The sequence below is a fragment of the Haemaphysalis longicornis genome, unplaced genomic scaffold (genome assembly GCF_048455015.1).
Source record: "Haemaphysalis longicornis isolate Haplotype H1 unplaced genomic scaffold, Haemaphysalis longicornis Haplotype H1 scaffold_12, whole genome shotgun sequence".
Taxonomy (NCBI): Eukaryota; Metazoa; Arthropoda; class Arachnida; order Ixodida; family Ixodidae; genus Haemaphysalis; species Haemaphysalis longicornis.
The window spans coordinates 103823382-104111739 of record NW_027526225.1 but is presented as its reverse complement, the minus strand read 5'-3'; the positions used below and the strand labels follow the sequence as shown (position 1 = coordinate 104111739).

At 46.4% G+C, this 288358-nt stretch overlaps 4 protein-coding genes, 2 long non-coding RNA genes and 1 other non-coding gene across 9 annotated transcripts; 3 read left to right on the top strand and 4 right to left on the bottom strand.

Moving 5' to 3' along the window:
• Positions 1-457: 457 nt before the first annotated feature.
• Positions 458-529, bottom strand: Trnaa-ugc (transfer RNA alanine (anticodon UGC)). Its single transcript has one exon. It is a non-coding gene; the product is annotated as a tRNA-Ala (tRNA).
• A 195-nt stretch (positions 530-724) lies between these two features.
• On the top strand, positions 725-15439 carry Mrf1 (mitochondrial translation release factor 1). Its single transcript, XM_077693978.1, has 7 exons — positions 725-1193; positions 1393-1484; positions 2772-2955; positions 3533-3696; positions 6377-6494; positions 13672-13808; positions 14816-15439. The coding sequence occupies exons 1-7, from the start codon at positions 737-739 to the stop codon at positions 15014-15016; spliced, it is 1353 nt and encodes a 450-aa protein (XP_077550104.1). The 5' UTR covers positions 725-736; the 3' UTR covers positions 15017-15439.
• On the bottom strand, positions 15060-24527 carry Rpl12 (ribosomal protein L12). The gene is made up of 5 exons (XM_077693979.1): positions 24369-24527; positions 24170-24243; positions 23885-24065; positions 23010-23209; positions 15060-15136 (listed from the first exon to the last, which is right to left on the bottom strand). The coding sequence occupies exons 1-5, from the start codon at positions 24403-24405 to the stop codon at positions 15131-15133; spliced, it is 498 nt and encodes a 165-aa protein (XP_077550105.1). The 5' UTR covers positions 24406-24527; the 3' UTR covers positions 15060-15130.
• Positions 24528-27465: 2938 nt separating this feature from the next.
• LOC144163156 (uncharacterized) lies at positions 27466-35671 on the top strand. Its single transcript, XR_013320847.1, has 4 exons — positions 27466-27846; positions 28240-28329; positions 29221-29344; positions 34135-35671. It is a non-coding gene; the product is annotated as an uncharacterized LOC144163156 (long non-coding RNA).
• Positions 35672-35742: 71 nt separating this feature from the next.
• Positions 35743-82743, top strand: Mtr4 (exosome RNA helicase Mtr4). 2 transcript variants are annotated; one of them, XM_077693976.1, is made up of 26 exons: positions 35743-35901; positions 36212-36322; positions 36442-36508; positions 37445-37626; positions 40612-40786; positions 42037-42127; positions 44051-44175; positions 45278-45376; positions 46121-46229; positions 52077-52208; positions 52694-52773; positions 52884-52994; positions 54147-54248; positions 54335-54460; positions 55686-55836; positions 56001-56173; positions 57532-57606; positions 58342-58470; positions 60222-60332; positions 62142-62234; positions 63820-63915; positions 66413-66576; positions 68609-68771; positions 74244-74406; positions 79497-79601; positions 82493-82743. In XM_077693976.1, the coding sequence occupies exons 1-26, from the start codon at positions 35783-35785 to the stop codon at positions 82543-82545; spliced, it is 3105 nt and encodes a 1034-aa protein (XP_077550102.1). In that variant the 5' UTR covers positions 35743-35782; the 3' UTR covers positions 82546-82743. The 2 variants fall into 2 exon arrangements, with proteins under 2 accessions (XP_077550102.1, XP_077550103.1); XM_077693977.1 differs by having other exon boundaries at positions 74244-74410; positions 79501-79601.
• Positions 82744-113947: 31204 nt separating this feature from the next.
• LOC144163155 (protein sidekick-1-like) lies at positions 113948-261242 on the bottom strand. Its single transcript, XM_077693975.1, has 35 exons — positions 261076-261242; positions 236080-236155; positions 231641-231704; positions 229730-229872; positions 219091-219158; positions 218803-218958; positions 212992-213108; positions 200900-201136; positions 199209-199340; positions 197401-197565; positions 187488-187618; positions 186650-186836; positions 183454-183527; positions 175850-176054; positions 174143-174478; positions 170626-170916; positions 165550-165803; positions 164999-165074; positions 161841-161971; positions 161003-161189; positions 157815-157888; positions 153355-153559; positions 151638-151955; positions 148150-148440; positions 141112-141365; positions 140561-140636; positions 137380-137510; positions 136540-136726; positions 133352-133425; positions 128892-129096; positions 127187-127522; positions 123806-124096; positions 118309-118562; positions 117759-117834; positions 113948-114145 (listed from the first exon to the last, which is right to left on the bottom strand). Exons 1-35 carry the CDS (start codon positions 261158-261160, stop codon positions 114096-114098), a joined length of 5937 nt encoding a protein of 1978 aa, XP_077550101.1. The 5' UTR covers positions 261161-261242; the 3' UTR covers positions 113948-114095.
• Positions 261243-270676: 9434 nt separating this feature from the next.
• LOC144163154 (uncharacterized) lies at positions 270677-280035 on the bottom strand. Of its 2 annotated transcripts, XR_013320846.1 has the most exons (4): positions 279740-280035; positions 277250-277519; positions 274192-274371; positions 270677-271110 (listed from the first exon to the last, which is right to left on the bottom strand). It is a non-coding gene; the product is annotated as an uncharacterized LOC144163154 (long non-coding RNA). The 2 variants fall into 2 exon arrangements; XR_013320845.1 differs by lacking the exon at positions 270677-271110 and having other exon boundaries at positions 271203-274371.
• Between the last annotated feature and the right edge of the window lie 8323 nt (positions 280036-288358).

The window sequence follows — 288358 nt, the reverse complement described above, 5'->3', positions numbered from 1 at the left end:
TTGTTGGTGAGTGAGCGCAAGTGCAATGGCCGGCTTTCTCGCAGTGGCAGGGGAGCGCGTTAGGATAGTTAGTGATTGGTAAATGGGTGCTTTAGGATCGAAGAGTGCGGTGACCGAGCGCGTCTCGGGCAGTCCGCGGACGATCCGGGACTGATAATCGAGGAGGTCCACAGTAATGATGAGGATGACGATGCCCTTAATATTTAGGCCCATACCCACAAGGGGGGATTGGCCAGTGCTAAATCACTTATTGTAATTTTTTGCTACTTGAAAGTACTAATTGTAATCCGAGCAGTCTAACGTTTTCGCATCCTTCTCCGCCAGTAATGTTGGCGGCCGGTGTATCGCAAGTGGCGTTTTTCTCGCAGTTGTGACACATGAGAATTTCCGCCCTCATTTCGAATATCCCTGGAAAATTGTTGTTGCGCAAAATGTATTCTACAAAAAAAAAGAACCATGGAGGTGCCGGGGATCGAACCCGGGGCCTTTCACATGCAAAGCGAACGCTCTACCACTGAGCTACACCCCCGGTGGTTCCACCTGTTGAAAACAGAGCATAAATCGTTCATCTGGCACACGTTTATTGCTTTTCTGAGCACTTCTTTTTAGTACTTATTTAGCAATTGTGCAAATGTTCAGTAACAATTTTTAAAGTTCATTAGTACAATTATTAGCGCCATAAACCTTACAAATTGATGTTTGGTTTACAATTGAGAGACCCACGTGACCACGAAACATGGCCGCTTCCAGGACCAGACGACGGGCCGCTGCTATGTGTGCAATTTTCACCGAATCAAGGATTACAGTTAGACAAGCGCTGCGTAGACATGCATCCCAGTCATGTAAAATGCCAACAGCTGCTGCGTTCAACAGGTTTTTCTTGTTTCAAGCCCCAGAAACCTCTAGTCTTCATTCAAGTCACCCTAGATCGTGGATGCCGGATCGCCGCTTTTTCGCGACATTGCCCGAGAAGGACAGCGTAGTGGTGGAGCCCAAGCTTCTCTTGAAGTACTTCCAAGTTGTGGCCAAGGAGCTGAAAGATGTGGAGACAGAACTGCTCCGACGCTCGTTGGATGCTAAGAGGACTAAGGAACTCAACGACAAAGTGGCGAAACTCTCAAGTGTCGTGCGGCTGTTTCAAAAAGTTAACGAGCTGAGGAGTGAAGTTGTGGGGCTCAAGGATTTGGAAAAAGGTAGTAATTTTGTCATCTTGCGATGGCCTGCCTTTCAACATTGTTCTTGATGTTGTTATTACGTTTGCGTATACCACGTAAATGTGCAAATGCTGTCCGTTATCTAGTATCCTGTAGAAGCTTTCCCCGTGACAGCACTCGGTTTGTTTACAGTAGTTGGTTGGTAACAGCATTGTTTTGCGTTTTTTTTTTTTCGCAGATTTTGCCAAGACTGGGGATAAGGAGATGCTTACAATGGCTTCAGATGACCTACTGAAATGTGAATCTGAAATTCAAGAAATGTATACCAAGGTAAGCGGCGGACAGTTATTTGGTTGTTCGTTTAGTAACTACCGCATTAAAACCCTCGTCGCATACTCAGTTAATCGGTTCCATACTACAGCGTAATGCTTCACTGCATTTCCATGCAGTATTTCTACGCTTTTCGTAAATTTTGTGCCCATCTACAGCTGTAAGTGTAAGGGAGTGTTGACGGTTCGCATTTGTAGAATAAACAAAAAAAAAAAAAAAATCGCGCTCTGTATTGCTTAGCTCGTGGTCATCTTTATGCCTTGCACAAAAAAGAAAAAAAAATTCTCAACATGTTTTTACAGGAAGCATCACCATGAACATTTTCACAGATCCTCCAGAAAAGCTTTGGCAACGTAAGCATTCATACACATCACATGGCGGATACCGTTGCATTGTGTTAACCTAAACTTGTGTAGCTAGCTTCAATCTTGGCATAATTTGGTGCATTTTGGGATTATGCGTGACTTCTTTGGAAGTTGTTGCTTTCGAGAATGCCAACCAACAAGTATTAACAAAGCTTTACAGATGAATCTCAGGCCCTATAATCAGCCTCATAAATGACATGAAGTTTCATTTTCCAGCTAGGACCCGCCGCGGTGGCTCAGTGGCTAAGGCGTTGCGCTGCTGAGCACGAGGTCGCGGGTTCGATTCCCGGCCGCGGCGGCCGCTTTTCTGATGGAGGCGAAAAGCAAAAACGCCCGTGTGTTCGAGATTTCGGCGCACGTTAAAGATCCCCAGGGGGTCAAAATTAATCCGGAGCCCTCCACTACGGCGTGCCTCATCACCTGCGTTGCGTCGGCGCGTTAAAACCTACAATCAATCAATCAATCAATCAATCATTTTCCAGCTAGGCCAACATACAGAACTAAATAATGCATAGCAAGGAAGTCTGCCACAAAGTGAACTGGGGTTTCCAGTGTAGTTTGCTTTTATTTTAGCAAAATATGCAAATCGCAATGAGTGAATTCAATCGTTTGTAAATATCAGTTATCAGGAAAGGAGAAGTCTGGTACGAATTCCTTTCTTGCACTAGAAAGATCTGCTCCATTTTGTCTTGGTTAATTTTATTTTGCATAAAGACGTCATGATTCAGATTGTGGCCTGCTTATAAATTGAAGTTCAGTAATGCTTGATGTCGGGCTAGTTGGTGTAACATTCTTTTGGACGGAAGTTGCACTGGGTATGCTGACCAAGGTGATGGACCCGGAAAAAAACGTTCACTTTCACGAGAAGACGGCGGATGTGATTTGATGTAGGTGCTGACTGTTCACCCCCTCCTGGCGACAGATTGTCGAGCACATACTGCCTCCAGACCCTGTGGACTCGAGTGAGGTCCTCCTTGAGCTCACAGCCGGTGTTGGCGGCCAGGAGGCCATGTTGTTCACCAAGGACATCCTGGAGATGTACATGCGCTACTCCAGGTGGAAAGGGTGGCACTGCACCCCGGTGGACTACGAAGTCGCAGACCAAGGTTTGGCTCTCATCTCCGTCTACCTCTTTTTTTGAGGTCCCGCCTTTCTGCTGCCACCGACATCGACATTGGGTTGCTTCCACTTTCCCCTTTAGACTGCTTCGTTGCAGTCTTAGGGAATCGTCTGCCATAGCAAGCCTCGTTATAATTCAGATGAAGCTGGCCATGGAGACTGTTGTGCGGAGACAGTATTGAAGTTCCTGTCTAAACGAAGAACGACACCAGTGCCACCTTTTTGAATATAAATGTTATAACAAACTAAATTTTTCTTTAAGTTAAACACTTGGTAACATTTACCAGTATTGAAGAGGCTTGTATTTACTTTTTAGGTCACGTACTGTTTAAAACACTAATGTCATTATTTTTACAAAACTGCGGTTTGCATTTGTTAAGATGTCTGCTACGAGGTTTTCTTTTACAATGTTAGCAGCTGCGCCCTTCCAGTTATTGTTGCTTTAGATGCCTTATTAGACTGCTTTGTAACCTGTCTAGCGTGCTGTCTACAAATTGGAACACAGCCAAGGTACCGGGGAGAGCTAGGGGCGATAATGTTCATTTCTGGTGGTCGTTTCCCTAGGCGGGGTGCGGCACGCCTCCCTGAACATTGGCGGGAGTGATGTGGGGAGGTGTCTGAAGTTTGAGAGCGGAGTCCACCGAGTCCAGCGGGTGCCAGCCACGGAGAAGTCTGGCCGCATGCACACCAGCACCATGGCTGTCGCCGTCATGCCCATGCCGACCGAGGTAAGCTTGTACAGTCTTTTTTAAAATTTTCTAGGCCATGCCAAAAGTCCGTAGTCCGCAAAAAATCCAAAGTGGAAGCGTACCTTTCAAGCGAGGCTGAAAGAATTCATGCCAAAAAGCTGGAGAAAACTCATTTATTTCTTACTGTGATAAAATAATTTGGTCACAGTTAAATGCTAAGATTTTGCTTTGAATTCTTTGGAGCCCAGAAATCTGTGGTGTGGCCTAGGAAATTTTTACAAAGACTGTACTATGTATGCTCACTCACGAGTTAACCTGTGCTGATGATGGGACTCGTTGATACTGTGACGTTAACTTGCGGGGAACTACAAAGTTCTTGGAAAAAGGACAGAGGTTGTGGTCAGACTGATGGCTTACCCAGTCCCAAATTTCACATAGAGGGTGCACTTGAGTGCCAAGAAGGAAGAACGGCTCTGTCGGAAGAAGTGGTTGTGTGGGTTATTTGCATAGAGTGTTGATGCTAAGATAACTGGCAGCAGTGAGAGTGCATTGCAGATGGCAGCTCTTCCGTTTTGCAAACGAGATACCCAAGTACTGATGCGAAAGGTGATGACATGTTTGAAATTTGAGCAAAAGTGAGTTAGTAGCTTGGCTCAAACATTCCTTTTTATGGAAACGACTAGTCAAAAATCACAACAGTAATCAGCGACTCTAAGTCTGCAATCCTAAATTTCTCCCGCGGGCAGATCTTCCAGGGCCACCTGGAAGATCTACAACTTTAATTTCTGGCTTCGACACTGAGAAACGAACCAGTAAGATACTGCTAGTCTGGACCCCTGCCCACTCCGGCCTGGACAGGAATGAATCCACACCAGGTGCCGCTCGAGGCTTCACCGACCAAGCGGACGTCAATGTAGATGAGGAATTCATCTTACTGTCTGGCAGGGACAGATTCGTGACCTACAGGGATATAACCAACCACTATTGGCTGACCCGGGTCCGCTTTCCAACCGAGCATCCCTCCCCAACTAAATGCCAATCCGTAGTCCGGCGACTCCTCCAGACAAATTCGTATCGGAGCCTGATTGTCTACAGCTACTGTTATGCAGGGCGCTACCTCCCAGAGTGCCACATATTCCATGAATGAGCGGATCTAGCACGCTTGCTATGGCAATGTCTGCAGGCAGCCACATTAGGTCGCAATGTTAAAGGAGTGCTAACACAAAATTTCAAAGCTGGGATGACAATGTAAAAGGCTTCCTTTGTATATGGAGATGTTTGCCAGCAAGTTTCAACAGTAACTGTTCTGTATAACATATTTTAAATCAATTTTAATCTTTGCATGCACGAGAAAGCTCAGAACGAACACCCTTTCGAAATCGGCATCAGAATGACGCCATCTGCTCCTCCTGGGCTCAAACTGCTGACATGAGGGCCCCCGTGACATGGCCAACGTGTGCTGGCTTCGGTTGGCACGCGCTGTTCCATTGTGTGTACACGTCACAGTTTTGGGACTGATGTCACGCTGCCCAGCACATGGAAATGGTGAGAACCATATCACCAATCTGGGCGCGCGGGTTCACACCAGCAGTGGTGTGACGAGAACGGTGACGTCACGAGCACCCTCCTGTCTTGGCGGCCGCCTTGATGTTCAGTTAGTCGAAACCGAAACTGACACAAATAAACGAGGCTGTAAATAATTGTTTACACTGCTGTTGACCGTCTGATGTATCATTCTATGATTAGTGGGCTGGTAGGCACCCATAGTGGCGAAAAAAACTTAACACGAAAATTTCGTCTCAGTACTCCTTTAATAGCAGTGAGCAGTGGGAGACCGTACTGCACAGCTCCAACTGGCCAAAAAAGCTGCCAGGTACTCCAGTTGGCATCTGAATAAAGTTTTATGCTCTTGCTTAACTTTTCCAGTACACATCTCAACAGTTCAAAGCTGCTCACGCAAATAAATATTGTATGGGCAAAAAAAAAAAAACCCTACACAACTGCTTCAGAGCAGTCAAAGTTTACAAATCAAAGATACGCAATGTTTTTTTTTAACCTGGTACTGTTGATTGAGTGGGTTGGTATTTCCGGCAGCGTACTCAAAGCAATTGTAGAGCTTCATTTACTGCCTGGAAAGCACGAATTAACAGAATACGTTAAAATGCATTGCAGGGCAGAATCGCATTACAGTGAGAAAGTGTTGGCAGTTAAAGCACTCTCCTCTTCCGTTTTTTGGCAACTATTCTTAAGGAAGGTGTTCCTTGTAGAACTGATATGACTGCAATATCTCTCACTTACCCATATGCACTGCTTCTATGTGCACATTGTTTTCCCTTGTGACATTTTATTCGTACAGTAAGATTGCTTGACAATGTAGTCTTCACAAGATTCTTAATCACTTGTACAGTCCTCACTGGCTTCAACTTGTTGCCAGGGTTTTTCCGGAAGGATGGTGGGTCAGCAAACACCAGGTGATTCAGAAATTCAGATAGCAAATAAAGAATATGGCAGCCACACACATTTTGCTCTTCTGAACAAAATAACTTGCAGTTAGCTGGCACCTTAACTACCCCAACCAAGGCTTTAGAAACTTCGAGCTGTACATTTTTATAGCTATGCTCTGGTCGCGCAGGTAGTGCCGCTTGAGTGCAGTGCGTCAGCTGGCTTTCTTGCGGTTGTTGCTTTTCCCACTATGAAGCTGCCTCTCTTCTCGCAACAGGTCGAAGTGGTCCTCAACCCCAAGGACCTGGTGATGAAGACAAAGAGGGCCAGTGGCCCAGGCGGCCAGCACGTCAACACGACCGAATCAGCGGTTCAGATTCAACACATTCCCTCTGGTAGGTGCCTTTGCATTGCAGTCAACATGGATGCAGCTTCAGCATCACCCTTAACACCCTCCTGGTATGCAGATGGCACCAGGCAGTGTTAAAGTCGCCATAAAGAAAAATTAAGAAGAAGAAATGGACGTGGGCAGGGCATGTAACGCGAAGGCAAGATAACCGTTGGTCATTAAGGGTAACAGAGTGGATCCCTAGAGAAGGCAAGCGTTGCAGGGGGCAGCAGAAAGTTAGTTGGGCGGATGAGATCAAGAAGATTGCGGGGATAAATTGGTCGCAGTTAGCGCAGGACCGGGGTAGTTGAAGATTAATGGGAGAGGCCTTTGCCCTGCAGTGGGCAGAGATAGGCTGGTGGTTGTGGTGGTGGTGATGATGATGATGATTATGATGATGAAAGAAAAATGCATGTTTGGTGCGTTAACACTACTGCTTTGTCCTGATAATGATAGCTACCTTATCGCAAATGTGAAATCAATAATATCAAGTAAAACAGCTGAACCAGCGGCAACTCAGCAGCCGCTCGCCAGCGACGTCAGAGAATCTTGTATGATGGGCAGCCAGTGACCATGGATACCTTCAAGAAACGTGACTGGGCAATCATAGTGGGGCCTCTAGTTCCCTGTGGTACTTTTACTAATGTGCGGTTAACACACTAATAACTGCATTTTTAGTGCTGGCCTCTCTCGCTATTGCATCACTCCTGACTGTGGCACAAAATTCGATTTTTAACACTATTTCTTGCACCTTTTTCAGTTAATTAAAGGAGTACTTACGTGAAATTTTCAAGTTATGTTTTTTTTTTTTTTTTGTTACGGGTGCCTTTCAGACCACTAATCATAGAACAGCACATTAGGTGATCAATCGCAGCGTAAATTACAGCCTCGTTTATACCTCTAAGTTTCAGTTTTGATGAAATGAACGCCGGGGTGGCCGCCATGACAGGAGGGCGTTCTTGACGTCGCTGTTCTTGTCACACCACAGCTGGTCAGGACGTGGTTCCACTGTGCCCGGGCAGCATGACGTCAGTCCCAATACTTTGATGTGATGCAAAAGGTGAAGCAGCGGGCACCAACAGCAGCCAGTGCATTGGCTACATCATGGTTTCTCAAAGTGGGTTCCGCGGAACCTAGGGGTTCCGCAGGCCCCTCCTCCGGGTTCCGCGAGCCACTGATAAATTTTCCCTGGTTCCGCAGTCGCAGTGTCTTATATGGTGAACCTGAGGTGCGATCGATCTAAGGAACCTCCATTACTCACGCCCGAGTGTCAGTAAGCACATCTCGGCGCATAACAGAAACGCGCGAGCTGCGCAATAAATCTCGCCAGCAGCTTGTAGCCAGCCAGACTCCGAAAACGGGCCACGTGGTTAAACTTTTGCACTTGAATCTCGGTCTTATATTACCCCCATGCGCATTTCTCCTGTTTGGAGATAGGTGCCGCTAGCGTACGCATTCGCGTAAAGTCGACGGGGAAAAAAACGATACCCTTGCTTGCTTTTGAATTTATTGCACGTTAATGTAGCATGAACGGAATGAAAAATGGCGGGAGGGGGTTCCTTGGCACTTAACGGAACTTAGCAGGATTCCCTGGGACCAACATGCTTGAGAACCCCTGGGCTACATCAGGGGAGCTCTGACGTCGGCAGTTTGGGGCAAGGCACTCAATGCGTCGTGACGTAGCCAATGTTGGAAGGTTATCCGTTTTGAGCTATCGGGTGTGTGTGCCAAGATATGAACTTATTTAAAATGTTATACTGAATGGTTACAGTTGTAACTTGTGGGAGTTATCTCCATATACAAAGGAACCTTTTTACATCTTCCCAGTTTTCAAATTTTCTGTCAGTACTCCTTTAAAAACATTTTTTGTGGCTGGAATATATAGCTAATCAGCAAGGTACCAAAGACTAGTTGAAATTCAACAAGGCTTTATTTTATACTCTTCACTTCGTTATATTCTACTCCATACATGTTAGGACATTTTTTATCGACCTCGAAATAGCTGAAGCGCAAGTGTGCACCCTTTGCAGAAATTGCTCCACTTTGCAAGCACAGCTCACTAGTGATATCACTTCGAAGCACATTAATGGCAACCACAAATTTTTGTGCAATAAGTGATTTTCGAATACACTGAAAGAATTCAAAAGTTGTCTAGCTTGTGTCAACAATGACAGTTGCTGATTGAATGGCACCAACTGTGATCGTTAGCATTTTGTTCTGTGAAAAACCATTCTTACGCTGCAAATAAATGCCATACTGTGAGCGTTGAGCACACTGGCAGAGAATACATCATGGTGTGCATATTTTGTTAGTAAGTAGAACCAGGAGTGGCAAAAATACAGGCCATTGCTAAATGAGTGCAGATTTTTTGTTGTACACTTTCTTGCCATTGGGTTTGATGTAATCTTTAAACCCCAAATGCAGCCTCCCTTTCCTGGTTCGTTGGCCGCCAGGCGCTCACATTAAAAACCGCTATCTGTTGAAGACTAGCTAGTCGCCACTGATAGAATTCCTGCCGTCAAATCTCACACAAAGGTTGTTGTCATTTGCGAGCAGCTTTGTACAAGTCACCAAGAGCTTGCTGACCAAACTTGCTTAGCTCTTGCAGTCATGCATCTTCAAGGCATCTACCAGTAGAGCATATATTCACAAATGCAGGAAACCACATTTACAGTTTGTTTTTTCTCTTAAAGTCTTTTTTCAGTAGTGGCACGAAATTTCATAGCTGAGATAACTATGTGAAATGCTTCCTTTTATCAGGAGACATCTCCCAGCAAGTTTGAACTGTAACCGTTCAGTACAGCATATTTTAAATCCATTTTAATCTGGCTGCACGAGAAAGCCCAGAGCAGGCCAGCGTGACATCATGTGGTACTTGCTCCAAACTGCCGACGTCGGGGCTCCCGTGACGTAGCAGACGCACTGGCTGCAGTTGCTATGCCATGTGCACACGTCATGGTTTCGGGGACTGACGTCACGCTGCCCAGGGTGTGTGGGGATGGTAAAGACCTCGGCTGGTCTGCGTGTGTGCGCACGCGTCCAGACCGGCAGCAGTGCAACAAGATTGGTGATGTCACGGGCGCCCTCCTGTCATTGCGGCCGCTCGGCGTTCGTTTTGTCGAAACCGAAACTGACATGAATAAACAACACCGTAAATTAGTGTTTACGCTGCGTTCGACCATCTAATGTGCCATTCTATGATTACATTGATTAGTAGACTAGTTGGCATCCATAGTAGCGAAAATAGGCAACATGAAAATTTCGTGTCAGTACTTTTAATTTTAAGCACGCGCACATAAGCGGTTGCCAGTTTACGCGTGCACGTGCCTTGAGTGGAGGTAGGTAGGGGGGCGTGCACGTGAAGCTGTAGGTTTCATGCCCACACTGATGACATGTCCATTGGGCTGGCGGTAGACTTGCACGTGGACGTTGAGCAGCCGAATGCAACCTGTCTGGCGTCTTCACTGGTTGAGCTAATCTGCTCAATCTGCCTAACACAGGTTGTGTGTTAGGCAGACAGTGAGATGCCTACAACAAGGGAGGGAAAGAGACAGCCATATGTTTGTTCACAAGCATAAAGCTCGAGTCCTTGCAAGTTCCATTTAGCCAAATGGCTGGGAAGTATGCTAAATCGCAGATTACCACGGCCGGACTTGACTCTCCTCTGTTGCGCTCTTCACACTGGGGCGTTTTGCTGCCTGTCGTTGCAAGTTACTGCCGCCGTCGCCAAGTGCGTTCACACGCACAGTGTGTGTGCTGCAGTAGGTGCATGATTGCACATCCTGCGATGAATATGCTTCCATGTGCTGTTGTCCAGTGAGCACTCACAGCTGCGAAAACCAGAGCTCTTTGATGTACGCAGTTGAGAAACTCCGCCTCAAGAAATGGCCCGTACCCCCCTCCTTTAGATCGTGCACACGGTGGCGTCACCACGGCCACCACATGCACTATCCAAAAAGAAACTTAAGAAAGAAAGATAAAGAAACTTAAATAGGAAAGAAAGTTGGGCCTTCATCGTGGAACTGCTATCCACTCAGCAGTCGGATTGACGATTCGTCGAAGTGGATTGCCAAGGTGTATGTAAAATAAGGCCTCACCAATTTTTCCAAAAAATCAACCGGAAAAACTCGGACAGCAAGGTACAGACACAGGTCACAAGGAATATATTTTTTAAAATCTAAGCAAGACAAGAACATTAGAGTTGCAGCAAAGTGGGCAACTAGTCTGCCTTTGTATTTTTTCTACCCTGTTCAGTTTTTAAGGGGACATATTTGATACTTAGTTGCCTGGTGGACTGCATTGTGCAGATTAGGGCAGACTTCTGGGCAAATTGTCATTGCATTGTAGAAGTGTAATCCCTCTACCATGCGGTCACACACACGTAGGGTAGAGATGCGATGCTTGAATGTGTGCTTGTGTGAGCGTCTGCGAAACTTGAAGAATGGGCCCACTGTGCAGCTCAGTACACATTGCCAGAAATGCAAATGAACCCCCCGCTTTAATGTGACTAGTAACAGCAAAGTATAAAAACCAGCTTGCAAGAAAAATCATTGGGGCATTTGAAATGGCTCGCCTTGGTTGCGCTTGCATAAGCATGCAGTCTTTCGGTTTATTGGCCGAATCAATTGCAAATCTCGCCCCTGAATAATTCCAAATGGCTGCACTCGGTACCAGGTGTCATGCTATTGTCTGTTGTTGCCTGGGTGTTACGTGTACATAAGAGCACGAGCTGTGTAAAAAATACTGTCATGTGGTCGCCTGACAGGTGGTTATATGCACTCTAAGAATCTTTTCTTGCTGATGTAAGCACATTCTCTGTGAACTGAGTGGCACGGCGATAAATGGAACACTTCAAACTTCTTTTTTGACGAATCGCCGCTCCGTTCTCACTCAAACTTCACATGAAGGTCGCATTTTGTGGTCTATTTTGTTTGGCACCGGGAACAACAACGATACTCACCTGTTTACTCTGAAAGTAAATAAAAATCATTTTCACCTATGGGAAAATGGCGGCCGATTCAGATTTGCGAGCCAGTGCAAGCTGATCTTGGAACGACGGCGCCACCTGGGGTATGCAGAGCGAAACGGACGATGGGGATTCACGGTAGGAAGGAGCCAAATGGTGTAGCAGACAACCAGAAAATCTCTTTCGCCCCTAGTTTACGATGATCACAAATACAGTGGAACACCACTGGTACTTCCCCTGGACTTTCGACGACCCGCTTCTTACGACGGATCACCACGGTCCCAGCAAACCCCCCATAGAAACAATGCATTAAAAACCCCGATGATATGACGCTCGGGTATACACGGTCCGCTTCATACAGCAGTTCCTGGCGCAGATAAATCGGCGTTTTTCCCGTATTTTACACCGCTTCGCCACCTTGTCGTCGCGACCTTTATTCTTAGCCCCCGTTTGATGCTGCTTGATGTGCAAAGGTCCGCGAGAAGGCGCAAGCAGACGGGTCGTCGTGAGCGACAGTTAACCTTTAACGGCCCTACGCGGCAGCAGTACGCCAACCGTGAGAAGCCATAGTTCCGGGTTCAGGTGGCTGGTGGACCGTGAATTTGAAGCTCCCATCGAGCCACCGACGAAGGCGAAAACACTACTACGATTATGACGCAACCCAGGGCGATGCCTGTACACTTGCTTTCCTCGCCCTCTTGATCCAAGGTTCTTCCTTTCACCACGCTCTCTCCCCCCGTCTGCTCTCTGCTTATCAGCGTCTTTCAAAGCGGCGTTGGCAGCATTGTCACTCCGCTACTTCCTTGCTAGGGTGCCTACATTCACGCGTGTCCGCCGCAAGGGTGGAGACACGCATATGTTGGCACCGCCGTTTTGGGTCACTCGCTGGCCGCGGCAGCAGGTCACTGTAGCAAGACCGCGCTAAAATTTTCACCACAACACGGTATTCACTTACTAAGTTTGAGTCATCTCATCTATTTCGCACTTTGACCCAACAGCAACGATACAGGAAGTCCGTTTTTTTTTTTTTTTTCACCTCTGCCTTGTTCTATACTTTGTTCCACCTAGCCTTGGCAGTTCACACTTGCCTTTTCCACTCTCAATTTGCTTGACCATGCGCGGGGCTGGCGGAATAGCTTGGACGCCATGGAGGGGAGGGGGGCACAGAATAGGGTTTTCGTTTAACTTGGGATTTCAAATAAAGTTTCGCGAATTACGCGAGAACGTGCTAAAAATACTTGTTTAAATGAGTTCTTAGCCCTCCTGTTGCTGGGTCGGCATTTACCCGCACTCCGGTCATACAATGCTTTCTCACGGTCCCTTGAAAGTCGTGTTATTGCGGTTCCACTGTACTTGCATAACAGCTGATACCAACCATCCATTCCAAGATTAGCTTGCACTGCCTCCCACGTCCAAATTGGCCGCCATTTTCCCATAGGCGAAAATCTTTTTTTTTTTCAGAGTAAACAGGTAAGTACCGTCGTCATTCCCGGTGTCAAACAAAATAGACCACAAAATGAGACTTTCGTGTGAAGTTTGAGCGCGAACAGAGCGGTGGTTCACTCAGGAAACATTTTTAAGGCGTTCCCATATTGTCATACCACTCTGTACGTACATTATATATAAAGCCTTTTTACGAATACGTGTTAATTGGAAGTAGCGGTTGTTGCTGTCGTCCTCCTTTGTCCTTGGTGTAATTTCTCGCCCTTTACACACCTACATTAAAATAGCTCTTGTGCGATTTATTGCTTTTTTATTCAGGTATAGTCATACAGGATATGCTTTTTCCCCAAAATCATAAAGCTTGGCATAAAACAAATTTATGTATCACCACGTGCCTCAAGGCGGGAATGTTGCAAGTGAATATCCATACGTGAACTGCCTGCGTATATCTCGTTTATATACTACAACAAAAAAATCTGGGCAAAATCGATTACAACTGCCTTGTTCGATGTGGGAACGCCACCGCGAAAGCTCACTGGTTACACTCTCTCTTGCCATGCTGCCCTCATGCGGTCAGCCCCCCAACAACGCATGGGAAAAAAAAAAGAGAGAAGGCCGTAAAGGGAGCGTGGGAAGGGAAGTCGAGTCCGACCGTGAAATGACAAACAAATTTGGCTTGTTTCGTGCACTCCTTCGATGGCATCCAGCTTTGCAGGTCATCCATCTTCAGAGAGTGGAAGGGCTCTAATTTTTCTATTTTCCCTCGTGGTGCCAGGCATCATGGTGGAGTCAAGCCAGGAGCGCTCGCAGCTGCAGAACAAGGAGATTGCCCTCAAGATTCTCAGGGCAAGGCTTTACCAAATCGAGCTGGACAAGCAGATCAGTCAACACACCTCCCAGAGGAAACTGCAGGTGAGCCACTCCCCTTCATGCGACTGGATATGTCTCGTTTCACGGGTGGAGGCCAACAAGATTTCCCCGTGGCCAAAGGTGGTAGCATGCCTTTGTAATCTAGAGGCCAAGTTTCCATGAGCGGGTTGGTGGGTGTGCCAGCGACACCACAAGTGCACCTCCCTTGCACTCCGTAGGTGTTGTTGGGAAAGCTTTTGGTATTCCCTACTGTGGGGAACTTATCGCCCTATGCAATACCCATGCGACCGATGGGTAAGTGGCAGTGGCATACACAATTTCTATTAGGTTCACGACAAAGTGTGCAATGCCTATAAAGGCTGCTCAGCCGTTTCTTTTTCTTGGTCACGAATTCGTCAGGATAGTTTACCAGTGCAATAAGCAATTCATACTGCCATAGAGCCCACGCAGTTGACAGTAACAAACTCGCGCACTTGTGGGTTCCACCAAAATTAAGTTAGTGTTACCACAACCAATGTTAGATTATTTTCTAGCATCTCCACTTCACTGTTAGGCACCTACAGTATTACAGTGCTTCCCATTGGCTGGTCACTGTGTGCCTTCAGGGCTGCATGTGCAAATTTTCACTCATATACAGCTCGAGGGCACCACTAGTGCCTCTTTTCAAATGATGCAAAAATTAATTTGCAGCCTTTACAGAGGAGTCTGATTAACTTGTTTAGCCGTGAAATTCAATTTTTCAAATAATCAAGAACCACTACCAACTATGTAAATAGCACCGTTTAGTTTCTTATTGCAGAATGCAGGGTGCGAACTTTGTAATGTCAAGAGGGTCCGAACTTTGTAATGTCAAGCGCCGACAGATATGCACCGAGAGGAAACAAATGGTTTCTGCAGTAACCTCCTACCTGCACGCAAGTAAACAAGCTAGACTTGCTCTCAACTTTTGTTTTAAAACTAACAAGGTAATTGACACTGTGATTTTGTTTTAGAACGCAACCAAAGCCACGCTCTGCTAAAAATGGTGTTTTGGTCCCGCTGTCCTTCAGGTTGGATCAAGAGGGCGTTCGGAGAAGATCCGTACGTACAACTATGCACAAGACCGTATCACGGACCACCGGATACCTGTAACGGTGCACAATGTCGCCGAATTTCTCCAGGGAGAGGAGATGCTGGACGGCGTGATACAGAGGCTGCTGCAAGAGTCGCGGAAGGAGATACTCCTCGAAGTACTCCAAGCCACCAAGTGATCTAGGGACATTAGACGAACAAAGAATAGGCATAGCACAGCACTTGAGGGGCCCCTTGTTTTATTGTTCCCCGCCTCAAACTTGAGAGGGCACTGTACAACTTTGACGCTGCATTCACTCCTGGAACGAGAAAGAAGACGCAGGACATGAGAAACTACACCCAGCGACCTCAAAGGGCGGCACAATACACAAACCAAGAAATTTAGTGTACGTACTGTACATGGCAAGAGGCAGGATAGGCATGCCTCTCATCCATGTAAAATGATGGTCACATACTCGCGATTACCTCCCCAGCTGTAAAAAGCATGCTGCTACAATGTTACTATTTTTTTCTTTCACATTGCAGCCAGTGATTAATTGGGCAACATATCTCTTGCACTGCACTGTTACATCGCAAGAAAAGCTTTAGCATGGCTTTCAAAAGCAGACAGAACTTTGCTTATAGTGGATTCCCCACTAGCACCGCTAATTTGTACCCTTTCAATGTACAAGAAAAGTTGCAACAATTCCCCTAGCTTAAGATGTGCAATCAATCTGAAAAAAAAAAAAAAAAAAAATTCTTTAAGTTCCTGTAAGGTGCACTGTTGTAGGGAAAATGCTGCTTTGGCATGGATTTGAAATATAGATGAATTATTCCTGAATACAGCAAAGGACATCCTTATATGCCTGTTTATAAGCCGTAGGTAGGGCAGTGAAAAGACTGAGACAGTAGGACGTTTGCACTCTTTGTTGGTGGACTACCATTTCCATTCTACCAATGACCAAAAATGAGAAATGACAGTCGTATCTACAACAGTTTACATAATAAACAACTTTAATCAACTACTAAAGCACAGGTATAATTTATCTAACCTGAAGCAAGATGTGCGTTAGAGCACTTGAAGTTACCTTTTTGTGCCCCTGGAAACAGTTGAGATCTTAAAGGGACCCTGCAACTCTTTGAGCAGTGCATGTAATACCCTAGTTACACGGCGGAAGTAACCGCAGTTACGTTTAACCGTGGTTACTGAACTTTAACCGCAGTTATCGCAAACAGGTTTTGGCTGTTACACGGGAAATTCCAAGTGTGTCGACAGCGGTCACTTGGTTGTGAGCGTAACAAAATCAATGTACCAAACTTTTCACCTCACAATAAAAAACGAGAGAAGCAGTGTAGACAAAAGGAAACATCGTTAAGACAGTTGCTTCAGACCCAACCGCGACGCACCCCCGTGCAGCGAGAGGGGGGCTTCCCCAACAGCTCGCAACCGGCTTGGTTTTCTCGGGTCGGCTCGGTGTTGGGTAGGTTGACCGCCGCTATCTCTACAACTGCGATTTGCAATACACAGCAAAATTTTTCACCACACGAACATCCACTTTCTCGCATGCGGAAGTTCTTTGCTGTGATTAGATTGATTTCAAAGAGCGGCGAGAAGCTGTTGCTGCCGTGGTCTGGGCTGGTTCGAGCCACTTCCAGTGCCGTGCGAGCAGACGCGCCAGCGTGTTTGCAGGCCCGGCCGACGTGCGCGCAGATCTTTTCCGAGAGCTGAAAACACTGCATGATTGCCCGCTTATCCATTTTCTTGCTAAACCGCACGCGGTATTTACAAATTTAGCATGACTTTTGTTGTAGTTGATCGTGGTGGATCGGGAAACAAGCATCGGAAGTCACGCTGACTGCGAGAGCGAAGCTCCTCTTGGAGGCAGATATGGGGAGGGCCTCCGTCCCCTCCTAACGGCAGGGCCTGTTTGGCCGTACGCATAAGTTCCCGCTTGCGAATAAGACGCCAATAAGTCGAAGTCGGCCACGGCAAATAAGCTGGTTGCCAGAAAACCCGACGGAAACGCTACTTTAACTGAGCGTTTGCGTCAGTTTCGGACACACAACTTATTACCTAGACAGCGCTGAAGTTGTAGTTCAGAACTTATTCCTATACTTATCGCGTTCGGGCAAACGGGCCCAGGTGTTTTTTTTTTCTTTCCTCCTTCACTGATGGGCCACCACTAGCGTCCGAACTGACTTGTGCGATTTTGAACACTGCGGCTGCAGAAACTGTGGTTAGCACGACCGAACTGAGGTGGCCAAGCTCAGTTTGCGTTAAAGGTGTTGTGCCACCAAATTTGTTGCTTGTGCATTCTCTGTTGCAAACGTTTTATAATGTTCGTGTGAGAGCATGATACATGCTCTCACACGAACATATTCTGAGTGAAAAATTATCGCACGATTCATGTGAACAGGATTCGGTTTCGGTTTCTGGGCGCCGATTCAAGCAGTGACGTCACAGTGTTGCGAGGAGGCTTTGCCACGGCGGCGCTGCGGTACGTTGCGACTTTACTGCGGCGTCTGCTCTCCCACATACGTACTTCACCACGGAAGTAAACACGCCGACTCGTCACGTCAAGCCGCGACAGCTCCGACGCGGATTCTTTGTCTGCATCCTCGGATGCAGACAAATGAAAACCATGGATTTGCAAACCATACAAATGCTAAAAAAACGCTAAAAAAAAAAAAAGCTGCCCCCGCCGCGAATCGAACCGGCAACGTTGACCGGACGGGCGGAACGCGCGAGACCACTGAGCCAGCGAACAAACGATTCCACACTGCGATATACGCCTCGAGCGCTGCCTGTAGGGGCGCCACTGAAATCCCCCTAGCGGCCCATTTCGAAAGCATACGCGGGAGTCGCCGGCCCGCTCACCACTGTTGCCATTGCTTTTGAAGCACGTTCGCGACCGATATTTTCTGTTTGTATGCGTTGGAAATACATATTTATGTGGAGCAATCACTCTGTTCGCAAATGTGGTGTATTTACGAGAGTGTAAATGCTTCTGACGCGATCTTACTGTGGTACATTTTGTCCGCATAAGCGCCAGGTGGGTGTCACAGCCCGGCGTCGCGAAACCAGCTTATGCATGGAGCTGATTGTAATTCTACTGCCCTGAAATTTACTAACAGTACCACCGTAAGCAGTGCTCGTTCAGATGCTCATGCTACGGCTATACACAACGATGTAAATCGGTTTCGTGTGCTTTCATAATCTAGCGGAGCACTCATACCTGACAGCCCGCCAGTTACGCTTCATATCTCGGATATTGATCACTACCCCGAACAAGCCAATGTGGCATACATTTCACGGACATTCTACGCAATAAGTACGATGGATAATGCAAAATTACATCCGGGAGTCAGCACAAATAATTTACGGCTGGGTCATCTTGTCGCGAGGTGAGCTTTCCCAAACAGTCATCGGTTACATATATCCCCCGCTTATATCCGAGGCCATGACTAAACGAATCTCCGAAACATCATCAAATGACACAGGGAGCCTGCATAATTTAGCACAAAAGTGAAATCAGAGGGCCTTATCAGATACCACACTCTTCCAACGACACCTTTAATCGCTTGTAAACTTCCGTACTGTATACTTCAAAAAATGTGTCCGCCGAGTGATCAGCTGTTCCTTAAAGTCGAAAAACAAAGTAAAGGTGAACGCTCAGCTTGTGTGTGATTACTAAAACGGTCATTCCTTCATTTCGCTCCGCATTTGTACACAATGACAGTTAAGCGCCCCCCTCCTCCCCCTCCCTGTCTTGGAAAATATCAGTGCATTTCGCATCTAGTTGGTCCAGTGAGTTCAACCTTGCTTAAGGTAAGACGAACGCCTCTAGGATTTCCGAAGCTGTAGTGGGTTTGTTTCATTCCCGCACGAGCTATTACATTGCTTCCGGACTTGGCAGACCATTTATTTTTCCGTGGTTTCATTAACTCTCCTTGGTCCATGCTATCAGGCGGGAGTGGGACCATATTTAACGACCCACAGACTTGGAATATACTTAACATTATCGCGTGGCTTCTATTTCTATAAGGGCACAAGCTATTTTCAGGTATTAGGCAATCACCTCCCCGAATGATATTTTTCTACATTCAAAACAAGGCCGAATTCGTTGTCCGCGCTGCCAAACAATACCAACCTCTCACTGTGCCAATATTAGGACTAAACGAGGCGTCAATAGCATTCACTTGCGCCTGAGATATTCGGAGGTGACAGTGGTGATATGCCGCTGCCGTCGCCGACGGCCGTAAGGGCGGCGAAGAAGCGCGCAGTACCGCGTCCCCGGTTACCTCTTGTTGGCGTTCGAGCACTCTAATCAGGACGCAGCTGTTTTTTTGAAGTGCCCTAAACATACTATTTGCTTACAGACATCACCATAACAAGATGTTCAGGGCAAAGAAAGGCAAAAAGAAGCGAAAGAGAACCAAAACATTGCATGAGCTGCTATCATCTGCGCAGCGGACATCTCGTAAGCGCTGCGGAGAAGCGGCGGCAGGCGGCGCAGCGATCACGAAGCTCGAGGCGTATAGCCGGTGTACTAGATGGAGGCCCATCCTTGGAGTCGTACGTCGGTGTTTACTAGCTAGTTTACAGAATTCCTGGCTTGTAAACTCACATTTTTTAAATAGCGCTTGCGCAGCAAGGTTCCGCGAAGCCCCCGCGACAGCTTATCGCCATCAACTCTGCTCTTCTGCGAAAGCGCTCGCAAAAATAAGTGTGCCCGGCTGCGACTGCGATTTTGCACTGAAGGGATAGTGCTTGCCGTACTTTGGTTTTACGTTTTACGTTAAAAACCTTTGCCGATACTGATCTCTTATTACCCAAATTACCCTACATAACTGTTCTTCTGCACGAAACTGACCTTATATTTTCTACAGGCGAGCCGATCGCACACGCATTCCGGGGTAGCGGCGTCGCCGAAAAGCACGGCCGAAGCGTCGAACGCCAAAATGCGGATCGCATTAGCGCTAGTGTTGAGTTGTATGGGCTTCATGGAACTTACTGAGTTTATTACCCTCCAGAAACTAACAAAATAGAGCCGCGTTCATTGCGGCACGAATGTTGTCGGGGCGCAGTTTTCGCTTCTCGGTCGATTGACGACGCGTCGTGCGACCAGTCAGGCGACCGGTTTTGTTGGCGTCTTCGGTCGGCGAGTCAGTCACACTACGGCGACTTTCCATCGGCCGACGTGTTTGTGTCGCCGTCGGCGTGGTGTGACCACGCGGTCTGGCAATTCGGCAGTTGGTCGATGTTTTAACGACTCGTCGTCGTCGCCGTCGTATCAGTATAGTGTGTCGATACGACCAAGCGACCAAACAAACTGTGGTAACTGGAGTTCACGTTGACGTCGCTCGAGTCGCTAGCGTTGTATGACGTCACAAACTTTGCTGTGCTGGCAATCCACTGACGTCATGGTTAGTGGCACTAGCGATGGGTCCCGATTTCCAGAAGAGCATTTAGGTAATTTTTAGAAGCGAATTAAAATATATATTAAGCGCTTGCTGTACCCAGCACTTCGTGTTGAGGGTCGTTGCATGCAGAGGAAGCCTACAGCAGGCTTTTTACAGACTTAAAATTTGGTGGCACAACACCTTTAACCATGGTTAGTGGGGTAACCGCAGTTTCGTCTTTCGTGTAATGCAGCAAACTGCGGTTAACTGTGCCCGCATAACTAGGGTAGTACCAACCTATTCTATGCCTGAACCTGTACACAAAGTCTGGGTGACGAATTCAATACTCCCCTTTCAACAAGGCCACTCGACAACAAACGTTTACTGCTTCAAGAACGCCCTATCAGCCTGCGTGTGCACTTGCGAGCAGGCAACCATGTCTGCTTTTTTGTGGCACCAGACTGGAAATTGACCCCTCCACGTTGAGGAGAAAAGAAGAAAACTTCTCGACCTTTGAAGGCCGCCAAAAAGAACGCCGCAAGCCGGCCCCCTCTTTGTAAGAGCGCGCGCAGCTTTCGTCGCGTTGTCCGTGGTCGAGTTGAGAGGGAACAATTATGTGCCATTTCTCATCGCTCGTAGTTTCGGTGTTAGTGAACGCATTTTCATAATTCTCACGGGAGGAGATTGCTGGGACAATAGACTTTACCCCAAAATACATTCCAAGTGGTCAATGGTTAGTGCTCCAGGGTCCCTTTAATAGACATCAGCTGGTTAACAGGGCAATGAAGACGAGATACAAGTTTATTAATTCAAAATGTTGGTCGCTGGAATAGCGCTCGTACAGCATTTAATGCAAACCCCATTCAAATGTGCTATGAATTTGAAAAACAACAGGCAGGCGATGCACCAGTTACTTTCCCACACAAGAATTATGATGCATTGCAGCACGCTAGTGCAACCGGCAGAGACCTACACTGGCGTCACTAAATAAGCTACGCTTAAGAGTACCGCCACTTCCGTGTACCCGGAAGCATCTGGGGGCCATTTTTTTTCTAGCTTGCAGTGTTGCCATCTCTCCCAACGAAACCGCCGCCGGTTGTGATGGGCAGAGTGTAAGCGGCCGCTCTAGCATATGCGCAGCAGAGAGAGAGAGAGAGCGGGGAGAGAATAGGTGCCCAGAAACAAAATGGCTGCGCCCATATGTAAAGAAATATCATGCGGTGCCAACTGACCAATGAAAATCCTGGCGGCCCATAGCAATGAGAGAAAAGAGTGCCGGTACTCTAAAAGCCTTTATTTAGTGATGCTAGCCTACACAATCAAATGAAAGTAAATAGAAATAGGCTTTTGCAATCATCTGTTCCTGCTCGAAACTAACTCCAGGTTCTTTCTACAGCGATGAGAGTGGTGGGATGAACAATAGAAGTTCTAAACAAACACGTACACATGTGCACACCTGCACCCTATACGAAACTATGACTGGCCGACACAAATGCCACCAGCCTGATGCAGCCCATATGTGACACTGCCACTTGCGCGACCCTGTTTGTCACAAAGAATGCTCAGCATTGCACGAAATGATTACTGTGAACCAAAATAAAATACTGCACATGTGGGTGCGATAAAAAGTAAATGAAAGCTATAAGCTGTGGCCGAGTGACAACCCCGTGTTCGAAAACCAACGAACATGTTCTTTGGGCATTGACTTCATTCTCTGCAGGATTGCAGCATTTGAAGACCACGTGGAGTCAACATACCGATTATCCGTCGTAAGTACCTGCCTCAAATGAATCACTGCTGGAATGGTGTAACGTGCGATGCAGCGAGAGAATTGGAAATTTTGGCTGATTGTTCTTCAGTGAACAATGCACCGTTTGCTGCCAGACAAGCGCTGACTGAGGGCACTATAAAATGGCAAATCTTTCAAAGCAAACCAGAAAGTCGTTTATCATCTCCATGCCCCCCTTTTTTTAGGTAGTCAAGCGGTTACGAAGGGCATCACACAAGGTGATGTGAAGTGCGCACCACATATTCTTGTGGCAAGCATTCTAGCTCAATAAAAAGAAAAGACAAGAGGATTCAGGTAAGACATCTGATGCAGAGGACAGGCAGAAGCAAGTGGAAACACAATGAACGGACACAAGAGACCAGATGAGAACTAGACGGTATGTAGGACTGAAATGATTGGGAAAGGCAGCAGCGGGCATCCATAGGTGGATGGTGGCAACAGGAATGGTTCAGGGGTGGAATTCTCAGTTGGGGCCGTTTTGAAGTGCCCACTCCACAATCCCTTATTGGCTGAAAGCAGACGACCAGATGTGAAAGCGATATTGGTCAGAGGTCTCGCAAGTGCGATTGCGCCATGACTGAAATGGACATTTTCGAACCAGACACAGCTCAGGACCGGAATTCTCAATTTTGTCCATTCCCTGTCCACTTTGAGTGAACCCTGATTGGCTGAAGTGAGACTACCAGATGCGACGAAGCGCGAACAAAGTGATATCATTGGACATTGGCCAGAGGCCTCACAAGTGAAATTATGTCAGGACTGAAATGGACATTTTCAGTGTGAACACAGCTCAAAGGCAGAATTCTCAATTGTGTCCATTTCATGCCCATTCCGATAGAGTCCTGATTGGCTGACAGCAGACGACCGAATGTGACGCAGCACATCCACTGGCCACAGGCCTCACAACAGCAACTAACTACATCACAGCTGAAACGGACGTGAAGTGGACATTCTCAAAACGGACACAGCTCAGAACTGACTCCGGTGCAAAGCAGGCTTACCTCGGGCACCTCAACCTCTCCGCTGTTCACCTTGTCGATGACGTCGTGGGGATGCGAGCCGTCGACGGTGCAGCCCACCGACTGGCACGTGCCCAGGATCTCCTTGACCGTGCCGGACAGGCTGCGTGCCATGGACCGGGGACGCATGGTCCTCGCGATGGTCATGATCTCGTCAAAGGTCAGGTTGCCGCTGTGCTTCACTGCAGCAGAAAACAGCAATGCCCATCGTCTTTCTTCCACTTGGCACACAAACACGCGACGAGACCAACTGCATCCATCTCTTAACACAGCGGTGGAACTACCAATGAGAGGTTTAGAGCAGGCCTGTCAGAGTTTCGATCCCTTCAGCTACGACGCGAGGAACTTCTGAAATCATGCAGTTCCTGAAAGCATACTTAAAGAGCTGCCAAAAATAAGAAATGGATAAACCACAACAGCAGCAAAACAGTTTTCAGAGGGGAACTCGCACAAGCATTGCATGGCGAGAGTTGTCCCATCTGTTTATGTTATTCGCAAACACTTTTTTATCTACCTGTGTAGCGGTGAACACTTCTTCGGTGGGCATTTAATTAAAAAGCAAGGGCCGATGCTGGGGCACAAGTCATGTAGCACAAGGCGCCAAAATGGCTTCGAGGTTTGCTAAGCTTTCGAAAGCTTCCACAATACCAAAACGCAATTTTCCATTTAAGAAGCAGCACCTATCCAAGCAATCTGCATACCACTTGCGCTAAGCATGTCGATGAATTTGACGACTCCACGAGAAATCTAACCGTCAGCGCCTGGACATCACGAGCAAGCAAGGCTGCCAAACGGTACCGCATGTCAGTTGTGGAAACAAAAACATCAAACAACGAGGCGTGATTGCGAATTCTCACCGTTCTTGACCTTCTTTCGGTCACGCGGCGGCTCCTTAAGCGCTTTGATGATGAGCGATGCGGCACTGGGCACGACTTCGATGGTGGCTTGTCGGTTCTGGATGATGAGCTTGACGGTGATCTTCAGGCCTTTCCAGTCCTGTGTTGCCTTCGCGATGTCATCACCGACTTTCTTCGGGGACTGCACCAAACGTGAGGGAGGCAGGCGAACCATAGGTAAGCGAACCAGCTCCGCACACTACTGTCAACACCGAAAGTGGCCGAAGGGAAGCACTACGGGCTTACCAGACCGAGGGGACCGATCTTAGGAGCCAACGCCGATGTGGCACCTACTTCCCCACCGACAGCTCGGAGGCACACTGCATTCACAGACAAAATAGAGAACACGAACAGAGTCAGCTGGCAAGCGGCAGGGATGGAAAATGAACGGACGCACGTCGGCATGAGTTTATCGGAGACGATTTATGCAGAAAATAGTACTCACCCACTTTAACTTCTGTTGGGTCAAACTTGGGAGGCATTGTGAGGTGTTTGTCTTAGCTGCGAGAAATGAAAAAAAGTCAATATTAAGTTAGATTACAGCGGATTGTTCGGCGAACCGAAAAACTCGCAATTCTTACCGACGGCCACCTTGAAGAAAAAGAGTCGGCCGTGTTGCTAACATGCCACACCAGTTCCGCTAGTTTCCGCCACACAGTGCGCACTGGCGCTAACATTTTTTTTCTTTCGAATTTGTTCCCGTAACTAAAACTAAGCTTTATTAGTTTAAAAATAATTAGCACTACAAAATTTGTGGTAAATGTGAATAAAATGTGACAACTTGTTACAACTTGTTTTTATCTAGGATTTCGTTTGACAACTATTCGCCCCGAGCGCGAACAGAGTCGGCCCCTGGCGGCGGCGGGACGAACCGCTCCTAGTGTGGATGGCGCTCTCGCGTCGTCTGCTTTTTCACGTTGCGTGCGGCGCAAGACGCGTGCTGAACACGACAAAACAACCAATATGTCTGCTCGTTTGGCAGTAAGCAATGACATAGTTACCTCTGCTTGCGCATTTCCTCTAGAAACGCAATAATCAGCGGCCGTTGCGGGTTAATGCGCTGGTTTAATTCCACGAAACATCTTCGCCCTGGTCACCGCTTGAGTGTGAAACGTGTTATAAACATTGCTTCCACACATTGCACTTTTCTTATTGTTGAGTGCAGTCGTCTGCCGTTTCGGGAACCTCGAAGGGTGCTTTTAGAAGGTGGCGTGGTGATTATTTAAAGGATAAAAGTTTAGTACGCGAAACGGGTAAGAAGCGACAAGACCTGTGCATACGCGTGCAAATTCCACACCCTTGTAAAATTGCGCTGTGTCCTTATAGAAAGAAGAAACAAGCAAAAACATTTACACTGCACACGATCCGTGCGCTACAGCCCATACATTATCGGACACGTATTTTACACCCGCAAGCGCCTGTGTGATCGTGTCCTTCCCGTACCTTTTCTAAAATAAATACCATTTTTGGACAGTCGTTTATATTGAGGAGGAGGAATAAACATTTATTCAACTGTATCGAGTTGCTAATTTTACATATTATTTAAAATACGTTTCTATGGATGCGGAAGAGTATTTAGGGGGATTTTTCGGTAAAATTAAGCAGATGTGAGTTTGCGTCTGTCGTGGCATTTCGTGTGTCATTTTCATATACATCATTTTCAAATCCGACATGAATCACCTGGTCCAGAAACGTGTCTCACTCAGCATAACCAAATGCCTAATATGGTCACGTCTTAACCTCTTAAGGAGGTCCTAAGTTTAAAGAAACAGGAGAAAACGCGTAATATAATGCACGTTGTTGCCCACATGTGTGAGGGGTGTGTGCCATGACTCGTTGTTTATTTTTAATTTTTTCCCACAACGCTTGCAAAAGTAACCTCATAAAAAATAATGCAATAATAGGCAAATACAATGCATATACAGTACAGATTCTACATGAACTGAGAAATCATGAACTAAGAACTCAGAAATCAATAAAGATCAATAAATAATCAATAATCAATCAATCAATAAATAAAGTAATACTGATAACCATAGTTTGGCTTTTCGCGTTACATGCGTTCTCTTCTCGCTGCTCTTGCAACGTTGGCAGGACCCCCACCCCGTTCCCGAAAAATAACTAAATACACAGAATTTCATTTTTTAACCAATCCTCAAAAATTAAATGCCAAGACAAAGGCGATATTCAGTTTAACTCGCTGTTTATTTTTAATTTTTTCCCACAACGCTTGCAAAAGTAACCTCATAAAAAATAATGCAATAATAGGCAAATACAATGCATATACAGTACAGATTCTACATGAACTGAGAAATCATGAACTAAGAACTCAGAAATCAATAAAGATCAATAAATAATCAATAATCAATCAATCAATAAATAAAGTAATACTGATAACCATAGTTTGGCTTTTCGCGTTACATGCGTTCTCTTCTCGCTGCTCTTGCAACGTTGGCAGGACCCCCACCCCGTTCCCGAAAAAAAACTAAATACACAGAATTTCATTTTTTAACTAATCCTCAAAAATTAAATGCCAAGACAAAGGCGATATTCAGTTTACAAAACAAAGTAGTTACCGGGAACCCGTTGCGCTGATTCGCAACTAGAAATAAAAAGGAAATGTTTTAGTACATCTGCAACAGCGCACCTTCATTTATTGCCATCTTTAGGGTTCGTAAGCGACCTTATATGCAAGAATGCAAACACATCTCGCTGTTGCAGGCACCTGTTAGATTTTAAAAGGAACGCAAATGGTCAACAGAGCAGCCGTAACAGAAAATTTCTGCTCACTGTGAGGTCCCAGAAGCTTGGTTTGACACTGGAAACCTGCTTGTCACTTTGCGAAAACCTAGCTAAACATGAGATGCTGATTGTACTGCGTGCGTTGACAATTCAATTCGCAAGTGCACTTGCGACGAAAGCCGTAAATAAGTGACCTGAAACCGTTCTTCATAAAACCTTCCTTCAGAGTCGTTAAAATTTCATTTAAAAGACCCGTTAGAGCGGTTACATTTATATCTCCGCGCTGATCAAAATTCAGTAATTTTATGTTGCCTTTTGAACACACAAAAAATATCGTAAGCTCTTAGAAAGAATTTCGGGGCAGTTAAGTAGTGTTAACCATTAAGGGCATCCCACAAATGCAAGAATGCGTCATGCTACCCGTGAAAGTGATTGAGATTGCCGTTGTAAACTGAATTTCAGAGATCGAGGCTTCCTGATTTGTTTCTATTTATGCTTTTATTGAAGGCTCAAAGCCATAGTCTGGAAAGATCTAGCTTGCTTCGAGCCACAGCGTACAAGTTCATTGTCACAATTACAGCCATTCTGAGATTTCCGATGAGTCGTCGCTTTTTTTGGCGTAGTAATGAAAACTGACTGCCGCTTCCATGCTATACATTGAACGTTGAGGAACCGAACTACAGCATACCACTCTTGTTTGCACCTTTTGTGCGCGCATACGGCGGGAAAAAGGCACGAAGCGCGCCCACAGTGTGCATTCTTACGGGCCGCTCAGCGGAGCATCCACACCGGAGCGGCTAAAAGGAGGAAAGAAATCCTTGGGTCACGTGATCAAAACGTGACGTCACTGGGCTTGTTTTTGAGCGCCTAGGGACAACGCCGAAGTAGGCGCAGCATTTCCCTGGGTCCCCCGAGTGAACGATTTGAGTACCCAGCGTGTGTTTGTGTTGATTGCTGCCAAGTGAAGCTGCAGATGCGTGAATATACCGTGAATGCTAGTATTGATGCGATCTCCGTATCCGACATACCTACTACGACATTTCAAGAGAGACTTGCAGCCTGAGCCATCGCCTCCCGTACCTGAGCTCAGCGTAGATCAGCCATGCCGGTCTCCGGCGTTTGCAGTCACAGACATGGAAGAGCGGAAAAGAGGGCATCGATGCGCTCATTTTCCCAGCAAGGTCAGTAACATCGCTATTTTATGTTTGTTGTAGTTTTTGTGTTTATACCACTGTACTGTGTACCCTAAAGCTGCGTGAATTCTTGCTTACGTGGCCGCCTAGCTCGGCCTCCTAGCTGTATTGTGATGAACGATTTTTGTATAATCTTGAATCAAATTTAGCGTGCGCTGCATACTTGGGCGAGGAACAGACACAGTGGAAAACGACAAACCAGACGTTGGCGCGCAAACCAACACCTGCTTCGTGTATCCAACGTAGTACGTGTGGATTCTTTTCCCACTCCCTGTTTCTCGCCCAAGTATGCAGCACACGTACGCTAAATTCAAATTACGATGTTATGTCCTTTCACACTCCGGCCGCAGTTTCAAGCGTTTCATTTTTCCTTTTGTGTAGGAGCCCATAACATTGCTCAAGTTTGATCGAGCCAGTGGCGTGTACTCCCCGAAGCGCTGTCCTGGATGTGTGAGGTGCAGTGCCTTGATCGTAAGTATGCGTGTGTTTGATAGCGTTAATCTCGCGAGTATGCCGTGTGCACGCATCAACGTTCTAGCTCTTCGGGCAGTTAAGTTGCGTTGCGGGAGAGGAATGGAAAACGTCGCTTCTGTGCAGAGAACGTAAGGATATCGCGGCCAAAGGGAAAAACAAAAGCGTGAAATCGTGAGCCAAAAAAGACGGAAGAGGGAGAGAGAAAGGATAGACCAAATGACAGCGGCAGAATCAGATCGTCCAAGGGGCTGTGAAGGTTAAGCGGCATTTTGGGCCCTTTATGAGGAGGCACCAGGAGCAACTGTCAGTAAAGTGTACATTGAAGGTGAATGGAAGAAGCTGCATATGGGACAAATAGGATGTGGCAGGGCATAAAGCCACTGAAAATTTGAAAGCACACAAATAACGCGTACAGGCAGGAGGGACACACCACAGCCTCGTCAAACAAAGGGTGGCACCCACACTTTTTATCATGTGCAGGAAGATTTGCACCCGTTGATTTCGTTACCGTAAACAAGTGCTCTCCGAGATGGACGCTTAGACGGCGTCCTGTCTGGCCCACATACACGGACTTACATGACAACGGAATTCTGTAAACCATGCCAATCGTACAATGAACTGAAGGCTGCGCAAGGTTAACACTGCACTCGTTCCTCCCTTTACTTCAATAATCCTTGTTATTAACAATGCGGCAGAGATTGCCCACTTCTGCTTTTGCAGAAAACACAAAACAATGTGCTGTATGTGTGTTCTTTTTCTTGTAGTCGGTTGTCCTGTGTGGTCTTATTCCACGTCGCCATCTTTTACGCATTTTGTTTTTCAAAGATGTATTATTAGCCTACCCAACTTTCAGTTGTGCTGACACAGCATTTAATCCTGTTCCTGCAGCATCTGCATAGGAGGGCTTCCAGTGGAAAAAAAGAAGTGCTTGGACTTGGCCCCTACGATGTTGGTGCAGGGCCTGGAGAGCAAGGCTTGGTCTACATCCTTTCTGGGTACCCATGGAAAGCAGGTGAATGCCTCCACAAGTGGGTCGTTTTGTGGTACACTCGAAATTAGCCACAAACAGACTGTGTCTGCTCACAGACCACCCTGGTAGTATGACAACCAAATATGTGGCTGTGTCCTAGTTACTGACGGGAAGACTTAACAAAAAATCAACTGCCCATCTGTTGAAACGACAAAAATGGGGGATGTGAAGCTTTCCGAAATTAAGTCCAACACCAAATTAACCAGCCCAGTACTGAACACCTGTTTCTTATTGGGACGGTCTGATGCGCTGCAGTTGGGCTCTCTAGAGCTTTACTGATGCAGGCAATCCATGACCTTCTGTAGTGTACAACCATTGTCGTTAGATGGAGGTGTACATTTCCTGTGTAATTTTCCACTTCTATGCAAATCCAGATTGCTTCGACTGTGCTGGAATGACGCAATGGGATAGATGTCAGCTTCATAACATGAGGGACCCAGGTTCAATTCAGATCACGGGAAGCGTTCACTTCACCCACAATCGTCATCATTAGAAAAAGTTGGCTTTCTGCAGTGCATTTTGGGTGGACTACAGACACATCAGCGAGAGGCTGGAGGCTTCACTTTAGTAAATGAAACTGTACCAAGTACAGTATGTGCGTGAAGCTTAAGCATTGTACATGAGCCAAGCCAGGGAGGAGTGGTTATAGGTTAAATCCTTGTAAAGAAAGTTCACAAAAAGTTCAATGTGAATCACTGAGCTTGCAAACTTGTCAGATCTAAACTTGACACTTTATTGTACCAGTCTTTCATGCTCAGCTGAGGAATGGTGGACAGATGGGGGCAACAACTGGCAGAAAGGGTCATTAGCTTGCAGTTCATTTGTCTATGTAAATATTCTAAAAAAGTACTGGTATGAAATTCTCGTGTTACATTTTTCCCATTTCTATGGGTGCCTACCAGCCCAGGAATCATAGATTGGAACATTAGATAGTCAACCTCAGTATATATAATTATTTTGAGCCTTGTTTATTCGTGTCAGTTTTGGCTTGGACAGAACGAACACCAAGGCGGCCGCCATGAGAGAATGGCACTCTTGATGTCGCTGTTCTCATTGCATCATGGTCAGACTAGATGCGTGCCCTAGAGTGGCCCAAGCTGGCCATGGCCGCACACGTCTGGGCCACACGATATCAGTCCCAAAACTGTGACATGATTCACAAGGCAGTGCAGCGTGCACCATCAGCAGCCAGTGTGTTGGCTAAGTCACTGGAGCCCTAATGTCGGCAGTTTGGGGCGAACTGCATGGCGAGGCACTCCACGTATCTTGCTTATGCCAGTGTCGAAAGGGTATTCATTCGGAGCTTTCTTGTGCATGCAAATATTAAAATTGATTTAAAATATGTTATACAGTCGAACACGGATATATCGAACACGGGTATATCGAATTATTGTCTATATCGAACTCGTAAATTATCCCCTTGAAAATTCTGTGTAAAAGTATAGGAATTCGTACGTTTATATCGAACCGTATTTTTTCCGACATTGGGTATATCGAATGCCGCGTAAGCTGGAAGGTGCTCTTCGGCGGTCGCTGCACCCCCGATTGAGGTTGAGGAAGATGTAAGGAATGCGCGGGCTTGGCGAAAACTGGCTTGCGGAACTAATCCCCCCTACCGGAACGAATTTGCGCTTGCCCAGTCGGGCCCCGCTACCGGCCGCCGTAGCGTTAGCGGACGGAGCCCGGTATGCTAAATCTCTCTAGGCACACAAGTCCGAACGCTCGGAAAATGTGACAGTGCGAGGCAGGCATCTGCCCCGACTGCGCACGTCCCTTTTTTTTTCGGCTGCATACGTTCCCCGGCTTGCCGAAAAAGAGTTTTTCTTTCTCTCTCTCTAAATCTGTCTTCCCCCGATGTCGTCTCGGGAAAGGGAAGAGGGAACGAAGGCGCTGGCGGCTCCTCCTTCTTTTGCATTTTGCTGCTGTTGCTGCTGTTTGGCGAGTTGTCCCGCACCTTTCGGAGATCACTGTTTCTCTCGGAGATGACCATGGCGAGCGCTTTGTTGGAGTCCGTTCAGAGAGCCTTGGAATTGTTACCTTCAAAGTTCTTGTGGTACGTGCGAGCTGTTCTTCTTTTGCGTGCGTGTTGTGCGTGGTGTGCGAAGGCGAAGCGTACTACTGGAATTTTCTAGTTGTGCAGCCTCGAGAAGATCGAGACCAGCGTCTTTAATTTCATTCCCAGGACGAAGAAGCAGGCCAAGATCAGCGATTTTTTTTCACAGATTTAAAGCATCCTGTTGCGTCATGAGTGCGGAATTAGTTGTTATTCTTGAATGTGGCGATCGGTAAGTGATCGTCCGCCATAGGTGAGGTCTCAGAGCCCATATTTTTTATATCGAATTTTTCATATATCGAACTATTTCGCGATCCCCTTGGAGTTCGATATATCCGTGTTCGACTGTACTGAATGGTTGCTACTAAAATCTGCAGCTACAAAGGAAACTTTTTGCATAGTTATCTCAGCTTTGATATTTCAAGTACTCCTTTTAAGTAGAGCCTAATCATGCTATGAACGTTTAATAGTGGTGCTACTCCTTTAAGGTATTTTTTACTTGTTTTAAGCTGACTTGTTTTTAGTTTGGAGTTAAGAGAGACCGTAACATTCTGGCCGCCCAGCCGCCCATTTCTGGCCATTAGTATTTCTGAGTTGTTCTTCAAAACAGTTTTTGCTCGGCACTTCTCTGAAATGTCGAGGACACCTAACTGAACTTAGTCGTGATTAATGCATTATCGTGCAAAGGTGAAGCAATCTCCACCCTTGCGCTCACCTGGTAGAGCATCATCCTTACATCACAAAAAAAGCTTTGTTTTGCCAAATCTTTGCCACTTCATACCACTATAGAATTTGCTGCCAACATAGGGGTGCTCTCCAGCTGAATCAGCCTTAGGTGTCACAGGAGTGAGAGTAAGAACTTTAAAATAATGTTAGAAATAAGCACAATACAATAGCTTTCTATTTTGTAACTGTTAACAGGTCGACCAACCTCATTGCGACTGTAGGATGTGACTTGTTCGTAGAAGGGCAAAATCAGAAAAACAGAGACGAGCAAGTAAGTCATTGTTGTACAACAGCTTCTGCGACACCTAAGTTAAAGGAGCCATGAAGAGAAAATGCAAGTTGGTTTTATTCGAAATATTTCGTGTTTTATAGTGCCCCCAGCGCTTGTCCGGATACAAACGGTGCTTTATTCACTGAGAAATTAAACAATTTAGGTTAAAATTTTGATTTTCCCGCTCAATCGTGCGTTTTCGTGGTCCCAAGTGACATCACAGGAACCGACCGCTCTGCAGCCTAGAGTACCTTGATTCACGCATCCGCCGTACAGGGTAGAGACACGTATACGCTGGCGCCGCCATTTTCGGTTGCTCGCTCGCCGCCGAAGCAAGTCATTGTGTCAAAACCGCGCTAAAATTATCGCCGCAACGCGGTTTACTGAAGAAGTTTGAATCATATTGTCTGTTTCGCGTTGCTAGGTCTCATGGGAAACGAAAAGAATAACGCGTTGAGCCCGTTGGCCCAATTGCGGCGGGACGGGACCGTTCAAAGGTTGTCTCCACCCTGTACAGCGGTGTTGGTTTGTTCCCGCGTTTTTTTACGTTCCGTAACCTAGATGGCGCCACCATACCGTGGCAAGCGTTTGGTTTGTGTTTGCCCGCATTTAAACCTGGCTTGTTTTTGTTCTGGGAGAAAATATTCGTTCCCTGAAACAGTGCTCGCTCGACAAATGGGGTCACGTAAAACACCGTTGCTTGCGTCAATCGGCCAGTGTCGTCTGAGACAGCCCCAAGCCCCGTAGTGCTGTGCTGCTAAACCAAGCATGCTGTGCGCAGTACGAACAGCAGAATGCATCAGTACTTCTATGTTTACATGTGCTTTCGTAACTTCCACTGTTTGTCCCATCATTCTTATTGCTTTGTAAAGAATGTGCCCTAAATTTAAGCGCAAATCGCTCGTTCGTCTAGTTTGTAATTACAGCTCTACCTAATTTGTGTCTGCTTCTGCCAGCCTCCGCCAATCGCAGAGCTTAGCTCATGTGACATCATAGGTTCTGTTGCGGGGAATGAGCTGGTGGGTCGCATGACCATTCCCGTTTTTCGTAATTATGTAGCTTATTTGAGCGAAGTTTACGTTAAAAGTGGTGTCAGTATGATTCTAACGAGACAATCTTTTGAATGAACCAAACTTGTGTTTTCTCTTCATGGCTCCTTTTAAGCTGTCTGCAATTTACGTGCAAATAAAATTGTTTTCAAGATGCTTACAGTTTTTTTGCCTGGTTCAAAGAGACTGGTATAGTACAAAATTTTGAAGAAAGCTGGAGTTGGCCGTGTTTTTATTTGTATTAGGAAATGTGTGGAAATGTGCCATTTTATTATTTATTTTATAAATTTTTAACTGCTACAGGAACGTTAATTTGTAGATGTAGCACCATGTATTTGGTGTTCTATGTTTATTTATTCAAGATACCCTTATGGCCCCACTGACATTAATGAGGGGTGTGGTACCTGAGCAGATTAAACGAAGAATAATAACATAAGAGAATTCTGCCACGTGCGTACAAGAAAAAAAATAAAGGAAAAAAGATACAGCAGAAACGTCCACGCGCATACTAAAGTGTCCACGCGCATACTAAAAAACATACACGCAAGCAACACAATAATAGTGTACTGTGTTTAAGCTGTTTGTTCATTTGAATTGTGAATGGGAGGCTCCTAAAGAAATATATGTAGTGCTTGACCAGTTTTCAAAATGCTATTTCTTTTTTAATTTTCAGTGACAGGGGTCTCAACAAGCATCTGGATGCACCTACAATGTTTGTGCTGAGCACCTCTGATATGCCGTCTTCTATGGCCGTGAAACTGGGAATAAATAAAACTAAAAACTGTCTCCTTCATTTGGTATATTCCTTTTACATTGTTCAGGAACGTGGAAATAACATGGAGGACAATACCCAAGCACTTGCACGTCATCGTCCCCTGGTCACTTATTGGTATTTATGCTGCAGTTTAAACGAACTGCCAGGTAGCCAACATTCACAACCAATTCAAGTAGTAGGAGTGCCCATGCTACATCGGAGGACATTATTTTTTCTAGGGACCACTGGATTGTGCGAAGAGATGTGTCTCATCTCCTACTCGGATTCTTGCAGTCCACAGGACTAAGTGAGGTGTGGTGACATTGCGTGTCTGTTATTTTAGGACTAAGTGAGGTGTTATGACTTTGAGAGATTTGATATGGTATTGGGGACGATTAGGCGGAGCAATTGCCGGCAGCTATGCAAGGCTAAGTCCGCCTTATTCAACAATACATACTACTACTACTACCTCTCAAGCTGAAAAGTTATAAGACATTTGTCCGAGGAACATGTTAAAGGTCTTCACAAGAAGACATTAAGATTGAGATGCTACACTGCAGGTTCTCTTACAACAGCAGGTTCTCAAGATTTTGCATATTTTAATACTGGCCTTCTGCTCTTGAAGCCTGTAAGTTGGAAGCAATCTAATGCTTGCTTTACATCGGTTACTACAAAGGGCTAGTGTCATAGCAATCAAGCATACTGCAATAACACAAATTTGTTTAGACTTAGATCCACTAAATAAGCCACGCTACCATCTATTGCCAATAAATATGCATTTTGGAATGACCACATCTGGAAACTGACTAGAGAAGGCAGTATCTTATCCTACGTTTCTTTTTAGTTTAAATGTGGCACACTGCACAAGTAAAACTGCTATTGCGATAACTGTTCTCCCGGGTGCACGCGCGGTTGTAGTAAATCTCGCAGCCGTGAACGGATGATTTTCTCATCGTTCTTGAAAGAAGCAGAAACTTAAACGCAGAGGTAATTAAGTGTCGGAGAAATAATGAAGAAGACGTCCTCCAAATCTGATTATTGGTTGGCGCGGGCCAGCAGTAATATATTAGGGCCACACAGAGGAGAAAGAAATTTTGAAGTTTTTTTAAGAATAAAGGAACCAGCGCAGGACAAACTCGGGGCGACACCATGGACACGGTCAGGCAGGCACGCTCCGCATTAAAAAAATCGTTCAGCAAGACACCCGTAAAAATTGAAGTAATTACAAAAGGAAGCGTCAGTTCCAGCCGTTTCTTGCGTCGTCTGCTGCTAGACACTGGCCATCGCCTCCTCTCAGCTACTTACAGGGAATTCCCTAGGAGGCGACGCGCGAAGCCACATCAAGCCTGCTCACTGCAACAACAAATTCCCTAAATGTCCCTAACTTTTGTCCCCAACTGACAGTGGTTTCAGGAGCCAATCAAAACGTGGAATAATTTCCTCCTTTTAGCCGCATGCCATCCACACTAGCAGCGCGACGCTGTCGCCCCCTACATGTCGAGCTCGCGGCGAATACGTTGCGATCCAATCCAATCCGCACTGTAGCACATGGAACTTCAAAAGCATCATGGAGGATCTGTTTTCTGTGTTTGACGATGCGCCAAAGACTGCTTCTAAACTTTTAACTACTCAGAGTGTGAAGAAAGAGGACCCCGAAAACAGTGGATCAACGTCCAACGACAATAGGTGTGCACCTCTTTATATTGTTTTCATTGTCTCGTGTCTATTTGGCTTCTCGCATCGATGGCGCATCGCGTCGAGATACATGTCGCGCATCCTCTTACCAGTTTTGAGATCGCGACGTTCTTGAACGCAACAGTTGTGATGGCCTGTAAAATCTTGACGCTTTGAATTCCCTGTATGGTATTCATAATAGTTTTGACTGTAGTTACAAGTGGCAAACTACCGTTTTAGAGCGAGTTTCGAGAAGATATAGTGCCGACGTGCTTCAAGAAAGTTCCGTTAAGTTGCTAATTTTTGCGGATTTTCTTTCCAGTGCTGATGATTTTGTACAAGCAGTAATCGATGGCAAAAGATCTTTCGATGGCAGTTTGGAAGAAGAGCCTAACAAGAAGAGAAAAACTTCCGACATTTGGGACGACATATCGTAAGTATTCCTCATTTTTTACCTTTCTGCCAAAATTTACTGTGACTTCACTTGCAAGCGCGTTCCAGTCACATAAAGATGTGTGTACCTCACTGTTTGTCGTTCCTTTTCTTATGCAGGCCTACTGATTACCTACCGCGCGTTCATGTGCATTCCGTGGAAGGGGTGGAAGGATGCGTGCACGAGGCAAGTCCGGCTAAGCGTGTCTTGCAACCACTGCTGTGAAGTTTTGCTTCGTTTGGTGTTTAACGTTAACGGCTAACGTGCGTTTAGCGTTGCAAAGTAGATCCAGCAGAAGCATCTGCCGCTGTTGCCTAACCCCTTCCGCTCCTTGTTTACAAACATGGCATTTGTTCAAATGCGAGTGTGGACGCGTACAAGCGTCGGGTGATTATAATTGCATAGGAGTGTAGTTTGCTTGGAGCATCTTCCTTTAGCATGTGTGGTCTTCGAAGAGGAGGATATTAAAAATTAGGTCGTGCGAACTTTGCAAGTAGCACAGCGCCTGGAGTTGGTCTTGTGCAGGCAGGCCGTCTCTTCTGCAAGTGCTATTGATACCTCTGTCGCACCTTACACCACTAGCTAAACATAATTTCCGAAAAATTCGCAAATTTTTTAAGTACCAGAAAGTCACCATGTCGTAGATTCGATTTCAGTCGTTATATATATATATTGCCTTAGCCGAGTGAAGATGTGAGCTGCTGGGGCTCTTTGTCATGAGCAATACCAAATTTGACAGCCAGTGACGCAAGTAAACAATTATTACTGTAGGCAAGGCAGTCAACTTAACCACTACAGATCTCCCGGTAGAATTTACGCTATTGGTTTAGAGGGACATTATTGAACGGCCATCTTGACCGAGATTTATGTTTCCTTTATGTCACGAATTTTGAGTTCCATTTGTCTGTTTACGGGCAAATGACGTCTATTTTTTTTTGCTGAACAAAAGCAAGGAGTTTAGTAAAAACGTCTTTGAAACCTTGAACTTGTTTTCCACCATTGCGCGTCCCTTTAATTCGTTTTCGCGTTCCAGTTTCATTTGCGATGGCAGTTTAGCGGCAACCTTTCGCTCCCCCATGTCCCACCAAAGTGCCAATGTCAGTTCGAACCTTGTGTTTCCAGGTGGCCCTGCCCGAAGGGTCGGAGTTCGTGCCCATGAAAGATGCCCCCGAAGGCAGTGGTGCTGCTCGGCAGTACCCCTTCACTCTGGACCCGTTCCAGAAGGAGGCCATCCGCTGTCTCGAGAACAACCAGAGTGTCCTCGTCTCGGCCCACACGTCTGCCGGCAAGACGGTCGTGGCCGAGTACGCGACACATTCCTCTCCTCTTCCTGGGTTCTCCTGTTCATTGTTTGTGAGAGCACTGCACGGGGCAGAGCCGCAGTTGATGCCTATACCAGGGTACAACTTAAAGAAGAACAACGGAAGTTGCCACTGTACCTCCACACCCAGCCACAACTTTTCTGCTATCAGGGACATGACTCCTTTCCACTATTTTTTCTGCTTCTAAATTAGTGCAGTGACAAGAAACCAGCTATGTGAGGAAAAGCAGGCTACGTTGCGAGCTTTGTGCAATCTTTGTTCAAAACGCGCGTGGTGACGTCCAGGGGCGGTATTCTCGTGTTTTGTCCCTTTTGTGTTCGTTCAAAAGTGTCCGTTTTGAGCAAGTCCTGATTGGCTAAAAGCGAACAACCAGATGTGACGTAATGCAAGCACGGCGGAGCTAGTTTGTGGCTCCTCGGAGCAGACAATTTGAATTTGAAACAGACGAAGGTCAATCGGGAATTTTCTGGTTATCGCCTTGTTGTTGGCTAGCCAGCGGAACAGGCGGTCAAGAAGTAATGTAGGCGCATTCGAAATGCCTACAGAAGCATTTCCGCCTCTCGAAGAGGACTTTGCTCTGGCACGAACTTGGCCGGCTGCAGCACGGGCTTGAGTGTCGAGGACGAAGTGATATGCGCCCTTTGTTTCTTCGCTACCGAAGGCTCTCATTCAGCGATCGCTAGTGAGGAAACGATATCGCTGTCGCAGCTCCCTTTGCGCGCCGGTATATTCCGGCCATTGACATCATGGAGTGTAATAAACGGTCGTCTACGAGCTCGATAGCTGTCGAGCAGACGACCACAATTACACAAGCACCCGGCATGAAATATACAACCATTCATCGGTATTCACGTGCAACAGGTATGTCGTCAAGAAACGAAAATCCTCACCACTTACGCATTTTTTCACTTGTAGAGCACAGTGAAAGTGTCAGCGGCGTAACGAACCATTTGAGGTTCTTGGAAAAGATCGTGTCAGCATGCCGAAAGTGCGTTTGATGCCGAAATACGTGACGGGAGGGTTATTTTGATGCACGGTCATTGCCACCTACCTCAAAACAGGGATTAAGCACACAAACAAAAAATATTAAAAGAAACCTTGCTGTCACAGGGAACAGCTGGCTGCAGCTGCAATCTTTGGACGTTTGTCCCCTTGCGGTTAAAACTTTCAACGTCGTCACAAAAAAAATCTCATCGCGATTAGATTTTAAAGACGTGTTCAAATAAACACAAAAAATAGTTTTACCTGGTTTCAGTTTGTTAAAATGCATTTGCAGAAACAGTTCCGTTATTATCAAAGACCCTTCTGCTTAACAGGAAGTACGTCACGATGAAAGGAACCCAAAATGGACAATTACGAGAATACCGCCCCAGGTCTACTGCTTTGGCTGAGTGAGGCACTGCATGAGCTATTCTTAAAGGGACCCAGAAAAGCTTTGTGAAGGTGGCAATCAAATGCATTCAGGTGGTAGAACACATAACGGGGGATTTTTGAGCCAAGTGTGAGCCCCATATGTTGTACGGATAATTTGTAAACAATTTTTGAAGATCGCCTTTCTCAGCTGATGAGCGCGCCGCTGCAGCGAGCTGACCACGGCTGACGCAACGCCGACCGCGGCTGACGCAACGGCGAGGCGCCCCCCTGATTTGGCCGATCGTCGGTCGCCGGCAACGTCACTGCCATTGGCTTCCGGTTGCTCTTCCTCCTTCCTGCGCGATCCCGAGGCAAAGGCGGGTCTGCAGCGATTGACGCGTGCCTAGGCGCAGGAATGTAGCTAGCGGAGAACGGAAGTCGAGCGTCGCAATGTCACATGGCTATTCCCAGTGTTTCCGGCTGCTTTGAAAGAAGCAGAGAGGGAGGAGGAATCGATCGGCAAGGTGGGAGAGGTGCACTTAATTGCTTCTGGCGCAGCTAATACTAAATGTAGATCAATAATTCCAACGGCATTGCATCTCTATATTGGTACTACGCGACAATAAAGGCCTTTTGTAACTTTTACAAAAGGTTTTTCTGGGTCCCTTTAACTTGTACCAGAGTATGGAATGCTGCGTCAGACAAAAAATGGAGGAAGTATGAAATCATCTTGGTAGGACTTGTTGATCTGCAGTGGGGGTCTTTTGGAAGCGGCATGTGCTTGTGCAAAACTGTCCTTTTTTTCCCGCTCATGGTATACAACGTTCAGATCTTCACCTAGTAGAACACAGATGCAGGCTGTTTGATCTGCCTTGCCTTGCAAGTGTAAGCACAGCTAAATTGAACCGTCTTTGTTGTGGTACTTTCTATATGGCCTACACAAAAGCAAAATCTATCACGTCGGGTTTCTGTGCAACCTTGTTAAAGCACATTCTGAGCAGGAGCAAGAACAGTATGCAGATAACAGTGGTATAGCTCACTGTAAAACCCATTTTTTATTTAGGCTTTACTGTTGGCGAACACTTATTTTTCCTGATTTTTGCAAGCGTATTATGCCGCAAAATTTAAGAGCATGCAAAAACCTTGTGGTGAAAATTCCCTAATGTGTGAACATTCAGCACTGCAAGTTTATAGGGTTTTACTGTAACTTGGTGAAAACAATGTTAAGTATGCCAACTCAGAGCTTCAACAAGACATTTATTTAAAAACACTACTTAGGTGGGCATCTACTAACAAGGTTTCACTGTAGCTATATTATTGCTAGGTTCACGTTGAAAACCTAGAATGCAAGACTTGCTTATGCCTCGAAGTTGTTTGAGAGTATTGTTTCTCTGGGTAGGGAACATGTAATGTGAATTTATACCTCTGCCCTCTGTAATGGCTGACGCGCAAGGTGTTGTGTTGCTAAGCGCAACATTGCACATTCAGTCTTGACCAGGGCAGCGGTTTTTCGGACAGTTGCAAAAAACAAGATCTCCTGGTGGTGAAACCAAATCCGAAGTCCATCTTGGGCACACAAAGCCCCAGTTTTAATTCTCGCTTCTTTTGTGGCAGGTACGCAATATCCCTGGCCTTCCAAGAAAAGCAGCGTGTCATCTACACGACACCCATTAAGGCGCTCAGCAACCAGAAGTTCCGGGAGTTCACAGACGACTTCAAAGATGTCGGTCTCATGACGGGCGACGTCACCATCAACCCGAGTGCGAGCTGCCTTATAATGACCACCGAGGTGAGTTTGTCTGCCTTTTCTGTGCCTGTTCGCCAAGCTTCATTCTTGGAGCAGACATACTGCTCGTGTAGTCACTGCTTTTGCTTGCCATACTTGCTTGAACGGCAGTGGCACTTGCGAATTTATTTATATACAGGGTGTCCCAGCTATCATGCACCAAGATTATAAAAAAGAGCAAGGGCGTTACTCAAACAAAACGTAGCGCATTATGTTTCCAGTACAGTGGAGTAGTGGCTGGTAAATTTTTTCGTTAATGAAATGTAATGAATTAATCCTAATGAATTATCTCAAGAAGTACTGCCCTAATCATTGAAGTGTCAATGAAACATGTGTAGATACCCACGAGAGGAATCTAACTGCGGTATTTTCAACGACAAACTAATTGCGTACTCATTACATTACAATTACAGGCCGCTACTCCACTGTGCTGGAAACATTATGTGCTAGGTTTTGTTCGAGTAACGCCCTTGCTCTTTTTTATAATCTTGGTGCATGATAGCTGGGACACACTGTATATTAAAAAAAAAAGAGTAAAAAAATTTCCCCCCAGGGTCTGCTGGTTCGCGGGGTGTCACATGCATTGTGCTGAATACCCCAGGTGGCACCACAGTTTAGAGGGGGTAAGGGTTCCTCGATTCACGCATCCGCCGTGCAGGGTGGAGACACGTATACGCCGGCGCCGCCATTTTGGGTGACTCACTCGCCGCAGCAGCAAGTCATTGTATCAAATAAACCTCGCTAAAATTATCACCGAAATGTGGTTTACTGGTGAAGTTTGAATCATCTTATGTGTTTCGCGTCGCTGGGTCTCGTGGGAAACGAAAAGAACAGCGCGTTGAGCACTTTGACCCAGTAGCGGCGTCGTGGGACTGTTCAAAGGGTGTCTCCACCCTGTACGGTGGTGGTGGCGTTAACGCACCCTAGAGGCGGTCATCCTGTTCAAGATGGCTTCCAGCTCCCCCATTGGCAGTAGTCATTTTTAATCTTTGCAAATGAAAGCCGTTGCCATTTGTGGTGCTAAACAGAATAGACCACAAAATGCAACCTTCGTGTAAAGTTTTATTGCGAATAGTGAAGTGGTTTCTCGGGGGGAAAAAAATTTTGTGAGGACGCTCACTTATTGCCGCAACACCCTGTGTAAGATTACTGGAGAGCTGCATTCTGTCTTCTTTTTGCGTGTGTGTGTGTGTGAATTTTTGGCCACTCCCCACTTGTAGCACTGAAAGTGCCTTTCCCCCCATTCTTGTCAGATCTTGAGGAGCATGCTGTACAAAGGATCGGAGGTGATGCGTGAAGTTGGCTGGGTCATCTTTGACGAGATTCACTACATGAGAGACAAGGGTGAGTGAAATGCTGGCTGAGACTAGATGCATGGGCGTGCGAAGTCCCGACCCCAAATTATTTTCTTGTAGCTATCGAAGTTTTGGGGACATACACACAAATGCATTTGGTTAAAAATATTCAATTCATTGTTAGTTTACACTGTTCGTTTTATTGGCAGTCAAAACTCTAGGCCGGGCAGTCACTAACTATGGACTGACTGATTTTTTAAATGCCGCCAGGTAGCGCTGGCAACAGCAGGCGACGATTTTCTGCAGTTGGTGTGGTATTTTATTTGCAATCGCAAAAACCACGCACCCGTGAATTTTTTAATGACGGAACACAGCAAATATCACGCATGTATTGACTTTCTGCCTTATATTTGTGTAATGTTTTGTTGATCAACAATGTTGACAAGTATGAACACTGGCACCAGACTTACACGTTTAGATTTGGCTGTGGGTATGTAAGACTGTTGCGCAGTTTCTGGTTCACTTTGACTGGGGTGCTGAATAGAGTCACAGACAGACAGACAGACCGAAATTTCTGCGTGTAAGTAGCCCAAAAAGGCTATCGTCTTTAAAAATGAGTAATGACGCAAACAGTGCTTGTTGTGTCGGGGTTTTTCACCGCTCACCGCAGCGCTTCAGGCTTGAAGCATTCTTTCGCCCGCAGACACGTTTATACGTATTTCCGCTTGAAAATTGAAGTTGATTGAGACATGGACTGTGCATGTGGTGCGCCTTGCGGTGCAGATATTCGCTTAATAAAAATTGGCCGAGCTGGCTAGCCCGGTTGTACTCGCGAGAGGAAGCCATATTTTGTCATTGCCAAAACAAGCCCCAAGCCCGACTAAAATTTTCCTAGTCACGCAATAGTTGGTCACCGCTACTAGACCCTGGTCACACGACCTCTGAATACCAGCAACACTAGTAGGGGCTGCTAAGGGCGATCACCTGTCATACTTAGTGACGTATGCTAGTCAACTGCTAGTCAGGCATTAGTCAAGAGACGTGAATGCGGGCCCTAATGTTTGCGCAAGTTTAACCACTGCCCCTCCCACCCTCTCTGTTCTTTTTTCTTTTCCTTTTTTTTTTTTTTTTTTTTTTTTTCAGTTTAAGCTCGCTGGAGAAAGAAACAAACACTAGCTAGTAGTTGTACTTTTGGGGGAAGATGAAAACCAAGATTATGTTACAGCTTGTACAGTTTTGCACAGATGCCATAGCATCACTGTGTTGGGTCTGCCATAAAAAAATATGAGGTGACAGGGTAGAAAGAATCCGTCATGTCTTGGTCCGGGAGGGTAGGAGGGCGGGCACTTCTGTTGGGAGAGAAGGCTCTGGGCCCATTTGCGGAGAAGGGACAAGAGATGTGGATGTGTGTTCTCCAGACTCACAGCTCCAGACTGCCTGTGCAAGACCACCTTATTAAGAACTGTGCAATCAGTGTGAGATTGAAAATGTCGACGGTGTGGAGGCACATACAACAATGCAGTTCAGCTATATGGGCTGTATATTCCTGCGTAGTTTGTTTCATTATACCAAGTATTATGGGTGTCTTGCAGAGATACGAGCACTGTGACTGCCAGGCTTGCAAATAAACATTTCTGGGCACCTTGTGAAGAAATGAGAACGGCAGCAGTCATACGCAGGGATGTAAACAAAGGTGGTCATGGCACTAGATTTTGTCAGCAGTGAAATTTCCTCTGCAAAGTCCTACATGCTTCCTGCAACAGATCATTGGTGTGGAATAGTGTGAACTGTTTTTGAAACTTGCACACATCGCAGCCCTCTTGTTGGAGCTCTACTCTATTCTGATTGGGTATTTCTAGCTTTTCTTGGAATTCGTGTAGCTAGGAATTCGTGTAGCGCCAAAGAAATGATGCGCAAATTGCTTGCAAGCAATGAGGACCACTGCTTTGACATCTCCCATTGGCCCGCGCAGAGCGAGGCGTCGTCTGGGAGGAAACCATCATCCTGCTCCCCGACAACGTCCGCTACGTCTTCCTCTCCGCCACCATCCCCAATGCCAGGCAGTTTGCCGAGTGGATCTGCCACCTCCACAGGCAGGTGAGTCTTCTGGGGCAGGGGTGTAACTCGGCTGGGAACCTCACTGGTACAAGGAGCCTGTGACAGGGGGGGGGGGCACAGTCTTTGAACACTCGAAGTGCAGCAGATGAACACTGACAGTAATCTTGCCCTTTCCTGACCTGCGCCTCCTCAACGGTGAAGCTTGTAAGCTATTATGTACAATCTGCTTTTGAACAAAGATATTGTCTGTCTCACCCTCTCTCTCCCCTTTCTCTGCCCTCAACTCGAACCGACTTGTTGTCCAAGTGAATCTGATGTCCAAGTGATTGTAAGCATAATGTGGTTAGAAGTTACACTAAGCGGTGGTACAGTGCACTAAAAGAGGAAGGTGTGTTGTTTGGGGCCGATTAGGGTGGTCCCTTTTGCGATGAAAATTTCCACTGAGGAACTCCTGTTGTAAGCAGTGCCCCTGGCGGCCGGTGCTTGCCACTTGGCTTCAGAAGTGTTCTTTGTTAAATTAACCCTTATTTATTGGCCTAAATAGTCTTGTTTTATTTCATGATGTAAAGTTTTATAAAGCCTGTAAAATAACTGTTTAGTTTGATTTAAAAACTTATAGGTGGCGCTGGCTGCAACAGGAGTTCTTCGGGGAACGCCTGCGCTGCGTACAATTTTTTCATTGCAAAAGGGATTCACACTCTCCATTGGTTTTCCCCCCACACGGCACAACTAACCTTCTAGTACACTGTAGCAGTGGTACCTGTAGGTCGCATATTTGGGCAACCACTAGCACGTCCCTCGCTTGAGTGTTGTATGAGCAGAACTAGTGCTCCCAGAGGTGGGATTGGGGTCAGCCTTTGAAGTGTCGCGTGTTCTTGTTTTTAGTTTGATGGGCTCATGTGGATCCCAGGTTTTGATCAGTAGTAGTGTTTGCTGTTATCTCCTTGTTTCATTTGAGCTGCATTTTGTGCCTTGCTGCCGGTGTTATAAGCTGCCCCGTGTGTAGTTATTGCGGTCTTGTTAACCTGTAGTGTCACACTGCATGACGTGTACCCCGCCCATGCGTCTTCCGCTCGGCACTGTAGAGGTGGTCACTTATCCGACTCTCACCTGTTTTGCCCGTGTGTTTATATGCGCCCAGCCGTGTCATGTGGTGTACACGGAGTATCGTCCAGTGCCCCTGCAGCACTACATCTTTCCCGCCGGCGGCAGCGGCCTTTACCTTGTAGTGGACGAAGCGGTAAGTCTTGTTTCTTCCCGGACTGCCCGTGTATTTTCATCTCGTAGAGTGGCTCTGTGTTTTTTCGCTCGCTCTGTGTTTTTTTGTTCTTGCTTGCAGTGTTGACCTGTTAGAAGCAGCTGTTACAGTTGGCATTTTCGAAGCTGGGGCTTGCGTTTACTCTTTTTTCGGTATTTCGGTGCTCTTACTTGCTGCAGCTTTATTCCGTATTTTTGTTTTATAACACAAAAGTGTTTTATTCTCGGATAGACGAAGATTTCGCCGATGTCATATCCGTCACGGAAGTGCACGCCAGTACAACGAAACAAGCGGCCTGAAAAGGGTGCACCCCTGCACACAGGGTCTTGCGGGGAAGCAACATTTAGTACTAAAGAGTACTTTACGCTTAGGGTTGTTCATTTTCAGGTTTTATATTTTAACACGAAAGTGCTTTATGCCGGGGTACACCAAGATTTCACTGACGTCATATCTGTCACAGAAATGACGCCAGTACACCTTTGCCGAAGCAACCCGCCAGCAGGATGTCGCTAGCCAAGCACACCCACAAGACAGCCGCCGACCCGCAAATCATGCTCAGCTGCAGGTTTTGCTGCACATTTCTTTTTCCTGTTTTACTGATTCCTATGACAGAGGAATCAACCACAGTAGGCCTTGTGGGCAGCTTTGTTTGTCCTGTGAATGGGGTGAAGTGACTGCTTGTTTGCGCCGCGTGTCCAAGTTGTGGAAGTGTCTGGTCTGGTGCAGGGCAACTTCAAGGAAGACAAGTTCAACGAAGCGATGGCGGTGCTCCAGAATGCCGGCGATGCGGCCAAAGGGGACTCGGCCTTCAAAGGCCGCAAGGGAGGCTTTAAAGGTGCGCCCATGATCTCTTTTTCTTCCTTTTCTGTCGTGTCAGAGAACACGTGACTTCTTTGAAGTGCAGACCTCTTGGGGGGATGAAAGGTGAGCTTGCAAAGAGCATTCAGCAGTGAGAGCATGCTCCTTTAAGGGGGGACGCGGGGATCAGATTTCGAAAAGTGGCCAAAAAATCGTTTTTTCGGAACTCACATTTTCGGATTGCACGTTTTATATTCTATGCGTTCACAAAGTTTCCCCGCCGCAAACGATCGCGAAGTGCCAAAGAAAAATATTTATATCGGCTGAGGTGGCAAAATATTTCCTCAAAATGACGAAAACACGGCAATTTTCGCAGTGCTGTATCTCCGGAACGACGCTACCGGGCGCCGCCATCTTGGTCGCGTTAGATCGGCCGACTCTTTAACTTTCGTTTTCCGGTCGCTCCTTTTGTCATCGCTCGCTCACAAACGCACAAACGGCAGAAAGAGAAAGATAGTGAAACGAAGCAACCGATAGATGGTAACACGCGATTGGCTGTCCGGCCGCGTTTTTAGATACGGCTCCCCTGATTGGGCGCCGCCATGCCAGCAATAACATGGCCGCCGGGCTGCTGCGCATTTTACGCGCACTGCGCTCCCGATGTTTTCAAGGTTTCCCGGTCGACTCGGTAGCAGTTTACTCGTTTTATCTGTTGCGGTACTGAACAGTGACATTACTGTTATCGCGGCGATAATGTTGAGATCATGCGCCAGATAGGGAAGTGCGCGGCTCGAAAGACGCATCGAAAACGTGCCCGCGACGTCGCCGTGGTCTGTCCTTGAGTGGGAAGCGCGGTGCGTGCGCCTACAATTGCGGTTCGTGAAGCGAACTTTTGGACGCATTGTGAGCATTGCGATGTTATAAAACGCTGAGTTATTGCTGTTACACAGCGTGCTCGCGAGCTTCGGGAATGGAATGACCGACTCGCCAGAAGTTGCGGCGCGCGCTGCATTGGCGCGACGTGTTTGGGCAGCGGCCGATTGCGGGATCGGTTGCTATTGCACGCGAGTAATAATAATTGATGTACGGGAAGTGAAATTTAATGGGAAAAGCGAAGTGACCAACCATATCAAGGTTACCTAAATTACGATCGCGGGGAACGCGCGCGTAGGGGATTGTAGAGCGGGGGGGGGGGGGGGGGGGTGCAATGAACTGTCACCTAGCTTATTTGAGAAACTTTTGCCGTGGCTCTAAACTAGTTCGTACAACGAAGTCTGGGATTACAAAATAATATTTTCAGTGTTAAATAAATTAGAAAAGACGCCGTAAGGGTGCAGCATTCACAATGCGATATTTTTATTGGGTTTTCTATTTTTGCAATGTTTGCAATTCTGTTGTCTATCTTGCAATGATTGATTCTGCTGAAGGTGAAGAGCATGGTATGCTAATAATAATCAATGTTGCAATGTTGTAATTGTGTAAAAAAACTGTACTCTGCTTTCAAATAGCTCATCTTATGCTTGTGATGCCCAGATATAACTTTTTGACACCGAACAGCCTCATGTACTAAGCTGTAGCTTTGGCAATGTTATGAAACACAGAAATCTGCTGAAAGTCTGCTGGAATATTACTAATATAAAATGAAACCATGCCTTACTCTTCATTTTGGAGACAGTTATGCATTAGGCATACATCAAGTAAAGTTTAGGTACCCTAGTAGCCCATAGCAAACTTTGTGGTACACTAGGTGTAAAACTGGTGCTTCTGCCATCTGAAGGCCTGCACATGAAAACCTTCAATTGGCCAGGAAGGCCTCCCAGATGCACCAAATCGAAGGGCAAAGGTCTTTGAGGTTGTCCCCAAGCAAGGACAGCAAGGACTATGCTGTTGGTGCAGTTTGAAAAATCGTGAAGTCTTCGTAAACTTCAAGAGCCGTTTTCTCAAAAGTGCGTTTTACGAGTTCTTCGTTGCTCGTGGAAAGGATAGCATGGCAACCACTGGGCGGATTTTGACACTGTTTGTTTTATTTCAATCCTTGAAGAGTTCTGCAGGGTATGACATTCTCGGATTTTCATTTTAGGGCCTAGATATTTTTTTAAGTGACATTTACGGCCAAGTCAGCTGTATACTACTGGTTACAGGTGAAAATAATGTTTTCTGTAAAAAAAATGAAGGGTGTAAAAAAAATTCGAAGAATGTCATACCCTGTAGTGTTCTTTTGACTACAATTTAAAAGTATTCTGAACTTCCTACCATATGTCAATACCTTGCTAGGCTTTCCACGAGCGGACAACATGTACACCTCTGTAACACAAAAACTACTGAAGGTATCATTCTTAAATTTCAAAATTCCCCATTTGGAGTGTTTTCCAATGTGCCTACCAAATTTCATTACTCTATGTCAAAAAATAAAAAAGTTTGCTCCGATCCCCACCTCCCCCCTTAAAGGGGGATGGATAGTGAACGTAGGTGTCCAGCTACATCTCTCGCTAACTTCAGTGCATTCTGGGCTGTCAACCTGAAATTTTGGAGGAAATGTATGCTAGATATGTACTAACTGTGTGCAAAATTTCATGCAGAAACTCTCAGCAGTTCCTAAAATAGAAATTGAGTTTTTTTAGATTTTTTTCTAGGCTTAAAGGGTCCATGAAGAGAAAATACAACTTCGTGTACTAATTTGAAAGAACTAGGATTCAGTATCTCACTCAGCTCCGTTACAGCCCCAAAAGATGTTTTTTTAACGAAAAAAAAGCAAGAAGTATTTTAAAACTTTCAAATTTTGTGCCACAGTGACGTGTTATGAGCAAGAATGACGTCATACGGGCCAACAATAAAACATAATTTTCAGTGCGTTAACTGCACGTTGGCATTCAAGCAATGCGGTCAAATGGAACTAGAGGCCCCATTACAGACGTCCAGTCATGTGTCGTCGCGACAGGTCAGTTAGGCGGCCGCCAATCGCACAAACAAGGTTCCGTGACGTCATAGAAAAGTTGCGGGAAATTGGCTAGGGGGTCGCGACTGCTTCACACGTTTTATTTAATATCTCCGTTATTTGTTCGAAGATTGCGATTATATTAGTATCATTGTTATCGGGACTAAGCAGCCTTTCTAATAAACCAGACTTGTATTTTGTCTTCATGGCTCCTTTAAGGAACATTTCGAGAAAGGTTTTTACAGGCACAGGGCCTGATACGTTTTCCATGTGTATGAACTGCCTGAGGCTTTCTTCTGAAGCAGAATAATAATGGTGGCCCTAACCGTTGATTTTTAAAAAAACATATACATAGCAAAAACACAAATTTTATTGTTTTTTGAAATAAAAAAGTGTGAATACAAAAAGAAATTTTGCTGAAAACATGCTTATTTTGGTTCAGAATGCGTGTATAGCATTGATAAAGAACTCTCACAAAAATGGTTTCGAAAACTGAAATAGTTGAAGAGAAAATGTTCCTTTTCTCAGGGGAAATGGTGTTTTGAGAAATCGCACTTCAAAGTTTTCATTTCATTTTCCTTTTTTCAAATTTTCGCTTCTTGTGCGGATTCTTAGAAAAGCTAGGCAATGCTAATAGCGCAGTGGACTTCAGGCTTAAAAAGATCACTCCAATATTTCGAAAAAGAAACCAATTACATGCGCACAAACTGAATGATAGAAGACTGACCTGACATAAACAAACGTTTTGCAATGCTTGCGCAATGCTATTTCAACTAAAGCAACACCATTGAGGCTTACAGTGAACTACAGAAAAATTCAACTAGCTATACGCTATATTTGTAAGTAATTATAAAACGGAACGTTATCACACGTTTTTAAAGAAAAAATAACAGTGTAAAACACCACTGTGCATCACACAAAATGTGCAGTGACTAGGTGTGGCCACTTGGGGCACATTTGGCGCCATTTTTGAATGACTTGTGGTGCACATTCGACGATGCCACTTCGCGGGGACGTTCTCGAAGAGTGTTAGACTATTTTGTCACTGTAACAAACAAGTCCAATTTTTGGTCGGTTTTTCCATCCATCCCCTTTTAAGGATCGCTCTAGGGAATACGTCAAAGTCTTGTTTGTGCAAAGTGGACTTGGCTGGCTTGCAAAGCGAGAATCGATGGCCCAGTGCTGCCGAGAGATGAGACCATAAGTGTACGAAGACCGTTAACTCTGTGGAGGGATCAAGTCGTAATATTCAGTGGCAGACGATGAACTGGGGCATTGCAAGACAGGAATGGCTGGAGCAACGTAGGAGAGGCCTTTCTCCTGCAGTGGCAGTGATGGTGGGGGGGATGACAACTCTTTGTGACTGCACTGTGCAGCCTAGCCATTGTATTTCATACACGAGCTATTTAGCGGAAGTTTGGAGCCTTAGTTTATCCGTAACAGGCAGCAGAAGAGGAAACGTCATGGGGACACAGCCATGCACACTTCGCGACCACGGCACCAACTGCTGCGATTGATGTCACATTCATTTTTACTTATGCTACTGAGCCATCAAATTTAAAACTTTTGCCTGTGTTATGACTAATGTCGATTTTATGTTTGCTCATACACAGGTTACAGTCGCAAAAGCAGTCGCGAAGGTAAACGTGGTGGCAGTCTGCTAAACTTAACCCCACGGACTCGCCTGTGGGTTGTCCTTGCCGGCGTAAAAGTATCCGCAGGAGGATGGTGCGAGGGAAGCAGTTCTTTTGAACTCATTTTTTTTATTATTATATTAATAAATTGGCGTAAATTGGCTGTGGAAAAAAAAAAGAATACAGAATGTGGTTTACTCTTCTTTTTACAGTAAAGTCTCGATGATACGATTCTCGCGGGACCGAGAAAAATATTCATATCATCCAAAATTCGTATGAACCAACACAGACCAAAAAATTGAGCAGTAAAAAAATTTTCGTGTATTTATTTTCTTACTTTGACATGAAAAAATCCATGACGTTTTTCTGATTTTTTTTAACTTCCATGTCGTCAAGCGGTTCTGTCTTGACTTTTGTCTCCTTACTTGGGGTGCCCAAGCTTACTGCAGGAGCATTTTTGCCCACGATTCATGCGTGTTGGCATTGCGCGCCCGCGGCCGCCTGTGTCTCGGTCAGAAAAGGACATGCGACGGGCGTGGCAGTGGGAGGAGCCTGACGACTTGCGCCAATGGGAAGGCGTGCGCCTCATGGCGAAAGTTTCGAAGCGCTCGAGACAGCCGGCTGGCTCCGCCGGAGATGTTTAGGCTTAGCACCCCGGCAGATATTTCATGGGCGCTTTCACTAGCGGCGTGGATGACGTTTTATAGCACCGTTTTTTCCCACGTTATTAGTGCGCTTTGAGCATCATTTTAAAGAGCGGTTAGAAGCGGTCGCTCGAGCTCCCCGCACCACTTCGCGACCGAAGCCGCCACCATGCTGCCGCGGCCAGCCGCGCCCTGCGTAGCGTGCGGGTGGTTTCGTGGCGGCGCCAGTTTTAGTGCCATGACTACATGAGATGATGGTTATGCCGACAACATGAGACGTCGACAGCCTGAGCCCCTAATTGGCTTCGCCCATGCTTTTATATGAGCGCTTACAGCCATGCGACGCCACACTTCGTGTCAAAAACGTGCAAACTTCTGAAATAGAAAGGGGAATAGGAAATAGTAGCTCTCCTACGTTTTCTCACCTCAGTGTCTTTTAGGACACGTAGCATTTGTGTGAGGTCTTCCATTGACAGGATGACCTTTTTTCTGGTAGTTATTCTTCCTCTGTTGGGAAGCTGTTGTGGTTAGCAATCAGTTGTGCAGCAGCAGATCGTGTGGAAGACTGATTGTAAAAAAAGCAGTTTCGTTCTTCTTGGTAATTAACTGCCTGTGGGTGTGTTCTAACCGCTGCTGGCTGCCCACGGCCTTGCCTTTCCCACGCGTCCCAGGCGAATCCAACTGCTTCAAGATTGTGAAGATGATCATGGAGCGTGACTACGCACCCGTGATCGTCTTCTGCTTCAGCAAGAAGGAGTGCGAAGCATACGCCACCCAGATGGCCCGGCTGGACTTGACCACACGTGAGTGCTCGCTCTTTCTCACTCTCGTTTTTTTTTTCTTTTTTATTTTCTCGGTATGTTGTGTTTTCCTCCTGTGTGTGCGCGCTTTCTTGAAACTAAGCTCTCGCTGTCTTCTAACTTGAGGTAGTAGCTGTATTTATCAGAAGTAGTCAAATTGAGATGGTGGGATGAGGCTTTCTCAGTTGGGACCACAAGTTGATGGGAGGGTGCTGTTAATGCTGTGGGATGAAAGAACCTCAAGCTGTTAAGCCACCCTGCAAGACAGAAAGCACATTCTGTGCTAAGCTTTAGGGATACCCAAAATTTCGGGCATAGGGAGACTTTTTTGTCCGTGTGTTTTAATTTGTAAGTGTTTGCATTGTGCAAGTTTTTAGGAAGGCAAACAGGCAAAGTGGGACTGTTTGTCACAGATTTGACAGCCCAGTGGTGATTGTGACTGAGCATCTTTCTGCTAGTTCAAGCCTGATGTGTTCTTTTTAAAACAGACCGTGAGAAGAAGCTTGTGGACGAGGTGTTCCACAATGCGATGGACTCGCTCTCCGAGGAAGACCAGAAGCTTCCTCAGGTGGGGAACGCGTTTCCGCTGTGGACAGCTTTGTCTTTGCTTGCTTAGTGCTTGCTTCCTTCACATACCTCAGCTTTGAATCTCGATGCGGCTTTTTTCTCGTGTCCCAGGTAGAGCAGGTTCTTCCGCTCTTGAAGCGGGGCATAGCAGTGCATCACTCTGGGCTGTTGCCCATCCTGAAGGAGACCATTGAGATCCTGTTCGCGGAGGGACTGATCAAGGTGCGTTGCTCGCCACATGTGGAATGAAAAGACTTGACGCCTTGCCGCTTGCCCTTTGTACCTTCAATTCAACCTTTATTTGAGTTCACTGTTTAGTTAAGTTTTCTAATTTATAAATTAAGAACACTTTTGATGACTGAGCAAGTGGCATAAACCTGCAAGAAATCTGGTGCTTGTTAGTGGAGCAGCCTAATTAAAAGCCTTTAGAGTATTTTTAATTGAGGACAAAGTGGCTAATAAGAAGGCTCTTTTTTTTTCTTTTTTACCTTCTTTCGGGGCATATGTTAGCTGGCCCAGTGCTGTATACAGGCTACGGGCACATGCAATGCTCGCTAAGACTGTGGGACACATTGGAGAATACAATGAGCCAAAGAACTAGAGTTTTGACTCTACTATTGCTCGTCGCTTCTATGTTTCTTCCGTCTTTGATCCCTGATACGTGTGGCTGCACCATCCTTTCCACTGTGGACCTGTCAGTGTTCCCGTGAACTGCTTTGTTCCCGTGAACACTAACAGGTTCGCTTGACGACTTACAAGAACTCAGGCCTTGTGCCAACAGTTAAATGTAAGTGTAGAGCGCCTTCCACCTACTCACGTATAGGGCGGAAACTTGGAAGCTCACTAAGAGGGTTCAACTTAAATTGAGGACGACTCACCGCGTAATGGAACGGAAGATGATAGGTGTAACGTTAAGGGACACGAAGAGAACGGAGTGGGTCAGGGAACAAACGCGTGTTAAGGGCATACTAGTAAATATTAAGAAGAAGAAATGGGCGTGGGCATGGCATGTAACGCGAAGGCAAGATAACCGTTGGTCATTAAGGGTAACAGAGTGGATCCCTAGAGAAGGCAAGCATGGCAGGGGGCGACAGGAAGTTAGATGGGCAGATGAGATCAAGAAGTTTGCGGGGATAAATTGGTCGCAGTTAGCACAGGGCCGGGATAATTTGTGATCCATGGGGGAGGCCTTTGCCATGCAGTGGGCGTGATAGGCTGGTGGTGGTGGTGGTGGTGGTGGTGGTGGTGGTGGTGGTGGTGGTGGTGGTGGTGGTGGTGGTGGTGGTGATGATGATGATGATGATGATGATGATGATGATGATGTAGAGAGCCTTCCTGAAGTGCCTACCCATTGTGCGCTGTTCAACCATGCAGGTGCTGTTTGCGACCGAAACCTTTGCCATGGGGCTCAACATGCCTGCCCGCACAGTGCTTTTCACGAATGCACGCAAGTTTGATGGCAAGGACTTCAGATGGGTGAGCGGGCACTTCTTGTCTTTGTCTTGTGATAGGCTTGGCTTGGCTGGACAACACTAAGGGGGCCGTTTGTTGTCGTCGTTCAGGTGACTTCCGGGGAGTACATCCAAATGAGCGGCCGCGCTGGTCGTCGTGGCCTGGACGACCGGGGCATTGTCATCCTGATGATTGACGAGAAGATGAGCCCCAGCGCTGGCAAGGACATTGTCAAGGTGAGGCACACCTCAAGCTGCAAATCAATGATTGGAATGTCATGAGCTAAAAGAGTGTGTTAAAACATCACTTTGTAAGTACGCTGGCAATTTGCAGAGCTGGTAGCAGCGAATTCAGAGTGTGTAGAAGATGCGAGCTACAGGTTTGTTTTGTACCCCAAAATTATGCTTTTAGATGCAGAGCATCTGATTCACTCGCCTTGTCCCTCCGGCGTCGTCGTCGTTGTCGTCGGCGTTGTCCACCCCTCCCCCATTGTCCTCGCCGTGGCAGCTCCGCTCTCCGCCCTCACCCCCTCCCCTCTCCGATAGCGAACACTCTCTCGCGAGGGGCATTGGATTCAATTGGATTGGCTTGGCTTGGCTTGGATTGGATTTGGATTGGATTAAAGTGGATTGTGTTGCGTCATAGCCGCGGCACGTTGCGTCATAGCCGCGGCAGACGCGCTGGGGCCGGCGTATGTGCAGTACTCTCTCTTCCGCGGATTCCTCTCCTTCGGGCGTGCTGCGCATATAACCGGTGTGTCGTTCTCCGGCGAAGCAACATCCACGCTTGGCTCAAACACCTAGAGTCGACGCCGCTTTACAAGTACGCCAACGTCGTCATCGACTGGGACCGGCTTACGCAGTCCCCTCAACATTATGCCCGCTATAAAACGCGGTCCCTTCGCCGCTCTGCCTATGCGTCGCATCTACACAGGGGTTCCCGCGAGGGGAGGTGGGAGTTTTTACTTGGTTTTTATCTGGGCAGCTCAATCCATTATTATTTGCTTTTGCAATGACATTGCTTTCAGAGGTAATGTAATTCTATCGCTGACTGAAGAAAAGTAGGGGTGTCATGACCAGAAAAAGTTACTCCTAAGCATGTCAGACAATTCCATTGTTCTGTGGATATTTTACTACATCAACTCTCATATTGCAAGCCTCGTAGAAGTGATTCAAGATTTTTGAAAGTCTTAGTGCCTCTTTGGTGTGGGGATTGGAGAAAAAGTCATCATTACAAAATCAAATATGGTGCAAAATTCGAACGCATACTTCTGCACATGCATACAAAGATGCTCAGCTCTGATATTTGGAAGGAGAAAGCGTGGATTGGCTGCGTTTGCACGTTGTTGCCAACTGGTTTTCAGTGTGTTATCATCGTCGTCGTCGTCATGACGTTATCGGCTGTGTTTTTTGGCCAAGGCAGTGACGTAATCCGGTGACCCTCCTTTCTGCCGTGACCCAGGGCCTGCCCGACCCGATCAACAGTGCCTTCCACCTGACATACAACATGGTGCTGAACCTGATGCGGGTGGAAGAGGTCAACCCGGAGTACATCCTGGAGCGGTCCTTCTTCCAGTTCCAGAACAACGCCTCCATCCCGGGCTTCTACCAGAGTGAGCGCTTAGCGGACTAGAAGCAGCTAGCGCATTCGCGGATTCAAAGCAGGGCCCCAGGTGTCGCGCTGCACTGCCTTTAGTGTGTGGCACAAAAATCTCGGCAGAGCTAGCCGTCGAATGTTGCCGTATTGCAAAGGGGGTGTGTTCCGTGTACTGTGCAGAGCTGCAGCGGCTGCAGTCGGAGCTGGACTCGTTCCAGATCCCCAACGAGACGGAGGTGGCGGCCTACTACAAGGTCCGCCAGCAGCTGGCCTCCCTGTCCAGCGAACTGCAGGCCTTCCTTACCAAGCCACAGTACTGCGTGCCCTACCTGCAGCCGGGACGCATGGTCTATGTGGGTGGCTCCCCTTCCTCCTCTACTCGTTCCCGGCATGCTTTTTAAAGGCCAACTGCACTCAAAATTTCGACCTCTTGAAAACAGTTTTCGTATAGTCTGCCTTAAAAGTAAGCAAGATGCAAAATACAACAGCTGAAATACGCGCTTGGACACCGCAAGCGGTCAGCAAAAATCGGGGATTTTGAAACCGAAATTGACGAGAGCGTGGCCATTAATATGACGTTGCAGCCGTCCAGCGACCGGCCAGATGGTCAGCAGCTCAAGAGCAAGCCTATGTGCAAGCTCTACGTGCGCATGGGGCAGCAAATGGGTGAGGCGTTCACAGCAGAGCTCGACTGGTTCTCCAGCTGTGTGGCTGGCCAGAGGAAGAAGCCCTCATCGGCTGGAGCATCATAGGCGCGTCATGGCTGTTTATGCGACCCGCCGGCAGGTGCAGCGTGGTCTGCAGTGGAGCTTTTTTAAACGCTTCTGACTGATTAACGAGGCGTTTCACGGGGCTACAACTCGTGTCCCAGCTGATTTGGTGGTACTTACTGCACATTCAAAATAAATTTGGTCGAGGTGAAATTTGAGTGCAGTTGGCCTTTAAGTGCAGAGCACTTTATGAACGCAGCTTGCCATCTTAGCTCATCCAGGTCACGCTATCTAGCCACTGTAGTCACACAGCGTCACGCACCCAAACAGAGGTTTCAAAGAGATGTCCACTTCCCCTGGTCGGGATCGAAACTGGGTCCCTTGAGTCACCAAGTTGATGTCTATCCCATTGCGCCACGGAGGCGGCCGTGGCTAGAGCGAATAAGTACACGATAGCATAAAATAGGGAAAACATCATGAATAAATGCGTTAATTACCCCAAATAACTGCAAAATTAAACCAGTGTCTCTTTATAGACCTTTTCAGGGGTTGCAATGCCCTCTCTTGACCACTTTCTGTATCAACGCCAGGCTGGTACTGCAACTAGTCAAGAGGGGGCGCTACAGCCCGTCTGGCGAACCACTGCTCCGCACTTTGACAGCTTTCACATTGAGTGGAACCACTTTTTGTGCGTGCGTGCCTTTTCAGTTTAATTTTTGGCTAAGCATTGAAAAACAAAGGGTGATGCAAGCATTCCTGTGCTTTGTTTGTGAGGCACAGAAAATAGAAGCGCAAACTAAATAAAATAAAAAAAATGAATGCAAAGCTAGAGTTTTCAGTGGTTCTGTGAGGTTTGATTGTTCAAGTAATGCTTTCCAAGGTGGGAATTTAAAGCATCGTGCTTAGTTACTTGCTTTTAAATAAGGTCCATGCTAAGAAGCAACATACATGATTATTTTGTGTGCGACTTAGGGCGTCCTGTTTTGATTTCGCCTTCCCAGGTTCACAATGGCACCGATGACTTTGGCTGGGGCGTCATCATCACTTACACGAAGAAGAAAGTGGTTGCTGTGCGGGTGAGTCCCTGTTTCTGTCTTTTCTTTCTTTTAGTCTGTCGCAATTGTCAGAAGGTGTTAGCTTATGGATGTGCTACAAGGAAAAACACTTTTGTGGCACATGTGAATGAGTTGCAACCTGGTATCAGCTACAATCGTTTCACTTGGCATGTTTTTTAGGGCGCAGCGCTTTGTCTGCCGTCTCTGGGTTGAGCCACATTGTCAGGCGTAGCAGAGTGAACGGTGACAAGACTGACGAGTGAAAGAAAAAGCGAACGATAAAAAAAAGCAAAGGAGGAGAGTGTCATGAAATTGGGAGTGGAGGGCGGCCTCCTTGGGTGGCCTTTCTGTGTACACAATACTGAAGAAAAAAAATGTGCCGATTAAAAGCCATTGTTGCTTCGTGTGGGTAGGTATTACAAAACAGACAATAACTGCACTTACGGAAACAAGTTGGAAGCTGGTAGGAAGAAACTATCCAGCACCTGATTCATCTCTCAAACTCTGGGTTGTGTGAGTCAGTTGACTATCCCTGGGTGATACATGGCATGCTCGGTGCTTTGTGTACCTTTCATTAGAGTCTCTACTCTTCCTGCTTCTTAGCGGTGCTGCAGCAGATTAAAAGGCGGAATGTTCTACACCGAAAGAACTGCCCGTTGGAGTCTTGTTCCAGTTGCTTGCTGGCTGGTTCTCCCCTGAGAGCGGCTGCTGTTCCTCTGCAATTGTTCTCTGGTGCCTCTCTTGTTGCCTCTGCAGGGCGAATCGTGCCTCAAGGACCCGGTGGTGATTGCGGAGATACTTTTGAACGTGTCCAAGGAGAGCGCCAAGACGAAGCTCACCTCCAAGATGACTCCGCCCAAGCCAGACGAGAAGGGCGTTATGGAGGTAGCCCTCGAAGTTGGACTCGGGCCTCATTAGGTCTCCTGTCCCCCACTGCCCATAAGACCCTGTTTGTGTTGGCGGATCAGGCCAAACATTACAACGACTTGCTGCATCCACAATATTTTAAATGGTAGTTAATGTATTACCGTATTTACTCGCATAATCCTCGCACTTTTTTTTCGGAAAAGTCAATGCGAAGTTAGGGGTGCGAGAATTATGCGGGGAAAAAATACGGTGCACAGTGTTGCCAATTTGCCTTCTGCCAATCCCGCTAAATGTAGCGGTCATTTTTTGTATATGTAAGCTCAGTGTTGCCAACAGCAGCTATTTTTTTTTTTTTATAATTTACAACGTAAACAGTAACCCGTCGATCAGCGATCATGAAATTGCCGCCTTTGCTTTCTGGCGCGCGCCCTATCTCGTCGTCGTCGTCGTCGTCGTCATGTGCGTGCCCTACTTGTGAAGCTCGACAGTAACGCACGTTGAAGCCGGTGACGCCGAAGTGCCTGCCTGCGGCCCGGTTGTCGTGTACTCTATCGCTTTCAATTTGAAAGCGGCAGTGTAGCTGGCGCTCTTCCCCATGGCGACTAGTCTAGTTGCGCGCACGCGAAACCGGCTCAAGTACAGTGCGAGTAGCGTGTTAGAGCGCCTGGATGGCCTTGGGTACACAGCGCTCTCCGCTGAACGGAGAGGCGGCGGGGGAGGGCGCGCGTTGGAGAGCGTGTGCACCATGCGGGTTTCGCGAGCGGGCAACTTTCGCCGCTGCAAAGTTGAGGGTGCGAGGATTATGCGAGGAACCAAAAAATCCAAGTTTTGGTGGCTCACATTAGGGGTGCGAGGATTACGCGAGTGCGAGGATTACGCGAGTAAATACGGTAGCTTAACTTTAAAAAGGATCCTGGGCCATCTCCACTAACGTGAAACCTGGTGAGGGGCGAAGCATGCAGTGTGTAAGTCTATTCTTGGCGCCTTTGCGTTTTTGCCAACGGAGATGAAACCGTTGGAGGGTAGAGGTATGCAGCTTTGCTGTACAGGTCTCGTGTATTTGAAGCACGAAGTGTTATAGTGCGAGGCATAAACGAGTGTCCCGGTGTTTCTTTAGTATGCGTTACGAAGCGTTCCAGCGCAAGTCGTAAACGAGTGCCCCGTATGCTCTTCTAGTACATGCTACGTTCTAGCATGAGGCATAAATGAGTTTCCCAGTGTTTTAGTAACGTGACTACATGAGATGATGGCGACAATGATGCCATGAGACGCCGACAGCCCGAGACCCTAAGGGGCTTCGCCACTAAAAAAACTTTCATTTTGCAAATGGGTTAAAATATTGGAGGAGATGGGATAAAATTGAAGGAGATGCTATTAATGACAAACTTCTGGGATAGTCATTAGTAATGCTACAAGTCAATCAACATGTTCCATAGGCAAATGTAGTGTCACTGAAATGTGATACTGACACCATGTGAGCCCTGTGGAAATTGATAATGCTGGTTAGTGCTAGCTGTGAGCCATTGAGTGCATAAATGATGGTAAAACAGCCGAGAAAAGTTACTGCATTTTCAGACTTTCATACCAGCAATACACCTGTGTTCTTTTGAGTGCATGGATCAACCGAGTTTAATTTACTTAGTTTTTTTCAATAGACTTAGACTGCTTTGGTGAGTTGCCCAGTGAAGCTTGGTGCACATCGTTGTTACACGCCCCATCAGTCCAGCCTGAGTGTTACGGTCTCCGTACCATCCTCTCTCCCGTCTCAGGTGGTTCCTGTGCCCATTGAGAACATCAGCAAGATTGGCACCATCCGCCTTTACTTCAACCAGGACCTCAAGTCTGCCGACAACAGAGCAGCCGTCTTCAAATCAATCAAGGTACCACACTCTAGTTGTGCGTGGGGTCTCACAAAGGTTTGCGTTGTAGAAACCTCATTCTGCTGCTGGAGTGAGAAATGCAGTGTGCTTGTTTATCACTCCCACCCTTCAAACATTGCTGGGCTGAAAAAATCGAAAAGAGAAAGGGAGAGAGAAGAGTCGGACGAAGCTGCATCTGGTACTCTTATCTTCCGGCTCTCAAGGCTGGCTTGTTACCTGCTAACTGCAAGACCTCTTATTACTTGTGTTCAAAGCGGAGGTCGCATGATAAGATAGCACGGGTGGTCTTGATGCAGGTGGAAGGTTGTAAAACTCGTGGAAGAAAAGAAAGGGCATGCTTGGCTCGACTTGTTACCATATTTTCGTGCGTATAACCCGCCCCTGCATATAACTCGCACCCCCACTTTCCGTCGACGAATAAAAAATATATATCCCCGCGTGTTGCCCGCATATTATATACATAAGGGGATGGACCAAAGCTACTACTCAAGCAACATTACACATTGTTTATGCAAAAGAACTTACCTAGCTGACTACGTAACTGGAGGACTTGCCGCAAACATTTTTTCATGTTGGTATATTGTTGAGCTGTGTGTCCAAAATAAGCACGGTCAATGGGATAACAGTGGCTTAGTCGCTATTACTACTCAATGGGCATCACGTTCCAAGGCGCATTACGGTGAAGCTGCACCAAAGGAAATACCTCGCATATAATCCGCACCTTTACGTCGCCCATGAAATTTTCGCATTTTTGGCATGGGTTATACGTGCGAAAAAACAGTAACTCTATTCCGGTTTTCTCTGCTAGGTGGCTGCTTTTTTTTCTGCAGATCATCGTGGCAAGAAGTTCGTTGTGTATCTGGGTCTCGCATTCAGTTAAGGGGGGACACTGGTCTTGAGTACCAAAAATTTCCCAAAAAGTCAATTTTCTGTATTAATTTTATTTGCGGTCTATAGGTCCCAAAGAATGTACCTGCAAAATATTATAGCTGTAACATAGGTATTTACAAAGCTGTCACCGTTTGAAGTTGGCTAAATGGCCATTTTCCCCTGCATTTCCGAACTTTGTGCCTTGTTTTTTCAAAACCAGTTTTTTTCCCATGAGGTCAACTGTCGGGTACAATATCTTGGGATGTACTGGTCAGATGTGCGTCATTCTTGCTGCATTCGAAAGCTTAAGAACTGAGCAGTGCAATAAAACCAGAAAAATATAAAATTTCTTTGTACTAGTACAATTTTTTATGCATTTTGTTTTACGAAAACATTGATCATTGATGACCTGACATTTCATATGTTCAGAGCAATTGCAGAAACAGTGATAAAATTACTGCTGTGGTATAGTTGCACTCCCTGGTCCTTCGAGAGCACAAAGGAACAAGAATTATTCAAGTATATCATAAGCAGATAATTAAAAAATTGCCCGAAATGGAATGACATAACATGTTGCAAAACTCTGAACTGAGACTATATAGATGAAAACTGACTGCATATTTGTGCTGAGTATGTTAAAACACACTTATTGTGCAAATTTCAAGGAGATTGGTTCAAAAATAACAAAAATGTCTTCAAGACCAGTGTCCCTCTTGAAACGGAACATCTTTTTTTGCAATGGCAGTATGTGCAAATCAATCCGTTTTCAGTTTAGCAGATTAGGTTCACGGCCCTACGACGAGGGTTGGAAAGAGTACCAAACACATAATGTGCAGCGTTTCAAATCACGTGCCTTTTGTTGGTAATGTCGGCAGGAGTTTGAAGTTCCTCTTTCTAATGACGGCTTTTTTTCTTCTTTTTCTTCTTTTTCTCTGACAGGAAGTGGAGGAGAGGTTCTCCAAGGGAGTGCCGCTTGTTGACCCATTCGAAGACCTCGGAATCAAGGACAACAACATGAAGGAAATTGTCAAGGTGGGTGTCCTCGCAAGCAGGGCTGGAAAGCAGAGGTTGCCCTTGAGGTCGCTACAAGGGAAGACACAAGGTCTTTGATGGGGAAAAATCGATACGAAATTTGCGTTTTTTTTTTTTTTTTTTGTATCACCATTTTTGGTAACTGGCGCTCTTTTTTTCTCTTTTCCTTTTTTTTATAGGTGTAACGTGTCCTGTTCCAGAAAATATGCTTTTGGGCCATAGTATCAATACACAACCCTGACAGTGCCAAACTAGGCCGGTTTTTTACCAAAAATAAAGCACTTTTTTGGCGACACGCGTCGAAAAAAAAAAGAGCCTTTCCCTCTCTAGCTTTTAGTATAACTTTCTCGGTTCGTTCGTTGCTAACGTGTGAAACACGAGTTGAAAGAAGTCTATTAGCATGTGGCTCATGGGTTTACCTTGTGTTGGCGGCCATCACCATGACAGAGTGCTTTGACCAATAAAAAAGAAGAATTGCTTCAGTACCGGCGAAAGCAATTCACAATGCCTATACAAGATTTGAATACTCACCAATGTTAGGGTGTGACTATTGATGTTTGAAGGCATGAACGATACAGCGGTCAACGCGTGAATTTTGAAGTTCAAGACCACAGTACCGTTTTAATTTGCTTTTGCTTTTGTCAGCATCAGCCAGTTGCGCTTATTAATCTTACGGTCTCACAAGTCATGCGCATGAAAGTAGCGGCTGAGTCGGCACCTTTCTTTCCGTTTTCCTTATTCTGTAGTTTACTTGATTAAAATTTTGAACTGAAATTAACTTGACTATAGTTGCAACAAGGCAGTCCTTTTAATGGAGTGAGTTTTTATATTTTCTCAGAGATTCCTCGAAGAGCCAACAAACATGGCCAGCTTCACAGGTTGCTAGCAACTTTGATTGAGGTGGAGGGAATGTGTGGCGCTTGCTAGCTTTTTGTATGCTTTTGTCCTGCTAAGATGCAGTTTAAGGCCAACTGCACTCAAAAACCTCTTGAAAACATTATTTTCATATAGTCTGCTGAAAAAGAAAGCAAGATGCAAAATACAACAGCTGAAATACGCGTGTGGACGTCGCAAGCGGTCAGCGAAAATCGGCAATTTTGAAACCGAAATCGAGGAGAGCGCGTCCATTGAAGTGATGTCGCATCCGGCAAGTGAACGGCCGGATGGTCAGCAGCTCGGGAGCAAGCCTGCGCACAAGCTCTACGCACGCACGGGGCAGCAAATGGGTGAAGCATTCGCAGCAAAGCTCAACCGGTTCTCCAGCTGCATGGCTGGCCAGAGGAAGAAGCTCCCGTCGGCTGGAGCGTCACAGGCGCGTCATGGCTGTTTACGCGATCCGACGGCAGGTGCAGCGTGGTCTGTGGCGGAGCTTTTTTAAACGCTTCTGACTGATTAACGAGGCATTTAACGGGGCTACCACTCGTGACCCAGCTGATTCGGTGGTACTTACTGCACATTAAAAATAAATTTGGTCGAGGTGAAATTTGAGTGCAGTTGGCCTTTAATGTGGTCAAGCGCAGTGTCAAACAGTGAAGACGAGTTCGTCTGCTTTATCAGCCTTGTGCCTTTCTCTCCTGTTCTGCAGAAAATCGAGGCCTTTGAAAGTCGAATGTATGCTCACCCGTTGCATTCAAGCCCGGATCGCCACAAACTCTACTCGGAGTATGAGAAGAAGATGAAGGTAAGATTGTTGGGGGAGGTCTCAACACTTGCTCGGTTATATATCCAGCCTGCCTTCTAGCCCATTCACATCTCGCAATACACCTTGGGGAAAAACAGGGTGGTTTGTTGTGAACATGTGTGATCTTTGAGGGACATAGCTGCTAAAGCAATTTCTCAATTTTGAAGCAAACTCTGTGAAACTTGCCAGTCTTGCTGCTTTTTTTTTTTTTCACTGATTTCAAATGTCCCATTATTTTTTGAGTCCTTCAATTAGTTCCCAAGATAATTAGAGGTAATGAGTCATTTATGAAAGAACAATAGGCAGCACAGTGTTAGTCATACAACTGTGATCTTCATTTTCTGCAGTACAGTTGAACCTCGCAATAACGAAAGCACCAGGGAAAGCCAGAAAATTCGCTTTTGCGGGAATTTCGTTGCTGCGAGAATGAAACATAAATGACCGGAAAATCGGCCACAAACCAAAAATTTATTTCCTTAGTTTAGTCGGTTATATTACTTCGTGAGCCTTACCTTGCACCCAACGTCGCAGTTCAGCTCTCACTGTACAAGTGGTTCATTGCTAGTCGTCGCGCGCGCCTAAAAACGACGAGATCGGGTCAAATGCATCCAAAACATTCCGCGGGTTCACCTTCTCCACGTGTTTTTCGCCCTGGCCCTCGGCACCGAGTATGTCCGATCATGCAAGCGAAGCCCAGCTTCTTCTGTTTACAAACTTTGCTAGACAGGGTGGCACCTCGTTGCACCAATACTGTTTAGAAAACTAAGTGAGCGCCGCTTTGTTGACGTCCAGAAAGGCCACAGCCGTCACGGTTTGGTTTTGCGCACGTGCGCCATTGAGAACTGGTGGGATCATTGCTTTTCAAAATGGTTGAGCGAGCTGCAGGCGTTTCCAAACTCATCAGCGCTATCCTCTCTTTACACTTCGTTCCTCCACTTGGGCCACTGATTTTGGCGATGATGGCTGCCTTATCTTGTAGTGATAAAAACCTCCACTTTTGGGCTGGCGAAGGCATCTTACCGAGAGCAAACATGCCGATCGCAGCCCACAAACGCACGCCCGCTGTTCAGTGGTAGCGGGCTAGCGTAGCCCAAGCCAAAGCCGCGACTTGAGTCACCATGTGTCGCCCCCTGGTGGTGCCGCTGTGAGGCTGCCTTCTCGGTCGCTGGCTGCGCCTTCTGTTGTAAACAGATGTGGCGGCGGCCATGCAAGCGTGCTGTGGCAGAAGTTTAGGCACTTTGAATCCGAAAAACAATGCATTTGAGCACTTTTCGTACACAGTTAACCTCAGATGGGTAGGTAAAATGCCGACCAAACTTTCAGCGAATTTTGTTAACGCGGGATCAGTTTCCAAAAACGTTTCGTTGCCGTGACATATAAAATACATGGGCGTCTATGGATGTTCACCGGGGATGCGAAAATATTTCGTTGCCACTGGAGATTGCGTTATGGCGGGGTTTGACTGTACTACGAACCGTGGTAGATGCAGTAAGAGAATAAATTTTTTGATGCACTGCTTGGAACTAATTTTACAGCTCATTAGACTTTGGTGGCACCAGTGGCAAGGAGCTATTTCGAGTGCCCATTTCAAACACCAAAGTTTAATGAGCTGTAAAATTAGTTCTAAGTGGTGCATCAAAAATCGATTTTATCGCCGCCATGTTGCCGTGGCCAGGCGCGCCCCGCGCAGCGTGCGGGTGGTTTTGCGGCGGCATCACCGCGCCTGTAGAGTGCGCTGCTGGTTTTAGCGAGTAGAACACAACAGCCCGGCTATTCCTGGAGAAAAAGCGACAAAGAGGGGGTAGAGAGCTCGTACATCACCGTCGCTTGCTAGCTCGGCAGCCGGGCGCATCGCCGACTCGTTTGTATTATCCACTGAGCTGCGCAGGTCCATTCGTAAGAGCCGAAATTTTTCCCATTGCAAACAAATTTTGCCCGGACTTATCAGAAATTCGTATCATCCCGAAATTCGTATCACCCAGAATCGTATCATCGAGATTCCACTGTGTGCAGTACGAGGCAATTGCAGAACAGGGAGAGTGAATATTAGTGCAGTAGAAAGGGAAAAAGGCATGACTTTGGCAAGTGCCACTCATGTGCTTTGGGAGAGCAATGCAGCCCCCTCCTTCTCGCAGTCGTTTGGTTTTCTTTTTCCTCTTTTTTTTTTTCCTTCCATCAGTTACCAAAATTTCGGTACTGTGCCGAACTTTGGCTTCTCTGCAGCAACTATAGCACTGTCATCAAGGCAGTAAGCTACTATCACGACTTTTTAGCAAGCAAAAACTTATGAACCTCAAATTTTTTTGAACTAATGGTCCGCTGATTGTACAGCAGTAGGGATAGTGTTACTTGGGGCTCGTTGCAGTGTGGGCTCAAGTTATGTTGCTAGTTTTGTGGTGAATAAGTTGAGGAGAAAGGCTTCATGGCACTATCACCCCGTCTCGTTCGAATATCACCCCGTCTCGTTCGAATCGGCTGTCCTTGTTCTGGTCGCCAGGTGGTGGAGGCGATGCGGGAGGTGAAAGCGGAGCTGAAGAAGGCCAAGTCGCTGATGCAGATGGACGAGCTCAAGTGCCGCAAGCGGGTGCTGCGCCGGCTGGGCTACTGCACCGCGTCCGACGTCATGGAGATCAAGGGCAAGGTGGCCTGTGAAGTCAGCAGGTGGGCCCCCTTGTGCTGCTGCCCGCTTCGGCCCCGCTGAAACTTGAGCCACTGCATGCGTCTAAAGCGTGAACCGCATGGAGTGGTTTCTGCGCACCGAAACGTGCCACAGACCCGACGAGCTCTCGGCGCAGCCGTGGATACTGCGGCGTCGGCACGGGCCACGAAGTGGTGCATGTGAGGCCAGTGACTGCTTCTAACCGCTCCTTAATATTCCACTCAAGGCGCAAACAGAGTTGCTCGTGTGGGAAAGGAGCTGCCATTGGGGGCGGAATTGGCACTACAAAACCGCGCCGCAGGGAAATCGCCCATCAAATGTCTGCTGTGGCGGTAAGCCTAACCAGCTCTTGGTGGGCCAGCCGGCTGCCCCGTGCGCTTCGGAACTGCTGGCGTGAGGTGCACGCCACGTGTCATTTTCTATCTGAGGCAGAAGCAGCATCCGGCACAGAAATCACCCATGTGGAGGCAAAAAAAATCACGCCATATCCACGGAATCAATGATAAGTGGGGCGAAGCTCGAGAGGGGGAGATCATCGGTAACCGTAACTCTCCCGTGAAAGTTCGCCCATTACACCATTAAGAAAGACGTAAGACTGTGTGCGTACATTGTACAAATCAACTTTTATTTTCGGAGTCAATGCTCCCAGGCCCAGACCTGGTGAAAGACCCCGCGCCATCGAGGACTACCCCGCACCTCCACCACAATTTGTCACGTAGGATGGGACACAACGGTAAAGAAAGAACTTTTATTTAGGGCGAACTTGTGCCCGAACAAGACGAGAGGAAACGAGCAAAGGTCCTTGCGTCTCGTTCGATCTCCGAGAACGACTGCCTGCGTTCGTGGCGTGATCTCTTGCGTGATCTCCCGCTCGCAGTGCACGTGCGCTCGCGCCTCCGTTGGCGAACACAGACAAGCTCGCGCTCCCGGTGCCGAGTTTGCGCTGCCGGTTGCAGCCGGTTCTTGCGCGTGCAACGCGGCCCACTTTGCGACATCTCCGAAAGCATGCGGTGGTCACGTACCACGAGACACAAGGGATGGACAGACCCATGACTTAAGGAGCTTCGCCCCTAAAAGAACATGTATGCAACGCCGACGCACATGAATCACAGGCAAAAATGCGCCATGTGGTTCACACATAAAATTTACAATGGCACACCAAGGTCCCAGCTAAGAAGGCCTCTCAGGATCCTTTATCTACCCTTGCTGCACCTTGTATGTGAGAAGCACTGGTCTGCGCTTATGGGGGAACATGGCTTATAAAACAGCTTCCTTTAATTGTGAAGTAAAGTCTGGGAAACTTGTCAGGCGTGCTGTTTTTTCCCACTTATTTTAGATATGGTATTACTTTTTGAGTAAGTCTATTAGTTATGAAGATAATTAGAGATAATTAGTCATTTTTGACGGAACAATAGACAATACAGTGTTAGTCACAGAACTGTAATCTTTATAATTTACAATACTATAAACCCTGGTGGGCTTTTCGATGCACCGCTTGGAACTAATTTTACAGCTCATTAAACTTCGGTGTTTGAAATGGGCACTCAAAATGGTTCCTTGCCACTGGTGCCACCAAAGTTTAATGAGCTGTAAAATTAGTTCCAAGCGGTGGATCAAAAAACCAATTCTGTTATTGCACTCGCCAGGGTTCGTAGTGTTGGAAAATATGAAGATTACAGTTCAGATATTAGAATGCTGTTGTGGGTTGGCGAGTCGACTGTTATTGTTTGTATACGCTAGGTGTGAATTTATTGATTATGCGCAACGTAACCAAGGGCCCATCTGAATGACTTTGTCATATCAAGGTGTAACAGCACCTTCGAGCTCTGGTGGTGCGCTGCAGGAAGACAGCCACAGATTTGTTCCTTAACACTGCACAATGATTGCAGGGAGCCAACATTTCTACTGGACGCTACTACGCACTCGAAAAACGTCCGTCGGAAAGTCGGCTAAATTTGTCATTCAACATTGCATAACAAGCCTGGGCCGTGCAACGTTTGTGACGGTTCCCGTCACTTCGGTCTCACTGCGCAGTGCGGATGAGCTGCTTGTCACGGAGATGATCTTCAACAACACGTTCAACGACCTAAACGTGCACCAGGCCACTGCCCTGTTGGGCTGCCTGGTCTTCCAGGAGAAGTCCAACGAGATGCCCAACCTGACGGAGGAACTCTCGGGCCCGCTGCGGCAGATGCAGGTTGGTGCAGCCACCTTTCAGTTGGCAGTGAGCGGAAATGGGGAGCTGTCGCCCCGTTTTCTCTGGTTGGAATTGATTCCTGACTTGCAAACTAGCCTTATTTTGTTGGACTAGACTTGCATGTGCGCATATGTTTTGTACGCCAGAAGACATACTGATCCTCACTTTTGTCCACGGCTATGCTTTGCCTTACTAGTGTGTCAAGGTAGTACAGTAAAATCTCGTTACAACGAACTTCGCGGGACCGTCGAATTTACTTCGTTATTCTGAAATATCACAGTACTGAAAAGCAATTATTTCTGTGACAGTAATGTAACATAACATCAAAAACTGCGTACCTTTGCTGTGGGTACTTGTGTTGATGCATAAATAACAACAACAACAACAACAACAAAAAAGAAACGCCTTACAGAGCCTCACCACACACGATTTATTTCTTGAAAAAATCGGTGATCTTCTTCTGGCGAGTAGCCAACACGCGCTGCCAGACGAATGCCTCCACATCGTCGACTTTCTTGAGAACGGCATCGGGAAAGTCTTCGCAGCGCTCGAGGAGTGAGCGGATCTTCTCGATAGAATCTAGAGCCTCCAAGCTAGACATAGTGTTGGCGTCGTCCTCATCTCGGGCACTTTGTGGACGATGTCTTAGGTGGTGAGCTCCGTGAGTGAGTCTACTTGCTTGTTCCCCGCACTGAGCTCCATCAGAATGTCCACTTTTTGTTGGAGCTGAAGTGTCGTCACTCCTGTTTAACGCTGGGGCCAGGAGAACTCATTGTCAGCAAGGAAAACTCGCACCGAAAATGCCGATAACTTTGCCGCTCTTGATGATAGCCTTCAACGTGGTGATGGTGACGCCGTAACGCCAGCACGCTAGGCCTACTATGCATTTAATCAAGACGGCAGATGGCACCCCACGGTGCTCACGATGATGGCGATGCCACTGCGACTGTGCTCGTTCAGAGGGCTTTCCCCACGCATAGAGTTGGTGCAGCTGGTGGTAGGTGCAAGCTTTGAAAATTTGGTGCTGAAAGTTCAACAGAACATCGTAGTAACGAAGACTTTTAGTGATCGTGAAAATAAATTGCGTATGTTATTCTGAAATATTTGGTATTCTGAAATTCGTAGTACTGAAAATTTTTTTACATTTTACATTTTGGCGGGATTTTTTAAAAATTCGTAAATGTGAAAAATTCGTTAATTTTAAGTTCGTAGTAACGAGATTTTACTGTACTCTTTTCTGAACTGTTCATTGTCATAGTAATGCATCAGTGCAGCCATACTGCTTTACTGAAACGCTCAGTGTAGAATCTCTCTATACCTCTGGCATTGCACAGGGATATCACTCGAGTTGATCACATCATAGAGTTTCATTCTAGTGTACTGGAGGGAAATCTGGCTCCAGTACCTAGGCACGCTGCATCATGTACGGAATGCTGTGCGCTGCCATAGCTGTGCCCCACTACGTTTCGAAAACAAATGGTGCTGACACTCCAGGGTGAAATAAAAATGAGCACAGACAAGCAAAACTCTGAATGTGAGAACACATTGAATCTAGCTCGTAGGCTTTACTAGAATATTTTATTTTGATGGGTATGATGGTGGGCAGAGCCAGTATAGTCGTCAATGCCCCACCCCAGTGGAGTATAGTCGCCTCCACCCCACCCTTAAAGGAGCCATGAAGAGAAAATACAACTTCGTTTAATTTGCAAGAACTAGGATTCAGTATCTCACTCAGCTCCATTACAGCCACAAAAGATGTTTTTTTAATGAAAAAAAAAGCAAGAAGTACAGTCTACGCCCGTTACAACGGACCCTCTGAATCCGGAAAAAAACGTCCGCTGTAGCCGACGTATGCAGTATCCGACGGGGAGGGGAGGGGGGGGGGCTATGAGCCCTACAGTGGGTACTTTGACCGATATTGCATGCATAGTACATACGCTTTGTTCTTTCTACACGGCTGCAGCACCTCTGCACAGTGTTCGCGCGAGGGCAAAGAATCGCGTAAACACCGTTTTCAAAACTTAGCACCGGCACTTCGAAAAGGCCTAGCGCATGTGGTCAAGCGTGTAAAGACGCAAAATGAGCTGAGCAATTAACGCAAGAATATAACTATGCGCAATTATAAACCAGCTATAAAACATCAGTCGTGCCCATCAGCATTAGCTAGGCTCTTTTAAATCCCCTCGCGACGAGGCAGGTTTTCCGGAAACCGTTCGTCAAACGAATCGGATCGCTGCCTGACGTTCCCTCAAGGCAGATTCCACATTTTTAGCGATTTTATTCTGGTCATTGAAACAGATGTAATGAAATAATCTGATGACGGTCAGCTGTAAAATCGAAAGTTAGACCAGTTGGACTGCGCACGGTTACCGGCAGATTGCACACAATGGATGGGGAACAACCCCTACTTGAGGCATTTCTTACCTTTTTCACCGAACGGAACGGGAACGATGCATGCGTGGGAATAATAAAAGCCGAACTTCACTGAACCCGAGTTTTTTATTACATAAAAAAACTGACGAGGGCAGACTCGCCTCCGAGTGCACCACTTCGAGTATTCGGTTGCCCTGTTTTCAATCTCACCGGAGTCGCGTTTATCGGCAGCGGCCTTGTTCTTGACGGTACAGCGGACACTGTGCTTAGACAGGCCTGTACTTCTGGCGATGTCAGCCTGTTTTTCCTCGTGTTCAACAGCGTTAATTACGCTTAATTTATCCGACAGTGAAATCAGCTACCCTGCCGCTCATGCCGCTGGTCGCACAAAAAAAAAAAAGCCACTGGCTTGGCTTGGCTGCGCCAACGACCCGGCTGCCAGCAATGTTGCCAGACATAATAGTTTTCTTGCCAAAATAAACGAAAAAGCACACCGGGCGCCAGCCCCGCAGAAGTCCGCTATAAACGTTCAGTCGAAACAATTTTCGCCTAAAATTTAGTCTGTTGTAGCCAATAGTCTGCTCTAGCCGGGTCCGTTGTGAGCGGAGTGGACTCCATTTAAAATGCATGGGTACCAGACAAACCAACAGAAATGGTCTGTTGTAACCGAAAGTCCGTTGTTGCCGGATCCGCTGTAACGAGCGTAGACTGTATATAAAAACTTTCAAATTTTGTGCCACAGTGACATGTTATGAGCAAGAATGATGTCATACGGGCCAACAATAAAACATAATTTTCAGGGCGTTAACTGGTCGTTAGCATTCACGCGATGCGGTCAAATGAAACTAGAGGCCCCATTACAGACGTCCAGTCATGTGTCGACGCGACAGGTCAGTTAGGCGGCCGCCAATCGCACAAACAAGGTTCCGTGACGTCATAGAAAAGTTGCGGGAAATTGGCTAGGGGGTCGCGACTGCTTCACACGTTTTCTTCAATATCTCCGTTAGTTGTTTGAAGATTACGATGATATTGGTATCATTGTTATCGGGACTAAGCAGTCTTTCTAATAAACCCAACTTGTATTTTGTCTTCATGGCTCCTTTAATGAACACAAAAATTCGGGGGATGAGAATGGCAAATGGCAAGGGGAATGAAGTTATGTTCCTCGCTACCCGAGACTGTGTATTAAGAACATTTGCAGAGCTCAAAGAAGTTCAAGATGGCATGGCTTTTGTAAAGCTCCCTCAGTATTACTGGAGGGGGGCATAAACTTGTCCATTTCCAAAGGGTGGAGCTGTTCCAAAGAGATTTTTCTTGAGGTCATTTTTTGAGATGTCAAGAAGCAAATGTTCAGTGTGTGAAAACACTAGTGAAATGTTAGTACACATTTTCCTTTGCACCCTTGAAAATGCCTTGGAAGGGCCTTGAAAGTCCTTGAATTCTTGTCCCTAAATTCTGTGTGAACCCTGGCTCTAGTATATCTTTGCATGAAACTCTATGCTGCAGATCTCTGCCAACTTTTTCATTGTTGTCATGGACATACAGCTCTTATGTTCCCTCTATGCTCCCTCTATTCACATTTGGCAGTGCAGGCATGCCTTGCATTGCCACTGCTGTGCATGTATGTCTACAAGTCCACATTCCGACGTTTGCACCCGTTGTGACAGGGTCTTGGTTTGGCTCGGTGACTTCCAGCACGATGCACCTGTTGCAAAAGCTGAATCTGTAGTGCCTTTCAGGACGCTTGTATTCATCTCAGCAGCCTGAGTGCTTTGATTTCAGTGTCGTGATTGGCCGATGCTCAGGGTAGGAGGAGCCACCCCTCCAGTCAAATGCAGTGTCAAAGCACCTTCGGATAAATAGCGGGGACAAAGTGTTGGGCTTCGAGCTTAGCTGAATGAGGCCAGACCCGCCACAAGACTTATCCCAAAGTGGCAAAAAGACTTGCATTATGTCCCAACACGTATCAGTCTTCTTGGGTATGTGTAGTTTCATTTCAAAATGTCTGCTTTCAAATGTGTAATTATAGCTATGAACGTATGGCAGTGACCATTCAAGGTGCTGCCCGTGAAGAATTGGTGGTAACCATAGTGGTATGAGCTCTTGTTTCCGCTGACGCTACAAAGTTTGTATCGAAGTTGCAACTGCATATGTACCGTATTTACTCGAATCTAACGCGCCCCTTTTTTCTGGAAAAATAGGTCCCAAAATCACATGTGCTTTACAATCGAGTACTACTCAAAACTGCGGCGCCGTATCGCCATTGATATTTCAAGATGGCTGCTTGACTACTGAACGCATAGTATGGTCCCTAGGGACCATACGCGTAGCCAGCGCTACGTAGTCGGCACATGTTTGCCTTTGTTGTCTACGTGGTATTTTTTTGCGTTCCTCTGTTCTTTCCACCATGGAATTTCCCACTGCGAAGACACGGCAGGTTCACCACGATGCTGCAATTAAGAATAAAGCAATGTTGAGCGCGGAACGCGATGGAAATTGGCCCACGTCACGTGCGTTCAGTGTTCTGGAGTTTTTTTGCAGGGTTGGCGCAAACTGAAAGAGAAAGTTTTAGCCAGCAGCGTGACACGGCAAGGGTTCAGCGGACCAAAGAGGGGGCGATATCCCCGAATAGAAGGCCCACTGGTGGAGTACGTGCAGCAGCAATGAGCGGTTCAGAGCCCCTTAACGACAGAGCTGCGTCGCTGCCCCGGACCGTAGTCGTGTTGACTGTCTTGCTAGCAATAACTAGCACATTTCATTTCGTGCCACCTTTGGAATAAACCTTGCTTGTTCCAAGTGAGAAAAGGTGAATTTTTGTATTAAATAATGAAAGTCTAGTGCGCGTTACAATCGAGGACGTAGCATTTTTTCTTCTTTGGATCGTGAAAAACAGGTCTGTGTTAGATTCGAGTAAATACAGTACGCATCTTTTAGCCTCTTCCTGCATCGGTATGGCAGAGGTCAATAGGGAGGCATGGTCTCGGCGCTCAAGCTCAATGCTTGTGCATTTTGTTCAGCCAGCGCTTGCCGACCTCCTGTGCAAACATCCGACCCACTACTCCAGTGCCAGTGTGAGCGTTGTTGGTCTCGCCGGTGCAGGACATAGCGCGGAGAATAGCGCGGGTGACCAAGGATGCCAAGCTGTGCATTGACGAGGACACCTACGTGAACTCCTTCAAGCCTCACCTGATGGACGTCATCTACGCCTGGAGCAAGGGCTCCACCTTCGCGCAGGTCTGCCGCATGACGGACGTCTTCGAAGGCAAGTGGCTTTGCAGGTCACCTTCCACTGTGTGCGCAGACCTCGGCCACTTTCGGCTGTTTTTGAATGTAGCAAAAAGTGACTGACATTCGTGCTCTTTTGATGTGGGGCCTCTCTACTTCCTGCAACATTCGTATACAGTGGAATTTCCATGATACGATTTGGGGTGATACGAATTTCTGAGAGGTCTGGGTGAAATTACATTGTTTGCTATGGGCGCAATTTTGGCTGTTACAAACAGACCTGCGCGGTCCAGCGGATGATACGAACGGGCTGCGATACGAACGAGCGAGCAGCAACGGCGACGTATGGGCTCTCTTTCCTCTCTTTGTCACCCTTTCTCCAGGAACAGCCGGGCTGTTGTTTTCTGCACGTGTAAGCACGCTGCGCATGCCACAGGTGTGCTGACACCACTGCGAAACCACCCACACGCTGCGCACGGCCCGGCGGGCGGCAGCAGCATGGCGGCGGCTTCTGCTGCTGCGAAGTGGTGCGGGGGGCTCGAGCGACCACTTCTAAACGCTCTTTAAAATGCCGCTCAAGGCGCACACGAATTAAGTTGCTTCTGCAATGAAAGAGCTGGTAATCTGAGCGAAAACGGTACTACAAAACATCCGCTCCGCTAGTGAAAGCGCCCATGAAATATCTGCCGGGGTGCTAAGCCTAAACATCTCCGGCGGAACCAGCCGGCTGTCTCGACCGCTAAGAAACTGCGCGCCTCCCCATCGGCACAAGTCATCAGGCTCCTTCCACTTCCGTGCACAACCTAGGCAGAAGCTGCTGTGGGCGCGGGATTGTCGGTGCGGGCGTGAAAAGATAGCACGTGCAACACCGACACGCACGAATCACATGCAAAAACGCGCCATGCGGTTCACTCCTTGACTGTTTGGCATGTAGTGAGCTTGGGCACCGCGAGTGAGGAGACAGGTGTGAAGTTTTATGCACTCCAGCAAGGACTGCTCAGTGACATGAAGGTTAGGAAAAAGTAAAAAAAATCACGAATTTCTTCGCGCGAAAGTAAGAAAAGAAATGCCTAAACGACAACTTCTTTTTAGTGCTCAATTTTTTGGTTTGTGTTTGTTCATACGGATTTCAGATGATACAAATATTTTTCGCAGTCCCACGAGATTCGTATCATCGAGATTCTACTGTAGTACCAACTTTCAGTTTCATTGTGTCGTCTAACTTTTTTGTGTGGGTATCTCTTGCACTTTTCTCCTGCCACAATATAACCAGCCACTTTGTCAAAGGGCTGATAAAGGGTAAGAAAACTTTGGTGTGCAAAACATATCGAATGCAAACCCTGGCTCGTTTTCTTTTTTTCTTTCTTTGTGCTCATGTTGATCTTTTGCCGTTGCCCTATCTTTGAAGCCACTTGCAGCTCTTGTTGCCGAAGTTTTATTTAACGAGTAAAACTGGTGTCATTGCTCTTACATGTCAACCCTATTCATTGCAAAGGAAACCTTAGGCAGTTTTGAGGCAGAGCAGAAGTACAGAACCAAGAGTTCAAGCGTTTTTTTAATTAAAAATCTCTTAGATTTGTTGTGACAGAAACAAAAAAAAAAGAATGGTATAAAAACAGTATCAGAAACAGGCGAGATAAAAAATGGCCGTGTGTCTGCTCCTTTCGTTGCAAATGTCGCCAAAAGACGATAGTCGACTGGTGTCGGTGCCAAGTAACGGCTTCTCTTCTCTTTCCCACTCACCTCTCATGCTGTTCCTTTCCTGTCTCATTCCTCCCAAGATAAGACACGTGAGGTTTGCTCAAGTCAATTTAGATTTCCCGCTTTCCACTGCTCCAAGTCAGATGCCTCAATGATGCCAGCGCTGCGATACGGCGGAGACGCACGTGAATCGAGGCGCCCTATTACAACATTTACAGAACCACGTTCCCCTACTCCACGAGCGTTCCAAGTGGAACGTGGATCCCATCTAGTGGAACTTTTCATTGCTATTGCCATTTGATTTCATAATGCCTCCAGGAGGTAGTGCTGGCAACAGGAGGTGACGAGTTTCTGTTGTTGATGTAGTATTTCATTTACTATTGCAAAAACCAAGCATCCATGAATTTTTTAATAAAGGAACACTGCAAATATAACTTATGTATTGATTTGCTGCCTCATGTTTGCGTAATGTCTTGTTCTTGTTCAACAATGTTGACAAGTATGAACATTGCCACCGGACTTTGACGTTTAGATTTGGCTGTGGGTATATAAGACTACTGCGCAGCTTCTGTTCCACTTTGGCCGGGTGGCTGAATGAAGTCACAGACAGACAGACAGACCAAAATTTCTGCGTTTAAGTAGCCCAAGAAAGACTATCGTCTTTAATAATTGCACCTCATCCCGTTGTTTATGTTGTCATAGTAATAAATGATGTAGTACCAACAAGCCCCATTCGTCGTCCTTTTGAAACTTCAGTCTTTATATTTCGCGTGCAGGTGGTGTTCCTGTTCAGCTAGCATACAGTATAATTCAGAATGCAGGTCGACCCCCTTACTTGCGACTGAGATATGAGGGAAAAAATTAGATACATATCATTTTATTGGGGCTATAAGCACTTGTTTTTGTCTGAGGTTCCCCATTATAACTGTCTGAGATCTTGTTAGACGACTGCTTCTGCCTCGCTGCTTCCACACAGCAGGCCGTCCCTGGTGCAGTCCAGGGAATTGCTTATGGAGTACTTAAACACTCACGAGACCTTGTAATCTGGAAGCGAGCACTGGGCATGGGACACCCATGTGCAGCCCTTCCCGAGAGACTGTCTGTGCAGGCGGCCAGCTGTTCTCTTGGGGTTGTCGCCGACCCCATATTCATAGAGACGGCGCACGATTTTCGCGAATAAAAGTCGCCACCTTGTCCTGCAGTTCCAAGGGCAGAGCACGGTGCCCACATAACGAGGTCTTCTTAGCGTTCCATACCGAGAGCTGCACTCTCTGCTCACGCCAGTGGTGTCCACTCTTCGCACTGGCCCTGAACTGGTGCTAGTGGGACATGTTGCTGTCGGCTTGGGCATACAGTCGAACCTCGTTATAGTGAACACTGATTCAGCGAATTATCGCATATAGCGAACTACTAAATACGAAGTTAATTTGGTCACGCTTCATTTCAATGACACCTATTCTTTTAATAATGAAACCAAATCCTCGAGAGCCGCGCGATATCGGTTATAACGAAGAAACATTTGGTTCCCGCGAGGCTCAAAACTCGACAGCAAGCATAATAAATGCAAAATTTTAGAAAGTGAGACAAAAAAACCGTTCTTTAGTAGCTTAAGGCTCTTTATTGAGTGGACACTGTGGAAAACTTCATTCCGCTCAGGCTGTGAAAAGCCACCAGGCGGAGGCCACATCCTCCTTCAAGTAAATCAGAACGCAGGCCTGTTTTGCCGAACGAACTTTGTTCTGTTGTGATTTCATGTTCTCTTGTTCCGGTCTGTTTAGTTTGAAAGGCCACGAGGAGACAGATAAGGAGGAGACAGACGAGGAGACAGACACTACCTCGTTTATAGTGGGTTCGAAGCCTAGAACAATGTGTTTTTTATCTAGGACTGTTGCGCGAGCCAAATTGCCAATTTATTAGAGCCGGTTTTTACCTGTACGGTTATAACGAATATAGGATATAACAAACTAATTTACTGCCCCAATACTACTTTGTTATAATGAGGTTCGACTGTGCTATATGATGCGTCTTTTGAATGCTGTGTTGAACTGGTGCCAAGTGCCTGAAATTATCTTGAGTAAGAGGAAAATAGCACGCACATGCTCACTGACAGCGAGAGAAGCAGCAAAAAAACATGGCGGCGCGTCCGATTGATGTCGATAACTATGGTGCCTCTGCAGTTTTGATGGGCCCGATGGGCTGCCTGGTTGCCAGATGACAACTAACATTGTGCCAGTGACCGGTATACAAGACGAGGGGTGACTCTTTGGCAAATTTTTTCGTAAAAAAATCTCGACCTATATTTCGAATGATACGGTCCACCCCGTGTTTAGCACAGGCTTGTTTTATGCAAGGTTTGTGCGTGTTAGTCTTTTTTGCACAGCCGCGACATTTTGGGGGAAGTTAAGCCCTCTCCATGCATGCCCTCCCCACCCAGAAAAAAAAGGAACATACAGAGTGGGTTCAGATGGAAATGAAACTGTTTTCACGAAGTATTCAAAGTTTCTGCTGACCACACACCTGATAATTTTAAAGATGATAGTCTTTTTTGGGCTATTTAAACGCAGAAATTTTGGTCTGTCTGTCTGTCTGTCTGTGACTCGGTTCAGCCACCCGGCCAAAGTGAAACAGAAGCTGTGCAATAGTCTTATATCATCATCATCACCACCAGCCTATCTACGCCCACTGCAGGGCAAAGGCCTCTCCCATTAATCTCCAATTACCCCAGTCCTGTGCTAACTGCGACCAATTTATCCCAGCCTTATATAGTCTTATATACCCACAGCCAAATCTATACGTCTAAATCCAGTGTCAATGTTCATACTTGTCAACATTGTTGAACAAGAACACGACATTACGTAAATATAAGGCAGAAAATCAGTATATGAGTAATATTTGCAGTGTTCCTTCATTAAAAAATTTGTGGATGCTTTGTTTTTGTAATAGCAAATGAATTACTACATCAACTGCAGAAAACCGTCGCCTGCTGTTGCCCGCGCTACTATAGCTCCTTGCGGCATTTAAGAAATCAAACTACAATAGCAACGACAGGTTCCAGACAGGTTCCACGTTCCGCTTGGAACGCTTGTGGAGTAGGGCAACATGGTTCTATAAACGTTGTAGTGGGGTGCCTTGATTCACATGCGTCTCTGCTGTATGGCAGTGCTGGCATCGAGACACCCGACTTGCAGCAGTAGAACGCGGTAAATTTCAGTTGACTTGAGCAAACCTCTAGGGTGTTATCTTGGGAGGAACGAGACTGGAGAGGAACAGCATGAGGGGCGAGCGGGAAAGCAAAGGGAGGCATGTACTTGGCAAATGTCGACGAATTTGCAACGTAAGGAGCAGATTTTTTCCCCTCCGTGTTGGTGCACCTGTCATAAGGCACACGTTCTGCAACTAACAACAGTGCTTGTTCTGCCCTTTCAGGAAGCATAATCAGGTGCATGAGGAGACTGGAGGAGCTGTTGAGGCAGATGATCCAGGCTGCCAAGTGCATAGGAAACACGGAGCTGGAAAACAAATTCGCTGAAGGTAAGTCGCCATCGTGTGGATGGCAGTAAGAGCAGGTGGCATGCCACGGGTCCAGGCACGGAAAGCTTGCGTGGCCAGGCTAATGTTCTTCGTTCGGAATGTCGTGTCGCTCCAGTTTCAAGTTTTCGAAAAATTGGGCAGACTGCCGTTTTCCTATTGGGTACACCTGAAGTTTTAATTACCGCAGGTCTCCCGCCTTATGGCGTGAAGGGTAAACCAGGGGGCCTGCCAACCAGGGAAGCTGGAAATTCTCGCAGAATTTTGAGCGGAAAAAATCGGGGAATATGCTTCGGAAATTACCTATCATTTCATCCAAGGAGATCAAAATTTTTATAATGCTGGCTTTAGTAACAGTGCACTCGAGCAAAGATATTTAGCAGGGCATGAAGGGACAGCAGCGTGGCACCGAGCAACTGTGTCATTACGCTGGCACAACTATCCCTGCACAGTAGCTTGTAGGGGTAGTTGTGCCTATCCCTACAAGCTATTGTACGGGGAGAGAGACAACTTTATTACGCAATGATGCGAGAGTGCTTCTTCAGTCCAGGAGCCCATGCGCTGTTCAGGCTGCCGTAGCCCTGGTCACAAGCAGGAGCTGGTCCTCAGGTCGACAGCTGGACAGCAGTGTCTCCCACTGCTCAGGGGAAGGGGACAGGTTCAGGGGCGGAAGGTCCGAGTTTTTTGTGCAGTCAAATAATATGTGTGTCAGAGTTCCTGGTTCGTGGCAGAATTTACACTTATCAGAGTACTGTGTAGGAAAGAGTAAATGCATACGGATGAGGTGGGGAAAAGTGCCTCCTTGAATTTGTCTGAGTGTGGTTTCTTGGCTTTTGGTCAAAGATGTGTGAGGACTGGGGAATGTCTGCTTCGTGGTTCTGTAGTATTGGGTGCCACGAGGCATAGTTGTGCCATTCTATGCTGACCGAGCTTTAATGACTGCAGTGGTGCCCACGCAGGCAAGCTTTGTGTGACGCGGCAAGCATGACAGCATTTGAGTGCACTTTCATTCAGGGCTGGACAGATCCGAAATGTTGCGTGTTGTCAGCCTGGATTTCATATTTGTTTTGGTTCTGGGTGGAACGAAGATAATGCAGCCATAGAGTCATTTTTTTTTTTATGTAGGAAACATGTGTTTGTTTAGAACACATAGGAGCTTGTCTTGTATTCCGCATCGGATCCTTTCCAATACCCCAGTCTGTACATATGCACTTGAAATTTCCACTGGTTTTGGGTGTGCTTTTTGCGTTGCCGAAGATGACGCTGCTGTGAGTCTTTCCTAGTCACATGATTGGTGGCTTTGCGTGAAAGGCCAGCCTTGTGCTTGTTGACCGCCAACAGAGCAAGCGGCCGTCAAGGTTTATCGGTGCAACACATTAAAAATAAAGGCATCATACAATCCAAATCGTGTTTGATTGCAAAAATGGTTAGGCCTAGGCTGTGTGGTAGAACAGATGAAGCAGTAGCATGCGAATGAGTCGGTTCACCTCTGTGGACACCGTTCGTGTCATGGAAAAGGGCCGTTACAATGCGCCGTCAGAGAATAATAAATATTTTTAATGAGCCATCCACGTTAGGTTTGTAGCAAATGACGTGGCAGACAGTTGCAGAAATGCTTTCATAGAGGCCCTTGAAAGATTTAGTGCAGCTAGAGCAAAAGATGCTGGTGCGAGGCCATCGACAGTCATCATGTGCAGCTAGCTGTCTTAGTAATAAAGAAGCAAAATTAATTTGTTTTGTGCAGCTACCTATCTTAGTAATAAAGAAACAAAATGAGTTTTTGTTTTATTCTATGCTGCAGTAATTCTTTAGAATTGGTGTACGCTTTTACCCGCTTTTTTGTGAAGCATTCAGTGCCCCCTTGTCAGGACCCATAGCACTCATCACTAAAAGTGACACATTATTCTAGTCATTTAGCACTGTGCAATCAGTGTCACTGTACAGTTAAACCTGGATGTAACGAAGCTTTTCAGTTCCCCTTTGCCAGCCCCATTGAAACCCATGTGTTCGCGACCTCTATGTACCGTTAACCTTGATGTAACGAATTCGCTACGCTGATAAGCCATTGTTGTTTGCACTTTTTTTCTGAAAAATCGGTTGGAGAAAGGCACAAGTTTAGGGATCTTCGCCGCCACCACAAACTACGGTGCGTTTCCAAGTGCCAGTGTGGTGTCGGTTTGTCGGTTTGATGCAAGGCCTGCCTGTCGACGTGTAGTCGCGAGTCACCACTGCTATCTGCGGTGTCGATTCGTCGGTGGTGAGTTGTGCTGCCAGAAAACGAAAAGTTTTGTCTTTACAAGACAAGCTCGCAATTTTAAATGCCGTCTCCGCCGGCGAAAAAAAAAGAACATCGCTGCCCGGTGGTACACTACCTAGCTAGCACCTTCCCAACAATTGTGGGTGTGGAAAAGAGCATCAAGTTCGCGATAAGTTTAGCCCTTGAAATGGGTTAAGGCACCGAAAAGTGTCAAAAGGCATAAGTGATACTTAAGTTATGTTTGTGAATGGGGGGGTAAGTCACCTCGCTTCTTTGGAGTGCAGTGTAGTGCCTAAGCTCGTGGGAAAGCAGCAGTCGAAAATCACACAGTTTTTCACTGAAATAAATCCTTAAGAGCTACATCATCACCGATTAATAGCATTTCAGTTTCATTTCTGCTTCATTCACGCAAGCCTTAGCTCAAAACCTGCTTGTAACAAAGACCTGGATGTAACGAAAAATAGCGAATTCTTGTCAACTTCGTTAATCCAGGTTTAACTGCATTTGTTGGAGTATAATCCCCCTTGAGAGGAGCATTGTGAGTGCAGTTGATGATTCCACACTGTGTCGGGAACATAATACCAAGCGTGTTGTTGTTTCTGGTCTGCGGCTCACGCCATGCTTTGTTCTTTTCCAGCCGTGAAGCTCGTCAAAAGGGACATTGTGTTTGCAGCGAGCTTGTACCTATAGGAGTGGCAGCTACACAGCAGGCAATGAATTGCCCATCATCCATTATTGCGATTGTGAAGACCCAGAGTAGGGGGCAGCACGTGGTGTCCACTGTGCCGATCCTGTGTGATTTCGATTCGAGGACGGGCACAGGAATTTTCAGTTGTTAATAACATCACTAATGACCAGCTCTGTACAATAAAAGCGGATAAAGGAGGACCTCGATGTTCAAGTCACTCGGGGTAGTGAAAAATATCCGTATCATCCAAAATTCATATCGTCATACATCGTCAAAGGAAGTGCCTGTTTATTTTCTCTACTTGCACCGTCAGAAATCTGTCACTTGTTCTTCCTTTTCCTTTATTTTGGGATAATGAAGCATGCATTGTGAAAGGCTTGAAAAACGTACACCAATTTCTTCCCCCTTAAAACTGGCAGGCATGCTGTTATGCCAGAAATAACAAGCAAACGCTTCACATTGAGTACAGGATGATAAGGCCATGTTTGGCTAGACGCTGGCAACACAACTTAAACAAACCATTAGTAGAGCTTGCTTCGCAGCATCATTCGCTTTATTGCAGCTCGTGATTAGTTTCGGAAAACCACAAAGTATATATTCAAACTCTCTTTAAAGCAGACACAAATGGTCCTTTATTTTAGTGCCAACCAACAGCTGTTTTTACAGCCCCATAAACGTGTCATTTTTCTAGCGAAAGTCAAGCTTTTTTTTTCCCCGATTGTGGAGTGCACATGGAGTTTCCTAGACAAGTGGTATGAATTTTGCTTTTGGCCATTGCCTGTAGGCCTACAGGTAAGTGAAAGTGCTCTGAAATTTTGAGCTCTCCGGTTTCAATAGTAACAGCCTGGAGCTTATGATGCCTTTGTACGGCAGGCAGGGTTTAAGGGGGGACATGGCTCTTAAAACTATTTCTTTTAATTTTTAAGTAAACTCTGTGAAACTTGTTAGTCTTGCTGCTTTTCTCCCACTGATTTCAAATATGGCATTAATTTTTGAGTAAGTTAATTAGTTCCCAAAGTAATTAGAGGTAATTAACCATTTTTGGAAGAACAATAGACAAAACAGTGTTAGTCATAAAACTGTAATCTTTACATTTTCTGATATGAACCCTGGTGAATGCAATATGCAGGGGTGAGACAGCTGCGCATATTGCGCAGTTAGATGATACAAATTTGTTTTCCTGTGCCAGGCTGCTCCAAAAGCTTGCAAATTGCAAAAATTGCGCCAAACTGCTACAAAACATTATGAGAGCCAAGGATTTTAACGCTCCTATCAGTTTCACTGGGGAAAAGTAGTGCTTACGAATTGCATATATTTTCCAGCAACTCCAAGATGATGCTGTTTGTAAAGGTTTAATTGATTGATCATTCAATAAAAAAAACCTACATTGAATTGTCCCTAAGATAGCTTTTTTGAAAGTCACAACGTCAGGCTCCACGTGCTATATTATCTGAGTTTTTAAAGTTTTCCCATTGAAAATCATTGCGATGTCTTGTAGAAAAATACATGTGTGTACTGAGGCAACAAACTAATTAAGGAAGTTGATGAAAAAACGGCAATCTTCGGAGCGCCATACCTCCGGAACGTCATTACTGGGCGCCGCCATCTTGGTGTAGTGAAGATTGGAAAACATAGCCACCGGGCAAAGCAGTTGCTCGTGGCTCAGGCAGTGCTCTTCTCCGATTTCTACCATGGTTTTGGTTATGGGGAGTTGCGTTTGATCTGTTGCGGGAAGTTGCACGACTCGAAAGATGGGAGTTCATCAAAAACAACGTGTTGCCTGTGAATTCGCCGTGTTTCGGCCTTGAGTGTGAGGCACGGTGTGTGCTTGAAGTGCAATTTTGGACTCGTTGCTGTGTTATAGAACGCTGAGTTATTACTGGCTTTGACAGCGAGCGGGAATGGGACGGTCGACACTGCAGAAGGGGTAGCGCAGGGTACATCGCCGCAAAATGTTCAAGCAGTGTCCGATAGTAGTACGGGCTCTTATTGCACGCTGGTAATGGTTCATCTATCTGAAAGGAAATTTAATTCCGAAAGGGAGGTGGCTAAACATACCAACGTTACTCAAATTACGATCCTAGTGAATGTGCACCTTGGGGATTGAAATGGGAGGGCTGGTGGGGTGCGATGACTTGTCACCTCGCTTTGCGCAACTTTTGCCATGGCTCTACACTTCGGCAATCACTTGATAATAAAAATGTGTTACGATTTTTCAAGTTTCAATTCAAGGTACGATTGCGTTAAGAATGCGTTACGATTTTTCAATTTTAAAGTTTTTCAATTCGATATTTTCAAATGCACTGCACGATGTCTATGCTTGGAGCTTAAGAATTTAAAAATGGTTTGTAAAATCTAGTGCAGTTCGTACCTTGTGATTCTCTAGTAGAAGAAAATATATTGAAATTCTATTTCAGTGTTACGTCATTCGAAACCGAATTAAATAATGCATCTTTCCCCTCAATATGCCAAAAATTAGATCTTTGCACTCTCAAGGTGACATAATAGATGTCGTTTTTGTGCTCCAAATCGAGGTCTTTCTGCTCCAAAATTGAGCTTTCGTTGCTCCAAAAACTGCTCCCAAATCTGATTCAGTTGTCTCACCCCTGAATATGAGAAGCGGTTTTTGATGCACCGCTTGGAACTAATTTTACAGCTCATTAAACTTGGGTGTTTGAAATGGGCATTAAAAATAGTGCATTGCCACTGGTGCCACCAAAGGTTAATGAGCTGTAAAATTAGTTCCAAGCGGTGCATAAAAAAAACACTTCTCTTATTGCACTCATCAGGTTTCATAGTGTTGGAAAATATAAAGATTACGGTTTCATAACTAACACTGTTTTGTCTATTGTTCTTCCAAAAATGACGATCTCTAATTATCTCAGGAACTAATTTACCAATTGAAAAATAATGTTATACTTTGAAATCAGGAGAGGGAAAGCAGCAATACTGACAAGTTTCACAGAGTTTAGTTTAAAAAATTTTAAATGTTTTTTTAAGAGCAGTGACCCCGCATAATGGATTTTGATTCTGCCCGTCCTGTCTGCCTCCCTGCCTGTTTTATCTACTTAAGTGCTGCCTTTCCACCTTTGAAGAATAGGTTGCTCTAATGTACAGTCGTCAAAAGTGTTAACAGCAACGAACAAGCTTACAATAGCCTCTGGTAAATTTATTGACAATGCAAAGTCACAATATCGACAATTTAAGTGCCTTCCTCCCAGAGAGATCCCTCTCGCCTGCGTCTGGCACTAATTCAACCTTTTCAGTTTTATCACAGAACCTTTGGTTGCATAACACATTGTGGTGTAAAACAGGACGGCCGGCATCAAGCAAGGACTAAGGCGTAATCACAGGCACACGCACTGGTGATGGCGATGTCAAAATGCGTGGGCGAGTGATCAGAGTATTAACAACAATAATAATAGGTATACAGTCAGGTCTTGTTATTCTGAACCCTGCATTACCAAATTTTTCACAATTACGAACATTTTCAAAAACCCCGCCAGATTTTCTATATTTTCAATGTAAAAATGTTTCAGTGCTACGAATTCCAGTATAGCGCATATTTCAGAATAACGCACGTAATTTATTTTCTCCTCTACAGTCGAAGAACATCAGTATTGCGAATTCGGGTAAAGTAACAGCGCCGCAACTATCGCGTGAAACAGAAACAGCAAGTGGAGCAGCTGTCGTCATCACCGTGTTGAGTGCGAATTGCTAGCGCCACTGCAAAGTTGTAGTTCCATGTGCGGTAGCCTAGCCGCCTTTGCCCCTGAGTGAGTGAGTAAAGTGGAAAAGAAATTGACTGGGGATATTTTGAACTCATTTGGAGTTCACTAGCATACAACCCAGTCCGGGGGAAGGGGAGATGGGGAATGGAAGGGGATAGGTGAGAGAAAAAGGGGATAGAGAAAGAGGGAGAGAGAGAGAAATAGAGAGATAAGGAGTGCGTAAGGCTGGCTGGCAGGCATTCGGCTACAGCCGTTGGAGGTTCATCTCCTCGAGGAAGGCCAGGAGAAGTCGGAATGCTTCCTTTTCTATCTCGCTGCTTTGGGTGTTGGCCAGTAGCTGGTTGGTGGTTCGATTGTTTCTCACGCTATTCACGTGTGCAGGCAGGTATTTCTCTGTTGTGAGTGATGCTGCTGCGGAGTTTGTACAAGATTCAACGATGAATGCAGCTAGCGACACAGCCAAGCAGCGACAGTGATCATCCTAACGCTAACGCTAACGCTAACGAAGACTCCTGTGGGTAACGGAACACAAAAGATAGGGTCAAAAATTGATGTTTTACAGCGCATGAACAAAGTCCACACTTTCATCACTCCTTGCGATGATGTACCCAATGAGGTATTGCGCAGAGTGGAATGCGATGTGCGTACTGCACTTTCCTGAAGAAAATAACCGATTTCTTCAAATAAAGCTGTTTGAAGGGAGTGCAACGTTTTGATTTAAGAGTTTACTTGACTGCACACGCGTAGACTTCCAAGGTACGTCATTTTCACTCCTAGGTGTGAGCACTACTGGCATATAGCCACAAGTTTTTCATGGCGATATTTCAAAAATAACGAATGATTTTGGGTGGTCCCGTGTGATTTGTTATATAGAGATTTGACTGTTTTTGTGAGGACGCTGAGCAGCTGTTGTGGCAAAAACGTTTGGCCAGTGCCACAGACACAACTCAATGCTTCTACAGTTGGAGAAGAACTGGTTATTTCGTGATCCAAAGAGGATACGGGGGTGTGCACCTTCAGCGGCCACATGCCTAGTGTCAGGTGTCAGAGAACCAGCATGAGAACGAGAAGAAAGTCGCAGCCACACAAGTCTCTCTAAGGACCGCCAAGTGGCATGTACAGTACGTAAAAATGGTGCACCACGCCGCAGTTATAGATGACTGGCTAAAATGTGAGGTGTGGCTTGTGCATTTGAAGTGAGTTCAAAAAGGTGAGTGAAATGCTTTGAAATAAATCTCGAAACGAAGAGAAAAGCCACAACTCGAAAGGCTTTCGTGGGCTCCAACGGCCGACGAGCTACAAGCCGTGCTTAGTGCACGTGGGCAAAAAAAAAAAAAATAGAAACTGAATAATGCTCTCTTATTTGTACAAGCTCTTATGCGAGAAAGCAACTTGTTTCATAAAAAGAAATGCATGCGCGTATTTGCAAATGTGCATGTTAGTACATGCATGCGTTTTATGCAGAACCTTTGTTGGTTGTTAGTGTTGAGGGATGCGGTAGTATTTCTTCGCGTAGCTCGATGCCAAATGCAAAGAATTCAGTGGTCGGTGCCATCCAGTGCCTTCTGCACACTCGGCTTTAGACGTTAGGCCCCAGAATTTTATGGGGTCATTCGCTTGTGTGCCGAACCGGTTCGAAGCATGTTTTAGGCGACAAAATGAACTCAAACCAAACATATTTTTATCTTCGGAACCTGGATATAACATTGCAACAAGGAACAATAGCCACCATTAAAAGTCACTGCCAACTAGCAGCAAAGTGCAAAGAATCAACAGCGGAGTTGTTGTTTAATCTTTAATTCAAAAAGACAAGCATTTCCCAAGTGAGAGGGAAGATGGCAAAATGCGAATGCCCGAGTTTGCCCGAAGTTACCCGATTTGATCCGGAGGGGCGCTATGTTAAAGTCTTTGGCATTCGCACGTTACGTACCTCTCACTTGGGAAATGCTTTGGAAAGCGCCCTCGAGCGTCGGAATGCGGAGCCGACGAGCGAGCGCCCTCATTCCGGACGTAACGCGAAGCGAACCGGCGCAGCGGCGCGCCGGCCGCAGCTACGCCGAGCAGGAGACCGTTGCTACGCCGAGACCGTTGCTACGCACGCTCTCTCTCCTCCGCGCCGTTGCTAGGGGAGAGGGGGAGCGCGGACGGCGGACGAGTGATTCAGGGAGCGGCGCGCCGCCCGCAGCTACGCCGAGCAGGAGACCGTTGCTACTCCGAGACCGTTGCTACGCACGCTCTCTCTCCTCCTCCGCGCCGTTGCTAGGGGAGAGGGGGAGCGCGGACGGCGGACGAGTGATTCAGGGTCGCTTATAAAGTGCATTCGCACTTAAAAGGGAAGGCCGGAGGCCTTGTGGGGGAGTTGGGAGGGGAGGATTCTTGGTTGAAGAGGGCTCATATGAGTTCGTGATCTTCGGGGGGCGCCATCAGTTTTTTACAGGACATTGAATAGTCCATTCACTGGTGTAGGCCATCGCTATATAATTCGCGCTAGACCGCTCTTAGTGGCGAAACGTATCATACGGTTAATGGTGCCGCTGCGTTCTAATGTGAGGGGATCGGTATGGGTTGGGGGAAGTGAAATTCCGGTGTCGAGAGAATTTGGGGCATATCCAGACCAGGTGGTGCAAATCAGCCTTGACGGCTTGCTGACAGTATGGACATTTCGGGTTTATGGGGGGGGGGGGGGGGGGGGTAGTACCATTTGCGAATTGTTTCCGGTGAAAATGATGCATCTGTATAGAATTTGTTAAATACTTCTGGGGTTTTTGTAAGGAAAGGTCTGTTGGAAACGGGATCCCTTGGCGTAAGTGGATTCATGAGATGTGCATCATCATCATTAGAGGCCGGATTTTTAGGCACTGGAAAGGCGCGTTTTAGACGCCAAAAGTAGGCCGGCAAAATAACGTTTAAGGGGAGACGCGGGTGTTAGAATCCCGAAATTTGGCCAAAAAAAATGATTTTTTGAAATCGCCATATTCGGAAAGTAGAACTATTTTTCTCACGGTTAGCAAAATATCCAGACCCAGGAGTACGTATTTGAGCCGTAATATCAATTTATAGCACCGACAACAGCTAAAATCGGCCAAGATTCGACGCGAAAATAGCATTTTTTCGACGGCTCGCCGCTCGGGTTCTACATGCGCCACGGCGTCCATCTTGGTCTCATTGTAAAGCGCGTCTTTTCGTTTCCAATTCCCCGCCTGAACCGCTCAGTTTCGTCCGTTGGTTGCGAGCAAAACCGGGGTAGAAAAAGAGACTGATTGCGCCGCCCAATTGGCTACTGACTGCACTTGACCGCAGGGCGCAACCTCATTGGCTGGGCGCCGTGCGTCGTCTGCTCGGCACTCTCATCACAGTGCAACGGCTCACGTATTCGTCTATGCGAGGACCGGCAAAAGCCCCGCATGGCGTAAAAATAAATAGATATGTCTATCGATAACCGAAAGGAAGAACGAGAAGTATTAAAAGCGCCTGGAATACGATTTTCTGCGTGTCTGACGACGACTTATCGCGAGAACGGCGCCGAGACGGAGGTAGGCTTAGCGCCCCCGCGGGCTGGCGGGACGATAGCATTAGCGATACGATTACGCCGGCGGGTGCACTAAGGTGCGTCTGTCTTTAGATGAGCAGCACATAGAAAGAAAATAAATGATAAAGTGGAGGATGCCGCTTGCCGACGGCGCAAAGTGAGTGGGTTCATTCTGTTATCAACGATGCCGCGGCGGGTCGGCCCGCACTCCGGCGCGCGCTTCCTCGTCGGCAGGTTTTTGAGAATTATAAATATTCGCACTGTGCACAATGTGCGTTGGTGAAGTGATACAGGAGTAGATTAAACCGAAAACGTGGCTATCCCACCTAGTCAAGCGCATGCACGTTACAGAACAGTGGGGCGCATTCCGTTACCAGCCCCTTCGTTGAAACTCGTTTCACGTGATGCCAATCCGATTTGATTGCTACAAATGAAGCAGTAACATAACAAAATAAACGTTTACAACTGTGTTGCACGATCGGCACCTCAGCCTTGGTCGCCAAAAAGTGACGCCGCGCTGCCAACAGCGCAAAAATTGAAGCAACGTTCTGGCTTTGCTTTTGTTCAGTTTTTCTGCCAAGTGCCATCTGTATACAGAGGATTTCATAATTTTCCCATCAACTGATTTCAGCAAACTTGGTATGCTCGTGTTGAGCGAAAAGAGAGCTACATTGTAAATCATTTCTTTTTTTCACGTGCTCAATAGATAAAAGAGAGAGAGAATTGCTTTATTGAGGTAAGGAGGCCAGATGCCCTAGGGGGGGAGAGGTAAAAAGGTAGGGGAAAGAGCAGTTCAGCGGTGCTCCCTGTTCACACAGTTCGTAGTATAACTTCAACTGCGATTTTCTCAGCTTCCCTTTTTTTGCATATGTGCCTAGCCTTACAGAGGTTTTCAGGTTGTTGTTTTTTTTCAAAGGATTTCTATAAACGTTATACCGTTGAATTCGGGATGAAATGAACTGCATACTGATGCTATTTTAATTTGATGAATGTGCCTCAACTAAATGTAATAAGTAATAATTAAATAAATTTTTATTTGTAACATGAAATTCTCCATACCACATACAGAATTTTACCTAGGGGACGAGGAAAGAAGACTTTTTTTTTTTTGCAAATGCACGGACAGCGTTGCAGCACTTATCAGAGTTCATTAAGTTTTCAGAAAAGTGTACTTGGAATAATTAGACTAATTCTATCCAATCAACTGTATTTACAGGAATATAAATAGCATCAGCATGCATGGCAGGTCTTAAGCTAAACATCCATACCATTTAGTTTTAAAAATTTTTGAATAAAGAGCCCCTTAACGGCCCATAAGAAATTACTTAGGCACCAGCATTTTCTTTGTAACTCAAAAAACACTTATGCCACATGAAAACTAAATACATATTTGAAATGAGGAAAACAAAACACATATTCACAGTGATTTTCATTATCATAGACCAATTAACGCAAAAATTAATTTAACGATAACGATAAATTTTTACATAGATGGAAACAATTTCAAGCAAAGATGCGCACAACCTGTGTCTATAACAGGAAAACCAAAAATGTTATAGTTGGCACAAGGGCACCAACAGTAGAACATAGCCGTTCAATTGCCCCATGAAACTACTGAACAGGCACTATAACTGAACCAATGGTGACCCACTGGCTTAAGTCAACACGCGTGCGGCTCACATTTAAGTTCGATGACCACTGGCTTGCTCGAGTGTTGCATATAGTAAAACGGGCATGAAAAACAATACTTGAGAGCTGGGAATACTGATTCAAAAGAACGCTACTTTGTTTGCCTGACACAATATAATTACCACGCAATAGACACAGACATAAATGATAAATGCAAGAGGGACAATGATTTATCAAGAATTTGACACACTCTTGCAGGAAGAAGTGTTAGGTAACTCTATATACAGTGATATTATCCTAATTGTTCACACAAGCTCTCCCATCACTGCCAAATACACTTTCACACATTCTAAGAGCATTTTTCAAAAGGTGTTTAGCAGCCGACTGATTTTTGATGGAAAAGCATGTTTTAGAGCCCGGAGGCAGTGTGAATTTTAATTGATTGTAGGGTTTAACGCGCCGACGCAACGCAGGCGACGAGGCGCGCCGTAGTGGAGGGCTCCGGATTAATTTTGACCACCTGGGGATCTTTATCGTGCGCCGAAATCAAGTACACACGGGCGTTTTTGCTTTTGGCCTCCATCAGAAAAGCGGCCTCCGTGGCCGGTAATCGAACCCGCGACCTCGTGCTCAGCAGCGCAACGCCTTAGCCACTGAGCCACCGCGGCGGGTCAGTGTGAATTTTAAGGCGTAATGACATCCAGCTGATGATTCGCCGTTGATTCTTCAATATAGGAATTATGTATCTGCTGATGAAGGCATGTTCCATGCTCAACCGTTGCGTTGAAAGTAGAGTTGGAATTAGTATGTTTCTGGAAATGAGGACGCGGTTGCCCATGTGTGAAGAAACCTGTTTGAAGAGCACGCGGAAAGTAATCAAAGAATCACTGTGAAAAATTCTAGGAACAACAGAAAACTACCACCATTTCCAGGTTTTTTGGATTCAAAATTGTGCCCGTTGTCCCCGAGATTGAGCTTCCCATTCCACTGCTGCTGGCGGTTGTTTTCCACGACTTGGTTGGAGTAGAGAACTGGCATGTGCCCCATAGAGTTCCGAACAGTTGATGCTGCCCGGTAACACGAATAGCGATTCCACACTGCACTCAAAAAAGATGCCGATTTTGAAAATAGGCACCTATAGAAATTTGGGCACAAATTCCAAAACAAGCAGTTATAGGCCTTATAAAAACACAAAAGCTCTTCTTAACCTCTAATTATGCTCATATATCAAAGTGCAGTGATAGGAGCACAAGGAACAAAATAGGCATTTGCCGAGAATCCGGTCTCTAACCATGATTAGACAAGATATCAAGATTACACAAGATATCAACTGCAGAGCTCCTTTGTGCGAGATTACGTTACCAAGGCAGTGTGGGCCGGGCACTTTGGGTGCAATGCAGAACTTTATCTACAACAGACTCTTGTTAAGACGAACTCGAAGGGACCGTGAAAATGAAATTTGTCTTAAGTGGAGGTTTTTTTTTTTTTTTTTTGTGGACGTTACAGGAGAGCAAAAGTTTTGTTTGTCTTAACCATGGAGTTCGTCTTAATAACCGGAGTCTACTGTATTAAACAGGGTGATTGTCTCCTCTCCTCACATAAACTGACCTAAAAGATACGAAACCAACCTTGTTTACGAAAAGAATGCGATAGAAGAACTAAACTAAGGCAGCGTTTTTAAATAAAAAAATCAAAGAAATGGAAAAAAGAAATTAGCCGTTCCACTCAATGGGAATGATGTCGGAAATGTAGAGCAGTGATTCGCCATAATGGGCTGTTGCGCCGTTATCCGCTCACTGCTACCACCCAATACAATTCAAATTTCCCGCCTTCGCAGTGCTCGCGCGCCCCCTGCCTGAAACTGCGCCAGTGGGAGTTCTGTTCTTTTTGTGCTTGCTTTTCCTCCTGCACGTGCCGGCGTTGCACTGCCACTTTTTTTCGCTTACTATTGTAGAAAACAACGCAACGAGGGTTCCTAAGTGAATGTGGGCGCTGCTGGTTAATTATGTATATGTTGCCTCACCTACAGTTGTCTTTGCGCTAAAGAACAGGCAGATGCATGAGAAGCGCAAGCAGTTCACGAGTTTCGTACGCTTATGACTGTATAAACCGCTTGGTTCTCGAAGCCTCTACGCCGTGGGGCTCAGCGAGCGAGCTACGACGACAAGGCGAGCCCTTTAAGTGCTCTGCACTTAAACATGGCAAAGGTTTGCACTAAGTTGCGCAAGGCTTGAACCGTAGCGAAGCTGGATGATTTCTTTCTATGTAAGCATTGAAGGACACACCTCCACGCATTGCATTAGGTTTTAAATTGTTTATTTACATGTTTGGACGTCTCGAGATCCACTGTGGTAGTCATCGTGATGTCCATCTATATCGTCGTCTTCCTCATCCATGACTGCTGGGCCCAGATCATTTTGTCCTCAGGCTTTCACTTTTCACCGAAAGTGGCAAATGCTGGAACCGGCGGCAACCAACTTCGTGAAGTGAGTGTCTGTGGCGCGAGCTGTCTTGTGCTCCCCCCTTGAGGCGCGGACGCGTGTGAGCTGTTTTCTTTGTGTTTTTTTTTTTTCGAGTGCCACGAGCAAGCCTGGTCAACGCCGGGTGCTCCCCTTAAAACGCGTGCTCGCGTGTTCGGTAAACGGTGGGAGTAACGATGACCCATTTTTTTTTTTGGGTAAGTCTCGTGCCCCGCGCGGGGTACGAGATCTAGCCCCCTCGCGGTGGCTCCTGCCCCGCAGAAGTGACGTCAAACTAAACTAGTCACGTGACTTCCTGTGACGTCGTTATTATTTTTTTTTTTCACATTTAAAAGCATTGACGGCCAGAGCTCTTCGATGTGTTGCTCCATGTGGGATTCTGGCCTTGGCTCCAACCGCAAGCCTGCGCAACGTTACGTCCTTATCGCCTTGCACAGCGGCTGCCTCGCGGCGCTTTTTTCTTGTTGGGAGGATTGTTTGCAGTTATTTATTGAGTATTTTTCGTGAACTTGCTGCTGCTGTCTTGGTAAGCCTAACGCATCCTATTTTGTGCTATTTTGGCAAGCTGCTTCGCCCCGCTTTTTTCCGTGCTCCTTTTGTTGCCGTTAAATATGTTGCTAGCTTCATATTGTCTTGCAGTTCGCGTGCCATCGGCTTTATGCTCCTGCATTCGTTGTCTACTTGTTCCGATCGCTACTTGCATTCCAAGCCTTGTATTTTGATTCTGGCGTGAAACGTGTTACGTGCGGATCAGTTTTCCAGCGCTTTGCGCCGTGGCTAACGAGGTAGCTGACTTTAATGACGTGATAACGCGAGCAACGCAGTGTCAGCGGCGTCAGTGTGCACGAATCAAGTATCGTCAGGTAGCGCAGGGCATCGTCGAACGCAATCCGTCCTCGCATGTAGCCTGTTCTGCAATTTTTCTCGCGGGGCACTGCAAGAAACGTTACTACCCCGCGAAACGATCCGTGCACGCTGCATGCAGGGAGCTCAGCTCCACTTTCGTGGGTGGCCTGGTAAATGGGAGAGCCCAGCAGCCGCCCGTCCATGGGCAGCATAGGTACTCAGCTATCGCTGAAACCAGCCGCTCACTGGCTGGCTTCCTGTGCAAGGAGGCTCAAGCTCCAAATGTGCAAGTTTGGGAGAAGTCAAGCCGATAAGATCGCCGTTTGTGCCAAGCTTGACACTTGTGTTAAATAGTGCTTTCAAGTTTGGTGTGCTCAAGGTAAACAAGTGGCTCTTGTTGTTCATCTATGTTTTTCGAATTTGTTGCTTCGAATAATAGTATTGTGCTTTCATGATATGCAAGACTTCAAATGAGCTGCGAATTCTAAGCAATCTGTAGGCAGCCATTATTGAATGCACAGGAAACAACGTTTTGCCTACCTTGAAATTTTCTACATAGGGTACGTGGAACTGCCAGCTAGCAAGTTTAATGAAAGGTTGTTATCTGCTCAATTTTAGTAAAGAGGTAGCAAGGGATAGATAGGATAGCCCTCCCTCCTCACCAGCTGATCGTCTGGCAGCGTCTCATAACTTCGTTCACAATTACCGCATGGATTTTATTTCCCTAACCTTTGCCTTACTGCATTCTGCCTTCTTCAACCCGGTTAGTCAACAAACTTCATCCTGCATCTGTTTGGTTGACTGAAAAGCTCTGATAAGATCTCTGCACACACGACAGCACCTGCATGAAATCGGGGTTCTGATTATGTATTTTGGTACGCTAGTTTACTCGTGTTTGGCTTGGAAGTCAACATAACCAACAACAATACTTTCATGCCCACTCAGTTGGATGGCCAGTAATGGTGAGAGCTTCGCTCGCAGGCTTACAGAGGATTCACGAATTCTGATTGACTGTGACATCAATGTACCCATCCGGAGCACCCTGTGGAATTCAACTTGACGTTAATACTTGTGTTGACAGCTGGTAATTGTCTGCTCTGTGTTTGGGGGAGGGGGGTGAACAGTAAAAGTTTCTAATTGCAAGGAGATATTTCATGTTCTTTTGCTTTTTAACTCTGTGCTGTGTAAAAAACTGTTTCGACTATGCTTAGTCGTAAGGGCCATAATGCAGTGTCCCATATTTTGTTTGCAACGATGCATACCCAGCAGAGCCGTACGGGCTCCTTGATCACACTTTACGGGTTCATTGATCACTAGAGTGTGATCAAGGAACTCGTACGGGTTCTGAAATGTCTCTTGTGTTTTTCACCTTGACTTGGTCAGTGACCGCATTTTGTCCTCATCATGATACCTGACCAGATGAACTTTCGTCGAACTCTTGACTACATAGAAAGCACATTCTCTGGTGGTGGTGATTAGCTTGAAAAAAACAGGGCACTGAAACTATTTTTTAAGCTAACAAGCCTAAAAAACAGGTTATGGAGCACATCTACGAGGGAATGGTTCTTGTACAGCTTGGCATTATCCTCTCCCGAGAGTACTTAATACCTTGTGCAGGAACTGGAGCCAAGGACACCTATGTGGTCGTGAATGTCTTTATTGGTGTTTGTGAATATTGCAGTACAGCTGAAAGCTGTATGTATCCTGGAAGGCTTCAACAATAAAATGACTCCAGTGAACGTACTTCTGCTTTGGTGTCAATGGGCAGCATGTGAGCATTGATAAGTGCTTCGCTGTTGACATTTTTGTTAGACAAAAACAGGCTTGATCAGGCACTGTAGCAAGTCTTCATGAAAAAACACAGGAAAGAAACTGGACAAAAAAGCTGCGAACACATGGACACTGTTCATCACAGCACCTTTCCTTGTACTTCAGTACTGTTATTGTCGCTGTATTTTCCCCCAAAATATAAACGAACTCTCCCAGATTCACACCTTCAGACAGAAAGCAAACATGGTGTTTGTCAATGACAAGTGATTCTACCAAAATTCCGTGGCTGTGAAAAAAGTCAGTGAGTAGCTCTACTTTCTCTGCACAGTCTGTGGTATGAAGTTCCTTTTCCAAACAAGACGCAAGGGTTTCTTGACACAATACACAGAAAAAATGCCAAATAAGCAAGTGATGCCTTCTAGCACTACACTACAGTCCTGCAGGAAAGCAAAACAACCAAGTGATCTTTTTGCTTGAGTGCAAAGCTCTGCAGAGAAGCCAAGAAAGATTCCTTTTTTGTTGACACCAAAGCGCTGCTGGAAAGCCAAAACGTGTGGCTTCTGTCACTGCTGATTTGCTCTAAGACGGGCATGTGAATGTATTGCAGTAAGGCATTTGTTGTGTACATGTCCTTCATACCTAGATAAATATGAACCAGGCTGGCTGTGTAGCAAAAACGTCAAGTGAGGTAACAACCAAATGTTTTATGTAAAATGTTAGAATACTGTTTGTTATAAATAGCAATTAATGTTTTAATATGGTTTCGACAGTAGTTAAGTGACCTGTTGGAAATCATAGGCTAAAACTACACAGAAGCAATGTTTCATACAGCTGCAATCGTGTGAAATAGCAAAAGAACGGTTTGGGCCCTAAATTCAGCAGGCATGTTCCAGCTGGGAATGTGTTTGTAGAGCACAACAATAATAAAGGTATGGAAAAAAAGGGTGAGCTGAGTTGAGTTACCCCCAAAGTATTGGTAAACAGTTAGAATGCTTACAAAAATTTATAAATAGTTTGGATACCCTGAAACAATAGGGGAAACTTCACTTGCCCTGGTTTTAAGTTTATTAATACTGAGCTTAATGTGCCCCACACAACACCATTGAAGAATGTTACGCCTGCATGGACACAACACCGTTTAAGGTATAACACAGTTTTATTTGAGCAGAGGTAAATAAGAGAATATTCCATAATCAATCCATTTATACGTAAATTAGAAAAAGTAGGGTTTTTGAAGTGAAGCTCGGAAGCATGCTAAATGAAAGGGACGAATGGCGAGTTGATGTTGTTACTAATCACAAATTTCAACTCAACCACCTTGCCGGAAACAAACCCCTTCCATGGAGGGAGTGTGTGTAATCGCAAGAATTTTTATAGAAAAGTTTGTGAATGCACTGTACACGTAGGCCAGAAGGTATTTTGACACCCCAGCCGAGGACTCCGAGTCATCAGCGCTCTTTTCTGCTGTTTTGATGATCAAGGGCTGTTTGTTCAGGAACCGCCCCCTTTTCTCCCTTTGGCCACCATCTTTCTCATTAACTGCATTCATGTGCTTGCTGTGGGAGCTAGCAAACATGAGGACCACCTATAGGCAGGATTACCTCAGGCTCGCACAATTGCTGGAGGGGCTAAACAATGTTTTCAAGATCCCCAACTGTGAGCTTGCACTTTTTTTTTGCGAAAAAAACAGACATCTAGATAGGCCTTTGAGAGCTGTCTGAAATCACAAAAGTGAGTATTATGTGCCCAAACTGGCCAGCTAACCTCTCTATTCGACCCACACGTTGAATGCCTCGCATAAAAATTAAGAGACTCACTGCATTGGCTTATTGCATGGCATTGTGTGGGTGGGCTTCTGGTTTCCACCTATGAAGCCTGTTAGTTGTGTTAGTGTCCAGTCCTGCTGTCAAACTTCTTTTGAGACTTGCACTGCCCTGGAGTGTACCACTGTGGATTCCTTGGAATTTATGTTGGCCATGAGAAATCCTAGTAAATCGTTACAAGCCCCTGCAGCTGGCTGGCAAGTGGGCATTTGTTTAGCGACCACTGTTTAGGGGCACAGTAGGCAGGCTGTTACAGAGGCTACAAAGAAAAAATACAAGGTTCGTTCATTAAAAAGACTTCTTTGCCCAAAAAACAAATGACATCATTTTTACTGTAAACTTCAAACAAATAAGATAGTACAGAAAATGTGTAGAGCAGTGGAAGTTCCATACACACTTTCCAGCTATTTCTCTATGACATCACAGAATCTTGTTTGTGCAATTGACAGCCACCAAGCTACCACCGCAAAAAAGCATAACTGGGCAATTTCAGTGGGGCCTCCATTCCGTTTGATCGTATCGTTTGAGTGCTAACGTACAGTTAACACACAGATAACTACATTTACAGTGCATGTCCATATGACGTCACTCGTGCCCATATTACATCAATGCAGTTTGAAATTGGGATGTTTTTCACCATTTCTTTTGGTTAAACTCGCACCATTACAGCCTTGACCTTTGCCTATCAATTACATTTGCAGTGTGCTCGCTGCTCATACTCATGGACACAAACCATCCGCTGAGGCTTTCACGTTCCAGGCACATCTTCAGATTCTCTTTGACGTTGACTATTGAGCCTGCGTAGAACCCATGGGTTTTCATATGCTGGAGACATGATGGTCGGCCAAGTGTATACCCTTCCTGTTACCGTCTGTACAGCTTCTTCTCTGACCCTATCGGCTGGGTGTCCTGAATTAAGTCCCTTTGCATGAGGGGAATCGGTAAAATCTGGCCAACATAGCCACATATACAGAGACGTGAAGGTTATGCCAATGCAGCAGCTATGGCATGAAGCGCCTAGCTAGTGTACCTTTTGGAGGACCCAGTTCCTAATTTGTCGTAGCATCATGTGTGTGCCAATGTGACGAGCTGAATGCATGATGGAAACTACCCAGCCACAATCTGGGCCACGGGATACGAGACTCCCAATGTTCTCACTCTTTCACATCCTTTGTATCGCAGATGTATTTCTGCCACATTTTACTGTAGTGAAGTGGCTCACCACTACAGCTGCAATAATTTCTTGTGAAAAATCTTTTCAAGCGCTGAATACCATGCATTTATGATGCAAGAAGCTCATGATCACCAGACCTTTCCACGCACAAAACGTATTTCGGGTAAACAATTTTAAGCCACAATTCAATCCACTCGAAAATATATACAAAAAACGCGACAAACTGCCGATTTTCGGGTCGTTCTTGCTAATCTTCTTAAAGGGGAAACTACTGTGCTGAGTTGTACGCGGTACATGTGTAGGGACACCAATGATTACCTTTTCTAGCTATCCGTGGTTTGCACTTGTAATGCGCACATGCGACCAGTAAAATATCAGTGGCCGCGTCTAGCCTACGTCCTGATCACTGTACGTTCCGCGCTGCTGTCATTTTGAAAACATACCGCGATTTCAGGCCACCCATTTAAGCATTATGAACTTGCCGTGGTGCAAACTGTCGATAGCAGATGCCGCCGCGCGGACATGCCGCAGCATGCTCACATAATCACGCTCGGACGGTGTCTTTTCTTGCGTGGGACGTGGGTTGTTCGAACGGGGCCACTCGGCTGCACGATGTCGTAGATCTAACGCAGGTACCATCGGCATACAGCAGGCGGTCACAGGTCAGCATTACTCGAGAGCGGATTTCGCTACCGTGTGGAAAGGCTGGCTTGGTCCCCGCATACGGCAACGTTCTCGCACATTCTGACAGTGCTTCTAACTCTATCAACTCGTCTACGTTGTCGACCCAAGAAATTCAGGCATTCAGGGCTTTCGGCACTTTCGGATACGCCATACCGCCAGCAGCGGCAGCATCGGCGGCTTCCGCAAGAACGAACAAAAAAAAATTCTTTTATAAAACTTCTAGCAAATGAGCGGCTTAAAATGTAAAAAATGTGCTTTTTGTATTCTACTACGCAATAAAACAACAATTGCTGTTAATATGACGTCACTATGACGTATTTATGACGTCACGCGGGGCAGGAGCCGTTGCGAGGGGGCTAAATCTCGTGCCCCGCGCGGGGTTCCAGACGCTGCCTTTTTTTTTATGGCGCCGCACATCGCACACACTATGGCCAGCAACAAGAGCTTGGCTGAAGAGGATATGATTGCTGGGGCTCTTGCTGGGGGTTAGCATCGCATTAGAATCCCGCGACCCTAACCGCTAGGCCACAGAGTTTAGCAGTTGATCAAAAAGATTGCAGCAGCTTTCAAAGCTAACCACTAGATGGTACTACATGTTACAAGATGTTCCCGGCCGCGTATTTGACAAACCTGGCCGCCTAGACACATCCCAGGTTCCCCTACTTTTTGTGTCGTATTAGAAAAACTGCAGAACAAAGGGCGTTCTTGTCGGCTAAACGTGGTGTGCTCGGTACCAACTGGAATGTATGGAACATATCATTTTTTTAACAACAAAGTTGTTTAGGGGCTCGCAATGTCCGTTGATGATGCCCGTCACGCCAGGCGAAGGTACCTGGCTGGGCCGACAGATGGCACCAGCGCCCCAGGAAAACACTAGCACCAAGATTAATCCTACTGAGACATGGCAGGCAGCCCTTACCAGTTCATATCTCGAAGATCAGCTACGTCAGATCCAGAGAGCCAATATGGGAGCCGTTGCATCTAAAGCCCTGGACGTCGGGCCCCACCCATAAACTCCGTCAACTTTTCAACCCAATCCCCTTCCACACTTCTTCTCACAATAAAAGTTCTACTACTACTACGGTCCGGTGCGTGATCTCGACTCGTGTGCCGGGGCACGCGACGCACGTCCATCGCGTTATATGCAGCGATAAACTACCACACTTCCGTGGGTCAGCTCCGAGTACGTAAAATACTGCTACAATTGCATTGTCTTGCCTCTGCGGGAGGTGTCCGCTAGCGTCACTGAATAAGCTACGCTTAAGAGTAGCGCCACTTCATGCACCCGGAAGCGTCTGGGGGTCATTTTGTTCCTGGCTTGCAGTGTTGCCATCTCTCCCAAGGAAATCGCCGCTGGTTGTGACAGACAGAGTGCGACCGGCCGCTCTAGCGTCCGCGCAGCAGAGAGAGAGAGAGAGAGAGAGAGAGAGAGAGAGAGAGAGAGAGAGAGAGAGAGAGAGAGAGAGAGAGAGAGAGAGAGAGAGACGCCCCTGAAACAAAATGGCTTCGCCCATATGTAGACAATTATCACGTGGTGCCGACCGACCAATGAAAATCCTGGCGGCACAAAAAGAGTGCCGATACTCTAAAAGCCTTTATTTAGTGATGCTAGTGGCCGCCACCGTGCCGAACTGAAGTCAGCTCCGCGCTGCTTCAACAAATTTCACAGGTGTGAAACTGGCTTTAATTTTTTGCCAAGGGCGCAATCAAATGCAAAACCTCTTGGAAATTTGTGCAAAACTCATCACAAAACCATCTGCACCACGATGCCGTTGGCATGCCATTAGATACATGATCCCCCCCAAAATGGCATTTTCAACAGTAAAGCAGAGCTCGGACTAGAGCAAGTAATTTTGAATTTCATGCCATCTACACGAAGATAACTGTACAGGTGTACACCTTGCAGCAGGAAGATATAGTTACAGCTGTATTTCAAGGCCAGCTTGCAGCGAGTAGTCTACTATTTACTGCCATCTCAGGTCACCAGCGAAATTCCGGCAATGCCGTTTCATCTGCTTATCATCCCATTGAACAAATTGGCTGTTAAAAGGTGGTTTGGTCTAGAAAATCGTAATCGGTGTATTTGTTCGTCAGCCCCCTTTTTTTTCCCACCGTATACGTCTGTGCTGTGGTTAAGTAAAGGGACGGCTTAACTTTCCAGAAACGTAAAAGAACTATGGGCCTCTTGCTGTGCCTCGTCCTGGCTGCCTGGCTATTTCTTGCAGCGATCCAGGTCGAGCCCAAGTTGTGTGTCAGGGACTTCTGCAAGAACGTCACGTGCACTCCTATCAAAGCATCCGACTGCAACGGCGAGGTCAGACCCAATGCAAGCGATTGCGGCTGCTGCGATTACTGCGTCAAGCAACTGGGTGAGTTCCAGCGTGTTCAGGGCAGTGGAAAAGCAAGTGTGATGGGAGGGCGGGCAATTCTGTTGTGAGCAATAATAAAAAACATTGAAGCAGAACTCTCTTAATCTACGTAAATGCGATTTGCACTGTATTAGAGGCACTTTACCACCATTAAAATTGGCCACAATGGTGGGGACCACTGGTGACCAAGTAGTGGCCACTTCAGGGGTGAACCACAAAAGAGTCATTGCACTTGGACGCACTGTGACGTCTCGATGCTGATTTGGTGATCTTGGGGCAATCGTTAATTCTGATCGATGCGGGGGGGCTAGCGGTGCAATTCCGGTCGTGTGGCAGATTCGGGTTGTTGAACTCAGTTCGCTTCGCCAACTAACCCCCTCCCTCTGCCATTTCCTCCATCCTTCTAGGCACTCTGTCCTCCCTCCCCCCTCCCCCACACTCTTTCAGCACCCTTACATTCTCCAGGTGTCTATTTTTGAGGCTTCACACAGCTCGACACGACAACAGCCACAGATATACTGCAAAGGGGATGAATCGGTGGCGAATGTTAATCGCATTTGCACATTACGCCCATTACACACGACATTCTGTCTGTCAGTGCAGGCGGGGAACTTATGCAGAACTTGATTAAATATAGGGAATGGGCTCCCCTTCGCATCTACACAGACCTAAAAGATATTAAACAACCCTAATTTATGATTATAATGTGTTGGCTTGATTTAAGGAAGTTTATTTTCCTATAGAAACTTCTCTAAATAACAAATAAAGTGGAACCGCTGGAGCTCGAAACCAGTATTTTAGTGTGTAGAGCCACGACGCTACCTGCTGGGCCGCAGAGGCCAAACAGCAAGCCCGTTTTAGAAGTTTATCAAGATTTCTCCACTCTCCAAAGCTAACTAGTAGGCAGTGCTAGTTGTAACAGGAGGTATACCTAGCCTGCACTGGTTTGGAAACGGAATGTCACACGTTACGCAGCCGGTTAACCACAGCCTTTGCGTATTTAACTGTATTCGTGTGAGTCTATTCTTCTACCATTGGCACAAAAACATTCAACACGTGCACCTGTCATTCCTCCGAGCATTTAGTGGGCACCTGTCGCGAGTGGCTTAATCGGTAGCGTTTGCTTTAACTCATTACGAATGGTTTCGATTCGGGGAGGTTTTTTTTTTTTTTGAATCCGATAAATTTCTTTTATCAGCATAAAAGGCTAGATAGGATGAGGCATACCGCTTAACTGGTGAAGTTCGCCATAACTGCTAGTCGCAATAATAGTGAAAAATGAAACAGGACTGAACTGCGTCTGGCCACACTTGCGCAAGGTGAGTCATCATCTTCAAACTCCTGACGAGAAGTCACTTCAAGCTTTACCCCCTTGCATGAGCACGTATAGTTCGTCGTCGCCGCCCAAAACAAGCTCCAGGGGCGGTATTCCCGTGTTTTGTCCCTTTCAAAAGTGTCCCTTTTGAGCGAGCCCTGATTGGCTAAAAGCGAACACCCGGATCTGACGACATGCAAGCACGGCGGAGCTATGAGCCGTGGCTACTCCGAGCAGATGATTTGGAGCAGACGATTTTTCGTCGCCTTTATATAGTTGGCTCGCTCGCGGAACAACAAACACATAAAAGATACTCTGATACGGTTTTAGTTCTTTAAAATGCGTTTGCAAGAGCAGTTACAGTATTTGAATCAAAGGCCCACTGCTTAACCGGTAGTACGTCACGATGAAAAGGACGCAAAAGGGGCGTTTTCAAATGGGACAGCTACGAGAATACCGCCCCAGGTTTATATTCTTTCACAGCGTTCATGTCTGTAAGCAATTGTTGCACGTGTTGTGCAATAGTGGGAAAGCGACTAGATAATCCGGTCACAATTCCAATCCGAGGTGCGTGGCTATTCTGACAGTAAGAAAAGGCACGCACTCAGGCTAACCGGGAGTGAGGTCGTACGTGGAAGCTCGTTATAGCTACACTTTTCAAGCACCTTGCAGTTGTGAGGTGTAACTTGATATGTTTTCTTTTATTAGTACATAGTAACTATATATGTTTTTTTTAATTATATGTAACCCTGGTATGGAACATCAGCTATATTTTTCAAACTTTTCAGAGGAAGGCGAAGTCTGCTTCTCGTTCTCCCAGTTTGGTTACAGCAAGTGGGGTGAGTGCAAGAAAGGACTGTATTGCAACGCAGCATTCCGCTGCGCCAAGAACTTGACATATCCCCTCCCGTGAGCGACGTGTGACTGGTGGCCTCCCATCTGGGAATCTGATGCCCATTTCAGCATAACGATCGACAAGTATACCGAAAAATATGGTTTCTCTGTTAAAAACAGGAATAAACATTAATCCCATGTCACTCACGTGTAGCTGTAAATTTAAATGAAAAAGAAGGGATCAACATTTTTGTCGGCCGTGGCGGCCACTTTTCTGATGGAGGCGAAAAGCAACAACGCCCGTGTGTACGAGATTTCAGCGCACGTTAAAGATTCTCAGGTGGTCAATATCAATCCGGAGCCCTCCACTACGGCGCGCCTCATCGCCTGCGTTGCGTCGGCGCGTTAAAGCTTACAATCAATCAACAGCATTTTTGTCCGATCTACAGAAGTGGATTTTCTTTACTTTCAATATGAAGACATTCGGTTGGTTTGAGTTCGTTATCCTGTGCTGGCCAAACCGGTATACTTTGAAAAACTACAGCACTGGCGCATCTGTAGCATCCACTGTAATCCCCCGTAATTCCCTCAACAGCGCGAAATCCTCCCCTGGTGGCATGGGGCGTCCGAAAAACGTTGCCTTAATCGTCATGGCAACGAGTAGAGACGGGGAAAAGGGGGCTGATGACGCTGCGGGTGCTGCAGACATCTTTTGCTCTTGGCAGTATTAGATATTCCATTCAGAAGTGGTGAACGGCAATGGTGCAGAGAAATTGCTATGGTGCCGGTGCACTGCACAGGCATGGTTCAACGGTGCCGTGCTCGATGACGGATGCATGCATCGTCAGATGCGCGTGTTTACAATCGAGCGAGGTGCAGGCATAGTAATCTGCTAACCATCCTCACCTCGCGTCCTGTACGACTTGGTTACGGCCATCGGTTGCGCCGAACGCATCAACGACAAGAAGTTAATTCGTCCCGCGTATCTTCGAGTTGGACGTACAGCCTCCCAAAATTTTAATGATATGGCGGGAGCGACGACCGGTCGGCATGTCAGCGCCTTATCATGATGTTCGGCAGCGAAAAAGGCGAGAGTACGCGCACGCGCATAGGGCTATCTGCTTTATTAGGGTCGTCTGCTACACTGTTTCCTTGAGAGTGGTACACCACCTGCCACTGCATCTGAATGACTTTGTTCACGAGAAACCGTGCTTATTAGAAGCACATGCGGAAATCAAATGCGCGTTTGAGTTTAGGAGCGGAGTATGCTTAGGACCGCACAATGCCCGTCCGCGTCCATCCGTGCGCACAGCACCATCAAGCGAAAATCAAGCGAAATTCGATTTGAGCCGTGAGTTGCAGTTTCATTTAGGGAATAATCAAGGTGCAACTCAAGGCTCAAATCGAATGATGGTCGGGGCGCAAATCGGATGTCAGTCGGGGCGCAACTTGGATGTCATTTCGAGTCCCCGTAGTCTGCACCCTGGAGATGCTGTCATTTTTTTTTCTTTCGGATCACTTGCCCCTCGCAGCGTGAGGAATTCCACTGGAAAGATAAAAGTATAACAGGACGGGTTTTTTGGTCGGAATGGCCTCAGGCCACTGCGCGATATAATGCGATAAAACACCTGATATAACTGAAATCTTGTACCCCACGCTGCTTAGCTACCTTTGGCGGTAGCGAAACGGCCTTGCAAGATAAGAAACACAGGCGGTTTGTTGCCCTGATCAGGCCAACACAAACACATCCTCAGGATGTTTTCAGCACGTCCTACCAAGGATATTATGACGTCCTGGCGACGTCGATTTAAAGTTCTCAAAAGATGCTCAAACGATCCTATTGTCCGGCCTCAGGATGTCCTCAGAAAATCCTCAAGTGGGCACCCGAGGATTGCCTCCATGCATTAACTTGGAAAGTCTTAATGAAATGATAGGCAAGACTTAAATTAAAATGAGCTTCGAATTTTAAGCAACCTGTAAGGAGACATTATTGAAAGCACACAAAACAGATTTGTAACGTTTTGTCTACCTTGAAATTATCCACAGAGGGTACGCGGAACTGCCAGCTAGCAAGTTTGATGAAAAGTTTTTATCTGCTCAAATGGATGTAAAGAATTGGCGAAGGATGGATAGGATAGCCCTTCACCCTCACCAGTTGATTTTCTGCTAGAACCTCAGGATTTCGTTCACAATTACTGTATGGCTTTTATTTCCCTTTCCTTTGCTCCAGTGCATTTTGCCTCCTCTACAGGCAACAAAACTTCCTCCTGCATCTGCTTTGAGTATGTATTTTGATAGGCTCGTTCCATTTTTACTCTTGTGTTTGGCTTGGTTGGAATTGAACATAACCAGACTCTATACTTTGATTCACTCTCATCATGATGGGGTAATGATGATGAGAGCCTATCTCAGAGGCTTGCAGTCATCCACAAATTCCAACTGGCTGTGACATCTATATGCCCACCCCAAGCACTCTGCGGAATTCAACTTGTATTCCAGGGGTGAGACAGCCGCGCATATTGCTCAGTTTTGATACAAATTTGTTTTCCTGCGCCAGGCTGCTCCAAAAGCTTGAAAATTTGAAAATTGCGCCAAACTGCTCCAAAACGGTCTGAGAGGCAAGGATTTTAACGCTCCCGTCAGTTTAGTGAGGAAAAATTCTTGCTGGCGGCATACTTTTTCAGCATCTGTAAGGTGATGCTATTTGTAACAGTTTCATTGATTGATCATTCAATAAAAAACCCGAGATAGTTTTTTCGAAAGTCGCAATGTCGGGTTGCACGCGAGTTTTTAAAGTTAGTTTTTCCATCGAAAACTATTGCAAAGTCTTGTAGAAAAAATACTTATGTGTACTGAGGTGGCAAAATACTTGTGCAAGGTGATGAAAAAAGGGCAATTTTAGGAGCGCCATATCTCCGGAACGACATTACTGGGCGCCGCCGTCTTGGGGCGGTGAAGATTGGAAAACATGGCCGCCGGGCGAAGCAGTTGCTCGTGGTTCAGGCAGAGTGCTCTTCGCCGACTTCTGCCGTGGTTTTGGTTATGGGGGTGGTGGGGTTCACATTTATTCGTTTGATGTGTTGCGGGGAGTTGCGCGAATAGAAAGACGGGAGTTCATCCAAAACAACGTGGTGCCCGCGAATTCGCCGTGTTTCGGCCTTGAGTGCGATTCACGGTGCGCGCTTGAAGTGAAATTTAGGACTCGTTGCGGTGTTATAAAGCGCCTAGCTATTGCTGCCTTTGACAGCGAGCTTGCGAGCGGGGGGAATGGGACGATCGACACTGCATAAGTGGCGGCGCAGGCTGCATCACCAGAAAATGTTCAAGCAGTTTCCGGTAGCGGGACGGGCTATTATTGCACGCTAGTAATAATAGTTCATCTATCTGAAGTGAAATTTAATGCCAAAAGGGAGGTGGCTAAACATACCAACGTTACTCAAATTACCATCGTAGTGAACGTGCACCTTGGATATTGAAATGGGAGTGCTGGTGGGGTGCGACAACGTCGCCTCGTTTTGCGCAACTTTTGCCGTGACGAGTCTACACTTGCGCGTAAAGCCGAGTCTGGGATTACAAAAATAATTTCGGCTCTCACATGATAATAAAAGGGCCTTACGATTCCTTAATTTTCCAATTCAATATTTTTAATGGTTCCCACTCTATCTATGCATACAGGCTTAGAATTTAAAAGTGGTTTGTAAAAAGGTAGTGCAGTTCGTACCTTGTGATAATTTGGTAGAATAACTTTATTGAAAGGCTGTTTCAGTGTTATCTACGTTCAAAATCGATTAAAAAGTGCACTTGCCCCCGCCCCTCCCGAGTTGCCAAAAAATTTGATTTTTTAAGCTCCTAAGGTGACACAATAAATGTCGTTCTTCTGCTCCAAATCAAGGTTCTTGTACTCCGAAACCAATATTTCGCTGCACCAAATACTGCTCCCAAATCTGATTCAGCTGACTCACCCCTGGTGTTCGCAACTGGTGAAGCGTGCTTAAGCGTCTGCTGCCCAAGCCTTTGGGGTAGTGAACAGGAAGAGTTTCCAATTGTGAAGGGATGTTTCACATTCTATTGCTTTTTAATTCCGCACTGTGTGAACTGTTTTGGAAAATTGCTTAAGTGAATTTACTTAGTGGTAAGGGGCATAACAAAATGTCCCACATTTCGTTCACAATGGTGCAAGTCTCGTCAGAAGCCAGCTGCTAGAAAGCACATTTACGGGTTGTGTGTTGTGTGCCCATTAGCTGTTTTTTTGTTCCACAAAACGGGCATTTAAACAATCCTTTAAGCCAACAGGCTTTAAAAAAGTTTATCAAGTACGACTATGGGGAAATGGTTGGTGTCGGTGTTTGTGCAAGTTGCGGTATGTGAGCATTGATAAGTGCTTTGCTGTTGACATTTTTGTTACACAAAAACAGGCCATGTGAAGGCACCCTGACAAATATTCATGAAAAACACTGAAAAGAAACTGGACAAAAAAGCTGCCAACACTTCGAAACCATGTTGATCATGGCACCTTTCCTAGTACTTCAGTACAGTTTATCAGCGCTGTGTTTTTCCCCCAACTAGTAACCAACCATCCCAGCGTCGCACCTACGCTTGTCAATGACAAGTGATCTGCCAAACTTCCGTGGCTATGCAAAAAGTGAGTGAGTAGTTCTACTTTCTCTGCACAGTCTATGGTGTGAAGCTCCGTTTTTAAACAAAAACCCAGGGTTTTTCTGGAAGATGCACAGAATTAAAACAAAAAAGGAATGAGCAAGCGATACTTTCTGGCACTACACCATAGTCAGTCCTGCGGGAAAGCCAAACCAGCAAGTGATATTTTTGCTTGACTACAAAGCGCTGCAGAGGAGCCAAGAAGAAGATCTCTTTTTGCGGACACCAAAACTACGCTGGAAAGCCAAAATGTGTGGTATCTGTTACTGCATATTTGCTGCAAGACGGGCATGTGGATGTATTGCAATAAGATATTTATGTTCAGGCCACCAAATATGAACTAGGCTGGCAGGGTAACAAAATCATTGAGTGAGGTTACAACAAAATGTGTTATGAAAAATGATAGAATACTGTTCGCTATACATAGCAATTAAAAGTATAAAATGGTTTTGACACTATTAAGTGGCCTGTTGGAAATCATTCGCCAAACCTAAACAGCAAAATTTCAGACAGCTGCAATTGTGAAATAGCAAAGCATGGTTGGGGCCTGAATCAAGCAGGCATGCTCCATCTGAGAATGTATAATTGCAGAGCACAACTATAATAAAGCCCTAGGGAAAAGGTGAGCTTAGTTGAGTTACCACCAAGGTATTTGGTAGAGAGAATAAATACAAAAATAAAGAAGCAATTTGGGAAGCTTTATTTTTCCTGATTTAAGTTTATCAGCACTGAACTTCATGTTTCGCACGTTACACCATTGAAGAATATTACACCTGTATGCACTCGGCACAGCAGATTTTACGGTATAACACAGTTTACTTCGAACATAGGTAAATAAGAGAATATTGCACAAGCAGTTCATTTATACGTGACATAGAAACAGCAGGGTTTTTAAAACGAAGCTCGCAAGCGTGCTTAATGGAAGGGACGAATGATGAGTTTATGTTGTTACTAATAACAAATTTCAATCACCTTGTCAGAAACAAACCCCCTCCATGGAGGGACTGTGTGTTCTCATAAGATTTTTTTGAGAAAAGTTTGTAAATTCCCTGTACATGTATGTCAAAAGGTATTGTCACGGGACGTGGCGGACAATCCCCGTGGCGCTATGGCCCACCACCAAGGATGATGACGACGAAGAGCTGTGTGCGCGGCGCACACAGCTGGTGGAGCGTGCGGGTTCGTCATCCCCATCCTGGTCCTAGCATCGCACCGCATCGGCATGGACGTTGCCTCCAGGGATAACGAAGCCGCGCCGGGCAGCCCCAGCCCAGCCGATCGAGACCACCGAACGACGATGTCCCCCGCCTCGTATCCCCAGCCCGAAAGACCCAAGTGACGACCAGCCGAGATCAGCAGTGCCCAGACAAGCCGAAGATGGATTCCCCCGCCCTTCCGTCCGACGTGGCCTCAGGACCTTTGGCGCTTCGTCGCGGCTGAAGCCGTTGCTGTTGCTGGGCCACGCGTCATCAACACCATCATCGTCATCCGTGGCGGCAAGCAATTCGTCTGCATTTCTCATCGCACACTCATCCGCATTCATTCGCCAAGTTGTGTCGGCGTCGACCGGGATGGTCGTCCTCGACCGGCGGGGTGATGTCACGGGACGTGGCGGACAATCCCCGTGGCGCCATGGCCCACCACCAAGGATAATGACGACGAAGAGCTGTGTGCGCGGCGCAGCCAAGCCGTGCTTGGTTATGGCTGCCTGTAAATAGTCTTGTAAATACATCGCTTCATCGCCTCATGGTTCATGTCATCTGCCGCCACGTTACAGTATTTTAATGCCCCAGCCGTGGACTGTGAGTCATCGGCGATCTTTTCTGCTATTTGTACAGGATCCACCTTCTCTTCTAACTTTGGTCACCATCTTTCTTAGTCACTGCGTTCATGTGCTTGCTCAGGAGCTATTAATGTGCTTGCTCAGGGAGCTAGCAAGTGAGGACGACAGTCGGTACCAACTATCCGCCGAGTTCCCCCAGGCACGGAAAATTACTGGAGTGGCTAAACAATGCTTTTGAGATCCCTGAGAGCTTTCACTTTTTTAGCAGACGAGAGTGCGCAAGCAACAGTTGACCCCGGGCCCATGGTCGCATTTCTTTGTACTACTTTTGCTTCGTACGTATATAAAACATTGCATAGTTGAACACATGGGGCTCCTTTGGCATAACAAATTTACGAAGGCACTGAAATTCCATTTTTCGCCCAGGTCGTCGAGCGGCGAAGCAAGTTGTATAGTGTATTTTGTCACCAAAAGATGGCGCCACTGTAAAACAAAATCCAAATTAGTGGACCACTAATCGTAGGATCCAAATCGTAGGACCACTTTTTGATGCATGGGGCCTATGGGGAGTTTCGCAACTCCTCTGCGCCGTATCGTCTGCTTCCCCGCCAGTTTCTCTGCGCGTTTCTCGGTCGTCTGCAAAACGCTTCGCATTTGTTTGCAATATATGCGTCTCCGATTTTTACCGTGAAGATTACCAATATACTTTCATTTTAAGCTTCTATTATATTTAAGCTCGCGTATAAGGTTTGCTTTATGTTTGTTTTGCTTTTTATTTTTTGGGTGGTTTTTCTATCGTCTGCGCAGGCTTTTTTTCGATCGTCTGCAGTTTATTTTTCGGCTCGTTCCGGTCGCGTGTAACAAGGCAGATTCCTAGTGTGTGAACGGTGTTCGTGTTGTGTGAGCCGCGTAAGTTAACCCTCTTTTGTTGTGAACGTTGTTTTCAGTACTGTCTTCCCTTTATTTCTTATTTGAATTTCTTCAAGTGTCGTTTATTGTTCTTTGTGCGCATGGTAATTCTCGAATGGCACCGCAGAAAACAAAGAGGCCGCGGAGCGAGAACTGGGAGGAACGCGCACGCCTTGCCCTGTTAGACGCCATTCTTCCGAGAGTTTCAGTTTTAGAAGACAAGTCCAACGACCATGCTTCCAACTCCAGAAAAAGAAAAAAAAGCTGGCAGGCTGTTTACCAGGAATTTTGCGCTGCTGTGTCAGCGAAGGACCGCGACCTGACTCGCATGAAGGAGCAGTGGCGCCGGATGGAAGTCACGGCAAAAAACCACTGGAGGCAATATTGGACCGCCCGTTCTTCCACTGGGGGAGGTCCACCTCCAAAACACCCCTCTGCAGTGAATACTGCCATCAAGGATGCCTTGCCGGCTGAATCTGACCGCGACACCAGCTCATATGATTACGACAGTGTGCTGGATACAGATGGGTAAATATTGTACTTACGCTGGTTTCATGTGTGTTAGTGCCGCGTAAAAAGCAAAAAACAGTTATTTTAACGTATAAAAGGGAGAATAACTGGGCTTATAAATTTTTACTGCCTAAATTCTGTATTTTTGCGGCGCAGTTTTCTGGCAGAGTGATACTCGAATCACCTTAATTTGCTTAACCTGCACACTTCCGAAACATGCAGGCCGGCCGCGAGCCAGCAGAGTGTGGCCACTTCTGCTAGCAGAATATTCGACGAAATCACCCGGAATGCGTCAAGGTGACGTAAACCGGCGCGATGCTGTTGCTCAGATTACTACTTTTCTGCGCGCAGTCCATTGCTCTGCATTCCATTCGCTTCCATTTCGAGGTTTGTGCAGCCTACACGTGATCTTGAAAGGTAGCCAGATACCAGTGGCCAGATCATACACAGGCCAAACAATAAACTTCGCTTTCATGCAGCACACGGGACAGCTGCGTGCTCGGGCCATCAGACGGAGAAGCCGCTGAAGACAGCGGAATTCAGCGTACAATCACAGGCACCCACGAACGACGGCAACAGTTGAACCTTCTCGCAGCCTCCTCAGCCACACCAGCAGCAGCCTGCGATGGAGTGGCGTCAAGGAGCCGTCGAAATCGGTAATTACACGGACGGGGAAGTGGCGGGTTCTCGGGTAGTTTCTAAGGTTCCAATCCTATCCGCGATCTATCGTACCTGTCTTATATCAAATTATTTTGGAGGCTACCCTGCAGTAATAAAAAAATCGCTCCCATTTCGTACCAAACATTCTTTCGGAAGCATGCAATAGTGAGTTTATTATTAAGCGAGTGATCTTGCATAGTGATTGCTTCAGGAAGGCGAGCCAGCTGGAGGCAAGAACTGAGAAAAGCAAATACGCGTTGTAACTACAAAAAAAAATTAAGAAATATGGTCAGAAAGTGACATGCTGAAAGGCGATGTAGAGGCAAATCATTAGGGCGTCTATAGTGAAAATTTCTATAAACATGCGCGGCTGATTAAAAAAAGCGGGAACAATATTCCTTACCCCGTATGCACAACAAGAATGCCTGGTTATCAACATTCATATAACGATGGAGCTCCTCTGAATTTATCTTTTGAGAATAATTGTTCTAGGTGATGCGGTTCCAGCAGGCGCGCCAACTTTGAAATCTGCAGCGCACTAACAAAACATTTTACGTATCTCGTATAACGAAACCGACCTTACGTTATAACCGTTTCCAATCATTTTATGGCACAGATAACGTAGCGTTACTCTAACAGATCTTACAGAAAGACTCCGACGTGTTCAGCAATGTAAAGCAGCACGGCCACTCGTTTTTTTTTTACTAATTTTTATTGGATCCCCACTGAAACATTCCTTCCAGGCCCCAAGGGACTCCGAGGTCAGCGCAGTCCACGGTGTTAGCCGAGTGCCACGAAAACAGACTGCGTATGCAGATGACGTACGAGCGTCAGCAGCACTAATGGCAAGTCAAACTCCTGGAGCGCCAACTGGAGCAGCAGGACTCCAAGCGAAGGCACCTGGACGAGGAGCATGATATGAAGATGGCCGTTTTAAAGCAAGAGCTCAAGTACTGGGAAAACAAAAACAGTAGCATCATGTAGTTATCGCTAAAGTGTGTTACCCACTCCTCCCTTAAAGGGCTGGTGAAGAGCTTTTCAAAAAAAATTGTTGGGGGCGTTACATTATGGTTTTCTCGACGCTGAATTCGAAAAAACATGTTTATTTTATGTGTAAATACACCCAAAACATCTTTTTTCGTAAAAACAAACGACCCCTGCCCGCGGCCGCGGTGAGAGCCCTGGCTGCCTTTCGCGATTGGCTGGCGGCAGATGACGTCATATTCGGAAGGGCCGGCGCTGCGGTGACCGCTCGGCCTGAAGATCTCATTCTGTTCCCGTTCAGATACGGGCCAGAAGGTCCTCTGGTGAATGGAGGGCTCACACAATCTTTCCTTAGAATGGAGAGCCCGAGGGAAGTATAAACGCAACAGGTACGCTCGCGGCGAGCTTTAGAAAGGGGTTCTCCCCCGACGACTCATGGCCGGCTTGTTTCTCGGGTGCAGGGAAGTTGCGCAGATATTGGTTCGCCGCTTTCACTACCAGCGCTAGTCACAATTCCTAGCACAATTTTTCTACACACCATCATCCCCATCCTGGAATGTGGAACTTTGTTTTTACATTTGGACAGGCGGCAACAAGCTCTGTGCAGCGGCCTGCGATGCGCACGGGCAGCGCGGCCGCCGCCGGTCGCCGCGTCGCGCAGAGGTGCTGGAGCCGGGTCGCTGCTCGGCCGGTCAGCGGAACGTGGTATTGCTGCACATACGCATGTTTTAGAATAGGGGAGCCGAAGTTGGTCGCCCCCCAAAAGTCAGATGAACCCAAGCGCAGCTCACGCTGGTCCCCGACGAGCTTTCGAACGCCTTCCCCAACAGCTCCAGCCGGCTCAGGTTGCACGGAGTCACCGCTGATGTTGGGAACTTTAGGCTTAGCACCAAGGGAGATAGTTGGGCGCCGCTATCTCTACAATTGCGAATGACTATCCTTAACACAGTTTTTCACCACACTATCATTCCCTTTCTCGCATGTGGAACCTTATTCCTACGTTGATAGTCAATCTAGCGATCGGTGCTGTGGTCATTCTTGCGCGCAGGTAACGCCCTCCATCGGCCTCTCGCCGCATCTCGTGCTCGGGCAGGTTCGTTTGGTGCCGTCGACGAACCTCCGCGACCGGTCGGCGCTCCGCATCGCGATACAAAATCGATCACCTCTTTCGAAATCACCTTGGATGACAATCCCTAGCACAATTTTTCACCACACTATTATCCTCTCTTGCACATTTACCTTGCTTTTCGCGACGGCCTTGATTTTGGACGGCAGCGAAGAGCGCGCGGTCGATGTCGCGACATGCGCGGTGCGAGCCGTTTTGTGCGCCGTACGGGCATGCACGACCGGCGAGTGTGCGGAGCGCTTCCGCGCGCAGAAAACGCTTTATGCTTTCAGCTTGCTCGATTTCTTCTTAAAATCTAGCTATTCAGCTAAGCTGTCGCCACAGCCAACAACGTTGATCGGGAAAACGAGCAAGAAGTTCGGGAAGCCCAGAGCGCTGTTGTCCCAAAAATGTTCTAATTCCCTTATAATTATGGATCAAGAACTTGGGGTACCTCCGTATTTGTTTGAGCCCGTCGCTTCGCGTATGAAGCACAGAGCACCCGACGACACGACCGGCCCCGCGACTACTCGTGAAGGCAATGTAGTAGCCACGGGCGCTCGGGTAGGAAATCTCTGGTATAGGAGTGGCTTTAGGGAATCACACAGTAGCCTTACGGTTAAAAATCGACGCGGAAGCAACTCTAGAGAATAATGATAAATAAAGTGCAGATTACACGCCTGCTTAATTCCGAACTTCGCCCAGAAAACTGGGACACAGCGAAGCTGCGGCGCGCGGCACTGGCCGTCTTCCGAATATGACGCTACTTCCGGCGATGCGGCAGGGAGCAGTGGGCGGGGCGTAGGGTCAACTTTAACGACGAATACCGCTGTCCCCAAGCTAAAAATGACGAAAAAACTTTACAGGCATAAACTGACCAATGTAATAATTGTAAAAAGCAGATTTTTGCCCGGTTTTAGAAGTGCTTCAGTAGCCCTTTAACACTATGAGTTTCAATAGAAAAAAAAACTATTAGTAATGTTTTTCAGTACGGTAATTAAGATTAATGTTCGCCATTTTTTAAAGCAAATACCATATCGTAACAGCTGTTTCTCTTTCCAAGGATGAATACACTGAATAAATGTTAGTGTCTGTGCACAAGCTGACTGATAATGATGACAATATAGATGATTTACCCTTTATCCCGTATCTCACGCATGATTGCCTGCTGTGGTTTTCATGTGCCTTTGTTTCATTCGTTTACTTTCAAGCTTGTCGCAATTATCTTTGCAGTTTTCAAGTCTTTTTTTACTTAGTACTTTTGTAGGTTCCAAGACACAAAATTATGGCTGAGCTGATCACATGATTCGATTTAAAAATTACACCATCTTCCCGTAGGGGGATCCTGAGTAGTATGTGAAGCAGCCATGGGATCGAGTGAAGTTCCCATTAGTTTTCAGTTCGTCGTTTCCGTTGACGTTCAGCTTCGCGTGCCTTCGTTGTATCAGCAGCTTCTTGACGTAGTTTCAATGAGTGAAGGTCATAAGGCGCGTTCGTAGCACATTGTCCTGTCTCGGTTTGTAGCGCAGTGGGAAGAGCGCCACGTACCTCCCGTTACGGCCAGAGTCGTGGGATCGAAACCGGGGCCGCCTAACTATTTCTTTTTATAGTGGACTGCGCTGACGTCAGCCCAAACGCTGACGGGGCTGAAGGGATGCGCATCCGCAGTAGAGTGCGGACGGTGGACAACAACGTCAAGGGGGGAGGGACGGACATAGCCCCGAGCATGAGATGCTTCGCATCTAAAATACGACTGTCTGAGAACAGCGTATTGCTCATTATAATATGCCGTGCTGACTTATCTTTCGGTGGGCACAATTCATCTGCTGCTGAGACGGAGCTTCAAAATACGTATACTTTTTTCAGTCCCCGCGCTATGTGTCGATGCCCTGCGCAGCCCTTGTGTGCTTTTACCACTAGACCCACGATGCTTTCCATGGTTGTTTGCAAGTCCAATGACCAAAAAAGAAATTCATTGACAAATTCACAATGGGCGTTTTAGTGACATGAATGCGATATCATTACAACATATTGCATCTCAGACCCCCGAATACAGACAGCGTTCTAGGTAAAGACATTTGGGGACAAATTCTGCCGAAAATACGACTTTCGTTACGCGGTAGAGCAATGTATAGGGGGTCTGAATTGGCTCACAGCATGTCCCTCTAATCAATCACGCACCCCACTCACAGCTCCAAAGTACTGCTCAAAGTGCTATGTACCACGCTGCCACTGGTCATAACAATAATTGCTCCCGAGTGAGCGGACATACAAGAACCTGCCACGTGTAAGCATCCTGCATCAGTACACTTCCTTCACAACACCACAGAAGTTCACTAGAAAAGTGGCGCCACCTGGTCAGGCATTTGAAGACGCCCCAAGGGCACATGTTAAAAATGAGTGGAACAAACAGCAACGACTTACTTGACTCTCGTGTTTTGGCTGTTATCATGTTGCTGCGTTCGCTCCATGGCAGCACACCCTTATTCTTGGCCGTTACCTTTATTGGAAGGCGTGTAAGAGAAACAGAACTCATTTCAGTTTGAATGCCATTTACCCTTTTGGCTAACAGCAAGCACTCCAACCATAAGTGTTTTAAAGAAGTTTCCGCAGGAAAAACTTGGGCCCTTTTCAGTAGAATCTGCTCTTTTTGCTCTCATTCACTCAAACAAACCATCTCATAACAGGTAAAGCCATTGCTTGAAGTTCAACTTTGTAAAAGTAAAATAACTAAATAAACAATTATTACTTTATTGTAAAATGAAGGTCCCGAAACCTTGACATCTGAAGTGGGTGTCAAGTGGGTGTCAACTAACATTTCTAGTTTACGTTCATTCATCTGTTACTCTTAATTTTCTGTTGAGCAAACCTAAACTAGGCGGGGAAAACAAGTTTGCACGTCAAAATCATTTTCCCCCTGACCCTTCAAGAGCGTAACAATTAGCCCCAATACAAGTCCCTGTTATGCTCTTACAAGCACTTGGTATGCCTTGTTGGGAAGCAAGGGAGACAGGACGGCGCAGTGGTGACCGGCCCGGACTTCGCTGTCACAACTGGCTGCCCATGGCGTTAGAGAGAAGTTTGTGGAAAACACGTCCTCTTCGACCGGTTTGACGCGGACGACGTAACCCTCGAGTTCACCATTGGGCGGGTATGGAGGCAGCCAGCTGATGAGCAGCTGTTGGCTGCTGGCGCTGTACACGGTCAGGTTGTTCGGAGGCGGGGGCGCTGGGAAGGGCAGAAAAGGTCAGTTCAGACAAACTAGGCACTATTACTCGGTGCATGGTGAGAGAAAACAATGCACAGAGAGCAGACTACTGGTCCAATCCTGTGTCCTATGGATCCATACGCTTCAGCATAATTTATCATCACATCTCTCTCAATGAGAAGAAGTTTTAAAAAGACAAAGATGGAAACCACAGCAAGCAAAAATAAACAAACAAAAAATCCTCAGGGCACATGCTTTAATTAAAGGCGAATGTTTGGTGATCCTTATTAAGAACTGCTCTACGGCTACATCGTATTTGTGTCTTTGTCTTTGCTTTCGTTTCGTTGGCTCTTGCCGCAAATTACATCAGCTGACATCTTCTCTCCCCCACTGTTATGCATCTTTTTCTTCACTTTCGCTTGTTCGTCTTGCGGTTTGAATTCTGTCAGCAAGCAGACTAGCACAAACCACGCACAGCTTCCATAGAATCAGGGTTGAGCGTGGCTGGTGTGCACCTCTTCTAGTCACATGCAAATCACGTCGAGATGTCACTCACTATTCTACAACTTTTACGTCTACACTTTAAGGTTTTGTGAATTTTGCGAACAGGCACATAGCCCCTCAAACCTCACGATTCCTTGCCAAGCCCCCAAGTGAGTATGTCCCACAAAGAAAAGTAGCAACGACATTGGCTCCACCACTTCCAATGTGCAGAAATGGCACAGTGCGTTTCTACCACACAGGCCCGCGTTCAAATTCCATATATTCACACATGAATTCTTGCTTACTCTTTTAAAGCAGCGGCCATATTCTTGGAGTGGAGAAAGCTTAAACTTTGACTAGCAGAACAAGGAAGAGAAAGACCACAAAACAGGACGAAGAACATTGCGCTTCGTTTGCTCTTCGTCCTGTTTTGTAGTCTTTCTCGTCCTTGTTCTACTAGTCAAAGTTTAGGCGTTCTCCACTCCAGCCATGCAGCACCAACTAGCCCCTACAAATGCCATATTCTGGCACAGAGAACTACAATAACAGAAACGAGGACGGTTTCTGGCCTCAAAGGCACACTGAAGTAAATTTGTCAAGCTCCCGTTTTTTATTGCACTGCGTAGTCTAGCTCAAACAAACACACTTTTCATCGTTTATTCGGTCAATAAGGCGGCGTTTACTTTATAAAATCTTAAAGAAGAAAAAAATTGGGCCCATTTCCCCGCGATGGGGACTCGAGTAAATGCGTCGCATAGGGGGTGGGTGTATTGCGTTAACGTTTAGTGTTTGGGGAGTTGGTGGTAGTGAATGCGTTGTATCAACAGCTTCTTGACGTAGTTTGAATGAGTCAAGGATGTAAGGCGCAATCGTAGCCTCCCATTCTGTGTCGGCTTTGTGGCGCAGTGGGTAGAGCACCATGTACATTGCGTTCCGCCCGCAGGGTCGAGGGATCGAAACCAGGCGCCGGATGGTATTTTTTTTATATCGTGTAGGGGGAGGGGTGCGGACGGGGATGGGTGCGGACTACGACTACCGACGTAAACGCGGGTGACATCGTGAGTTACTGAAATGCTCCGCATTTAAAACTGCCATGCGTGTGTTCGGCGGCCACACCAACTAACAGCATTGACGTCAGTAAAATGTGCTACGGGATTGGACGATGTCCAAGATTAGAATTCAAACCAGTTTTGGTTTCGGTTCTGTAAAACAACGTGCTTGGCATTCGACGTAATCGTTGGATAGACATTTTCGATATCTCAGTAATCGGTATACTGCGCTTCTGCCGTATTCTCGGCTGTAAAATGCGTCCGATCAGCCTACCAGCATGTCTTGGAATCGTACCAATCACCAGCCTAGGGGAACGCAGTGGATAAATGCCCTCAAAGTCAACGCAGACGCTCAAATACGATGCCTTTTCCCCCCATGTTTGGAGCCTGCCTGGCTCATGCCTGTATCGTAAAAAGCGGGTTCACACCAGGCCAAGGGTCGGCAGATTCCTGAATATGGCCACTGCCCGCAAGCAGTCGGTGCTTATGGACAAAGCACGCCAAGGAGAACTCGCCAGTGCCCAGTGTCAGTCTGCAGGCGTTCTGTGAACTTGCTCGTAGAGCAATGCGCATTACAGAGCAAAAATGGTGAATTCAGTATAGAACACAATATCTTAAAACAAATACATCAACTTTCAAAAAAAGCACTATCGGGCATTTGAACTTGCGGCTTGCAAAACAATATGCTTACAGCGCTCCAGACCACTCGGCCATAAGCCAGCGATGCTAGGGGCGGAAATATAAAGTACATATATAATGTAGAGCCAGTTCACATTTTAGCACGAAAGTGTTTCATGCCGGGGTACACAAACCTCACGGACGTCATATCTATCATGGAAATAACATGATCAGAAAAAGTTCCGCTGGCGCGGCGACCCCAGGAATCGGGCCCACAATCAGTCTGGCCGCAACGAGAAGTGTGATATGCTGTGCCGACTCAGCGATGAAGTCATGCCCGGGTAGCTGTACGAACACACCTTATGTCCTTCCCTCTAACTTTTTCATTACGACTGTGCTGCCATCTTGGAGAGGTGAATCGAAGTAGTGCGTCATCACGCTAAGGAGCGCCAAAAGTTGGCGCCTCAATAGGGCAGCATATAGCAGCAAAAGCTGCTGGGTTTAACCGTCTGCCGCCTATGTGGAACACCGCTCAGCTTGTGGAAAGCCGCCACTGCGTCCCACAAGCTGAGCGCGTTGCAACGCAAGCGTCTGGAGTACACGCTACGGGGCAGGACCAATGCACCTATGCCGAACCTTTGCCGAAGCGACCCGCCAGCAGGACGTCGCTCGCCAGCAGGACGTCGCTCGCCAAGCGCACCTACAAGACAGCTTCCGACCCGCAAATCATGTAGCGGACCGTGACTTCACCAAACGATTGTCTGACAACCCGTTCGGTTTCGTTCACACAGTGTGCGAGGGCCTGGGGTATCAATCGGAGTTACGCAATGATCCGGCTCGTGTAATCCAGTGTCTAATGTTGATGCGTCTAACGGTGCCATACCGACGAAATATCGTGATGTGCAATTCATATCGATCCAAAATAAACATTCCAATGCTCCTGTGAAGGCCCATTTCACTTTCGGGTTTTACCGATTCCCATGAAAGAACGATCAACCACATTTTCACATTCAGTTTTCGCATTTCAAGCAGCTTATGACTATTTCTTGTATAGCGCTCGTGTAGTGAGTGTCACCCACAGTCCCACAATATCTCACCTATAGGGACTTCATTCCTTAAAAGAAAAGGCGTTCGCAGATGTGTGGTCGTGCTTCTGACCGCTGTGCTAGTTCGCCTAGCGCAAAAAGTGCTTGTTGAAACCTGTTTGTACGCTGTACATAAACGTTTCTGTTAATTGTATTTCCCTAGTACCTATATTAACTTCGCTGACTCTTCTCCCGCCGGCAATTGGCCTTAGAACTTTCTAGTAGCCTACCAGCCATCGAAGCGTCGCATGTGCGCCTGTGTGGAGCGACTTTGACTTCGAGCTTGATGCAGTCTACAAACTAACAAACTAAAAGCACGTTCTTCCAGGCACAAGCGCGCCGTGGCTCAGTTTGAACAGAGCGAGTGAATTGCGATGACCCGCCAGCTGGAGACCGACTAAACGCTGTTCGGACTGATTCTGTCGGAGGGTCGGTGAGCCGGGCAGTAGCGCCACCAAGACAAGCCATCTTGTTTTGCCGTCATACGAAACATCATAGAAATTGGCAAGGAGGATGCGGAGAAAAGGACAGCATTTCGAATTGGTTTTTCTACTCAATACAGCCGCGTAACCGCAGCGAGAGTGCTCGAAACATGGCCTAGAGACTCCGGAATACTATTTGCGGCAGTAATTCCACAATGTTTACAAATCATTTCAGTGTCCCTTTTAAAGTACTGATTACCTATGTGGCAAATTCCATTTATTTTGATAAATAAGTAATTCTAGTTGAGATTGTGGTGCAGTATGGGTGTTCTACGATTATTATTAGGAAAATTATTATGTGTCCCATTCTTCGAAAAAGCACTGCTGCTGTTTGTTGTTAGCAATGCTATACAGTACTTCCTCACACTGTTCATTAAATGTTCGACTAATAAACACTCCAAAACTTCCTTACACGAGCAAGTTAGAGTAACACTTAGTGTCCTTGTTCATTAAAAAAAATCTACTCGAAAAATAAGAGAGAAAATCTTAGGTATTATTGACTGAAATTCTTGGTTGTTTAAAGGTGACCGTTCTTGTAATTGTAGCTGATCGAGTCAAGAGGATGTAAGACATACAAGTAGGGCATTGACATCCCACTTTTCCCTTACAAAACAAAACAAACTTCAAATTTTTGTGGTTTAACGCACCGAAGCTACCCCTGGGAAATAAGGTGCACCATGGTGGAGGCTCCGGATCAGTGGCGGGCGCAGGATTTTTCTTTGGAGGGGGCCGGACACCTCCCCCACAAAAAAAAAAAAAAAAACCGAGGGAGAGAATTGAAAAGCAAACAAAAACAAAACATAAATAAATCAAAACATCAAAACAAAACAGGAGTCTATGGGGCGAGCTCTAGTTAGCCTTCCGAATATGTATATTCTTTCAGAGGCATTGCGAAAATGTTGATGGTTGGGTTGGAGCAAACGTCGAATTTCCAGAAATTTCATGGGTGCATCACTTGCGGCAGGAAAGTAATGATCACTATTCGTTATTAGATTTTAGGCGGAATTAGTGCTCTATTTATCAACCCCCCTAACTAAACATTTCGCAGGGGGCCACAGCCCCTTGGGCCCCCCTTTGTGTACGCCACTCTCCGGATTAATTTTGTCCATGGCTGAAATCTCGATATGGGCGTTTTTGTTTTCTCCTTCGTCTGAAAAGAGGCTGCAGCGACTGGGAATCAAACCCCTGTCCTTTGGCTTAGCAGCGCAATGCCTTATTCACTGAGCCACCGCGGTTGGCGTTTGCCATTGAAAAATATGGATGTGTGCGTGCATGGGGTATACCCATCTAAGCCAGGCATCAACATGATGTATGAAACATTTCACACCAGGATCGCAGCAATCGACCACTGACAGCTGATGCTGTACGATTTTCAGACGTGATGAATGACCCGTGTGGCACGATTTGCGTGAAACCGTGGGGATTAAGTGTGTCGGCAACACGAGGCCTCAAAACCTCTAACCCACAATATGAGGTGTGAACACCAAGAAAGTTTCCCAAAATGCACGCTAAACCTGGTTTAAAGGAATACCGCTCGTAAACATACCAGCAGGCAAAGTCGTGAATGTGACGTTGGCGCCCGGTCCAGTGCCAACACTGTTCTTGGCAGAAACGGTGACCGTGTATTCGGTGAACGGCGTGAGGTCATTCATGGTCACGTTGTTTGTGGCCACCTCTGTCGAGACTGCACTCGGCTCCCAATCGGCCGTGGACGAGCGTACGAGTCGGTAGCCGGTGATGACGCCATTAGCCAATCGGCAGTCGGGTTCCCGCCACGACACCAGTGCCCACCTATCGCCTACTTGAGGTGCATCGAGGCGTGGTGGGGCCTCGGGCACTGAAAAAAAAAAAACGTTTTCAGCAGCGCAAGAATGTCACGAGCAAATAATGGGTATAATAAAAGCAGCTCTGAGAAAACGGCGCAACACAAAAAAAAACCTAATTTAATCAACACAATCACTGACGGGGCTCCGAAGCTCATTTTTCCAGGAATAAAATCTATTGTGGAGTTACCTGTACTTTCTTTTCTTAATGCTGGAAGCATTACTGGAAATTGGGATCATGATGCGGCTTAACATCTTACTCCTTCCAACAGCGAATAGCGGCACTGTAATATGATTCACCATTCCATTCCTACAAAGACTACGTCGTTCCTTCTCTACCAAACATCATGTACAGCTTCCAGCATGGCACCGCAATGCTGCTCAAAGTGAAGCGAAGACCTCCCGTTTTTCACTTTTCAGTTCGCAGGATTATATTAGGTTCACGGTCAGCATTTGACCATGTTTGTTGTACAAAGCCTTGTGTGTAGTGCAGATTTTTTTTGAACAGCGAAGCTGTTCTTGGTCGAGGCTTTGACTAGACGAGGGGTGGTAACACGGGAGCAGCAATGTAGAGAGGGGAGAGCACGGTGCGAAGCACAGATCAGATGGGTGGAACCAAGGAGAGGAGGAGAAGAGTCCGCCATTGTGCACGTGCGCAACAAATGGTTGGGAGGAGCGTGCAAATATATACCGTTCCATCGAGAAAGAGATAAACATATCCTCGCCCTCAGCGGTCGCGGTGCGTGGGTCGCCTTTCTCCCTCTCTGGAGTGTGGGCAGCGATCAAGGCAGGCCTGGCGCGGCCGCTCCTTTGCCTTGACTACGCTTTGTAGGTATGACGCGTGTGGGTTTACCACTAATTTACGCATTATTTTAATAAAATGTTGCTAGCAAATGAGCCAGAGTAGCAGCTTGTGAGTTGCTTGCGTGCTTCAACACAAAATATATTGGCAATTTTGTTCTGCTGAGCTCTGCTGTACGTCTATTTTGGAGTAGTGGAAGATAATTTTTATACCTTCATTCCAAACTAAAATGGGTCACTGAAACTCGCCTGTGCCGCAGATGGTATTAGTTTCATATCCAACGTTGCTGCAGTCACATTGCGGCATACCGAGCTCGGAGTATTATGTGGGCTGGCCTTGGTGATTTTCACAGTGACTACTACCTCCCTAGTATCCCTTTCCCCAGCCAATCTGAGGGGAAGGGGGGCTACTAAAGGGGATTCCACCTTCCTTCTTCACCCATCCCGACTCAGGCAAAATAAAGTTGTTCACTCACTCACTCCCTCACTCCAGCCAAGAGTTCAGTATATTACCCAAATGTGATGTCTTTTTGTCGGCAACATCAAACTAAGCAATGCAAAACGAACGCTTGTCTGGCTGCCCAATGGCAGACGCTTAATAAGTCCTTATATGAGGCTTTCCAGGAGCTGTGTTGTTTATTTTATTTATGTTGTACATTAGTTCCACGCTAAATTGTGCTGCAGAGCAGCTTGAAATTCTATAGAGAGGAAGTTCTGTATATAGTTGGCGGCAGTGGTGGCTGAGGGTGAGGAGTTGATATATCGATAAAATTTAATACAAACTATGTAATATGCCAAATACGTACTAAGTTCCCCAAAAACTACCTGTATAAACCCTGCAGGGATATGAAGCTAGAAGCTTGTTACACCGACACGTGCCTTTCTTGTTGCCCATGGGCGCCGAGCGTATCACGGTTATATCGTTTTAACAAACATCCGTTTTTACAGTAAATCGATCAAAATACCCGTTAAAGGGGTCCCGGACACATACATGTAAACAAAAAAATTGGTAAATGTATTGCAAACGTATTTTCGACACGGCATCGTTTACCCACCGTGGACAACAGTACCTCAAGGCGAATTTCAGCTCCACCACAGCCCAAAAAGCTGCCATTTTAAGCCAGATAGCTTAAACTGGTTATACGCAACAACTTTATCATTTAAAGTATATTACAGAAAAGAACGTACAAGGCGCTACAATGAAAAATTCACCGATCCGCCACTGGCGCCCATGTGCCTCGGAGCAAACGCCTATGCCAGCAAATCGGCTTGCTACCAGAGGGCGGTGCGCGCGCAATATGGAGGCGCCCTCGTTGGAACGGTGTATCGACGAGTGCGCTTGGCGGTCGTTTCTTGAGCGGCTGGAAAACGGGACAATTTGCGCGCTCCCCGCATGAAGACAACACCTGTCGGGAGTTCCAGCGAGAGTTGGCACGCGGACAGGCACAGCATCGTCAAGTGAATCTAGAAGCGCGCGCGCGAGGAATATGGAAGCCATGCCCAAGCGGATAAATAACTGCTCAGCCAGTCTTGGCTAGTGCAAATTAATCTGCTGGCTTTCAGAAAGTCTACGAAGCTTAACTTTGCAATTAGGGAACACCAGGCAGCTTGGCTGTCAATATCAACGTTCGCGGCGTTAAGTCGGTGAAGCTGGGATGATGTTTTCAAATCCATCCCAACTGGGAGATTGAGAGAGAGTAAATATTTATTGAAAAGGAGAAGAGGTCGGCCTGAGAAATTGATCTTGGGCTTGCTACTTCCCACTGGGGGGAGGGTACTGGGGACAGAAAGAGAAAGGAAGGAACATAGAAGGTGTGGGAAATTACAATGAAAGCTACAAAAGAACTATGTACAAGCCGTAAAACCAACAAACGTCTCACGTACAACGGGGCGCTGAATCAGATGACGACCATTCACTTTTCAGCACACGACTATCATCCATGAAAAAAAGAAACTGCTCAGACATTATTTCGCAATCTGTTTACTAGAAGCGAGAATACAAAGACGAGTCACCAAGAAATGTAAGCAGGGCTTTAACGGTTAGGCTTTGCTTCCTGTTGCCAGCCTACGTGCCCAAAATGTTTTGTTCGGACACAGGGCGAGTGTCCAAGCGTAGTAAAGCTGTCTCAAGGTTCAATCAAGTTGACTGCAAACCATAATGAATATCGCTTCACCGACAGCAGCACAAGTGCGATGATTCTATTATTTAAATATTTTCTAATTTGATTACACCTTACAGCAGCCCCATCAATACTAAAGCGTTTTTAGGGAGCTCAAATAGAAGAAACCCAGAGGCAACAAACCCTCCTCGGCGGTGACGAAGTAATAGTCTCTCCAGGGCCCATCCTCGACTGTTGTGTCCTGTATGGAGACCCTGTACGTCGCACCAGCCGTCACGTTCCTGACTTCGATTGACGTCACGTTGGCCGGCACAGAGGCGTTGACTATCTCGGGAGCTTGGAAGTCGGGGCAGTTCCGCAGGTAGAGTCCAATTACACCGATGCGCAGATGGTAGAAGCGCAGGTTTCCGTTGGTCACAGTGGGCGGCTTCCATTGCAACTGGTACACCTTTGGGGATCGCTTTAGCAGAGAGAGGCTGGACACCTCCTTGGGGGCTGGTACACGAGAATTCGACGAAACTAAATGGCGAGGGAAAGTCGAAAAATCAGTCGACAAATGCATGAACTTTTTCCTCCGATTCGTCCTTCCAAAAAACTGGCAAGAACATAGGAGATGATAACAAGTGACGGGTGTGTCCTTAGTGTGTGCCCACACAGCTTTCCAATACACAAATCTGCCACAGTTCTCTATAAAAAGAAGCAGCATCGGGCTCTCGTTGGTTGTCCTCATCCCTCCCGTACGATATGTGTTATCCTACTCTTCATTCTACTTTGCACTATCACAAATGCTCCCACAGTATTGCTCTGACTTGCTACCGATTCTTGGCCTCATCACAACCTGAACACAAAGCCCTTTTCAATGGAGCCGGCAAGAGGGCGTAACGTTATGGGGATGCATCGTTTGGCTGCCTAGCTAGCTGCTAGGAATAATTAGAACAGACATCTATTAGACGGGCAGCGTCATCTCTGGGTTCTGGGAGCCTTTTGTTGGTGGAGAAGCTAACTTTTGTACCTTGTCGGGCAATGCCTCTTATTGCTCCTGTTGAGAAGCTTTGAGCTGTGATGAACAGCTGTTTGAAAGGAAATGCATCCCCCTTTTCGCTTCTTTTCATAAAGGATATAAGCTCTGCATACACACCTTGGTGCAAGTTTCCCCTGGTTTACTTAAAGTTTAAATGGTTCAATAAGCTTTTTTGCCACCAGTGACGCGATAAAAAATTTAATGCCAAAAGAATCCACAGTTATCTGCTGCTTCCCGCTGTTCTAAAAACATTTGTTGCTACAAAGTAACATTAAAATTACCCTCGGTTACCTTCACAAAATATTGCTCCAAGAAGTACAAAAGTGGTCTCTGAAGCCCTACGGCATGGTCACCCAATTTTGAAGATGGTAGACGAAGTGTTCATAGCCACCCTGTGCTTCTGCAAACGTGTTCGCCCATTAAATCACCATCTCATCGGCCATGGTTCTATTCACCGTCATGCCACTGAGTAACAATATTTAACTTACGAGGATTACCTACGTCATTGTTAATAATTGTGATCCAGGAAAAATGGGAACTGATGAAGACAATTCTATATAACAGGCAGAAGCAGGGTTTGCATGACTTTTCCCCCTGGCATTTGTTTCAGTTCCGTCTCGCACGGTAACAAGTTTTATTTTTTAATAGATCCAAGAATATCACAAAGAATGAGACCCTTTCAGATTCAAAACTTCTTTTCTTATAACTTTAGAAACCTTACATGTTCCACAGCCCCACTCAATAAGGAACTTACCGGGTTACCCTGAGATACTGAGCACGAAAAGTGACAAACGCAACGGGAAATGTGAAATCCCAGGCTGGTAATACACTACTGACAGAGAACTTGAATTTGCTAAGAGTTCTTACCTGCTTCAGCAGTGGTGAACTCAAAAGGGTCTGAGAAAGGACCGTACTTTCCCCCTTGTGTCACGAGGCGGGCTTGAATGCGGTAGGCCGTAAACGGTGTGGTTGGAAAAGTCTGTTGGGTAGCTGCCGTGACGCTGGGTTCACCGTCATTGACTCTGACCTCAGTGCTCACATAATCGCACTGCCATTCTGACATGCGGGGAAGCTGAAAGAAGAGTCATGCAACTCTGACACCCAAAAACACAAAAACTCTAAGAGTCCCGCAACTATTACACACAAAAACACAAAAAATCTAACACACAAAAAAGAGTTTGATGCACAAAGGTCACATTTTTGAAAAAGTGCTAGAGACTCGAGGGAGGTTATGAGCCACCATGCCAAAATCTCTAACATACCCAGGGAATCAGCTATGCACCATAACGTGACGAGTTCGTGAGCTAGCTCCTACCACACGCTTTCACAGTGCATTCCCTTGATTGCATTAATTTATATATACGCCCTAACATGGAAACCAAAGGGCGATACCTGGCAGCAGCAGTAGTTTGCTGGCTGATTGCAATTCCTTGTGCGCTTTGAAGTGACCTTCTTGCACCATTTTGTTTAATCGTTTGCTCTCATTCATTTTTTCCTGAAAAAAACTAATTTGCAAATGTCACTTTATCGACACCTGTGGCCCATACCAACGGTTCAGCTTGACTTTACTACCAAGAACAATAACAGAGTTCTGTTCATGTATGCTACTAGTTACACTTGTTTTTTTAATTTTCTTCATTACCATAGATTGCTCCTTCTTCTACTAAAACAAATGTATCTACAAACTCATTTTCCATAAAATTTAATCATTTAGCAAAAAGCCCTTTTGTGTTCAAATAATGCAACAAAAACGGCCGCCACATCTTACTCATACCGATACAGAATTTGCTGAATTAAATCGACATAAAGTTTGTCTTATCGGGACGAGCTAGAGCGAATAAATAAGCTAAGCCTTTATTTAGTGACACTGCATAGAGCCTATTAACGTCTCGAGCTACACGCCCTGTAAGGCATTTAAATTTCCTGACAAATATTTTACACGATATTTGTTAATGAGTACTAAGCGAGTTTTATTGTTAAATCTGCCAGTTGGGCACATCTGCGATTACAGCTTTTGTTAGGCTGCACGATGGACGTATACCATTTATATTGATTTCCCCATATGTTGTACGTTCCTACTTGTACAATCCTGGGTTTGTACAATATGCCTATTCAAACTAGGCATGTCCACTGAATAAAAATTTCCCCAATCGGAACATCAACGGTCAATAAACTAGTTGTATAAACAGCAGAATTGCAGATTGATAGGGTCACTGCGCATGCCGGGTATGCAAATGACAAGAGCATTATGTTTTTGTATTATGTCACCTCCACTAAGTGCACCGTAAGAGATTGTTCCCATAAATTCCCTTTATTCGAAATGTGACTGACCCATATTCATCATCATCAGAATACTCAGGCCCAGTGCTGGACGAATTCCTCCCTCCTTGAACTCCAACCACGCCTGTCCTGCGCTGCTCGAGTCCACAGTTCACCCCCGAATTTCTCTATTTCATTCCTCCAATAGATTACTGGACTTCTCTTTCTTTTAGACCCATCTCTTGGTATTCACTCTGTTTCCCTGATTGTTCCCTGATTGTCGGTTCGCCTCACTACATGGCCAGCCGAATTCTTCGTTTGTTTAGATTTAACCCTATTTATTTTTAGCCCCACGGCCGTGCCTTCTGATTGTAGTTCCTCAAGCATTGTTTGCATGTATTTTGGCAGTCTCACTCAGCAAGACTACGTCGTTCGCAAACCCCAAATGGCTCAAGTTGTCCCTCTTTATCCTTAATGCTATGTTTTCCCACTAAACCTTTCTGAATATCCCCTCTAGACATGCTCTGAACAGTTTTATTTGGCGAGATGGTGTCTCATTGTGTTACACCCTTTTGGATCGGCAACTTATCGCTTTGCTTGTGGAGCGTTATCCTGCCCGTGCATTCCTTATAGATGTCTTCCAGAAGTCTTATGTAGGCCTCTTCTATTCCCTGCTCCTTTAATGCTTTTTAGCACGGCTTCGGTGAGAACGGAATCAAGCGCTTTCTCGTAAACAATGAATGCCTTGCAAAGGGGTTTAGTGTACTCTGCGGATTTTTCTATCACTTGCTTGACAACATGGATGTTATCCATGGTTGAGTACCCTTTCCTAAATCCAGCCTGCTCTCTAGGTTGCCTGAAACCGGTGCTGTGACTTATGCAATTAACTACACCACTTTGAAAAATGGTTTGTATACAAACTACAGTACGGTTATGGGTCTGTCATTTTTAACATCTTTGGTATCTTCCTTCATGTGAATCTTAACTGTGTTGGCATTTTCCAGGCTATGGGCCCCTTTAATGATCTTAAGCATACTGAAAATAATTTATCGACCTTTTCATAACAATTTCGTTTTGTCGTCATCACCTGCAGGTTTTCCACTTTCCATGTCCTTGAGAGCCTTTCCAACTTCCTCTTTCGTAACTAGTGTGAATTTGCAAGTTAAGCGTGTACTCTCAGTAGTTTCCTGTGATGTAACGCCGCTGGCATGCAGTCTGGTGTAGAATCGCTCTGCTACTTTTAGTAGCTCGTCTAAGTTGTGTGTAATGTTACTCTGCTCATCTTTGAGTGCGTACTATCTGTCTTTGCCAATGGTGAGCTTCCTCTTAGTCGCTTTCAAACTTCCTGCAATTTGCAGCATTTACTCGATCACTGCCATGTTATATGCACGAATGTACGTCGTTTGTTTTACTTCTGCTAATATATCTAGACAGCTCTGATAACTAAATTTGATCCGCTGCACTTGACACCTTCATCTTCTTACGTTTTACAACTAGTTCGTTCATTTTCTTAGTTTTCTAGTTTCTTTCCAACATGCCGCTTCTCCCATGGCTGCTGCTGATTCTGTGATTGTCGTTGTTAGGTTGTCATTTAGCCTGTCAACACTATCCTTGTTCTCCTCGTTTCGAAGCACGAATGGGTTTTGACGGGTTATTCTATATTCATGTCCTTTCATGTCCTGTTTTGAGATTAAGCATTACTTTGCATCTAACCCCTCTATGATCGCTGCTTCAAGCCTTTTCTCGCACCTCTATGTGTTGCACAGTATCGGGGTTGTCCCTTATAATAAAGTCAATTTTGTTTTTTGTTGCACCATCAAGGCTTTTCCGTGTTCATTTCCTATTCCTTAATTTACCGAAGACTGTTCATTACACTCAGGTCCTGCCTCTCTGCAAATCCCACCAGTGTATCTCCTCGACTGTTGCGATTGTCTATTCCAAAGTTTCCCACTGACCTTTCTCTCTTTTCTTCTTGCCTACTTTTGAGTGAAAGTGTCCCATCACAATCGTGACAGTGTTGTTCTCGTTTTCACTGGTGATTCCAAGTTCTTGGGGAAAATGTCTGCAGCTTCATCCTCGTAACTAGTTTTTGGTGCATAGGCCTGTACTATCTTTAGCCTGTAACGCTTGCTTATCTTGGTCACAACGGCCGCGACCCTCTCACTAATGCTGAAGAATTTTTCCACGTTTCCTGCCATTTCTTTGTGGATAGAAAATACCACCCCGTGTTCTTTCTTCTCTTGGGGCCCACTGTAGCACACAATATGCCCGCTAGTAAACTCCATGAAGCCGTCTTTTGTTCTTATAACTTATAATATCCAACTTAATGTCCGGGAGCTCCTCTAAAGCTACAGCTAAGCTTCTCTCATTCGAGAGGGTGCGTGTGGTGAACGTTGCCAGGGTCATGTTCTAAAGGCGTCCTGTCTAGAGCGAGAGATTCTTAGCAACCTCTGCTGCAGCGCTGGCCTGACCGCCGCCATGGTCGGGTGCTCTAACGCTGTTCGAACCATGAATTTAGGTTTGACCCTTCTTGTTCTTAAGATAATGAGCAGCCTCGACAATTGCCCTGCACAGATTATAACTTGCACAAGTAATTTAAACTGAACAGAAAAAATCAGTGTTTTAAATACTGTATCTCGTCTGCGATCATGAAATGAATCAGCATGCTGCAATTAGCTACACTTCCCGGGGCAGTGGCTCAATGTTTTCGTGACTACAGCACAGTGTCACCTAATTTTTCTAAAATACATTCCATTGTTTTTTAGTATCCTGATATCCCTGCACCCAGACATCTTTTACACCCTGCTGTATACAACATATACTGCTATGTATTTCATTCTACCCAAAGAAAAAACTCTCTACTTTCTAAGACTAAAGTTACAGGTTCACAATACAAGGGTGAATAGAATGACCCCTTGGCATGGTGGCCTGGTTGGCATGTGTTGTCAACATGGTGGCGCTATTTTCGCCCCCACCGCTCTACGCCTAATCTCGGCATATTCATTATCTCTTGCAAAAAAGAAATTAAAAAAAAACACTGATTTTCATAACATGCAAACGAGTCTCACTTGCCACTTGAGCTCAGTTGTTCGCCTGCTTGGCTTTTCTTCATACGTAAAGCTGTGGGGTGGAGATAGTGGGGCTGAAAGAAGCAAGGAAAATGGTCTTAGATAGACAGTAGCACTGACAAAAAGGCTGGCTTGGATTGCACAGAGCAGGATAATGTAAGGTAAGTTAAGGTCAGGTTAGATAAAGTTCGATGAGTAAGATAGGGTGGTGCATGGTATGGTAAAGTAGGGTAGAGCAAGTTAAGATCAGGTTATTTGAAATAAAATTCAATACGGTAATGCAGAGTGGGGAAGGGTGTGGAAAGGTAAAAAAAGTAAGACTAGGTTACATTAGGTAAAGTTCAATAAGGTCGGGCAGGGTGGGAAAAGATATGGTAAAGTTGAGTAAGGTAAGATCAGGGTACATTAGGTAATGTTTGGTGGGTAGAGCAGGGTGGAGTATGACATGATAAAGTAGGTTAGGTCAGATCATTTCAGGTAAGGTAATTGTCACTACTATAGAGTAGGGTAGGGTGGGGTATAGTCCGGTAAGGTAGGGTAAGATAAGTTTGGTTTAGGATAGGTTATAAAGTTCAGTAAGGTAGGGTAGGGCCAAGTAAGGCAAGGTAAGATCCCATTAGTTTAAACAAAGTTTGTCTGGTAAGATGAGGTGAAGTAAGGTAATCTAATATTATGCTCGGTTAGGCCAGGGGCAGTAGGATATGTTCCATTCTTGCCTAGCTGGGTCAGGTTAGGTCAGGTTAGCAGGCTGGGTCAGGTTAGCTAAGGCTAGGCTAGTTAGGCTGGGGCAGCCTATAGGCTATGCTAGGCACAGTCAAGTTAGCGAAACCTGAATGAGGCTGGCTAGGGGGGGCTAGGCTGTGTTAAATTGGGCTTGGTTAGGTTTCCCCCCATCACCATAAGCGCAGCCCTCTTTCGCTTCATTTATTCTATGGTGTATTCAACCCGTTTGTTCCCTAATAAAAAAAGGGGGGCATTGTAACTGGTGGATGATGATGAAGACTATGGGTTTTAATGGCGCAGGGCCAGCGAGGGCCAATTGCACCAAGAAAATCGCTACATAGGAAACAGACCAAAGCGCACGCAAATGGGCCACGTATTGAGATTGGAAAATGAACAAAAAGTCTTGGGCCATCTCCCCAAACCTGGAATATGGGGAGGGGAGAAACATGCAGTGTGTGTATTCAAAGATTGTAAGTCTCTGTCTTGACACATGGTGCACGCTGATTGGGCGCCAGAGAAGTGCCGGTAGGAGGAGCAATTGCTTGCTTGCTGAGGCGGTGGCGCCCTCTCTTGCGTTGAACCGTATGTAAGAAATCGGCATGCCCTATCTGCGGCGCAGCGCAATGCCCACCCTGGAGGCTCGTCCTCGGTGATCAACGAGGCCCCGGCACCAGGTTACAGTTGCGTTTTCTTCGATCGACCGACCACCCAACCCGATCAGGTCTAGCGTCAAGAGCCGGTGGGCATACTTAAGTGTAAGAAAAAATTATAACCCGTTTATACAAACAGCTTCTGCTTGTGATTGACGATTGCTGAAGTGGACAGGGAGTGTACCACACATCTTTAATTCGACAGATTTTTTGAACCAGTCTTATTCATTGTACACTTTTCTTGTAGTATGTGTTACGTTCTAGCATGAGCCATTGGAAAACAGGTGCCCTGTGTTTGAGTACGGTGACTACGTGATACGATGACAACAGGAGACGCTGACAGCCCAAGACGCTAAGGGGCATCGCCTCTAAAAAAATAGAAAGTCCAATACCTTACCAGTATATCTTCAGGACCATCTGCTGCAGTGGATGACCCTCAAGATATATCCAGTACCCCTTTATCAACCTGGAGCCAATGCCACAATTTTTAACCTCTTGGGCACATAGAAACGGCTATTTGTTAAACTAACTGCCTTAGCACAGCCCGTGTAGCGGAATATGCATTTTTCCTGATGCACCCAGCTAGCACTACTGGAGGAATGGTCTCAATAAGTACCTCTTTGCATTAAATGAAAATACAGTAGACTCGCGATAATTCAATCTCTGATAATTCGTGCTTTCAGTTAATTCAAACAAAATTAAAATTTTTGGTTGGCCCGCTATCCTTGCAATCTATTTAAAAGCCGCTTAATTCAAAATACATCATTGGGTTAATTCTTACTTTTTGCGTGTCCATATTGGAAATTATCTACTGCTTTCCTGCAACTATTTGAAAATTTGTGGGCGTGTATAATCATAATAGTCGAAAAATGAGAAATAGGAGCCTCAAACCTTTGAGGAAAAGAGCGTTTGCACTCAACTAATGTTTGAAACGAAGCACAAGTAAGGTATAGACCACGACGTTGCTCAACCTTCCAGCCTTATTTACCGTTTTTATGGTGCGGCTTAGAAACCAAAACAACAAGCACGCCTCAAAAAAGTCCGAGCATGAATCAGTGCCTACACTTGTTGAAGCGGTCAACACCAGCTAACGGTCAACACCAGCAACTAACACGGTACACTGTCACAAAAACAAAAAAGAAAAACGCACAATCACGCATTCGCGTGTCGCGTCTCAGCAAAAAAAAAAAGAAATGAAAATGACGCGGCAGTTAGGAAAGTGACGCGCACAGAATTCGGCTTGTGGACCTCATGCTTTTCTTTCTGTTTATTTTGTGCATTTAGGGTTTAAAAACACTCAGAAACAAAAAAATGATTTAAACCAACGCCTAATCATAATGTGTGTTGTCACCTTCCCCAGAGTCATATCCATGAGAACTTCTTATAATTGAAGCTTCGAATATTTCAGACAAAATCCTGAGGACCCTTCGAGTTTGAATTATCGCGAGTCGACTGTATATTAACTGTATTCAAGCTCCGGCAATACCAGAGTTTAGTACAATGACAGCCGTGGTGCAGGAAGCCAAGCACTGCAGGTTATTTTGAGGTCCACTTAATAAAGGCAGCTATAAAATCTCGCGTCTCAGTTTAAAATATTCACAGTTTAAAAGCCTTGGTTTTTAAGTCAAATGCGACACAAATTCGTTGGAATTAAGTTGCTTACATATGAAAGGGTTCTTCTGTGCATTATCGCATTTTTGAAGCACAGATTAGTGGATGTACATATGTGGCCATAAAACCGCATCTGTGTAACACTGAGATCCTCCCCTTTTATGCAGCATGCGAGATGAAAAAGGAATAATTGATTGCGCTGACCTCCACACCGAGTTTTTGTCCTTTCCGTATGTGCCGTCTGGTAGTGGACGTGCCCGCTGGTGTCGTGCACCAACACTTGAACCTGATAATCCGTGTTCGGTTTCAAGCCAGTAATCATATACGAGAGCGTTCCGTTTCCTGGGTCTGGGATGAGGTCAGTCCTGTTCCACTCCATTCTGTCTAGTTCCTGATGGAAAGGATTCAAGAATTCATCAATAATGCATGAACCACCCAAGAACTTTCTGTATATATTGGGAACCCGGCTGACTTTCACAATGCAATGTGCCTGTCTGTTCTCTAATTGGGTGAATGGTCGGCGGGACTCAACTATGCGAACCATAAAGGCTGCATTTAACTCTATTTTATTGAAAAGGTTAAGACTTTGATACCTCATCACAATTTTATTCAGTGCAGACGTTTACATAACAAAAGAATTTGCATTTGAACCAAATGTTGCTAGTATAGTGGCGCCTTTATATTCTTCCCCAACCCCAAAAGGCCCGAGAAGAACAGGGATTTCCAACCATCCAGTATCATCATTAACAACTGCACAGCCTCTGTAGTGTGTTGTGCAAAATAACACTTGTGAAGATCTATTACACGGAGATATATCATGGACCGATAAATCGCTTACTGGTCCCCCCCCCCCCCCCCATCAGCTGATGACTTAATATGGGTATTCAGCTGCAAACCTAAGCTGTGAAACGCGTCTATTAATTTCCCAACCCCACCCAGTTCAGTAGAAGCTCCTTAGGGCACCTAATTGTGTTAAAAAAACAATTTTCTCGGTTCTAAGTTTCAGCCTTCTGGAAAAAGATCCTTTTGTACCCGTTACCATACCTTAAACTGTATGATGTAGCCATCAGGTTTCCCTTCTCCTTTGTCGACCTTTGGAGACCATGGGGACCACTCTGCTTCAATGCTTTCTTCATCGACAGCAACAACAGAAAAATTGTGCAGCACAAGGTAACCTGCAGGGAGTGGAAACAGGGACAAGAAAAAAACCTTAAGTTTGGCAACCTAATTCTTGATAGTTAAACGCATTCACGTTTGTCGCAGTATGGGTGGTCTCTATAGCCCTCCTTACACGTTAACTTCGAACACACTCCAGAATGTGGGTTGCAGCCCTCCTCAAGTAGGCAGTGGCACGTCCGTCTCAGCTTGCAGTTTGCGCCTTACGCCCCGCTCTTGCATGCTAATATGCGGATTAAGTTTATTCTGTAGGAGAACTCCAAAGACTTTTCTCGACAAACGTAGCTGCTAGAGACAGGCACCCTAACAGAGCCATCATTTCAAGGGGTTGTTGAAGCTGCACCATGTAGCAGGTGATGCGTGCATAGCCTTGCTTGTAAACCCAGCCGTTGTATGCCTTTGGGCTTTCAGTGTCTTCGGTCCCATGCTAACATTTAACTCGCATGATACATGGTAGCACTCATCGTGCTACGAAACTCCATGCTAGAATTCAAGTGGAATGACGAAAGTATTTATTTATTACTGCAAAGAAGTATATGTACTCCCCCCTCCCAGTTTTCATTCCGGTGTCATCGATTTACTCGGCGGAGCTCAGGGGCTCCTCCTCACCACCACTGAACACTCTTTCACAACTATCATCACCCTCGCCTCCACCGATGCCCCTTTGGCAAGTTGCGCAGTCGGGAGTTAACGGCAGCAGCGCGGTTATCAGATGATTGCGAAAAATAAACAGAAGCACGGACGGGCGTAAAAAATGCACTGACCCGTGTAGCGGAATATGAATTTGTCCTGAAGCACCGAGCTAACACAACTGAAGGAATGGTCTCAATAAGTACGTCATTGCAATAAATGAAAATACAGTAGACTCGCGATAATTCAAACTCTGATAATTCGTACTTTCAGTTAATTCAAACAAAATTCAAAATTTCGGTTGACCCGCTATCCTTGCAATCTATTTGAAAGCCGCTTAATTCAAAATCCGTCATTCGGTTAATTCGTACTTTTTGCGTGTCCATATTGGAAATTATCTACTGGTTTCCTGTAACTATTTGAAAATTTGTGGGCCTGTATAATCATAATAGTCGAAAAATGAGAAATAGGAGCCTCAAACCTTTAAGGAACAGAGCGTTGCCACTCAACTAATGTTTGAAACGAAGCACAAGTAAGGTATAGACCATGACGTTGCTCAACCTTCTAGCCTTATTTACCGTTTTTATGGTGCGACTTAGAAACCAAAACAACAAACACGCCTCAGGAAAGTCCGTACATGATTGAGTGCCTATACTTGTTGAAACGGTCAACACCAGCTAACAGTCAACACCAGCAGCTAACACGGTCCACTGTCACAAAAACAAAAAAGAAAAACGCACAATCACGCATTCGCGTGTCGCGTGTCAGCAAAAAAAGAAATGAAAATGACGCGGCAGATACGAAAGTGACGCGCACAAAATTTGGCGTGTGGACCTCATGCTTTTCTTTCTGTTTATTTTGTGCATTTATGGTTTAAAAACACTTTTGACAAAAAATGCCTGCACAATATGATCACGTCTTAACTCCTCGCGACTCTTCTCGCAGTGTGGACAAACTACACCATAGGCGTCAAAGTTCCCTATTAAATACTGGTGATTTGAAATGTCCTCTTTAAGACTAAGTTTCAATAGAAAAAAAAACTAGTAGTAGTTATGACTTTCCAGTACGGTACTAAAGATTGATTTGCGCCATTTTTTAAAAGCAAATAACATATTGTAAGAGCTGCTTGTATTTCCAAGGATGAATACACTCAATAAATGGTATTATCTGTACACAAGCTGACTGATAATGATTACAATAATGATGATTTCGCCCGTTTATCCAATATCTCGCATATGACTGCCTGCCATGGTTTTCATGGGCCTTTGTTTCATTTTTTATTTTCAAGCTTGTCGCAATTATCTTTGCAGTCTTCCAGTCCGTTTTTACTTAGTACTTTTGTAGGTTGCAAAGCACAAAATTGTGGCTGAGCTGATAAGCGAATTCGATTAAAAATACGACTGTTTGAGAACAGCGTATGCTTCTCACAATATGCCATGTTGATTTTTCTTTCGGTGTGCACAATACATCTGCCGCTGAAATGGGGCTTCAAAATACGTATACTTTTTTCAGTCAACTCACTATGTGTAGATGCCTCTCGACAGCCCTTGTGCGCTTTTCCCACTAGACCCGTGATGCTTTCCATGGTTATTCGAAATTCCAATGACCACAAAATAAATTCATTGACAAATTCACAATGGGCGTTTTAGTGACATGAATGCGATATCATTAAACCATGTTGCCTCTCAGACCCCCGGACAGAGACAGTGTTCTGGGTAAAGACATTTGGGGACAAATTCTATCGAAAATAAGACTCATTACGTGAGAGAGCAATGTATAGTGCTCCGAATTGGCTCACAGCGTGTCGCTCGAATCAGTCACGCACCCCACTCACAGCTCCGAAGTGCTGTTCAAAGTGCTATGTACCCCGTTGCCACTGGTAATAACGAAAAATTGCTGTGGTTTAGCTTTGGCTAACCCTAATTGATAGCGAAAGCTTCCTTCATCGCACACAGCCATGAGCTTCACATGGCCTCCTGGCTTTCCTCTGTGGCGCGCGCTTATCGCTGCGGCGGCGGCATCCTCGCCTTACTCCGCCAGGTGGCGACACGGCTCCATTCCCTCCTCGACTGTCTCTCCAGTCCCGCCTAGCTCTCCCCACCATCGGGCCGCTGCTCCGTTCCGGGCGCTTGCGAATGGGGGTATGGTTTAATCTCTAGGTCTAAAGGTAAAAACTGGTCACTGCGCGAAGACAGCCAGAGATGGCGTAGTGTAGCTTTGCTACAAAATTGTTCCCGTGTGAACGAACATACAACCCCCTGCCACGTGTACACATCCTGCATTAGTACCCTTCCTTCACAACATCCTAGAAGTTCTCCGGAAAAGTGGCAGCACCTGGTCAAATATTTGAAACCTTTCATTTGAAGACTGCCTCAAGAGCACATGTTAAAAATGAGTGGAACAAGCCACAGTCACTTACTTGACTCTGGTGTTTTCGCTGTTATCATATTGCTGCGTTCGCTCCATGGCAGCACACCCATATTCTTGGCCGTTACCTTTATTGGAAGGTGTGTAAGAGGAATAGAACACATTTCAGTTTGAATGCCATTTACCCTTTCGGCCTTCAGCAAGCACTCCAATCATGAGTACTTTTGAAGAAGTTTCCGCAGGAAAAACGTGGGCGCTTTTCAGTAGCATCTGCTCTTATTCCTCTCATTCACTCAAACAAACCATCTCATAACAGCTAAAATCATTTTATGAAGTTCAACTTTGTAAAAGTCAAATAACTAAATAAACAATTATTACTTTATTGTAAAATGAAGGTCCCGAAACCTTGACATCTGAAGTGGGTGTCAAGTGGGTGTCAAATAACATTTCTTGTCTACGTTCATTCATCTGTTACTCTTAATTTTCTGTTGAGCGAACCTAAACTAGGCAGGGAAAACAAGTTTGCACGTCAAAATCATTTCCCCCCTGACCCTTCAAGAGCGTAACAATTAGCCCCAATACAAGTCCCTGTTATGCTCTTACAAGCACTTGGTATGCCTTGTTGGGAAGCAAGGGAGACAGGACGGCGCAGTGGTGACCGGCCCGGACTTCGCTGTCACAACTAGCGTTCCCAGGCGTTAGAGTGAAGTTTGTGGGAAACACGTCCTCTTCGACCGGTTTGACACGGACGACGTAACGCTCGAGTTCACCATTGGGCGGGTGCGGTGGCAGCCAGCTGACGAGCAGCTGCTGGCTGCTGGCATTGTAGACGGTCAGGTTGGTCGGAGGTGGAGGCGCTGGGAAGGACAGATAAAGTCGGTTCAGACAAATGAGGCACTATTACTCGGTGCATGGTGAGAGAAAACAATGCACAGAGAGCAGACTACTGGTCCAATCCTGTGTCCTGTGGATCCATACGCTTCCGCATGGTTTGTCAACCCATCTCTCACATTGAGAAGAAGTTTTAAAAGGACAAAGATGGAAATCACAGGAAGCAAAAGTAAAGAAACAAAACAATCCTCCGGGCACATGCTTTAATTAAAGGTGAAAGTTTGGTTATCCTTATTAATAACTTCTCTACGGCTACATTGTATTTGTGCCTCTGTCTTTGATTTCGTTTCGTTGGCTCTTGCTGCAAACTACTTCAGCTGACATATTCTAGATCTCCCCCACCGTTATGTATCTTTCTTCCCTTTCCCTTGTCCATCTTACTGTTTGAATCATGTCAGCAAGCAGACTGGCACACAACACGCACAGCTTCCCTAGAATCAGGGTTGAGCGTGGCTGGTGTGGACCTCTTCTAGTCACATGCAAATCACGTCAAGATGTCATTCACTATTCTACAACTTTTACGCCTCCACTTCAAAGTTTTGTGAATTTTGTGAAGCACGCACATAGCCCCTCAAAGCTCCCGATTCCTTGCCAAGTCCGCAAGTGGGTATGTCTGACAAAGAAAGGAGCAACGACATTGGTTTCACCACTTCCAATATGCAGAAATTGCACAGTGCGCTTCTACCACACAGGCCCGCGTTCAAACTCTATTGAATCACACATGAATTCTTGCTTACTCTTTTACAGCAGAGGCCATATTCTTGGAGTGTAGAGTGCTTAAACTTTGTCTAGTAGACCAAGGACGAGAAAGTCTACCAAACAGAAAAAAGAACATTGCGCTTCGTTTGCGCTTCATCCTGTTTTGTAGTCTTTCTCGTCCTCGTTCTGCTAGTCAAAGTTTAGGCGTTCTCCATTCCAGCTGTGCAGCACCAACTAGCCCCTACAAATGCCATATTCCTGCCCAGACAACTGCAATAACCGCAACAATGACGGTTTCTGGCCTTAAAGGCTCACTGAAGTAAATTTGTCAAGCTCCCATTTTCGCTTGCACTACGTAGAGTGGCTCAAATAAACACACTTTTAATCGTTCATCCGGGTGATAAGGCGGTGTTTATTTTATAAAACCTGAAAGGAAAAAAAAAACTGCTACGCGCGGTATGCGGCGGCCGCACCAACAGCAGTGGTGTCAGTAAAAGGTGCTACGTGTTTGGACGATTTCCAAGATTAGAATTCAAACCAGTTTTGGTTTAGGTTCTGTAAAACAACGTGCTTGGCATCCAACCTAATCGTTGGATAGACATTCTTGACACCTCAGTAATCGATATACCGGGCTTCTGCCATGTTGTCGTCAGATAAGCGCGTCAGATAAAATGCGTCAGATAAGCCTAACAGCACAGCTTGGAATCGTACCAATCACTAGCCCAGGTGTATGCAGTGGATGAACGGCCTCCACGTCACCGCAGACGCTCAAATGCGATTCGTTTTCCCCCCATCTTTGGAGCTTGCCTGGCTCATGCCTGTATCGTAAAAAGCGTGTTTACACCAGGCCAAGGGTCTGCTGATTCCAGAATATGCCCACTGCCCACAAGCAGTCGGCGCTTCTGGCAACAGCACGCCAACCAGAACTCGCCAGTGCGCCAGTGTCAGTATGCACTAGTTCTGCGAACTTGATCGCAGAGCAGTGAGCATTACAGAGCAAGAATGGAGAATGCAGTATAGAAAACAGTGCCCAAAAACAAATACATCAACTTTAAAAAAGCACTATCGGGGATTACAACTTGCGGCTTGCGAAACAATATGCTTACAGCACTCCAGACCACTCCGCCATAAGCCAGTGATGTCAGGGGCGGAAATATAAAGTATATAATTTAGAGCCAGTTCACATTTCAGCACGAAAGTGTCTTATACTGGGGTACACAAACCTCACCGACGTCATATCTATCACGAAAATAACATTCCCAGAATAAGTTCAATTGGCGCGGCGGCCCCAGGATTCCGGCCCACGATCACTCTGGCCTCAACGAGAAGTGTGATATGCTGTGCCGACTTATGACCTTCCCTCTAACTTTTTCATTAAGACTGTGCTGCCATCTTGGAGAGGTGAATGGAAGTAGTGCGTCATGACGCTAATGAGCGCCAATAGTTGCTGCCTCAAAGGGCAGCGTATAGCTGCGAAAACGGCTGTGTTTAACCGTCCGCTGCCTGTGTGGAACACCGGCGGCGTTCCACAAGCTGAGCTCGTTTGAACGCAAGCGTCTGGCGTACACGCCACGGGGCAGGACCAATGCACCTATGCCGAACCTTTGCCGAAGCGACCCGCCAGCAGGACATCGCTCGCCAGCAGGATGTCGCCTGCCAAGCGCACCCACAAGACAGCTTCCGACCCGCAAATCATGTAGCGGACCGTGACTTCACCAAACGATTCGCTGACAACCCGTTCGGTTACGTTCACACAGTGTGCGAGGGCCTGGGGTTTCAATCAGAGTTACGCAATGATCCGGCTCGTGTATTCCAGTGTCTAATGTTGATGCGTCTAACGGTGCCATACCGACGAAATATCGTGATGTGCAATTCATATCGATCCACAATAAACATTCCAATGCTCCTGTGAAGGCCCATTTCACTTTCGGCTTTTACCGATTCCCATGAAAGAACGATCAACCACATTGTCACATTCAGTTTTCGCATTTCAAGCAGCTTAGATGACTATTTCTTGTATAGCGCTCGTGTAGTAAGTGTCGCCCGCATTCCCACAATATCTCATCTATATGGACTTCATTGCTTAAAAGAAAAGGCGCTCACAGATGTGTGGTCGTGCTGCTGACAGCTGTGCTAGTTCGCCCAGCGCAAAAAGTGCTTGTTGAAACCTGTTTGTACGCTGTACAGTAAAAGTTCCTGTTAATTTTATTTCCCTAGTACCTATATTAACTTCGCTGACTCTTCTCCCGCCGGCAATTGGCCTTAGAACTTTCTAGTAGCCTACCAGCCATCGAAGCGCCGCATGTGCGCCTGTGTGGAGCGACTTTGACTTCGAGCTTGATGCAGTCTACAAACTAACAAACTAAAAGCACGTTCTTCCAGGCACAAGCGCGCCGTGGCTGAGTTTGAACTGAGCGAATGAATTGCGATGACCTGCCAGCTGGAGACCGACTAAACGCTGTTCGGATTGATTCTGTCGGAGGGTCGGTGAGCCGGGCAGTAGCGCCACCAAGACAAGCCATCTTGTTTTGCCGTCATACGAAACATCATAGAAATTGGCAAGGAGGATGCGGAGAAAAGGACAGCATTTCGAATTGATTTTTCCACTCAATAGAGCCGCGTAACCGCAGCGAGAGTGGTCGAAACATGGCCTAGAGACTCCGGACTACAATTTTAGGAAGTAATTCCACAATGTTTACAAATCATTACAGTGTCCCTTTTAAAGTACCGATTACTTTGTGGCAAATTTCATTTATTGTGATAAATACGTAATTCTAGTTGAGATTGTGGTGCAGTATGGGGTGTTCTACGGTTATTATTAGGCAAAATTATTATGTGTCGCATTGTGCAAAGAAGCACGGCTGCTGTTTGTTGTTAGCAATGCTATTGGCGGTGAGCGCGAACACGGGCGGCGCTGCGACGCGCGCCTCTGTGACGTCAGCTTAGGGATTCTCGCATTTGTCGTCTGCTTCACTCAGGCTCGTTCTCCCTGCTGTTTCTTTGCGCTCAGTCAACGTATGATGTTCGTCCGCACCAGAATTGGCGTGTGGGTAAATTTTATCATATTAATAGGCTTAAAATCGCATACACGAGCTCATGGTGTGAGGTAAAGTTTAGTTTTGGATACCGCTACGGAAGAAACATTGCCGGCGTCGTCCTCTTCCTTGCGAAGCCTGTCCAGTGCGAAGCGCGAGGAGTCGGAGCTAGGCGTAAGCTTCTGTATTAAGCAATCTTTCGAACAAAGGGAACAGTCAGCTGCTCATGACCGACAACAGCAAAAATGGAAGACCAAAACGAAATCTAGACCTTTAGGGCTGTTGGCTTTGGCAGAAAGCATTACGATTCCCGGTAATCATATGTTAGGTAAAACTGTTTTCGAAACCTTGCCGAACGCTCCAAAGTATTGTATCGCATCGCTTTACGTTGTCATGGCATGAAAGTATGCCGACATTAACTATGGGCTGCAAAAACTGTAGGTTATTGAGCTCCAAATAACCCACTGTGTATATAGGCACGTGCTAGTTTTATACCAGGCTCCTAACCAGTAGCAGGTTTATTGAGCGAAACGAGTCACGTGTACGTTAAAGATACAATAACACTATGTTTGTTCAGACCTGAAGGGATATTTCGGTACAGTTTCCAAAGCCATATATCTTCCCAATATTCGGATATGCGTTATAGGAAAACTGTACTCAAAAGGAGGAGGAGTAGGGGGAGGAGTAGAAAACTTTATTTAACAATGAAATCGAGCTGGTTAGTGGGCCGGGTCCTCAGACCAAGACAAGAGAGTAAAAGTAATCTTCAAATCATAGAACGCCATCCCGAGTAGAATAGGATTTGTTCCTTGCGCCTGAAAGGGTTGGAAAGCAATAAAGACCTGCTTGGAAATATTCATCGGTTTAGATTCTTGTAATATATGCAGGCATACTATTTATTGCGTTAGTTAGCGAGTATTTCAGGCCTTCAACACCGTAATCATGTCATCATTGTTCGGGTTGATAGTCAGTTCGTTATGACAACGATGGTTACGATAGAAATTCAGAGCACAAAAGCCGCCTTCGAGTACTGTGGACAACGTTGTTTGGGGCGCGATCGCGGTGGCGTAGCACAAACCTTCTCATTGTATTTGCATGTGCATAAACAAAGCACGCTGCGGTTATGCACCTTCTTTCAAGCAGCCGTAATGAAAGCCACTTTGTGAAGAAGGGCATGTATGCCATACAACCTGAACAAAATATCCACAATGTGAGACTCCAAACACCCCCAAACCTCCTAATAAGACGTTTGTGACGGTGCAGAAAAATTACTTCGTTGGAAAGAAAAAAACAAACCAGAAACATTCATCTGATACAAGACAACAACGAAAGAAATAGAAGACTGCCGTTTTATTTCCTGCTGTGCGATGTGCGTGTGGGCTCGCTGCTTGGCACGTAGCATTAGACTGTTGAGTCTTCATAAGAACATCTCAAAAATACTGCAGGAAAGCCTACAGATTTTGGATACTTATCGAGGAGCTCTGAGCGCTGATCCTTGCGCGAATAAGCTAGAGAGGACGAGTTACACACGATCTTCTGACCGATGCTCTGAAGAAAGTTGTTCTCTATCTCGTCGTGTGTTGCAAACTAGTGGGGGACACAGCTTCAAATTATCCAGATGCGTCAGAAGCTGGCAAAATAACTGACTCACTAGAAATACGCTTTTTAATGCATTACACCAACAAAGAGGGCGATTTCTAGCACAGACACTGCTGCCCCTCACAAGCGGAGTGTAGCAGACGACAGCGGCACGAATACCTAAGCCGACGTCAGAGCCAGGGGGCGCCACTCAAACATCTCACCGCCAATACAGTATTTCCTTACACTGTTCATTAAATGTTCCACTAATAAACACTCAGCAACTTCCTTACACGAGCAAGTTGAAGTAACACTTACTGTCCTTGTACATTAAAAAAAATCTACTCGAAAAATAAGAGAGAAAATGTTAGGTAATATTGACTGAAATTATTGGTTGTTTGATGGTTACCGCTTTTGTAATTGTAGCTGATCGAGTCAAAAGGATCTAAGACATACAAGTAAGGCATTGACATCCCACTTTTTCATTACAAAACAAAACAAACTTAAATTTTGGTGGCTTAACGCACCGAAGCTACCCCTGGGAAATAAGGTGCACCATGGTGGAGGCTCCGGATCAGTGGCGGGAGCAGCAGTTTGCTTTGGAAGGGGCCGGACACCTCCCCCGACCCCCCCCCCCCCAAAAAAAAAAAAAACCGAGGGAGAGAATTGAAAAACAAATAAAAACAAAACATAAATAAATCAAAACATCAAAACAAAACAGGAGTCTATGGGGCGAGCTCTAGTTAGCCTTCCGAACATGTATATTCTTTCAGAGCCATTGGGATATGGCTGATGGTTGGGTTGGAGCAAACGTCGAATTTCCAGAAATTTCATGAGTGCGTCACTTGCGGCAGAAAAGTAATGATCACTATTCGTCATTTGATTTTAGGCGGACTAAGTGCTCTATTTATCAACCCCGCTAACTAAAAATTTCGCCGGGGGCCGCAGCCCCTTTGGCCCCCCTTTGTGTACGCCACTCTCCGGATTAATTTTGGCCACGGCTGAAATCTCGATATTGGCGTTTTTGTTTTCTCCTTCGTCTGAAAAGAGGCTGCAGCGACTGGGAATCAAACCCCTGTCCTTTGGCTTAGCAGCGCAATGCCTTATTCACTGAGCCACCGTGGTGAGTGTTTTGCCTTTGAACGATATGGATGTGGGTATGCGTGGGGTATACTTATCTAAGTCATGCATAAACATGATGTATGAAACATCGCACACCAGGAACGCAGCAATCGACCACTGACAGCTGATGCTGTAAGATTTTCTTGCGTGATGAAGGACCCTTGCGGCAAGCTTTGCGTGAAACCGTGGGGATCTAAGCGTGTCGGCAACACGAAGCCTCACAACCTCTCACCCACGAGATGAGGTGTGAACACCGAGAAAGTTTCCCAGAATGCAAGCTAAACCTGGTTTAAAGGAATACCGCTTATAAACATACCCGCAGGAAAAGTCGTGAATGTGACTTTGGCGCTTGGTCCGGTGCCGGCACTGTTCTCGGCAAAAATGGTGACCGTGTATTCGGTGAACGGCGTGAGGTCATTCATGGTCACGCTGTTTGCGGCCACCTTTGACGAGACTGCAATCGGCTCCCAATCGGCCGTGGACGAGCGTACGAGTCGGTAGCCGGTGATGACGCCATTAGCCAGTCGGCAGTCGGGTTCCCGCCACGACACCAGTGCCCACCTATCGCCTACTTGAGGTGCATCGAGGCGTGGTGGGGCCTCGGGTACTGGAAAAAAAAAGTTTTCAGTAGCGCAAGAATGTCACGAGCAAATAATGGGTATAATAAAAGCAGCTCTGAGAAAACGGCGCAACAAAAAAGACCTAATTTAATCAATCACTGACGGGGCTCCGAAGCTCATTTTTCCAGGAATAAAATCTATTGTGGAGTTACCTGTACTTTCTTTTCTTAATGCTGGAAGCATTACTGGAAATTGGGATCATGATGCGGCTTAACATCTTACTCCTTCCAACAGCGAATAGCGGCACTGTAATATGATTCACCATTCCATTCCTACAAAGACTACGTCGTTCCTTCTCTACCAAACATCATGTACAGCTTCCAGCATGGCACCGCAATGCTGCTCAAAGTGAAGCGAAGACCTCCCGTTTTTCACTTTTCAGTTCGCAGGATTATATTAGGTTCACGGTCAGCATTTGACCATGTTTGTTGTACAAAGCCTTGTGTGTAGTGCAGATTTTTTTTGAACAGCGAAGCTGTTCTTGGTCGAGGCTTTGACTAGACGAGGGGTGGTAACACGGGAGCAGCAATGTAGAGAGGGGAGAGCACGGTGCGAAGCACAGATCAGATGGGTGGAACCAAGGAGAGGAGGAGAAGAGTCCGCCATTGTGCACGTGCGCAACAAATGGTTGGGAGGAGCGTGCAAATATATACCGTTCCATCGAGAAAGAGATAAACATATCCTCGCCCTCAGCGGTCGCGGTGCCTGAGCCGCCTTTCTCCCTCTCTGGAGTGTGCGCAGCGATCAAGGCAGGCCTGGCGCGGCCGCTCCTTTGCCTTGACTACGCTTTGTAGGTATGACGCGTGTGGGTTTACCACTAATTTACCCATTATTTTATTAAAATGTTGCTAGAAAATGAGCCAGAGTAGCAGCTTGTGACTTGCTTGTGTGCTTCAACACAAAATATTTTGGCAAATTTGTTCTGCTGAGCTCTGCTTTACACCTATTTTGGAGTAGTGGCAGAAAATTTTTATACCTTCATTCGAAACTAAAAGGGGTCACTGAAACTTGCCTGTGCCGCGGATGGTATTAGGTTCATCTCCAACGTTGCTGCAGTCACATTGCGGCATACCGAGCTCAGAGTATTACGTGGGCTGGCCTTGGCGATTTTCACAGTGACTACTACCTCCCTAGGATCCGTTTCCCCAGCCAATCTGAAGGGAAGGGGGGCTACTAAAGGGGATTCCACCCTCCTTCTTCACCCAACCCGACTCAGGCAAAATAAAGTTGTTCACTCACTCACTCACTCACTCACTCACTCACTCACTCACTCACTCACTCACTCACTCACTCACTCACTCACTCACTCACTCACTCACTCCAGCCAAGAGTTCAGTATATTACCCAAATCTGATGTCTCTTTTCGGCAACATCAAACTAAGCAACGCAAAACGAACGCTTGTCTGGCTTCCCAATGGCGGACGCTTAATAAGTCCTTATATGAGGTTTTCCAGGAGCTGTGTTGTTTATTTTATTTATGTTGTACATTAGTGGCACGCTAAATTGTGCTGCAGAGCAGCTTAAAATTCTAGAGAGAGGAAGTTTTATTTATAGTTGGCGGCAGTGGTGGCTGAGGGTGAGGAGTTGATATATCGATAAAATTTAATACAGACTATGTAATATGCCAAATACTTACTAAGTTCACCCAAAAATACCTGTATAAACCCTGCAGGGATATGAAGCTAGAAGCCTGTTACACTTACACGCGCTTCTGCTTGTTGCTCATGGGGGCCGAGCGTATCACGTTTAGATCGTTTTTGCAGTAAAGAGATCAAAACACCCGTTATACGGGGTCCCGGACACACACATGTAAGCAAAAAAATTGAGAAAAGTATAGCAAACGTATTTTCGACACGGCATCGTTTACCCCCCGTGGACCACAGTACCTCAAGGCGAATTTCAGCTCCACCGCGGCCCAAAAAGCTGCCATTTTAAGCCAGATTGCTTAAACTGGTTATACGCAACAACTTTATCATTTAAAGTATATTACAGAAAAGAACGCACAACGCGCTTCAATGAAAAATTCACCGATCCTGCACCTCCACCCATGTGCCGCGGAGCAAACGCCAATGCCAGCAAATCGGCTGGCTACCAGAGGGCGCTGCGCACGTAATATGGAGGCGCCCTCGTTGGAACGGTCTATCGACGAGTGCGCTTGGCGGCGGTCGTTTCTTGAGTGGCTGGAAAACGGGACAATTTGCGCGCTCCCCGCATGAAGACAACACCTGTCGGGAGTTCCAGCGAGAGTTGGCACGCGAACAGGCACAGCATCGTCAAGTGAACCTAGAAGCGCGCGCGAGGAATATGGAAGCCATGCACAAGCGGTCAAATCACTGCTCAGGCAGTCTTGGCTAGTGCAAATTAATCTGCTGGCTTTCAGAAAGTCTATGAAGCTTAACCTTGCAATTAGGGAACACCAGGCAGCTTCACTGTTAACATCAGCGTTCGCGGCGTTAAAGGAGCCATGAAGACAAAATACAAGTTGGGTTTATTAGAAAGACTGCTTAGTCCCGATAACAATGATACCAATATCATCGCAATCTTCGAACAAATAACGGAGATCATAAAGAAAACGTGTGAAGCAGTCGCGACCCCATAGCCAATTTCCCGCAACTTTTCTATGACGTCACGGAACCTTGTTTGTGCGATTGGCGGCCGCCTAACTGACCTGTCGCGACGACACATGACTGGACGTCTGTAATGGGGCCTCTAGTTCCATTTTACCGCATCACTTGAATGTTAACCTGCAGTTAACGTACTGAAAATTATGTTTTATTGTTGGCCCGTGTGACGTCATTCTTGCTCATAACACGTCACCGTGGCGCAAAATTTGAAAGTTGTTAAATACTTCTTGCTTTTTTTCGTCAAAAAAACATCTTTTGTGGCTGTAATGGAGCTGAGTGAGATACTGAATCCTAGTTCTTTCAAATTAAACGAAGTTGTATTTTCTCTTCATGGCTCCTTTAAGTCGGTAAAGCTGGGATGATTTTTTCAAATTCATCCCAACTAGGAGAATAAAGTAGACTGCAAGTCATATTGAATATCGCTTCACCTGCAGTAGCAGCACAAGTGCGATTATTCTATTATTTAAAAAGTTTCTAATTTGATTACACCTTACAGCAGCCCCATCAATACTAAAGCGTTTTTAGGGAGCTCAAATAGAAGAATTCCAGAGGCAACAAACCCTCCTCGGCGGTGACGAAGTAATAGTCTCTCCAGGGCCCATCCTCGACTGTTGTGGCCTGTATGGAAACCCTGTAACTCGCACCAGCCGTCACGTTCCTGACTTCGATTGACGTCAAGTTGGCCGGCACAGAGACGTTGACTATCTCGGGAGCTTGGAACTCGGGGCAGTTCCGCTGGTAGAGTCCAATTACACGGATGCGCAGATGGTAGAAGCGCAGGATTCCGTTGGTCACAGTGGGCGGCTTCCATTGCAACTGGTACACCTTTGGGGATTGCTGTAGCTCAGAGAGGCTGAGGTTGAACACCTCCTTGGGGGCTGGTACACGAGAATTCGACGAAAATAAATGGCCAGGGAAAGTAAAAAAAAAAAACAGTCGACAAATGCATGGACTTATTCCACCGATTCCTCCATCCAAAGAACTGGCAAGAACATAGGAAATGATAACAAGTGATGGGTGTGCCCTCAGTGCGTGCCCACACAGCTTTCCAATACACAAATCTGCCACTGTTCTCTATAAAAAGAAGCAGCATCAGGCTGCCGTTTGCTCCCTTCCTCATTTTCCTACGATGGGAGTTTTCCTACTCTTAATTCTACTTCACACTATGACAAGTGCTCCCACAGTATTGCTCTGACTTGCTACCGATTCTTGGCCTCATCACAACCTGAACACAAAGCCCTTTTCAATGGAGCCGGCAAGAGGGCGTAACGTTATGGGGATGCATCGTTTGGCTGCCTAGCTAGCTGCTAGGAATAATTAGAACAGACATCTATTAGACGGGCAGCGTCATCTCTGGGTTCTGGGAGCCTTTTGTTGGTGGAGAAGCTAACTTTTGTACCTTGTCGGGCAATGCCTCTTATTGCTCCTGTTGAGAAGCTTTGAGCTGTGATGAACAGCTGTTTGAAAGGAAATGCATCCCCCTTTTCGCTTCTTTTCATAAAGGATATAAGCTCTGCATACACACCTTGGTGCAAGTTTCCCCTGGTTTACTTAAAGTTTAAATGGTTCAATAAGCTTTTTTGCCACCAGTGACGCGATAAAAAATTTAATGCCAAAAGAATCCACAGTTATCTGCTGCTTCCCGCTGTTCTAAAAAACATTTGTTGCTACAAAATAACATTAAAATTAACCTTCAGTTACCTTAACAAAATATTGCTCCAAGAAGTACAAAAGTGGTCTCTGAAGCCCTACGGCATGGTCACCCAATTTTGAAGATGGTAGACGAAGTGTTCATAGCCACCCTGTGCTTCTGCAAACGTGTTCGCCCATTAAATCACCATCTCATCGGCCATGGTTCTATTCACCGTCATGCCACTGAGTAACAATATTTAACTTACGAGGATTACCTACGTCATTGTTAATAATTGTGATCCAGGAAAAATGGGAACTGATGAAGACAATTCTATATAACAGGCAGAAGCAGGGTTTGCATGACTTTTCCCCCTGGCATTTGTTTCAGTTCCGTCTCGCACGGTAACAAGTTTTATTTTTTAATAGATCCAAGAATATCACAAAGAATGAGACCCTTTCAGATTCAAAACTTCTTTTCTTATAACTTTAGAAACCTTACATGTTCCACAGCCCCACTCAATAAGGAACTTACCGGGTTACCCTGAGATACTGAGCACGAAAAGTGACAAACGCAACGGGAAATGTGAAATCCCAGGCTGGTAATACACTACTGACAGAGAACTTGAATTTGCTAAGAGTTCTTACCTGCTTCAGCAGTGGTGAACTCAAAAGGGTCTGAGAAAGGACCGTACTTTCCCCCTTGTGTCACGAGGCGGGCTTGAATGCGGTAGGCCGTAAACGGTGTGGTTGGAAAAGTCTGTTGGGTAGCTGCCGTGACGCTGGGTTCACCGTCATTGACTCTGACCTCAGTGCTCACATAATCGCACTGCCATTCTGACATGCGGGGAAGCTGAAAGAAGAGTCATGCAACTCTGACACCCAAAAACACAAAAACTCTAAGAGTCCCGCAACTATTACACACAAAAACACAAAAAATCTAACACACAAAAAAGAGTTTGATGCACAAAGGTCACATTTTTGAAAAAGTGCTAGAGACTCGAGGGAGGTTATGAGCCACCATGCCAAAATCTCTAACATACCCAGGGAATCAGCTATGCACCATAACGTGACGAGTTCGTGAGCTAGCTCCTACCACACGCTTTCACAGTGCATTCCCTTGATTGCATTAATTTATATATACGCCCTAACATGGAAACCAAAGGGCGATACCTGGCAGCAGCAGTAGTTTGCTGGCTGATTGCAATTCCTTGTGCGCTTTGAAGTGACCTTCTTGCACCATTTTGTTTAATCGTTTGCTCTCATTCATTTTTTCCTGAAAAAAACTAATTTGCAAATGTCACTTTATCGACACCTGTGGCCCATACCAACGGTTCAGCTTGACTTTACTACCAAGAACAATAACAGAGTTCTGTTCATGTATGCTACTAGTTACACTTGTTTTTTTAATTTTCTTCATTACCATAGATTGCTCCTTCTTCTACTAAAACAAATGTATCTACAAACTCATTTTCCATAAAATTTAATCATTTAGCAAAAAGCCCTTTTGTGTTCAAATAATGCAACAAAAACGGCCGCCACATCTTACTCATACCGATACAGAATTTGCTGAATTAAATCGACATAAAGTTTGTCTTATCGGGACGAGCTAGAGCGAATAAATAAGCTAAGCCTTTATTTAGTGACACTGCATAGAGCCTATTAACGTCTCGAGCTACACGCCCTGTAAGGCATTTAAATTTCCTGACAAATATTTTACACGATATTTGTTAATGAGTACTAAGCGAGTTTTATTGTTAAATCTGCCAGTTGGGCACATCTGCGATTACAGCTTTTGTTAGGCTGCACGATGGACGTATACCATTTATATTGATTTCCCCATATGTTGTACGTTCCTACTTGTACAATCCTGGGTTTGTACAATATGCCTATTCAAACTAGGCATGTCCACTGAATAAAAATTTCCCCAATCGGAACATCAACGGTCAATAAACTAGTTGTATAAACAGCAGAATTGCAGATTGATAGGGTCACTGCGCATGCCGGGTATGCAAATGACAAGAGCATTATGTTTTTGTATTATGTCACCTCCACTAAGTGCACCGTAAGAGATTGTTCCCATAAATTCCCTTTATTCGAAATGTGACTGACCCATATTCATCATCATCAGAATACTCAGGCCCAGTGCTGGACGAATTCCTCCCTCCTTGAACTCCAACCACGCCTGTCCTGCGCTGCTCGAGTCCACAGTTCACCCCCGAATTTCTCTATTTCATTCCTCCAATAGATTACTGGACTTCTCTTTCTTTTAGACCCATCTCTTGGTATTCACTCTGTTTCCCTGATTGTTCCCTGATTGTCGGTTCGCCTCACTACATGGCCAGCCGAATTCTTCGTTTGTTTAGATTTAACCCTATTTATTTTTAGCCCCACGGCCGTGCCTTCTGATTGTAGTTCCTCAAGCATTGTTTGCATGTATTTTGGCAGTCTCACTCAGCAAGACTACGTCGTTCGCAAACCCCAAATGGCTCAAGTTGTCCCTCTTTATCCTTAATGCTATGTTTTCCCACTAAACCTTTCTGAATATCCCCTCTAGACATGCTCTGAACAGTTTTATTTGGCGAGATGGTGTCTCATTGTGTTACACCCTTTTGGATCGGCAACTTATCGCTTTGCTTGTGGAGCGTTATCCTGCCCGTGCATTCCTTATAGATGTCTTCCAGAAGTCTTATGTAGGCCTCTTCTATTCCCTGCTCCTTTAATGCTTTTTAGCACGGCTTCGGTGAGAACGGAATCAAGCGCTTTCTCGTAAACAATGAATGCCTTGCAAAGGGGTTTAGTGTACTCTGCGGATTTTTCTATCACTTGCTTGACAACATGGATGTTATCCATGGTTGAGTACCCTTTCCTAAATCCAGCCTGCTCTCTAGGTTGCCTGAAACCGGTGCTGTGACTTATGCAATTAACTACACCACTTTGAAAAATGGTTTGTATACAAACTACAGTACGGTTATGGGTCTGTCATTTTTAACATCTTTGGTATCTTCCTTCATGTGAATCTTAACTGTGTTGGCATTTTCCAGGCTATGGGCCCCTTTAATGATCTTAAGCATACTGAAAATAATTTATCGACCTTTTCATAACAATTTCGTTTTGTCGTCATCACCTGCAGGTTTTCCACTTTCCATGTCCTTGAGAGCCTTTCCAACTTCCTCTTTCGTAACTAGTGTGAATTTGCAAGTTAAGCGTGTACTCTCAGTAGTTTCCTGTGATGTAACGCCGCTGGCATGCAGTCTGGTGTAGAATCGCTCTGCTACTTTTAGTAGCTCGTCTAAGTTGTGTGTAATGTTACTCTGCTCATCTTTGAGTGCGTACTATCTGTCTTTGCCAATGGTGAGCTTCCTCTTAGTCGCTTTCAAACTTCCTGCAATTTGCAGCATTTACTCGATCACTGCCATGTTATATGCACGAATGTACGTCGTTTGTTTTACTTCTGCTAATATATCTAGACAGCTCTGATAACTAAATTTGATCCGCTGCACTTGACACCTTCATCTTCTTACGTTTTACAACTAGTTCGTTCATTTTCTTAGTTTTCTAGTTTCTTTCCAACATGCCGCTTCTCCCATGGCTGCTGCTGATTCTGTGATTGTCGTTGTTAGGTTGTCATTTAGCCTGTCAACACTATCCTTGTTCTCCTCGTTTCGAAGCACGAATGGGTTTTGACGGGTTATTCTATATTCATGTCCTTTCATGTCCTGTTTTGAGATTAAGCATTACTTTGCATCTAACCCCTCTATGATCGCTGCTTCAAGCCTTTTCTCGCACCTCTATGTGTTGCACAGTATCGGGGTTGTCCCTTATAATAAAGTCAATTTTGTTTTTTGTTGCACCATCAAGGCTTTTCCGTGTTCATTTCCTATTCCTTAATTTACCGAAGACTGTTCATTACACTCAGGTCCTGCCTCTCTGCAAATCCCACCAGTGTATCTCCTCGACTGTTGCGATTGTCTATTCCAAAGTTTCCCACTGACCTTTCTCTCTTTTCTTCTTACCTACTTTTGAGTGAAAGTGTCCCATCACAATCGTGACAGTGTTGTTCTCGTTTTCACTGGTGATTCCAAGTTCTTGGGGAAAATGTCTGCAGCTTCATCCTCGTAACTAGTTTTTGGTGCATAGGCCTGTACTATCTTTAGCCTGTAACGCTTGCTTATCTTGGTCACAACGGCCGCGACCCTCTCACTAATGCTGAAGAATTTTTCCACGTTTCCTGCCATTTCTTTGTGGATAGAAAATACCACCCCGTGTTCTTTCTTCTCTTGGGGCCCACTGTAGCACACAATATGCCCGCTAGTAAACTCCATGAAGCCGTCTTTTGTTCTTATAACTTATAATATCCAACTTAATGTCCGGGAGCTCCTCTAAAGCTACAGCTAAGCTTCTCTCATTCGAGAGGGTGCGTGTGGTGAACGTTGCCAGGGTCATGTTCTAAAGGCGTCCTGTCTAGAGCGAGAGATTCTTAGCAACCTCTGCTGCAGCGCTGGCCTGACCGCCGCCATGGTCGGGTGCTCTAACGCTGTTCGAACCATGAATTTAGGTTTGACCCTTCTTGTTCTTAAGATAATGAGCAGCCTCGACAATTGCCCTGCACAGATTATAACTTGCACAAGTAATTTAAACTGAACAGAAAAAATCAGTGTTTTAAATACTGTATCTCGTCTGCGATCATGAAATGAATCAGCATGCTGCAATTAGCTACACTTCCCGGGGCAGTGGCTCAATGTTTTCGTGACTACAGCACAGTGTCACCTAATTTTTCTAAAATACATTCCATTGTTTTTTAGTATCCTGATATCCCTGCACCCAGACATCTTTTACACCCTGCTGTATACAACATATACTGCTATGTATTTCATTCTACCCAAAGAAAAAACTCTCTACTTTCTAAGACTAAAGTTACAGGTTCACAATACAAGGGTGAATAGAATGACCCCTTGGCATGGTGGCCTGGTTGGCATGTGTTGTCAACATGGTGGCGCTATTTTCGCCCCCACCGCTCTACGCCTAATCTCGGCATATTCATTATCTCTTGCAAAAAAGAAATTAAAAAAAAACACTGATTTTCATAACATGCAAACGAGTCTCACTTGCCACTTGAGCTCAGTTGTTCGCCTGCTTGGCTTTTCTTCATACGTAAAGCTGTGGGGCGGAGATAGTGGGGCTGAAAGAAGCAAGGAAAATGGTCTTAGATAGACAGTAGCACTGACAAAAAGGCTGGCTTGGATTGCACAGAGCAGGATAATGTAAGGTAAGTTAAGGTCAGGTTAGATAAAGTTCGATGAGTAAGATAGGGTGGTGCATGGTATGGTAAAGTAGGGTAGAGCAAGTTAAGATCAGGTTATTTGAAATAAAATTCAATACGGTAATGCAGAGTGGGGAAGGGTGTGGAAAGGTAAAAAAAGTAAGACTAGGTTACATTAGGTAAAGTTCAATAAGGTCGGGCAGGGTGGGAAAAGATATGGTAAAGTTGAGTAAGGTAAGATCAGGGTACATTAGGTAATGTTTGGTGGGTAGAGCAGGGTGGAGTATGACATGATAAAGTAGGTTAGGTCAGATCATTTCAGGTAAGGTAATTGTCACTACTATAGAGTAGGGTAGGGTGGGGTATAGTCCGGTAAGGTAGGGTAAGATAAGTTTGGTTTAGGATAGGTTATAAAGTTCAGTAAGGTAGGGTAGGGCCAAGTAAGGCAAGGTAAGATCCCATTAGTTTAAGCAAAGTTTGTCTGGTAAGATGAGGTGAAGTAAGGTAATCTAATATTATGCTCGGTTAGGCCAGGGGCAGTAGGATATGTTCCATTCTTGCCTAGCTGGGTCAGGTTAGGTCAGGTTAGCAGGCTGGGTCAGGTTAGCTAAGGCTAGGCTAGTTAGGCTGGGGCAGCCTATAGGCTATGCTAGGCACAGTCAAGTTAGCGAAACCTGAATGAGGCTGGCTAGGAGGGGCTAGGCTGTGTTAAATTGGGCTTGGTTAGGTTTCCCCCCATCACCATAAGCGCAGCCCTCTTTCGCTTCATTTATTCTATGGTGTATTCAACCCGTTTGTTCCCTAATAAAAAAAGGGGGGCATTGTAACTGGTGGATGATGATGAAGACTATGGGTTTTAATGGCGCAGGGCCAGCGAGGGCCAATTGCACCAAGAAAATCGCTACATAGGAAACAGACCAAAGCGCACGCAAATGGGCCACGTATTGAGATTGGAAAATGAACAAAAAGTCTTGGGCCATCTCCCCAAACCTGGAATATGGGGAGGGGAGAAACATGCAGTGTGTGTATTCAAAGATTGTAAGTCTCTGTCTTGACACATGGTGCACGCTGATTGGGCGCCAGAGAAGTGCCGGTAGGAGGAGCAATTGCTTGCTTGCTGAGGCGGTGGCGCCCTCTCTTGCGTTGAACCGTATGTAAGAAATCGGCATGCCCTATCTGCGGCGCAGCGCAATGCCCACCCTGGAGGCTCGTCCTCGGTGATCAACGAGGCCCCGGCACCAGGTTACAGTTGCGTTTTCTTCGATCGACCGACCACCCAACCCGATCAGGTCTAGCGTCAAGAGCCGGTGGGCATACTTAAGTGTAAGAAAAAATTATAACCCGTTTATACAAACAGCTTCTGCTTGTGATTGACGATTGCTGAAGTGGACAGGGAGTGTACCACACATCTTTAATTCGACAGATTTTTTGAACCAGTCTTATTCATTGTACACTTTTCTTGTAGTATGTGTTACGTTCTAGCATGAGCCATTGGAAAACAGGTGCCCTGTGTTTGAGTACGGTGACTACGTGATACGATGACAACAGGAGACGCTGACAGCCCAAGACGCTAAGGGGCATCGCCTCTAAAAAAATAGAAAGTCCAATACCTTACCAGTATATCTTCAGGACCATCTGCTGCAGTGGATGACCCTCAAGATATATCCAGTACCCCTTTATAAACCTGGAGCCAATGCCACAATTTTTAACCTCTTGGGCACATAGAAACGGCTATTTGTTAAACTAACTGCCTTAGCACAGTCCGTGTAGCGGAATATGCATTTTTCCTGATGCACCCAGCTAGCACTACTGGAGGAATGGTCTCAATAAGTACCTCTTTGCATTAAATGAAAATACAGTAGACTCGCGATAATTCAATCTCTGATAATTCGTGCTTTCAGTTAATTCAAACAAAATTAAAATTTTTGGTTGGCCCGCTATCCTTGCAATCTATTTAAAAGCCGCTTAATTCAAAATACGTCATTGGGTTAATTCTTACTTTTTGCGTGTCCATATTGGAAATTATCTACTGCTTTCCTGCAACTATTTGAAAATTTGTGGGCGTGTATAATCATAATAGTCGAAAAATGAGAAATAGGAGCCTCAAACCTTTGAGGAAAAGAGCGTTTGCACTCAACTAATGTTTGAAACGAAGCACAAGTAAGGTATAGACCACGACGTTGCTCAACCTTCCAGCCTTATTTACCGTTTTTATGGTGCGGCTTAGAAACCAAAACAACAAGCACGCCTCAAAAAAGTCCGAGCATGAATCAGTGCCTACACTTGTTGAAGCGGTCAACACCAGCTAACGGTCAACACCAGCAACTAACACGGTACACTGTCACAAAAACAAAAAAGAAAAACGCACAATCACGCATTCGCGTGTCGCGTCTCAGCAAAAAAAAAAAGAAATGAAAATGACGCGGCAGTTAGGAAAGTGACGTGCACAGAATTCGGCTTGTGGACCTCATGCTTTTCTTTCTGTTTATTTTGTGCATTTAGGGTTTAAAAACACTCAGAAACAAAAAAATGATTTAAACCAACGCCTAATCATAATGTGTGTTGTCACCTTCCCCAGAGTCATATCCATGAGAACTTCTTATAATTGAAGCTTCGAATATTTCAGACACAATCCTGAGGACCCTTCGAGTTTGAATTATCGCGAGTCGACTGTATATTAACTGTATTCAAGCTCCGGCAATACCAGAGTTTAGTACAATGACAGCCGTGGTGCAGGAAGCCAAGCACTGCAGGTTATTTTGAGGTCCACTTAATAAAGGCAGCTATAAAATCTCGCGTCTCAGTTTAAAATATTCACAGTTTAAAAGCCTTGGTTTTTAAGTCAAATGCGACACAAATTCGTTGGAATTAAGTTGCTTACATATGAAAGGGGTCTTCTGTGCATTATCGCATTTTTGAAGCACAGATTAGTGGATGTACATATGTGGCCATAAAACCGCATCTGTGTAACACTGAGATCCTCCCCTTTTATGCAGCATGCGAGATGAAAAAGGAATAATTGATTGCGCTGACCTCCACACCGAGTTTTTGTCCTTTCCGTATGTGCCGTCTGGTAGTGGACGTGCCCGCTGGTGTCGTGCACCAACACTTGAACCTGATAATCCGTGTTCGGTTTCAAGCCAGTAATCACATACGAGAGCGTTCCGTTTCCTGGGTCTGGGATGAGGTCAGTCCTGTTCCACTCCATTCTGTCTAGTTCCTGATGGAAAGGATTCAAGAATTCATCAATAATGCATGAACCACCCAAGAACTTTCTGTATATATTGGGAACCCGGCTGACTTTCACAATGCAATGTGCCTGTCTGTTCTCTAATTGGGTGAATGGTCGGCGGGACTCAACTATGCGAACCATAAAGGCTGCATTTAACTCTATTTTATTGAAAAGGTTAAGACTTTGATACCTCATCACAATTTTATTCAGTGCAGACGTTTACATAACAAAAGAATTTGCATTTGAACCAAATGTTGCTAGTATAGTGGCGCCTTTATATTCTTCCCCAACCCCAAAAGGCCCGAGAAGAACAGGGATTTCCAACCATCCAGTATCATCATTAACAACTGCACAGCCTCTGTAGTGTGTTGTGCAAAATAACACTTGTGAAGATCTATTACACGGAGATATATCATGGACCGATAAATCGCTTACTGTACCCCCCCCCCCCCCATCAGCTGATGACTTAATATGGGTATTCAGCTGCAAACCTAAGCTGTGAAACGCGTCTATTAATTTCCCAACCCCACCCAGTTCAGTAGAAGCTCCTTAGGGCACCTAATTGTGTTAAAAAAACAATTTTCTCGGTTCTAAGTTTCAGCCTTCTGGAAAAAGATCCTTTTGTACCCGTTACCATACCTTAAACTGTATGATGTAGCCATCAGGTTTCCCTTCTCCTTTGTCGACCTTTGGAGACCATGGGGACCACTCTGCTTCAATGCTTTCTTCATCGACAGCAACAACAGAAAAATTGTGCAGCACAAGGTAACCTGCAGGGAGTGGAAACAGGGACAAGAAAAAAACCTTAAGTTTGGCAACCTAATTCTTGATAGTTAAACGCATTCACGTTTGTCGCAGTATGGGTGGTCTCTATAGCCCTCCTTACACGTTAACTTCGAACACACTCCAGAATGTGGGTTGCAGCCCTCCTCAAGTAGGCAGTGGCACGTCCGTCTCAGCTTGCAGTTTGCGCCTTACGCCCCGCTCTTGCATGCTAATATGCGGATTAAGTTTATTCTGTAGGAGAACTCCAAAGACTTTTCTCGACAAACGTAGCTGCTAGAGACAGGCACCCTAACAGAGCCATCATTTCAAGGGGTTGTTGAAGCTGCACCATGTAGCAGGTGATGCGTGCATAGCCTTGCTTGTAAACCCAGCCGTTGTATGCCTTTGGGCTTTCAGTGTCTTCGGTCCCATGCTAACATTTAACTCGCATGATACATGGTAGCACTCATCGTGCTACGAAACTCCATGCTAGAATTCAAGTGGAATGACGAAAGTATTTATTTATTACTGCAAAGAAGTATATGTACTCCCCCCTCCCAGTTTTCATTCCGGTGTCATCGATTTACTCGGCGGAGCTCAGGGGCTCCTCCTCACCACCACTGAACACTCTTTCACAACTATCATCACCCTCGCCTCCACCGATGCCCCTTTGGCAAGTTGCGCAGTCGGGAGTTAACGGCAGCAGCGCGGTTATCAGATGATTGCGAAAAATAAACAGAAGCACGGACGGGCGTAAAAAATGCACTGACCCGTGTAGCGGAATATGAATTTGTCCTGAAGCACCGAGCTAACACAACTGAAGGAATGGTCTCAATAAGTACGTCATTGCAATAAATGAAAATACAGTAGACTCGCGATAATTCAAACTCTGATAATTCGTACTTTCAGTTAATTCAAACAAAATTCAAAATTTCGGTTGACCCGCTATCCTTGCAATCTATTTGAAAGCCGCTTAATTCAAAATCCGTCATTCGGTTAATTCGTACTTTTTGCGTGTCCATATTGGAAATTATCTACTGGTTTCCTGTAACTATTTGAAAATTTGTGGGCCTGTATAATCATAATAGTCGAAAAATGAGAAATAGGAGCCTCAAACCTTTAAGGAACAGAGCGTTGCCACTCAACTAATGTTTGAAACGAAGCACAAGTAAGGTATAGACCATGACGTTGCTCAACCTTCTAGCCTTATTTACCGTTTTTATGGTGCGACTTAGAAACCAAAACAACAAACACGCCTCAGGAAAGTCCGTACATGATTGAGTGCCTATACTTGTTGAAACGGTCAACACCAGCTAACAGTCAACACCAGCAGCTAACACGGTCCACTGTCACAAAAACAAAAAAGAAAAACGCACAATCACGCATTCGCGTGTCGCGTGTCAGCAAAAAAAGAAATGAAAATGACGCGGCAGATACGAAAGTGACGCGCACAAAATTTGGCGTGTGGACCTCATGCTTTTCTTTCTGTTTATTTTGTGCATTTATGGTTTAAAAACACTTTTGACAAAAAATGCCTGCACAATATGATCACGTCTTAACTCCTCGCGACTCTTCTCGCAGTGTGGACAAACTACACCATAGGCGTCAAAGTTCCCTATTAAATACTGGTGATTTGAAATGTCCTCTTTAAGACTAAGTTTCAATAGAAAAAAAACTAGTAGTAGTTATGACTTTCCAGTACGGTACTAAAGATTGATTTGCGCCATTTTTTAAAAGCAAATAACATATTGTAAGAGCTGCTTGTATTTCCAAGGATGAATACACTCAATAAATGGTATTATCTGTACACAAGCTGACTGATAATGATTACAATAATGATGATTTCGCCCGTTTATCCAATATCTCGCATATGACTGCCTGCCATGGTTTTCATGGGCCTTTGTTTCATTTTTTATTTTCAAGCTTGTCGCAATTATCTTTGCAGTCTTCCAGTCCGTTTTTACTTAGTACTTTTGTAGGTTGCAAAGCACAAAATTGTGGCTGAGCTGATAAGCGAATTCGATTAAAAATACGACTGTTTGAGAACAGCGTATGCTTCTCACAATATGCCATGTTGATTTTTCTTTCGGTGTGCACAATACATCTGCCGCTGAAATGGGGCTTCAAAATACGTATACTTTTTTCAGTCAACTCACTATGTGTAGATGCCTCTCGACAGCCCTTGTGCGCTTTTCCCACTAGACCCGTGATGCTTTCCATGGTTATTCGAAATTCCAATGACCACAAAATAAATTCATTGACAAATTCACAATGGGCGTTTTAGTGACATGAATGCGATATCATTACACCATGTTGCCTCTCAGACCCCCGGACAGAGACAGTGTTCTGGGTAAAGACATTTGGGGACAAATTCTATCGAAAATAAGACTCATTACGTGAGAGAGCAATGTATAGTGCTCCGAATTGGCTCACAGCGTGTCGCTCGAATCAGTCACGCTCCCCACTCACAGCTCCGAAGTGCTGTTCAAAGTGCTATGTACCACGTTGCCACTGGTTTAGCTTTGGCTAACCCTAATTGATAGCGAAAGCTTCCTTCATCGCACACAGCCATGAGCTTCACATGGCCTCCTGGCTTTCCTCTGTGGCGCGCGCTTATCGCTGCGGCGGTGGCATCCTCGCCTTACTCCGCCAGGTGGCGACACGGCTCCATTCCCTCCTCGCCTGTCTCTCCCGTCCCGCCTAGCTCTCCCCACCATCGGGCCGCTGCTCCGTTCCGGGCGCTTGCGAATGGGGGTATGGTTTAATCTCTAGATCTCAAGGTCAAAACTGGTCACTGCGCGAAGACTGCCAGAGATGGCGTAGTGTAGCTTTGCTACAAAATTGTTCCCGTGTGAACGAAAATACAACCCCCTGCCACGTGTACACATCCTGCACTAGTACCCTTCCTTCACAAAATCCTAGAAGTTCTCCGGAAAAGTGGCAGCACCTGGTCAAATATTTGAAACCTTTCATTTGAAGACTGCCTCAAGAGCACATGTTAACAATGAGTGGAACAAGCCACAGTCACTTACTTGACTCTGGTGTTTTGGCTGTTATCATATTGCTGCGTTCGCTCCATGGCAGCAGACCCATATTCTTGGCCGTTACCTTTATTGGAAGGTGTGTAAGAGGAATAGAACACATTTCAGTTTGAATGCCATTTACCCTTTCGGCCTTCAGCAAGCACTCCAATCATGAGTACTTTTGAAGAAGTTTCCGCAGGAAAAACGTGGGCGCTTTTCAGTAGCATCTGCTCTTATTGCTCTCATTCACTCAAACAAACCATCTCATAACAGCTAAAATCATTTTATGAAGTTCAACTTTGTAAAAGTCAAATAACTAAATAAACAATTATTACTTTATTGTAAAATGAAGGTCCCAAAACCTTGACATCTGAAGTGTGTGTCAAGTGGGTGTCAACTAACATTTCTTGTCTACGTTCATTCATCTGTTACTCTTAATTTTCTGTTGAGCGAACCTAAACTAGGCAGGGAAAACAAGTTTGCACGTCAAAATCATTTTCCCCCTGACCCTTCAAGAGCGTAACAATTAGCCCCAATACAAGTCCCTGTTATGCTCTTACAAGCACTTGGTATGCCTTGTTGGGAAGCAAGGGAGACAGGACGGCGCAGTGGTGACCGGCCCGGACTTCGCTGTCACAACTAGCGTTCCCTGGCGTTAGAGTGAAGTTTGTGGGAAACACGTCCTCTTCGACCGGTTTGACGCGGACGACGTAACGCTCGAGTTCACCATTGGGCGGGTGCGGTGGCAGCCAGCTGACGAGCAGCTGCTGGCTGCTGGCATTGTAGACGGTCAGGTTGGTCGGAGGTGGAGGCGCTGGGAAGGGCAGAAAAGGTCAGTTCAGACAAACTAGGCACTATTACTCGGTGCATGGTGAGAGAAAACAATGCACAGAGAGCAGACTACTGGTCCAATCCTGTGTCCTATGGATCCATACGCTTCAGCATAATTTATCATCCCATCTCTCACAATGAGAAGAAGTTTTAAAAAGACAAAGATGGAAGCCACAGCAAGCAAAAATAAACAAACAAAAAATCCTCAGGGCACAAGCTTTAATTAAAGGCGAATGTTTGGTGATCCTTATTAAGAACTGCTCTACGGCTACATCGTATTTGTGTCTTTGTCTTTGCTTTCGTTTCGTTGGCTCTTGCCGCAAATACATCAGCTGACATTTTCTCTCCCCCACTGTTGTGCATCTTTTTCTTCACTTTCGCTTGTTCGTCTTGCGGTTTGGATTCTGTCAGCAAGCAGACTAGCACAAACCACGCACAGCTTCCATAGAATCAGGGTTGAGCGTGGCTGGTGTGCACCTCTTCTAGTCACATGCAAATCACGTCGAGATGTCACTCACTATTCTACAACTTTTACGCCTCCACTTCAAAGTTTTGTGAATTTTGTGAAGCAGGCACATAGCCCCTCAAAGCTCCCGATTCCTTACCAAGTCCGCAAGTGGGTATGTCTCACATAGAAAGGAGCGACGACATTGGTTTCACCACTTCCAATATGCAGAAATGATAGAGTGCGCTTCTACCACACAGGCCCGCGTTCAAATTCTATTGAATCACACATGAATTCTTGCTTACTCTTTTACAGCAGAGGCCATATTCTTGGAGTGTAGAGTGCTTAAACTTTGACTAGTAGACCAAGGACGAGAAAGTCTACCAAACAGAAAAAAGAACATTGCGCTTCGTTTGCGCTTCATTCTGTTTTGTAGTCCTTCTCGTCCTCGTTCTACTAGTCAAAGTTTAGGCGTTCTCCATTCCAGCTATGCAGCACCAACTAACCCCTACAAATGCCATATTCCTGCCCAGACAACTGCAATAACCGCAACAATGACGGTTTCTGGCCTTAAAGGCTCACTGAAGTAAATTTGTCAAGCTCCCATTTTCGCTTGCACTACGTAGAGTGGCTCAAATAAACACACTTTTAATCGTTCATCCGGGTGATAAGGCGGTGTTTATTTTATAAAACCTGAAAGGAAAAAAAAAACTGCTACGCGCGGTATGCGGCGGCCGCACAAACAGCAGTGGTGTCAGTAAAAGGTGCTACGTGTTTGGACGATTTCCAAGATTAGAATTCAAACCAGTTTTGGTTTAGGTTCTGTAAAACAACGTGCTTGGCATCCAACCTAATCGTTGGATAGACATTCTTGACATCTCAGTAATCGATATACCGCGCTTCTTCCATGTTGTCGTCAGATAAGCGCGTCAGAGAAAATGCGTCAGATAAGCCTAACAGCACAGCTTGGAATCGTACCAATCACTAGCCCAGGTGTATGCAGTGGATGAACGGCCTCCACGTCACCGCAGACGCTCAAATGCGATTCGTTTTCCCCCCATCTTTGGAGCTTGCCTGGCTCATGCCTGTGTCGTAAAAAGCGTGTTTACACCAGGCCAAGGGTCTGCTGATTCCAGAATATGCCCACTGCCCACAAGCAGTCGGCGCTTCTGGCAACAGCACGCCAACCAGAACTCGCCAGTGCGCCAGTGTCAGTATGCACTAGTTCTGCGAACTTGATCGCAGAGCAGTGAGCATTACAGAGCAAGAATGGAGAATGCAGTATAGAAAACAGTGCCCAAAAACAAATACATCAACTTTAAAAAAGCACTATCGGGGATTACAACTTGCGGCTTGCGAAACAATATGCTTACAGCACTCCAGACCACTCCGCCATAAGCCAGTGATGCCAGGGGCGGAAATATAAAGTATATCATTTAGAGCCAGTTCACATTTCAGCACGAAAGTGTCTTATATCGGGCTACACAAACCTCACCGACGTCATATCTATCACGAAAATAACATGCCCAGAATAAGTTCAATTGGCGCGGCGGCCCCAGGATTCCGGCCCACGATCACTCTGGCCTCAACGAGAAGTGTGATATGCTGTGCCGACTTATGACCTTCCCTCTAACTTTTTCATTAAGACTGTGCTGCCATCTTGGAGAGGTGAATGGAAGTAGTGCGTCATGACGCTAATGAGCGCCAATAGTTGCTGCCTCAAAGGGCAGCGTATAGCTGCGAAAACGGCTGTGTTTAACCGTCCGCTGCCTGTGTGGAACACCGGCGGCGTTCCACAAGCTGAGCTCGTTTGAACGCAAGCGTCTGGCGTACACGCCACGGGGCAGGACCAATGCACCTATGCCGAACCTTTGCCGAAGCGACCCGCCAGCAGGACATCGCTCGCCAGCAGGATGTCGCCTGCCAAGCGCACCCACAAGACAGCTTCCGACCCGCAAATCATGTAGCGGACCGTGACTTCACCAAACGATTCGCTGACAACCCGCTCGGTTTCGTTCACACAGTGTGCGAGGGCCTGGGGTTTCAATCAGAGTTACGCAATGATCCGGCTCGTGTAATCCAGTGTCTAATGTTGATGCGTCTAACGGTGCCATACCGACGAAATATCGTGATGTGCAATTCATATCGATCCACAATAAACATTCCAATGCTCCTGTGAAGGCCCATTTCACTTTCGGCTTTTACCGATTCCCATGAAAGAACAATCAACCACATTTTCACATTCAGTTTTCGCATTTCAAGCAGCTTAGATGACTATTTCTTGTATAGCGCTCGTGTAGTAAGTGTCGCCCGCATTCCCACAATATCTCATCTATATGGACTTCATTGCTTAAAAGAAAAGGCGCTCGCAGATGTGTGGTCGTGCTGCTGACAGCTGTGCTAGTTCGCCCAGCGCAAAAAGTGCTTGTTGAAACCTGTTTGTACGCTGTACAGTAAAAGTTCCTGTTAATTTTATTTCCCTAGTACCTATATTAACTTCGCTGACTCTTCTCCCGCCGGCAATTGGCCTTAGAACTTTCTAGTAGCCTACCAGCCATCGAAGCGTCGCATGTGCGCCTGTGTGGAGCGACTTTGACTTCGAGCTTGATGCAGTCTACAAACTAACAAACTAAAAGCACGTTCTTCCAGGCACAAGCGCGCCGTGGCTCAGTTTGAACTGAGCGAATGAATTGCGATGAGCTGCCAGCTGGAGACCGACTAAACGCTGTTCGGACTGATTCTGTCGGAGGGTCGGTGAGCCGGGCAGTAGCGCCACCAAGACAAACCATCTTGTTTTGCCGTCATACGAAACATCATAGAAATTGGCAAGGAGGTTGCGGAGAAAAGGACAGCATTTCGAATTGATTTTTCCACTCAATAGAGCCGCGTACCCGCAGCGAGAGTGGTCGAAACATGGCCTAGAGACTCCGGACTGCAATTTTCGGAAGTAATTCCACAATGTTTACAAATCATTTCAGTGTCCCTTTTAAAGTACCGATTACCTATGTGGCAAATTTCATTTATTGTGATAAATACGTAATTCTAGTTGAGATTGTGGTGCAGTATGGGGTGTTCTACGATTATTATTAGGCAAAATTATTATGTGTCGCATTGTGCAAAGAAGCACGGCTGCTGTTTGTTGTTAGCAATGCTATACAGTATTTCCTCACACTGTTCATTAAATGTTCCACTAATAAACACTCCGAAACTTCCTTACACGAGCAAGTTGAAGTAACACTTAGTGTCCTTGTACATTAAAAAATATCTACTCGAAAAATAAGAGAGAAAATGTTAGGTAATATTGACTGAAATTATTGGTTGTTTGATGGTTACCGCTTTTGTAATTGTAGCTGATCGAGTCAAAAGGATCTAAGACATAGAAGTGAGGCATTGACATCCCACTTTTTCATTACAAAACAAAACAAACTTAAATTTTGGTGGTTTAACGCACCGAAGCTACCCCTGGGAAATAAGGTGCACCATGGTGGAGGCTCCGGATCAGTGGCGGGAGCAGCATTTTGCTTTGGAAGGGGCCGGACACCTCCCCCGCCCCTCCCCCCCCCCTCCAAAAAAAATAACCGAGGGAGGGATTTGAAAACAAACAAAAACAAAACATAAATAAATCAAAACATCAAAACAAAACAGGAGTCTATGGGGCGAGCTCTAGTTAGCCTTCCGAACATGTATATTCTTTCAGAGCCATTGGGAAATGGCTGATGGTTGGGTTGGAGCAAACGTCGAATTTCCAGAAATTTCATGAGTGCGTCACTTGCGGCAGAAAAGTAATGATCACTATTCGTCATTTGATTTTAGGCGGACTAAGTGCTCTATTTATCAACCCCCCTAACTAAACATTTCGCAGGGGGCCACAGCCCCTTGGGCCCCCCTTTGTGTACGCCACTCTCCGGATTAATTTTGGCCACGGCTGAAATCTCGATATGGGCGTTTTTGTTTTCTCCTTCGTCTGAAAAGAGGCTGCAGCGACTGGGAATCAAACCCCTGTCCTGTGGCTTAGCAGCGCAATGCCTTATTCACTGAGCCACCGCGGTTGGCGTTTGCCATTGAAAAATATGGATGTGTGCGTGCATGGGGTGTACCCATCTAAGCCAGGCATCAACATGATGTATGAAACATTTCACACCAGGATCGCAGCAATCGACCACTGACAGCTGATGCTATAAGATTTCCATATGTGATGAATGACCCGTGTGGCACGTTTTGCGTGAAACCGTGGGGATTAAGTGTGTCGGCAACACGAGGCCTCAAAACCTCTAACCCACAATATGAGGTGTGAACACCAAGAAAGTTTCCCAAAATGCACGCTAAACCTGGTTTAAAGGAATACCGCTCGTAAACATACCAGCAGGCAAAGTCGTGAATGTGACGTTGGCGCCCGGTCCAGTGCCAACACTGTTCTCGGCAAAAATGGTGACCGTGTATTCGGTGAACGGCGTGAGGTCATTCATGGTCACGGTGTTTGCGGCCACCTCTGACGAGACTGCAATCGGCTCCCAATCGGCCGTGGACGAGCGTACGAGTCGGTAGCCGGTGATGACGCCATTAGCCAGTAGGCAGTCGGGTTCCCGCCACGACACCAGCGCCGACCTATCGCCTACTTGAGGCGCATCGAGGCGTGGTGGGGCCTCGGGTACTGGAAAAAAAAGGTTTTCAACAGCGCAAGAATGTCACGAGCAAATAATGGGTATAATAAAAGCAGCTCTGAGAAAACGGCGTAACAAAAAAGGCCTAATTTAATCAACACAATCACTGACGGGGCTCCGACGCTCATTTTTCCAGGAATAAAATCTATTGTGGGGTTACCTCTACTTTCTTTTTAATGCTGGAAGCATTACTGGAAATTGGGATCATGATACGGCTTAACATCTTACTCCTTCAAACAGCGAATAGCAGCACTATAATATGATTCATCATTCCATTCCTACAAAGACTACGTCGTTCCTTCTCTACCAAACATCATGTACAGCTTCGAGCATGGCACCGCAATGCTGCTCAAAGTGAAGCGAGGACCTCCCGTTTTTCCCTTTTCAGTTGGCAGGATTATATTAGGTCCACAGTCAGCATTTGACCATGTTTGTTGTACAAAGCCTTGTATGTAGTGCAGATTTTTTTGAACAGCGAAGCTGTTCTTGGTCGAGGCTTTGACTAGACGAGGGGTGGTAACACGGGTGCTGCAAGTGGAGATGGGGAGAGCACGGTGCGAAGCACAGATCAGATGGGTGGAACCAAGGAGAGGAGGAGAAGAGTCTGCCATTGTGCACGTGCGCAACAGATGGTTGGGAGGAGCGCGCAAATATATACCGTTCCATCGAGAAAGAGATAAACATATCCTTGCACTCAGCAGTCGCGGTGCCTGAGCCGCCTTTCTCCCTCTCTGGAGTGTGCGCAGCGATCAAGGCAGGCCTGGCGCGGCCGCTCCTTTGCCTTGACTACGCTTTGTAGGTATGACGCGTGTGGGTTTACCACTAATTTACCCATTATTTTAGTAAAATGTTGCTAGTAAATGAGCCAGAGTAGCAGCTTGTGAGTTGCTTGCGTGCTTCAACACAAAATATATTGGCAATTTTGTTCTGCTGAGCTCTGCTGTACATCTATTTTGGATTAGTGGAAGATAATTTTTATACCTTCATTGCAAACTAAAATGGGTCACTGAAACTCGCCTGTGCCGCGGACGGTATTAGTTTCATATCCAACGTTGCTGCAGTCACATTGCGGCATACCGAGCTCGGAGTATTACGTGGGCTGGCCTTAATGATTTTCACAGTGACTACTACCTCCCTAGGATCCCTTTCCCCAGCCAATCTGAGGGGAAGGGGGGCTACTAAAGGGGATTCCTTTCTCCTTCTTCACCCATCCTGACTCAGGCAAAATAAAGTTGTTCACTCACTCACTCACTCACTCACTCACTCACTCACTCACTCACTCACTCACTCACTCACTCACTCACTCACTCACTCACTCACTACTCACTCACTCACTCACTCACTCACTCACTCACTCACTCACTCACTCACTCACTCACTCACTCCAGCCAAGAGTTCACTATATTACCCAAATGTGATGTCTCTTTGTCGGCAACATCAAACTAAGCAACGCAAAACGAACGCTTGTCTGGCTGCCCAATGGCAGACGCTTAATAAGTCCTTATATAAGGCTTTGCAAGAGCTGTGTTGTTTATTTTATTTATGTGGTACATTAGTTCCACGCTAAATTGTGCTGCAGAGCAGCTTGAAATTCTAGAGGGAGGAAGTTTTGTATATAGTTGGCGGCAGTGGTGGCTGAGGGTGAGGAGATGATATATCGATAAAATTTAATACAAACTATGTAATATGCCAAATACTTACTAAGTTCACCCAAAAACTACCTGTATAAACCCTGCTGGGATATGAAGCTAGAAGCCTGTTACACCGACACGTGCTTCTGCTTGTTGCCCATGGGCGCCGAGCGTATCACGGTTATATCGTTTTAACAAACATCCGTTTTTGCAGTAAAGCGATCAAAATACCCGTTAAAGGGATCCCGGACACATACATGTAAACAAAAAAACTGGGAAATGTATTGCAAACGTATTTTCGACACGGCATCGTTTACCCACCGTGGACCACAGTACCTCAAGGCGAATTTCAGCCCCACCACAGCCCAAAAAGCTGCCATTTTAAGCCAGATCGCTTAAACTGGTTATACGCAACAACTTTATCATTTACAGTATATTACAGAAAAGAACGTACAACGCGCTACAATAATTCACCAATGCGCCACTGGCGCCCACGTGCCTCGGAGCAAACGCCAATGCCAGCAAATCGGCTTGATACCAGAGGGCGGTGCGCGCGCAATATGGAGGTGCCCTCGTTGGAACGGTGTATCGACGAGTGCGCTTGGCGGTCGTTTCTTGAGCGGCTGGAAAACGGGACAATTTGCGCGCTCCCCGCATGAAGACAACACCTGTCGGGAGTTCCAGCGAGAGTTGGCACGCGGACAGGCACAGCATCGTCAAGTGAATCCAGAAGCGCGCGCGCGAGGAATATGGAAGCCATGGCCAAGCGGATAAATAACTGCTCAACCAGTCTTGGCTAGTGCAAATTAATCTGCTGGCTTTCAGAAAGTCTACGAAGCTTAACTTTGCAATTAGGGAACACCAGGCAGCTTGGCTGTCAATATCAACGTTCGCGGCGTTAAGTCGGTGAAGCTGGGATGATGTTTTCAAATCCATCCCAACTGGGAGAGAGAGAGAGAGAGAGAGTAAATATTTATTGAAAAGGAGAAGAGGTCGGCCTGAGAAATTGATCTTGGGCTTGCTACTTCCCACTGGGGGGAGGGTACTGGGGACAGAAAGAGAAAGGAAGGAACATAGAAGGTATGGGAAATTACAATGAAAGCTACAAAAGAACTATGTACAAGCCGTAAAACCAACAAACGTCTCACGTACAACGGGGCGCTGAATCAGATGACGACCGTTCACTTTTCAGCACATGACTATCAACCATGAAAAAAAAAAAACTGCTCAGACATTATTTCGCAGTCTGTTCAATTTTGTCGCAGCCTAGAAGCCAGAATACAAAGAGGAGTCACCAAGAAATGTAAGCAGGGCTTTAACGGTTAGGATTTGCTTCCTGTTGTCAGCCTACGTGCCCAAAATCTTTTGTTCGGACACAGGGCGAGTGTCCAAGCGTAGTAAAGCTGTCTCAAGGTTCAATCCAGTTGACCGCAAACCATAATGAATATCGCTTCACCGACAGCAGCACAAGTGCGATGATTCTATTATTTAAATATTTTCTTATTTGATTACACCTTACAGCAGCCCCATCAATACTAAAGCGTTTTTAGGGAGCTCAAATAGAAGAAACCCAGAGGCAACAAACCCTCCTCGGCGGTGACGAAGTAATAGTCTCTCCAGGGCCCATCCTCGACTGTTGTGTCCTGTATGGAGACGCTGTACGTCGCACCAGCCGTCACGTTCCTGACTTCGATTGACGTCACGTTGGCCGGCACAGAGGCGTTGACTATCTCGGGAGCTTGGAAGTCGGGGCAGTTCCGCAGGTAGAGTCCAATTACACCGATGCGCAGATGGTAGAAGCGCAGGTTTCCGTTGGTCACAGTGGGCGGCTTCCATTGCAACTGGTACACCTTTGGGGTTCGCTTTAGCAGAGAGAGGCTGGACACCTCCTTGGGGGCTGGTACACGAGAATTCGACGAAACTAAATGGCGAGGGAAAGTCGAAAAATCAGTCGACAAATGCATGAACTTTTTCCTCCGATTCCTCCTTCCAAAAAACTGGCAAGAACATAGGAGATGATAACAAGTGACGGGTGTGTCCTTAGTGTGTGCCCACACAGCTTTCCAATACACAAATCTGCCACAGTTCTCTATAAAAAGAAGCAGCATCGGGCTCTCGTTGGTTGTCCTCATCCCTCCCGTACGATATGTGTTATCCTACTCTTAATTCTACTTTGCACTATCACACATGCTCCCACAGTATTGCTCTGACTTGCTGCCGATTCTTGGCCTCATCACAACCTGAACACAAAGCCCTTTTCAATGGAGCCGGCAAGAGGGCGTAACGTTATGGGGATGCATCGTTTGGCTGCCTAGCTAGCTGCTAGGAATAATTAGAACAGACATCTATTAGACGGGCAGCGTCATCTCTGGGTTCTGGGAGCCTTTTGTTGGTGGAGAAGCTAACTTTTGTACCTTGTCGGGCAATGCCTCTTATTGCTCCTGTTGAGAAGCTTTGAGCTGTGATGAACAGCTGTTTGAAAGGAAATGCATCCCCTTTTTCGCTTCTTTTCATAACGGATATAAGCTCTGCATACACACCTTGGTGCAAGTTTCCCCTGGTTTACTTAAAGTTTAAATGGTTCAATAAGCTTTTTTGCCACCAGTGACGCGATAAAAAATTTAATGCAAAAAGAATCCACAGTTATCTGCTGCTTCCCGCTGTTCTAAAAAACATTTGTTGCTACAAAATAACATTAAAATTAACCTTCGGTTACCTTCACAAAATATTGCTCCAAGAAGTACAAAAGTGGTCTCTGAAGCCCTACGGCATGGTCACCCAATTTTGAAGATGGTAGACGAAGTGTTCATAGCCACCCTGTGCTTCTGCAAACGTGTTCGCCCATTAAATCCCCATCTCATCGGCCATGGTTCTATTCACCGTCATGCCACTGAGTAACAATATTAAACTTACGAGGATTACCTACGTCATTGTTAATAATTGTGATCCAGGAAAAATGGGAACTGATGAAGACAATTTTATATAACAGGCAGAAGCAGGCTTTGCAGGACTTTTCCCCCTGGCATTTGTTTCAGTTCCGTCTCGCACGGTAACAAGTTTTATTTTTTAATAGATCCAAGAATATCACAAAGAATGAGACCCTTTCAGATTCAAAACTTCTTTTCTTATAACTTTAGAAACCTTACATGTTCCACAGCCCCACTCAATAAGGAACTTACCGGGTTACCCTGAGATACTGAGCACGAAAAGTGACAAACGCAACGGGAAATGCGAAATCCCAGCCTGGTAATACACAACTGACAGAGAACTTGAATTTGCTAAGAGTTCTTACCTGCTTCAGCAGTGGTGAACTCAAAAGGGTCTGAGAAAGGACCGTACTTTCCCCCTTGTGTCACGAGGCGGGCTTGAATGCGGTAGGCCGTAAACGGTGTGGTTGGAAAAGTCTGTTGGGTAGCTGCCGTGACGCTGGGTTCACCGTCATTGACTCTGACCTCAGTGCTCACATAATCACACTGCCATTCCGACATGCGGGGAAGCTGAAAGAAGAGTCATGCAACTCTGACACCCAAAAACACAAAAACTCTAAGAGTCCCGCAACTATTACACACAAAAACACAAAAAATCTAACACACAAAAAAGAGTTCGATGCACAAAGGTCACATTTTTGAAAAAGTGCTAGAGACTCGAGGGAGGTTATGAGCCACCATGCCAAAATCTCTAACATACCCAGGGAATCAGCTATGCACCATAACGTGACGAGTTCGTGAGCTAGCTCCTACCACACGCTTTCACAGTGCATTCCCTTGAGTGCATTAATTTATATATACGCCCTAACATGGAAACCAAAGGGCGATACCTGGCAGCAGCAGTAGTTTGCTGGCTGATTGCAATTCCTTGTGCACTTTGAAGTGACCTTCTTGCACCATTTTGTTTAATCGTTTGCTCTCATTCATTTTTTCCTGAAAAAAACTAATTTGCAAATGTCACTTTATCGACACCTGTGGCCCATACCAACGGTTCAGCTTGACTTTACTACCAAGAACAATAACAGAGTTCCGTTCATGTATGCTACTAGTTACCAGTGTTGTACACGTTCCTCCAAAATAGGAACGAAAGCTCGTTCCTCGTTCCTTGCCAATTTTGAAACGAGTTCCCGTTACAAGTTCCTTTATTGCGAAAGGAACGCGTTCCAGTTCCACTTCGAAAATTGGAACGTTTCGTTACATTAACGTTACAATTAAGTTTTTTAATTAAAATATAGTGTAGAAAAATCCTGGGTTGAAATTAAGTGAGACATTTAAAACTTACATCGAACTACGTATATTATACGAATATTAACACCACCGGCAGCAGATTATCTGGAGGTAAAGATAATCAAAAGAAACGCTCCTAGGCGAATTTTTTCAGAGAGCACCGGACAAACTCCAGACGGCTCGAGGACATTTCGGTGCAGGATATTTGGGTGCGGAAATGTCGGTGTACGGATATATCAGTGTAGGGACATATCGGTGTACGGGCGTTTCGGTGCACGCCCATTTCGGTGTACGGACATTTCGATGTACGGACATTTCGGCGACCAAATTATCCGGTGCTTGCCTGTTTGTGACAGCCGTTATATTATTATTTCTTCTTAACTTGGGTTATGGACAACAATTTGGAGCAGTGAATTTATTTTTTTGATTGATGCCATGTTCGATCTTTACCAGGGATTTTTAGAAATTCTACATTTATATATTTTTGTTTAATACCTCTTCCTGGGGACACCTGTTATGCAGCCGATTGAATTCTTTAGCACACGTTTTTTTTTTCATTTATGACAGGTTGTTAATTTATATTCGCTCTTTTTTAGCTAAGACAATTACCCGTGTTTACGATGGTCTACCGCCTCTTTTGTATTTTTTTTAAATTACACACCCTCAAATTACATAAATTACATGCACACTCTCAATATCCAAAAAGTAACAAACATTAGCTAGCCCCCCAGAATGAAGAAAACCTTATGAAGAGTGTTACGTAGGCTGGGCTGCCTTGCTAAAATGAATTCGCGAACACTGGTCTAGGATATTGTTGGGGAGGAAAAACGGGCCTTTTGGAAAACAGCCGCAGGTTCTAATGGCCTAAATGCTCATTAAGCGCGTACCGGTTGTGCATACAAATTCCACCCATTGTGTTCGGGACAACCAGCCTTCGTTTAATGTTTACAAGCCTACATTTACCGCATTTTAATTCTTTGTTCTAGCGCCCCCCCCCCCCCCAACCTCTCACCTCCCGCCTGTACGCTCGAATCTCGACGAGATTTCTTTTTCAGTTATATTATTTTCGGTTTCCCCTGAAAATCCTACTGGCGTGGTGGAGTTCAAGGTCTCCGAACTCCGAAGCGTCACCGCAGTGATTTCTTACTTTTTATTTAGCACATGCTGCTAGCCTCTTAGTGGAGGCGTTTGCAGGAATTGGGCGATACATTCAGAACAATGACATAGCACACTTCGCGTTTAAAACAGAGAAAAAGCTTTACCTTCACCATGGGCGCACGAAACCTCTATAATGTGACACAAAAAGCCACCCAAAAAGCCGCTGAGAACACAATGGCCACTATCGTTTGCTGGCTACGCCCTTCCGCGCGTTGCGGTCATATCGACGGCGCCCCCACTCCAGGAATCGCTCTTTCTGCGCCTTCAGTCGCCCCCTTGGTAATTAACTCATCAAGTCCCGCATATCATGGACACCCCAGATATACATCGCTTCCTCCCATTATAAGGAGAAAAAAAAATGAATAGGCTAGTGTGACGACAGCGGCAACATTCGTCTTCAAGTTTTCGAAGTCGAGTCGACGCAATGGTGAAGAACAGGTGACACCCCTCTCTCTCTACTTAGGGGGATGATTGCCGGCGGGGCTCAGCTTTCCCCTCCCCTAAGTAACGCCACCGTAAGTGCGATCGTTCGTTTGTTAGTTTTAAGTAGAATTGACACCGAATACAACGAAGGCGAGATTGATTGAGAGAATAATTAAAACGAAATGCACACGCGCCTAATCGCCTCGTTTTCCTGTTGTTTTTTCGCGGACATTTTGCTGGGGGTGGGGGGGAGAGGAGCAGACTAAAAGCAGCAGCGTCTTGCACCGTTGGGTGAAGTGAAAGGAAAGCGTTTTGATAACATTTAAAGTATTAGGGTTGTTCACATGAATGTTAAAATAACAAAAAATGGTTGAACGGATCCAAATTAACCACGTTAATTTTTACATCTGCTACAGAAATTGGGTTTCACGTGGCAATGCTCCGCCAGGGTTTAGCGATCGTTTCCACGAACGGCAGCGCAAGCACAAGTCTCGAACGTAAAATCATATCAAGTCACGAAATTGCAATATTAAAGCTGAAATGTTCAAAGAATGCCTGGGACATCCCCTCACTCAAAATGTCTGGGCCAAGACGTCGTGCACCAAAATGTCCGTGCACAGAAATGTCCACACCGAAACGTCCTGGACCGAAATGTCTGACACCGAAATGTCCGGATCCCGTTTAGCAGTCCGTCCGTTTCGTTGGCTACGTTGTTACCGGGTTTACCGGGACCGGTCTGCTCCTGAGCGCGCGGAAGGGCGAGTAGGAAGGGTGCGGAGCCACGGACATGGCGAAGGCAGGTCCGCGGAACTAATTCCCCTACCGCGACGAATGCCCAAGTGCCCAGACGGGTCCCGGTCAACCCAGTAACAACGCATACGACAGAACGGACGGACTGCTAAAACTCTCTATTCTTTCTTCGCCAGGGAACAATTCTATCGGCCAGACGCGCATTCTGGCCTCCCCAGATAAACGATGAAGGGTGAAAAGCATTCTCGCGGCTAAGCTAGTCACCCGTCGAACGCCGCGTAAGCAACCAGCGTGAAAGCAAGCACAAGCTGCGGCCCGCTCCGTGGTTATTCTTCTGCCATTGACCTTCGAGGAAGCACGTACGGCTGAAGGGCGGGCAAACTGACCATCTCATAGGAAGAGAAACGCAGTAGCGCTTTGTGGATTTTTGTACTCGAGCCTTCGCATCAAAAACAGCCAAATCCTAGCGATGTAACGGCAGGAACGCCGTTACTGCCGTTCCTTCGAAAACGTAACGAGTTACCGTTACAGTTCCACCGACCCTTAATGGAACGGTGGCGTTCCTCCGTTCCTCCAAAAAGGAACTAGTTCCAGGAACGCCGTTCCTTGTAACGCCGTTCCGTACAACACTGCTAGTTACACTTGTTTTTTTAATTTTCTTCATTACCATAGATTGCTCCTTCTTCTACTAAAACAAATGTATCTACAAACTCATTTTCCATAAAATTTAATCATTTAGCAAAAAGCCCTTTTGTGTTCAAATAATGCAACAAAAACGGCCGCCACATCTTACTCATACCGATACAGAATTTGCTGAATTAAATCGACGTAAAGTTTGTCTTATCGGGACGAGAGCGAATAAATAAGCTAAGCCTTTATTTAGTGACAATGCATAGAGCCTATTAACGTCTCGAGCTACACGCCCTGTAAGGCATTTAAATTTCCTGACAAATATTTTTACATGATATTTGTTAGTGAGTACTAATCGAGCTTTATTTTTAATCTGCCAGTTGGGCACATCTGCGATTACAGCTTTTGTTAGGCTGCACGATGGACGTATACCATTTATATTGATTTCCCCATATGTTGTACGTTCCTACTTGTACAATCCTGGGTTTGTACAATATGCCTATTCAAACTAGGCATGTCCATTGAATAAAAATTTCCCCAATCGGAACATCAACGGTCAATAAACTAGTTGCATAAACAGCAGAATTGCTCATTGATAGGGTCACTGCGCAAGCCGGGTATGCAAATGACAAGAGCATTATGTTTTTGTATTATGTCACCTCCACTAAGTGCACCGTAAGAGATTGTTCCCATAAATTCCCTTTATTCGAATTGTGACTGACCCATATTCATCATCATCAGAATACTCAGGCCCAGTGATGGACGAATTCCTCCCTCCTTGAACTCCAACCGCGCCTGTCCTGCGCTGCTCGAGTCCACAGTTCACCCCCGAATTTCTCTATTTCATCCCTCCAATAGATTACTGGACTTCTCTTTCTTCTAGACCCATCTCTTGGTATTCACTCTGTTGCCCTAATTGTTCCCTGGTTGTCGGTTCGCCTCACTACATGGCCAGCCGAAGTCCTCATTTCTTCACATTTAAACAGGTTTATTTTTAGCCCCACGGCCGTGCCTTCTGATTGTAGTTCCTCAAGCATTGTTTGCATGTATTTTGGCAGTCTCACTCAGCAAGACTATGTCGTTCGCAAACCCCAAATGGCTCAAGTTGTCCCTCTTTATCCTTAATGCTATGTTTTCCCACTAAACCTTTCTGAATATCCCCTCTAGACATGTTCTGAACAGTTTTATTTGGCGAGATGGTGTCTCATTGTGTTACACCCTTTTGGGTCGGCAACTTATCGCTTTGCTTGTGGAGCGTTATCCTGCCCGTGCATTCCTTATAGATGTCCCCTAGAAGTCTTATGTAGGTCTCTTCTATTCCCTGCTCCTTTAATGCTTTTTAGCACGGCTTCGGTGAGAACGGAATCAGGCGCTTTCTCGTAAAATATGAATGCCTTGCAAAGGGGTTTAGTGTACTCTGCGGATTTTTCTATCACTTGCTTGACAACATGGATGTTATCCATGGTTGAGTACCCTTTCCTAAATCCAGCCTGCTGTCTAGGTTGCCTGAAACCGGTGCTGTCACTTATGCAATTAACTACATTACTTTGGTAAATGGTTTGTATACAACCGACAGTACGGGTATGGGTCTGTCATTTTTAACATCTTTTGTATCTCCCTTCATGAGAATCTTAACTGTGTTGGCATTTTTCCAGGCTATGGGCCCCTTTAATGAACTTAAGCATACTGAAAATAATTTATCGACCTTTTCATAACAATTTCGTTTTGTCGTCATCACCTGCAGGTTTTCCGCTTTCCATGTCCTTGAGAGCCTTTCCAACTTCCTCTTTCGTAACTAGTGTGAATTTGCAAGTTAAGCTTGTACTCTCAGTAGTTTCCTCTGATGTAACGCCGCTGGAATGCAGTCTGGTGTAGAATCGCTCTGCTACTTTTAGTATCTTTTCTAAGTTGTGTGTAATGTTACTCTGCTCATCTTTGAGTGCGTACTATCTGTCTTTGCCAATGGTGAGCTTCCTCTTAGTCGCTTTCAAACTTCCTGCAATTTGCAGCATTTACTCGATCACTGCCATGATATATGCACGAATGTACGTCGTTTGTTTTACTTCTGCTAATATATCTAGACAGCTCTGATAACTAAATTTGATCCGCTGCAGTTGACACCTTCATCTTCTTACGTTTTACAACTAGTTCGTTCATTTTCTTAGTTTTCTAGTTTCTTTCCAACATGCCGCTTCTCCCATGGCTGCTGCTGACTCTGTGATTGTCGTTGCTTAGGTTGTCGTTTAGCCTGTCAACACTATCCTTGTTCTCCTCGTTTCGAAGCACGAATGGGTTTTGACGGGTTATTCTATATTCATGTCCTTTCATGTCCTGTTTTGAGATTAGCATTACTTTGCATCTAACCCCTCTATGATCGCTGCTTCAAGCCTTTTATCGCACCTCTATGTGTTGCACAGTATCGGGGTTGTCCTTTATAATAAAGTCAATTTTGTTTTTTGTTGCACCATCAAGGCTTTTCCGTGTTCATTTCCTATTCCTTAATTTACCGAAGACTGTTCATTACACTCAGGTCGTGCCTCTCTGCAAATCCCACCAGTGTATCTCCTCGACTGTTGCGATTGTCTATTCCAAAGTTTCCCACTGACCTTTCTCTCTTTTCTTCTTACCTACTTTTGAGTGAAAGTGTCCCATCACAATCGTGACAGTGTTGTTCTCGTTTTCACTGGTGATTCCAAGTTCTTGGGAAAAATGTCTGCAGCTTCATCCTCGTAACTAGTTTTTGGTGCATAGGCCTGTACTATCTTTAGCCTGTAACGCTTGCTTATCTTGGTCACAACGGCCGCGACCCTCTCACTAATGCTGAAGAATTTTTCCACGTTTCCTGCCATTTCTTTGTGGATAGAAAATACCACCCCGTGTTCTTTCTTCTCTTGGGGCCCACTGTAGCACACAATATGCCCGCTAGTAAACTCCATGAAGCCGTCTTTTGTTCTTATAACTTATAATATCCAACTTAATGTCCGGGAGCTCCTCTAAAGCTACAGCTAAGCTTCTCTCATTCGAGAGGGTGCGTGTGGTGAACGTTGCCAGGGTCATGTTCTAAAGGCGTCCTGTCTAGAGCGAGAGATTCTTAGCAACCTCTGCTGCAGCGCTGGCCTGACCGCCGCCATGGTCGGGTGCTCTAACGCTGTTCGAACCATGAATTTAGGTTTGACCCTTCTTGTTCTTAAGATAATGAGCAGCCTCGACAATTGCCCTGCACAGATTATAACTTGCACAAGTAATTTAAACTGAACAGAAAAAATCAGTGTTTTAAATACTGTATCTCGTCTGCGATCATGAAATGAATCAGCATGCTGCAATTAGCTACACTTCCCGGGGCAGTGGTTCAATGTTTTCGTGACTACAGCACAGTGTCACCTAATTTTTCTAAAATACATTCCAGTGTTTTTTAGTATCCTAATATCCCTGCACCCAGACATCTTTTACACCCTGCTGTATACAACATATACTGCTATGTATTTCATTCTACCCAAAGAAAAAACTCTCTACTTTCTAAGACCAAAGTTACAGGTTCACAATACAAGGGTGAACAGAATGACCACGTGGCATGGTGGCCTGGTTGGCATGTGTTGTCAACATGGTGGCGCTATTTTCGCCCCCACCGCTCTACGCCTAATCTCGGCATATTCATTATCTCTTGCAAAAAAGAAATAAAAACAAAACACTTTGATTTTCATAACATGCAAACGAGTCTCACTTGCCACTTGAGCTCAGTTGTTCGCCTGCTTGGCTTTTCTTCATACGTAAAGCTGTGGGGTGGAGATAGTGGGGCTGAAAGAAGCAAGGAAAATGGTCTTAGATAGACAGTAGCACTGACAAAAAGGCTGGCTTGGATTGCACAGAGCAGGATAATGTAAGGTAAGTTAAGGTCAGGTTAGATAAAGTTCGATAAGTAAGATAGGGTGGTGCATGGTATGGTAAATTTGGGCAGAGCAAGTTAAGATCAGGTTATATGAAATAAAAATCAATTCGGTAATGCAGAGTGGGGAAGGGTGTGGAAAGGTAAAAGAGTAAGCCCAGGTTACATTAGCTAAAGTTCAATTAGGTCGGGCAGGGTGGGATAAGATATGGTAAAGTTGAGTAATGTAAGATCAGGGTACATTACGTAATGTTTGGTGGGTAGAGCAGGGCGGAGTATGGCATGATAAAGTAGGTTAGGTCAGATCATTTCAGGTAAGGTAATTGTCACTACTATAGAGTAGGATAGGGTGGGGTATAGTCCGGTAAGGTAGGGTAAGATAAGTTTGGGTTAGGATAGGTTATAAAGTTCAGTAAGGTAGGGTAGGGCCAAGTAAGGCAAGGTAAGATCCCATTAGTTTAAACAAAGTTTGTCAGGTAAGATGAGGTGAAGTAAGGTAATCTAATATTATGCTCGGTTAGGCCAGGGGCAGTAGGGTATGTTCCATTCTTTCCTAGCTGGGTCAGGTTAGGTCAGGTTAGCAGGCTGGGTCAGGTTAGCTAAGGCTAGGCTAGTTAGGCTGGGGCAGCCTATAGGCTATGCTAGGCACAGTCAAGTTAGCGAAACCTGAATGAGGCTGGCTAGGAGGGGCTAGGCTGTGTTAAATTGGGCTTGGTTAGGTTTCCCCGCATCACCATAAGCCCAGCCTTCTTTCGCTTCATTTATTCTATGGTGTATTCAACCCGTTTGTTCCCTAATCAAAAAAGGGGGGCATTGTAACTGGTGGATGATGATGAATACTATGGGTTTTAATGGCGCAAGGCCAGCGAGGGCCAATCGCACCAAGGAAATCGCTACATAGGAAACAGACCAAAGCGCACGCAAATGGGCCACGTATTGAGATTGGAAAATGAACAAAAAGTCTAGGGCCATCTCCCCAAACCTGGAATATGTGGAGGGGAGAAACATGCAGTGTGTGCATTCAAAGATTGTAAGTCTCTGTCTTGACACATGGTGCACGCTGATTGGGCGCCAGAGAAGTGCCGGTAGGAGGAGAAATTGCTTGCTTGCTGAGGCGGTGGCGCCCTCTCTTGCGTTGAACCGTATGTAAGAAATCGGCATGCCCTATCTGCGGCGCAGCGCAATGCCCACCCTGGAGGCTCGTCCTCGGTGATCAACGAGGCCCCGGCACCAGGTTACAGTTGCCTTTTCTTCGATCGACCGACCACCCAACCCGATCAGGTCTAGCGTCAAGAGCCGGTGGGCATACTTAAGTGTAAGAAAAAATTATAACCCGTTTATACAAACAGCTTCTGCTTGTGATTGACGATTGCTGAAGTGGACAGGGAGTGTACCACACATCTTTAATTCGACAGATTTTTTGAACCAGTCTTATTCATTGTACACTTTTCTTGTAGTATGTGTTACGTTCTAGCATGAGCCATTGGAAAACAGGTGCCCTGTGTTTGAGTACTGTGACTACATGATACGATGAAAACAGGAGACGCTGACAGCCCAAGACGCTACGGGGCATCGCCTCTAAAAAATAGAAAGGCCGATACCTTACCAATATATCTTCAGGACCATCTGCTGCAGTGGATGACCCTCAAGATATATCCAGTACCCCTTTATAAACCTGGAGCCAATGCCACAATTTGTAACCTCTTGGGCATATAGAAACGGCTATTTGTTAAACTAACTGCCTTAGCCACAGCCCGTGTAGCGGAATATGAATTTTTCCTGATGCACCCAGCTAGCACTACTGGAGGAATGGTCTCAATAAGTACCTCTTTGCATTAAATGAAAATACAGTAGACTCGCGATAATTCAATCTCTGATAATTTGTGCTTTCAGTTAATTCAAACAAAATTAAAATTTTTGGTTGGCCCGCTATCCTTGCAATCTATTTAAAAGCCGCTTAATTCAAAATACGTCATTGGGTTAATTCTTACTTTTTGCGTGTCCATATTGGAAATTATCCACTGCTTTCTTGCAACTATTTGAAAATTTGTGGGCGTGTATAATCATAATAGTCGAAAAATGAGAAATAGGAGCCTCAAACCTTTGAGGAAAAGAGCGTTGCCACTCAACTAATGTTTGAAACGAAGCACAAGTAAGGTATAGACCACGATGTTGCTCAACCTTCCAGCCTTATTTACCGTTTTTATGGTGCGGCTTAGAAACCAAAACAACAAGCACGCCTCAAAAAAGTCCGAACATGATTGAGTGCCTACACTTGTTGAAGCAGTCAACACCAGCTAACGGTCAACACCACCAGCTAACACGGTACACTGTCACAAAAACAAAGAAGAAAAACGCACAATCAGGCATTCGCGTGTCGCGTCTCAGCAAAAAAAAAAAAAAAAAGAAGAAATGAAAATGACGCGGCAGTTAGGAAAGTGACGGGCACAGAATTCGGCTTGTGGACCTCATGCTTTTCTTTCTGTTTATTTTGTGCATTTAGGGTTTAAAAACACTTAGAAACAAAAAATGTGATTTAAACCAACGCCTAATCATAATGTGTGTTGTCACCTTCCCCGGAGTCATATCCATGAGAACTTCTTATAATTGAAGCTTCGGATATTTCAGACAAAATCCTGAGGACCCTTCGAGTTTGAATTATCGCGAGTCGACTGTATATTAACTGTATTCAAGCTCCGGCAATACCAGAGTTTAGTACAATGACAGCCGTGGTGCAGGAAGCCAAGCACTGCAGGGTGTTTTGAGGTCCACTTAATAAAGGCAGCTATAAAATCTCGCGTCTCAGTTTAAAATATTCACAGTTTAAAAGCCTTGGTTTTTAAGTCAAATGCGACACAAATTCATTGGAATTAAGTTGCTTACATATGAAAGGGGTCTTCTGTGCATTATCGCATTTTTGAAGCACAGGTTAGTGGATGTACATATGTGGCCATAAAACTGCATCTGTGTAACCCTGAGATCCCCCCTTTTATGCAGCATGCGAGATGAAAAAGGAATAATTGATTGCGCTGACCTCCACACCGAGTTTTTGTCCTTTCCGTATGTGCCGTCTGATAGTGGACGTGCCCGCTGGTGTCGTGCACCAACACTTGAACCTGATAATCCGTGTTCGGTTTCAAGCCAGTGATCGCGTACGACAGCGTTCCATTTCCTGGGTCTGGGATAAGGTCAGTCCTGTTCCACTCCATTCTGTCTAGTTCCTGATGGAAAGGATTCAAGAATTCATCAATAATGCATGAACCACCCAAGAACGTTCTGTATATATTGGAAACCCGGCTGACTTTCACAATGCAATGTGCCGGTCTGTTCTTTAATTGGGTGAGTGGTCTGCAGGAGTCAAATATAGGAACCATAAAGGCTGCATGTAACTGCAGTTTATTGAAAAGTTTAAGCATTTCATACCTAATCACAATTTTATGCAGTGCGCACGTTTTCATAACAAACGCATTTGCATTTGCAACCAAATGTTGCTGCTATACTGGCGCCTTTATATTCTTCCCCAACCCCAAAAGGCCCGAGAAGAACAGGGATTTCCAACCATCCAGTATCATCATTAACAACTGCACAGCCTCTGTAGTGTGTTGTACAAAATAACACTTGTGAAGATCTATTACACGGAGATATATCATGGACCGATAAATCGCTTACTGTACCCCCCCCCCCCCATCAGCTGATGACTTAATATGGGTATTCAGTTGCAAACCTAAGCTGTGAAACGCGTCTATTAATTTCCCAACCCCACCCAGTTCAGTAGAAGCTCCTTAGGGCACCTAATTGTGTTAAAAAAACAATTTTCTCGGTTCTAAGTTTCAGCCTTCTGGAAAAAGATCCTTTTGTACCCGTTACCATACCTTAAACTGTATGATGTAGCCATCAGGTTTCCCTTCTCCTTTGTCGACCTTTGGAGACCATGGGGACCACTCTGCTTCAATGCTTTCTTCATCGACAGCAACAACAGAAAAATTGTGCAGCACAAGGTAACCTGCAGGGAGTGGAAACAGGGACAAGAAAAAAACCTTAAGTTTGGCAACCTAATTCTTGATAGTTAAACGCATTCACGTTTGTCGCAGTATGGGTGGTCTCTATAGCCCTCCTTACACGTTAACTTCGAACACACTCCAGAATGTGGGTTGCAGCCCTCCTCAAGTAGGCAGTGGCACGTCCGTCTCAGCTTGCAGTTTGCGCCTTACGCCCCGCTCTTGCATGCTAATATGCGGATTAAGTTTATTCTGTAGGAGAACTCCAAAGACTTTTCTCGACAAACGTAGCTGCTAGAGACAGGCACCCTAACAGAGCCATCATTTCAAGGGGTTGTTGAAGCTGCACCATGTAGCAGGTGATGCGTGCATAGCCTTGCTTGTAAACCCAGCCGTTGTATGCCTTTGGGCTTTCAGTGTCTTCGGTCCCATGCTAACATTTAACTCGCATGATACATGGTAGCACTCATCGTGCTACGAAACTCCATGCTAGAATTCAAGTGGAATGACGAAAGTATTTATTTATTACTGCAAAGAAGTATATGTACTCCCCCCTCCCAGTTTTCATTCCGGTGTCATCGATTTACTCGGCGGAGCTCAGGGGCTCCTCCTCACCACCACTGAACACTCTTTCACAACTATCATCACCCTCGCCTCCACCGATGCCCCTTTGGCAAGTTGCGCAGTCGGGAGTTAACGGCAGCAGCGCGGTTATCAGATGATTGCGAAAAATAAACAGAAGCACGGACGGGCGTAAAAAATGCACTGACGATTACTACAGTCCGTAAAATAAAATCTTTGCGGAGCGCGAGCTGCAGTCGTCTCGGTCACGCCGCATTTCTGCTGCGTCTTAGGAAGTGTTCGCAGGATCAGCAAACGAAAAGCTGCGTGCGCTACTCGGCTGCTACATCGCAGTGCGCCGCCACCACCGGCCATAATGCTGCAAATCGGGTTTGCACCTCCCGCGCAAATGTCACGTTGTTCGGATTAGCACGGCACAAGGGAGCCGCGGCATATTGTTACATTTTGTGTTTGGATTAGTGGAGAGTAGAACAGCATCTGGGGAAAGCGTCAGGGGGAGGGAGCTCGTTGGTGTTGACGCAAGAAATATGTGTGTTGGAAAGGCAGTGAGAGATGACGCTGTAGCCGCACGTGTCGTACTCCACTTCACCCTTCGCTAGACGCTCCTCTCCGTTTTCTTTCTTTCGTGGCTGCTTCGTCCGCTTACTCGGTTACGCGGACATAAGCATACCCCGCTCCCGCGAAGCCCAGGTAATGACTGCCAAAGGGCTGCCCCGCGAAACGACCGAAACCCCCCGTCGCCGTTACCACTCATATGCACTTCGCCAAGTAGCTGTGACTCCCTCCCGGAAGAAGAGAAACTTCCCCAGTCGGAACGTCGGCATGAGCCTATATTTCTTTTTCAGCTTGGAATGACTTCCGAGCGAAATTTTCACCGGTGTCTTTCACGCCTAAGCATGCGCCATCACCGGTTGCCGGTTTATGCGTCTACGGTTTCTGGTAGAAAAAGGGGGCCTGCACGTACAGCTAGGCTTCATGCCGCTCCTGATGAAATGCCGGTGGCGCTAGTGTTAGATGTAGATATTACACGGCTCAGCGCGGTTAGTCGGCTGTCCTCCTTAATTTGAGTGGTTCGGGTATGGATTGATGTGTTACACCGACCTCTTACATACACAGTAAGATGCATACCAGGGGAAGGTAAACCACAGCCACATGTTTGTACGCGAGAATAGAGCTCAAGGGCGTCCAGGTTTCAAATCGTTATGGGACGGATGCATGCCATTCGTTTGAAGGAAGAGCAAGAATGGAATGTTTGCTCGAACAGAAGCGCCAATGGGTGCAAAATTACGCCCACCTCCCCTCGCTGGAACCTTGGTGTGATGCAACGCATCTCATGGGGGGTTCCATTGGCGTTTTCCATCGTATTGATTACGCTTATAGCAGGGATTCTCACGCGAAGGGGAGGTGGGCGTAATTTTCCATTTTCACCATGCAATGCACATACAGTACACGTATGCTCAGGTACGGTCTTTACTGCAGACGATAATGTGTGCCTTGTGGTCCGTAAAGTGCACAGTTAGGGGCTCGACGACTGCATCAAGCAATCGTCGAGTACTGCGAGAGAGTGCAAGCGTAACGCGGACGACCGTCGACTGAGACCGTCGAAGCGCGGCATGCCGCTTTATATTCACAGCGCCCGAAGGAGAGGAGCGCGCGGAGAGAGAGAGTACTGCACATGCGCAGCGTCGCCCACCGGCGCCTAGCAACGGCGTGAGAGCGCGCTGCGCCTACCCGCAGCTTTTTGGGTGAGAGTGTTCGCTGTCGGAGAGAGGAGAGGAGGAGAGGCGCAGCTGTGCCGACAACGCCGGACAGACGCAGGAAGGTCAGATGGGCGAGCATGAGATGCGTTGCATCTAAAAACAACGGTAACCTGCTTGCAGCGCCGTTACCGCCTCCAGTTGAGCTCGTGAAGTAGCGGCGAATCGCTCTCGGGTGAACAGCAAATCTTTCGCTTGGAATGCCGGCGTAAGCTGATATCACTTCTTCAGAGGGCTTTCCGGCGATATTTTCGACGGCGTCTGTCATTTCTAGGCACGCGCACATGACCGGTTGCTGGTTTTTGCGTGCGCAGGTTTGTGTCGAGAATAGTGGGAGGGAGGACGGGAGGCGTGCACGCGCAGCTATAGGTTTCATGCCCGTACTGATGGATGGCATGCCCGTTTTTCTGGTGCTAGGTTTAAACGCGCACATTAAACGGCCCAATGGGACCTGTCCGGAGTCCATAGAAGTAGAGCGGATTGGGTTTGTGTGTTACGCTATGTTCAGATTACAGAAGTAAAACCGGTATCGTGATCTATGGACGTAAAAATGCCATGTCACACCGATAGCTTGGCTGAGAAGTGAAATGACGTCATTCTTAAGTTATTACGACAGTTACGGCAAAAGTTTGAACCCGGACTTACACAAACAGTCAGATGCTTACGACGCAGGAGGGACACAGGCAGTTCCATGTTTTTCAGCAAGAACAAAGCTTGAATCCGTCAGAGATTTATTCAGCTAATTGGCTAGGAAATATGCTCCATTGCAAATTACGATAAACGTGTTTTGTTTTGTGCACTCTGTGAATGCATCCAGCTTTGCAGGTCATCCTTCTGCAGGTCATCGTGCAGGTCAATTTTTTTATTTGAACAGTGAGACCCAGTCATGCCAATAAGGGGTGGGTTTGCTCAAACAACAAGGCTACTAAAGTGCCAAATAGGCTGCATGCCTACGCACAGATATATATTTTTGAACACACTGGCCAAACATGATCGCAAGAACGTGTGTATAATCGGGAAGTATTCATCCAGAATGGGCACCGAAACTGCTCAGAAGAGCATGTTAGTAACACGGAAAAAAAACAAAGACTGACCACTTTAACACCAAGAAAGTAGTTACAGGAGAATAACTAATGAGCTCTTTAAAAAAGCAATGATTAAGCAACAATGAATGAAATCGATTAATTGAGACTTGTGTGATTACAGCCTGTAATAATGCATTCCACTCTTAAATCGCTCTCGCAGAAATTGTGAAACCAAACCAATAGCTCCAATGCAATAATGCTATCATGCGCTTATACCGACAGTAGCTTTACACAATCTTGTTCTTCTGGCACAATAGGGACCTGGCAGTTGAACGGGTGGCGCTACCACTCAGCGCTCCCTGCGTTAGTGGAATGAGCCGGTGCATTGGGCTACACAGCCTCCCTTTCTTTTGCCGTGTCTGCTTCAGCGCTCTGAATGTTTAGATGGTTTTGAGAGCGGATGTGTTCATTGAAACGAAGTCTAGACAGATGTGTTGGGTTCTTGGATGCAATAAGGGCTTCGTGAATTGGTCTGACGCTTGTAAAGTTTGGTACGGGCTACATAGCGGCTTTCGCAGGGATCTACGCTCGGCCCCACCCAATCTGAGTTCAAAAAAATTAGTGCCCTTTCACTCTGTGAAGAAGGATGACCTGCAAAGCTGGTCGTAGTCCACGGAGTCCCCGAAACAAAACACGTTTGTTGTAATATTTGTGATGGAGCGTACTTCCTAGCCAACTAGTTGAGTGAACCTCTGAATGATTCAAGCTTTGTTCTTGCAGATAAGCATAGAACTGCCTGTGTCCCTCACGTGTCGTAAGCATTTCACTGTTTCTGTAAGGCCGGGTTCAGATTGTTGCCGCAACTGCCGTAATAACTTATAAATGGCGTCATTTCACGTCTTGGCCAGGCGAACAGCGTGTCATGCCATTTTTTACGTCCATAGATCACGATACGGCTTTTGGGTCGGTAGTCTGAACATAGCCTGGCACACAAACCCAATCCGCTCTACCCCGAAGGACTCGGGACCGGTCCCATTGGGCCGTTTAACGTCTGAGTTTAAACATCGCACTAGCAAGCACAACGAACGTGCCATACATCAGTACGGGCATGAAACCTATAGCTGCGCGTGCACGCCTCCCGTCCTCCCTCCCACTATTTTCCACTACAAACCTGCGCAGGCACAAACCGGCAACCTGTCATGTGCCCGTGATTAGAAGTGACAGATGTCGTCGAAAATATCTCCTGAAAGCCCTCTGAAGAAGTTATACTGGCCCACGCCGGCGTTCCAAGCGGGCAAGTTGCTGTTCACGCGGGAGGGATTCGCCGCTACTCGACGATCTGAACTTGAGGCGGTAACGGCGGCGCCAGCAGCTTTTCGTTGTTTGTGCGCCCGTTGGCGCTTGTGTTCGGGCGAGCGCTTGAATCCTTGCTCTTCTTCCTCCAAACGAACGGCATGCATTCGCCTCATAACGCTTTTAAAACCTGAAAGCCCTCGAGCTCTATTCTCGCATACAAACATGTGGCTGTCCGTTTTCTTCCCCCCTCGTATGCATCTTACTGTGTGTGTAAGAGGTCTGTGTTACACAGGAACACACACCCGAACCACTCGATCAAGGAGGACAGCCGACTAACCGCATTGAGCCATGTAATTTGGATAAGTAAATCTCTCACCAGCACAACCGGTATTTCGTTGGTAGCGGCATGAAGCCTGGCGGTGCGTGCACGCCCCCCTTTTTCTACCCGCGAAGCGTGCACGCAATAAAGCGGCATCCGGTGATGGTGCATACTTAGGCGTGAAAGACACTGGTGAAAATGTCGCTCGGAAGGCCTTCCAAGCAGAAAACAAAACATGGTCTCAAGCAGGCGTTCCAACTAGGGAAGATTCTCTTCTACCAACAGGGATTCACAGCTACTCGGCGAAGTGAATTTGAGCGGAAACGGCGACGACGGGTTTCGGTAGTTTAAGGGGGCAGCACTTTGGCAGCCGTTATCTGGGCTTCACTGGAGCGGCGTCTGTTTATGTCCGCGTAAATCAGCAAGCAAACGGAGCAGCGACGAAAGAAATAAAACGGAGAGGAGCATCTAGCGAACGGTGAATTGGAGTACAACACGTGCGGCTACGGCGTCATCTCTCTCACTGCCTTTCCCTCACGCGTGTCTCATGCGTCGCCACCAACGTGCGCGCTATCCTTGCACTTTCCCCAGCTGTTCCCTTCTCCGCTAAACTAAAGCACGAGACGTTTGCGCGGGAGGTTCAAATCCGATTTGCAAAATGCCGGCTGGCGGCGACGGAGCACTGCGAAGTAGCAGCAGAGTAGTGCACGCTGCCGTACATTCCTGATCACGCGAGCACTTCCTGATACACAGCAGAAATGCGCCGTGACCTAGAAGACTGCAGCTCGAGCTGCGCACAAATTTCATATTAGGGAGAGTAATATTCGTGAGAGCATTTTTTACGCCCATACGTGATTCTTTTTATTTTTCGCAATCAACTGACAACCGCGGTACCGCCGTTATCTTCCCACGACCCAAATGGGCATCGGTGGAGCGAGGCGGGAATTAGTTGTGAAAAAGGTGTCAGGGGATGGGAAGAGGAGGCCTGGAGCGGCGCCGAGTAAATCGATGACACCGGAATGAGAACTGGGAGGGTTAGACATCTACTGCTTAACAGTAATGAAAGCACTAATATTAGTATTCATTTCTTCTTAAATGCACTAACGGGTACGTAAACTTGTCGCGCGCTCGAAAGTTTAGGAATGAGATACCTTGACATGAGCGCTTTTAGCAGCGCTCTGAGCCTGGCTCTGCGCGATCTGAGTAGAAATGAAACTATATATATTTGTGTTAATTTCTACCCCTCTAAATTATCTTCGCTGGTTTCAGTGAGAACGGTTTCCACGCCAGCCTTAAAGGAGTACTGATACAAAAAATTTATATGCCACTTTATTGCTTTTATCGATGCCTAATGGCCTGGCGAACCCGAAACAACACATTAAATACTTCAGCGCGCGATAATTAATTATATTGAACGGCCTGAAATTCGTTTGTTTCGGATTTCCACGCTTTCACCCCGAAATGCGAATATGAAAGAATTTCGCCATGACCTCACTGCTTTGTGCGGAACTCAAAACATTGCGGAGGCCGGTGGGGGCGTTGTTTCGACCACGCCACCGCCAGAGCTGAATGTCTGAGCTTCTTGAAGGCGCTAGGCCTACCATTGCGGCGGAAATTCGATGACCGCTTTCAATAAAAATCCTGATGGCGATATCTATTGCGATTCCGGGCTATATTATCGCTTGCTTTCCCGTGTGTGGAACTTTATTTTTGCCAACAGTGCCTTTCTGGGCAAGGGTTATGCCTTTAGCTGTGGCTACATGCACCCGTTTGTAAATGCGCCGGCGGCCGCTCGCCGCTCGCGGGGCCACGAGTGGGAACTGACGTCACGAGTCTTTGACGAGCGCTGTCGGCGTCACTTATTTTGGCTATCAAGGGATGATGTCACGATGTCCATTTGGTGAGTGCCGCTGCGCGTGCTGTTCCGTAGGGGCGAGAAATCAGACCCAATTGAAGTATGTTCTTCGTGTCGCAGGCCGCTCATATTTCGGCCACGGTATTCTGTTGAGTAGAGGAAGCGAACTGGGCAATAATATCGACGCCGCAAATTGGTGCCAGTACTCCTTTAACGGTGGGATACCTCGATACCTGTGCTTTGAAAAGAAAGGCACTTACGTACGAGATCGATTACCCTGTGGCCGTGAAAACGTCACGCCAGTTTACACTTCCTTTCTGTAACCATTGGCTTGTGCCTTCGGTTTTGGTGAGTGACACTGTGATAGCATTGGAGGCTGAGAGCCGAAGCGGAACTCCCTCATGTTTAGTGGTCATTTTATCAAGAGCCAAAGCTTTCCAACCACCCAACAGCCCAAGCTAAAACTATCCCCCTCTTCTTACCAGTTTACCACCTACGTAGAATAAAGGCTGGCACCGATAGTTAAAAAATGCGACAATGTTAACGTCAGCGTGTGTTTTTTACGTCAAAGTATTTTCTGTCGAGTACCTAAAATATCGCGTAATGCCTTGCGAAGAAACCAAAAACGCGGGACTAGTTGCCTCAAATAGAGGTGCATCAGCCCGCGTCCTCCAGCACAGACGCATTTACGACACGCTGGAAGCAGTTAGGATTTGGAGAGGGGTGCATGGTAGTGCAACAATAAACAGAAAAATAATCCAGCTTTCCATCTAATTAACGAAGACGACGATTGAACGCGAAGCTTTCTTTGTGCAAAATATAATGGGAAGGGTGTCAAAGTCAAAGACGCTGCGATAAAAACAAAACCAAACTGCGTGCTGGTCAAATTCAAAGCTCAACTAGTCAAAGTTTAAATCCAGAAGGCAACCAAGGAAACCCATACGAGAAAGCTTTGCGATAAACCACCATCGCCGTTCGACGGAGGAGTGCACGATTTTTCAAGCGTACGTGGCAGCTTGTAAAACTCCACCGCAGCATTCAGTTGTGAAACTGAGGGCAAGTTTTTGGCACCCTCCCGTATCTTGTCCTTTACTCACGCGGGTATTGTTTTTGAAAAACCATTTACCAACTAGCCAGAAACCATTCTAAGACTTGTAAAGCAATGCTTTTCGATGACGAGCAATAACGTTGTACTGTCATGCGGTGTTTATTCTGTAAACGATACCCGATGACTGTAGTAACTGTAATTTTGTGAAATTGAACACGTTTCTACCGAAGTTATGAAGTTACAGAAGAGTGATTTATCCCAATTTCTGCATTGAAGTAAATCTTAAAAGGCACCCCCAACTTTGTCTTTCGTTTGTGCACGACACCGTTTCGTCAGCAACTGCCAAAGGCAAGCGCCGCAGCATTCCTGGATCGGCTGCACACCCCGGCTTTGCAGGAGCATTTAACTTAAATATATTCTTCGATACGACAAACTATATTCAGGCAAGAAAATGTTCCACGAAGGAACAAATTTACACTTCCAACTTGACTTCCAGCTTGGTGCATTGAGCGCTGTCTGCTATTTGTAATTATTGAGTGTGGGTGTAAATCACACACATGGCATACCTCGTAAAGGTTACCTGCACGCTCAAGATTAATCAATCTGAAAAAGTCCTTGTGATTATCTACTCTTGGCAAGCCGCAGGGCAGCAGAGTGACAGAAAGCCTTGCACAACAATCCTGTGTTGAACGCCACCGGCATTCCACTGACGAGCGGTTCGCCACGGGCGGCGCCGCTCGCTGAAGCGACGGTGGTGTCATGTAACAACTGCCCGGTAATCTGGCAGTGTGGAAAAACTGGCAGGTGAGTTGCTAACCTTTCACACACATTCTTTATTAATTGCCTTAAAGGGGCCATGCAGAAAAAATGCAAGTTTGTTTTATTGGAAAGATTTTGTGTTTTGTAGTGCCCCAGCGCTTGTCAAAAGGAAGCGATGCCGCATTCACCGAGAAATTAATCAATTTAGGCTTAAATATTGATTCTTCCGCCAAATATTGTGTTTTAACGACGTCTGCAATGACACCATAAAAACGGTTCTTCAAGCTAAACTTGGAGGGAAGCGGGGGCTCGTTTACCGTTAGTCAACAAAGACGGCGCTTGCGCCACCATACTGCATCGGGCCATTTTCTGCCTTTGCTTTGTTTTTCACCGTATTTGCACCTGGTTTGTTTTTGTTATTGGAGAAAATAATTGTTACGTGAAACATCGTTTATCCGAGAGAAATAGAGTCACGTAAGACAACGTCGCTTGCGCCAATCGGCCAGTGTCGCGTAAGACAACTAACTTCAAGGCGGCGGGCTGCTGTGCAGCTAAAACAAGCATAGTGCACGCAGTAACAACAGCAGTACCCATCGGTACTTCTATGTTTACGTCTGCTTTCGTAAGTTCTACTGTTTACCCCACCACTATTACTGCTATAAAAAGAATGTGCCCTATCTTAAAGCGCAAATAGCTCGTTCGGAAAGCTTTTAAGCCCTACCTAATTTGCACTTGCTTTTGCCGACTTCAGCCAATTGCAGAGCTGGCACATAAGACATCATAGTTTCTGTTACAGAAAATGAGCTAGTGGGCCGCATGTCCATTCCCTTTTTTCCTCATTATATAGCTTATTTGAGTGAAGTTTACGTTAAGAATAGTGTCAGTATGATTCTTATGAGGCAATATTTCGAATGAACTAAACTTGTGTTTTGTCTGCATGGCCCCTTTAATTATTTAAAGTTGGTATTCAAATGACCCGATTTGTTATTCTGATGTGACCATCTTTAGAGTGGAATAACTTTTGTGATGTTCTCATAAAGAAAATGTTTCTAGTAAGGTTTTGCTAGTATGCTATTGCTCCTGGTATTATGGTGGTGAGCTAGTGGAGGCCTCAGAACAGTTCCTCGGGAAGTCCACTGCACTCACGCGTGGTGCAGTCGATGCCATAGAAGCCAGGGTAGCAGGAGCAGCCGTAGGGATCAGGGAGGCAGAAGAGCAGGCCTGCACATTTGGGGTCGCTGCCTTTGGCTAGGGATTGTACCTCCGTGCAGTTGTGGCTGCAGTTCTGACCAAAGTGGTAAGGCTTGCAGGCTGTGAGGCAAGGACAACAGGGCAGCACTTCACTCACAAGACTTCTTGAAATATATCTTTTAGGGTGAGATAAAATTTTTAAAAATTTGTGAGTCCATCAATGCCTCGGTCAATGCTTAAGAGAGTACCGCAGCAGAATGCTGCGTAAAATTTCGATATATTATCCACTGCTGACTTTTGGTGAGGTCCACAAGATCGGAAAAAACCTACCTTTAATTTTGTGGGGGTAACGTGCGAAAGCTGCACCTATGCTATGAGAGGAGGCATTGTAGGAGGGGGCTCCGAGTAATTTTGACCACCTGGATATCTTTAAGGTGCTTAGAAAGCTCAAAGCGCAGGCGTTCTTGGTCTCGGCCTCCAACTGAAATGTGGCCACCGCGACAGGTATTGAACCCGCGTCCTTGGGTTCACAAGTGCAATACCATACCTACTGAGCATGCGTGGTGGGCTTGATGAAGAATCTCACCTCCTACCCAATGGAAAACTTAAATTGTAGCAACGGACACAAATTTATCTCCTCTTGCTGTTAACTTTGTAATTTTGGTCTTCCCATGGAATTTTGGTCATTTGTAATGTTCTAATTGCACTTGTCCATGCAGCAATTTTTCTCCTTTCTATGGTAATTGTAATACTCGCACTGCCGTAATTGCGGCAGGCATTTTATTCAAGGGGAGTACCAAAAATACATCTACCGTCCTGGATTTCTGAGTACAATTAGTGCAAGTGGAAATCGCGGTCGCAACATTTTCTCTTCCACGGACGCACTGCTTACCGCACTGGAAAGGCGCCACCGGGAGCTCACCAGAGCGGCGTCGTCGAAAGCGCGTGTGGCGTGCTGCTTCGCATATCACCTCTCAGGTGTATAGTATTCAGCAGCGGTATGTCATCAATCAGTCATTTATGCCGTAACTGCAGTCAATTGCACTGTGTCTGCAGCTCCCCATCAAGCTGAATTCAAATATATGTATGGGGTGGTAGAGCTCGTGTGGGTATAGTGGGTATAATGGGAGTCGTCAATGGAAGTTTCTATTCCAGTTCACGCCACCGCAACATATTAAAGTCAAAGTAGATCCTCGCATGTGTAAATTTAACACCTCGCTCATGATCATCAACGATAGGTGGAGCTCTCAGAGTGCGTCAAGTGCTTTTTAAGTTTATCGGCTCATTTGAACTTCCAAGAGGTATCAAGCAGCAGTAAACAATCGTTTTCTACCCAAAGGGCATTCAAGGGTCTTTCCCACAAACAACGCAGTCCCCGCATCATTCACACTGCAGCCTTCATCCAAGGTGGGAACAAAGTAATGCAACAGACATTTCGATAATGAGTTTCTGTTAAAATCACGGTGATATCGGGATACATTTATGGAGCCACTTTTAGGCAGTAAGGGCCTCTTGCAGGTGTTCAGGGCAAGGAGTAGCTAGAATTGCGAAACAAATTCTGTTTTTATAGTGTGTTTGTACCAGCCGCAATTCAACCACCGAAAAAACGCCTGTATACGAGTTTGTATAAAAAGCCCGCGGTCAAAGTGTCATCCAGCAGCGTGGGAAATTTTCATGACCTTGCATCTGCCACAGATGCAAAAATTTTCCATCGCACCTGGTCAAACCTCAATGACGTTGAAACTGGAGAAAACTTCACTCACGCGTTTCACAATGCTCGCCAGTAAACCCTGGAGGGCAGATGCACACACCGGTGATGTCATGGCACACTCCACCATTTCGGCACCGGGGACAAGCCTCCGCGCACACATGACCATACTTTCCATCTTCACATGCTGAAAGGGTATGAAAAGGTAGTAGTCGAGACATTTCACCTGCTTTGGTCACAAACTACAAGCCTGCGCAACAATCAGTGAGTAAACTACATTTCCAACAGACTACAAATACGCGTGCGGTAAAGTAAATATTATCTTTCCTTGTATATGCAATAGCAAAATTTATGTGGTTCTTCGCAAACCTGACCCCGCCAGACGAAGTGACGCTGACACGTAAGAAACAAAAAAAAATAACCGGTTTATTCCGGGACAACAAAACCGAAGATGGCATGCACAGAAACAGCAGCTTGAAACACAACGGTCATGGGAACGACGCCACAGGGGAAGGTGCCTCAATTCACGCGCGTCCCCCGTACACGAAGGCGCTGGCATCGAGGCGCCAACTGTCGGCGCTCATTAGCGCTATGCGCTACTTCGCTTCGTCTCTCCTAGACGGCAGCACCGTCTGAATGAGTGCTAGGGAAGGGCATAAGGCGCGTTTGTAGAGCTGCTCAAGTCTCTGCTCATAGCACATATGGTATAGCGCCACGTACCTCGCGTTGCGACGAGAGGGCCCGGGATCAAACCCGGGCGTCGCAGCGTCAATGGCACTTTTTCTGACGACGCGACTTCCGCGACGTATATGACGTGAGTAAGACCTTAGTGTACCCGGGCATAAAACACTTTCGTGTTAAAATTTCGTGCTCATGGAGCACGTCCAGAAACAAGCCATTACGCAACATGCTACAGAGCAAGTGGATTGGAGCGGGAGCTAGTTGTTCACTGCCACCCATACGTTTCCTGCTGCACTGAATACAAATTATTAGAAATTATAAAGCTGCAGCATCTCTACTGTAGCCAGTTTGCCAAAATGTTCCAGCTTATATTATAGGGAGAGACAACCAATTTTTCTGGAATGCATATCCTCTAGCTCACACGAAGCCAGTGTTTTATATAGTTGGGTACCCACAAGGAATTTCTAAATAAATTGGCGGAAATAATTCTAGTTTGGCATTGAAATTTCTGAAGTCTGAAAGGTCGTATCATGTGGCGTCTAAATGTTGCACTACTGTACGCATAGAGACGACTCCGTCCATTTCAATGCATGAGCGATTCAGAAACTGCATGAAGGAATAGAAAAGACTGCATTTTATTATGGTTTTTAGCTGGGGTTCTTAAATACCTGTTTTCATCTCTCGTACAGTTAAAAGTATGTTTTGCAGCTCACAGTCATGGTTGCCAGCATTTATTTAAACGGTATATTTTGGGATGGTACATGTAAAAATACCGCCTTCAGATGTTCCAGGGCCCTATAAGGAAAACGGTCTATTCAAGGTGTTTCAAGTGATGCCCTTTAATTTGAGCTAGAGACCTCATATACCCAAGAAAAATCATTTGTCTATCCCTTTATGCCTCCGAATCTGCATGTTTCCCCTGTTCGACATCTGTTGCCATGTTCTAGTGCATCTGGTGCAACAGCATTGAGTTTGCTGCTTAGCAATCCAAATAGCCTAGCCGCTGAGTCAACGCAATAGGCAATGCTCGATTCCTGTCCCCGTTTTTACGGAAGCATAACTCACCCCGCACAATGAGCCTGGACACTTGCTCGAAATCAGCACCCTTCGCTCGAAACATATACAGGCCACCGTCACCCAGCGTGGCAGGTGTGACTTCCACCTCCGAGTTGTTGTTCTTCACGACTGGCCGTCCGAGTGTCAGGCCATCCTTTGACCAGACACCACCTTCACCGTTTGCGTTCTTCAGTTGGGCAGTCTCGTACAAGTTAATAGTCTGGCTCAAGGCGCTCAGGAAATTCCCTGGAAGAAGCACAGGCACCGCACCATGAAAGCACAAGTCCACAAAAACTTTGCTCTCTGCTCTATAGCAATGCTGCCTGTTTTTATCAGAACTGGGTGCTCAGAAGAGGAACATACAGCCATGCTGTTTCAGGTTAGGTCGGATAAAAGCAGTCACGGGCTTGTGGAGTGCGACACTGGCTTTGTTGCTGCTTTTGAAGCAAGACTTGCCGAAATGAAAAGAGTTCACAATTACTCTGTGCTGCAGACTGTATGCAAAATGACAAAAGCATTGCACGGCTTGACAGCAGGGTGATTATAAATGCCTGCTGTCACATTCCAGACTGAAACTGTTTACGAACAACACCACTGTGTGTATTCCCCCGTGCCAATCAGCATTTATATTTTACATCATAGTTCTGCTGCAAGAAATCTAATTTTTCTGAAGCCTTCAATTGTTGGTGAAAGAATGTTATGGCAATGAAGTATTCAGTGCCTTATCGTTGCTTTGCTTTACCACCACTTATCACAACCGAGAAGCCACAACAATTAAACTGCAACCCTGTGAACCAACGGAATCTAGGACACAGTAGACAACTTGTTGAGATAAATCCGCAGCAATGTTAAGGATCTACAGAGTCCTAACAACGAAGATTTTCTCAGTACTTTGGTGCTTCCCCATGCGAGCCATGCACTTTTTCCTATTACTAAAATTGGGTAAAACATAAACATTGGCAGCATGAGAAAACAAAGCAAATACAGGTAGTACTTGTACTTGAAATGAAGGTCTTATCATTCTTTTATTAGATGGCGTTAGCCTGGCTTCATAGACAAATTAATATGATATAAGAAACTAAAATAAATGGACCAGAAAAAATTAGCCAACAACCCAGAGCAGATGATGGGAGCAAGGAATGTCAGGCTGAAATGTCTTTTGGTCATTTAGAAGAAACAAGAAAGGAAGGTGAAATTTGCTGCCGCTCTGCATAAGCTCTTCACGGCAGCCACAGCATTCAGGCATGGATTGAAATGATAACATGACCACGTGAGTTACAAGTTCATTTCCTCAACGTTTGCCAAACACGCAAAATTAGGAAACACAAGAAGAAAGGGTGCCAACAACATGCATACCGTTGAACCTTGTTACAACGAACACTGATATAGCGAATTATTGTCTATAGCAAACCAAATACAGACTTTGGTTGGTCACGCTTTATTTTAACGACACTTATTCTTTTATATTAAAACTGAAAGCATAGAGCCGAGCGATATCGCGTATAACGAAGAAATATTTAACCAGGAAGCTGAGAAGCTAATTGGAGAAACCACGTGTAGTCCTAAACTGCATAAAGGTCCTTTTGTTCATGAACACGGTGGCAAACTTCATCCTGCTCAGTCCGGTGGGTATCCGCCATACAAAGATCTCATCCTTCATCAAATCAGTAAGGCCGCAGTCCTGTTTGTCAAGTGAACCCTGTTCTGTTGTAATTTCACATACTCATGTTCCGATTCATTGAGCTCGAAATGCAACAAAGGGAAGGTAAGGGCTACCTTGTGGATAGTGGGTTCGAAGCCTCAAAAAATGCATTTTTGTATCAAGTATTTTTGCGCAACCCATTATGCCGAGTTGTTGTAGCCGATTCTCACATCTATTGTTATAACGAACATCGCCTTTAACGAACTAATTGGCTGTCTTCATACTGCTTCGTTATAACGAGGTTCGACTGTGCTGGCAAGCTCCCATACAGACATAACAGTGTATCGTCATCCTCATCAGCCTATTTATGCATCGACTGCAGGATAAAGGCCTTTCCCATAGACTCTTAATGGCTCCTATCCTGTGCTACTTGAATCCATTTTTGCCTTGGAATTTCTTTATCTCACCCCTCAACTGAGCTATCTGCGTTCCCCTGCAAGGTACCGTAAACGGGTATTGAAACCAATTTTCAGTGTTAACGCTATAACGCAGTTCGCTTCCTTTACTCAAAAGAAACCCTGGCTAAAATGTGAGCTATCGCACCGACGGAACAGCACACGAAGCAGCGTGCTGAAATTGGACATCAATGTGACATCCCTCTGTGGTAGGAAAAAAAGCGCCTTAGCCGTGTGCCTGTAACGACCGTCAGAAACTCGTGACGTCACTTCCCGCGCGCGACCTGGCGGGGGGCGATTGATCTCTTGCGCGTTCACGAACTGATGCACGTAGCATGGCCACTCCATGAGAGCACACGCATGTTGCCTTTCATCCAGCGGCCGTGCACGGATTCAGAGCTGCAGGCATAATCGTGTGAGCGTGATGGAGCTCTTCGGGTGAGTGGAAGTCCTGTGAACCGTATCTTCCGGTACGACCACCCAGAAGTGTTTTGTTCGCCTTCGCGTGCACTTCTTTAAAAAAATGCACGAGCCTGTTCATTCTCAACATCTACAGGCCTCCAACGCACTCCCTCACCACCATCGACCACCTCATCCACAACGCAATTCACACCTCTCGTACCGCTCCTCTCATTGCTTTAGGTGACTTCAACGCTCCGCACCCAGCATGGGGCTATCATCACGCAACCAAAAAAATGGGGCAACCTTACTCAACGCCACACAGCAGCACGTTCTCACTCTCTGCAACGACCTTACCACCCCTAAACGGCTGGGCAACAGTGTATCACGAGATACGAACCCCGACCTCACCTTTTCACATAATATTTCCTACCTGGAATGGCAGTGTCTTGAAGACACATTGGGCAGCGATCATCACATTATCTGTATCACTATACCCCGCCTCACACTCAAATCTCGCATCGGTCAAGCCACACTCACCGACTGGGAATCCTTTCGTAAAGATCCTGAACCCTTTCAAGACACTATCACCAACCTAGAAGAATGAACTTCACAATTAATCACGGCTGTCAAGAAGCATTCCAAGACAATTCCTCTGACGGTGGAGAATCCCTCAGTTCACTTCCATCTTCTCCATCTATGGGAGGCTCGCCGCGGCCTCGTTCGTAGATGGCGGAGGCAGAAATATAATAGATCCCTGAAACGTTGAATTGCTGCTCTGACCCAAGAAGCGGCTATCTACGCGGCACACCCTTCACAAACAAAACTGGGCTACCTTTTGCGACCAGCTCCAAGGAACACTCAGCAGTAAACGCACGTGGCACCTCCTCCGTAGTCTTCTTGGCTCGAAACCTGCCAAAGCTGCCACCCACAATCACGTCCGCCGTCTTCTTAACAACTACCCCCATTGGAATGACCAGCTACTAAAAGAGCTCAATACCACCCTTTTTGGTACCGACAGCAATACCTCTCCTTTCTGCCAGGCTGATTACACTGGCGCTCCAAATCCTGCCCTTGACGCTCCCTTTACGCTGCAAGAACTCGACCAAGCTATCTCTTATCTCACTAAAAATACCACTCCTGGCCACGACCGTATAACTAACAAAACTATCCGTAACTTGGGCAATACCCCTCTAACGGCTCTACTAGATTTCTTCAACAACCATTGGACAAACGGCACCCTCCCTCCGCAATGGCACCACGCACATATATCACTAATTCCTAAGCCCAACAAGCCAATCCAGCTCTCCAACCTTCGCCCCATCTGCCTCACCTCCTTTCTCGGTATACTCTTTGAACGCATGGTTCACACCCGCCTCACTACTCACCTTGAAGACAACGACCTATTCCCTCACACCATGTTCGGCTTTCGCTCACACCTCTCAACTCAAGATGTTCTCCTACAGATCAAAGAGCAAGTCATCGATCACCTCAGCAAAATTCATCCCAGTGCCATCTTAGCCCTCGACGTAAAGGGCGCTTTTGATAACGTCACCCATCAGGCCATCTTAGAAGGACTTCGAGAAACCCAGTGCGGTGCGTGTACATACAACTACGTGCGGGCTTTTCTAACCGACCGAACTGCCACCCTTGGCATTGGACCACTTCGATCTGACACATTTCGCACTCCTCCCAAGGGAACCCCACAAGGATCAGTTATATCACCCCTCCTCTTCAACATCGCTCTCCTCAAGCTCCCACCTCTCCTTCAAACCATTCCTGGCCTCCACCATGCCCTATACGCTGATGATTTAACTCTTTGGACGACCACCGGATCTCCTGGCACACAACAAGATACCCTACAACAAGCCATCGACACCATTCTCGCTTATCTCCACCCTCGAGGCCTCACGTGTGCCCCCAGCAAATCAGCCCTCCTCATCCTCCGCTCCCGAACTCGTGGGCGATGTTCAGTTCCCACACCCGATCCTGCTCCAATAATCGGTTCCACACCGATTCCTAAAGTACACACCCTTCGTATACTCGGAGTCCAATTCCATCAAGATGGCTCTCCCGCTGCAGTTCTTCCCCACCTTCAAGCCACTGTCACCCAACTTACCCATCGCATCAAGCGCATCACAAACCAACGTCAGGGCCTCAAAGAAGACGATACAATACGACTAATTCAAGCACTTTTAATTAGTCGCATCACTTATTCTACCCCATACATCGCCCTCAAACCCAGAGAACGGGAGAAAGTCGATATACTAATTTGAAAAGCTTTCAAAATTGAACTTGGCCTCCCCGCTCAAACCTCTACCTATCGTTTCTTCCAACTCGGAATCCACAACACCCTCGAAGAACTCCTGGAAGCTCAACGCAACAGCCAACTCACCAGACTCCTCCTTACCAGCACCGGCCGACACGTCCTCCAGGTTCTCGGATACCCGACCCCACCTGCTTCACAAGCCCTTCAGCGCATTCCATCTTCAATCCGGTCCCACATTACTGTATCCAAAATTCCTAACAATATGCACCCAGAATTCAACCAAGGTAGAAGGCTCTCCCGGGTTAAGCATCTGCGTTCACAATTCCACTTTCACCCCGATACTCGCTAGACCGACGCCGCCCTCTACCCCACACGCCAGGCTCATGCTCTGGCGGTTGTAAACTCAGAAGGCACACTTCTAACCTCCCTCACAACTCTCTCGACATCAACCACCACTGCCGAAGAAATTGCCATAGCCATCGCCGCTACAACTGGCTCCGAATACCTTACAATAATAACAGATTCCCAGCAAGCCTGCCGTAACATTCAACGTGGACGCATCTCACTTCCTGCATTACGCATACTCGCATCAATCAATCCCCTCCCCGACCTGTACATCGTCTGGACCCCTGGCCACTCGTCCCTCGAGGGAAATGAGGCGGCTAACGCCGCTGCCCGCGCCCTTCCACACCGGGCATTTCCCTCAGGAACAGAACCTACGGTCCAGCCTCCTCCAACTCCCGCTGTTCCATCACGCTACCACGACATCCTGCACCATTATCGCAACCTTCGCCTCACTTTGCCTCAACCTCACCCTCAACTAACCAAGGAGGAGGCAGTCATCTGGCGTCGATTACAAACAAACACATATTACAACGCACCCATCCTCCACGCTATCTCCCCTACCCAATACACCCTCACCTGCCAGTTCTGCCCCTCTCTTAATACTACCTACCACATGGTGTGGGCCTGTCAAAAAAAATCCCCCGCATTTCCCCGAAGGGGAGTATGAGGAAGTGCGAAGCACGGGGTGATGCTATGAGGGGGAGTTTGTTGAAGTTTGGTGGCATTTTGCCCGTTAGTTACATTAACACCCCCTCGTGATCACGTTCGGCTTAACACGCCTCGTTTGTCCCTCTGCGGAAATCTTGGTGAATTAACGTGTATGTTCGAGAGGAGGAGCGCACCGCACCGCAGCGCACAGCAGCTGCGAAGCGCCGACCGGAGTGAAGGGAGAGGAGGCGCAGTCACGTGAGAGAATGCAGAACTAGCGGGTTTGTAGTATCACGTGTACACCACGCAGTTATCAAGCCGCTATAACGCCGCTGAGTCGCCAACGCACGCCGCTGACGACGTAGTTTGAATGCGTTAAAGATATAAGGCGCGTTACTATCACTGATAACAACGTCGCGTCCGTGGCTTCCTCCAGGCGGCAGTGCAAAATGTAGGCGCTTTGCACCTCGCCCCTTGGCTCGCAACAACAGCGTAGCTCCTAAGTGGTGCCCGTGCAACAGGTTTTTACAGAGAAGTGGCGGGGGCGGTGGCCTTCTTACAGGAGCGATTCTCGTGGGAATACCTCTGCTCAGTGAAACCAAGGAAGCTGTATTGGGACCTCGTAGAGCAGACCCTCCCACCGCCCATGTACCGCCTGCCACCCCTTGGTCGGCCGAAAAGTGACGTCCTGCGGCGAGTACGGAAGCTCCCTATCCCGACCGGCTCGAAGGACTTTTTCTTCCGCTTTCACACGTGTATACTGCCTACCAAGGCAAGACAGGAGGAACGCGGGTTTTTTTTTGCTGGGAGGGGCCAACTGTCTGCTGTGCGGAGGGAGGGAAACGGCCGAGCACGTATTCATGGACTGTAACACGGCGTTCTACTTCTGGGATGAGCTGCAGTGCTCCTTCAACACGCGCTGGAAAATCACTTGGACAAATCTGAAGTTCCTAGACGCGGCCTCAGAACGCCCGCTCCTTCGCGACTGCGTCCACGTAATAGGGCTCCACTCGCTATGGAGGGCGAGAGTCGACGCCGTCGAATGTACTGAACGCCCCCGACCGGCGTGGCGACACTTCGTCCAAAAGGCACAATGGGCAATTGCCGCCCTCGACGGGGATGAGGCAGACTCCGAGCTACGCGACGCACTGGATCGGGGAACGCGAGCACTCATGGATTTCAAGTCACAACAGCAGAGGAGATGGGACGCAATTTGAGGGCTAGCCCCGGGTAACGCTGGTGCCCAGTTATACCAAGAAATGGCTTTACCCAAGAGCTCTATTTTCTCCCTTCCCTCTATCCCGTTCACTTCAAACTTTGTGCAATGACACAGTAGCCCTGTTGGCAATCTCTCTTGCTTAAGTTTCACAAACGCTCTGTGACTTCGCGGGTAATACTCCCCGATTGGCTTACAGTTACTTGGCAAAGCATTCTGACCCTCTCCTCGCATGATAGCCGATCGCCTCATTTTTATGTTTAAGTGAAGCCATGTTCTGATGTGCTCGGAAACCACTGTAATCACTGCATACTGCTCTGTATATATTTGTAAATAAAGTTATTGTTACAAAAAAAAAAAGTCGCGTCCGTGGCTTTGTCGGTAGAGCGTCGCGCTGCGGCCGCAAAGTCCGCAGATCGAAACCTGGCGCCGGATGCTGTTTTTTTTTATATAGTGTAGTGGCCTGGCTGGCGCGCCGAGAGAGGGTGTTGCGAGCTGGAGAGTAGTAAAGGGGCTTTAGGAGAGTAGGCGAGGGGGGAGAGGAGGCGCTATGCGAGCGCGACGATTCAGGCTCGCTTAAGAAGTGCATTCGCACTTATTCCTGGCCAATCTCCCACGTGGGTATGTGCCATGTCAGCGGCCAGGCAGCGCGCGCCCATCTCCCCCCTTTGCTAAGGAAGACGAAAAGCGCGCGCACCCGCAGCTGTTGCTATGCGGACGGCGGAAGGTTCGGAGTCGCTTATAAAGTGCATTCGCACTTAAAACACCCCATCGCTTACCCCCATTCCCAGACCTTCCCCAGAGCAGTGGGAGGGCCTGCTGACCAGCTCCCGTCACGCTGACCAGATCTTTCTGGTAACCCGTGCCAGGGCTGCAGCCAATGCCCAAGGGTACCGGACTGAGGTGAACCCACCCCACCGAGTGACGGCTCAACCACCACCGTCTGCTCTAATAAATGTTTTAAGTACGAATCTTTATAAGCGACCCCGAACCTTCCGCCGTCCGCAGTGCGCCTCCTCCTCTCCCCTAGCAACGGCGCGAGGAGCGGAGGGGAGCGTCTGTAGCAACGGCGCAGCGACGTCACACCCCACGTGACTGCGCGCGCTCCGCCCTCCCGCGCCGTGGCTGCGCGCGCCCCGCACCGGCTCCGCACCGCTCCTCGCGCCGTGACGTCACACTCCACGTGACCGCGCGCTGGCGCCTTTGCCGTCTGCTCCCCCCTCCCCCTCGCGCCGTGTAATCACGTGCTCTGCAGCTGGCGCGCCTCTCCCCCCGCTAGGTTTGCACTCATCCTCGGCGCGTGCCTCTCCCCCTCGCGTGACATCTCCCCCTCGCCGGTACTGCGCCTTCGCGCGCATCTCTCCCGCCGTCCGCGCTCCCCCTCTCCCCTAGCAACGGCGCGGAGGAGGAGAGAGAGCGTGCGTAGCAACGGTCTCGGCGTAGCAACGGTCTCCTGCTCGGCTTAGCTGCGGGCGGCGCGCCGCTGTGCCGGTTCGCTTCGCGTTCCGCCCGCGTGAGGGCGCTCGCTCGTCGGCTCCGCATTCCGACGCTCGAGGGCGCTTTCCCAAGCATTTCCCAAGTGAGAGGTACGTAACGTGCGAATGCCAAAGACTTTACCATAGCGCCCCTCCGGATCAAATCGGGTAACTTCGGGTAACTTCGGGCAAACTCGGGCATTCGTACTTTGCCATCTTCCCTCTTACTTGGGAAATGCTTGACTTTTTTCTTCTCTCTCTCTCTCTCTCTCTCTCTACTTAGGGGACATATGTTAGGTGTGGCACTCGTGACGACGACGACAACGTGGCTGGAACATGCCCACAGAGTGCTCGTGGCTCAAATGCGGGCTGCAGGATTGTCCTCAGTGTGGTTGCGCTGAGGAAAAAGAAGCAGCAAGCCCCATGAGGGGAGGACGTGGGCCAATGGGAAAAGACCACAAGCAAGGAGCAGGGAGGCCATGCGCGAACGGTGGGAAAATTTCCGGAGGAGTGGAAGGAGCAGGGTCGCGGAGCGCGACGTCCAGGTGGAAGATTCAAAGCTCGTCGGGTCTTTGGCACCCGAGCTGAAGAAGCGTCTAGCGGGGACCTTTGCATCCTGGGGCCGAGGCGAGCCTCCTGTTTCGGGAAAGCGCGCAACTCTGGCGTGCTCCGCCCTTGGATGACCAGCTGCCTGCTGCCCGTCGTGTACCTGCAGTTGTCGTTTGCCTGCCGCCCTCTGCCTTCTGTGACCTTGCGGCCGGTCGTGAGCTGGTGCCGACCAGACCGTTGTCTATAAGGTCAACGGTGCGTCTTCATCATCGATGTTCCGGCATGCGCGACGGCGTCATCGTAGCCCCGTCGTACCTTGCCTCACATCGTCGCTAGAACGCAGGACGCCCTGCGGACAGTGCCTCATCGCCCTGAACATTTGGTGGGGACTTTCCTTTATATTTGCTTTAGAACTGGTATTTCTTTGTTTTATGTACATATGACGGAACATTGAGTTGTAATTAACTCTCGGGTGTAATGTATTCTGTAGTCTTCTGTATTTTGATGTGCGGTGTGTTATCTCAAGAATATAGGTTTGTTTGTTCCATCTCCAAGCGCCCTCGTCTAGTTATCGGCACTGTGGCAGGTTCCAGTTTCCTATGAATAACCAAGAATCGGCGGGGCTTTCCCTCATGTGTACAAACCGCTGCCCAGAAAGGCACTCTTACCAAAAATAAAGTTCCACACGCGGGAAAGGAGCCGATAATGTAGTCCAGAATCACAATGCAAGTCTCCACCAGGACTTCCATTGAAAGCGATTATGAAATTTCCGCTCTAATGGCAGGCGTAAACACCTTCAGGCAGCTCAACCGCTCAGCTCTGGCGGCGGGGCAGTCGAAGCAATGCCTCCCCCGGCCCTGGCAGTGTTTTGATGCACATCTGCACAAAACGATGAGGTCATACCATGGGCCTGTACATGTCCTCCGGGCTGGAAGTGCGTATACATGCGTTTACTCAGTTCGGGAAAAACTGTCACAAGGGTTTGTTCTTCGTTCGCGATTTTGGTCTTTGAAGGTTTTACGATCGATTGGACGCACTTTAAGTAGAGGTTGGATGCACTGTTAGCTTTTGTGTTGGTTTCAACTTTCTTTAAAAAGGAATGGTAATTTTTTCCCTTACACCAATGATCATGGACTTTTACACAGAAACAAGTTCGCCTGTCTATTCTTGGCCAAACTACCGCAACAGTATGTGACGTGTGGGTATAGCAGCAAACACTGAAAGAAAAGGAATCTGCCCGGGGTAGTCTTTCTGCACATAGTGTGTTGCACACATCACAGTCGCTCATGACAGGTACCGCGATGACACTTTTCAAGAGAAGCAATGGCGTGTCGTTCGACCGTACTGGATACTCATCCCTCACCATCCATCATAATGAACAGGTGCCACTCCCGTTCCTCATTGGCACGAGGTCCCAACGGTGGTGATGACAATGTATCATGACACACAACATGCAGGGAAATTTCTGCATGGAGCCAAGCAAATATTGTGTGCTATGGTAGAAGACATTTTGGCATTTATATGGGCTTTTTGTTTTAATCAGAAACATACACCTTTTGCTTGCAGAGGACGCATTATTTGAACTTATTAGGACTGTGGACATATTTTCACTCGTCATTTCACCGTAACGCACACCTATTTGCTGACTACTAAGCCTATATGGTTGCATTAGGACATGTCCTTCCACAGGGTGCATCAACGTAAGTTAATAATGTAAACTGTGCATAACTTTAGATTGAGACCTTACTGCATAACAATTAAACAGCACGATAGCATGCCCACTTTCTTCGTTCACATCGGGCCTGTTCGATTTACAGGCGTTGGCTGCCAGAAGCTTGCTCTCGGGCGGAAAGTTGCATTATAATTACGTAGCTGAAGCGTCTCGGTGCAAAACAGAAACTGAAAAATCTAGGAGGATGCCAGCCGCAGTGGGCACTCAAGGCAGCAAACTTTTTTTACTTTCATCTGCTGCAGTCAACTTCACAAAATATACGGTTTCTTCAGCCATTTTCTCGTCGGCGCACGCGATAAGGGTTGGCTTCTTCCCGTAGCTGAACCGAGGATGACGCAGTGACACCAACGCATTTCGGCAGCCTTTTGCCACCTCTGGACACCCATCCCTTTCCGACTTGCGAAATCATCATGGTCCTCGAGAAGACGTCATTATTTTTTCTCTGGAACATTCCACACGTTTCGCTTTGTTTGAATCTTTTTCCGGGATGTCTCTTGGGTAATGATGCGAGTCACTTGAAAAGATGTGCGCCTCAAACCAATTTAAAGTTCCTATTATGCACTTTCTGACGGCGTTTTTTGAGGAGCAGCTGGCATCGTTTCAATGCGCACAAACGAAAACATTTATCTTCACGTACGGACAGCCTATGTTCATGCAAAAACACTTACCTCAGTAAACAAAAACGTATGTTTCCGACTAACTTTGGAACGTTGCTCTGATCTATGAGGTGAAAAATACTTGCCATGATTAATGCAAACTCAACCGAAAATGAACGTCAGCCGAAGTGGGAAGCTGTAGTCTTCTCTCGACCTTTCGGAACCCCCCCCCCCCCCCCCCAAAAAAAAAAAAAAAAAAACAGAAGGCCGCGTGTTGCACCGAAAACATGCTGTATGAAAAGCCGTTTTAATAAAGCGAAATGTGCTCGCAAGGTCAAGCTGCGCATCAGTTGAAGCAACTTTAAACTTGAAAAGCCGGAAGTATCAAAGAACTCTCCCATGTGCTGACACTGGCTGCACGACCCAAGTCAGTGTCCTTTTGTTGTCTGCTAGCTTCCAGACTGGAGCCAGCTTGCCGCCAGACCACAAACCTCCTGGCGGTTCTGGCAGCCCGCCGTTAGCCAGAGATTGCTTGACCAGAGAAAATCGAAGACGATCTGGCGCCACCAGAAGGGACGTATACAGCTGCCCTAGAAAAACAAATGACCAGCTCTTATGGCAGCCCGCAGGCAGCGCTGGGCAGCCAGAAGTGGAAAATCGAACAGGCCCATTGTTGATTAGAAAAGTTGCTTTTGCATTTTTTCCTTCAAAATAATACTTCTGCGAGTTAGTGTCACAGTAACCACAATGAGAGTCTTCAGCAGCACCAACTCACTCATTCTGGGCATGGCCACGGATGTTGCAGAGGACAGGACACTTCCCTGCACAGCGCACACAAATGCTCCGGAGGAAGCTCCGTTATCACCCACAGGCCAGACTAGCTTGAAGACACCTGCAGGCAAATGGCATAAAAGCCGCATAGTAGTCAAAGATGTTCCTGTCTTCTCAATAAAGAAAAACTATGTATGACCTAAACTATACCTATGTTGTTCAAAAGTCAGTGTGCTTACCTGCTGGGCGCGTTTTAAAGACGCCTTATTTTGAACAAATAAATAATAAAATCATTTCGCCGAGTGGCTGCTCCCAGTGCTACACTATTTTGAAAAATTTCAACTGAACTTACTTTGCTATCAGTCTCATTCTGACTACTATTACAGTGGTTGCCGCACATCAAACAACCTGCTACGTACCTGCATTCTATGATCAGCTCATCCAATGAAACATAGTGCCCGCTTTACTCACGTAAACAACCCATTTTTCGATCTAAAAGAATTGCAATGAATTTGAGGGGTGGACTCATTGTGCAACATAAATGTTTGACGACGTTTATACGCAGATTTGTCGCCCCTGAACGTTTTCAAACAACAGCCAAGGCTACGTTTTTGCGTGCGGGACTGTTGTGGACTACTGCGGCCATTACAAACTAGGAGGCGCTTGCATGCCCGTCCGCTTTCGAAAAACACGGGGAGGGGAGGCAAAGCCGGACAGAGGCAAGTGTTTCGACCGCGCCCGCTGCGCAGCCGATCGTAAAGCAGGGACGCATGTACGAACCGTTGAATTCGGGGGGACAGCGGGTCGGGGCTTCAGCTGAGACCAAAGGTAGGGTTCTCGGAACCGCCGTGCCTTGGCAGTGTGCGCGACTCGAGTCCTCAAGAGAAGAAAGAGGGAAACTGGGGAGTCGACGTTCGGCAGCGACAGAGTGTCACTGTCCACGGAACGCTCGTCCGGACGACGCATAGCCTAGGGCCTTGTTCGTTAGTATGTAGCCACGAATAAACATCCACTTCATCGTCACCGGTCCGCAGTCCGACCTCTTTCGCAGCAACGCTCATGCCTATTCTACGCGCAACACTCAACAGGACACATAGCTTGACATGCAAACTTTGTATGAAACAGCAGTAGTTAGAAGACACTAAGGTGTAAAAGCAAGTTGGCCTGTATTGGCAGATTGCAGTGTTATGAATGTAAATATACAACTCGCAGCAGTAGGAGCTGCGTATTAATACAGAAAACCTCAAAAGCGTGGAATAAGGTATCACCGCCCGATACACTGCAATTTCTGACATCACAAATCGCAAATGGTGAAACGAGATAGGTAAAGCTCACCAAAGCTTTAGGTAAAGATAGGTAAAGCTCACCCAACTTTAGGAAGGGACATGTAAATGTGAAATAAATGTATCAGGGAACTTTAGCTGGTAATGCATTTTTTTAAACACATAGACTTCAGCAAGGAAACAGAATAAAAATGAAGCATTAGCCCAGGTTTGGTTTCCGTTTTGATTTTGTTTAAATACTTCCCCTTGCGTGCATTGCAATACATTGCAAGCGCAGTCAAGCGCTTGCTATGCAATGAATTAAGGTGAACGCGTGAGCCTTATCGTACCTACCGAGCACTACCACATATGGAACAGCCAGTGGCAAAAGCAGATACTTTTAGGCCAATTGAGTGGAAACCAGACAGCCATCAAATTATGTGGTTTGCATTTTTAACTTTTGCTTTCTGGTGGGGGCACATCCTGGGTAATCTCGGGAAGGCTTTGCCGACGTCATCAGGCCCCAGTCATAAAGCACATAGCTTGGTGGCCGGCTTTGCCCGTATTCTGCCACACCGAGACGGCATTAAAAGACCCTTTGCGATTGGCTGTGACGAAAGTAAAAGCCATCGAGAACAGGCTTTTAGGAATACGGCATCGAATTAGTAAAATAGGGTCGGCTCGTTCTGGGCACTTTTTAACGTGCAATGAAATGGCACAAAAAAGCGACAGGTGAACGGCCTAGAGAAACGCCAGCTTTGTTTATTTTTCAGCCGTTTTTTTTGCCGTATTTTTTGGCTGTCGAACAAAACCCGAGAGCTACGAAAGGCACGATCTTTCAGAAAACAAAAAAGTTATTCAGCCTTCATCCCTCCCCACTGCGTGGAACATGAAGGAAATCTGCCTTTACTCTGCACAAAACATCGTTCGAGCACATTTTTATAATCTATTCTTTGTTTCAGTTCAAATGTAGGAGCAATATTCCGGGAGAGGGAGGAGGGAGGTAAAGACAATAAAGGCATGGTCGCAAGTATGCTTCACATTGATTCCTATATATTGGCAGTGACAGCTATATGATGTCAGGGGTTAGTCCTAAGAAATGAGGTTACTTAAACAGATGCTAATAGTAGGACAGTGCCACCTGTTGTCCACACCCCTTTAATCTATGTACTGAAGTGCAGCCTATGTGATCACTTCTAAAGTGTCAAAATAGGGGCTTTTGTCAATTATGTGGCTACACGTGAATTCTATGGATTAAAACATATTAAAGCACTGCACCGTTGGTAGCCCTGGAGTATCAAAACGCAAACATATAGGGGCAAATTTTTAGTTTGTAGTTTTTCCAAGAAAATCTCTTTAAGTGATATTTTTTATTAAATTCCATACTCAATTTTTTGCTAGAAAAATAAAGTATTTGAATATAATTTTATTGGAGCTAAGATTTTATTAATGTCTGTTCTCGAATTTAAAATAAGCATCAGCTTTCAAGTACAAGTGCAGCAATGACTGTTTGAATGACGCTTACTGGAGTTTACAGTGGTGGCATTAAATGCACCTTCCCTTTGTTTAGATAACTGAGTGAGTTTTTTTTCCCTGTGCTACTTTTTTCTCTAATCAAAAATAATCCCAGCTTCTTGCCTTTTTTTCTTCCCTCATGGACGTCTCAGTGCTTTCTTTGTTCATGGCACTTACCTGTCCTCTTTCCAGAGTAGTTTTACCATTTGTCGGCTGTGTCTTGTTTCCTGATTATCCCCCCGCAGTGCTAGTTCTTGTTGCCTGCACTTTTTGTGTGCGGTGTTGTTCCCCTGCATTTTTGCAAGGGCTCTATCTCTCAATTTTTTAGTGTAGTTTTTCTGCTTTTCCCCAACAGGTTCTTTCTTTCATAAATAGCTTGCCTACTTCTTTAATTGGCATGCTCAAGGAGGCCCCATTAATGGCTCCAACACATCTTTCTCAGTGAAATGCCAAAACAAACTCACGAGGTCCACACCTTTAGTCAGCTAGAGCCTTCAAGTCGTGTCGCTGTTGGGAATGTATGCTCACCCGCGTCCTGGAGGCTCCAGGTTCGAATTGTACCCAAAATCAAATTTACCCGATTTTCTTTCCAACCTAATCACTTGCAAGATTGGTTGATTCAGAAGATGCAAGAATATACAAGAATATGCAAGATTTGTTGATTAAGAAGATTGCCTCGTTAAAATAACACTAGGCCACTTTTAATGCAAACTGCATTCAGATAGGCTACAAAATTAGATAAGCGTGAATGACGAGAAGTGCAGAGGACTCCGACACTCTGCAGCAACTATGGATGTAGTCCACTCGTCACTATATTCTCCGAACGACTGCAGCGGGCAATGCGTGCAAATAAGGCAAGTTGCCGAGGAGCAGAGTGGTTGCTAGCCGATCGCAAGAGTTGTCATTGAAGGAGGTTTCGGTAAGCTTAACACCGAGGCGGCCGTGTCCGCAGCCCTCCCCGAGCATTTTCCTTATCTCTTCTCTAATAGCTTGGAGCAGCTGCTCAAAGAACAAGGAAAATTGTTTTTTACTAGCTTGGCGTGCATGGCACTCACGGGATAGCAAGCGCGGAAGCTCTTGCAGGAACTTGACAGTATCCCAGCGAGCGAGACGAAAATGGCGGGCGAGCAACGTAGCCCGAGCTGCGAGCTGACCGAAAACTCTCGCGGTAGCTTTACTCGAACCACCAGGGGCCGAAGCGGGTTGCGTCAGCCTCTTCAGCGGAGAAACAGAATCGGCGCCGCCGTGCGAGACGAACGATATGTTGTCCCCGGTCTCCGACAGCTCGCATGAGTTAATCAAGGTGGATCAAGCGATGTTCATTCGAGAACAGCAATTTTATAGTTCGATAAAAGCCTTGCTAGAGAGCGTGACACTGGGCGCAAAGAAGAACGTTTCCTTTCATGAGAAATCCGGTTTGTGGTACCGCAGCACACGGATGCCATAGGTCAGAAGTACGAACAGGTTTTGATCCCGGAAAAGTATCGCCGTCAGCTACTGGAAGTCGCGCACGAAAACGCGTTGGCAGGGCACCTCGGTCTGAAGAAGACGAAAGCTCGACTTGCGCTGGAGTACTACTGTCCTAAAAGCTGGATAGACCTTGAAGGCTTTGTGCGCTCTTGACAGACATTGTAGGGCTACTGCCAGAGTCCGACAACAGCTCTCGATACATACTACGTGCCTTGTGTGTCGCGACTAAATTTCCGGAAGCCGTGCTGCTCAGAGAGCTCAATTCTCAGGTCGTTGATGCGCTCCTTTCAATATTCGCTCGTGTCGGATTTCCTGCTGAAGTTCAGTGCGACAACGGTAGCGGCTTCCCTAGCTGCCCAACCTCGACGTTTTTTAAAGGTGCAGAATCAAGGTGGTGGGCAGCTCTATCTGTCACCCACAATACAACCCAGTGGAACGAATTCTCTCAGTGTTAAAGCGACTATTGAGAGCTCTCTGCTTTGAGCGAAAATGCGACTGGAAAGCATGCATACCAGCCGCTATGTTTGCTTTGAGGTCTGCTCCACACGAAAGTACAGGCTTCAGCCCTGTGATGATTATGTACGGCCGGAGTTTCTTGAACCCCGCTGGAAGTGCTGTGCGAGTCTTGGGAAGGTTGCAGTGAAGATCCAAACGAGGTGGACAACGTTCTTCACCTACTTCAGAAGGTCGGGAAAACTAAAGACCTCTATGAGATCCACATGAAGGCTGCATAAGCATTGTCGGAGGTGTACTACGACAAGTCGGCAAGGAAGCGTACGTTCGAAGTTGGTAGCCAAGTGATGCTGCTGCACCCTTCGAAGAAAAATGGTCTAGAAGTTTATTGGGAGGGGACGCGAAAGTAGTGTCGAGACTTTCGGACACCAACTACGAAGTAAAACTAGGTAAATGGCAGAACAAAATCTACCACAGCAATTTCATGAAACCCTACATTCAGCGTCACGCTGTGGTGAACCTAGATGTGAATGCCGAGGGCAAGGAAGGAGCAGATATTTTGACGTCTGCGAACCTGCAGAAAGGCACTTCGGACCTCTTGCGGGAGCAAGTGGAGTTAGAGCCCCTTCTAGGTGAAGCGAAAAGGGAGGACTTGGAGAGGATATTTTCGAGTTTCAAGTTGTCTTTTCTGATCAGTCCGGAAGCAGCGATGAGGCCGGCACTCATCGGAGGCACCGAGTTGAGACGTCCTGTCGCCTTTGTGCGAGGCATGTAACACTCTTGTTACCCTTGTACATATTGTATATAAATGCTGCTTCAACTCTGTCAGCTCGGCAGCTTGGTCGCTCTGCTCTGCGCCACGTTGATAGCGGACTGAGCAAGGCAACTTGACAACACTGCCGAGTCAACCAATTCCCTTGCATTAAAAATATTGCGCACCAGTTGCAGCAGTGAGTTGCAGCACCACCGTGTTTCCTTTTCCCTAAGTTGCACGCAACTTTGTTCACTGCTTTTGCTACTGCTTCCCCCCTGTTTTATGGAAGATCCTGTACCTGTTTACAATATTAATAAAGAGAAAGATTGCAGAGGAGCAGATAGCAAAGTGCCACACCTACCATCATGTTCAGTCGGTGTGGGGTATGGTGACAAGGTGCGGCCAAAGTGAGAAAAAGTAACCTGGCGCCCAGGCGGCCCGAAGCAGATTTGCACGTGGGTTTCATTAGGTCTATGACGGTAATGCACATGGACGGATGTAAGGTCAAATATAGGCTCTGCAGAGAAAGAAAAGGACGAAACGAACTTGTAAGCATGATGATTCTGGAAGCAACATAGAACTGTGTGAATGCCATGAGTAAGCTGCATATCTCAGCCCGAGAATTCAAAACATGAAAAACTTGGCTTACCTGTAATACGTGGGCTAATAAAGGAGTACCATCCCTTATGTGTATTCTGCTCATCCAGCTCCTCTGCACTAAAAAATAAAGAGAAGTAAAAGATTGCTTTTTTCAGTGTCCCATAAGACATTTCAAAACTGGGTCATATCAATGTTCTTTTGCCCTCATTTGGCCATATGCACAAGTGCAACATTTTTTAATATTTATATACTAATACAGTCAAAGATCGTTAATCCAAACTGCAAGGGGACGTCACTTCAGTTGGAATTAATGAAGGTTTGAACTAACAAAAGTAAGGAACAAAATCCGTACAATGCAATTGGGAATCAGTCCAGCATGTCAACAATTAATTGCTTGAGAAAGCCCGCGACTGCAGGCTCCGTTTTGTACTTGAATGTGAAAGCCAGCACTCTTTTTCTCGAATGGGCAAGTGCAGCTGAAGGCGTCCATTTAATGTATACTCCAAAACGGAAAAAAGAGACGGGTAGCATTCAGCCCGGTCATTACTGCCGAGCGATGGCCGCACCGGTGATTTGTCCGCACCCTCCTCGTGCTCTCTGGCGGCGACAGGTTGCATGCGTTTAAGTGGGGACATGGCTCTTAAAATAATTTCTTTTATTTTTAAAGTCAACTGGGGAAGCCTTGGTGCTATTCCCCCACTAATTGCAAATACGCCATTATTTTTTGCGTCAGTCAATTAGTTACCAAGATAATTGGAGAGAATAATTCATTTATGGCAGAACAATAGACAAAACAGTGTTAGGCGTAAAACTGTAATCTTTATATTTTCCAATACTATGAAGCCTGGTGAGTGAAACAGATGAGAATCTGTTTTTTGATGCACCGCGAAGAACTATTTTTACCACTCATTAAACATTCGTGTTTGAAATGGGCATTCGAAATAGTTCTCTGCCACTGGTGCCACCAAGGTTTAATGAGCTGTAAAATAAGTTCCCAGTGGTACATAAAAAAACTGCTTCTCTTATTGCCCTAATCGGTGTCTATAGCATTGGACAGTTCAATGACTCACACTGTTTTGTCGTTTCTTCGTCCAAAAATGACTAATTATGTATAATTATCTTGGTAACATACTGACTTACTCAAAAAATAATGGATATTTAAAATCAGTGGGAAAAAAGTAGCCAGACTCACAAGTATCCTAGAGTTTACCTAACAATTAAAGGAAGCCGTTTTAAGAGCCGTGTTCACCCTTACCTCAGAAATGATGCCACCTCTCAGCCCGCCCCAAACCCTCAACTCATTTCCACATTGATGTAGTCCCGAGGAAAACTTCTTACAAAAAGGCCTGCCATGGGTGTTTTAGATTGCTTTTAACCTTTTTCGGGGGTGATGCAGCCGCGTGTTTGCGTTTCTCTAGCAGGTGCATTTTTCTAGCCGTGGAGTTTCTCCCGCTAGGGGGCCGCAAGATGCACAAGCCCCCCGCATCGGCTCCGAGTTTCGCCCGCCCTTACGCTGGGTAATCGCTATCCACGCCATCGAGAGGGGTTCCACGGTAACCGGCAAGGTGCGCGGATCACCTGGACACCATCATCTCGGTCATCGAACCACCAGAAGGTTAGTTCGGAGTGCCCGAAGCCCACACCACGTCGTCGGCTTCGCTAGGCCTGATCAGGCCTAGCCCCCTCGCTCGCCTCATCGTCGCCGCCGCAGCTGCGCTCGTGCACCGGCCGCTCTGGCGCGTGCACGGCCACCGCGTAATACCCAGTCATGAAGAACACCGTGGAAGGGGAAGAAATGGACCCCGCCGAATTCGAACGACCAGGCTGGGCAACCATCAGGCACCGGCAGCATGTCCTACGCGCGGCTGCTCAGGCCACGGCCCAGCAAATAAGTCCGCCTGAACTTGACTCCAAGAAGCAATCCCGCCGCAAGCGACCGGTTCAGCGCACACCGCCGGCGACGCCACTCCCGGCAACTGATATCAAGATTGTTCTTCGTCCCCGAGGCGGCCTGGCCCTTGCGTCGCTAGCCCAGGCTACCCTCGCCGACGCAATACAGGTTCAAGCTCAAGTTGTTCCGAACCGTGAGGACCAAGTTCGAGTGCAGCAAACCGCTAACTACCTCGTCATTAGCACCCCATCGGAGGAACGTGCCCACAAGTACGCAAGTATGACCTCCTTGACGGTCCGCGAGAAGCAATACGAGGTCTCTGCTCACGTAGCAGCCCCGGCCAACAGCGTAGTCGGGGTCATATTTAATATCCCAGAAGATGACACACCTGAGAAAGTGTTCGACAGCATATATAGCTACAATCCGGGCCTCCACATTCTTGACGCCAAGCGACTGAACTCGTCAAACATGGCCCAGATCCTGTTTGATGGTCAAAAAGTCCCTTTTTGGATTCGGTATCGGTCTTCGCTCTACCGATGCAAGCCGTTTCGCCGCAAGACAGAAGCGTGCTATGCCTGCTGGTCCACGGGACACCGACAAGATGTGTGCCCCAATGCTCAAGTCACCCCCCGCTGCCCCCGCTGCGGCACCGCTAACCCCGCCGAACCCCATGACTGCTCCCCACGATGTATCGTCTGTGAAGGCCCCCACGTCACCGGATCGGCTGATTGCCCACGTCGATATCAGCCACGACGGCGGGCACCTACATACGCCCAAATCGTCACAACGGGTGATCAAGCCTTATCTACCTATGGACAAAGTGTTACACAAGAGTTCCCACCACTGCTGCAAACTGGGCCCTCCGGCCGCCAAGGTCCCCTGAAAGGATCTCCCCTCAAGCCACCAGCCGGCCAACCACAAGGACTTCATGCCAAAGCATAAGCACGCGTCTCCAAGTGGACAACAAGCCACCCCGGACCACCAGGTGAGCTGCCCGGTAGCGCCTGCCCACTGCTCGTCAATCAATCCCCAACCTCCTCCCCTTAGCCCCTCACTGGATATCTTTCGGGAACTCAATGCTATCCGGGCTGAAATATCCCACCTCCGCCAAGAGAATGCGGCTCTGCGACAAGAAAACCAAGCTCTCAAGTCGCTAATATCCCCTAGGCAAGAGGACCCCACTTCTCCCACCCCTCCTCCCCCTAAGCGCAAGGCGGTCTCAGATGACTCGCCCTCCTCTGAATCTCCCCTTACACCGGACGAGCAATTCCAAAACCAAATTACTGAGGTTGAGGTCTCCTGTAAGCAGGCGCTGACGGAGCAAAAAGCCGAGTGCTCGAATATTCACCAAGCCCTGCAAGCCGGCATATCCAACGTCCATGCTAACGTAGAGGCCTTACGCTTAGAATTGCGGAACAGCGTTCAAGAGCTCGTGAACAAAATTAATACCCTGTGCAATCCTAATCCGGCCCTCCCCCTTAATTATGACATCCCCAGGGAATAAGAAGAACCCGCGGCCCATTCGGGTCTGGCAGTGGAATTGCAGGGGGTATCGGCAAAAACGACAAGCCCTGCAACTTCTAACTCAGGCAACGGAAACTCCCCCTACGGTCATCGCGTTACAAGAAGTAGGCTCGTTAGTTAAGCTCCCTGGCTATAAGGCATTTCAGGGAAACGGCAACCTCACAACAGCCGTACTAGTTGATCGTAATATTCCTGCTGAACGCACACAGTTTGATGGCATCGCGGTTCCTCACGATCTGGTGACTCTCTTTCCGAACAAAAGAGACGCTGAGCGGCTGTACATCCTCAATGTGTACAGCAGTCCGAAGGCAACAGGGCATACATTTAATCTCCTCTTCTCTTTTGCAAAACAGACTATTGGACCCCATGCGCTTATCATAGTAGGCGACTTTAATGCGCCACATACAGCCTGGGGATACCACCATTGTACACGCAAGGGCAGACTTCTCTGGGATCATATTCAAGCACATCGTCTTACTACAGAGTCGGACCCGTCGATTCCAACTAGGATCGGCAATAGTGTGCAGCGTGACTCATCACCCGATCTCACCCTCACTTATCACGTCAAACACGCATGTTGGACCTCCACTCCTGACACATTAGGAAGTGATCATTTCATCCTCCAAACGGATGTGACCATAGCCAGCTTCGTGCGCGGCCGCCCTCGGCAGACCTTTTTGCCGAACTGGGACAACTTCCGACAAGTACGACAAACTCTTGATCCCCCCAAAATTAGTACTTCGGGATTAGACAATTGGACTCAGCAAATTCTTAAAGATGCTCGGCACACAAGTATCGTGCTAGATCCAGACATTCCTTCAGATATGGTTGATTCCCACCTACAACATTTGTGGTCTGCCTACCGCAGTATACAACGCAGATGGCGCAAACAAAAGCACAACAGAAAACTGCGCTCTAAACTATCCCGCCTCAAGGATGAAATTGAGCGGTACTCCGCCCAGCTTGCCCAAGATCAGTGGCGTGAAATTTGTAATCAAATGAAGGGAAACCTCGGAATGAAACGCACTTGGTACCTCCTCAGGCATCTATTAGACCCCACTCGCACGAAGACCGAGCAGACCCATCGGCTTACAATTGTCACACAAAATTTCCCTGGTACCAACGAAGAACTACTAGACAAAGTTTGCTCTCTATATGTCCCCACTGGTGACACCCAACAGCTCCCACTATATAAAGGACCACCCAATACTGATCTTGATGCCGATATTACAGAGGCAGAGGTACGCAGCGCCCTCCTGCATCTCCGCCCCGGGTCAGCGCCGGGGCCGGATGGAATAACAAACAAAATGCTCCGTAATCTGGACGACTCCTCCGTATCGGCTCTTACAGATTATTTTAACCACTTTTGGAAGCTCGGTTATCTCCCCCAGGCATGGAGGCACGCCCAGATCACCCTAATTCCGAAGCCCGGGAAGCCTCTTACCATCGATCACCTCAGACCCATCTCACTCACCTCATGCATAGGTAAAGTCATGGAACACATCATCCTCTCTCGCCTCACGCTCCACCTTACATCTACTGATGCTCTTCCGCACTCAATGATTGGCTTTAGGCCCGGATTATCCACCCAAGACGTCCTGCTACAATTATCTCGAGACGTAATAACACCTACTACCAAGCGCGACACAGCAGCAATATTGGCTCTAGACCTCACAAAAGCGCACGCTGCCATCATGCGCGGCTTAGAATCTATTGCCCCTGGAGAACGCGCTTACAATTACGTGCGTGCGTTCCTCACGGCGCGCACGGCATTTCTTCAAGTAGGAGATATTAAATCGAAAGTTATCACTCTTCCTTCCATTGGTACTCCGCAAGGGGCAGTATTATCACCCCTCCTTTTTAATCTGGCTATTCTTAATATTCCCAAACGCCTAGAAGTAATACCCCACCTTCACTACAGTCTGTATGCGGACGATATAACGCTATGGGTAACAGGCGGTAGTGACGCACTAATTGAGGACACCTTGCAGCAAGGGGCCCAAGCGGTTGCCGAAGAGGCTCTCTTGGCAGGCCTTGCGTGTTCACCCGCCAAATCCGAACTGCTCCTTCTACCATCTAAATTCGGATCGCGAAGCCCCCCAAACATCGCAGTTTCCATAGATGGCCACCTGATCCCAGAGGTGCCTGCCCTTAAAGTGCTAGGGCTGGTAATACAGCGCAACCGAGGCAACACGCAATATATCTCAAGATTAAGTTCCCATGTAAATCAAACAATTGGACTCCTTAAACGAATTTCCGGTCGAAATCATGGACTCAAAGAACAGGACAGGCTACGACTCGTACAGACATTTGTCATCAGCCGGATTACTTATTCCCTCCCCTACCTCCGAGTCACCAATGCGGATTTGGCCAAAGTTGATACTCTAATTAGGAAGGCATACAGGGCAGCACTACGAATTCCCCAGAATGCACCCACTGCCAGACTTGAACGCCTAGGGATCCACAATACGGCTCAGGAGCTTATTGAAGCCCACCACATCAGCCAACTCCGCCGACTTTCAACTACCTCCACTGGTGAGCACATTCTAAAACGTTTGGGTATCCGCGCACCAGAGATCTCCGACCCGAAGGTCTCCATTCCAAGAACCATCCATGCCTGTATCCGGGTTCGTCCCCTCCCACGGAACATGCACCCCGAGCACCACAGGGCTCGCAGGGAGGAGCGAGCGCGGGCACTAGCGAAGAAATTGCCAATCCGCCCAGACATCATGTATGTTGACGCGGCAGAATACCGCCATCACGATGGCTATGCCCTCGCAGCCATCAACAGCCCGGATAGCCCCCCGGTTACCTCTCTTACCGTGCGTACCACTTCCCCAGCGGTGGCGGAGGAGGCTGCAGTAGCACTTGCGTTAACAACCCGGCCTACTCCAACAATTATAATCACAGATTCGAAAACGGCCATTCAAAACTTCGCCCGTGGGTCAATTTCCCTCGTGGCATCCAAAATCCTCTTCAAAAATCCCCCGACCTCTACGGTCGAACTCATATGGACCCCGGCGCACACTGGTCTGGGAGGGAACGAGGCGGCCCACAATGTGGCACGAGGGCTTACTATCCGTGCCGGGGCTAGCATCACCCCCTACCATGGTGCCCGATCCGCGAGGGACCGACTAATTACCTATCACGACATCGTCGTGCATTACCGCCTCGCCCGCCGCCATTATCCCCCCGCTCATCCAGGGCTCACCAACTATCAGGAACGCCTCTGGCGACTCCTGCAAACTAATACACTCTTTTGCCGGGCAGTACTCCATCGAATGTACCCCGATCAGTATCCCTCACCGAATTGCCTCCTTTGTGGCGCCCCCGCAACACTTGTCCACTCTATGTGGGCATGCCCCCAAGACCCCTTCCCGTATGTAAATAGTGATGAGCAGTGGGAGCGTGCGCTGGGCAGCTCGGACCTGGACTTGCAAACACACCTGGTCACAAGAGCTGCCACCGTCGCCGCCAGGCTTCAACCGGCGGCCACGACGTACCGCTGACCACAGGACTCAATAAAAGTGTTTCTCTCTCTCTCTCTCTAGCCGTGGGCCAGGCCCCAAGCTGCCAGCACGGTGGCACATAGTTCGCATTATCTGCGGTGGAGGCCCCTCGCTTTCGAATCAACGCCATTTATTATACATAGACTTCTATGGGAGCTCGGCAGGTCGAATAATCCTTAAAGCGGTCCTGAAAGGCGCGATTACTAGGACATTCATTCACCTGAAAATGTGAACACCCATGTATTCGCAAAACCTCTTTCAGGGCCCCTCAAATTTCAATTACTGAAGTTTGAATTGACGAGCTGTCACTGTATAAGAGGAAATCTCAGAGGTACAAACAGTTTGGTGAAATTCTCACGATTACTGACATGAAGAATCAAACACTATTAGCCAATATAATTAAAATATAATGAATTACACAACGTTCATAAAGTTTCACTTCACAGACATTTTTGGATAAAGAAAGCTGACTTTAGCTGATTTTAGCTGATGTAAACAAAAAGAGCCCGCTCTTTGTAACCTAAACAACAAACGAGCCATGTGGCAGTGTTCCCCAAAAATAACAGAATAAAAACAAAATGTTAGCAAATTCAAGTCAGAAATAAGTCCATAATGAAGCTTGCTTCAGGACGCTATTCTCATAAGGTAACCAGCGCTGTCAATTTATCATAACTATCAGTGTTAATGTACATCATGAAAATCTCGTGCCTTTGAGGTAACTGGAAGCAAATGACTGGTGTGATAAAGATAAACGTTCTGGAGAGGAATTGAGAGAACTCCCAGTTTTCGCATTGAAGGAGATAGCATTAAGAAAAAAATTACACCATCTTCTCGTTGGGGAACCCTGAGTAGTATGCGAAGCAGCATTTGGGTCAATTGAAGTTCCCATTAGATTTCAGTTCGTCGTTTTCGTTGACGTTCAGGTTCGCGTGCCTTCGTTGTATCAGTAGCTTCTTAACGTAGTTTGAATGAGTGAAGGACATAAGGCGCGTTCGTAGCACATGCTCCCGGCTCGGTTTGTAGTGCAGTGGGAAGAGCGCCACGTACTTCCCGTTGCGGCCGGAGAGTCGTGGAATCGAAACCGTGCGCCGCCTAACTATTTATTTTTATAGTGGACTGCCATGACGTCAGCCCAAACACTGACGGGGCTGAAGAGAGGCGCATGCGCAGAAGACTGCGGACGGCGGACAACGACAACGAGTGAGGGAGGGACACAGCCCCGAGCATGAGATGCTTCGCATCTAATATTAAGGATGAAGAAACTGGGCACTGCAAAGATAGGAGGCGCGTTGAACGTCACAAACTACATTGCTAGGCTTTGGGAATGTTGGAGATGAGAATGCATAATATTAGTGCCTGCCAAACATCGAACGAAATTTTGTAGCGCTACTCCCATGGGTACTGCGAGTGCTGCAGTGTCCGGTAAAAAACAAAAGATATCACATCCAACAGTTGTAAAAACAACCTTCCTGAGTATAAGTTAAAGTAATTTATCTGGACTTTTCCTTCAATAGTGCAGTGGCGTGGTTTCGCATTGGAGTGTCCTCCACATAATATGGCAATGGCCCGCACCGAATGCGATCACTACGTTTAAAGTAGTAATAGGACTGGCTTCTGTTCACTCATGTGTTGCCATGGCCATCCACGTGTGCAAAACTACCAGTGCACTTTCAAGAGATCCACAGTACAGAAGATACAAATGTGCCCCTTGCCAACAGCATATTTCCAGGAAAGGAAAGTTTACATAAACGGCTACAGTCTATAGAACAGTGGAACTGATACAGCAAAATGTGCTTTACAGTGGAAAGTTCGAAAACATAAGGCAGCAACATGTTGAGGCGTTCTTTGCATTCACTGAATGACATAGCGGGAAAAACTGTTTATTATGCTTAAGGTGGCTAAAAACAAATGCAAATTTAAGAAAACTGAGCAAGGATGCGGTAGCATCTGTGCACTGTCTATGTATCAATGTAATGCTACTAAACCCAAATGAAACATCAGGGACTTGTGTCACGTGTTTTTTTTATTTCAACAATGAGCTCAAGTTGGTGAATTCTATCGCAAAATATAAACCTGAGCTTTAGCTAAGTACATCATCCTACAGAGTCAAGAAATCCACAGGCTGCCCAATGTGTTGTCCACATGCCAACTGCCCATTTCTGCCTGGTCCGTAAAGTAAACCGTTGGAACTTTTGGTTCATAACAGGGTTTATTTAAAAGGTGGATTACTTAAAACCCACCTTTGTAAATGCAAGTTCCTGGGCAATTGAAGCATCCCTCTCTATCAAACAAAATGGCAGGTATGAATAGTCCAGTCTCTAAATAAAGCAAAGTTCCGCTGTGCCTATCATTATCTTTTGTTATAACCTTAGCTTTGCCACAAAGCATTTTTGTGCATGATCGAGCCACGACGACCCATGTAACTGGTCCCATGACAGCTTCATTGTAGAGGGGACTTGACGATATGTGGTGTCCCAGAGTTTATTTACAAATTCTGTTTACAATTATTAATTCTGAGTTGGTATCTGAAGTTCGGCTCAAAGACGATGCTGTTATGCAAAAGAGAGACATACAGTGTCAAAAGACAAGGTACTAATACTACACCGTAAATTAAAAACGCTTCGTCGCATCTCACAGCAACCGTGAGAATTTCCTCCGGGAAATTCGCACGGCAGTTACCATAAAAGCTGGGTAGCCTAAAATTTGCTGAATAATATTACGTCCCAACGTAACCTAGCCTAACATAACCTCACCGACCCTAACATAGGCTAACCGAACGCGTCGTAACTTAGCCAAATATGGCCCAAATGCAACAAACCTAATCTAACCCAGCCCAACTACACAGAACACCACCGATATTAAACGTATTTCAACCAATTCTAGAAGTCCTGTGTGTCGATCTCTTGGTATATTAAAAACCAGAGTGAAAAAGCAATAACAAAGTCACGGTGACGGAAAAATTCCGAAAGGTCAAAAAAGATCCCAATGTTTAAAACCAAGAACTACTCCACAGCGCTACGGAGACAGCTGCGAAAGTGGATTTTAAGGGAATGTTTATGTCATAGAATCTCCGGGTAGCGTGCTTAGCTTATGAGAGGCGACTGCCACGAAAAATGTCTGACGGTAATTCTCACGGTTGCTGTGATAATAGCCACTACCAATGAAAAAAGCCAGACGAGGAGTTTCATTCGGTTTATGTTCCGGTAAATCCTCCAACAGTACAAAGTTTACTTCTTACTGCGGAGTGCATAAAGCACTATACGCCTAAACCCTCCGTCAAACAAGTGAAGGTGTAAATACGAAGCGAAAACATACCATTCCTCTGACCGAGGACCGAGTTAAGCACATAACCTCCAAACGGAGAGAATGAGCGCTTATACCAACTTTCCCAGCTGTGCTCTTTAATTGGGACAGAGATAATGAGCCTTGAGTACGAATACAGGCAAATTTCACCACGAACGGGTGTTATGTAAATTCTTGATAAATCGTGTGTCAACAAAGGCAGCGACAACAATGATGGTGACTGTGTGTGTACACGCCGATGCCACAAAGAAACATGGACGTCCATCTTAAAATGCTTCACTGTAAAACAATCTGCCGAAACACAGGAAGCACCTACAACGTGTCTGCTCAGTACCATGCGTCTACCAGTTATTGTGAGAGCTAAACTGAACAGCTCTGATAACCACAGCCACCCTTTTGTGAATGCACATGACCATAATTGGCAAAAAAATCAGATCCGGCAATCTTGGAATATACCCTACCTGAGCGATGTGAATCCATTACGATATGATCCCTTATATCGTCTGAGTTTTCTGTCTGATCTTATGAATGCAACACTGAGACTTCTTTCATTCCAGGGGGACAATCGTAGATCATGGCCTGCAGCAGCGCAGATTGGAGAGTCCTGCGGAGAGCCAGTAGTCATTTTAGGTGTACATGCCACATCACCAGATACAGCAGCTACTGCTCACACTGCATTCAGATGCTACGTAGCAATCAATTTCTCAAACATAAAGTGAAACAGAGATTTCGAATAGATGACCCTTTATCAACCTGGCAATGCGATGCACTCTGTAACTTTGTCATTACTAAATTTTACACAAAATTACTTGCAATTCTCGTTACAATGACGGCTGCCCAGCAGCAGTAACGTGAAGCGACAAACTATAAACCAGTGATAATATTGTTGCTGTAAACTAATCAAGGACTGTTCCTTTTCAGCTGCCAAAATATTTTCGATTCATCTCTTCCAAACACCTGTAACTAAACAAAAGACGATCACTTCATGCCTCCTAATGGCAAAATGATTGCAGTAATTCAAAAATATGCTGAAATTGCAGAAAGGATCAAGTCAAGGTGAATAAAAATAGAAATTAAAGGTAAGCATATGATTGCATGAAAACTGATGTTTCATACCCACTAAAAATAACCTACAAAAAAACAAGCAAGATATCACAACATAAACTTACAAATATTCGAAATACTTTAACCTAAAAGTATATGCTATGTTTTACTATCTGCACGACATCATATCAATAACCTCTTTTACAGACGGATACCTCTTTTACAGGAGCTTTACTACGAAAGACACTGCACTTCTAACAGCTGTAACACATGACCGGAATAAACGTAAGACTGTAGCTCCATAGCATATATGACACAGGTTAGCATTATCCTAAGCGTTTAAGATATAAAACTGCGAAAATGTTGCCATCTTATTTTTTCTCCCACAAATTTATCATGAAGTGTTTCCAGTTTTCCGATTCCCCCACTCAGAAAAATTCAGTGTGAATCGATTTCTTTGCTGGCCATTTCAGTAAAGTGACTTTATTGCACAATACCGTTCATAGTAGACAAATTTAGGATTAGTTACAAACTTTCTTTTTTGTGACCAGCATTGTGACCTGCTTCTAAGCTTAACTACCAAATTTTCCCAAATAACACCTACTTTTTTTACAAACACCCATAATGCTTAAAGCGAGGAGTGTCGCTTAGATTTGAAGCAGATTGTTCCTTAGAACACAAACTTTTTGAGAAGATTTATGCGTGTAGCTAAAGGTGCAAGGGTGCTCAGAACCAAGAAAATACCCCGGTGTAGTTACTTTTCCTAATTCCAACATAATGACGAAAAATCCTACAACACCTATGTCTACCGGTGTATACTTGTGTACCTGTACAAAAAATACCCTAGCAATCAATGGAATTAAAAATTGAGCAAGTGAATTGTTTAACTTCATATCCAACAAATGGGAACGTTAGCCCACCTACTATTTTAAAAATTGGAGCTTCGCTTGATAGTGCCTTCACTCGTTTCTGCCATAATTGCTTATCTAATCATTCTTTCATTTTTTATCCAACTACTCATACGATGCAAACTTTCGAAGTTAGAAAATATAGGCGCATGCATAAAATGGAAACTGATTTCATTCAAGTGAGATGCAGCACTCAAGTGGGGAAACACCAATTTGTCATGCACGGTAGCAAGCAATGCAATTCTCCCACCTCACAAAACAATCTTTTTTCTTTGACCTTGAAGGCTACCCACTATCACAGGATTATGTTTCCTGGCAATGCCCTCCTTTGCTTTTTATCGCCACAAGCTTCGTACACACGCAATGCAATCTTTAAGATCAGGACATACACACTCACATGCAAAAACATGCAAAACTTACGTATCGGTAAAATTGTGTTCCGTACACTGTAACTTTCTTTGGACAATCGGCTGGACATGTTACCCTAAAATTGGAATACAAATGGCTGCATTACGCACAGGAACACTTGTTTTCATACCAAGTAAGACTCCGGGACAAATATGTACCACATTTTCATGATTCGAACGCACATCTTTTTTTGCTGAAAACAGCCTTCAAATATACATGCGTATTACAATCGGGCTACTAGTAGAAATCGGCGTTAAAGCGACCAGCAGCATCCCCATGGACACTAACTAACCCAGGCGCAACGTATTTTCGCTGCCGAGGTTTCGTGCGTCAAATAGAATGTCTAGAGAGGTACGTGATTTTATTTCATTTGCATATGCACGGTAGACATGGCGTCAAATTATTAGTTCTTTAAATTTTCCTAAGTAAACTTGCCAGGGAATTACAATTAGGGTGCTCGTTAGAATCGTGCAAATAGGGCACTGCAATTCAGTTCATAACAACTGATGTGCAACACCGAGCTCAACTTAGAAACATCTTCAGTGTCCTCAGAAGGCGTTCTAACAAGTCAATCCATGCCACTGGAATTTAATCGCTGCTCCAGAGCCAAATATTTCGGAGATTAGGAAAGATAAAGAACTACTTAGTGAGACAAGCCAAAGTAAGATCCTCCGCACCATCTACAAGTGTAAATCATGTGTAACCCGAGTGTAATAGGTCATTCTAGCCCTGCCTTACTTGAACTGGAACTACTCTCACTGTCATAGACCAATAAAATATTCCCGTCAAGAAAAAACCCTCTCTTTTGCATGTTTTGTGCAAACACCAATATATTTACAATTCTGTCTGTGAGCCAGAAATGGGTGACAGATCACCGATGTACCCGGGCTGCTTAGGGCAACAGCTTAGTGCAGCAGCTTTTTTTCAGTGAATCACACATCCTGAAGCAATATCTGACCTCAGGCTGTTGATTTAATTCAGTGATATGGATACTCAGTTGGATATAGCTGTGAAGCAACCTAATATATGAAGGTGTGAAAGAGGGGCTCAGAAGCTGAAATATAACACATTTGATTTATGAGTGAAATGCACAAAAAAACCTTAAAGTCACCAATCACTGCACCATTGATTTTTCTCATTGCAACAAGCTAAAGCCATAGAGAACACGTGTTACAAATAAACACAGGCACAACCATTTTTTCCACTTTTCTGAAAATCTCCGATGTCTTATGAGCAATGTTTAAGCAAAAATTTTGCAAATCATTGTAACTATGTTACGAAAACTAGTAGTGGATTGAGCGCCTGCATGTTTTGCCAGACGGTAAAAACGCGAAAATAGTTTTCGTTTGAAGTACAGATAAGGGGGTTTGTCAAAATTCATGCTAGCCAAAAAAAAAAAATGACGCCGCATTCAGAATTCGTACATGTGTTGTTTTGTAGTTACTGTCTTTATTCATGCTAGTTTAACCTCATGGGATTACCAACGTGGCCAGTCCTCTAAGTAGCGTGCTGTTAAACGGCTCAAACTGCTAGGATTGTCCAACGGCATGCTTCTGAAGCTCTGTATTTACCTGGTTTGGCTGCCATTACGCTATCTTCAATGCAGAATCAGGCGTGTTCAGCAATGCTCACCAAGGGTCACCAAGAATAGGATGCCGAGGTTTCATTATTGATAAGTAACATCGTATACTTTTACATGGGGTTTTGTCACTTCTCGGTGCCCGAAGTAATTAAAAATACCCTGGTTCTAGCGTGTGATGTATCATGAACTGAAACATATCATTGTGCGTGCCAATGATATATGGTAGGTAGCTCGGCTTTTGCGTGTGTGGTTTAGTGGGGTGGCGTGTGCAAGCCCGTACTGTCAGGAGGTAGGGCTAAGGTTTGAGAAGTGCGTGGCTGTTTTGTACATATTTGTGAGACCGCCTAAGTTTTACGAGATTAAAATCGAGCGCTCAGAGGTGCAGTTTATGCGCGGGCGCGCAAAGACACAGCAGTCAACGCGCGAACAGCAGCTCTTCTGCCCTAATAACCACTCGTCTGCAAAAATGCGCGATGTCTGCAGCTGGTACGTCCTTTGTTCATGGTCATAATTGTGCACTTTGACTTTACTTCAACACGTGGGAAGCACGAATAGAGCGCCAATTTTCTCAACTGGAAATTCCTTTTTTTTTTTTGCGACAAGTTATGCAAAGTCAGGAAACTTGTATGACCACTACCCTTATCGCTTGACGCTTCTTTCTAACGATTCCCACAATGGGAATCGGCAGTGTTCAATAAAATCTTTGAAGAGAGCAGTTCGCGCCAGAACTCTGACAGTTCAACATGGGTTGGCATGTCGTACGCTGACCAGCGTTCGCCGTCATGATGAAGATTGCGCAAACGATCGTCGTTGAGATAGCAGCTGCTTCGCAGAGATGCTACAGAAATATCTGTCCACACAACAGAAACACAGAATATAGACGGCACTGCAGTGAAACGGTACTACTAAGGTGGCTAGCCACCTTTGTTCTTCCGATGCATCAGCGCTTTCTTTCAACTTTTGAACTTGCTCCCAAGTTCCCCGCCTCCAAACTGGATCCGATTTGATTGGATCAGTAGGACCACATTGTATGGGAGTGCCAGCAATCCCCTTTTCTCACATCTAACCCCAACCCTACCTATGAGCAGTGGGTGGAGCTGCTGACCAGCTCCGACCTTCCACACCAGCGACGGTTAGTGGAGAGGGCAGGGATGGCCAGCATAGCCCAAGGCATCCCAGACTAAGGAAGCCTCCCACCGGGCGGGTGCCCTAACATCAGCACCTGCTCTCCAATAAAGTTTATTCATCATCATCTAAAATTCTGTTCGACCAAATATCCCAATTTACGCTAATATAACAGTTACAGGTAGAACTTCCGCCAAATCTGCATATTTGTGGAAATGTAGGGCCTCTAACGGGTCCCCATTGTTGGTATTTTTAACAGCAAAGCTGTTTAGTAAATCGCAATTTTTCATGTCCGCAGATAAAAATACCAAGAACTTGCCGAGCGCGCGGGCCTTGCGGCGACCACGCGGCAGTTAACAAAACCAAGAAAATGCCTAGCGCTCATGTGTGCGTGCCTCGCGATGACCGCCCAGCGTCCCCTTCGCACGTTCGTGAAGCCAAGCATACCCACTTAGGGAGATCGGTTAAGATTGCGGTGACCTCCCGGACGTTAAAAAAACAAGAAAATGCCAAGCGGTCGTGTGTGCGTGTTCGTGCCTCAATCTCGGCGTCCTCCCAGCGTGCCACGTGCACGTTTCTCAAGACAAGCATACGCACTTAAGAGATTGGCCAAAAAGTGGCAAAAAAACTCCAGCGTCCGCCGTAATCTTGAAAAAAAACTGGCTCGGAACGAGAAAGGCACGTCATATCGTGTACCCCTCCAAGGTGATGTCCAATGATTATCTTAAAAAGAAAATGTAACAAGCTCACACCTATAGCAACAATGATAGTTTTTAAAAATTTCGTTCGAACAATTGTTTTCATTTACAATATTCTAAAGATTGCAGGTGGAACTTCCGTGAAATCTGCATTATTGTGGAAATGCAGGGCGTTGCACGGTTCGCCAGTTCCCGTATTTTTTAAATTTTTTTAGTTTTTCAAAATTTAGTTCGACAAACGATCGCCATTTATGCTAATTTAACGACTGTAGGTGGAATTTTTCCAATATCTGCATTTTTATGGAAATCAGGGCGTTTCACAGTCCTGACTGTAGGGATACTCGGCAAAGAAAGCTACGCAATAATATAATACATCCGCCATACGTGCACGATGTATTGATCCCGTCAATTTTCTGCTATATAATAAACTCGAATGCCATTTGCTGTACTTTCAGTATTGGATTAAATCCGCCCACTCTACATAATTTTACCAGAGTGTTTCAAAAGTATTGAGGGACTGTGACTTTGCTTAATGTCAAGTGCTGGTTAATATCTTCTCTAAACTCTTGGCAGTTGGAAACCCCTTTTTTTCTGAAGTTCAAAGCATTACCAGGGACAAAAAAAGTGATGGATTGTATATTTCTGGTGATTTGTGATTGCGGATTGGTGAGGAAGGTGCGGTTTTTCCTCTTTTTGCAGTTCTCGTCTATCTAGAAGGGATAGGGGTTACATATGAAAGGAATAGTACTTTATTGTTCTAGGAGCAGGTGTTGCGTGTTAAGTAAATCGCTTAATTGGCGTCTTGTGGTTGTTAATGTTGGAGTATGTGCTCAGCCAGTACAGAGCCGGAGATTTTGGAAAGAGGTCCCTCCGCTTAGGTCTGGCTGTGAGATAGGCATGCTATTTGCTTATCTCCGTGTTGTTTCAAACCGACCCCTGTGTCGCAGGCTTTTGGTTTGAGGTGAATATCCGTGCAACCGTAGCACATATGTGCAGGGCGTTCAATGCAGATTCTAGCTCTCGGCGCATGGTGAGAAAATGCTTACGAGCAAACTTTGCCGAGCGGGCAGTTGGTAGATGTTGCGTTGGTTTGGCAGTCAATTCTTTCAACTTGATCTTGGCCTGAAACAAAAAGAACAAAATTAATCTAGTTAGTGGCAATGCACTTACAACTGGCTGACACTGTTGAGCAGCGGGTCGTGCACCCAGGGCGTCCAATTGAACAGAAAGCCGCAATAAACAAATAAATAAAATAAATTGTCACTTGAAAACTGGATAAGACAGCAGGAGTCCAAGAAAAAAAATCTGAAGAAATTCAAAGAAATGTCTATTAATGCGTAGCATTCTTATGCCACTTGCCAAAAGTGTAAATTCTTTAGAGTCAATTTCATGGGTTTCTTTAAAGCCTGCCCGTCCAATTCTCTCCATTTAAGCTATTATACTGATTAGGGCTGGAACTTCTGCCAAATCTGCACTATTGTGGAAATACTGGGCGTAGAGGGTTCGCCATTTTTCGTATTTTTAATATTTTTCTTGTTTTCTAGTTTTTCAGAATTTTATTTTACCCACTATATTTATTTACGCTACTAAAACGATTGCTGGTTGTAATTCCGCGGAATCTGCATTATTGTGGAAATCGAGGGCATTACACGGGTTGCCATTTTTCGTATATTTTTGTATATTTTTCTTATTTTTTAGCTTTTACAAAATTTGTCCGACACATTATCTCAATTTACACTATTATAACGAGAACACGTGGAACTTCCGCGAAATGTACTATTATGAGCAATATGAAAGGGAACACAGGAAAGGGTAGAAAACACCCTCAGACCTAGCTATGAGTGATACGCAGCGGCCACCGTCGGAAACAAAGTGGAAAGGGGACGCTGTTCTAACAACTGTTCCCATTCCCGCCGTGCGTCTTATCGGCTGTCGGACGATACCATATTATCGGCGAAATTACGTAAGCTGCTGCTTAATAGAAATGCCAGCGTGGTGGGATTGCCAACAGTTAGTGGACGAGCGCCATCCTTTCCCCATTTGTTTTGTAGCGTGAGCTACACTGACCGAGGTTTAGCAGCTTCGCGTGGCTCCTGGAGAGCCGTGATACTCTCCTCGCTGCCCGTTCCTCGCTGCCCGGCGTCTCACGCAAAACCCACGCGCCAAGCGTCTTCGCCGACCTCCGTTCCGCACGTGGTGGCCCGGTGCACTTGATCAACAAGCGAGCGGTTGCCGGATGTGCAACCGATGGCTCGTGCGTCGCAGCAACACCGGCGTGCGCCTACGGAACCAGCTTAGCCCTGGGGTGATTGGTGACGCTGCGCCAGAGCAGCTTGATAAATATACATGTGTCACATAATGCGTATAACGTGCGTGTGTCATTGAAGAAGCAGTAAGCATGATAATCAAGCCAATTCTAGACAACCAGGAAAGCTAAAAATAACCAGCTGAACCTTAGCTGAGGCTATACGTATATTCTGGCGTAGCCGAGCTAAGCCACTGGTAATTTTTTCACAGCGCCATGCGCTCATCGCTCCGAATCTGTTTCGAGGCTGTTTGCCACGCGTTCCTGTGTTCTCCTTCATATTGCTCATAACAGTAAGTTATTTTGGAAATTCAGGGCGTTACTCGGTTCGCCATTTTCCGTAATTTTTATGTATTTTAATTTTCCCACGTTTTCAAAATTTCGTTCTGCCAATTATCTCCATTTGCGCTATTAAACGATTGCAGGTTGAATTTCCGCGAAATCCGCGTTGTTGTGGAAATGCAAGGCGTTACACGGTCCTGGCTGTGGCAAAGAATGCTAAGGCAAAGAATTCTACGCAATAAATGATCAATGCCCTCCCCTTTTTGATAAGGAGGCTGAATGAATGAATGCACGCAACGGACCGCATGCCCGGGTTAGTCTTGTAGCAGCAGCTCCAGCGACATCGATCGAGCGCCGCAGCTCGCGCGGCTGCCCAAGCGACATGGCGTGACGGGCTGCGCGGGCGCGCAAGCGCACGAGGTCACGGGATCTCCCTGTGCTCACAAAATAGGATGTGCACAAAATAGGAACGGTCGTCCTGCCTGAGGCTCCTTTCTCTCGCCCCGACATAGTGCTCTACAGTCTCCTTGCTGCTTGATTTAGGGATAACAACTCCATGTAATTACGCGTGAGCTGCTCGGAACGGTGGCTGCGGACTAAGCGTTATCGAGCAAGTATTTGAATGACTTTGTTTGCGCGGTTTAGTTCACCCGAAAACAGCGCGCGTGCATTTATGAGCACGACAAAAATGCACCGAGCGCGGCATTGGTAATGCTGATAACCCCATTCTGTAAAAACGATAAAAGACGTTTGTTGGCATGGCAGGATTGAACATCGAAGCTTCGGGCACTGCTTGATAAGCGGCGAGTCTCCAGTCGCGCTAATAGAGCGCTAATTGTCGGAAAATATTAGAATAAGGACACATTGTATGGCACTTAGAATAATCAGAAGCAGAGATAACGCAGGGAGGGGATGACCGAGCCACAAGCTTGTCGCCGCTGGCACAAATAATTTTTTTAACACCGACCGGCAGAAAGGTTCTTTATGAAATTGGAATTCCCGAACCAAACCCGGATGACCTCCCCGAGCAACCACCTTCAGACGTTCGCAGGAAACGGAGTGGCGCCTGTTCCAAAGCACATGTACATCCAGCCTTCAGCAAGGGACGACCCGACACAGTTGTTTCACAGCTCACCAGGAAATACGGGATGACTAACACAAGGTAACCGAGATCGCACAGAGTCGCTAAAATCTCATCACAACTTTGGCGGTGCCCACCCCAAAAGGAGACATAGCCACCGCGGCCTCATATCTTCACCTCTCAGTTTTCGCCGCAGAGGCAATGGGCATTGCTCATGACACCGCCACTTACCGCAACGAACCATACCTCACAATAATCACAGACACTTAACCTGCCTGTTGCCTATATCAAATCTGGCTAGCTTCGCCCAAGGATCTTCCAATCCTAAAAAAGCTTCAAGACGACGTCGAAATCACTATTGTACCGGCCCCAGGCCACTCACGCCTCGTCGGGAAAGAGGCAGCTCGTGCTTCCGCCCGCGACTTTCATATCCTGGCATTCCCAATTTCTCTATAGGAAACCCCAAGTGGGACGGAACCTTTGGCCAACAGTGCAACACCTATCAATCCTACTTATGAGAAGAACATGTCCTTTTCCACTCCTATCACTATCAAACTACCAAGCACACAGATACCAGAGGCTGCAAACAGAAACATTTTACCATAACACAATAGTGTCGAAGATATCTCCATCCCTCTTCTCACCACTGCCCGCGCTGCAACTTTCCCCTTACGGCGTATCATCTCGCAATACTCCTGCCCCCATAATCTCTACACCATTAGGGAGTTTTTGCACTTTGTATGTTCCGTTCGTTCGTTAGTACTGCGTTGAACAGGACCGGATTGCACCTGCGTGCGGGGGCACGGCTTGGAGGACGCTCTTCACCGTAATGCATGCGCGGTCATGGTGAGGGCCCGCCCGCGGAACTAATCTACCGGAGCGATTTTGTAAGTACCTATAGTCGGGTCCTGGCCAACACGGTACAAATCGAACGGACGGAGCATACGGAGTGCTAAAACTATCAATCTGCACTAATCAGCTCGGCGCCGGAAGTTCAAAATGCCCTGGTAAAACGAGCTCCGGAATCAGCGTAGGCTGGCGGTTTCCTGGGCTGACCGCATCCCTGCACCACTACCCCCTTGCTCAAATGAATGTTTATTCGTTCTCCTAGCCTGTCTGCTTCTGCTCTTTTCGATTTATCCACAACTGCAGGATCTATTGTAATGCTTCGCACCCTCTGTACTTTACTGCAAAGCCCTGCAGTGACGTCAGCGCGGTGATTTCCCGGAAAGTGGGTCGGGCGAGAAAACTGGAAGGGTCACCTGTTCCAGTCACAATATACCCTTGAGCCTGCTGTTCCCGCAAATGACACTTTTGGAGCCAGTGTATGTCGCAGCGCCCTTGCGCTGTCTTTGGGGCGGCCTTTTTATGTTCGCAACTTATCGATGTCATGTGATTGACAGGACTTGGTTGCACGCTCAGAGCCAAGTACGAGCAGGTAACATCATCCCTTGCATCAATGGTAATTGTTTGATTTGCTTTACCTTTCGCTACAAAGTTGACTTCACCACGAAGCTATCCATAAAGTTGGCTTTCAGAAAAGCATTTTTGTGCGTGTGTGTTTTTTTTCTTCTTACCAGGGTCTAATGCGGTTGTGTGCACTTGTGCGGTGGCGGCGGTGGCAACGACACGATCGCTTACGCGTAGGTATTTGTCGGATCCCAGGCGTCCAAGACGATTAGCGTGAAGACCGAGAGAGGGGGGAGGGGCGCAACGGGGAGGTGTCGATGAAGAGCCTTTATTAATAAGAGGAGAGCCCGTAAGTATTGATGGGCAACAAGCGAGTGGTGTGCGCCGGAGATGATGAGCTTTCGTGCAATTAGGTCGGGCCAACTAAAGACAGGATGAACTCGCTGTGGGAATATCCAGCGGCCGAGCAGAACTCGACATTGTCGCAGCAAGAATGATGGGAGGGTCCACTATGGCGACTATAACTTTTGAGGGAACATATCCTTCTCACTGAGCCTGGGTGGCGCCATTGAAAAATCCAAACTGCAGCGTCCCAATGCAGAAATATGCTTCTGATACCTCGGCCCAGGACACAGAGCTGATGTGTGCACCCGTGCAACGACTTCTCGCTGCCCCAACTGCTAATACACCAACAAGGGCGAAGTTCAAACGTACATTACCAATTGTGTGAGCTCCCAAGCAATAAGTCGTTCGGACAACTTCAACTGCTCAAAGAAACTCGAAGACGACGCAGTGCTACGGCAATAGCCATGACTCAATAATGCAAGCACGCCGCTGAGTCGTCGTCACCTAGAAGCCAACAGCAGCTTTCAGAAAAACCCCAGCAGCCACCCTAAGTTCAGACAACCAAGCAACCAGCAGCCCTCAGCAATCACATCAAGATCAACTGGCTCCTGGACAACGACAACCAAGCAAGGAACCCAACAACGATGAGAAAAAGAGCGCGACAAGAGGACCTACCCCAGCAAACAGCAGCAGCTCGAAAAGGTGAGCAAGTCACCTTTATACAAACAAACTAACAGAACGTACAGGGTGCCCACACTATATCTGACTATACTCAAAGCCCCGATCTACAATGCGCAAGTGTACCATCAGCACGTAGGTACAGCACTCCCCACTTCTTCCCGACATACAGCTCGTAGGCAGCGTTTCTATGGAAACGATCAGGAGAATGACTAAAGCAAACCTGAAAATAAACGCAGGTAAACCGATGAAACAAGCACTAGTGTAATGTTAGTAGCACTAAATTGCACCTTAAAATAGTTTATGACGGAGATGCGCTATAAGGCGCTATGCGTGAGCCAACGAGTATCAGAAATTGCCCACACGACGGAATCCAGGGCTGCCACAAAATGTGTCGACCAGTGACTCCCGGTCCAAAAAATAATGCAAGCCATACGACGCCAACTCGACATGACTAGGCAAAAACTTAACGGGACAGACAAGCGATTTTTGTCGAGTATATTTTCCTATCCGATATGAAAGGGCATCAGTTAAAACACTTAATCCCGAGACGTTTTTGGTGATGGTGTCCTAGAACTTTTGGAACCGGACTTTTTAGATCTACGAGCCATACGTGGCCTGCCAAAAGGAAGGCTGCCAACCATGACAGGGAGCGGTGGGGCAACATACTTTCAACTGTACGTGATATGAAAAGAGGTGTGTAAAACCTTATCCCCGGCTAAAGCAACAATAATGTGCAGTCCTTCCTTTTTATTTATGCGGGTTTTGAATCACGCATTGAAACCGACGGGGTTGTTTGGACACGTGCGGTAGTGTCACGTTTTGACACTTCAGAAAGTTTAGTGCAAAATTAAAATTTTTCCGCCTGTTTATTAGGAAATTCTTTGGGGTTACCATAAAACGCCGGCTTTCATATGAGCGACAGGATCCGAATTCCACAAAAATCTGTTGTGTGTCCCTTTAGTGGACAGTAAGACTCATTTACAAATTTTTCAGTTCAACTGTCCAGCTTTCTAGGAGAAGCAAGGACATATCCACTCATGGTTCACCAGAAACAAGCTCCTTCCAGACATCACTGCTCTGCAAGAGCAAGGTAACAACCCAAAGCTTTTGGGCTAACCACGAATCAGGCATCCCCGAAGATAGGAACATTAACTCGCAGAGATCTCTTAGAATCCCAAGAAGTCACTAATGGCAGCAACCTAACGTTCAACATAGGATCAAGTCGTGACCAACATTACTAGATTGATTGATTGTAGGGTTTAACGCGCCGACGCAACGCAGGCGATGAGGCGCGCCGTAGTGGAGGGCTCGGATTAATTTTGACCGCCTGGGGATCTTTAACGTGCGCCGAAATCTCGTACACACGGGCGTTTGACCAACATTACTAGCCTCTACAGCCCATCAAAGGATGACCTAACAGATATGAAAACAATAATGCACCATTCAAACGACATGAGCAAGCACGTACTACTGGGGGACTTCAACGCATCTCACACAGCACGGGGCTAATCTAGAATCACAAAGAATGGTCAGCGCGTCTTCAGGGAGATTATAGATCAGCAGTACATTCTAAATAATGAACTACAGCTGCCAACGCACTCTGTCATCTCAGTAAAAAAAGACAATGCCAGAGCTAACCCTAACATCAAGCGGTGAAGACGTGCAATAGTGCAATATTCAAGAATATCCAGGGAGCGACCACGCCGTCATCAGAGTAAAAATCAAAAGCTTTCCTGAACGGGTAAAGTGGAAGAAAAAGAGCATTCGCGTCAAGGTTCCTGAAGAGCGCATTAATCAATCCCATCATAGCATTAAAGATCGGTCCGGCAGCTGCTAAATGTTGTGCGCTTACATACCAAGATTATCACGCAATATGAAAACGGAGGACCGGGAGATAGACACATTGTAAACTGCTGAGATACCACGCAATAGCTTAATCAAGCTATGGAAGCAAGGTAAGACAAAGAGCAACCCAAGAAAGCGAATAGAGGAGCTAAATCGACAAATTTGTGAGTACACTAACAAAGCATACAAAGAACAGGGGCAGGAAACCTTCTACAAGTTCCAAGGCACGATGGGAATGAGGAAAACGTGAACCCTGCTAAAAGCCCCCATCAAGAGCCCTTATGAACCTACCAACACTATGTCAACGCATAAAATTTACCAACACAAACATTTGAAGACACCGAACAGCTACTGCAAACTATGAAGGAAACTTACGTAGCTCCTCGTGTACAAGTTGAATAACAAGCATACGTCGGTCCAGAAAATTCCCTCTTCGATGAAGAGTTCACCCTGACCTAATTAAACGCAGAAATAAGTAAAAGCACTGGCAACAAAGCAGCGGGGCCGGGCAAGATGACCATGCCGTGTCTCAGGAATTCAGGGATGAAGATCGCCGACTCCTCCTACACAACTAGAACGATGTGTGGACAGGCAGACAATTAACCGCTCCATATCGCATGGAAAGAAGGCAAGATGATATGCAACCCTAAGCAAAGAAAGTCAGTAGCTTTAATCATCCTGCAACGAATAACGTTCACATCAAGCGTAGGCAAACTCATGGGACGAATGGTACTCCAGCGACTCCAAAACTACCCTGAAGAAATGTACATAATTTGTTGAATATACCAGGTTTCAGGCAACATTTATGGACACAGGATGCACTCCTTGAAATCCATGAGGAAGCAATGGCAGAACACACTATGGCAGAACTCATAGCCATCCTGGCGGTTGATCTCAAGAACGCCATCGACGGTGTTGACCACGACATCATGCTTGGAGCTAGCGGCGACAAAATGCGAGTCGAATATGTATAACTACGTTAATCCATTCCTTCAGCAGAGAATCCTTACTATAGCAGTGGGGTATCACAAAACAGGACCAATGCCTTACCCGCCGCTGGGAATTCTTCAAGGAACAATGCTATCCTCAACTCTCTTCACCTTAGCCACACAAATGATTCATAGGCCACTATCACCCGCCGCGGTGGCTCAGTGGCTAAGGCGTTGTGCTGCTGATCCCAAGGACACGGGTTTGATTCCCGGCAGAGGCGTCTGCTTTTCTGATAGAGGCGAAAAGCCAAAACGCCCGTCTGCTCGAGATTTAGGCGCACTTTAAAGATCCCCAGGTGGTCATATTAATCCGGAGCCATTTACTACGGCGCTCCTCATCGCCTGTGTACCGTCGGCGCATTAAAACGTATATGCAATCATAGGGCACTATCAGAAGTGGAGGGCATCAAACACCTCGTATATGCGGATGACATCACCATACCGAGCACAACTGAATCACCCATACACATTTGAAGCACTCAATGGAGCACAAGCAGCAAGAACTATAGGACTTTCATGCTTTGCAGAAAAAACAGAACTGCTAACCGTATACAACAGACGGTGGAGACAGCCTCCAATTAACTTACCCTTGCAAGGCAACAATATTCCAACTCCGTCCACTATCAAAGCACTGGGACATTACTTCCAAAAATACAGAGGCGAACATGCCACAACGAATAAGAGACTGAAGCAAGGAGAGCAGCCGGCGCTTAAATTCATGAAATGGATCTCCAAGACGAAGAGGGGGCTTAAAGAGAAGACCTTCTGAGGCTGTACGAGCCCACGTCACATCGCGAATTACATATGCAGCCCCGTAAACCAATTTTACCAAGACGCAGCTTTAAAAAATAGACACCCTTATTTGCAAAGGCATCAACATACCAAAGACATCAACATCAACAAGAGGACTCTATCAGTGCGCGCAATAAAGTCGCTGAATAAATGGGGATAACAGTGACCGTGAACGCAATACTTGCTGTTCACAAGCCCAACCAACTGGTCCGGCTGAACCAATGCACAGCCGGTTGACAATTCCTGGACTTTCTAGGCTACATGATCATCCAATGGGTCCCACCCATTGCGAAAGTATAACCACAAGACTGGCCAAAGATGAGGACCGCACCCATACTAATTAGGGATCCAATCCAACACACGGAAAGAAGATCCATAAGAGAAAATTACTTTAAAAAGACACCCAAGAGGGAGCTGGACCAATTGCACGCCTACACAGACGATGCATTAGACAACAACACATGGGCAACAACATTTTAGGACACATTCAACCGATCCTACACTAAGAGCAACATGTGCTTCACAAGGCAGAAGAAGCAGAAATCTACGCTATAGGAAAGCCAATATCGCATCTCAGTCAACAACCCACCCCCTGAATGAATACACAAATAGTAAGAACGCCTGCCTAATTATAACATCAGGATGCACCCCCAAATCTCGGCTCATTTGTTTAGATACATCTAAGCCTCTGGGGAGATATATTGGATTTAGGGTCACGCTGGCGTTCCATGGGAGAGCAGATGAACTCGCCCGAGTAGCGCATTGCCGGGCTCCCAGCAACTACGGCGGATATCCGAGAGGAACTGAATCAAGCTCGCAACAGATGCACCCAAAAGATTGCAGGACAACCAGGTTGCAGTTACCGCAACCGCACCCACACTAGATAGACAGCAGCACACGAGCGGAAGCCGGACGCTACATCCACCGGATAGACTACACCTCCGACGAGCTGATACACACCCAATGTACCAGTCTTGCAATGACGTCGCCAATCAACAACACATATTATGGGAGTGCCCACTTTATGTGCAAATTAGACAGCACTGCACTAAGTAGCAACCACTAAGAGCAACGTGGCCTCGTCGATAAGGCCATCAGTGGGAGCCTGGACGGAGGCACCTTGACACTATGAAGCTCTCCGACAGCGATATTCCGCTTCGTTTTCAAGAAAGTAAAATTTCCTCTATCTCTCTCTCTCTCTTTTCTGTCTGTCGAGAAAAATAAGGCAGTCCCGCGTTATATCACTCTCGTCAGAACACTCGTGATAGCACGGTTTGCATATTCGTGTTGCTTATTCAGGATCGTAGTAAGGTGTATATTCAGGCGAATGCCTCAGATCCCTATGCTTCATGAAACGCGAGAGTCGTGAGACAGTCAGACAGTGATGTTACGTACTGACGAGAAAAATTACCATTTGGAGGTTCAGAATTTTTTATTTTTAGCTTTTTCCCCCGCAGGTTTCTCAAGGGTTACTGCAAAATTCCCTTCGTTTTCTTTCGGCCGCTGATAGGTCTTACGTGGTTTCCTGTTCGGTTTTGGGAGTCAGCCAGCGCAAACTGTGTCTACTTTATGTAGCATTCCGAACGCAGATGCCATTCAGAGAATCAGAGTTCCAGCGTGAACGGAATCCTACCACATCTTCCACGCAGCAGCGTTTGACTGTGCATTTCCCGCTTTGTACCAAAAAAGAAAAACACTAACTTTGAATGCTAAAGTTCCAAGTTAAAACAGCAGGCATGAAAAACAACAAAATATTTTGGGAAATTGAGATAATTTCAGCTCAGCGCCGGCATGCTGGCGCCATCTCTCGTTGACAACACGCGGACTAAGGTGCACCCGAAATGCTTTTTTGTAATACATATTGCACAGGAATACATGCAAGCAGGCATGAGCCCTCCAGCCGCTGCCGCTTCACGCATTACTAGCTCGTTGTCATGGGTACTCGTTCCTTTGTGCTCCCTCCTGTTTTATTAACTGGATTGGAACCAGTTTTTGAGCTTGTTCCTTGCGGGAACACCACTGCAGATATTTTAATATGAAACCGACGAATTGTTAAGGGATCCTTTTAAAAGAAAACGAAGCAATAAATGATGCAAGGTCTGGTTTACATACATTATTTTTGTTGTTGTCTCCATGACTCCTAAAATTCTCTGCATCAATTTAAGATTCCCTCTTTCGCTTTTGGCTATAATTACAGCATTAAATTCCACAAAAAGGGAAAATTTCCCGCACGGAACATCGCTGGTCAAAGCTGTTCCAATCAATGGGAATGCTGTGAAGTGCGGAACAGTGATTCACCAGAGCGCCTGTGGCGCCGTTCTCCGCTCTTTGCGACCACTCTTCACGCCCTTACCCTCCCTTTCTGAGTCCTCTCTAGACGAATTGAACAGAGTTTTGTTCAATGAAGTTCAATTTTCCCGCCTTCGCAGCATGCTCACACGCCTTCTGCTGGGGCAGCTCGCATCCTTCACGAGCTCTTGTTTCTAGTTCTGCCTGGAACAACACGAGCGGGAGTTCTGCTTTTTGTGTGCTTGTTTTCATGTCGAACTTGCTGGAGCCTTTTAAAGCGAAGCTGTTTACCTCTACCCCCCAAGGGTTCTGTCGTGACCGTTGGTGTCAACAGAAAAGTCCCGCGAAGAAATAACAGAAGTCACTGACACCACCAGGAATCGAACCTGGAACGAATAGAGAAATGACGCGAGAGCCCATTGTGTTAGCGATTGAGCTACAAACCCACGCGGAGATGGGGGAGACAGACGGTGCACTCACCGAGCACATCTGCGGGTGTACCCCCTGCGTTTTCGCTGAATGCCACGTGATAGCATCACGTGACCTCCTACGAGCTCCTCCCATGGCACGTGTTGTGCCATTCTGTGCGCCTTGCTCATGCTCTTGGAGTTAGTAAAAATTAAAGAAGCTCTCACCAATGCATAACATCTCAATTCTCCTTCGTCTCTGTTGCTGATTTCGTCGCCTCAGTCGGCAGTGGCAGAGATGGAGGAGAAGTGAGATCGTCTAACGCCGGGTTCGAGCTTCCTTTAATTTTATATGGAGTGTTAATTCTTGTGCTTCACCGAGGCAACTCAACCAATCACCATTCGTGGATCATGCCATGATCCTCGAATGGTGATCCAATGATCTAACGTGATCCATGCAAAGAATATTTGTTTGAAGTAACAAAGGGTTGATAAGTGCATTTCGCTTGTTTCTGGTTTCATTATTTTTAGAGCCACGTATGGAAACTCGACTGACGTCGCATGGGTAATCGTTGTGGGTGTCATTATAGCTTCGCTTGCCAACCACCTTCACAGGGTGGATTGGCACGCATTTTGGGGCCACTTTGAAAGCGTCGTTTTTCAAACGACGCTTTTCAAACGACGTTTTTCAAACGACGCTAAACGAGCATTCCTAACTAAAATGAACGCAGGGACTGCCGGTTTATTTATTTATTAATACTGTAAGCCTTGGTCAGACTCATACAGGAAGTTGGCACATAATGCACATTATACACATAGGTACAGAAAGCAAACTCTGGACGATAAAGAGAACACAACAATCAACCACGCCTTTGCCAAATCAAGTAAAAAAAAAGAGAACGCAATAATGCTCTCCGCTGTGTTTTTAGTTTGACAGACAACACTAAGTGAACCGACAGCAAAGACGGTGTAGATAAATAAGTCTCTTCTAACACAAAGAATGTAGTAAAACACTTGCAAACAAATGGAATACGGCATAAGGTAAAGTAAGGCGGAAAAGAGTAAACTCAAATATGCGGAAAGAAGAGGTAACAACTCACTTGCTATGTAATTTTGTTCAGGTTTGGTACAAAATCGAGATGAAAAATTTATTTGCCGAACGTCTCTACTGTTACAAAGACGAAGTAAACCACAATTCCGCGTTCCTAGTGAAGCTATCAACCGATGTGGCGTTGATAACTTTGGACGGTAATCCACTCCCTGTTTCAATTGCCAACGGAAAAAACGAATAATATAATGTATTGGCACGGCTGATAAATGGTCTGAAAGGTTTGTCATGATTCGTCCTTGTTGAGTGTCGGTGAGGAGGTTTAAGGTAATCACTTTTGTTATGTTTATAGCTTCCCGATACAAAAGATACATGAACTTCACAGCGGCAACACTACGACGTGATTACAAGGTTGGAGTGCACGTTATCGTGCGCAATGAAGTTACACTGTCGCGTCTAGAATATTTAGAGCAAACACAACGAAGTGCCTTATTCTGAATTTTTTTCTAATCTATGTACAAGATATTGTTGATGTGGGTTCCACACTGTACTGCCATCCTCGAAGAGGGGTCTCAGAAGAGTCTTGTTGTAAGCCGTTAATTTGACATGAGGTGGGGCTGCCGACAGTTTTCTACGAATGAAGCACAATTGTCTGAAGGCCTTGGTGCAGGTGTTTTCAATGTGAACATCCCATTTCAATGTATACGTGATTGTAAGGCCTAAATATTTTATGGAAGTTTTTTCGGGACACTTGGGAGCCGTTCAACGTGTAGTTAAATTTGAGGGGTGATCTCTTCTGAGTTATGCTCATACAGTTTGCTTTGTTAGTGTTCATTTTCAAATCCCAGGTGTCGCACCAACGGGCTATATTACGGAGGGTAGAATTTAGCCTCACTTGGTCTGCAACATCATGTACACTAGTGTAAACAACAGTCATCGGCAAAGAGTCGCACGGTAACTCAGCCTGCAACACAATCAGCAACATCATTAACATATACAAGAAAAAGTAAAGGGCCCAGTACGTAACCCTGCGGTACACCTGAAAAAACATTAAGACGGTCAGATTACGAGTTGTTTAGAGATACGTACTGAGTGCGATTTGATAGATACGCTCGTACCCACGATAATATTCAAGAATTTATGCCAATAGGCTAGCTTTTAAATTATTTGTTGTGTGGGACGCGGTAAAAGGCTTTTGTCGCAATCAATAAACATTGCATCAACTTGCAGTTTGGTATCTATTGCTGAAGCAAAATAATGAGTTATTTCTAGAGGCTGAGTCACCGTGGACAAACTTGGGGAAGCAGTGTTGTTCTGAATAAATAAGGTTATTTCCTTCCAAATAATATATTATTGCTTTATTTATAATGTGCTCCATCAATTTGCACGAATAGCTGGTGCCATTGGCCGGTACATATCTGCCTGCAGTTTGTTGCCGCGTTTATGTATCAGAGTGATTTTTGCGCAAAGCCAATCATTGGGCAGGGTGGCTGTCGTGAGGGACGTCGTAAAGATCACATGCAAGAATGGCACCAGTTGTTCGGCATATCTTTTAAGAAAACATCAGACACGTTATCAGGGCCTGCACTTTTCTTGACGTCAATCTGTTATTTCTTATTTTATTCTTCACGCGAGTTCGCCTATTTCTGCGGAATAATATTTTTTCTTTCGCATTCTTTGTAACGTTCTTTTAATACGAAGGATATTACGTGTATTCCAGGGTGTTTTCAGTACTGTGCGCTTCCATTTAGTAGGAATGAAGTTAGCTTCGCAAAGCTGTATTGCATTTTTGCACTTTAACCATGAATGGTTAATACTGGCACGGGCTGAGATGAAAATGTCTCGAACTCTATTTCTAAATGATCGATAACGCTTTCGTCGTTTGCTCGGTTGTATTGCTTGACTGGAACCTTCGAGGAATTTTTGGTGTGGTTGGCATTCTGATTTTGGTTACCAAATGATAGTAAAAGATTTGGTGATCAGAAATACCATATTTTTCACTGAGTTCAGGAGTTAAATGACGCGATACAAACGCAAGATTAAGTACTGAATGGACAGTTCCTTGTATGCGCGTGTGCTCTTTAACCAACCGTGACAACGAGAAGCTATGCATTATGTTTAAAAGCCACTCACAGCTGCTTACTTCGTGGCTACCAGTTCTACGCTGGTCCCAATCAATGACCCCCCCCCCCCCCCCCCCAGTTGAAATCACCTAGCGTGACAACTTTTGCGCGGTCGTTTATATTTTGGTGAAGAAAATCGTGAATTTGCATAAGGTAACTGGAGCAACACAGGCGCGCGCAGCGCAGCAGCATGGGCGATGGTCGGGCAGTCAACGACAGCGTTTATTGTCAGAAGTGTGATTATATGCGTTGGCATCAAGAGAGGGTAAGGGAGGGGAGAGAGAGGGAGAATGAAGGCGCACAGGGCCAAAAAGAAAAGGTGCGCACGCAGCTGGTTTTGCTGGCCGGTACAAAACGAATACAACATTTCTTTCCTCTTAAAAGTGGAACCGTTGTACCGGGTTCCTAACTCTTGTCGATCGCCTCAGCGTGGGCTGATGTGGGACTGCCTCAGGAGGGTGTTCGGCCGTGACGACTGGAGGTTCCGTAGCAGCTGGTGTGGGAAACCCACTCCGACCATCCGCTGCCGGTAGCTCTGGACTTCGCTCTTGCTCCATCCGCCTGGGCGTACGTTGCAACGCAGGAGACGGGACAGGAATAGTCACGCTGTCAGGTTCCCCTTCGCTTTCATTGACGAGGAGCCCTGGTGTGTTTCATGTAGAAGCTGCAACATCCTTTCCTGCAAAATGGAGCTGTCGATGGCTCACCGGTTAATCTACTGGGGCAACAGAGTCGTCATACCACGGAAGGCGCAGGAAAGGATGTTGCAGCTTCTACATGAAACACACCAGAGCTCCTCGTCAATGAAAGTGGTGGCGCGGTCACTGTTTTGGTGGCCGGGGATGGACAGGGAGATTCAAGAATTGTCGGCTCAGTGTGTAAGCTGTGTAGAAAACCTGCCCATGCCGGCGGCAGCACCACCGGTAAGCTGGCCGAAAACGGCCGAGCGGTGGTCCCGGATCCACATCGATTTTGCGGGCCCGTTAGCCGGCAAGATGATACTTGTGGTGGTAGATGCTCACACGAAGTGGATTGAAGCAGTACCAATGAGGCATGCGAACACAGCAGGTACCATTCGCTGCTTAAGAAGTATGTTTTGTCGGTTCGGTGTGCCATGCACAATCGTGTGCGATAATGGCACGCAATTCACGAGTCAGGAGTTCGCCACATTTGTAGCAAGAAACAATATTGTGCACCTGCGTACAGCGCCTTTCCATCCTAAGTCAAACGGACCAGCGGAAAGAGCAGTGCGAACCATTAAAGACGGCTTGCGGAAAATGCAAGATGGCCTACTGGAAGATAACCTCATGCGCCTGTTATTCCATTATAGGAGGACCCCGCAAAAGGAAGAAAAGTCACCCTCGGAATTGCTTCTCGGCTACCAGCTCCGTTCCCGTCTTGACACATGCCTGCCGCCCAGGGATGAGAACTTGTCGCCGTGCACTCACGACTGGACCATCTCACCAGGAAGCAGCGTCTACGTGCGAAACTGCGGTGTCGGCAAAAGATGGACGCCTGGACGTGTAAAATCTGCTTCGGGTGCGAGAATGATAGCCGTGGGCACGCCAACGGGGGTAGTGCAGCGTCATATCGACCAAGTCCGCCGCCGTCGCGAATCGACGCCGGAGTCTGCATCTGCGGGGGCGACTGAAGGCGCGGAGGCTGAAGGGGAACCTGACAGCGTGACTACTCCTGTCCCGTCTCCTGCGTTTGAACGTACGCCGAGGCGGAAGGAGCAAGGGCGAAGCCCAGAGCTACCGGCAGCGGATGGTCGGAGTGGGTTTCCCACACCAGCTGCTACGGAACCTCCAGTCGTCACGGCCGAACACCCTCCTGAGGCAGTCCCACATCAGCCCACGCTGAGGCGATCGACAAGAGTTAGGAACCCGGTACAACGGTTTCACTTTTAAGAGGAAAGAAATGTTGTATTCGTTCGTTTTGTACCGGCCAGCAAAACCAGCTGCGCGCGCACCTTTTAAATGCAGAGCAGTTCAGTAACTCACGATGTCACCCGCGTTGGCGTCCGTAGTCCGCACCGCACCCCTCCCTAGTAACTCACGATGTCACCCGCGTTGGCGTCCGTAGTCCGCACCGCACCCATCCCTACTATATATAAAAAAAAAGTACCATCCGGCGCCAGGTTTCGATCCCTCGACCCTGCGGGCGGGCGGAACGCAATGTACATGGTGCTTAACCCACTGCGCCACAAAGCCGACACAGATTGGGAGGCTACGGACGCGCCTTATATCCTTGGCTCATTCAAATTTCTGCTGACGAGCGCTCTCTCGTCAGCAGTTGCCACAAGTGCAACAACATTAACGTAACGCAAACTACTTAACGTCGCGCGCCCCCGGAAATGCTCTGCATTTGATCGTGCCCCTCGCGAGGGGGATGTTGACGCTACCTCTTGCAGAGATTGAGTGCAACCACCGAGAGCAAGGTCCCACGAGCGGCGCGCGCGCCGTGGACTGGTGGCGCCATCTGTCAGACGCGACGCGAACTACTATCATGGCAGTGCAAAAAACGAACGCGCGAAATACAAACCGGGCTGTTTGTAACATCTCTTGAGTGGGCTATCTGGTCCTGCAAGGCAGGAGAGCTCCATAACAGATTGTACATAAACCTTTTTTTGTTATAGCCCTGAAAAAAAAATAAACTGGTACGCAAATTTCTGATTGGTTGATTTATTATTGATTATGTGGCTTAACGCGCCGACGCTATAGATACGCAAGCGACGAGGCGCGCTGTAGTGGAGGGCTCCGGATTAATTTCGGTCACCTGGGGATCTTCAACGTGCGCCGAAATCTCTAACACACGGGCGTTTTCGTTTTTGGCCTCCATCAGAAGTATAGTTGTATGACGGCGTCAGCAATGCAGTACGTTTCAGAAGAGCTAGCTCTTTATATTTGATTTCTAATATTTTTGATTGACAGTATATAACTTCGTTTGTACAAAACTAGCTTTAACCAAAGCTAATTGTTTAGAGGAACTCGTTCGTTTGGGGTCTATTGCCGTTTCTTTTCTTTTTGGCCCTGTGCGCCTTCATTCTCCCTCTCTCTCTCCCCTCCCTTACCCTCTCTTGATGCCAACGCATATAATCATGCTTCTGACAATAAACGCTGTCGTTGACTGCCCGACCATCGTCCATGCTGCTGCGCTGCGCGCGCCTGTGTTACTACAGTAACTTTCAGGGGCGTTTGGTTTGCGATGAATTTCACCTACCAGAATAGAAGCATCATTAACCTTAATTGTGCACCACGTACTTTTATGGTTAGGGATGCCTTCGTGAGCAAAAAATGTTAGTCCGTTTTTTATTGCAATGGCTACGCCCCCTCCGCGACTGTCACGATCCGTTCGTAGCAGGGTATAGGACGGGGGAATTACTTCGGAATCATGTATGTTAGAATTTAGCCACGTTTCTGTTATAACGACTATACCAGGGGAGTAGAGCAACAACAACTCTTTTACCCTTTCTATTTTGTTAACAATACTTCTGGCATTAAAACACGGTAAAGAAAGCGGTGTACTATTCCTGATGCGTCACGCGTTGGAAGCTCAGACGTCTCCGGGCAAATCATAATGGGATTGCTTCAGTTCCACTCGCTTATTCTGCGCATGATCCCAAACATACAAGCGTATGTTTACTTTCAGTTTGTCATACGCCAGAGTAACTTTATCGCCGTTGTCGCGGTTAACTTTTGCCGACTGCCACAGCTTCCGACGCGTTTCCTGGATAGCTGAAAAATCCTCCGAAACAGATATGTCAGAGCCCTTCAACTTAGAACAATTTCGTAGCACGGCCATATTTTCTGTGAAATCGTCAAATCTAATCAAAATAGGCCGCTCGCCCGTGGAATTTTTCTCGCCAACGTGGTGTATGCGTTCGACTGACGTCGCTGTGACCCCTAGCACTTCCTTAAAAATGTTGTTCACCACACTTTCTACAAGACTTCCATGATCTTCTTTGTCTTTTTCTTTTACGCCATACACAACCAAATTATATCTACTGCGATTCTCTAAATCACCGATTTTTTTATTCATTTCCCCAGAACGAACGGTAGTGATTGTTTGCCCATACCCATTTACCGTCTCGTGGTACTGTTTAAGTGTGGCAAGAGTGGCCTCAATGTCCGCAATCTTCTGCTCTACGCTCTGTAGACCACCCTGTAAAGTATGTTGTGAGGACTTGATCTCACTGACAACTCTGAGGATATTGTCCAGTTTAGCATCAACAGGACCAAGATTTTCTCCGACGTCACCACTGAGTTGCAACAACCTGATAATGCGCTCAGAGTCAGAGCAACAAAGAATAATACACTGGGGGCTCGGTAGCACAACAAGACAACGAAAACTACTTTTGACTGACTTAACGAATAACCACCTAGCACTATAAACCCTGGAGAAACAAGATTGAATATTTCAGCATCATATGCCGGGCGGGGCCACCGAGCCCACTGAACACGGTGCTTGGCTGGGTCTCCTTTTTAAGCGGCTCCCACGCTGACGTGGGTGTCGCTGCTGCGCCGGAGGGTTGTTGCAGTCGAGATTGCCAAAGATACGCTACCAACGACAAGTGTCGTTTTCGGCATCGCTGTCACCAGGATGACCGGAATCCCGGCCTGGTGAAACACCCCTGTTGTCTTTGAAGTGGTGCGCAGCTCGACGATGCTCAGCGGGAACGTACCGTGGACATAACTGAGCACGTCCAGGAAAGCCTGAAGAAACAAGATTGAATATTTCAGCATCATATGGCGGGCGCTGCCACCGAGCCCACTGAACTCGGTGCTTGGCTGGGTCTCCTTTTAAGCGGCTCCCACGCTATCGCGGGTGTCGCTGCTGCGCCGAAGGGTTGTTGCAGTCGAGGTGGCCAAGATACACCACCAACGGGAAGTGTCGTTTTCGACATCGTTGTCGACAGGATGACCGGAATCGCGGCCTGGTGAAACACCGCTGTTGTCTTTGAAGTGGTGCGCAGCTCGACGATGCTCAGCGGGAACGTACCGTGGCCGTAACTGTGCACGTCCAGGAAAGCCTGAAGAAACAAGATTGAATATTTCAGCATCATATGGCGGGCGGTGCCACCGAGCCCACTGAACTCGGTGCTTGGCTGGGTCTCCTTTTTAAGCGACTCCCACGCTATCGCGGGTGTCGCTGCTGCGCCGAAGGGTTGTTGCAGTCGAGGTGGCCAAGATACACCACCAACGGGAAGTGTCGTTTTCGACATCGTTGTCGCCAGGATGACCGGAATCGCGGCCTGGTGAAACACCGCTGTTGTCTTTGAAGTGGTGCGCAGCTCGACGATGCTCAGCGGGAACGTACCGTGGCCGTAACTGTGCACGTCCAGGAAAGCCTGAAGAAACAAGATTGAAGATTTCAGCATCATATACCGGGCGGTGACACCGAGCCCACATATATTTGATATTTTATATAAGTACATAAATTTTCCCTCGAATGTACCTGCAGTTTTCTTTGCGCTAAATTATGGGGACCAGAACGACAAGTGCCAGCGGTTCCAGGAGAGAATGAGAGAGTATAACTTTAGAGGAGACCAGCGTAGTTAGCCGAGCCGTCGTGCTGGCTTGCTACGCTAGCTGATAGAAGAAAAACAAAAAGAAAACGAAACACGAAAAACTAGAAAAATGAAAAGATGTCATTTGATGCGCCCAAAAGTTTCAATCACAAAGCTCTGTCCAGTTCTGTGCTCCGAAGAAACTCCAAGGGAGCTTTTCACGTGTAGCATGACCCGATTAAGGACCCAAAGCAGCCCTTAGCTCAAGTCCCGCACCGAGCTGCCTGCACAAAGATAATATGAGTTTCTGTCTTTGCACGGTGTACATCGGACATACGCATACAACATGATGAATGTCTTCTTGTGAGTCACGTGTGGATCAAAAAGGTGAAGATGCCTGCTGGTTTTGCACAGGTAATGTCCTGTGTAGCCCAGGAGTTTCTAACGGGACTGCCGATATAAACCTCTTGTTTAAGTATCCTCTTAACTTTTGGTCAGAAGGCTGAATCGAGGGACAAGCGGGTATCTTTTCAAGGCCTCTGTTTGGGGGCGTGACCCCTGAGTGACACCATGGCCGTGGTCCGGCTCAACACCGACTAGATACGAGGCCGAATGTCACGTGTTTGCGACGGCAGCTACGTCACGGGGTGGAGGCCCTCTTCATAGGAGGCCAGTCGGAGAAGGAAGGGGCCAGCGGGGTTGGAGCAACACGAGTTGGAGCGGCTGCGCAGCCGTTCCTGTCGTCGGGTTGACGCGGCGGGCGGGGCGAGCGTTTCAGGGAAGCAATTATCTTTTCTCGGGATCTCTCGCTCACTGACTTGTCTCGCGAACGTTTTTAAAAAAAAAAAAAACAGGTTATTTTGCTGAGTTCTGTCAAGAAAATTTCAAAAGGTTTTCAAGTGCTACACAACGCCGCGGGTGCCAAACAAATCTGTTGTTAAAATAAAGAAACAATGAATGACCGCCCTTATGATGGAATGTGAGGCGAACAGCCAAACGGCGGTAATTTAATAAACGGAAAATGGTTCGCAAAGGCGACAGGAAAGCGATTCATCCCACTCCGGGCTGCGCGGGAGGAGGGTTCCGGGAGGAGGGTTCTGAGAAAGGGCGACGCAGTGCGCGCCGGGGAACAAAACAGAAGAGAAGAGAGAAAAGAGAACAGAGGAGAGAAAAAATGGAAGCTAAAACGTCGTTAGAGATGTACAGGGCTGAGAAATTAGACATCAGACAGCAAAATTTCTGCGATATTTCCCATAGCAGTGCTTTGCTTTTTGAGGCTATAGAGCATGTTGCCTGCGAACTAAAAGCTTTGTGGGAAAGTATTCACAAAATGATGGGGTATCCGTGGTCTGCGGAAAAGAAACAGAAACTATGCGGCACATAGTGTTTGAATGCGACGGTATTCGTCCAAATCTACATGAGGGAATATTCGGCTTCCAGAATCCCGAGGATTTTAGGGTAGCACAGGCGGGAGTTAACTTCAAGACTGTCGAGGCGACGAAAAGAAGATTAGAATGCTGGTGGACGAAAAGCAGAGAGGGGAATATTGCCCAGGACAGTTACCACCTGTAACAGGGAAAAAAAGTATTTCGTGCCTAATAAGTTTTTTGTGCCTGCCCTAAGCAGTGCTAGTATTAAACAAAGAGTATAAAACAGGTATATTAGTTCTTCTTGGTAAGATGACACGTCATCACCCTACTACACAGGGGAAACCAATAGCAATCATCATCAGCGCCAAATGACAATCGTCTTGAGAGGCTAAGGTAGCGACGAAGACGAACGGGAGGTTCCTGGCGATGGACAGTAAGCGGAACGAGCGGGCTGTCCAGGGGGGCTGCGGATCAAGTGGCGACGGGCGCGGCCGCAACGTTCCAACTAAACTTCCGCCTTCTCAGTCTTAGCAAGTTATAAGCATCCCCTGTAATTTGCCCGAATAACTGAAGAGGGTGAGTGTGCGGCGAAATGTGTCACTGCCGTTCTGAAAAGCCTGCAATCCCCTAAGTTCCAACCGATCGTGAAGTGGACACTTCGAAACGTGGACACGTAACTTGATTAATTTAACAATTGATGCAGTCAAATCTCGATATAACGAATCACGCGAGACCACCGTAATTTTTTTGTTATTTCGAAATATCGTTGTAATAAAAACTGGCGTTAATGAGCCACGAATTAAAAAGACATACGTTAGTAGTGCACTGGTGTGCAGACAGGCAAACTCTCAAACAAAAATGACCTTGTACTCGACATGTTCCCTTCTCATTTAATGTCCAACCGTAACAATACACGTTTCGCGTTTCAAAATAATTTGTTATTATCCAAAGCACGAACAAACTATGGAAAACAAACAAACAATGGAAATTATGGAAAACAAACTACCGCATTTCCGCAATAAGCTTTTGGAACACTTTAAAGCATTGACCTTAAAAACCCTAAATACCTGATCTTTAAAAAGTATTCACGTATGCATTTAATGGAATAAAAGGAATTAGACGATGCCACTACTACTGATTTTGGTTGTGAAGAACACTTCTGTCCTTTTGTTTTTTTGTTGTTGTTCTTTGCGTGCACACATGTATAAATTATCTCTAATGAAAATGTATGGTACTTAATTCTTTTTACATTTTTTTTCTTTTTCTTTAATGGTTTTCTCTCATTAGGTCTGTGCAGTATATAGAGTTGAGCCATATTGTATCTATACTTTGCTATTGTTTGCTTTTGAGGTGTTTCTGTAGTGCCACGATTTTTTACCGTTATATGATAATGGATTGCTAACTTCCGGCTAGGCTACTGCACATTAAACCATTGAGTTAATACTAACATTAAAGCGCTGGTTTGTGGTGACGCTAGCTGTTGGCACTCGACATGGTTATGATGATAGGTATACTGCACTCAAAGAATACGCATAGAAATGGTGGTTCCTTTTTCACAAGAAAGTTGCGACGCTGTGACTTTTAGCCGAATTCGTAATACTGATATTCCTCGATTATAACGGGGGAAATAAATTACGTGCGTTATTCTGAAGTATACGTTGTATTGAAATTTGTAGGTGTGAAAGCTACGAAAGCTACATTGAAATTATAGGTAATCTGGCGGGGATTCTTAAAATGTTCGGAAATTTGAAAATTCATTACTGTGGGGTTCGTAGTAACGAGATTTGTCGGTTATTCACTTAAACCTAAGTGCTTAACTGGCAGCAGCAGCAGCAGTATTTTAATAACAAAATAGACGTGGAATTGGGTTTCGAGGCAGCAATTACAAACAGAAAACGCTCTAAACAAGGTGTCGAAAGAAGGTGGCTAAAAGCAAACACTAAAAAATCATGAGCCATTCTACTCTCGTAAGGTGAATAACAAACGAAGTTTTTTTTATCATATAAAATAACTTCGAGGCATCAACGAATTTAGGTTGAAGGTATGTTGAAATATTATTTCTCTCGAGCCGTATACAATTTCGCCACATCCCGGATCTCACCGTGATTTCTATTCCGACGACATCACACTATCTTCACTCAAGGATCAGTCGGAGCCCAACAAGACACCCAACAGCAGGCTATCGATACCATCAACACACATCTCATATCACGAGGTCTACGCTACAAAGCCGAGGATTACGCACTACTGAAGCTTCGCTCACGCACACGTAGGCCTCCTGAACGCCCCTCAAATCCTACTCTGATGATCCAAGACACATATATCCACCAAGTACCTGCTGTAGGTATTCTCGGTGTTCCTCTGCACAATGACGGCTCGGGCGCTGCCCTTACCGCGCAACTCACTTCAAAGCATGCTCCCAATTTACTCAGCTCGTACAGCGCGTAAGCCACACACTAACACGCAGAGCTCACAGGGAATGACTCGTGCAAGCACAAGCCCCGCTGCTTATATCTCAATACGTATGGGACACCGTATGCTGCATTGAAACCTGCGAAACGCATGAAATTTAATATAGTAATTCGGAGAGCTAACAATACGACCCTTAACGTGCGCTCCTTTACGCCCACAGATAAACTCCTCTAACTGGGCATCCACAATACCAGTAGCATGTAGGCGGGAACATGGCGGCAAACCTCTCTGCTTTCATCTAATAAAGAGCTGTCTCTCTCTCTCTCTCCGGAGCGCCTCGAAGCACAACGCAGGACTGAAATCCATCGCCTTCAACTTACCCCCCAAGGACACGACCTGCTCAGTAGTCTGGGACACGACACACAAATATCCCAAGACACGACTTACCCGATGCCCATTTCCATACGTCCACCGCACCTATCCGGAGACACGTGCACCCAACTCACAAACAGGAGCAGAAGTGTAACCCGTGTGCGAACGAACACTTGAAAGAGACCCACACGTCAGATATAAAGATACTGTGCGCACTCAACATGAGTGTGGAACCCCAATTGTGGCCCTCGACTCCACGGGTACAGCGACGACTGGTGCCACATATGAAATCTGTCCCAACGCCGCTGAACCCATCGGCATAGTTGACGCCGCTACCCTGCACCACAATCATATTTTAATCATAACTGTTACCGACTATCTCCAGGCCTGCGCACGCTATCATCGAGAACAAACACCCCTTGTAGCCATTCAACTTAAGAAAAAACTTACAATGTAATTACAGTAATTTGGACTACTGCTTACACCTGGCTCGTGGGGTACGAAGGAGCCCATGTTGCAGACCAGGAAATGCACAACCGAGTATCCCCAGCATCCGATTCGTCAACCGTGGAAGACATCACCGCCAACCCCGTGGCCGCCGCTGAATCCAGCATTACCCACGGCAAGCATCTCCGTTGCAAATATCCTCCGCCACATTCCTCTCCACAATCACGCGGAAGCATACACCTGGTGGCGCCGACAAACAGATGTCGACTGACTTCATCAGATACCGATTAAAGATCCAAGTGGCAACGGAGTTGTCTCAACTCGTTGCTACTTACCAGCAGATTGATGCCGCTCCACCAACAGGAGTACAGCCACGGACATCAGGGAAGCACTCCATGGTGATGCATGCGTATGACCCATGAGGGCTGATTAGCCGACAACCCTTTCGTCGCTTTGCAGTGGCGTAGTCGCACTTAGCAGCCCGCACGTACACATCGACCGGGGCCGCAGACAGTCAGCGCTTGCAATATATAGGCGCGCACGCGCGGCCAGTTTCCGGTGCACATCGTCGTCACGGCCTCGCGTGCGGATGTTGCCGCCAAGAGGAACCGATAGGCGCTCGCCGTTGTCTTCACCGGAAGACATCCCGGAAGCACCGCCTGCCAGCCAACATCTCCCCGAGCGCTGTGCTACGCTTTCTCTCTGTGTCTCTCGCTGCGTTACACTCTTTAGTGCAACGAATGTGTTCGCACCAAGCTTCCTAGCGAAGGGCGATGTGGTATCGCTTTTTTTTAGCCTGCATTTTACTAGCGAAAAATAGACGCGGACGAAGAAGAAGTACACAGGACACCACTCGCTAGTGTCCTAGTGTCCTAGTACCCTAGCTAGTGTCCTAGCCTAATATCCTAGTATCCTAGCTAGTGTCCTAGTACATACGTTGCTGTTAGCAAAGTATGTAAAAGTGTCACAAAAATGGTACAAGACTGCTGTGTACAATTTCCGTAAAGGGGTTGCATGACAATTAAGGTAGTAAAAAATAGATGTGCATCTTTTTACTGCGAAGCAGTCCATATCTAACCCGGCCAGCAGTTTTTATTCCGGTGACGCAGCTTTACTGGGCCCCGCTCTGCCCCCCCCCTCCCCCTCTACCCCTCCTTCACAACTGTTGTTAGACAATTTTGTTTCACGTACGTAGTGGCTCCACGTACGTAGAACTTTCACGGGTGACCAGTGTGCGCATACTCCGAACGGAAAGGGACTACGTGATTCTTACGGACGTGCGTGAGGTTCGAATTTTTACGTTGCGGTGTTCACGCTGCTTCCGTAACACGGTGTAAGAATGCTCTGACACCGTGTTACGTACGTAGAGTTGACCAACATGGCGGCGCCCTGCCCCCCCCCCCCCTTCGCAGCAAAACAGGTTCGTTGCTAATCGCTCGGTGCGATATCGCGCTCTAAGCTGTTGATTTCGCATTCAACGTGCCCATTCTTACCCTAACCTGAAGTTTCAATCGACAAACAGCCTTTGTTTTTCAGATGGAAGAGCGATTCGTATACGGTTAAGCCTGACGAAGTAGCGTTTGTTGTCGTCATACAACGGGCTCGCGAGATCACGAGTGGCTACAGCAGTATCTGTGTCTTTTAGTAGATGGTGCAAGGAATAACGTGCATGAAAACGCCCAAGCGCGTTGAGTAAGTCGCGTTGTAACGAAAGCGCGAACCGCGTGGAACGTTTTCTTCTAGCGAAAACGCGCCGCGAACACCGCCACAGGCGCGCTGACGCTGCCGCGTAATCAGCCGCATGCTGCGCGCGCCGCGGCCGGCTGCGGCAACATGGCGGCGGCTTCGGTAGCGAAGTGGTGTCGGGAGCTCGAGTAAACTAGCTCGAGCGACCGCTTTTATGCGCTCTCTAAAATGCCGCTCAAGGCACGCACGAAGTTGCTATGGCGGTAAACGAGCTTATAATGTGGGGAAAACGGAACTATAAAACACCATCCACGCCACTAGTGAAAGCGCCCAGTCAATATCTGCTGGGGTGTGTTAAGTTCGGGCTCCTCATTTAATTAATGAACGCCGGCGGAGGCTCATGCATTGGCGTTGCCTCAGCTTGTATCTGTCATGCTGCGTACCTTTCATGCAACCGCAGGGACGCGATGTTAGGGGCCGCCAAGTGCATGCTTTGTGTTGTTTCCTTTTCTGTGGTAAAAGACGGGGAACCCGAGTACCTTTGTTGCGTTAGTCAGCTCGACCGGGCAGTCTCAGTGAATGGCGGATGGGTGCACAGCAGTGAAAACAACCCCGGCGCTGGGTTCCCTCTCGGACAGCGCGCATGCCGGTATTATGGCTTGCCGATATTGGGAAGTGGCTCAGTCGTTCGTCATCAAGGTGTACGAGCTGACGGGAAGCGAAAGGATGCTGTCTCTTAGTGTCGAAAAGGCGCGCGCCGTAGTTTTTGAGGCTTTGCTAAGCCGGCGTCGGCGCTGTTCGTTGATGGGTCATTCGCCTCGGGAATACTGGCCTGGGGTTGAAGGAGCTCTTCTCGGTAGTCAGCGGCGGGCAGCGGCGTCCCTTAGTCTGGGAGGAGATTAGCCATGTCACCCTCATTGTGCCGGCGAGCGCGCGCAGACAAATGCGGGGCGGCAAGGCGAGTACACTGTAAGATGTTAGCCGCGCGAAGAGCGCTCTAAGCGTTCGGCTTTGAGCAGGCGCCACCGGCTTAACGTAATGGTTTGACCACTCCGCATGGTCAGTGACTTTAGGTGGCAGATGTCTTGTATTTGCTTCTCTGTTGTAATAAGCTGCGCGGCAGACGCACTATGAGGGCATGAGAGGGCGTTGGGTCACGTGACCACAGGTGGTGACATGTGTAGGATTGGTTGGTTCTTGTGGCCAATCAGTGGATCCCATTAATTATTTTGAAAGGGGTTTTCGCTCTTTCTTGAACGCCCCCTTTGTAGGCGTGGTTTTTGGGATCAAAACCGGAGTGTAGGGTTTTGTCCGGGGTCGGTCGAGAGGGAGTTCAGTATTTAATCTTCGCCGAACAGGCTGCTGCAGGCAGAGTGACAATGTAACCTTCATTCTGTCCTGATGTAAATACTTGGATTAATGTAAATAGGGTAAATAAACCTAATATCCAGCAAGAAAGGCAGCCCTCACCCCTCACCTGCTGCAAGCATCGGACGTCGGTCATCGGAACGAGTCGAGATCGTCCTCTCGGCTCGAGCATCAAAAGAACATCATTATTTCGTCTTCATCATTCACCAAGAAGATGGAGAGGCGAAATCTAACTGGGTGGTAAGCCTAAACACCCGCGCGGAGCCAGCCGGCTGTCTCGAGCGCTTCGAAACCGCCGCCATGAAGCGCGCTCCTCCTCATTGGCGCAAGTCGCCAGGCTCCTCCCTCTGCCGCGTGCGACGCGCGTCAAAATCTAGCCAGGGCAGATGCTGCCGCGGGCGGGGAATCGTCGACGCGGGCGTCGAAAAACGCACGCGCAACGCCTACGCTCGCGAATGGCGTGAAAAAAATGCTCCATGCGGTTCGGTCTTTAAAGGGTCTCAAACTACGTGCGCGTGGGCTACGTATTCGCCGAGAGATCGATATGTAGGTGGCGACAGCGTTGCGCTGCTAGTGTGAATGCTCCGCTGAGCGGCCCGGGAGAATGCACACTGTGGGCGCGCTTCGTGCGTTTTTTGCGCCGTGTGTGCGCACGAAAGGCGCATACAAGAGTGGTATGCTGTAGTTCGGTTCCTCAACCTTCAATGTGTACCATTGAAGCGGCAATAAGTTTTCATTATTACGCCAAAAAAGCGGCGACCCATCGGGAATCTCAGAACGGCAGCAATTTTGACAATGAACTCGTATGCCTTGGCTCGTAGCAAGCTCGATCTTTCCATAATATAGCTTTGAATCTTCAATAAAATCATACATAGAAACAAATAAGGAAGCCTCGATCTCCGCAATTCAGTTTACAACAGCTGTTTCAATCGCTTTCACTCGTAGCATGACGCATATACTTGCATTTGTGGGGTGCACTGAAATGGTTTCAAAGAGCCTACAATATTTTTTGGTGTGTTCCAAAGGCAACATAAAATTACTGAATTTTAACCGACATAAATGATATATTTGAAGCGATATAAATGGAGCCGTTCTAACAGGGCTTTTGCGCGCAGCTTTAGTTAAATTTTAGCGACTCTGAAGGCAGGTTTTGTGAATAACGCTCTCGGATCTCTTATTTAAGGCTTTCGACGCAATTGAAATTGCAAAATAAATTGCAAACGGGCTCAGTGCAACCAACATCTCATGTTTATCTAGACTTGCAAAGTTACAAGCAGTCTTACAGTGTGTAAACGAAGCTTCTGGGACCTCATAGTGAGCACAGATTTTCTGTTACGGGTGCACTGTTGGACATTTGCGTTCCTTTTAAAATCTAACAGGTACCAATAGAACAGCGAGATGTCTTGGCATTCTTGCGTAATGTCGCTTACGAACCATAAAGGTGACAAATAAATTTGCCGTGTTGCATATGTAGTAAAACGCTCCCTTTTTATTTCTCGTTACGAAAAAGCGCCAAGGGTTCCCGGTAACAACTTTGTGTTGTAAACTAGAGCTCGCTTTTGTATTGGAATTTAATTCTCGAGGATTGGCTCAAAAAGGCACGGATAAAAGTTTTTCTGTGCATTTCGTTTTTTTCTGGGGGGGGGGGGGGGGGGGGGGCGGGAGGAGGAGGAGGGGAATTCTGCCAATTAACGTTCCAAGCGCAGCGAGAAGAGAACGCATGTAACGCGAAGAGCCAAACGTTGGTTATCAGTATTACTCGCCATTGAAAGTACGCTACACTCTTAGGCAAAAAGGACTAACCGTTCGTCCTTTGAGGGACTGACAGCCTCTGCCACAATCATTTGTCCCTTTGGGGACTAACTGCGAGGGAACGAACGGTTAGTCCCCAACCCGGATGGTCCGTTCCGATGCTCCCCAAGGACGAACTAGTGAGTTGCAGAAAAAAGGAAAAACGTTAGCACCACCAGGGGCGGTATTCTCGTAACTGTCCCTTTCGAAAACGTCCCTTTTGCGTCCCTTTCATCGTGGCGTACTTCCGGTTAAGCAGTGGGCCTTTTATTCAAATAGCGTAGCTGTTCTTGCAAACGCATTTTAAAGAAGTGAAACCGTATCAGAGTATCTTTTATGTGTTTATTGTTCCGCGAGCGAACTGCGACGAAAAATCGTCTGCTCCAAATCGTCTGCTCCGAGTAGCCACGGCTCATAGCTCCGCCGTGCTTGCATGGCGTCACATCCGGGTGTTCGCTTTTAGCCAATCAGGGCTCGCTCAAAAGGGACACTTTGAAAGGGACACAAAAGGGACAAAACACGGGAATACCGCCCCAGGTATCGAACCACCGACGCCCGGTACTGACGCAATGAACTGGACGCGCTACCGCTGGACCACGCCGCCGGGTTTAAGAAGCAGTTGATAACATTCAAGTGTACAGCGTTTATATTAACAGCGCTACCGACACAGACAGAAAGAAGAGGGCACAAACACGGCGCTGACTAACAACTGAGTTTTATTGCTTACGCCAGTGGTTTTTATACCCACATGGGCAAAAACAACAAAAAGGAAAAAAGAGAAGGAAACACTAAATTAACACGTGACCATATGAGAGCGTGAGCGTGGCATCATGCTGACTTTACGTATATTCACAAGTTAATCTACTTACGGGGCAAGAAGTACGATGAACACAAAACACAAGTCCATTTTGTAATCAGTTTGGAAACAAGACAAAGATTACCAGGGTGGGCTTACTGCGCTAGGAATCTACACTCTTTTTCTGTGAGGGCGATAGATGGGGTGCTTATGCATTTATCACCTAACTTGTTAATTTCTGTGGCCTCTAAGATTTCTCGCACGACTTGGCTGCCATGCTCGCCTATCACTACGCTCTGGTCAAAAAGGGGCTGGCATTTGCTGACGCAATCACGACAATGCTTGGCGAGGTGACCACTGAACGTTTTTGAAACATTGTTATGGTGTTCCCTCAGCCTATCATTCAGGCATCGGCCAGTTTGGCCGACGTATTTCTTGCCGCACGAGAGAGGCACAGAATAAACAACTTTTTCTGCGCAGGCAGCAAACTGCTTGTGATGCTTCGTAGTGCACTTGTTACACATAGTGAGACGAGTGTTAACTTTACAACACATTTGCGACAGTTTCAGGGGAGCTGAAAATACAACTTTCACATTTCCGGCTTTTCCTACTTTTTTCAGGCCATGAGCAATTCGATGCATGTATGGCACCACTGCAATGGGTTCCTTCTTTTGGGAGCTGGACTGAGGCTGTTCCTGCTCCTTTTCTTTCTTCTTTAGTTCATTCAACATGGACTCAGCTACGGCTGCCTGCACACACGTTGGGTACCCCGCGGCCGATAGGCGCTGTGTTTGTGCCTCAAAACTGCTCTGGATGGCATGGGGGAAGGATTTCCTTAGCGCGTTGCCAAGACAAGTCTTGACAATTGCTCTTTTCACGAGTTTCGTGTGAGCCGACGCATAAGGAAGGAGCGGCTTGTTGCAACGCGGGTCGTACTGCCAGCATACGTGGTGGTCTGGCAGCCGGAGTCTCAAATCCAGAAACTTGATGGAGCCATTTGATGGCTCTTCCTGGGTCAGAACCAGTGGCAACATAGAAGCATCGAAACTGCCCCTGACCTGAGTCAGCACGGACGGGAAACTTGCAGCATCAGTTTCGAACAACACAAAATAATCGTCTACAAAACGAAACACTTTTGCCACGCTAGAACCAAGTAGGTGACCTTCAAGGACTCTGTCACGACTGGCCAAAAACAAATCACTCAAGATCGCCGCGATACAGGAGCCAATACAGACCCCGTTTTTTTGCAAATACGTGCCGTGCCGCCTTCCCAACTAGCGTAGGAAGATGTCAGGTACACTGTGAGCAGCTCCAGGAAACCCTGAACAGACATGCCTGTGTCGTTCTGAAATGCCACATTGCCATGCTCATCAATACACTCTTCAACGCAAGCAAGAACGTCACTGTGCGGAACCGAGTAATAGAGGTCCTTTACATCAAAAGAGCATGCCTTGTACCCCCGGTCCTTGTTATCCTGAAGAAAGCTAATTACTTCTTCGGAGTTGCGTACCAAGAAAGGATCCCGAATTGGCAGCAATTTCAGTTTTTTCTGTAGAAATGAAGACACGTTATGTAACCACGACCCTTTTTCAGAAACGATAACACGAAATGGGCAACCATCTTTGTGAGTTTTGGCCGTAAAAAATAGCTGCAGTCCCACACTTTTGCTCCGGTTCACAGAATTGACCAGTTTCTCCAGGCCTAGGTCAGTACACAACTTCTTTGCTTTAGATTTAAGTTTTGCTAGGTCTACGTCGTCATGGCGCTTGAAGACGGACAGAATGGCTTCTTTCGCTTTAGTGACGTACAAGTCCCGGGGTAACACAAGAAATCCCCCTTCTTTATCGGTGGGCAGGAGGGCAAGGGAATGCACTTTCAAATAGGTAACTGCCTTCTTCATACAGGAAACACTCGAAACAGGTTTGCGTTTCAACAAAACGTCCACCCCTTCTGCACACATCTATCTGCTTCTGTTTCTGTTTCTTCTTTCTGTCTGTGTCGGTAGCGCTGTTAATATGAACAAGTACCAACTCGCCCAGTCTTCCGTTTTAGCTACAGCGTTTAGTTGTGTGCATAACGCGGCAGACCCATAGCAACTCGAGTCCGAATTTCTATCCGTGCAAGCGAACGTGACCGCGATTTGCGCTTTGCGCATAGCGCTTTGCTAACTTTAGGTACTATTGCTCAGTTTGGTTGTAAGTACAGCCTCACAACCATAGTTTTTTCTCGTAAATAACCATGAACTCGTCGTCGCCTAGTTGAGCTAGGAGCTGGGCGATCGTACGACTCATTTGTTTCCGCACAAATAGCGCAAACTATGTGTATTCTTAGTGTTCGATACATATGTTAAGTGCTCTATGTAACGTGTGTGAAAGGTGTCGTCTGTGTGAGTGTCAGAATAAGGAAACATGTCATATTTTCCTGCATCGGCGAAAGCGAATTTGGTGTTTCTTTAGCCTGAATTCTTCAAGTTCGCGTCGCTAGACGATTGCGACTGGTAAATGCAAGCGGGTTTTACAGCAGTTGCAGCATTGTCATAGCTTTGGTGCACAAGAGTACAAGTTATGTACAGAGCGCAAAAGATAACTTCGAGACGGTTACCTGTAGCAAGCATTTTTATTTCGCAGTTGTCATCAGCAACTACTAAGTTTTTCTCGTCTGTTAAACATTTACATATTCATTACGCTTAGGAATCCACGTTTGCTATTGTCACTAATTTTTGTGTAACTGTTAACGCGCTTGAAAGCTTTCATTGAACGTTATTACCGCGCACGAATCGTACACACTAAAAATTTTTACGCCCAAAAGGGTGCTTCAGCTTGTCGCCGCAGGAGCACCCTAAAAACTGAAAATTTTGCACCCTTTAGGGTGCTTGGATTCTGTCGCCACAGGAGCACCCTTTGTGAAGCACCCCAGAAGACAGGTGCCTTATAACACCCTCTTCGACCTAAAAGTATCCTAGGGTGCTACATAGCACCCCAATCTGTAGGAGCATCTTCTGCAAAAGCACCCACCTAAAGGGGTACAAAAAGGGTGCGTCATCCTCGGTTCACAAATGGTGCAGCAGGTGTGAGACCACATATTGCACAATATGACACACGATTATGGTATGAAACATTCGTGCTTTCCAAGCTCGGTTCTGTGAGACATTCTATTGAAGCTCAACGTCAGCTGATAATTTCCTTGAACTTGTGTCACCGATTGTTAAAACTTATATTTAAAGAGTCAGGAGCCACACCTCAGTACAGAGTTATAACTTTAGAGGTAGTTGATTATCCAAAACTTCGTAAAAAACCAATTATATGTTCACTTTGCCGAACTGCAGTACACATCCTTCGAGCTTCACAGCACAGCATAACCATACTATGCAGTGAAAGCAATTAGGTGTGCAACACTTCAACCACACAAAACTTCCTTGAACCTTAAAACCCTTGGCTTCTCAGTATTGCATCAAACTTCCAATCACGGTAGCTACCTGCAATGTTTAGTGCCTTATTCTTGAGCTGAGCAGGAAGGTTCAATATGAAGGAAGACCAAATGCAAAATGTATTGTTTCCTCCGTACTGCGGCTCATAATATAGTTCCCTCCTTACTGCGGCTTATAATCTACTTATAAAAGTTGGGTACCCAAGCCATTTATTTTCGTTTGCATTATTCTTTTTGCTTTACGAAAAAATATTCATATGGTACAGCACGTGCAAGGTTTGGTGGTATATGGAGTTTTATAACCATACATTTAGACTAAATGACCCCACATAGCAATAACAAGAACTGCAAACATCACAGAACAATGCATACAAGTTCCCTGGTGAAGCCCATGGTTGAAATGTAATGTCATGGTTCCTAAAACATTATTTTATCATGAGGCAAGCTTGTACATTGTGCCTTGCATTATGTCCCTGCCGGCAGATGTGGGGTCATTTGTCACTGTTGCAAATGAAAAGCCAACAGCCGGGGCCCATTAGTTTTGGCTAGTATTATGAGGTGCCTCACGGCAAGCATTCTACGTCGATAGACTTTTGTAGAGTTGACTAGAACTGAAATCAGCAAAAGATTCTCTACAAAACATTCCGTCTATCCGCAGCTTTAGGGTTTGCTAATTTCCATATTTGGGTTTCTTCTGCCTTTCTTAACATTTTTCTTTTCATAAGAAGGTGCATAACCAAAAGCAAAAAGCTTTCCTGTAAACCTTTGGTAGCTATATAATTGTTACAAAATATTTTACTCTAAATATAGCAGCTTAAACTGAGAATATTTGCATTTAAAAACATTAAATAAGTTTAAATTGATCATACATTTTTAGGTGTTTTTACGCAAAACTGTACATGGGATATGAAGTGCACCACAGGGAGGGCTCTGGATTAGCTTTAGCAAATTTGGGACAATAAGGTGCACTGAAATCTCTACAGATGCGCTTTTTCACTTTCTGTATCCACCAGGAAAATGGCTGCCAATTTAGACAGTGATACTTAATAGTATTTGACGTGCATTTTAAAATAATCTCAAACATTATAGCCACAAAATTAATTTTTACAAGTTGTAGACATTGCGCGTTACACCAGACATTGGGCTACACTGTCAAGAGCTTTGACATCTACAATTACCTCTACAAAGCAAGCTTATGCTGGTAGAATGTTTCATACCATAATTACTGTGTGTTCAGAGCTCACGTGTGAAGTATGGATACTGCTGCTTCAGCAAGAACCGAGGATGAGCACCCTTCCTGGTTCTGAAAAAAAATAACAGAGAAAATTTTTTAAGCAGGATTCTGAAACAGGGTTGAAAGAAACAAGAATGAACAAGAAATTCTTTCAAAACATGTAAAGCAATGCAAACAAATATTTATTTCAACTTCATTTCTACAAAAGACCACCTCATGAAGACTGGTGATGGGGTATTGGCTCAAAAATAGAGCAGAGAGCACTTATATAAATGCTACAGGGAGCCTTCGCAGCCAAAAATTGTTTGAGCACCTGAACTAATCACTGCTCAACAAACTGATAAAAAATGTTTGAATGCATAAAAAACCAGTGGTAAACACAGGAAACAGTTAAAACAGAATGACGGCACAAGTTTGTCCCGTCGTTCTCTTAAAAAAAGTATAAAGTAGGTGACAAAATTAAAACGACAGCAAATTGGTTGGCTTTTAATTTTAAATGATAATATAAAAAATAATGGCATGAATGAAAGTGAGCAGCACGCAAAGTACCATGTTGCTAGCCCGACATTCCAATTTGAAGCAAAATGTCCGCTTTCAACACTACATAGGCTAAACATGCAATGAGGCATTCCTTTAGGCACACAAAATATACCATAATTGTTAAAAAAGCTACGAATTATTTGAAAAAACCTGACCACAACAAATTGAAATTCGTGACTAGATACAGTTTCAGAAATACACAGCGACATCATATAAAAATATATGGTTCCCATACAAAGATTGATCATAACAAAAATTCAGATTGATTGATTGATTGTAGGGTTTTAACTAGGGGTGTGCAAATATTCGAAACTTCGAATATTCGATTCGAATTTTTTGGTATTCGATTCGATTCGAACGACACTTTTATTGTTCGAAATATTCGAACCACCCAAAACTAAAAAAAAAAAAAAATTAGAGCGTGTCTGTATCGGTGTTATTTACAGTGGACTCTCGATACGATTCTGGGGGTGCGAATTTCGGGATGATAAGAATTTCCGAAAAGTCCCGGCGAAATTGCATCGTTTGCAATGGGAAAAATTTCGGCTGTTACGAACGGACCTGCGCGGCCCAACGGAAGGTACGAACGAGCCGGCGAGGCACCCGACTGCTGAACGAGCAAGTGACGGCTCTCGCTCCCCTGTTTGTCACTCTTTCTCCAGAAACGGCCGGGCTGTTGTTTTCTGCTCGCGAAAACGCTCTGCGCACGTCCAACGCGCTGACACCGCCGCGAAACCACCCCCACGCTGCGCGCGGCGCGGCCGGCGACGTCAACATGGCGTCGGCTCCAGCCGCAATTTGGCGCGGGCGCTCGAGCGACCGCTTCTAACCGCTCTTTAAAATGCGGCTCACGGGAGACACGAAGTTGCTTGTGCGGTAAATGAGCTGATAATTCATGCGATAACGGTACTATAAAACATCATCCGTGCCGCTAGTGAAAGCGCCCATAAAATATTTGCCGGGGTGCTAAGCCTAACCGTCTCTGGCGGAGCCAAGCCGGCTGTCTCGATCTCATCGCAAGTAGTCAGGCTCCTCCATTCTGCCGCGCGCGTACTGCATCATTTTCTGACCGAGGTAGGCGCTACCGCGGGCGCGAAATCGTCGATGTGGGCGTGAAAATACAGCGCTCGCAGAGCCGAGGCGAGCGAATCACGTGCAAAACCGCACCATGCGGTTCACGCTTGGCTGTTGGGGCATGTAGCGAGCTTGGGCACACCGAGTGAGGAGACGAGCGCGAAGCTTTACGTGCTCCAGAAAGGACTGCTTTGCGACACGGGGGTTAACAAAAGCAGAAAAATCACGAATTTCTTCACGCAAAAGTAGGAAAAGAAATAAACGAAAACTTTTTTCAGCGCTAAATTTTTTGGTCTGTGTTGGTTCATACGAATTTCGGATGATACGAATATTTTTCGCAGTCCCGCGAGATTAGTATAATCAAGATTTTACTGTATCAGCGCGCGGCAATGTGCACGGGCTCGGGCATGCCAGCTACTAGTGTCTCAAGTGAGCGGCTGTTTTTGATATCTGGTAAAGTGGTGACGAGCAGGAGGTTGTCACTGCTCCCCGAACATGTCAAGCAGTTAACCTTTTTCCATGTTAACATTTAAGTGAGTGCAGACCTTAATCTGTTGAGTGCAATAGTATTGTGTAATTCCTAATTTTACTTTGTGCGATTTGTTGTGCAATAAAGTTGCAGTTTTTGTGTCTCTAGATGGTGAAAACATTAATTTTACAAAAAACCATAAGTATTCGTATTCGAAAAATATTCGATTCGATTCGAACTTTGTTTTTATTATTCGAATTCGCTTCGAAATTAAAAAATTGATATTCGCACACCCCTAGTTTTAGCGCGCCGACGCAACGCAGGCGATGAGGCGCGCCGTAGTGGAGGGCTCCGGATTAATTTTGACCACCTGGGGATCTTCATCGTGCGCCGAAATCTCGTACACACAGGCGTTTTTGCTTTTCGCCTCCATCAGAAAAGCAGCCGCCGCGGCCGGGAATAACAAAAATTCAGGACTACATTTATCAGACTGGCATCAATGTGCGAAGCAGCTTAATGAAGGAAGACGGTCTTCACTAAAAACATGTTAATATTGAGAGCTCATGTGCTTCCCTGCAACCCGCCTGAATCATCACTTTATAAACATTGAGGAATTTTACGAATTGGTTTATTGTAGCAAGTTGTCTAGTTTATTTTCCTATTTTTCTTGGCATTTCGTGTCTAATGCTAAATTTGGTGACTAGATAGCTTTTACTATGGTCATGCACTGGTGACAACGAATATTTGATTTTACTTTAAAAAAATTTCAGTTTTGTTTTATTGCTCACCAGCCAACGATCTGAAATATCAGAGGTGCTTAAAACGTATGTTGGCATTTCCTTCCTGCACTGTAGTACAACTAATCATGACTTTTACCATAATTTGTTCACAAATCGTAATATTTGGAAAGTATTCAGCCGAATGAAAATGTCATTTGAGAAGCATGCACAATCAACAACAACAAGGCCTCAATGACTCTCACGACGCGGTTCACTTGTTTCTGTCACAAATAACCCGAGTGCCGACACATTCCATCTCTCGGGTGATGAATATTTAAAAAGCCTTACGAGTAAATTAGCTGCTGAGCACATGAAATTGTGGCATTAAAACAAAAGATCCCTCTGCGGCATCTTTCACTTGGAGGAGCGCTTGACCACAAACGTTGAGAAGCTGGAAAATGTTCCATGAGCCGCTCCAGCCAGCAGCAACGATGCAGGACACAAGTTGGTAGGCGGACCGTTGGCATCCTGCGATTGTGAAGATATTTCTGTTTAGTAGATGCTCTTCTTTTTGTACCACTGTTTATTTCACCTTTAACAAGCAGCTGAACTCCTTAACGTTCGCATAATAAAATGCTGCAATGTGGAACAGTTAGCAGGGTTACCTCAATTTTGCTTTTCTACGAATTAACACAATGTAAGTAATCTGCACACAACTACAATCAAAGTACAATTTTCACCTACTTCACTGCTAACATCAGCGTTTGACTGCTCAAGCACAAATACAGGTTAGACATGTGAGCAATCTGCTAAACTTATCCCCACAAACTGAACAATCAGGCATCAGAAATCGGCAAGGAAGGAGGTGTCACCTTTAAATGGCCCTTTTTTCGTTCAAAACATAAACAACACCTGGAAGCTTGAAGCATGAGAGGGGGTCTTTCACGCTGACAATGTCAGAACATAGCTTGCTAGTGGGCACGTGAATGATGTGCACAATGTGTTTCTTGAAAATGCGTGCAAAAGCTTTATTGATGTGTAGGACGAGAATTGCAGCACGTTTTGACACAGGCCTTGTAGCCGCTTCTGCCTGCTAATGTCAATGCGGATTCCTGCTAGTCGCCCTCTTCGCTTCTTTCTGAATATAATGCTTTAGGCAACCACAAGGACTGCATCAAAACGTGCAGCAATTACCTACGTCCCACACATCGGTGAAACTCTTGCACACATTTTCAAGAAACGCAGTGCATACATCGTGCATGTGCCCACTAGCAAGCTATGTTCTGACATTGTCAGCGTGAAAGACCCCCTCTCACGCTCCAAGCTTCCGGGTATTGTTTATTAGATTCCATGCGCTGAATGCAAATCAGTGTACATTGGCGAAACGGGCAATCTGCACAGAAGATTAATGCAGCACTGGAACGAAGTGAACAAGGGCCATGCAAAAACAAGTCCACTGGCAGAGCACCATGAGAGGACGGGACACGTGGTCGACTGGAACAAGACAAAATTACTGACAACTGAGTGCAATCTATCTTCTCGATTACTGCTCGAGTCCCTCATCGTTCAGACGACGCCCAACATTATCAACATAATGGATGGCAATCTGCACCATATCTATGCAAACTCATTGCGCCGCGTAATGCCCAATATATAGCTTCGTTTTCCACGACACATGCTCACCGTGAACAAGCAACAAACCGTTAAATGGCTTTCTTGACTTGGTCAGTGACCTACGTTTCATCACTGCAATAATGCTTTTACCTGCCTACACGGCATTCCGTCAAACACTGGACTACACCACATGAGCCATTGGCGTTCTTAACCTGCACATGAGTATATAACCTTTCACTACTGCTATGAGATAGACCCATAAACGCACTTCAATATGGCCTTTATATTTAGCTCTTGGAAACATTATGTATAATTTTACCTTTAAGTTGCACCTGCTACAGCAGCTGGTAGTATACCAAAAACATGAAAAAAAAAAACGGTGGTTTAACACGCCAAAGCTACACTTGGGATATGGGGAGCACTGTAGGGGAAGGCTTCGCATTAATTTTGACCATCTGGGTATTTTTGTGCGCATCGAAATCTCAAAACACGGGCGTTTTTACGTGTTGCCTCCATCTGAAAAAGCGGCTACACCAAGCGGTATCTAACCGACATTCGCCTCCACAGCACACCACCCTAGCCACGGCAGTGGGTTAAACATATGAAATAAAGCGAGTTTTGGAGTGCAAATGAAAATATTAATCACACGTCTTATTTTCCCAATCGATGTACCTTTTGAAATCCACCATGCAATCCCCCCTCCCCTACCGGCCTACCAAAACACCTTTGTCTCAAGAGGTAATCAGGCTGTTGTTAATGAAGTAAGTATTTAGAATCCGAGACTTGCCACCGTTAAAGTCATGCACTTTGTTTTAGAGATAAGCGACATTAGCCATTTGCAGCACCAGGAGTTAATTGTGTTAAGATCAGATTGAAAGCATTGACGGTAGTAGTTGAAAGAAATTGTGTGATAAATTACAACATCATCTGCAAATAGACCTACATGGGAGGATATGCAACATGGAAGATAGACCAAGCAACCTGCCTGGGGGGACAACAAAGTGGCACGAGCAAAAGAAGTATATAGTTATTAGAAGTAAACTGCATTTGAGAAGAATGAAAATCTTTTGCTCAAGTGAGGACATTAGGGTGAAGTTTGAGAAGTAGTCTGTGGTGTGCAATGCGATTGAATGCTTTAGAAAAATCGAGAAAAACTACCGCAGTTTGTAAGCCTGTGTCAATGGATCAATGCAGATCGTGAACAAATCCTGAAAGTTGTGTTTCTCAAGTAACCCTTGTGAAAACCGTGGTGATACTCGAATGTGATATTGTGATTTTATAAATAATTAGCGACCTGAGAGTGGATGAAATATTTCCTGACCTTGCATATTGTGCTTGTTAGGGAAATTTAATGGTGAAGTACCGTCTCCTGATTTAAAGACTGGTGCTACCTCGACTATCTTCCAACCATTGAGATTAGTGCCTGTCATGAGAGACTGCGAAAAAAGCGCTGTCAGAATTCTACAGACTGCGGGATGTACTTTTCGGTATAGTATGATTATTACCAGTATGATCTGAAGTAGACCAGTTTGTATTGCAAGTTTAAAACCATATCGAAAGATCCTAAATGTTTGCTTGGCTTGATTACATACGAATACTTGCTTCAAAGTCAGTTCAATTTCTCTTCCTGCCATTTAGTCGTCAGCCCCAGATTCTCTTCAATATCTCTGCTAAGCAATGACACGCTCCATACGCACAGCACTGCTTTATGAAAATGTTTCAAATAATCAGAGGCCACAGCACTGCTAACAGGTATACATCATGGCAAGTTCCACAACATGCAATAACTAACCTGAAAGTACATAATCGGTGGGTGCACCGATATGGCAGCAGTGCCTGGACCGATGTGTCGAGCAAATGCGCTGACTTCTGAACGGGTGGTCCAAGCGGCCAGATGATGGATGAATGACCATTCCTGGCGGCAAAGCGTACGGAGCACCAACGAAAGGCCAGGCAGTACTTGGGTACAGCAGGTGCAGTGTCGGTTGGCCAAGGGAGGCCCTGGCAAAGCCTTTGAAACTGGACTGGAAGGCAGCTGACCCAGGACAGCCAGCAGCAGCACCTGCAGGTGCATAATCTGTGAGTGTGCTGATACTTGTTGAAATACAAGAAGAGCACACACAAAGCACGAATGCTTACATCAAGTAGATTTTTAATCGTTTAAAGACAGTAACCTCCAAGGCACTATAAGAACATTCCCGGAAGACCCCAAGTGAAATTTAGGTCACAGTAAGAATGTATTTATTAGACCCGCAGGTACTGTGAGTGGGGTATGCATGATATATGCAAAGCTAGCTACTGAGCTAATTTGCATGGAACGCATGCTAGCAGCTCATCTGTATCCCTTGCTTTCAATAGGAACTGGTGTGTGATAGTTGAGGCTCCTCCATTTCAATGTCTGACTTGTATCTGCACGTTCAATTCTCCAATATAAATCGAGTTGAGTGAGTGCCTACAGCTTTCTTGTTAGTCTCTGTATGGCCTGCGGTTTTGCGAAAATGAGAACTTGCGAATTGGCTCAATTTTCTGCACTAATTTAAACAATACATATGCCTCTGATATCAAGCCCCAGACTTCCCGAGAGCTACTCTGAAGAATCGGCAGGCGCCTCGTAGGCGTTGTGAAATCTCCCCCACTACCCCGAGACTATGCTAACTCCCTGCGAGGCCACATGCGCGCATTTCACCTTCAATTTGCACGTATGTGAATTCTATACCTCTATGAACTCTCAGACGGGCGTCGTCATATTCGTGCCGGACTCGTGAAGCTCGGCAACGTAAATTACCGCACTCGCTCGCTGGCGCGCGGCCCGAACTCTCTCACCGTTTCCTGCCCTTGCATACTATTTTCTCCACCTTGCACTTTGTAAATTCTCATGTTTAACTACACCTCGTGCGCCCTCATCTCTTGCCTGCTTTTCTTCCAGCACAACTCCGTCAGCACCCGGTCGACGCGTACGCTGTCGGGGCGGGTTGGCGAGCGAGTACGGCAATTTCGCTGTTGTCGAGCTTCACGAGAACAGCACACATATCGCGGCCCGAAGACCGCGAGGCGTACGGTCGCCGGTCTCGCGAGCGCAATAGCTGCGAAGCGCACTGCACGGAATTCGTGGGGGGGGGGGAGAGATTTCACAACACCTACGAGACGCCAGCCATGGAATCACGTGTACGCGTTTTCACATGCACTTCCAGGGAACCTCCTGTTCATGTTATTTCTTGGTATACCGCGGGTATTCACGAGGGAGGACTAATCACAGCGTTGTGCCACTCACGCGAAATTGCGACTGCGATCTGCAACCGCAAAGGCACTGTTTGAGAGACACATAAACAAACGCCCCGGTGTTAAAGAGCCTTGCGTGATGTGAAATTATTAGCAGCCGTGTACCATAGCGCGAGCATCGTAGCCAAGGTCTAGCTTCAGCGTAAATTGATGCTGACTTCTGCGGAAACGGAGGACTGGGCGCCAAACTACCCCTGACACACGGGCGCCTAAAAGGCCTTTGCAGAGAAGGACTGCTACCGAAACGGCGTTCGCCTCGGTGACACACGACAAAGGAGAATCTGCTTCACCGCAGCGGGCATTTCCCGTAAGGGGTGTTCGCTTATCTCCTTCACCGAACGAAAAAGAGCAGCTAGCGGCGCAGCCTCGTAGGCAGGCACTTGCAAATCATAAGCTTCTGAGAACTTAGTGCGACCAAATGCGATTTCATAATACTTTCATAAATTTTTTTAAACTGCAATGAAATTAAATTGCACTAAACAAGCCAAATCGTAATGTATTTTTGTAAACATCTGCCCACTGTTGCCAGATTAGGCACAGAACATAGGCTAAAAAAGCACTCCATCGTTGCTGTTTAATACAAATATGTGAAATTACCCATTTATTTTTCTAAACAACAATAAAACGAACGGTTCCTCTCTAAAATAATGAAGAAGACTTATTAGCCGCACTTTATTTTTGTTATTGTGCATGCTTTTTCCACAGAAATGCTAGCGCCACTTTAAGGGTGTGTCAGTTGCGGGAACTACATAAAGGAAATCGGGGGTTGCTGTGTGCATGGATGAAGATGGCTGTGTGTCAGGAGCGCCACTCCTTTCCACAAAATGTCTTTTGACGTGGCAAAAGGGGTTTAGTTTAAAAGAGATCTAGCGTTGCCGTGTGTCACAGGTATAACTCACGTAGGCTCTCAGAGCAAACGAGATGGGGGTCTAGCGAATTACTGACCCATAAACACCAGAACTCGTTCCAACCAAATACAGAATAATAAAAAATGCGTACTTACCCGAGCAAAAACGATGTGTCCAACGTACAATTCTCCTTCACTGTCGTCTTCATCTCGCGGACACACGAACACGCTTTGTTCTGATGCAATGTCATCCACTTTTGACGCGCAGTATTTTATCCGGCGATGATCGTTCTTCCGGGGTCCCCATGTTCAACACACGCGTAGGTTGGAAGGGTAGACATCACCCATAAAGCTTCTATAACTATGATTTAAGCTTGAAATAGATAAAACAGATTAAATCACGCCACCAACCACTCGGCACAAAACGCCATGAAAAAACACACAAAAAGTGAGAGATAGTTGCCAGACTTCAAATGCAGCACCTCTATGTTTGACGAAAATTGTGTTACTACTGTAATGTTGGTAATTATCTTTGTGCTTTCAAAGTCTGAAATGTGTTTATAACTTAAATTTAAGGTTTTTAAACACAAAAAGTGAATACACATAAAGTAATTGATATATATACTGATATTGTAAAGAGGTTTGACGTTTGTTTTGGTTTTGTTTTCACGGCGGGCTTCTCAAGAGAGAACGTGCGAGAAAACGAGCTACTTTGGGTTTAGGAAGAGGGCGGTAAATGTCGGCGTGATAGAAAGCAAGGAACAGGCGCTTAACCTGGTCGTTAAAAAAGGAGCTAATGAAACCCTCACGTAAAAAAAAAAAAACACGTTCGACGAGGAATCGAACCATTGACCTACAAAACAGTAAACGGACGCGTTAACAATCAGCTATGTCGGCTTTTTTTCTTTTTTTTTTCCTTTATTGCCTGCTTGGCGACAACACAACACGCACTGTTCAGTACACAAATTACTAGCTCCAGCCACCAATCGGCTGAAGGGAGTGGCTTAAAACATCTTAAATTGCGCTAGAACATCCAGAACGGGTAACCACTCAGGCTCTTCCGGCATCACTCGATAAACTTCTCTTATATAAGCAACGCTTTCAATGAAGTACTCTCGCACTGTGCGAGCATCCTCTTCGGCATTTTGAACCGCCATGCGAGTTTTCCACATAGAATGCAGACTAAGTGCCATGAACATATCATAGGGCACGCCTCCATCGTTGTTTACGGGCAAAAAGCGAATGCCATAAGGCGTTAATGGTAAGTCTTTTTTCAGGGTTCGTTGGAGGATGTCCCAGTGAAACACCGCATCCCAACAGTCCAGAAAAATGTGCTCAATTGTTTCCAGCTTTTGGCATAGTCTACAGTTAAGTGTCCATGGGTGTACATATAGTCCTTTTTCCTGCAGCCAGGGTTTTACTGGAAGCGTGCCGCTATGAAGTTTAAAGAAGAAAGATTTAACAGATGAACGTACTGGCATTCGTTTCACTCTTTTTAGAACATCTTTTCCTGAACCCACTGCATATAACTGACGATAAACCGGAACAGGCAGACACACATCAATCATATCTTTGTACAAACGTTTTCGCGGTACACTACTCAAATACTCCGAGGAAAACCTAACCCTTAAAATCCTAAAAGCATCCACAACTTCCCGCAAGAACCCACGCACACGTACACATCGCATTGCAGAAGTTGAAACTACATAGTCTGGAATGACATCACGTAGTCGAGCTTGTACCACAGTACGTAGAAAGCAATCTCTCTGATCTCTCAGAAACATAAACCTAGAAACTATTTGTCGGATAAACAAATGTGCCAGTCCCAATCCACCACTTTTCACCGAGCGAAACAAATTAGTTCGACTCATGCGCTCCCAACTTGAGCCCCACAAAAACACCGCAAACACTCTGTGCAGCTTTTGTATGTTCCTTCTTGACATACAAATCGCCTGTAGGACGTACCATACCTTGGCAACAGCAAACACATTACATACTGATGCGCGGGCAAACATTGACAGATCCCTTCCCCCCCATTGTGTTAATTTCTCTCTAACTCTATCAGTTTCTCCGTCCCAGTACTCTCTAGCATCCTGGTAGTTTTCAAGGGGGATGCCCAGATACCTGGCCGGAGTTGTCGTCCAAGGCATGTTCTCGAAAAACACTGGCTTACTTTGCCAGTCACCATGCCAAAATCCTATGCACTTGTTCCAGTTAACTGCACTGGCAGACAACTCGCAAAATCGCTTTAGATCGTTCACCACCTCCCTCACACTTTTCCTATCGCTACAAAAAACAGCGATGTCATCGGCATATGACAAAATTTTAACTTCACTGCAGTGCAAACGGAATCCGTGTATATTTTCATTTTGAAGAATCTTTAAACAAAAGGGTTCAATATAAATTGCAAACAACAAGGGACTCAAGGGGCACCCCTGCTTCACCGACGACAGTATATCAAAACTTCGTCCCACTTTTTTGTTTACAATAACACGAGCTGAGCACTGAGTGTACGACATCTTTACACCTTCGAGGATGACGGATCCTACGTTAACGTGTTCTAACACTGAGAAAAGAATGTTATGCGCAACACGGTCAAAGGCCTTCTGCAAATCAATTTGGATCATCGCCACGTGGCCCCCTACAGCGTCGCAACACTCTAATACACTTCTAGCGACATGAATATTAGTAAAAATAGATCGTCCCTGAATTCCACATGTTTGATGGGTTCCAACAATTGTTTTTATTACTCCTTGCAATCTTCTAGCCAAAACCTTCATGAAAATTTTGTAATCAACATTCGTTAAGCTGATTGGCCGATACGACTCTACCGCCAACAGCTTTTCAGGATCATCAGTTTTAGGAATTAACACAATATGACTATTCCGGAACGAAGGCGGTGTTCTCTTGGATTCATACGCTTCCGTTATGACCCTGTACAAAATTAATGCTATATCTTCTTTGAAGAACTTGTAAAACTCGGTTCCCAATCCATCTGGCCCCGGTGACTTCCCTATGGATAATTCGTCGATGGCGTTATTTATCTCCTGCAAACTGATCGGCGCCTCCATGCTTGCTCTGTCATCATCACTTAACTTTGGCATTGAAGGCAAGAAAGTTAGCTCGTAATCTTTACTGCCTTGCTTTTCAGTTCCCAGCAGTTCCTTATAATGTTCAAAAAACGCGCGCTCCACGACTTCAGGGTCCCTAGAAACCACATTATTGTATCGAATAGCTTTAATCTCATTCTTTAGCGCATAACCCTTTTCGTCACTCAGGGAACGTTTGGTTGGCGTTTCGCCCAACCAGAGTCGCTCTGCGCGTGCGCGCACTATGGCACCCCTGTACTTCTCGATGTCAATGACCTCCAACTTATTTTTAACTTCTCTTATTTCTTTTGTAAAAGTTCCAGGCTGTTGAGCCTCAATGCCTAGCAAGAAGTGCAATTGCCTTTGTAGTTGTGTTTCCTCCTCCTTTTCTTTGTGGCGTATGACGGACGATCTTTCTATTGCACTTATCTTAGCGTCACTTTTTAGCTGTTCCCAGACGGTGATAAGTGACCCACTTTCTGTTCCGATTGCCTCCTCTAATCTTTTCTTTACACCAGTTGTGAATGGTTCATCATTCAGTAGTTTTACATTGAATTTCCAGGTATCCCAGCTAAAGCGAGTTTTCCTTTGTTTCTGACCTATTGTAAACGTCACCATGCTGTGGTCGCTGAAGGACAGCGGTTTCACGTTGTAGGCCTCGCACAGAGGCACAAGACCCAGTGATACGTAAACTCTGTCCAATCTTGCGTGACTTTCACGTTGAAAATGTGTGTACTGTGGTGCATTCATGTTCGACAGAACACACGCGACGTCCTCCAGGCCAAACTCATGCACTAGGCTATTTAAAACCATCGCACTCAAATCATGTGTCGGCGGTTTTTTTGCTCTATCAGCGCTCGAACAGACGCAGTTGAAATCGCCAAGAAATATTACGTGCCTATCGCAGTTTAAATACACTTTCAAACTTTCAAAAAACAGGCGGCGATCCACTTCCTTATTTGGCGCATATACACAAATCACTCTCCATGCCATTTCCGAGTACAAAAAATCGCACACAATAAAGCGACCGCGTTCGCAAACACTGACACTTTCTTCAAAAATTCCCACAGAATTACGCAGAAAAAGCGCACATCCAGCCGACGCGCCTACCGAGTGGGACACGCAAACGTTATATCGTGCTCTGAAAGCTTGCACCATCCGGTCCGTTTGCTCCTAACTTTCAATTTTCGTCTCTTGAACGGCGATTATGTCGATATCGTCTTCCAGAAAAAGGCGGTTAAGCTCGTACTGTCTCCTTTTTGACGACAGGCCCCTGACGTTGATTGTTGCCACCTTAAAGGGACCCAGAAAAGCCTTCTGTAAAAGTTACAAAAGGCCTGTATTGTCACGTAGCATCAATATAGCGATGCAATGCCGTTGGAATTATTGATCTACATTCAGTATTAGCTGCGCCAGAAGCAATTAAAGGCACCTCTCCCCACTTGCCGATCGACTCCTCCTCCCTCTCTGCCTCCTTCAAAGCAGCTAGCTACATTCCTGCGCCTAGGCTCGCGTCAATCCCTGCGGACCCGCCTTTGCCGCCTTTGCCTCGGGATCGCGCAGGAAGGAGGAAGAGCAGCCGGAAGCCAATGGCAGTGACGCCGCCGGCGGCCGACCTTGACGGCGATTGGGCGAATCAGGGGGCGCCTTCGCCGTTGCGTCAGCAGCGATCGCCGTTGCGTCACCCGCGGTCGCCGTTGCGTCAGCCGCGGTCGGCTCGCTGCGGCGTCGCGCTCATCGGCTGAGAAAGGCGATCTTCAAAAATTGTTTACAAATTATCTGTGCAACGTATGGGGCTCACACTTGGCTCAAAAATCCCCCGTTATGTGCTCTACCACCTGAATGCATTTGATTGCCACCTTCACAAAGCTTTTCGGGGTCCCTTTAAGTGCTTAAAGGAGATTCGTTGCCATTCACATTAATGAGCGTGTGGACAGGATGGTGCTTTCATTAATGCCAGGAAGAGGAGTGAACCGCTGTAGTCAGCCAAATGCACCGTCGAAATGACATAGAAGCTGTCATGTGCCCCATACCAATTTATGGCACCTGTTCCGACCTCGACAATATCCTTACGTTGTCCTGCCCCCCCATACACTACAGACAGCACCACGGGTACGGGGCGTGGATTCAAAAGCAGCGCAGAATACACTACTGAATTACGGGCCTGGAGTTTCAGACACAAGGATGACCGACGCTGGCTCACTCGCCCACCGGCGCACACTACTCGCGCGACTACGTCGGCGTCTTCGCCGGCGTCGACGCTGGCTCCCTTCTGTCCGGGGGGACGCTACGCTTGGGCTTCTGTGTGGAACGCCGCCCCAGCACCGCCTTCCAAGGCGGCTCGTCGGAAGCCGCGTTGTCGCCTTCTGTCATGTCGGCGTTGCTCTCGCGTCCACGCTTTCCGCAGGTGCTGCTAGCGAGGTCCTTGCTCGTGTCCATATCGATGGTGTCATCGTCAGACTCCTTCCCACCGTCCGCTTGGTCGGTTTCCAGGATAGCTCCTCCTTGGGCAGCTTGGTTCACTGGTGGCAGTGATAAGTCGTCTGTGTTGAGGCCCGGCCGGTCATTATCTTTTCCCTGGCCCATGCCAGCTTGTACGGCGGGTGACTTGCACGTCGGCAGGTCCTTGAGCTCATGCGTCGGCGCTGGCTCGTCTCCCCCTCCTCCAGCGGCGACTTCTTCCGCTTCAGCTTCATCCATGAGGTGCTCAGATTTGTCGTCACACCCAACTGGTCCGGCGACAGTGGCGTAAGTTTGCACGCACTGTGAGGCCTCGTGGCCAAAACGACGACAACGAGTGCAGCGCGGAACACGACACTCCCGTCGAACGTGTCCAGAACGCTGACACCGCAGACAAAGCGGCAGACGCCCCGGAACGACTACGAGTGCGTTGTCCCCGGCGATTCGGAGCTGGTGGGGCACGTCGTCGGGGGAGACGCCTGCCTTGAGTTTCAGCGACACAAGGCGCGTTGTCGAGCCCTTGTCGCCGCACCCAGACACACGCCATCGGTCTCTTGCGACGTCAGTCACTACGCCGTACGGCGCAAACGCGGCTCGCACCATGTCGTCGGGCACACCATAAAGAACCCAGTGCACTTTCACTCGCAGCACCTGGTTGTTCGGGTCGATGACCATGCAGCGAAGATCTTTTACTTTTACGTCGCGAAAATCAACCAACTTTTTGGCACTTTCGACGTCCTTGAATGTTACTGCCCACACGTGATTCATTTGGAACGCTCCCAACGCTATCACGTCGGGGAGCAGTTCCAAGCGTGCGAGCGCGTCTCGAAAATCTTCCACTCGATAAGGCCTCGCTTTGACGTCAGCGTGCAAGAATACTGTGTTCAAAACGAACCGACCTGATGGCAGTTGAGGCAGAATTATCTGGTAGTCCTGTGCTTCGTTTTCCGTTGTCCTGTTTCCGCGGCCCGAAGCCGCAACGACCGCTCCAACTGGGGAGCTCGACATCTTGCGTCCGCTCGCTAGCGCTATCGGAAGCAGTCGCCTAAAACAACTCTATACTTACGTAAGTTGTCAACGAATATTGTCGCTTGTGTCTAGTTTATGCTGCATTTTTGAAATTCTGGCTGTCCTAACGCTTGTTTCTCACGCACCGGTCTTGCAGACGAGGCCGCATTGCTAGCGCTGCAAGCGATTGAGCCAAAGCTCCATTATTTGACTTAAGAAAAGCTATCGCAGTCAACCCGACCTTTTCTGCGCAAGCCACGGCAGCCACGAAATAAATGGAATGTGCCGTTAGAATTATGGCGTTGATAACGCTTGTTTGACCGGCACCGTCTTGCAGACAAGCAACGTCGCTCTAATACTACAAGCGATGTCACTCCTGGCATGTCAGGCGCATCAAACCCGTCGTGTAAAACGACTGCTAACAGTGCGAAAACCTCTGAGTTTGTAACAAGTGGGGATTTGCGGTGGCGGTGCCGTAATAGGTACAGCAAGCAGGTAGGCAGAACAGCAGCGTAGGGTTACCACCTTTCCCCGAAAAAAAAAAAAACGGGCCTTCCGGGGGGGGGGGGTGGGGGGGAGGGGGGATTGTGTTGAAAAAAGACGCCATGTTTTTTAACATGCAGTGCCATTTATTGTAGTGTTTTCTTAGAGAGGAATCAACATAACGTTTGTACTGAAAGTGATTGAGAGCTTGGTTAATCGCTCTGCATGTGCTTCACTGAAAAGTAACCGCAATTGCTGACCGCGGCGGTAGAATTTCGTTATTTTGTTCTTCCCTTAGGTCCCCCTCCATCTGAGGCAGCGCGCTCGCCCGCGTATTTTCTCTGCTCGCGTGTCTTTGCGCAGCTTGTCGACATAGGCGTGCACAGAGTTCTCAATTTGGGGGGGGGCAAAGTCTTACCGCTGCGCCCCCCCCCAGAGCAACTCCCGACCTCTTCTCACGGAAGGCCTTGCGGTGCGAACGCAGTGCAAAGAGGGATGGTTATAAAATTTTTATTTCAATGTGATGGAATTGCAACACACACAAAATATTTCTGAGCAGAAATTTTACTTTCATGTGTTACATCGGCAAGGCATGGGGCAAATTTGGCGCCCCCTTCAGATGATTAGGGGGGGCGGCCGCCCCTCCTGCCACCCCTGTGCGCACGCCTATGCTTGTCGACACGTATTTATCGTCTTAGTTGTTGAATTGACGCTTATAAAACGCCAAAACGGGCATAATCACGGCACAAAAGCCAAAAAACCGGCTGATGACGGCTGGTTTTAGATATGGACCGGCAACCGGCCCGCTGTTTAAAAAACCGGTCGGGCCGGTCCAAAACCAGGAAGGTGGCAACCCTACGGCAGCGACGAGCGAAAATGATTTTACACGACCGCCCCCGTCGGCCTGCGCAAAAAAGGAAGATAGAACCCCTGCATACACGCCCTCGAAGAAAGCTGTACAGCCGAGGCTGCAGCCACAAACGATTGCGCTTGCCGTGGTATGAGCCAAAGCATATCTTCACATAGTTATGTTATCGTCCGTCTGACTGTTACTTACTGAAGGGAAAATTCAGAACACAAACGTTGACGTCTAGCGTCTATGCCAGACAGGGACGTACCCAGAGGGGGGGCCCGGGGGGCCCGGCCCCCCCCCCCGAAATTTTTCGGGCCATACCCCCCTTTCCCGCGCCACCTCTCATCGTCCCTCGCACACATTCTAAAGCGACGCCATACAAATCCTGGGCTTGATAGCTATTTGAGGCGCTTTTTTTTTTCGGAATGAGCCAAATCCACCTAAGGGGAATTTGAGGGGGAAAAAACGAAAGTTTGGAAGCGGACCTAAATGCAGTGGTGTCAAAACTATTAAATGAAATGTTTCACATGTCAGCTAGGGGAAATCTATAGCGACAAGTAATTAATAATTATGCGGAGAATTTGAGCAATATTAAGATAAGTTCAGATTTGGCTCGTACTCATTTGAAATAGACAAGTTGGTGCGGCATTCTTATGAAAACTTTAGAATCGACTTTCAAGAACGGTACGATACAGTTTCAAGCTAAAAAGGCAATAAACATGCAACAGAGCTTAAAAAACAGCTCTTTTCCGAATGGCTCCGTAGGGTACTTTTTTGGGCACGCCTGAAAACACTCATGAAGCTCTTGATTGCCTTGCCATAAATTTCCACAACGCTTTACAAGAAGCCTGCTCAAATCATCTTCCATGGCTTGCCATGGCT

What these genes read in the sequence shown, in the direction of transcription:
- Mrf1 (XM_077693978.1), top strand. Translation starts at nt 737, where the DNA reads ATGGCCGCTTCCAGGACCAGACGACGGGCCGCTGCTATGTGTGCAATT. An exon ending in TCATGCCCATGCCGACCGAG is followed by an intron (nt 3,697 to 6,376) that starts GTAAGCTTGTAC and finishes TTCTCGCAACAG; the next exon opens with GTCGAAGTGGTCCTCAACCC. An exon ending in GATTCAACACATTCCCTCTG is followed by an intron (nt 6,495 to 13,671) that starts GTAGGTGCCTTT and finishes TCGTGGTGCCAG; the next exon opens with GCATCATGGTGGAGTCAAGC.
- Rpl12 (XM_077693979.1), bottom strand. Translation starts at nt 24,405, where the DNA reads ATGCCTCCCAAGTTTGACCCAACAGAAGTTAAAGTGG. An exon ending in CCCAACAGAAGTTAAAGTGG is followed by an intron (nt 24,244 to 24,368) that starts GTGAGTACTATT and finishes CTGTGAATGCAG; the next exon opens with TGTGCCTCCGAGCTGTCGGT. An exon ending in CCGAAAGAAGGTCAAGAACG is followed by an intron (nt 23,210 to 23,884) that starts GTGAGAATTCGC and finishes TTTCTGCTGCAG; the next exon opens with TGAAGCACAGCGGCAACCTG.
- Mtr4 (XM_077693976.1), top strand. Translation starts at nt 35,783, where the DNA reads ATGGAGGATCTGTTTTCTGTGTTTGACGATGCGCCAAAGACTGCTTCT. An exon ending in AGAAAGTGGTTGCTGTGCGG is followed by an intron (nt 57,607 to 58,341) that starts GTGAGTCCCTGT and finishes TTGCCTCTGCAG; the next exon opens with GGCGAATCGTGCCTCAAGGA. An exon ending in ACATGAAGGAAATTGTCAAG is followed by an intron (nt 62,235 to 63,819) that starts GTGGGTGTCCTC and finishes CCTGTTCTGCAG; the next exon opens with AAAATCGAGGCCTTTGAAAG.
- LOC144163155 (XM_077693975.1), bottom strand. Translation starts at nt 261,160, where the DNA reads ATGGGTCATACGCATGCATCACCATGGAGTGCTTCCCTGATGTCCGTG. An exon ending in CCGCTCGGCAAAGTTTGCTC is followed by an intron (nt 231,705 to 236,079) that starts GTAAGCATTTTC and finishes TTCCAATTTTAG; the next exon opens with GGTAACATGTCCAGCCGATT. An exon ending in TGGCATCGACTGCACCACGC is followed by an intron (nt 187,619 to 197,400) that starts GTGAGTGCAGTG and finishes CACTCCCTGCAG; the next exon opens with GTTACCTTGTGCTGCACAAT.